At 38.5% G+C, this 288,358-nt stretch overlaps 4 protein-coding genes, 4 non-coding genes and 2 pseudogenes across 8 annotated transcripts; 3 read left to right on the top strand and 7 right to left on the bottom strand.

The window, feature by feature from the left end:
• Positions 1-81,361: 81,361 nt before the first annotated feature.
• On the top strand, positions 81,362-94,006 carry ASB17 (ankyrin repeat and SOCS box containing 17). The gene is made up of 3 exons (XM_066372208.1): positions 81,362-81,762; positions 90,606-90,885; positions 93,800-94,006. The coding sequence occupies exons 1-3, from the start codon at positions 81,362-81,364 to the stop codon at positions 94,004-94,006; spliced, it is 888 nt and encodes a 295-aa protein (XP_066228305.1).
• Positions 94,007-102,278: 8,272 nt separating this feature from the next.
• On the bottom strand, positions 102,279-208,237 carry MSH4 (mutS homolog 4). The gene is made up of 20 exons (XM_066372204.1): positions 207,532-208,237; positions 203,397-203,579; positions 190,915-191,075; positions 189,535-189,645; positions 185,362-185,477; positions 183,538-183,711; positions 165,901-166,073; positions 154,999-155,066; positions 151,565-151,639; positions 150,440-150,504; positions 149,189-149,358; positions 146,681-146,817; positions 145,239-145,342; positions 143,679-143,803; positions 141,785-141,985; positions 138,698-138,816; positions 137,234-137,362; positions 125,511-125,685; positions 122,770-122,858; positions 102,279-102,470 (listed from the first exon to the last, which is right to left on the bottom strand). Exons 1-20 carry the CDS (start codon positions 207,767-207,769, stop codon positions 102,279-102,281), a joined length of 2,805 nt encoding a protein of 934 aa, XP_066228301.1. The 5' UTR covers positions 207,770-208,237.
• On the top strand, positions 156,927-157,072 carry LOC136401783 (U2 spliceosomal RNA; annotated as a pseudogene).
• A 986-nt stretch (positions 208,238-209,223) lies between the features above and the next one.
• Positions 209,224-216,384, bottom strand: RABGGTB (Rab geranylgeranyltransferase subunit beta). The gene is made up of 9 exons (XM_066376583.1): positions 216,320-216,384; positions 215,172-215,279; positions 213,818-214,015; positions 213,164-213,269; positions 212,245-212,297; positions 212,051-212,161; positions 211,362-211,487; positions 210,097-210,250; positions 209,224-209,732 (listed from the first exon to the last, which is right to left on the bottom strand). The coding sequence occupies exons 1-9, from the start codon at positions 216,320-216,322 to the stop codon at positions 209,596-209,598; spliced, it is 996 nt and encodes a 331-aa protein (XP_066232680.1). The 5' UTR covers positions 216,323-216,384; the 3' UTR covers positions 209,224-209,595.
• On the bottom strand, positions 213,605-213,675 carry LOC136401536 (small nucleolar RNA SNORD45). Its single transcript, XR_010750566.1, has one exon. It is a non-coding gene; the product is annotated as a small nucleolar RNA SNORD45 (small nucleolar RNA).
• On the bottom strand, positions 214,836-214,917 carry LOC136401535 (small nucleolar RNA SNORD45). Its single transcript, XR_010750565.1, has one exon. It is a non-coding gene; the product is annotated as a small nucleolar RNA SNORD45 (small nucleolar RNA).
• On the bottom strand, positions 215,388-215,466 carry LOC136401537 (small nucleolar RNA SNORD45). Its single transcript, XR_010750567.1, has one exon. It is a non-coding gene; the product is annotated as a small nucleolar RNA SNORD45 (small nucleolar RNA).
• A 14,768-nt stretch (positions 216,385-231,152) lies between the features above and the next one.
• On the bottom strand, positions 231,153-274,746 carry ACADM (acyl-CoA dehydrogenase medium chain). Its single transcript, XM_066376582.1, has 12 exons — positions 274,598-274,746; positions 268,809-268,896; positions 263,685-263,782; positions 259,530-259,599; positions 258,765-258,865; positions 258,063-258,143; positions 249,977-250,107; positions 247,338-247,446; positions 241,841-241,981; positions 241,175-241,270; positions 233,197-233,445; positions 231,153-231,432 (listed from the first exon to the last, which is right to left on the bottom strand). Exons 1-12 carry the CDS (start codon positions 274,625-274,627, stop codon positions 231,361-231,363), a joined length of 1,266 nt encoding a protein of 421 aa, XP_066232679.1. The 5' UTR covers positions 274,628-274,746; the 3' UTR covers positions 231,153-231,360.
• Positions 271,327-271,455, bottom strand: LOC136401605 (small nucleolar RNA SNORA30/SNORA37 family). The gene has a single exon (XR_010750629.1). It is a non-coding gene; the product is annotated as a small nucleolar RNA SNORA30/SNORA37 family (small nucleolar RNA).
• A 3,149-nt stretch (positions 274,747-277,895) lies between the features above and the next one.
• Positions 277,896-279,755, top strand: LOC136400256 (probable ATP-dependent RNA helicase DDX5 pseudogene; annotated as a pseudogene).
• The last annotated feature ends 8,603 nt before the right edge of the window (positions 279,756-288,358 follow it).

The following is a 288,358-nucleotide window of genomic DNA, read 5'->3' as shown; positions in this document are numbered from 1 at the left end:
GAGTGATACCAATAAATCCCCCCCAAAATTCAACCAGATCTTCAACCAGAGACAAAAAAATCCATCCTTGGAGCCTCCAGAAATTCAACACTAAACGCAAAGGTACGATCGAGCAAAAAATTGACTAAATATATAATCAACCCCAAAGGAAATAAGGAGGAAGAAACACTCCGTCCTCCTCACTAACCTAAATAAGGGCTGCTTTCACTGGGAACTGAGAGTATAGGAACTAAGGCGGGCATAGGGTGTGAATAGAACCAGACTGCAGCACAAATGTCCAAACCAGGCTGTGGCACGGACATCCAAGCCGAGGAAAAACTCTTCTTGTGGCAACCCAGTCAACACAAGCTAACGCTCGTGCCAAATCCAGACAAAGAAAGGCACTTGGGACAGCCATCCGCCCCGATCTCCTGGTCGGCTCGCGCAGATAGTGGGTGAAAGATTCCTCCTAGAGCCCCGGGAGTGGGTGCCCGTGTTACCAGACAGAGGGGACATGGCAATTGTGTGGGCTGAAATCAGAGTCTTGAGGTCGCCCCAGTGCCCTGAAAAGCAGCACGTGGGGAGTGAGTGAGAGTGCAATTCCCTATGCTGGAACTTCTCCGTGTGGGCGGGGCACCTCACCGGGAGTGAGAGGTGGCTGGCCAGACATCCTGGTCAGCGAGTGCAGATAGTGGGCGAGAGATTTCCCCGGGAGTGGGCGCCCGTGTTCCTGGACAGAGGGGCAGAGTCAGAGGTATTTGTGTGGGCTGAAGCCCAGCCTGATTATGCTAGCAGCTCTGACTGATTGAGCCTTACCAGGAGCCCTGTGCTGACTGGGAATAGAGTGGGGATTTACCAGCTCTTTGAGCCTCTTACTCTCCAGGCAGAGGCAGCAGCAACCCCATAGCTGGATCATCAAGCTACTAATTCAGGAAGGAAAGACTAGGAGAGAGGCTCTGGGAACACAGACTCTCTAATTGGTGGAGCCTGCAAATAGTAATGAGCCTCAACTGCCAACGAGACTGAAGCCCAATATATGACATCGCCATAGAGACTTATCAACTGCAAACCTCTACCTAAGCGTGCCACAGGGGCAGAAACTGGGGTACAGAGTCACCGACCAGGAAGAGGGAGAGAAAAGAAAAAGCAAGAAGATAATCTCTCAAAATCAAGAATAATCAACAGACTTTATAACCTATCCCACTTTATTATATTTGTTCGTTTGTTTCTCTTATCTTCTTGTCTTGATTATTTTCTTCCTCTTCCAATTTGGTCATTTAATTCTCTACCGGTTTTACTCTCTCCTCTCCTTGAACTACACTACCCATAAGTGTTACATCTCCCATTATCTTTTCTTTCTTCTTCCTTTCTCTCTATGAGGGTTGCACTCCAAAACCCTTAACTCTCTCTCTCTCTCTCTCCTTTTATTCTTTTTTCTTCTTTTTGTATTTTCCTCTTTCTTTTTCTTTTCTCCCTCTATATTAGTTTCTTCTTTTCTCGTTTACTTTTCCTCTCATTCTTTTTCTTTTTTTTTTTTTCTTTTTTTTTCTGAAGCTGGAAACGGGGAGAGACAGTCAGACAGACTCCCGCATGCGCCCAACCAGGATCCACCCGACACGCCCACCAGGGGGCGATGCTCTGCCCACCAGGGGGCGATGCTCTGCCACTCTGGGGCATCGCTCTGTTGTGACCAGAGCCACTCCAGCGCCTGGGGCAGAGGCCAAGGAGCCATCCCCAGTGCCCGGGCCATCTTTGCTCCAATGGAGCCTCGTTGCAGGAGGGGAAGAGAGAGACAGAGAGGAAGGAGAGGGGGAGGGGTGGAGAAGCAGATGGGTGCTTCTCTTGTGTGCCCTGGCCGGGAATCAAACCCAGGACTTCTGCACGCCAGGCCGACGCTCTACCACTGAGCCAACCAGCCAGGGCACTTTTCCTCTCATTCAATCCTCAATCACGAACAAATTATTTTATCTGGGACTCAAATTTTTCTTTGTGGCATTTTGGGGTTTTTTTACTTCACTTTTTTAACTCACTAGCAGTGCTCCTAACCCTGGCTCTCCATTTTATCTAGTTCTTGCTCCACTAAATACAATACTAATTCTTAAATTTTTCCCCTTTTTTCCTGTTTTGCTCTTATTCCTCTCATCATATCTCTTAGTCAACCATCACCTAAAAGCAAATCATTTTATTCTTGACCCAAATTTTTTCCTTTTTTTTTTGCATTTTGTGGGTCCATACCCCCTTTTTGCCCCTTTATTACTTCTCCCTAAACTCAGGCCCTCCATTATAGGTAGTTTTTGTTCTATTTAGCACAATATAGTTCACAGTTCACCACAAAATTTTCTCAAGAAGGAGGGGAGAGGAGAGGAGAGGAAAAAAAAAAAGGGGGGGGAATAATAATTTTTTTATTCTTTTTTTATTTTTATTTTTTTAACTTTTTATTCTTTATTAATTCTCATTAATACTATGAATAAAACCACCCTCAGATGCCATTAAGGAAAAGGAAATCGAATATCATGGATACAAAAGACAGAGAGGTAGCACAGATAAATGAGGGAAAATCTATGGAGAAATAATTTAATATATTGGAAACCTTGGAGCTAAATGACAGAGAATTTAAAATAGAAGTCCTAAAAATACTCAGAGATATACAAGAAAACACAGAAAGGCAATTTAGGAAGCTCAGAAAACAATTCAATGAACACAAAGAATATATTACCAAGGAAATTGAAACTATAAAAACAAATCAAACAGAGATGAAAAACTCAATTCATGAGCTGAAAAATGAGGTAACAAGTTTAGCTAATAGAACAGGCCAGATAGAAGGTAGGATTAGTGAAATAGAAGACAAGCAACTTGAGCACAACAGAGAGAAGAGACTCAAAAATTAAAGAAAATGAGAAAGCCCTACAGAAATTGTCTGACTCCATCAAAAAAAAAAATAACATAAGAATAATAGGTATATCACAGGGAGAAGAGAGAGAAAATGGAATGGAGAACATATTCAAACAAATGATAGATGAGAACTCTTTTTTATAAATAAATTTTTATTTTAATAGGGTGACATCAATAAATCAGGGTACATATATTCAAAGAAAACATGTCCAGGTTATCTTGACATTTAGTTCTGTTGCATACCCATCACCCAAAGAGAGATCGTCCTCCGTCACCCTCTATCCAGTTTTCTTTGTACCCCTCCTCTCCTCTCTCCCTCCTCTCCTCCCCCCCCCCCCCATAACCACCCCACTCCTGTCCATGTCTCTTAGTCTCGTTTTTATGTCCCACCAATGTATGGAATCCTGCAGTTCTTGTTTTTTTTCTGATTTGCTTATTTCACTCAGCATAATGTTATCAAGATTCCACCATTCTGCTGTAAGTGATCCGATGTCATCATTTCTTCTAGCTGAATAGTAAACCATGGTGTATATGTGCCCCATCTTCTTTATCCAGTCTTCTATTTTTTTTTACAGTGATTAAAGCCTTTAAGCAAACTCTTGGCCAATACAGCAAGAATCCATAAAAGAGTAGTGTCCTTAACTTGTTCACCAAGTCCAAGTTGGCCCCATCACCATGCCAATTTCCTGAAAAATGCAACCCAACCACAGTTCAGTCTGTTAGGAGCTATCACAGGGAGCAGGAGTCCAGGAAAAGTCCACATCTAGGAAAAGTCCTCATGGCACTGGAATTGTTGTCACCATTCTATACTTTGCAGCTCATGTCCAAGTCCCAGTGACCACTGCTTCTAGCTGGTAATGATTCAGGTAGATTGGAAAAGCCATTTGCAGCATGCGTGGATATGGAGCTTCTGTTCTCCTCTGCCTGGAGAGATGGGACCAGGTTGCTTTTCCCTGGAGCTCTGCGACTGTGGCATGGTAAAGAGAACCTTGGGATACACTAGGCTGGGTGGCAAAGGTAGATTCATAATGGAAGTTGGCAAAAGGGGGAAGAGAGCTCTAAATTAGGAGTAGGTCCCAGCCTGAAATATGAGTGGGAAATGAGGTAGGAGGAATAAAGGAAACACTATATATTGAACAAAGCAGCAGAAAATAGGACTATCAACACCCAGAGCAGAGATCTTTGAGGGAAGAATAAAAAACCTGACTATTCAGGCAAAACACAGTTAAGTGGCCCTTGTGCAAATGAGATCAGTTTACCTGCTTCTTGGAAGAAATATCCTAGGCTCGTCCACAGTGTCATAGATGGGGCTGATGGCCCTGGGCACCTTCAGCCTTCAGTGGCTAACCCTAGCATTCTGGGCAAGGTTAGGTCATAGGTGGCTGGAGTAGGGCTGGAAGAGACTGAACCCTCCCTTAGAGGGGCGAAGGGGAAGCCTACCTTCCAGTGTCCCTGTTTCCTCACAGCAAAGGCATGTAAGCCTGGCAGGCTTTAGCTCAATGACCTTCCTTTCCACTATTGAAGCAGGAGGCATCCTATGAGACCCCTTTGGGGCGTTGGAGTCTTTAAGGGTGTATCCTAAAAGCTGGTAGTTCCCCTGATCTCTATTGGGCTTTTTCTGCCTCTAGGTATCTTAAAAGCCATGCTCAGAAGATCTCGCTGAGGGGTTTGAGGATCCCCATCCGCCTATATAAATCTTTTCCATATATCTGGAGCTATTTGGAAAAAGACAAAATTAGCTGGATCTAATAAAGAAGGTAGTAGTTTGCAGGCGAAAAAGATTTGGTGTCTCCTGTTCATCAGCATTCAAAAGAAATGTAAATTTTTTTTTTAAGTAAGAAGCATGATATGGTAGACCTGTAGGCGTTCCAGGATATGACTACCCTCTTTTAAATTTTTTTTTTAAATTGACCTTAAAATGTTTGCTGAGTACACCTTAATAATACCTTAACTTTAAAGACTGTAAGCATGACAAAATACAGTAAATGCTTTTGCTCCATATGCAGGAGCATTTTCAGTTTAGCCAGTTTAGGAAATCCAATAATAGAACAATGCATACAGACAATGAGCTATAACATGCTTAGCAGCCTCTCCTGTTCTGACAGAGGTTACTATAGATCCGAATATGTATCCACTGTAATGTGGACATACGACTGTTTGCCAAATGAAGGTATATGAGTAACATCCATCTGCCAAAGTTGTCCTGGTAGGGGTCCTTGAGGATTAACTCCAAATGAAGGGGCAGTATAGGACCCCTTGGACAGGATTTCCCAATCTGCTGTGCTGCTTCCCGAGAAAGTTGAAACTGTTTACACCGGGCTGCAGCGTTCTGGTGATGAATAGTATGAGACTGACTTGCTTGGTCTTTCATGGTTGCTCTATATAATTTTGTTTTGGGTAGCTTGATCAACAAGGGCATTCCTAGGCCCTGGCCGATTGGCTCAGTGGTAGAGCATTGGCCTGGTGTGCAGGATTCCCGGGTTTGATTCCAAGTTATAAAAAAAAAAAATAGATGAGAACTTCCCAAGCCTGTGGAAAAAACTAAAGCCTCAAATTCAAGAAGCAAACAGAACTCTGAGTTTTCTTAACCCCAACAAACCTACTCCAAGGCACATCATAATGAAATTGGCACAAACCAACGGCAAAGAAAAAATTCTCAAGGCAGCCAGGGAAAAGAAGAATACAACATATAAAGGAAGGCCCATTAGATTATCATCAGATTTCTCAGCAGAAACTCTACAAGCTAGAAGAGAGTGGACCCCAATATTTAAAGTCCTGAAAGAGAGGAACTTTCAGCCACGAATACTATACCCATCAAAGCTATCCTTCAAATATGAAGGAGAAATAAAAACATTCACAGATACAGAAAAGATGAGGGAATTTATCATCAGAAAACCCACACTCCAGGAATTACTAAAGGGGGTTTTCCAACCAGATAAAAATAACAAAACAAAACAAAACCACAAGTAAAAGCTACACCAAGAACACAATAAAACCAAATTTAAACTGACAACAACAACAAAAAAAAATAGGGGGGAGAGGATGGAGATTAACAGTAGCAAAGGACAATGGAGTGCAAAAGTACTCACAAGATAGTGCACTACAATGAACAGGGTAGGAACCCTTTTCATTACTTAATGGTAACCACCATTGAAAAAACCACCACAGAAGCACATGATTTAAAAAAGATAGCAACAGAGGAAAGATGTGTGGAATACAACCAAACAAAAACAAAAGATAGAAAAATGAAAGATAAGAATCAAACAAGATGCAAAACTAACAGAAAGCAATGTATAAAATGGCAATAGGGAACTCATAAGTGTCAATAATTACACTAAATGTAAATGGATTAAACTCACCAATAAAAAGACACAGAGTAGCAGAATGGATTAAAAAAGAAATTCCAACTGTATGCTGCCTACAAGAAACTCATCTAAGCAATAAGGATAAAAACAAATTCAAAGTGAAAGGCTGGAAAACAATACTCCAAGCAAATAACATAAAAAAAAAGCAGGCGTAGCAATACTCATATCTGATAATGCTGACAAGACAGCAAATGTACTCAAAGACAAAAATGGTCATTTCATAATGATTAAGGGAACGCTGAATCAAGAAGACATAACAATTCTTAATATATATGCACCAAACCAAGGAGCACCAAAATATATAAGACAGCTACTTATTGACTTTAAAAGAAAAACTGACAAAAATACAGTCATACTTGGAGACCTCAATACACCGCTGATGGCTCTAGATCGGTCATCCAAACAGAGAATCAATAAAGATATATTGGCCTTAAACAAAATACTGGATATGATAGAGCACCTGGATATGATAGACATCTACAGGACATTTCATTCCAAAGTGATAGAGTATACATTTTTCTCTAGTGTACATGGATCTATCTCAAGAATTAACCATATGTTGGGCCACAAAAACAACATCAGCAAATTCAGAAAAATCAAAGTTGTACCAAGCATATTTTCTGATCATAAAGCCTTGAGACTAGAATTCAACTGCAAAAAAGAGGGAAAAAATCCCACAAAAATGTGGAAACTAAACAACATACTTTTAAAAAATGAATGGGTCAAAGAAGAAATAAGTGCAGAGATAAAAAAAAATTCATACAAACAAATGAAAATGACAATACGACATATCATAATCTATGGGATGCAGCAAAAGCAGTGATAACAGGGAAGTTCATATCACTTCAGGCCTATATGAACAAACAAGAGAGAGCCCAAGTGAACCACTTAACTTCACACCTTAAGGAACTAGAAAAAGAAGAACAAAGACAACTCAAAACCAGCTGAAGAAAGGAGATAATAAAAATCAGAGCAGAAATAAATGAATTAGAGAACAGAAAAACTATCGAAAAAATTAATAGAACAAGGAGCTGGTTCTTTGAAAAGATCAACAAAATTGACAAACCCTTGGCAAGACTTACCAAGAAAAAAAGAGAAAGAACTCATATAAACAAAATCCAAAATGAAAGAGGAGAAATCACCACAGACATCATAGATATACAAAGAATTATTGTAGAATACTATGAAAAAATTTAAGCCACTAAATTCAACAATCTAGAAGAATGGAGAAATTTCTCAAGCAATACAACCTTCCTAGACTGAGTCAAGAAGAAGCACAAAGCCTAAACAGACCAATTAGTAGGGAAGAAATAGAAAAAACTATTAAAAACCTCCCCAAAAATAAAAGTCCAGGCCCAGACGGTTATACTAGTGAATTCTATCAAACACTCAAAGAAGACTTGGTTCCTATTCTACTAAAAGTCTTCCAAAAAATTGAAGAAGAAGCAATACTTCCAAACACATTTTATGAGGCCAACATAACCCTCATACTGAAACTGGGCAAGGACAGCACAAAAAAAGAAAACTACAGACCAATATCTCTAATGAATACACATGCTAAAATACTAAACAAAATACTAGCAAATCGAATACAACAACATATTAAAAAAATAATACATCATGATCAAGTGGGATTCATCCCAGAATCTCAAGGATGGTTCAACATATGTAAAATGGTTAACGTAATACACCAACCATATCAACAAAACAAAGAACAAAAAGCACATGAACTTATCAATAAATACAGAAAAGGCATTTGATAAAATACAACACAATTTTATGTTTAAGACTCTCAACAAAATGGGTATAGAAGGAAAATATCTTAACATGATAAAGGCCATATATGATAAACCATCAGCTAACATCATATTAAATGGCACAAAACTGAAGGCTTTCCCCCTTAAATCAGGAACAAGACAAGGTTGTCCTCTCTCTCCACTCTTATTTAATGTGGTGCTAGAGGTTCTAGCCAGAGCAATCAGACAAGACAAAGAAATAAAAGGCATCCATATCGGAAAAAAAAAGAAGTAAAGGTATCACTTTTTGCGGATGATATGATTCTACCCATCGAAAACCCTAATGAATCTACAAAAAGACTACTAGAAACAATAAGCCAATACAGTAAGGTCGCAGGATACAAAATTAACATACAAAAGTCCACAGCCTTTCTGTATGCCAACAATGAAACATTTGAGAATGAACTCAAAAAAATAATCCCCTTCACAATTGCAACAACAACAAAAAATACCTAGGAATAAACATAACAATGTAAAGGACTTATATAATGAAAACTACAAACCATTGTTAAGGGAAAATCGAAAAAGATACAATGAGATAGAAGAATATTCCTTGCTCTTGGATAGGAAGAATAAATATAATCAAGATGGCCATATTACCCAAAGCAATATACAAATTTAATGCAATTCCCATCAAAATTCCAATTACATTTTTTAAAGAAATGGAACAAAAAAATCATCAGATTTATATGGAACTATAAAAAATCCCGAATAGCCAAAGCAATGCTAAAAAAATAGAACAAGGCCCTGGCCGGTTGGCTCAGCGATAGAGCGTCGGCCTGGCGTGCGGGGGACCCGAGTTCGATTCCCGGCCAGGGCACACAGGAGAAGCGCCCATTTGCTTCTCCACCCCCACCCCCTCCTTCCTCTCTGCCTCTCTCTTCCCCTCCCGCAGCCAAGGTTCCATTGGAGCAAAGATGGCTCGGGTGCTGGGGATGGCTCCTTGGCCTCTGCCCCAGGCACTAGAGTAGCTCTGGTCATGGCAGAGTGACACCCCGGAGGGGCAGAGCATCGGCCCTGGTGGGCGTGCCGGGTGGATCCCGGTCGGGCGCATGCGGGAGTCTGTCTGACTGTCTCTCCCTGTTTCCAGCTTCAGAAAAAAAAAAAAAAGAAAAAAAAGAAATAGAACGAATCTGGGGGCATTACAATACCTGACTTCAAACTATATTATAGAGCCACGACAATCAAAACAGTATGGTAATGGCAGAAAAATAGACATTCAGACCAATGGAACAGAATAGAAAGTCCAAAAATAAAACCACATATATATGGTCAAATAATTTTTGATAAAGGAGCCAAGAACACACAATGGAGAAAAGAAAGCCTCTTCAACAAATGGTGCTGGGAAAACTGGAAAGCCACAAGCAAAAGAATGAAACTCGACTACAGTTTGTTCCCTTGTACTAAAATTAACTCAAAATGGATCAAAGACCTAAATATAAGACCTGAAACAATAAAGTACATAGAAGAAGGCATAGGTTCTAAACTCATGGACCTTGGTTTTAAAGAGCATTTTATGAATTTGACTCCAAAGGCAAGGGAAGTGAAGGCAAAAATAAATGAATGGGACTACATCAGACTAAGAAGTTTTTGCTCAGCAAGAGAAACTGACAACAAAGTAAACAGACAGCCAACTAAATGGGAAATGATATTTTCAAACAACAGCTCAGATAAGGGCCTAATATCCAAAATATACAAAGAACTCATAAAACTCAACAACAAACAAACAAACAATCCAATAAAAAAATGGGAAGAGGACATGAATAGACACTTCTCCCAGGATGAAATACAAATGGCCAACAGATATATGAAAAGATGCTCATCCTCATTAGTTATTAGAGAAATGCAAATCAAAACTGCAATGAGATACCACCTCACCCCTGTTAGATTAGCTGTTATTAACAAGACAGGTAATAGCAAATGTTGGAGAGGCTGTGGAGAAAAAGGAACCCTCATTCACTGTTGGTGGGAATGTAAAGTAGTACAACCATTATGGAAGAAAGAATGATGGTTCCTCAAAAAACTGAAAATAGAACTACCTTATGACCCAGCAATCCCTGTACTGGGTATATACACCCAAAACTCAGAAACATTGATACGTAAAGACACATGTAGCCCCATGTTCATTGCAGCATTGTTCACAGTGGCCAAGACATGGAAACAACCAAAAAGCCCTTCAATAGAAGACTGGATAAAGAAGAGTTGGCACATATACACTATGGAATACTACTCAGCCATAAGAAATGATGACATCGGATCATTTACAACAAAATGGTTGGATCTTGATAACATTATACGAAGTGAAATAAGTAAATCAGAAAAAACCAAGAACTGCATTATTCCATATGTAGTTGGGACATAAAAACGAGACTAAGAGACATTGATAAGAGTGTGGTGGTTGGGGGGGTGGTGAGAGGAAAAGGGGGAGGTGGAGAGGCACAAAGAAAACTAGATAGAGGGTGACAGAGGACAATCTGACTTTGGGTGAAGGGTATGCAACATAATTGATTGACAAGATAACCTGGACATGTTTTCTTTGAACATATGTACCCTGATTTATTGATGTCACCCTAGTAAAATTAATTAAAAAGATAAAATTAAATTTAAAAAGCGCAAAAACTAAATGAGTCACATTCTCAGACAAATATATATAATATATAATAAATCTAGGGATTTTTTTAATTCAAAAATTCAAAATCACTCAGAAATGGTAAATACCAGTATAAAGCAAAGATAGTTCAATCATTAAGAATTTACTCAAATATCTTCCATCCTAATAAAAAAAAAAGATGAAAAATCACATAGATGAAGATGGCTTTCAAGTACTTGCTTATTATAACAGACATGCAACTATTTGGCTGAGAAGAGGTCAACCATGAATGAGGTCATGTGACTTTACCTCCGAGAGCAGGAGCCATCCTCCATGTCCCAGATATGCTTCTTGATTGTGTATCCTTGACTTTACTAGTGAAGCTTGACACTGTGCAAGAAAAATCTCTGACTCTTGTCATTCTGATTTGACGATCTGATTCTTTGTGCTATATCAGATTGTAGCCTAAGATTTGATGCAAGGATGGCTGCCTACTGTTTGTGTAATGTGGATGAAAGTATTGAGGCAAATCACAGATGATAAATCTTACCAGTGAAATTGGGAGCATTTAGAATTTTTAGGAAATAGAGTTAGACTTAGGGGAAATAGCTAAGTAGATAATCAGGGAGTGTCAGGCAGAAAGTAATCTGTGGCCATCAGAACCAATTTAAAACTATTTATTGGATCAATGGAAATATGCCTCAGTGAAAATGTCTTTGTGAACGAACCCGAAAGTCACCTCATCAGGAACAGACTCCAATAAACTTTCTCTGAGTACCAAGCAGTTAATAATCTCACCCAAGTAACCATGTTTCTAGAGATTATGTCAGCTCGTTTACACTTCTGAAAGTCCCTCAATTCCTGAACTCCAAGCTTCCCCCAAAGCCCAATATAAAATCAGCAGTCTGCTCCATTCAGAGTGACTGCATCTGACCAGCATAGCTCTCACACTGTAAGCAAGAAATTCAGCTTTCTCTTTACATTCAGATTATTCAGGGCCCCCTTATTATTTAACATTACCTGAGGTTCCCTCAAGATCATTTTGAAGACCTTTACTTGGGAATATTCCAGGGGACCCTTAGACCTTCAGCAATACTCACTGGGCCCTTGGTGTCCAAACTGTTTTGTGATTTGCTGCCTAATGTCAGCAACAATCTGAGCTCTAATATCATTAAGCTCATTGTTGAATTTTGTCATGTTAAGATTTTTAAGCAGATTTGAACAAAGAAATAGGACTAAGTCTTTGTATAAACTAATTACACCTTTTGCTGGAAAGACATGCCATATGATAAATATCTTAGTCATTCACCTGTTTATTTTTTCATTGCTTGGTTGTTGTTTTTTTGGTTTGTTTGCATTTGTTTGTCCATATGTACAGAGATCTTGTTTAAAGTTTATTAATTTAATTTTTTGGAGAAAAAAAAGCAAAAAGACAGAAAGGGAAAGAGAGCGAGTATGTGAGAGAGATAAGTATTAACTCATAGTTGTGGTACCTTAGTTGTTTATTGATTGCTTTCTCATATGTGACTTGACCTGGGAGCTCAAGCCGAGCCAGTGACCCTTTGCTCAAGCTGGTGAGCCTGCACTCAAGCCGGATGAGCTATTGCTCCAGTCAGCCATCTCAGAGTTTTGAATCTGGGACCTCAGCATCACAAGTAGATGCTCTATCCACTATGCTACCGCCAGTCAGGCTTGTTTAATGTTTTTGTTTTCTCCTAGATTGTCTTCTGTTTAGTGTATTAGGGAGTGTTTGATAGGGAATAAATGGAGATATGGTCTCTAAGACAGTTGAAGCTGGCCCTGAGTATTAATAGATGGTGGTTCAGAACCAGAGAAATAATTGTGAGCCCAGAGGAAAAGTTTAAAAATTATTAAAAATTAAAGCAAGTGTGAGGCCCCTCTAAGCACAGGGCCTTCTAGGAGTGCCGAGATGATGCACCCAAGAAGCTAGTCTTGTGGAGGCCTTTTAGATTGGTAATGAGTTTTTGAAAAAAAATAAAGTCAATATTTTCATTGGATTCATTTCCAAACTTGACTTGTTCATTTGTAAAAGAAGATCACGTAGTCCTGGCTGCAGTCAGTTAGAGTATCATCTTGATACACAAAAGTTATAGGTTTGATCCCTGATCAAGCCACATACAGGAACAGATAGATGTTTCTGTCTCTCTCTCTATCTCTTTTCCTCTCTCTAAATTTAATAAATAAATATTAAAAAAAAAAAAGAGCCTGTCCTGTGGTGGCACAGTGGATAGAGTGTTGACCTGGAATGCTGAGGTCACTGGTTCGAAAACCAGGGCTTGCCTGGTCAAGGCACAAATGAGAAGCAACTACGAGTTGTTGCTTCCTACTCCTCCCCCTGACCTGCTTTCCTCACTCTCTTTCTCTCTCTCGCCTCTCTAAAATCAATAAATTTAAAAGAGAAGATAACTTTGCTTAGTCATATTCTGAGATCAATGATATTTGCAAATAGTTCATTCCCTTTCTCTGCTTGGTTGAGGAATTTGAGGCAACATTCAAAAGTATACAATTTGACTAATCATCATGCCTTTTTTCCTGTTTATAAAGTGTTTGTCTATGGGGTGATTTTGTCTCCCAGGCAATGTTTAGCAATGTCTGCAGACATTTTTATTATCACAACTGAAAACCTTGGAGGTTGAGGCCAGGGATGCTACTAAACATTCTATAATGTACAGGAGAGTCCCACACAAGAAAGAATTATCTGGAAAATCAACAGTGGTAAAGCTCTGAACAATTCTGGTTGGTCTCTTCTGTGGCTTTGGTTGAATGAGGACCAAAAAGGGCAAGTGAGAATAAAAAAGTTCCAATGCTCTTAGGAAAAGATGAATTGTTCTGTAACCAAAGTGGCACATAGCTAATGAGAACAGCCCCTTGTTTCTGAAATTCAGCCAATTGGGAATAAATTCACTCTAATAAACTCGTCTCAGAATACCAATCTGTCAACAGCAATCTTAATTGAAGTTACCAGGCTTCTACAGATGATGTCAGTATACTTATACCTGTGAAAATTTACCACTCCCTAAATGCCATGCTTCCACAACCCCTAGATAAGATTAGCATTCAGCTCCACTCAGAAAGACTGTCTGACCAGCAAAGCTCTTTTATTATAGTATGCCATCAATCCAGCTTTGTCTTTTAATTCTACATTCTTGTATTGAATTATTCTCTCACCATCCTTTGACAACATCTATGTCCTCATGATATGGTCCTTATGACCACTTGACTGAGGAAATAAACTCAAGTCTGAGTTTTGAATGATCTATACAATATGCTGGCACCAACAAAGGTGGACTTTTGCAGCAGTACAAGCCCTACTGAGAATATTTTGGAATAACAGTGTAAGGTGACTAATCGTCCTCCTTTAGGGAGGACAGTCTCTTTTTTGTAAGTTCTGTCCTCCCTCAAAAAGTGTCCTCCTACATGTCCTTTTTTTTTTCTTTTTTTTTTTCTTTTTTCTGAAGCTGGAAACAGGGAGAGACAGTCAGACAGACTCCCGCATGCGCCCGACCGGGATCCACCCGGCATGCCCACCATGGGGCGACGCTCTGCCCACCAGGGGGCGATGCTCTGCCCATCCTGGGCGTCGCCATATTGCGACCAGAGCCACTCTAGCGCCTGAGGCAGAGGCCACAGAGCCATCCCCAGCGCCCGGGCCATCTTTGCTCCAATGGAGCCTCGGCTGCGGGAGGGGAAGAGAGAGACAGAGAGGAAAGCGCGGGCGGAGGGGTGGAGAAGCAAATGGGCGCTTCTCCTATGTGCCCTGGCCGGGAATCGAACCTGGGTCCTCGGCACGCTAGGCCGACGCTCTACCGCTGAGCCAACCGGCCAGGGCCATGTCCTCCTTTTTGATATCAGAAGACTAATCTGTAAATGTCCGTATTCGATCGATGCAGAGTTGATCCATTGAGTGTGTATTTGTATTTAAATGAGTATTTTTTCCTTACAATTATTAAAAATTAATAGGCATGTAAGCATAATTACAATATAATATATTACAAATGTTTTATGCATTTATCATATTATTGTGTATTATTGTTACAATGAATAAAATGTTTCTTTTATTTATGATATTGTTTTCTTCAATTTATTTTTGGCCTCCTTTTCATTGTAAAAAAGTTGGTCGCCTTACAGTGATGACAAAAAATTCTCCCAGTGAGGAAAAATTTTGAGTAGTATGTTTATTATCTATTTCAGTGGTCGGCAAACCGTGGCTCGCGAGCCACATGTGGCTCTTTGGCCCCTTGAGTGTGGCTCTTCCACAAAATACCATGTGCGGGAGCTACCTCGATAAGGAATGTATCTACCTATATAGTTTAAGTTTAAAAAATTTGGCTCTCAAAAGAAATTTCAGTCATTATACTGTTGATATTTGGCTCTGTTGACTAATGAGTTTGCCAACCACTGATCTATTTGATCCATATTAAGAAAATGCCATACATATAGATCTACAGCAATTCATAGGCAATCAATGACTAATTGTTTGGCTTTATTATCAGGAACGTAGAAAGAATAGGATTAGAAGATTAATCATAGAGAAGTCTGGGAAAGAAGTAAATGACTAAATCTTTAGTGATAGGAATTATGTAAAGGTGTTTGTGTCTTGTGTGAATGCATACCAAAGAGCATACATTATCGAGAAGGCTTTTGATAATCAGGTGACAAAATGAGATATACTGTGATATATCAGCCTTTTCCCCATCTACCTTTGTGCTTGCTCAAAGGGCCATAAGCAAGTGGCAATGGTGAAAGATAAGGAGCTCAAAAATACACATTTCCCCTCACTGATGCTGACTTGGTGTGGTAGGTTTTATCTTCCTAAAGATAGCTACAATCAAATATCATATCCCATCCGCTCTTCTTACAATTTGACCTTGGCATTTTTCTCATCAAGTGATGGATCTATGTCTCCTTCCCTTGATGAGCTTTGTCACTGCTTTGATAAGATAAGTACAAGAAAAATGATGCAATTTGACTTCACAAGCTAAGTCATAAAAATAACATTCACTTCTAACTTGTCCTATTAGAATGCTCACCTTTGGAGCCCTAAGCCACTGTGTAACAGGACTGAGGCTATCATTCTGTGAGGAATCTCAGGCCATAGGAGAGACTATGAGTAGGTTTGTCAGGCTATAGCCAACATCAAAGCTGGGCATTTGAGTGAAAGATAATCCAGGTGATTCCATTCCCCTGTCATCAACACACCCTCAGGCTGTAAGTGTTTCCAGGTAATATCCTAGACACCGAGAAGCAGAGCAAAGCCATATCTGTTATCTAAATATCAGTGATCTATCTAAATTAGTGATCTAATAATCTAAAATATCTTTAAACAATTTAAAAATAATTGTAATCTATTTCAGTTCCTGATCCACAGGATCCAGGAGTATAATGAAATGCTTGTTTTATGCCATTGAGTTTGGAGGTGGTTTGTTACACAGTAATGGGTAGTAACTTGAACAAAACTTGAAGCCTAGAAGTAGAGATTTCCATACCAAAAACCTAAAGCATGTGGCACTGTAAAGCCAGAAGCCACGGACACCATCAAAGCAGCCTGGCCCATGCAGGTTCGCATTGGATTCGGACAGTCGGTAAAGAAACAACGGAGCCAAACACTGATGAGCCATAGTCTTTAATCCTAGCTTGCACCCGGCGGGCAAGTAAAAAAACACACACTGGGCTCCAAAACCCACTCACATTCAGTGCTCACAAAGCTACTGATTTATCCGAGTTTCCTAGAATCAAAGGTTTCTAGCTCACCAGACTTATTCACTTCTGTTCCCCATCTCCATCCTTCTCCAGTGTCAAACTGCACAAACTGGCCTCTCACTCAATACTCCACCATCTTGGCTGCTTCTCCTGGCCACATGGCCTCTTTCTGCTCTCTGCTCTGCTCCCTCTGCTCTCTCATGCTAATCATCCCAGGAACCAAGAGCGCAAGCTCCCGCTCTGTCCCCATTTTATAGTGTAGAAATCCAAACTCTTAATCCAATATACAAAACAGGGAAGTCTCTAATACAAAGTCACTTCTCTGAGGCATGATTGGATTGTACCACCCCACATCAAAAAAGGGTAGGAAAGGCTTAATCCCAAAACCAAGCCCCAGGCTACAAGGATTCTGCCTGCCTTTAGCCCACCCCAACACACATTAATATCACCTGGGCGACGGCCTCCTCGTGGGCAGCGTAATCTTTAAAAAAGTGAGCATAATACATTTTATCTGCCCAACAGGCACTGACTTTCGGATAAGGAAAAAGCTGAATAGTTGTAGAAGAATGTTAATGGAAGTCTAAAGGGCTTACAGGAGGCTTTTAATAAGTGCTCAATGGATAGTAAGAAAAATGTTATTGGAATCTGGAAGAAAGGGAAATCTTTTTATGTAATGTTGGAAAGTTTTGCATCATAGAAAACATAACTAAGGAAATTTCCAGGTAGGATATTAAAAGTTCTACCTGGCTTCTTCTCAGTCTCTGATAAAATAGGAAAGGAGAGCGTTGGGCAAACAAGTGTGTTAGGCTTGCTCGCTCGCACTTCGCTTGATTGGTGCATGAGCACGGGGAAGCACCATGTGTGTATAGTCCATGTAAGGCTGCGGAGGGTTGCCATCAGAGCAGCAGATTGTAGATTGCAGATTGCCTGACGCCATTGGGAGGGGTCATTGCTTGCTATTGTTTGCTGGAGAAGGGTCCCCAGCCCTGAGAGAAAGAAGTGGTTTTCCCTTGCCTGCTTACTTGTCTGCCGTTGTGAGACTCTAATAAACGAATGGCCCACCACTTTCCAGCTCCACAGTTCCTTTATTCTTTGCCCAAATCCAATGTGAACCTGCATGGCCAAGGCCACCAGCCTTATAGAGAGCAATAATAAACTATTAAGTATAATATAGGACTCACTAGATTTGCATATAAAACTTTCTCTTACCCCAGTGGTTTCCAGGCTAAGGTTAAATCCAGAATAGGGCTGTTTGATCTTTGTTAATATCTCAGAAAAATCCAAGGCCATATCTCATAAAATCTTACAGAGAAATGGCTTCTAAAAATCTTAAGAATTTCCAAGAATCTTAAGGATTTTCCCATAACAATCTCACAAAAGCCCAAAGTAGATAAAGGCTTATCTCAAAATGATTTGCATTTGTGTCATGATCTAAAAAAAGTGGATTATAAATTGATACATAAAAATCTCACAATGATTAGAAAAAATTAATAGCTTTGATTTAAAGGGAAAGAGACATGAGAAACAAAAAGAGGCATTTGGACTACTACAAACTACTTTTTCTTCAGATGACATCACAAGTGGCTAACTGCAGCTGTGTAAGTCTACCCATTCCTGAACTCCATGCTTCAAAAAGACTTTATAGAAGATCATAAGGTTCAGACTAACTTGACTCACTTGCAAACACAGACAATTTCTTATGAAAAAGGAAAGATGACTAAAAAGGCAGAGCAAGTGGAGTCATGACTCTGGTGGTAGAGCTAAGAGTCCTGAAAAACAACTTCCAGAAAGTACAATTGAGACCTGTTCAAGGAAGTGACGACATGTGCCTGGCCAGGTGTATTGCTATGGACCAATGACTACTGTGTGCCTTCTGTTTTCTTCTTTTATCTGTAAGGGGTTCCCCTGTCTCTCCCACCATTAAATGTTAAGTATGTAGGGGAGATAAATGATATTATTTATTTACAGGTCTTCAGACAGAACAGTGTTTAAAGAACCACATCCAATGAGCTTCATCTACACCTGAACCTGATTAGGTATCAAGAACCATGATTTTGAGCTAACACTGCAATGCGATATTACCTGGGAAGTATCCTAAAAAGAGGTGAGCAAATCAAATGTAGCACATTTCATGAATGTAATTTTTTTTTTTTAGGTGAGAGGAGGGGAGATAGTAAGGCAGACTCTCACATGCGCCCCAACTGGGATCCACCTGGCAACACCATCTGGGGCCAATGCTTGAGTACCAAGCTATTTTTAGTGCCTGAACCTGATGCACTCAGATCACCTTCACTGTCCTCAGGACCATACTCGATCCAAAAGAGCCACTGGTTGAAGGAGGGAAAGAGAGAGATAAAAGGGAGGGGAAGAAGGAGGGGGGTAGAAGCAGATGGTCGCTTTTCCTGTGTGCCCTGACTGGGAATCAAACCCAGGACATCCATATGTCAGGCTAATGCTCTATCCACTGAACCACTCGCCAGAGCCAAGAATGTAAATTCTAACCAGAAGGTATGGATCTAGTGTTTCACATGGATAAAATCACACATGAGTAAATGTAAAATTCATAATTCATATAAAGTTCAGTTTGTTCTTTAATAATATGTCAATTGTATTGAAACAAGTTCACATTTTAAAACCAGTATTGCATCAGAATTGACTACAGTGTACTTAAAAGAATTAGTATAATGTTCTCTGAAAAAGCTAAGAACTGTATGACTTCACACATGGGTGGGGTGTAAGACTGAGACTCATAGACATAGATGGAGTGAAGTGGGTACCATGGGGAGAGAAACATAGGAGAGAGGAATGTGAGGAGGGGTCGGGGAAGGTGTGAAGAGGGAGAAATGTAGGGTGACGAAGGTTATTTGACTTTGGGTGATGGGTATACAGCATAGTCAGCAAGTTCAGATGCAATGGAGATGTTTATCTGAGGGCTATGTACTCTTATTGATCAATGTCACCTTGTTAAATTTACCATATTTCTCCATGTATAAGATGCTCCCATGTGTAAGATGCACCTTAATTTTGGGATCTGGAATTTGAAAAAGAAATGTATTATATAAAGTTATTGAACTCAAGTTTTATTCATTATAAAATTCATACAACTCCTCATCAGTGTCAAAACTCCCATCCATTAGCTTGTACTCATCTGTGTCTGATGACAAATCACTATCTTCATATATTGCCTCGTCTTCAGTTCCATCTAGGGCATTTGAAATGCCACACTTCTTAAATGGCTTGACGACAGTCTCTATCTTGATATTATTCCAGGATCTTTTCACCCAGGTACAAACTTCTCCTATAGTTGGTTTCTTCACTCTTCCTGCTGGTGTCAAATTGTCCCCAGAAGACTTCATGCATTGGTTCCATTCATCTCTCATGGCAGCTTTGAAGAGTTTGTTAATGCTGACATCAAGTGGTTGGAGCTGGGATGTCAAGCCTTCAGGTAAGACGGCAAGTTCTGTTTTTTTCTCTGCAGCAATCTTCTTTGTGTTTTTTGTTATTATGTGTGCCCTGAACTGATAAAGCACCCATAGGGTAGGTTTTCAGAAGAGCTCACCTGATCTCCTTCTCCGAACTTTCTCAAACCAGATCTTCATCCCATCCTGATCCAATCAACCCTTGTCATGAATGTGGACAATCATGCCTTGAGGAATGTCTTCTTTTGACATTGTTTGGCTTTTGAAAATCAGCATAGGAGGCAGTTTGGTTCCATCAGCACAATAAGCAAGAACAACTATATAATGGCTCTTACCATGTCCACTTGTCTTCAGTTACAGTTTTCACCCCCTTCTTATCAACAGTTCTGTTACTTGGGACATCAAATTGAAGGGGGACTTCGTCCGTATTTGCAATCTGTCCCAACTCAAACTGATGTGTCTTCAGACATTGAATGAAAAAATGATAAAATTGAAGGACCTTTTGCTTATAGCTTTCAGGCATCTTTTGGGAAAGTCTAGTGCATGTATGCATGCTTAGTCCATTTCATTTTATGAATCTGAAGCACCAGTTGTGTCCTCCTTTGAAATCAATAACTTCCTTTTCATCAGCAATTCTTCTTGCCTCATGCTGAACCATCTTTGCAGACACAGGAATTCCAATTGCCCTTTGCTCTTCAATCCATAGCTTCAATTCCTTCTCTAAATCAGGCCATTTTGCTGACTTGCCTCTCATGAGCTTCTTCTGCTTTGTTGTTTTCAGTAGGGTTTCTTCTTCCCATAGTCAGTCTCAAATTGATTTCTCAGTTAGAGGAGGATCAAACTTACATTAGCAGCACAATTTCCATTCACTTTTGCAAACTAGATCACTTTTAATTTGAATTCAGCACTGTATGAAAATCTGCTCTGAGCCATTTCTGGGCAGAATGTGGCAAAATGTAACCACAGCTATGGCTCAAATAGTTTGAATAAAGTTGGCCTGGCACTGAAGATGGCTCCATGGCTTTGCCTCAAGCATTAAAATAGCTTGGTTGCTAAGCAACAAAGCAGTAGCCCAGACAGGCAGAGCATCATCAACTGGTAGGGGGCTTGCTGGGTATATCCTGGTTGGGCACATGCAGCAATGTCTCTGCCTCTCCACCTCTTACTTAATTGAAAAAGAAAAAAGAAAAGGACATTCTGCCATTTGTGACATTATGGATAATATGAGAGGACATTATGCCATTATGCTAAGTAAAATCAACCAGTCACAGAAAGACAAATATTGCGTGATTCTACTAACATAGGGTATGTAAGGTAGTCAAACTCAGAGAAGCAGAAAATTGAATGGTGGTTACTGGAGGCTTGAGAGAGAATAAAATGGGGAATTATTTTTCAGTGAATATAAAGTTTCTGTTATGCAACACGAGTAAGTTTTAGAAATATGTTGTACAACAATAGTATCTACAGTTAACAACATGGTATGTGAATTTTAAAATAGTATATTAAGAGGATAGACTTCATGTAGTGTTCTTACAAATAAAAAACAAGAATATTTTTGGAGGTGATAGATACATTTAGTACCTTAGTTGTGATGATGGTATCACAGGTATATGCATATATATAAACTCATCAGAATGCATATAATAAACATGTGAAATATTTTTTCATATCATTTATATACCTCAATAAAGCTAAAAATCCTTTTATAATACAATTTTGTTTTTATATACAAAAATGTGTTATTTCTATCTTTTTAGAAAGAATTTAACTTTAAAAAAAAGGTTTTGGATAAAACTCTTGTTTATCAACAAACAGCACTTCTTTTCACTCTCAAATGTTCCCTGGTGTGGATAAAAAAATTGCATTTTATAGTTAAGAAATATGAGGGTTGACCCAACCAGTTGAGTTTTTACACACTTGATCTTAGCCAAAAGGCTGAGAAGTGATCACCAATTGACATTTTATATAAGCCAAAATATTATTAATTGAAAAAATACTCCCACAACCACATCAAAATTACAAATAAACTACAGAACAGTTATCATTCAGAACCACCTAAAATTTGGCAGAATGGAAGTCATACAATTAGTTATTGAAGGGAGAAGTACATCGAGACTGGTAGTGGGAGACAAAGATGCAGAACGAGCTGGTCCTACACCCATGTGAGGAGGATAAAAATTGAGAGGAATAACTCAGGTGCAGAGGTCCCTCTGAGGATTGAGGGGTCCTAGCTTCACACCAGGCTCCCCATCCCAGGGTTCCAGTACCAGGAAGAGAAGTCCCCAGAACTTCTGGCTGTAGAACCAGCAGGAATTGATGCTGAGGAAAACAAAAGATTGCTACAGTCTCAAACAGTTCCTTTTAAAGGGCCTGTGCACAAACTTACTCAAACTCACTCCCTCTATGCTCCAGTGCTGGGGAAACATCTCAAAAGGAACCAGAGCCATACAGGGAGAGCTGAATTGTCTGGTATAAGGTCAAGAGCAGAAGGGAACAGCTTTCTCCCAGATAAAAGTGCTGGAGGGGCTGTTATTCTTTTCTGAGAATCCTGTCCCACAGAGCTAGCAGGCAGGCACCATACCTGAGTCTCCAACAACCTGGTTTAGATTGTTTTACCCTGGTGATTCCCTGAGACCCTTTCCCACCCAACTTGTGGGCCCAACCAAGCTGTTTCCAGTGGTTTTTCAATATAAATGACCTTTCTTAGCAATAAGGCTAAACTACAACAGGAGAATGTACACAGACCACACTTAAGGTTAAGCATTCACCTAGAGTGCCCAGCTTGGGTGATCACAGAAGCTGTGCAACTGGACCCTACAGAACACCTACTATATAAGGCAGAACACCTACTACCAAACCTGGGAGACGTAGCAGCTCTTCCTAATACATAGAAACAAACACAGGGAGGCTGCCAAATCAGAAGAGAAAGAAACATGTCTCAAATGAAAGAACAAAACAAAACTTCAGAAAAAGTACTAAACAAAATGACGAAAAGCAATCTACTAGATGCAGAGTTCAAAACACTAGTTAAAAGGATGCTCAATGAACTTAGTGAAAACTCCAACAGCCTTAAAAAGGACATGAAAATCATAAAAGGCAGAAGTGAAGGCTACACTAACTGAAGTGAAGAATAATTTACAGGTAATCCTCAGTACAGTAGATGAAGCCAAGAACCAAATCAGCAATTTGGATATATGGAAGCAAAACACAATCAAAACAGCAAAAATAAAAATAAAAAGAATACAAAAAATTGAGAATAGTGTAAGGAACCTCTGGGACAACTTCAAGCATACCAACATTTGCATAATGGGGGTGCTAGAAAGAGAAGAGAGAGAGCAAAAAATTTAAAACCTATGTGAAAAAATAATGATTAAAAACTTCCCTAACCCAGTGAAGGAAATAGACATACAAGTCCTTGAACTGCAGAGAGTCTCAAACAAGTTGAACCCAAAGAGGCTCACATCAAGACACAACATAATTAAAATGTCAAAGGTTAAAGACAAAAAGAGAATCTTAAAAGCAGCAAGAGAAAAACGACTGTCAGCTGATTTCTCAAAAGAAATTTTTCAGGCCAGGAGAGATCATTAAGAAGTATTCACCTGAGAGGATGACGTCAGAGTAATGGCGGGGTAGGAAGCGATATCGATAAATCTCCCCCAAAACTCAACAAGATCTTCAACCAGAAACAGGAAAACCTATACTTGGAGCCTCCAGATGCTTCGCAATACACCCAAAGGTATGGTCGAGTGAAAAATTGGCTAAATATATAACCAAACCCCGAAGGAAATAGGGAGTAAGAAATGCTCCGCCTTCCTCACTAACCTAAACAGGGCAGCTTTCTCTGGTAACTGTGAATATAGAAACTGAGGCAGGCAAAGGGGGTGAATAGATCCAGGCCGCGGCACAAACGGCCGAACCAGGCTGTGGCACGGAGATCCAAGCCGAGGAAAAACTGATCCTGTGGCAACCCGGGCAATACAAGCTAACACTCGCGGCAAACCCAAACAAAGAAAGACAAGCAGGGCGGCCATTTTACCCGGTCTCCTGGTCGGCGTGCGCGCAGTTAGTGGGCGAGAGATTTCTTCCTAGGCCCTGAGAGTGGGTGCCCGTGTTGCCCCACGGAGAGACAGGGTCAGAGGCCTTTCTGTGGGCCGAGGGCAGAGTCTCTGGGCAGCCCCAGCACCCTGGGAAAGCCACGCACGGGAGGGAGTGAGAACTAATTCCAACGATGGAGATTTTCCGTGCTGGAGGGGGTTTCACTCAGAGGGAAACGCAGCCGGCCTCATATCCTGGTCTGCGCACGCAGATAGTGAATGAGAGATTCCTCCGACTGCCTCGGCAGTGCGCGCCCGTGTTATCGCACAGAGGGGCAGAGTCAGGGGCCTTTGTGTGGGCCAAAGCGGAATCTCGGGCCGCCCCAGCACCTTGCAAAAGCCGCGCACGGGGACGGAGTGAGACTCAATTCCAACGCTGCAACTTTTCCCTGCGGTTGGGGGTTTCACTCAGAGCGTGAGACTGCTGGCCGGATATCCTGGTCTGCGCGCGCAGACAGTGAGTGAGAGTTTCCTCCAAGCGCCCCGGAAGTGGGCGCCCGCCTGTGTTACCGGACAGAGTGGCAGAGCCAGAGGTCTTTGAGTGGGCAGAAAGCCCACCTGATTATGCTAGCAGCTCTGACTGACTGAGCCTTACCCAGAGCCCTGTGCTGAGTGGAAATAGAGTGGGGAGTTGCCAGCTCTTTGAGCCTCTTACTATCCAGGCAGAGGCAGCAGCAACCCCATAGCTGGATTATCACGCTACTAATTGAGGAAGGAAAGACTAGGAGAAAGGCTCCAGGAACACGGACTCTCTCACTGTCGGAGCCTATAAATGCTAATGAGCCTCGACTGCCAACGAGACTAAAGCACAATACATGACATTGCCATAGAGAATTATCAACTGCAAACCTCTACCTGAGCGTGCCAAAGGGGCAGAACCCGGGATACAGAGTCACCGACCAGGAAGAGGGAGAGAAAAGAAAAAGCAAGAAGATAACCTCTCAAAATCAAGAATAATCTGCAGACTTTATAACCTATCCCATTTTATTATATTTGTTCGTTTGTTTCTCTTATCTTCATTCTTGATACTTTTTTTCCTCCTCCAATTTGGCCGATTAACTCTCTGCCAGTCTTACTCTCTCCTCTCCTTGAACTACACTACCCATAAGTGTTACATCTCCCATTATCTTTTCTCTTCTCTTCCTTTCTCTCTATGAGGGTTGCACTCCAAAACCCTTAACTCTCTCTCTCTCTCTCTCTCCTTTCTTTTTTCTTCTTTTAGTGGTTCCCTCTTTTTTTCTCTCTCTCTTTCTTTTCTCCCTCTATATTAGTTTCTTCCTTTCTCCTTTACATCTCCTCTCATTCAAACCTCAATAACAAACAAATTATCTTATCTGGGACTCAAACTTATGTTTGTGGCATTTTGGGGGGTTTTTACTTCACCTTTTTAACTCACTAGCAGTGCTCCCATTCCTGGCTTTCCATTTTATCTAGTTCTTGTTCCACTAAATACAATAGTAATTTTTTAATTTGTCCCCCCATTTTTCCATTTTCCTCTTATTCCTCTCATCATAACTCTTAGACAACCAACACCTAAAAGCAAATCATTTTATTCTTGACCCAAATTTTTTCCTTATTTGCTTTTTGTGGGTCCATACGCTCTTTTTTTTTCTTTTTTTTTTTTTTTTTTTTTTTTTTTTGCCCCTTTATTACTTTTCCCCAATTCAGGCCCTCCATCACAGGCATTGTTTGTTATAATTCACAGTTTACCACAAGATTTTCTCAAAAAAGAGGGGAGAGGAGAGGAGAGGAAAAAAGGAGGGGGGGAATAATTTCCTTTTTTTAAAATTTTTATTTTATTTTATTTTTCTTTATTTCATTATTAATTTTTTTTTAAAAAAAACTCTTTTCGATTTTTTATTTTTTTATTATTTTTTTTAACTTTTTATTCTTTATTAAATCTCATTAATACTATCAACAAAACCACCCTCAGATTCCATTAAGGAAGAGAAAATCGAATATCATGGATACAAAAGAAAGAGAGGTAATACAGCTAGATGAGGAAAAATCTATGGAGAAAAAATTTAATATATTGGAAACCTTGGAGCTAAATGACAGAGAATTCAAGATAGAAATCCTAAAAATCCTCCGAGATATACAAGAAAACACAGAAAGGCAATTTAGGGAGCTCAGAAAACAACTCAATGAACACAAAAAATATATGTCCAAGGAAATTGAAACTATAAAAACAAATCAAACAGAGATGAAAAACTCAATTCACGAGCTCAAAAACGAAGTAACAAGCTTAGCTAATAGAACAGGTCAGATAGAAGAGAGGATTAGTGAAATAGAAGACAAGCAACTTGAGGCACAACAGAGAGAAGAAGAAAGAGACTCAAAAATTAAAAAAAATGAGATAGCCCTACAAGAATTATCTGACTCCATCAAAAAGAATAACATAAGAATAATAGGTATATCAGAGGGAGAAGAGAGAGAAAATGGAATGGAGAACATACTCAAACAAATAATAGATGAGAACTTCCCAAGCCTGTGGAAAGAACTAAAGCCTCAAGTTCAAGAAGCAAACAGAACTCCGAGTTTTCTTAACCCCAACAAACCTACTCCAAGGCATATCATAATGAAATTGACACAAACCAACAGCAAAGAAAAAATTCTCAAGGCAGCCAGGGAAAAGAAGAATACAACATATAAAGGAAGGCCCATTAGATTATCATCAGATTTCTCAGCAGAAACTCTACAAGCTAGAAGAGAGTGGACCCCAATATTTAAAGTCCTGAAAGAGAGGAACTTTCAGCCACGAATACTATACCCATCAAAGCTATCCTTCAAATATGAAGGAGAAATAAAAACATTCACAGATACAGAAAAGATGAAGGAATTTATCATCAGAAAACCCCCACTCCAGGAATTACTAAAGGGGGTTCTCCAATCAGATACAAAGAACAAAAAAAAACAGAGCCACAGTAAAAGCTCCAAGAAGAACACAATAAAACCAAATTTAAACTGTGACAACAACAAAAAGAAAGAGGGGGAGAAGATGGAGATTAACAGTAGCAAAGGACGATGGAGTGCAAAAGTACTCACAAAATAGTTCGCTACAATGAACAGGGTAGGGACCCTTTTCATTACTCAAAGGTAACCACCATTGAAAAAACCACCACAGAAGCACATGAGATAAAAAAGATAGCAACAGAGGAAAGATGTATGGAATACAACCAAATAAAAACAAAAGATAGAAAAACGAAAGAGAAGGATCAAACAAGACACAAAACTAACAGAAAGCAAGATATAAAATGGCAATAGGGAACTCACAAGTATCAATAATTACACTAAATGTAAACGGATTAAACTCACCAATAAAAAGGCACAGAGTAGCAGAATGGATTAAAAAAGAAAATCCAACTGTATGCTGCCTACAGGAAACTCATCTAAGTAACAAGGATAAAAACAAATTCAAAGTGAAAGGCTGGAAAACAATACTCCAAGCAAATAACATAAAAAAAAAAGCAGGTGTAGCAATACTCATATCGGATAATGCTGACTACAAGACAGGAAAAGTACTCAGAGACAAAAATGGCCATTTCATAATGGCTAAGGGGACACTGAATCAAGAAGACATAACAATTCTTAATATATATGCACCAAACCAAGGAGCACCAAAATATATAAGACAGCTACTTATTGCTCTTAAAACAAAAACACAATCATACTTGGAGACCTCAATACACCGCTGACGGCTCTAGATCGGTCATCCAAACAGAGAATCAACAAAGACATAGTGGCCTTAAACAAAACACTAGAGCACCTGGATATGATAGACATCTACAGGACATTTCATCCCAAAGTGACTGAGTATACATTTTTCTCCAGTGTACATGGATCATTCTCAAGAATTGACCATATGTTGGGCCACAAAAACAACATCAGCAAATTCAGAAAAATTGAAGTTGTACCAAGCATATTTTCTGATCATAAAGCTTTGAAACTAGAATTCAACTGCAAAAAAGGGAAAAAAATCCCACAAAAATGTGGAAACTAAACAACATACTTTTAAAAAATGAATGGGTCAAAGAAGAAATAAGTGCAGAGATCAAAAGATATATACAGACTAATGAAAATGACAATATGACATATCAGAATCTATGGGATGCAGCAAAAGCAGTCATAAGAGGGAAGTTCATATCACTTCAGGCATATATGAACAAACAAGAGAGAGCCCAAGTGAACCACTTAACTTCACACCTTAAAGAACTAGAAAAAGAAGAACAAAGACAACCCAAAACCAGCCGAAGAAAGGAGATAATAAAAATCAGAGCAGAAATAAATGAATTAGAGAACAGAAAAACTATAGAAAAAATTAATAGAACAAGGAGCTGGTTCTTTGAAAAGATCAACAAAATTGACAAACCCTTGGCAAGACTTACCAAGGAAAAAAGAGAAAGAACTCATATAAACAAAATCCAAAATGAAAGAGGAGAATCACCACGGACACCGCAGATATACAAAGAATTATTGTAGAATACTATGAAAAACTTTATGCCACTAAATTCAACAACCTAGAAGAAATGGATAAATTCCTCGAACAATACAACCTTCCTAGACTGAGTCAAGAAGAAGCAGAAAGCCTAAACAGACCTATCAGTAGAGAAGAAATAGAAAAAACTATTAAAAACCTCCCCAAAAATAAAAGTCCAGGCCCTGACGGCTATACCAACGAATTTTATCAAACATTCAAAGAAGACTTGGTTCCTGTTCTACTCAAAGTCTTCCAAAAAATTGAAGAAGAAGCAATACTTCCAAACACATTTTATGAGGCCAACATAACCCTCATACCAAAACCAGGCAAGGATGGCACAGAAAAAGAAAACTACAGACCAATATCTCTAATGAATACAGATGCTAAAATACTAAACAAAATACTAGCAAATCGAATACAACAACATATTAAAAAAATAATACATCATGATCAAGTAGGATTCATCCCAGAATCTCAAGGATTGTTCAACATACGTAAAACGGTTAACGCAATACACCATATCAACAAAACAAAGAACAAAAACCACATGATCTTATCAATAGACGCAGAAAAGGCTTTCGATAAAATACAACACAATTTTATGTTTAAGACTCTCAACAAAATGGGTATAGAAGGAAAATATCTCAACATGATAAAGGACATATATGATAAACCATCAGCTAACATCATATTAAATGGCACTAAACTGAAGGCTTTCCCCCTTAAATCAGGAACAAGACAGGGTTGTCCACTCTCTCCACTCTTATTTAATGTGGTACTAGAGGTTCTAGCCAGCGCAATCAGACAAGACAAAGAAATAAAAGGCATCCATATTGGAAAAGAAGAAGTAAAGGTATCACTTTTTGCAGATGATATGATCCTATACATCGAAAACCCCAAAGAATCCACAAAAAGACTACTAGAAACAATAAGCCAATACAGTAAGGTCGCAGGATACAAAATTAACATACAGAAGTCAATAGCCTTTCTATATGCCAACAATGAAACAACTGAGAAGGAACTCAAAAGAATAATCCCCTTCACGATTGCAACAACAACAAAAAAATACTTAGGAATAAACATAACAAAGAATGTAAAGGACTTATATAATGAAAACTATAAACCATTGTTAAGGGAAATCGAAAAAGATATAATGAGATGGAAGAATATACCTTGTTCTTGGCTAGGAAGAATAAATATAATCAAGATGGCTATATTACCCAAAGCAATATACAAATTTTATGCAATTCCCATCAAACTTCCAATGACGTTTTTTAAAGAAATAGAGCAAAAAGTCATCAGATTTGTATGGAAGTATAAAAAACCCCGAATAGCCAAAGCAATCCTAAAGAAAAAGAATGAAGCTGGGGGCATTACAATACCTGACTTCAAACTCTATTATAGGGCCACGACAATCAAAACAGCATGGTATTGGCAGAAAAATAAACACTTAGACCAATGGAACAGAATAGAAAGTCCAGAAATAAAACCACATGTATATAGTCAAATAATTTTTGATAAAGGGACCATCAACACACAATGGAGAAAAGAAAGCCTCTTCAATAAATGGTGCTGGGAAAACTGGAAAGCCACATGCAAAAGAATGAAACTGGACTACAGTTTGTCCCCCTGTACAAAAATTAACTCAAAATGGATCAAAGATCTAAACATAAGACCTGAAACAATTAAGTACATAGAAGAAGACATAGGTACTCAACTCATGGACCTGGGTTTTAAAGAGCATTTTATGAATTTGACTCCACAGGCAAGAGAAGTGAAGGCAAAAATTAATGAATGGGACTACATCAGACTAAGAAGTTTTTGCTCAGCAAGAGAAACTGATAACAAAATAAACAGAAAGCCAACTAAATGGGAAATGATATTTTCAAACAACAGCTCAGATAAGGGCCTAATATCCAAAATATACAAAGAACTCATAAAACTCAACAACAAACAAACAAACAATCCAATAAAAAAATGGGAAGAGGATATGAATAGACACTTCTCCCAGGAAGAAATACAAATGGCCAACAGATATATGAAAAGATGCTCATCTTCTTTAGCTATTAGAGAAATGCAAATCAAAACGGCAATGAGATACCACCTCACACCTGTTCGATTAGCTGTTATTAGCAAGACAGGTAATAGCAAATGTTGGAGAGGCTGTGGAGAAAAAGGAACCCTCATACACTGTTGGTGGGAATGTAAAGTAGTACAACCATTATGGAAGAAAGTATGGTGGTTCCTCAAAAAACTGAAAATAGAACTACCTTATGACCCAGCAATCCCTCTACTGGGTATATATCCCAAAAACTCAGAAACATTGATACATAAAGACACATGCAGCCCCATGTTTATTGCAGCATTGTTCACAGTGGCCAGGACATGGAAACAACCAAAAAGCCCATCAATAGATGACTGGATAAAGAAGATGTGGCACATATACACTATGGAATACTACTCAGCCATAAGAAATGATGACATCGGAACATTTACAGCAAAATGGTGGGATCTTGATAACATGATACGAAGCGAAATAAGTAAATCAGAAAAAAACAGGAACTGTATTATTCCATACGTAGGTGGGACATAATAGTGAAACTAAGAGACATTGATAAGAGTGTGGTAGTTACGGGGGGGGGGGAGGGGGGAATGGGAGAGGGAAAGGGGGTGGGGAGGGGCACAAAGAAAACAAGATAGAAGGTGACAGAGGACAATCTGACTTTGGGTGGTGGGAATGCATCATAATTGAACAACAAGATAACCTGGACTTGTTATCTTTGAATATATGTATCCTGATTTATTGATGTCACCCCATTAAAAAAATAAAATTATTAAAGAAAAAAAAAAAAAGAAGTATTCACCTGGTGGGCATGCTGGGTGGATCCCAGTCGGGGGCATGCGGGAGCCTGTCTGACTACCTCCCTGTTTCCAACTTCAGAAAATAATAAAAATAAAATAAAAAAAGAAAAAGAAGTATTCAAAATGATGAAAAGCAAGGACCTACACCCAAGACTATTCTACCCAGCGAAGCTATCATTTAGAATCAAAGGACAGACAGAGTTTCTCAGACAAGAAAAAGCTAAAAGAGTTCATCATCATCAAACCAATATTACATGAAATGTTAGTCTTCTTTAAGAAGACAGAAAAGAGTGTCACAAAGACAAACAATAAAATGTCAACAAATACATATCTGTCAATAATTGAATCTAAAAAACAAAATAAACGAACAGAACAGAAACAAACTCATAGATTCAGGGAACATTTTGACAGTTGCCAGATGGGAGTTGGGTTGGGGGATTTGGTGAAAAAGGTGAAGAGATTAAGATGTACAAATTTGTTGTTATAGTATAGTCTTGGAGATGTCAAGTACAGCATAAGGAATTAGTTAATAATATTCTAAATCTCAGATGCATATGAGATTTATTGAGATAGTCACTTAGCAAATTAGATAATATCTAATCACTGGGTTGTACACCTGAAACTAATATAATATTGCATGTCAACTGAAATTAAAAAATAAAGAATATTTAAATAAAAAAATTTAAAAACAAAAAATAAAGTAATAGCATAACCACAAAAATATGTTAAAGATTGTGTTAAAGATTTGCATTAACAAAAATAATGTTTATGTCATAAGTCTAACAGGATAGAAGGTGTTATAACAATACTTAAATGCATAAAAAATCCTGAAATAAATACTCTAAAATATTTTTAAAATACTATATAATGGTGCAAAAGTCCTAATAAGCTCAGAGAAAAAAGCAAATTATACTAAGTGAAGGATATTGTCAATTCTATTTTTCAAAATGAAATGTTGTATTAGTCCCAGTTCTCTGAAAAACAGATGCAAATATGGAATAAAATGTGGAAGAATTTTATTAAGAGAACACAGTGAGAGAAAATAGGAAGAGATCTACAGAAGGCTGGGAGAATAATCAGACTGCAATGGAAGTCTAACACCAGTGAAGGAGAGAAGAAGGAAGGTTGGATGAGAGAGAATTCAGCTGAGGTTGGAGTAAAGCCAGGCACTTCCTATGGCCAGGGCAACATTTCCGCAAACTCTATGCTTTTCCACCATCCTGATTGTCTATAATTGACAATTGTCTATAACTGACAAGTCGTCTGTGAATCTTTCAATGTTTCACCAAATTTAGATTCTCTGAAACTGCCTTCTCTCTGGCATAATATAAATTTATCCAGTTAAAAGTTCCTACAAGTTAAATTTTCCTACAAGTTAAATTTTCCTACAAGTTAAATTAGAATTAGAGAATCTGTAAATCAAAGATCATATAATAACCTGCCCTTGTTTAATTTATTCAGTACTTCACTTACTTATGAGGATTAATGTTCAACATTTTCCATGGTGAAATTTTTTCTTGCATAATTTCACTTTCCTAAAAGCTTCAAAAACTGGAGGTGTTGGGTTCTGCATTCACTGAATACTGTCATTAAAGATTTCAAACAGATTGTGAATAAATGCAACAAAAATTTGAAGGACCTGTTTCCAATCATAGTCCAATACCATTATGGTAGCACAGGTTGATTAACAAAATAGTTCTTCAAAGTCTCAAGCATCTTAAAGTCTGAATGGTAATGGATAAAGAGTGAAAGTATGTACTTTCTGAAGTATGTTTCATAATTCACTATAGGCTTCCTCACAACAACTTTGTAAGTTAATTGTCCTGTATATATATGTATGTCTACATTTTGATAACCAAAGCATCTATTTAAATTGGTAGAATATCAGAGCATTTTGGGGTGTATTGTGCATCATGTGATTTCCACATCCAATTCCTAGTACATTTCTATTCATAGGTTTTTTTTAATTTATTATTTTTTTAATTTTTTTTTTTTTAGTGAGAGAGACAAAAACACAGAGAGGAACAGATCGGGACAGACAGACAGGAAGGGAGAGAGATGAGAAGCATCAATTCTTCGCTGCAGCACCTTAGTTGTTCATTGATTGCTCTCTCATTATGTGCCTTGACTGGAGGGCTCCAGGCGAGCCAGTGACCTTTGCTCAAGTCATCGACCTTGGACTTCAAGCCCTTGATCTTTGAGCTCAAGCCAGTGACCATGGGGTCATGTCTATGAGCCCACGCTCAAGCCAATGACCCCATGCTCAATCTGGTGAGCCCATGCTCAAGCCAGATGAGCTTGTGCTCAAGCCGGTGATCTCAGTGCTTTTTGCTCTTGGGTCCTCAGCATCCCAAGCGATGCTCTATCCACTATGCCACTGCATAGTCAGGCCTATTTACGGTTTCTTAATTTACTAAGAACATTGTTTTTACTACAAGACTGTGCTTCTTAATAAAATCTGTTTCATATCATCATTGTTAAACCCAATAATTTTAATTTTAGTGAGAAACTTTAATATTAAAGTGATAACATTAAAAATTTTAGCTGTTTCACTTTTGACATAATAAACTCTCAAAAGTTTTACTCTGATTCCATAAATTGGAAGAAGAATTAAACCACCATTGAAATTCACTGGTTTGGTATTTAAGTCATTTGACATTAATATAATATTGTAAACATTTGACAATTTGTGAAGTTCTTTGGCTAATAAAACCAGCATGTTCACATTTTCTAATAATTTCTTATCTGTCTCTAATATTATTTATTCACTGATAAAATGAATTCTCATTTTACTTTTCATAGCTGCATATGAAAAGTTTAAATAAAAAATAAGCTAGAAATTATTTCAGGAAAATTACTTTTTGATTTAGGTGAAAGAGAATCATGCTTTCCAGGATGACATAGAAATGCACATTCTGTCCTGATACACAAAGGTCGCTGGTTCGATCCCTGGTCAGGGCACATACAGGAAGATTGCTGTTTCTGTCTCTGTCTCTCCCTTCCTCTCTCTCTAAAGTCAATAAATGAAATTTAAAAATTTTTTAAAAGAAATGCACATTTGGAATGTGCATTTGTAAAATCATCAGCTTTGAACACAGTCTTCCTCTGTGGTCTAACTGTTGAACTAACTACCAGTTTTTGAAATAGATGATGCTGCTTTTTCAGGGGACTGTGTCTCTTGGTTTTCAGGTGACCAGACATGACCTTCATGTGGGTTGTAATATAGTCATTTTGTACCAAATCCATTCTGTTCATCATCAATTTCTTTAAGAAACGGACATTTTAAATTAAATAATGCATGTGCTTTATTTAGATTGTTACTGCTAAAAAAAAGTGTACTGGAAAACATCATACTGGTTAATAAATTAAAAAGCAAATTCTACAAAACAGTTGTGAAGAGAGCATTCAATGTATCCTATGAGCTCTAGAACAGGACTGTTCTGTTTTCTGCACATATTTTGTGCACACCCAGCTAATAATTTTCCATGTTTCCCACTGACTGCCTACTAATGGCCTGGTAGCCTTTGGTATCTTGCATGTTGTTGCACAAGCCACACCACAAATAGCTGCAATAACAGATGTTGCCAGAAACATCATCAATAAAATACTTATCACCACCTGTGGCCAGAAGGAGTTACCTTTCTCTAGGCCAGGGGTCTCAAACTCGCGGCCCGCGGGCCGCATGTGGCCCGCCCACCAATTTTGTGCAGCCCGCAGACTGGCCCGCAGACTAATCCACGAAGTTTGATTAGTCTGCAGGCCGCACAAAATTGGTGGGCGGGCCGCGAGTTTGAGACCCCTGCTCTAGGCTATAGGTAAATAGATTTAATCTATGTGTTAAAATGCTTCATTTTATCAGTGAGCACCATTATGTTGTGTTTGAAAGAGAGGTAGTGGTTTTTGCATCTGAGAAGGGTCAAGATGGAAACTCAGGTTATTCTGGTCATCTTTCAGATTCCACCAAATGTCAAAGTGAGAAATCTATGAACTGCACATATATCTTACATCCTACTAGATGAGGCCACAGCAGTAGCTAGAAGTGAAATGTAGAGATCTGCTGCCACAGACCAGGTCATCCAGGAAGCAGACCTGGGCATGAAGATTGGCACCTAGGAATGGGACTATGTTCTTGGAATCAAAACACATGGTAGAGGTAAAAGTACAACTGGATAGAAGGAGAACCAATCAGCAATACAGTCACAAAGGCCCTGGTAAGCCCAGGGGGAACTCTGAAGCTGTGATGGTTCTTATTGTCCAAACTGGGAAAGGACAGGCCTCTATCCTTCTGTATTTATCAGTCACTGGATATGGTATCCAATGTAGAATCACATTTATCAGTCATAGAATGAGACAAGGTGGCTCTATTTGAGCACAAGTCTTGGAGTTAACAGATTTTATATTTAAATATTTAAGGAATAATCAGTTGAGAGCTATCAGCTGCCAACCACTCCCAGTAGCTGAAGAAGTGAGTACATGGTCTTCGAAGGAGTCAAAGCAGCATACCTTGGCATCTACTACTTCTCCAAATACATTCCATGTCATTTTAATGCAATTATTCAAAACTATGCCTCATTAAAAATGAAAAACCTGAAACAATGCTAAACTAGACAAGAATCAGGATAGCAGGCGTAATTCAGCACTGTGCTAGACAAAATGACATGTATAACCAAGTTCAACCTCTCTCCTGGTTCTCTACTCTTTAGAGAAACTTTAACCACATTTTGATCTCTATTATCCAGTCTGTTCTTATGCCTGCCTCTAATGTTTGTCCTCAAGGATCCAATACGTGTGTGTGTGTATTGTTTTTAGAAAATTAAATTTAATGGGGTAACATTGATCAATAAGAGTATATAGGTTACAGATAAACATTTCTATAATATTTGAAGTGTTTATTATGTTGTGTACCCACCATCCAAAGTCAAATCATTTTCTATCACCATATATTTGTTCCTCTTTTCAAGAATCCAATATTTGTTCTCTGTTATTACTCTATATTCAGGTCAATGTTGTCCATATCCATGAGTTCATTCATTCAAAATATTGTTGTGTAAATTTTATGTTTCAGACACTGTGTTAATTTCTGGAGATACTTTTAAAAAATAAGGTCTCATCTATGTTGCTGCATAAAGGTAAATACATGATTCCATGGAAGTATATAAAACATTCATCAAAGGGCACTCAATCCAGTGGTGGAATTCAGCTGGTTCACATTGGTTTAGTAGAACTGATACCTAATTTTTTTTTTTAGTTTGGCGAACCAGTTGTTAAAATTGCACTTGTAATCAGGGTTCCCTCTAAGGTAGGCGCCTGGGCAGGTGCTCAATGTGGAAATCACAATTTATATTCCTTACTTTTTTTTAATGTTCATGTGCACAACAGCACCTGCAGTAATGTGCATTCTGTCCACAAGTGAAAAAAATTGCAAGTGAGGATGCCAATTAAGAAGTAATATGAAAATATTTTAAATAACAGTTTTATTAATTTTTAAAAGTATTATTTAATATTTTTTCATTAATATTTTAAAACACTTATAATTTAGTTTTTTATACCTCTTTTATTTTTCTTATTTAGGTATTAAATTCATGAAATAGTAAACTACCTTTTGGCATATTTTTTTCAATACTTAAAATGGTCATTAGGACAGAGAACTGGTTGTTAAATTATTTGAATTCCACTATTGACTCAATCCAAATCAAATGAAGAATTTTAGGGTCCTGGAAAACTTTTTGTCTTAAGAGATGTAAAATAAGAATAGAAATTAGCTGGAGAAGAGTAGGAGGAAAGATTTTGTATGTAGAGGACATAGAATGGCATATTCAAGCAGGTGAAAATATTTCAGTATAAATGAGGTTTACAGGGATGAAACAGAAAGATGTGGCTAAATAAAATACATGGAGAAGTTTGGAACTTATCTTGGGAAAACTATGATTGAGACTCAAAAGAGATTTCCAGTTGATTAGTGTCATCAAATTGCACTTTGCCAAATACAACTGGCCACAATATAGAAAATGGTCTGGACAAGACAAGATGTAATAACTGAAGAATCCAGGAAGAAAATATGGTGGCTTAATCTAAATCAGTCAAGTGATATTGGAGAAAAGAGGACTAACTAGGAGACATTACAAAGAAACTTAATATATAGGAAAACTGAATATTGGATAAAAACAATAGATAGATAAATAAAGTTTCTCACTAGAGTAATACCTAGGTAGTGCCACTCACTAAGAACAAAAATAATATAGAACAGGAATAAGTTCAGGAGTAAGAGCTGGCAAGTACAATTTTAACTTGTTGTTTCTGAAGTGCATATAAGACACCATGAGATGATGTAAAAGAGCCGGTTGCATACATATAATGAGAGTTCAGAGAATAAAGAGGGACTCGAGACATACATTTTGGAAAGTAAGTATGATATAGGTGATGTAGAAGACATGCAAGAAGATAAGGCTAACTAAGAAAAGTCTACTGAGTGAGAAGAGAAAGATAAATTAATAGAGGGGGACTTCAAAATTTATAGAGTAGAGAAAGAGAAATCTTCCAAGAAGGCTAAGCATTCAAAGAAATAGGAAACATCTTGGAAGTGAAATACCATGGAAATCAAAGGATTTACTTGAAAGAGGCTGGTTTGAAAAAGATGGGAATGAAAAAAAACCACGGGGTGGGGGGGAGGAGAGGGAGGGAGTTGGGGGAGGGGAGGGGCACAAAGAAAACCAGTTAGAAGGTGACGAAGACAATTGGACTTCGGGTGATGGGAATGCAGCATAATCAAATGTCAAAATATTATAGAGATGTTTTCTCTGAACATATGTACCCTGATTTATCAATGTCACCCCATTAAAATTAATTTAAAAAAAAGAAAATGTTTTCCCAGTCATTTTTCTCTTATTTTAGGGAATATATGATACAGGAAAATATGTATATAACAGCTGATAAATTATTTTTTTTAAAAATAAAAAAATAAAAATAAAGAAAAAGATGGGAATGATAAAAAAAATCCAATGAGACGATAAATTTTATAATAGAAGAATAAAGAAGTGTACTTAGGACAAGGTCACTGAGTATAACAAAGAGAATAAATTTGAGAGAAATATCCATTTTGGGGAGATAAAAGAAGTAAGGACAGGTGTTATTATGGGTCAAATTGTATCCTTAAAAATATATATTTCAAGTTTTAAACACTGGTACCTGTGAATGTGACCTTATTCGGAAATAAGTTCTTTGCAGATTTAATCAAATTAAAATGAGATCCTACTGAATTGAGGGTGGAGGGAACCTTAATTAAATGAGAAGTCTCCTTCTAAGACAGTGAAAAGTTAAACACAGAGAGCGAAAATAAGGTCATGTATGTAAGGTCAGCAGAAGGAGGACACCTGAGTTCAGGCACGAAAAGTTTATTAGGGGGTCATCTGCTGGGCTGACTGCTAAGGCAGAGCAACCTGTTCTCTAACAGGTAGGGTTAAATAAGAGATTCGAGGATGGGGGCTGGTAGTCCTTACGGGAAGAAGGAAAAATGTAGTTTTCAGTGATTTGTGTAAGATTAACAGTAAGCGAGCTAGGGACCTTCCATAGCCGGGTGAGTCAGTCCGGATGTCTGGGGGAAGGTGATCTGGAATGTCCAGTTTGTCACTGTCTCTTCATCCACTTAAGGGAGGAGGGGGTCATGGCCCCTGCCTGCAACGCTATCAATGTAAATATGGAGATTATTAACTAAAGGTAATACTTGATTTGAAATTAAGTTTAGCAAAAATAATATTTATTTTTGGTTGAAACTGAATAATATTCTATATTTGGTTTTAGGTCTCTATTCAACCAGTGATGCTGACCAACAGGATAATTTCTTGAGACTAAATGACCAAGACTCAATAGTTTTACTTCTTTTACTCCCTTGCTTGGAAAACAAGAAAGATTTGTCATTTACAAAATGATTTGGGCATCATGTCACTCGTATTTACTTCTCAGGTACTGATAGTGATTGAGAAGTTTGTTCTAGTGAATAATTTAATCTCTCCCCTTTAAAATCTCATTGATTAGCATTATAAATGATTTTGTCCAACGTTTTCATTCCCTTTGCCCAGATAATCATATTCAAAAGTAAGACAGTTAAAATTAATGTTTTACTCTAGTGTCTCTCTTCAATAGTTTTTAGTCAATTGCTTCATTACCTACAAATGATTTGTAATGCAAATGAAAGAACCTCAGAAGTCACAAATTGGATTCTGACCTCTTAAATTAACTTCATTTATTTATTTATTTATTTTTAAAATTAACTTCATTTAAATAGCTCCAGCTACAGGAAAGAGCAGATCTTCTTGCTTTTGGGGCTAAAAGAATCACAATTTGAAATGTCAGTTGCCTCAGGCAGGCACATCATATTGTGTTTAAACATAGCTTAAAGCTAGCTTCACAGTGAATTATAATAAAGTCACTAAAGTCATTTCTTTTTATCTGTAGTAGAGAAGGGAAAATAATTTTAGTTTTACTTAAAATAGAGAAAATGTTAATGTACATAATATCCATCTTTATAGAGTGATAGTTTTTCTCTAAAAAATTTAAAATTTATAAAGTTATCCAACAATTGAAATAATTTGGTATAATATTAGTATATATTAATATGGTGAAAATACAGAAATAAAAAATTAGTTCAGTAACTATTTTGACAACAGTGCTGATATATAGTTAATGATTACCTAAGGGGGGCAAGGCAAAAACTTTCCGAATTCTACAAGTATAAACCTGTAAAAATAAGTAAAGCTATCTCTGACAAAGTATTTTGAAAAAGAGGCTCCATAAAGCTGGTGGCTATGGCCATGCAGGTTCATATTGGATTCGGGCAGATGGTAAAGGAACTGTAGAGCTGGAGGACGGTGGGTGTTGGGCAAATGAGTTGTAAAATCTGTATTTTCTGGTTTTGCTTACTTTGTTAAAGATGGCTGCTGCCCACGTGGGGCGGCTGATTACCTTCTTGCTTGGGAAGGGGGGGCTTGGTTATGCTGATGTGTTCTGGAGAAGGGGGTTGTCCCACCAAAAAGTTTTAAAAGGAGAAGCTAGGAGGCCATTTTGGGCACAGGAGACCACGTTGTTGTAGGGGAGGGAGGCCAAATGGTTGTAGAGGAGAGAGGTAGCCAAAATGGCAGAATGCTGAAGGAGAAGCCAGTTTGTGCAGGAGAAGGACGTAGTAAGGTACCAAAGAGCTGCAAAACTAATATTGATATTCTAGAAGGAAAGGTCAGGCTTTCCAGTCCCATCCTTCCTTTGGGGAGGGGAGGAAGAAGAATGTAGAAGTTTCTGGCTTGCAAGGACAATGGGTCATTTAGTTTTAAATCTAAAGTAAAGGTTAACTGAGGAACTTCTCTTTCAATAAGAGAGAATTTACATACTACCCTACATTGACTGTGGTTCCTCTTCCCTTCCTGGAATCCTGAGAGTAACATACCTCTAGGCAAAGGAGGGGAGATAGATAGAAAAAGATTTGTGGTGCCATGATGTCACGCCCGCCCCCCCCGCCCCCCCCCCCCCCCCCCGCCTGTATGTGATCAAGGGTATATAACCATCCTCTGAAATGTATTTGGTGCACACAATTTGGGTCTGCAAATGCCTCTGTTAGTCATATGCGGCCAGCATATTAAATAAATCTACTTTTAATAAAACCCTTCAAAATTCATCTGGACTTGGTGTCTGTTGGGCAGATAAAATATATTATGCTCACTTTGTTAAAGACGGTGCTGCCCACGTGAAGGCAGTCACCCAGGTGATATTAATGTGTGTTGGGGGAAGGCTGTGGGCAGGCAGAATCCTTGTAGCCTGGGGCTTGGTTTTGGGACTAAGCCTTTCCCACCCTTTTTGATGTGGGGTGGTACAATCCCATCATGCCCCAGATAAGTGACTTTGTATTAGAGACTTCCCTATTTTGTATATTGGATTAAAGGTTTTGATTTCTACACTATAAAGTGGGGGCAGAATGGGAGTTTGGGCTCTTGGTTCCTGAGATTAGCATTAGAGAGCAGAGAGCAGAGAAAGGCCACGTGGAGGAGGCCAGGAGAAGCAGCCAAGATGGTGGAGTGTTGAGTGAGAAGCCCGTTTGTGCAGAGTTTGTGCAGGGAGAAGGAAGGAGATGGGGAACAGAGGTGAATAAGTCTGGTGAGCTAGAAACCTTTGATTCTAGGAAACTCGGATAAGTCAGTAGCTTTGTGAGCACTGAATGTGAGTGGGTTTTGGAGCCCAGTGTGTGTTTTTACTTGCCCGCCGGGTGCAAGCTAGGATTAAAAATGATGGCCCATCAGTTTTTGGCTCCGTTGTTTCTTTACCGACTGTCCGAATTCAATGCGAACCTGCATGGGCCGGGCTGCTATGATGGTGGCTGCGGCCACTGGCTACACAGTGTCTCTATGTGAACCCACAGAATTGAGGTATGGGTACGTTACAACAGGAGATGGGGAACCAAGGTGAATAAGACTGGTGAGGGCTTTTGATCCTAGGAAAACCAGAAAGATTCTCCTGGTTGTAGAACAGAAGGACATGTGAGTGGATTTTGTTGCCCTGTGTGTTTGTTTTTACTCGGCCAGTACGAGTCTAGAATAAAGGAAAATGGACCACCAGTTCTTGGCTCTATTGATTCATTACTGTCTGTCCAGATTAAATGCGAACCTGCATGGGCCACGCAGCTGTGATGGTGGCCGTGGCTACTGGCCCAACAGTGGGCCATTCCATTTATTAGAGTCTCACAATGGTGGATGAGCAAGCAGGCAGGGAAAACCAATTCCCTCTCTTTCAGGACTCACAAACCAAAAACAGGCAGGTAGTGGTGGTGGGGGGTCCCCTTCCCTGGCAAACAATAGCAAACAATGCCCCTTCCAAACAGAAAGGCAATCGGCAATTTGCAATCTGCCGCCCTGAGGGCAAGTATCCACAGCCTTCCATAGACTATACACATATGGTGCTGCCCCATGCTCATGCACCAATCATGCAAAATATAGGCAAGCAAGCCTAACACACTTGTTTGCCCAACAGGCTCTCTTTTATTTTAGGTTGATCCAGCTAAAGATCTGCAAAACACTCCCAGATTAGGCCAGTAATTATCTTCCCACCATAAATTCTTCATAACACATACAGTACCTTAAATGATTTGCTAAATATTTCTTAATCCAAAAAAGGAAATCCGTAGTATAAATGGAGACAATTTGGAAAATAACAAGAATGCATCAAATTAAAAATTATGATTGCAGCCTGTGATAGTCAAAGGAAAATATGTACTGTTAAATGTTTTTAGTAAATATTGGATCCACCGAGTACGAGAACAAACGTCGGAGACTTTCAGGAGCTTAGATCGCACTTTATTGGCCAAGTTTAACCTGCGCAGGGGCAAACTCCCCAGATGTCCTGAGACACCATACTCACAGGGAGATGCAAAGTCGCCCCTGGCGCTTACAGCCAGATCCTTATATATCCTAAGTAAGCAAGCATTGTACAGAAGCAGACGTGGCAGTTACCTATTCGCTAAGGGGTCCGCACATAGCATAGCAACAGGGGCTGGGTTTAGCTTAGTGGTGAATTTCAAACATAAACTTCTGATAAGGGTCTCTGACCAATGGAATGCAAATGTTTTTCCTCCTTTGTGCTGATCTTCTTTGTTCTCAGCCTCACAGGGGCTCTCTCAGCACCTCCCTGTTCTGGCTCCTTCAATAATTACACTCTGGCAGTCTCAGCACCCTTTCCTGAATCTAACATTCCCCCATCTCTTTTGGGCATAAATCAAACCCTTGATTCTTCATCAGTGGGAAGAATGGTATAAGGTTGGGACAGAACCATTAACTTTACTACATCTATTCTTTCTTTAACATAACTGAGTAGCTTGTTGAACAAAATGGGCCCTGAAGACAATAGGCACAAGAAACCAATACACGGACCTAGCAAAGGGAGAAGGTAAGGCAAAGCACCGTTGAGGCTACTCCACAGGGGGCTTTCAAAGAGCTCTCTTCTTCTCTTTACTAGATCTTCTTGTAGCCTTTTGATTTTGTCTTGGACTATACCAGATTTGTTGACATAGAAGCAACAACGTTCCTGTAAAGCCAAACAGATGCCTCCCTGCTCTGCTGTAAGTAAGTCTAAACCCCTTCTATTTTGCAGGACCATTTCTGCTAGAGAATCTAATTGATCTTGAATATCCTGGATAGTACTGGATATAGCTTGAATATCATCTATTAGCTTGTTAGAAAGCTGAGTATAGGAATGAACGGCCACCCCTAGTCCAGCAGTACCAGTAGCTACAGCCCCGGTAATACCCAGGCCTACTAACAATGGAATGAGTGTAACAGCTCTCTTAGAGCGACCTGCGATATAGTCTAAAGTAGGGACGGGGACAGGCTCATCCCCAGGTATAATGTCTATATCTGGCAATAGAGTGGCTAGCACACAGACCCTGGTCCAGTTGGTGGGCAAATAAGAGAAAGCTAGATTACCTCCACATAACAATACTTGTCCCCTGCCAGGGCAGAGGGGAGAGCTGGAGTTAATGAATTCGCTACAATTAGCAAAATCCGCAAACCCAATGTCTATATCAGAACTGTTATTTTGTGGATGACTTAGGATGCAAGAAACATTGAAGAAGTCTATGGGCTGAACTCTAAAAGGAGTGTTAGCACTGCAATTAGGATATTGGGTTAGCATAGACTCACTGAACACTGCTGGTAGAGCGATTGGTATGGGTGTGCCTAGGGTCATACAAAACCAGCAATCAGCAGCTAGTAGGATTCGAGGCATTAAGTGCCCGATGGGTAGCTAGGAGTATATCAGAAGACTGAGTGTCTAAGTCGACACCTCGTGCTTTTGGCAAAGCCAAAGGATGATAATTAATTTTTGGGTACATAAGGTTAATAATTTGTTCAATTCTTTCTTGCACTATAGATTCTCTGATAGTATCTTGGGGTCCTCCTCCATCCGAAACATGTAGAGGGGATTTATTAGACCAACATACGGGCTTGCCGCGCGTCCCTTTGCACGAAGCCTGCATGCGGCCATGTGATCCTATCTCCGGGCTAACGCCCGCTCAAGTTCTCTGAAGGATGGCAGTGAAGTAGGTAGTATCATAACTAGTGCATTCCTGAAATTCCTCATAACAGGAGGAGTACATTTGATCATAGAAACTAGTGCACTCAGCAGGACAGCATCCTGGCTTGCCTTGAATAGAGGGAATTATGCAGGGTTTGTTATTGCAGACCCACTCTTGGGTGATACCTCCCCCTATACCTGGTGTCATGGCGAGGTACGCTATTTTGCTATTACAATCAACCTGCTTCGTGTATTTCTCTGGTCTAGTGGTAGTGGTTCCTCCTCTGCAGTCACAAGGGGAGCCATACAGTGTCCTGAGTAGCTCTTCCGCGTTTGGTGCCGGCCCCAATCCTCCCTCTGTAAAATTTAATAGACACAGTAGTCCTCCTAGGATGTGGACGAGAACTGCAACCTTAAGAGGTCCTTGGGATTTGCGTGGACTCTCCATTTTCTCAGGTCCGAGTCCTGGACCCCTGCTACCTCGTCAAGTTGGGCTGGTTTTATGTGGGAGAGGTGGATCCAGTAAGGTTTTTCAGCTACCTTGATAGCTGTGGGTGTACTCAGGATCACCTGGAATGGCCCATTCCAATGCGGCTCAAGGTTGCCCCATCTGTGGTTGAGAATCCACACCCACTGTCCAGGCTCCGGTGGCTCTGGTAGTCGGGAGCTGTGTCTCGCATTCGATTGGGCTGATCTCTGGAGAGCCCGCACCTTGCTTCTGATGTGTTGCAGGACCTGCAAGGACTAGAGGAAATTATGATTAGAAATCTCTAGTTCCCCTCTGGTCAATCGAGGTACAAGGGGCACAGGTTGCCCAAATAAGATTTCGTAAGGGGTCCATTTATTGAGATAGGGGGTACATCTGGTTCTAAAAAGGACAAAAGGGAGGAGCTCAACCCAGTTTTCACCGGTCTCCCCTCTCAGCTTAATTATAGTTTACTTCAGAGTCCTGTTCATTCTTTCTACCTGTCCCGAACTTTGGGGCCTATAAATGCAATGCAATTTCCAATTGATACCTAACTTAGTGGCTAATTCTTGAGACATCCTGGATATGAATGTAGGTCCATTGTCTGACCCTAGGGCTAGGGGAATGCCATATCTAGGTATGATTTCCCTTAATAAGACTTTGCAAACTGTGGAAGCAGCCTCTCCTCGTGTGGGGAATGCTTCTCCCCATCCTGAGAAGGTGTCTATTAATACTAATAGATACTTATAACCTGACTTCCCAGGTGTCATCTCTGTGAAATCTATTTCCCACAGTTCTCCTGGAGCTTTCCCCCGATACCTCACAAAGGGGGGTAGCTTCTTATTCTGTATATTTACTCTGGCACAGATACTGCACCTCGAGACAATGGAGTGGACAATATCCCTGATGTTGGGCCCTACATAATACTTCCTGATAAGTTGTTCTAACTTATTCTGCCCTAGGTGAGTGCTAGTATGAATATCTCCTACTATTTCTCTTACTATTCCCTGAGGTAAATAGAGCCGGGAGTCAGGAAGCTCTATCCATCCCTGCTGGTTTCTCTTTCCCTTCAATTGTATCCCTTCCTGCTCTTCTTCTGGGGAATATCTAGGATCCGGAGGTAATGTTGGCTTAGGCAATAATGGTAAAAGGCTTTCTTGTGGCCCAGTGGCTGCCTCTCTTGCAGCTGAGTCTGCTAGGTTATTACCCTTTACAATAGGAGAGTCCCCTCTTTGGTGTCCTTTGCAGTGGATGATGGCAACTTTGGTAGGTAGCCAAATGGCGTTTAGGAGGGCAAGAATTTCACTGCGGTTCTTAATGTCCTTTCCCCCTGCTGTCAGGAGGCCTCTCTCCTTATATATGATCCCGTGAACATGGGCGGTGGCGAATGCATAACAGCTGTCAGTCTAGATGTTGGCAACTTTTCCCTCCGCTATCTGTAAGGCCCTGGTTAGTCCTATTAGTTCTGCCCTCTGTGCAGATGTCCCTGCGGGCAAGGCTTTCTGCCATAGGACCTCATCTCCCATAGTCACGGCTGCCCCTGCATACCACTGTCCATCCTTGATAAAACTGCTCCCATCAGTAAAGAGAGTCAGGTCTGCCTTTTCGTAGGCCTGATCCCTTAAGTCCAGGTGGGAGCCAGTCACTGTGTCAAGGATTTGCTTGCAACTGTGGGCCAAAGTGGAGTCTGGTTTTGGCAACAGAGTCGCTGGGTTCAGGGCCGCAGTTTTGAGGAACTGAACAGATGGAGGGTTCAGCAGCTGAGCCTAATACTGCGTTAGCCGCACATTAGATAGCCACCTGTCAGGAGGTGCTCGCAGCACTTGCTCTATGTAGTGTTCCCTAATGACTTTGATGTCCTGCCCTAAAGTCAATTTTCTAGCCTCCTTGACTAGTATGGAGGTGGCAGCAAGTGCCCTCAGACATGTTGGCCATCCCGAGGCTACAGGATCAAGTTTCTTGGACAGATAGGCGACAGGCCTCTTACACGGCCCAAGTTCCTGGCTCAGTACCCCTAAAGCTACCCCTCCCTTTTCTGCTATAAATAGCTGAAAGGATTTGGCCAGATCTGGCAGGGCCAAAGCTGGGGCAGTCACTAGGGCCTCCTTAAGCACTTGGAACACTTGCTTTTCCTTATCTGTCCACGTGAACTGCTCTTCCTTACCCCTGGTTAGTTCATGCAGGGGTTTAGCTAGTTCTGCAAAGCCTAATATCCACAGTCGGCAGTATCCTACTGCACCCAGGAATTCTTGTACCTGCCTCTTGCTAGTAGGCTTGAGGATCTGCAAGACCGTCTGGATTCGCTGGCTGGACAATGTCCTTTACCCTCCCTGTAAGTTATACCCCAAGTAACTTACAGTTTGCGTCACAATCTGGGCCTTCTTGGCGGAGACTCGATACCCCATTCGCCCGAGATCTTGAAGCAGGTCCGAGGTAGCTTCCTCACACTCTCCTTCGTCCTTGGCAGCTATGAGGATGTCATCTACATACTGGAGCAGTACGATCGACAGATGAGAGGAATGGAAAACCTGCAGATCTTTGCTGAGGGCTTCATTAAAAATGGTGGGGGAATTCTTAAACCCTTGTGGTAGTCTGGTCCAAGTGAACTGCCCCACCAGTCCATTATCTGGGTCATTCCATTCAAAGGCAAAGATCTCTTGGCTCTGAGGCACCAGGGGAATACAAAAGAAGGCATCCTTCAAATCCAGAACAGAATAATAGGTATGAGTTGGGGGCAATGAGCTCAGTAAGGTATACGGGTTGGGCACCGTGGGATGAATAGTCTCTACCTGCGCATTTACTTCCCGCAAGTCCTGGACCGGACGATAGTCTTGGCTCCCTGGTTTCTGGACAGGAAGCAGCGGGGTGTTCCAGGTTGATTGGCACCTTCGGAGGATGCCTGCCTCCAGCAGGCGTTGCAAGTGCCAGGCGATTCCCTGTCTAGCTCGGGCTGGGACCGGGTACTGCCTGATTCTAACCGGTCTAGCAGTGCTAAGCAGTTGCACCAGGACAGGCGGTTGGTGAGCAGCCAAACCTGGGGGGTTGGTTTCCGCCCAAACCTCAGGTACCCGGGCACGCAGGGTGTCTGGAACCCCTTCCTTGGCCTCCTTACCTTCTAGGACGGTGGCAAGTAAGTGTTCTTCAGACAGTGGGACAGTTACTTCCATGCTGACCTCTGCCTCTTTGTTCCCCATAGGGCTTTCCTCCCATCGGAAGGTTATGGTGGCCTGAAGTTTCTGCAATAAGTCCCTTCTAAGCAGTGGGTAAGGGCAGTCTGGAATGACTAGGAAAGAGTGGGTGATGGGCCTCGACCTAAGTCAGTAATTCTTGTGGTGGCCCATGGGTAGGCTTCTGCTTTGCCCGTTGCCCCTATTATCTTAGTAGTTGCCTTCTGTATCTGGCCCTGTGGTTTCTTTAGGACTGAGTAGGTGGCTCCCGTGTCGACTAGGAAGTCTATTGGCTTTCCTTCGACTGTTAAGGTGACCATGGGCTCCTGGGAGCTGACGGGAATGGAGCCCTGGCCCCGTCAGTCTAAGGTTTGGATCAAGACCTCTGGGGCTTGTTTTGGCCTCTGGCTGTCGGCCCTCAACTTTGGGCACTCTCTCTTCCAGTGTCCTTTCTCCTTGCAATAGGTGCATTGATCCTTGTCTATTCGCTGTCCTTGGCCCTTCCTTTGTACCCCTTTTCCTTTGGGGGGAGGTTTCTGAGCAGCGATCAGGATCTTGACTACCTCCTTTGCTCTGCCAACCTCCGGATCATCCCTGTTGATATATACTTTCTGGGCTATTTCTAATAGCTTACTCCTATTCTCTCCCTCGAACTCCTCAATCTTCTGAAGCTTTCTTCTTATATCAGAAGCGGCTTGAGTCACAAAGGCTATGTTTATTAGCCTCTTGTTTTCTTCCGCTTCTGGGTCTAAGGGGGTGTACACTCTATATGCCTCCATGAGTCTCTCTAAGAAAGCTGCCGGGGATTCTTCCCTCTCCTGGATGACCTCACTTACCTTGCTAAAGTTGGTTGTCTTCCTAGCTGCTACCTTGAGCCCCCTCAACAGAGCCCGGCGATACTGGAGGAGCGCGTCCCTTCCCCCAGCGGTATTAGGGTCCCAGGTAGGAGGTTGAGACGGGAGAGTATCTTCTATTTCCCTTCTTCCCTCCCGAGTTTCCCTTTCCTCCCCCAATATCGCCTTAGCAGCTTCTCTCATTATTCTGTCCCTTTCTTCAGAAGTGAAGAGGGTTTGTAAAATCTGATGACAGTCGTCCCACGTAGGCTGATGGGTCCTAAAAATGGTCTCAAGGAGAGATATTAATCCCTGAGGTTTCTCGGAAAATGGGGGATTCTGATGCTTCCAATTGTATAAATCACTGGTGGAAAAAGGCACATAGATGAGGCGAGGAGGTGCCCGTGGATCAGCATCTGGTGCCCGCGGCGCCTCCCCCCGGAAAGGAGGCATAGCCACGCCTCCGCTGAAGGAGGAAAAATGGTCGCGCCCCCTGCCAAAGGAGGAACGGCCACACCCCCCGCCGAAGGAGGGAAAATGGTCACGCCCTCTGCCGAAGGAGGAACGGCCACACCTCCCACCCCATAGACCGCCCCTCCTCAGGTGTGGGGCGGACTCGAGAGCCCGCCCACGTCCTGCCGCAAGGAATCTGGTTCCTCCTGCCGCTGATAGGATGGAGGGGAATTCACCGGGTCTAGGTGGTCCTCCGGCAGTCCAGGCAAAACAGGGCAAAGTCTGGAGGCTGGACGGTTCACCAGGCTGTGTCGGGGAATGGGCTTCTCCCTTTTCCTTTTCTTTGACCCTCCCAACTTTCTTATCCCCTGTAGCGAGACAAACCGCTCGCCTGCCTCGCTGGCTGTCCTTCAGACACTTTCTGATGTACCTAGGCCGCTCGGTGGCTGTATCTACCCACACATCTATATACAGGTATTGGTCTGGGTGGGGTGCTCTATAGACAGTGGCTCTAACAGCAAATAAAGTTGGAAGGTCAAAAGTGCCCTCTGTGGGCCATCCCACATTAAACGCAGGCCAATCCAGCTGGCTCAAGGTCCGGAGGAAACCTGGACTCGGTGGCGGACCTCTGTACCCCTGAGCCCTCTTCTGGAAATCAGAAAAATTCTTCAACAGGCACTCGAGTGGGGATCCCGGCACAGATTCCTGGTGTCCCATCCTGGATATCTCAGGAATAATGAGAAAGGGCAGGATACAGGCAACACACTATTAACACAGGGAACACACTTGTTTCTGTCACACTCAACTCAGTCATTCAAGCTCAGACAAACTGCAGCGCAGCGCAAAAAGGATTCCTAATGTGACCGGTCACTCCAAGAGTTAACAAATCCAAATATCCAAATTTCAGAGGGCGGTGTCCCGCCTCTGAAAGCCCTGGGTGGGTTACCGGCAGCGTCCCACCTACCACCTCAGAAATGTGCGCTCTAGAGCTCAAAAGCCAACCCAAATGAGGATCCTCGGTGAATACTTACTCAGCTGAAGCCGTTACTCCAGTCTCTGACCCAAAACTCCGCCAAGGGAGAATCCCGGGCGAGCCCCCCAAATATTGGATCCACTGGGTATGAGAACAAATGTCAGAGACTTTCAGGGGCTTAGATCGTACTTTATTGGCCAAGTTTAACCTGCACAGGGGCGAACTCCCCAGATGTCCTGAGACACCATACTCACAGGGAGATGTAAATGGGAGTCGCCCCTGGCACTTACAGCCAGGTCCTATATATCCTAAGTAAGCAAGCATTGTACAGAAGCAGATGTGGCAGTTACCTATTCGCTAAGGGGTCCGCACGCAGCATAGCAACAGGGGCTGGGTTTAGCTTAGTGGTGAGTTTCAAACATAAACTTCTGATAAGGGTCTCTGACCAATGGAATGCAAACGTTTTCCTCCTTTGTGCTGATCTTCTTTGTTCTCAGCCTCACAGGGGCCCTATCAGCACCTCCCTGTTCTGGCTCCTTCAATAGTTACACTCTGGCAGTCTCAGCACCCCTTCCTGAATCTAACATTAAACACAATTAAAGAGGTAGTAATAAACGAAAGAGTAGCCAGGAAGCTGTTAAAAATAATAAAAATAGGAAAAATGAATAATATTAGTAAAAGCAGAAATTAAAATATTAGCGAAAGAGAACAGAAGAGGTTTTCATGCTCCTGCCATACTGGTCTCTTTTATTTTCCTTTTCTGCCCTTCATAGACAGTTTCTTCAATCTGGGATGATAGCTGCCTCTTTTGTTTCACGTAAATAACACTGTAAGGCTGATGGCTATAGCCATGGCCATGCAGATTCTCATTGGATTTGGGCAGTTGGTAAAGAAACAGTGGAGCCAAAAATGGTGAACCATTCCATTTACTAAAATCGTGTACCGGCGGATGAGCAAACAGGCAGGGAAGACCGCTCCCCTCTCACTCAGGGCTCTCAAAGCCCCGACTCATTCTCTGGACTCTCCCGGACTCAACGGCCCCCCACACCTCAGCAGGGCTCCCCAGCCCTTCAGCACGCACTCTCTCTCTCTCTCTCTCTCTGGACTCTCTCTGCACTCCTCTGCCCAGCAAAACAGGCTGGGGGGGGGGGGGAACACTGCTTCTCCAGGAAACAATAGCAAGCAATGGCCCCTATCCACTGCCGCCCTGAGGGCAAGCACCCACAGCCTTCCATAGACTATACACACATGGTGCTGCCCCAATACAAGTGAGCAAACCTAAAAAACCCTTGTTACAAACTTGTTTGTCCAACAAACACTAATTCTTTAGAGATCTCAGTTTAAATATTTTTCTAAAAAGTTTCCTTGACATACACAAGGGTTAACTCCTCATATGCCTCCATAACACCTCGGCACTTAGATTACTTGTTCACTGCCAGGCACCCTCACTAGATTGTAAGCTCCCCAAGGGCAGACACCATTATTGAACTTCTAGTGTCCAACATAGTGCTTTTCATATAATGTGACCTTAAAACATTTGTGTTGAATGAGTTCACAGGGGAATAAATAAATAGGACAAGTATTGGGAGAAAATACAATAAACTACACAATTTTCCAGAAACTTGAATCTATAAATAAAAAAACAAAATCCCACAAATACACTGTTGGGTAAACAAATGTTTTTTAGGTTTCCTCGCTTCTACTGGGGCAGCGCCATGTGTGTATAGTCTATGGAAGGCTGGAGGGGATTGGGGGGGGACATGGGGGGGATGCTTGCCCTCAGGGCAGCAGATTACAAGTTGCGGATTGCCTTCCTGCTTGGGAGAGGCCATTGTTTGCTGGAAAACGGTTTTTCCCCCAGCCTGTTTTGCAGGAGATAGCAGAGAGGGAGAGCCTGAGGATGAGTCCAGAAAACGAGTCTGGATTGTGGAACTGGAGATGAAGTTGGGATTTGGGAGCCCTGATTTCACTGGGCCTGTTTGGCTGGGGAGTACTGAGACTGGTGGGGTCCTGAGATGGGAGAGAGGGAAGCAGTCTTCCCTGCCTGTTTGCTCGTCTGCCATTATGAGACTTTAATAAATGGAATGGCCCACCATTTTCTGGCTCTACAGGTCTTTTATCATCTGCCCAAATCCAATGTGAACCTGCATGGCCATGGTGCAGCCACTGGCCTTACAGACACAAAATTAAGAACAGGAGAAGGAAAAAAACAGATGTTAAGGAGATTTTATAAAACTGTCAGAGATCACTATGTATTAGTGTGGGGCAGCTGTGTTAGGCTTGCTCACGGGTTTACCAGCTGCAAGCTCTTTGCTTGATTAGTGTGTGCGCCTGTGGCAGAGGCACGTGCACACAGCCTGTATAAGGCTATGGGTGCTTCCTTGTGTGGCTGATTCTCCCAGATCGCTCTCCCACCACTATGAGCTGTGGTTTTCCTTGCTCCCTTGCCCTTACTGCGAATAGTAGGTTTTCCTTTGTTTATTAGCGCTTTCCCTTTTGTTGTTTGTTTGCTCGCCTGTCTTTGCTAGCCTCCAATAAACGGGTATGGCCTGACGCTATTCAGCTTGCATTTTCTCTACTGTCTGCCCAAATCCAGTGTGAACCTGCCTGGGCTTGGCCACCAGCATTACAATTAGCCTATGTAAACATATTTTAAAACCTCACATAAATCACTAATTTCCTTGAAATACAAAAATTATTAAAGAATAAAACAAGAGAAAAATAATCTAACAGCCAGGGAAAATTTTTGAAGTTTTTAAAATATAATCTCCATAAAAGTTTCTTTAAACTTTCAAAGAACAAATATAATTTTGTAAAGCAGCATAACTTAGCTTAATAAACTAAATACAACAAAAAGGAGTACCAAAAAACCAAAATCTTAAGAAAGCAATCTCAACTATCAACATAACAGTAAAAATACTAAATGAAATTCTATCAATTTAAGTATAGAAGAATACCAAAAGAATAATGTACCTTAACCAAAAATTTTATCTCAGGAATTAAAAGAGGAAAGAAGATTTAAAAAATATAGTATCAATAAACCAAAAAAGAAAAACCATATGATGGTATCAAGAGATGCTCAGAAAATAATATTTGATCAACTCTAGTATATATTCCTGATAAAATACCTTTATTAACTAGGAATAGCGAAGATCATACTCAATAGTAAAAGAGACCAAGAAGAGAGGATGACAGAGAGAGGTTCTGTCAACCTATGCCATTTTCAACTGACTGGTAGTAGCTACCTAATGTACTAATAAAAAAGAATTTGTAAGTTTCTTCCCAGCTCAGCAGGAAACACTGCCATGGATGGTTGTCAGGGAAACCTCGCTAAAGAAATATTTTCAAACTGAGATCTCTAAAAAATTAGTGCCATGTAAGTGAAAAGGAGAGGCAGATATTATTATATGTTGAGAAAACAGCTTATGAAAATACCTTAAGACAGAAAAAGGAAACAGACCAGTACGGCAGGAGCATTAAAAAAGTCCTAATTGGTATACTGGAGACATTTCCTTTAAAGTCAGTAGCAAGGCAAAAAATCCCACTGGCAACAATTATTTAACACTGACTTGACATTTTAGCCAGTACAAGAAATAAGGCAGAAATCCAAAGTATGATGTATGCTATTGTATGTGAAGAATCAATTTTTTTAAATTTTCAGATGATACTATTATCCAACTAAAAATGGAAGAAAAGCAACTGAAAAAGATTAAAATGAGTGTATAAAGATATATGGTTCACAAAGTAAGTATGCAAAATTCAATAATTTTCCTATATGCATGCAATAATCATATAAAAATATAATGGAAAAATCCCATTCAGAATACAAACAAAAAATAAATAATACATAGGAATAAATGTATTATGAAATGTATTAACATCTGAAATAGAAAGTATAATGAAATTTTATTGAGTAACCTATATATGATCAATATTAAAGATGTTTATTCCCCTCATGAATTCATGCGCCAAGTACAATGCCATAATATAAAGACAATTTTGAAATATTAACCATAAAAAGGAGAAACTTGAACTTCTAATTATTATAAATACCACAAAATTAAAATTTTGTTTTATAAGGAATTGAGCCCAAAACACACAAATAGATAAATCTAATGAAGTAGAAAGTTCAGAAACATTATTTTGTAAGATCCATGTATATGGCATGTGATAAAGGTAGTAGCTTAGTGATAAGAAAAAATGACAAAGTTGGCCCTGGCTGGTTGGCTCAGCGGTAGAGCGTCGGCCTGGCGTGCGGGGGACCCGGGTTCAATTCCCGGCCAGGGCACATAGGAGAAGCGCCCATTTGCTTCTCCACCCCCCTCCTCCTTCCTCTCTGTCTCTCTCTTCCCCTCCCACAGCCAAGGCTCCATTGGAGCAAAGATGGCCCGAGTGCTGGGGATGGCTCCTTGGCCTCTGCCCCAGGCGCTAGAGTGGCTCTGGTCTCGGCAGAGTGACGCCCTGGAGGGGCAGAGCATCGCCCCCTGGTGGGCAGAGTGTCGCCCCTGGTGGGTGTGCCGGGTGGATCCTGGTCGGTCGCATGCAGGAGTCTGTCTGACTGTCTCTCCCCGTTTCCAGCTTCAGAAAAAAATAAATAAATAAAATAAATAAATAAATTAAAAAAATGACAAAGTTTAATTTGTTGGATATAAAGTCAGATCTCTACTTCATGCAAAAGCAAAAATTTAATCCAACAGCACTGGAAATAACTGAATATATGAAATAAAAACATATCAAATCTAGGAGGCAATACAGATTTTAATAGTCATATTATCTTGAGAGACGTTGGGATAAACTCTCTAAAGTTAAAAGAATTAGCCTGACCAGGTGGTGGTGCAGTGGATAGAGGGTCGGACTGGGATGCGGAAGACCCAGGTTTGAGACCCCGAGGTTGCCAGCTTGAGCATGGGCTCATCTGGTTTGAGCAAAAATTCACCAGCTTGGACCCAAGGTCGCTGGCTCAAGCAAGGGGTTGCTCTGTCTGCTGAAGGCCCATGGTCAAGGCACATATGAAAAAGCAATCAATGAACAACTAAGGTGTCGCAATGCGCCACCTTAGGCATTGCGAAACTAATGAAAAACTAATGATTGATGCTTCTCATCTCTACGTTCCTGTCTGTCTTTCCCTGTCTATTCCTCACTCTGACTCTCTCTCTGTCTCTCTGTAAAAAAATAAAAAAATAAAAATTAAAAAAAATTAAATGCTAAATAGAACACAGATTAAACTTCAGAAAATTTTACCAATTTTATATATCTCAGAAGATTTTTTAAATTAAACTTGAATAAAATTTCATATATAACAAAAATAAACATTTTTACAAATGAATGAAAAAATAAAAACAAATGCCCCAACAAAAATAGAGAAGGGTGCCCTGGCCGGTTGGCTCAGCGGTAGAGCGTCAGTCGGCCTAGCGTGCGGAGGACCCGGGTTCGATTCCCGGCCAGGGCACACAGGAGAAGCGCCCATTTGCTTCTCCACCCCTCCGCCGCGCTTTCCTCTCTGTCTCTCTCTTCCCCTCCCACAGCCAAGGCTCCACTGGAGCAAAGATGGCCCGGGCGCTGGGGATGGCTCTGTGGCCTCTGCCTCAGGCGCTAGAGTGGCTCTGGTCGCAACATGGCGACGCCCAGGATGGGCAGATTATCGCCTCCTGGTGGGCAGAGCGTAGCCCCTGGTGGGCGTGCCGGGTGGATCCCGGTCGGGCGCATGCGGGAGTCTGTCTGACTGTATCTCCCCGTTTCCAGCTTCAGAAAAATGAAAAGAAAAAAAAAAAAAAAAAAATAGAGAAGGGTATGAATAGAAGTCTCACAAAATAATACATTCAAATTGCCAATAAGTTTATGAAGAATAATGAGGCCTACGATGACTCACATTAATGCCAAAAAATATTCAATAGGGAATACTTAATTGTTGAAGCTTAAAGTCTTTTTTTTTTTCATGCTCAATTTGTTTCAATTTCAGTGTGGCAGGAATCTTCATTACACTGCTAATAAGAATACTTATTGGTAACCCCTTTTGAAGACTGTGGTAGATGGAATAATGGCCCTCCATATTTTTATCCATGTCTTAATTCCCAGAACCTGTAAATACATAACCTTATGTGTCAAAAAGGACTTTGCAGATATGATTAAATTCAGCATCTTTGAGATGGGGAGGTTATCTTGGATTATCGGTGTGGGCTCATTCTAATCACAAGGGTCCTTATAAGGAAAAGATGGAGACAAGAAGGTCAAAGTTGGAGAAAGGAGACAGAGAGAAAGTAGAAGTCAGAGAGAACGAGATTTGAAGATACTACAGTGTTGGCTTTGAAATGGGGGGAAGGGCCACAAATCAAAGAATGCAGGTGGCTTCTAGACATTAGAAAAGGGAGAGAAACAGATTCTCCCCCCAACCTCCATGGAAATGCAGCCTTGCTGCATAGTTCTGACCTCCAGAACTATGATAAAATTTTGTTGCTTTTAAACCAATTTGTGGTAATTTATACAGCAGCAATAGGAAACTCATACAAGAGCAAAGAAATAACTTTAAAATTATACCTATTTGCTTGACCTGTGGTGGTGCAGTGCATAAGGTGATCAACCTGGAATGCTGAGGTTGCCTGTTTGAAACCCTGGGCTTACCCAGCCAAGGCACATACAAGAAGCAACTAATATGAGTTGTTTCTTGCTTCTCCCTCACTTTCTCCCTCTCTTCTCTCTAAAATCAATAAATTAAATTATACCTATTTTAGGAAGCAATTCTACTTCTAGGAATTGATCCTAAAGAAGTTATCAGAGAGCACAAAGAGCTAATTAATAGTACATTCACTGCAACATTGTTGATAGTAGTCAACAATCAAAAGCCACCTAAATGTTAAACCATAGGGGATGTATTAAATAAATTATTGTATATTCTCAATAAAAATATTCAACACAGCAGTCACAAACCAGCTGCTAAAAACATCTAGATAAGTGGGAAAATTGTCACAAACTTTTTAAAGAGTATTTACAAAACTACATTGGTTCGTGTTGATCTCAGTCTATCAATGGTAATGCTATTGGCTAAGAGTGGTTGGGAGCACTCACCTGGACCTGTACTACTTGTGGGAGCCCTGATAAACATCCTTCCAATGGGAGCTAATATTGTGGCTGGACCAGCACTTGTTCTTATGATTGAAAGATGCACTTCAGCAACAACCACCAGGAAATGCTAAGAGGACAAGGTTTACTACTCACAGGTGTTGGAGGGTACATACATGGTAGAGAGGGAAGAAAGTGCTGACTGACCTGAGGTTCAGCCTTTATTGGCTTGAGAGTGGCATGACTAGAGGGTTTCAAGGGTTTACTCTCTATTGGTGAATTTAAAACATAAGAGCAGGAATTGGGGTGTGGGGAGGGAAAAGAGCACATTCACTCAGGTGGTCAGTTATCTATGTCAGCTGAGGCTTTCTAAAACAGAAACTTCTAGACGTTTTGCTAGAAGCTGTGTCATAAAGCTGGCAGTAAGTTTACTCAAGATGAGTGTCTTTGAAATGGGTGCCTCAGGAATCAAAAGCTTACAGTCAGGTGCTTACATTACAATCAAAAAGTTTATCAGGCACATATACTATATACTATAGTATAATGCCAATTAAAAAAGAGATATATATCTGATTATGTTAAAAACATTTATGGGTACTGCTGGATGGCAAAATTACAGTTGGTTTTCCTTTATACTTTTATAGAGACTAATTTTGTACTCAACAAGATTTATACAGGTATAAAATAATTATATACATACCTACGTGCCCCAAGAGCCTATGCAGTATAACTATATTCATAAATATCAGTATTAATGTTCATACACTGTAAAATAGCCTCAAGGTGTAAGATAATTGTGTTGTCCTCCATGACAGACAATCCCAGCCTTCATAATAATTGGAGACTTATTTAGATCAGCTCTCCCTGTATTAGCAGAACACCCCAGTGGCACTTCTGGGGCTCTACTACCACCACTTTCATGATTGACATGTTTCCCCTAAATTGGAAATTAATCATGAAAGTTACCTGAAAACAGCAAATACCCAAGTTGTTCAATTACTAGTCTTAACATTATGTTTAAGTTATCTGGCCTTTGACTATTTTAAGTACATTAATTTTGTAAATGGCTTTTTAAAAATTTTTATTAATTTTAACTTATTGTGATAACTTGGATTCATTTGTCCCACTCAATATAACAACCTCACCCCCAGTCCTGTGTTCCGCATTACACCCTCTTTTCCCCTCTTCCCCTCCCTCTCTCCCCCCTTCCTTCTGGGATTTGCTGTCCTGTTATATGTATCTCTGTGTTATGTATTAATTTCACTAATCCCTTTACCTTCTCTGACCCCATCCCCTATTCCCCCTTCCCTCTGACAGCTGTCCCTCTGCTCCCCGTGATCCTGGCTCTACCTCTATTCCATTCCTCAGTTCACTTTGTTCATTAGATTCCACATATAAGTGAGGTCGTATGATTTTTTTTCTCTCTCTGTCTGGCTTATTTTATTGAGCATAGCATAATAATCTCCAAGTCCATCTATGCTGTCACAAAAGGTAAGATTTCCTTCTTTTTCATGGTCATGTAGTATTCCATTGTGTATTTGTACCACAGCTTTTTAATTCATTCGTCCACTGATAGACATTTAGGTTCTTTCTAGATCTTCAGTATTATAAACATTGCTGCAATAAATATGATTGTGCATATCTTTTTTGAATCAGTGATTTGGTATTCTTAGGATATATTCTTAAAACTGGGATAGCTGAGTCAAAAGGCAGTTCCATTTTTAATTTTCTGAGGAAACGCCATATTGTTTTCCACAGTGGTTGCACAAGTCTGCATTCTTACCAGCAGTGAATGAGGGTTCCCTTTTCTCCACATCCTTGTCTGCACTTATTGTGTGTTGATTTGTTAATGAGAGCCATTCTGACAGGTGTGAGGTGATATCTCATTGTGGTTTTAATTTGCATTTCTATGATGATTAGTGACATTGAACAATTTTTCATATGCCTATTGGCCATCTGTATGTCCTCTTTGGAGAAGTGTCTATTCACGTCCTTTACCCACTTTTTAACTAGATTGTTTACCTTCCTGGTGTTGAGTTTTAGAAGTTCTCTATAAATTTCGGTTATTGATTCTTTATCAGATGTATTGGCAAATATGTCCTCCCATTGTGTGGGTTGTCTTTCTATTTTGTTAATGTATCTTTTGTTGTGCAAAAGCTTTTTAGTTTGATATAGTCCCATTGGTTCATTTTGTCCTTTATTTCACTTGCTAGTGGAGATAAATTGGCAAAAAATATTGCTATGAGAGATATTGGAGAGTTTACTGCCTATGTTTTCTTCCAAGATGTTTACAGTTTCATGACTTACATTTAAGTCTTTTATCCATTTTGAGTTTATTTTTGTGAATAGTGTAAGTTAGTGGTCTAGTTTCATTTTTTTTTGCATGTACCTGTCCAGTTTTCCCAACACCATTTATTAAAGAGACTGTCTTTACTCCATTGTATGCTCTTACCTCCTTTGTCAAATACTAATTGACAATAAAGGCGTGTGTTTGTTTCTGAGTTCTCTGTTCTGTTCCCTTGATCCGTATGCCTGTTCTTATGCCAGTACCAAGCTGTTGTGGGTACAATGGCCTTGTAGTATAACTTAATATCAGGAAGTGTGACATCTCCCACTTTATTCTTCCTTTTCAAGATTGTTGAGGCTATTCATGTTCTTTTTTGGTACCTTGTAAATTTTTGGAATATTTGTTCTATATCTTTGAGGTATGCTATTGCTATTTTAATAGGAATTGCATTGAATTTATAAATTGCTTTGGGTAATATACACATTTTAATATGTTTATTCTTCCTATCCATAAACATGGTATATGCTTCCAATTGTATACTCCTTAATTTCTTTTTTCTATGTCTTATAATTTTCTGAGTACAAGTGTTTTACCTCCTTGGTTAAATTTATTCCTAAGTATTTTATTTATTTTTTGTTGCTATAGTGAATGGGATTGTTACCTTAATTTCTATTTCAGACAGTTTATTGGTGTATAAAAAAGCCACTGTTTTCTGAATATTAATTGTATATACTGCCACCTGGCCAAATTCATTTATCAGGTCTAGTAGTTTTTTTACTGAGACTTTAGGGTTTTCTACATACTATATCATGACATCAGCAAATGATAGTTTTACTTCTTTTCCAATTTGGATGCCTTTTATTTCTTCTTTTTTTTTTTTGTATTTTTTTTCTGAAGTTGAAAACGGGGAGGCAGCCAGACTCCCACATGCACCTAACCGGGGTCCACCCGGCATGCCCACCAGGGGGCAATGCTCTGCCCATCTGGGGCCCTTGCTCTGTTGCAACCAGGGCCTTTCTAGCGCCTGAAGCAGAGGCCACGGAGCCATCTTCAGCGCCTGGGTCAACCCTGCTCCAATGGAGCCCAGGCCACGGGAAGGGAGGAGAGATACAGAGAGGAAGGAGAGGGGGAGGGGTGGAGAAGCAGATGGGTGCTTCTCCTGTGTGCCCTGGCCAGGAATCAAACCCAGGACTCCCGCACGCCAGGTCGATGCTCCACCACTGAGCCAACCGGCCAGGGTCTATTTCTTCTTGTCTGATTGCTGTGGCTAGGACTTCCAGTACGATGTTGAATAAGAGTGGTGAAAGGGGGCACCCCTGCCTTGTTCCTTATCTCAAGGGGATTGCTTTTAATTTTTGCCCATTGATTATGATGTTGGCTGTGGGTTTGTCATAGATAGCCTTTATTATTTTGAGGTATTTTCACTGTATTCACACTTTGCTGAGAGTTTTGATCATAAATGGGTGCTAGATTTTATCAAATGTTATTTCTGCATCTGTTGATATAATGGAGTGATTTTTATCCTTCCTTTTGTTTATGTGATGAATCACATTTATTGATTTGTGAATATTGTACCAGCTTGCCTCCCCAGAACAAATCCCACTTGATCATGATGTATGATTGTATGACCAGTAGCTGTGGCTACCACCACAGCCACTTGGCCCATTCAAGTTTAGGTTCACATTTAATTTGGATCAATCGTGGAAAATCAATTGAGCCAAGAACTGGTGGGCCATTACCTTTATTCCTAGCTCACACTCAGCAAACGAGTAAACACAAACACACTGGGTTCCAAAACCCACTCACTCTGTGCTCACAAAGCTACTGACACATCTGAGTATTCTAGAATCAAAGGCCTCCACCAGTCTTATCCCCTCTGGTTCCCCATTTCCCTCCTCCTCTCTGCACAAACTGTCTTTTCCTTCAGCACCCAACCTTCTTAACTGATCTCTCCAACCACCATGTGGCCTCTATCTGTCATGCTACAACATGGTCTCATCCCCTCTCTGCAGGAATGCGGTCTCTCTCCAAAATGGCCTCCTAGCTCCTCCTTTTTTAATTTTTCAGCACGAAAGCCCTTCCCCAACACACATTAGCATAACCAAGGCTCTTCCAAAGCAAGAAGGTAATCAGCTGCTCCATGTCGGCAGTGGCCATCTTTAAAAAAGTGAGCAAACCCAGAAAATACTGATTTTGCAACTCATTTGCCCAACAATGATCTTTTTGATGTATTGCTTGATCTGGTTTGCTAACATTTTATAGAGAATTTTAGCATCTAAGCTCATCAGGGATATTGACCTACCGATTTCTTTCTTTTTTTCCTTTTTTTTTACAGAGACAGAGAGAGAGTCAGAGAGAGGGATAGATAGGGACAGACAGACAGGAACAGAGAGAGATGAGAAGCATCAATCATTAGTTTTTCATTGCAACACCTTAGTTGTTCATTGATTGCTTTCTCATATGTGCCTTGACCATGGGCCTTCAGCAGACCGAGTAACCCCTTGCTCGAGCCAGCGACCTTGGGTCCAAGCTGGTGAGCTTTTGCTCAAACCAGATGAGCCTGGCCTCAAGCTGGCAACCTCGGGGTCTCAAACCTGGGTCCTCTGCATCCCAGTCCAACGCTCTATTCACTGCGCCACTGCCTGGTCAGGCTAGATTTCTTTCTTTGTAGTGTCTTTACCTGGTTTTGAAATGAGGATGATGCTTGCCTCATAAAAGGACTTGGAAGTCTTACCTCCTCTTGAATTTTTTTTTTTTTTGTATTTTTCTGAAGCTGGAAACAGGGAGAGACAGTCAGACAGACTCCTGCATGCGCCCGACTAGGATCCACCCGGCACACCCACCAGGGGCGATACTCTGCCAACCAGGGGGCGATGCTCTGCCCCTCCGGGGCGTCACTCTGCCGCGACCAGAGCCACTCTAGCACCTGGGACAGAGGCCAAGGAGCCATCCCCAGCGCCCGGGCCATCTTTGCTCCAATGGAGCCTTGGCTGTGGGAGGGGAAGAGAGAGACAGAGAGGAAGGGGGGGTGGAGAAGCAAATGGGCGCTTCTCCTATGTGCCCTGGCCGGGAATCGAACCTGGGTTCCCCGCACTCCAGGCCAACGCTCTACTGCTGAGCCAACCGGCCAGGGCCCTCTTGAATTTTTTGAAATAGCTTGAGAAGGATAGAAATTAGTTCTTCTTTGAATATTTGGTAAAATTCACCTGTGAAGTCATTTGGTCCAGGACTTTTGTTTGCTGGGAGTTTTTTGATAACTGTTTCAATTTCTTTTGTTGTATTGGTCTGTTTAGGTTTTCTGATTCTTTCAGATTGAGTTTTGGATGATTGTATATTTCTAGAAATTTATCCATTTCACCTAGGTCAGTGGTTGGCAAACTCATTAGCAGAGCTAAATATCAACAGTACAACGATTGAAATTTCTTTTGAGAGCCAAATTTTTTAAATTTAAATTATATAGGTAGGTACATTCCTTATTGAGGTAGCGCTCACATGTGGTATTTTGTGGAAGGGCCACACTCAAGAGGCCAAAGAGCTGCATGAGACTCATGAGCTGCAGTTTGCCAACCAGGGACTAGATTGTCCAACTTTTTGGCATATAGATCTTCATAGTATTTTCTTACAATCCTTTATCTTTGTATTTCTGCAGTGTCAGTTGTTACTTCTCCACTTTCATTTCTAATTCTATTTATTTGGGTCCTCTCTCTTTTTTTCTTGATGAGTCTGGTTAAAGGTTTGTCAATCTTGTTTACCTTTTCAAAGAACCAGCTCCTGGTTTCATTGATCTTTTGTAGTCTCTTTAGCCTCTATGTTATTTATTTCCGCTCTGGTCTTTATTATTTCCTTCATTCTATTTCCTCTGGGCTTTATTTGCTGTTCTTTTCCATTTCTTTTAGATGCAGATTTAAGTTATTTATTTGAGTTTTTTCTTCTTTTTTTAAGGTATGCCTATAATGCTACAAACGTCCCTCTCAGGAATGCTTTTGCTGTGTCCCATAAATTTTGAATTATTGTATGTTCATTTGTTTCAAGGAAATTTTTTATTTCTTCCTTGATGTCATTAAACCATATTTTTAATAACATGCTATTTAGCCTCCAAGTGTTTGAATATTTTTCAGTTTTTCTATTGTAGTTGATTTTAGTTTCATACCATTTTGATCAAAAGATGCTTGATATGATTTCAATCTTCTTAAATTTATTGAGACTTGTTTTGTGCCCTAACACATGGTATATCCTAGAGAATGTACCATGAGCATTGAAAAGAATGTATATTCTTCTGCTTTGGGGTGAAATGTTCTGAAGATATCAATTAAATCCAGTTGATCTACTGTGTCATTTAAGAGTGCTGTTTCTTTGTTAGTTTTCTGTCTGGAGGATCTATCTATTGATGTTAGTGGGGTATTAAAATCCCTTACTATTATAGTATTGTTGTCAATCTCACCCTTTATGTCCATCAAAATCTGCTTTATATATTTAGGTGCTCTTATATTAGGCACATTGTATGGCCAGGGGCTGCCATCGTGGCCATTCACATGCAGGTTCTCATTGAATTCAGGAAGACGGTAAAGAAATGGCAGAGTCAGAGGATGGTGGGCCATTCTGTTTATTGGTGTCTTAGCAAGACAAGCAAGTAACATGAAAAGCCAAGGAAAAAGCTGAAAACCTGCTTTTCCCATAGAGGGCAAAGGATCAGGAAGGCATCTGTAATGCTGATAGCAGGAACCAAAAGAGAGTGAGAGCCCCTGGTCTGCTTCATTTTATAGCAGGGGTCGGGAACCTTTCTGGCTGAGAGAGCCATGAATGCCACATATTTTAAAATGTAATTCCATGAAAGCCATACAACGACCCGTGTACATTATGCATTATCCAATAAAAATTTGTTGTTGTCCCGGAGGACAACTGTGATTGGCTCCAGCCACCCGCAACCATGAACATGAGTGGTAGGAAATGAATGGATTGTAATACATGAGAATGTTTTATATTTTTAACATTATTTTTTTTATTAAAGATTTGTCTGTGAGCCAGATGCAGCCATAAACAGAGCCACATCTGGCTTGTGAGCCATAGGTTCCCGACCCCTGTTTTATAGTGTAGAAATTAAAGCCTCTAAGCCAATATAAAAATAAGGAAGTCTCTGATACACTTATCTGAGGCATAAATGGGATTTCTCATAAGAGTGCACCACCTCACATCATGCAACAGTCAAGGGTGTGGGGAAAAGCTTAGTTTTGAGAAGACCTTAGTATTAGAAGGAAGGGAAAGGCTTAGTCTTAAAACTAAGCCTTAGGCTATAAGGACCTTGCCAGGTTACAGCCTGTCTCCACACTCAAAGTGAGCAAACATATACATCATATTTACAAACTTATTTGACCAACACATAAATATTTACAATGATTATATCATCCTATTGGATTGCTCCCTTTATCATTATGTAGTGACCTTACTTATCCCTTACGATAGCCTTTGTTTTAAAGGCTATTTTGTCAGATATAAGTATTGCTACCCCAGCTTTCTTTTCATTTCCTTTTGCATAAAATACTTTTTTTCCCCCATCCCTACACTTTCAGTCTATATGTAACTTTTGTTCTGACGTGGGTCTCTTGTAGACAGCATATGTATGGGTTATCCTTTTTGTGTGTGTGTGGCAGAGACAGAGAGAGTCAGAGAGAGGAACAGATAGGGACAGACAGACAGGAAGGGAGAGAGATGAGAAACATCAACTCTTCGTTGTGGTTCCTTAGTTGTTCATTGATTGATTTCTCACATGTGCCTTGACTGGGGGACTACAGCAGATCAAGTAACCCCTTGCTTGAGCCAGCGACCTTGGGTTCAAGCTGGTGAGGCTTGCTCAAACCAGATGAGCCCGCACTCAAGCTGGCAACCTCGGGGTCTTGAACCTGGGTCCTCAGCATCCCAGTCCGATGCTCTGTCCACTGCGCCACCGCCTGCCTCAGCTGGGTTCTCTATTCTTATCCATGCAGTTACCCTATGTCTTTTGATTGAAACATTTAATCCATTTACATTTAAGGTTATTATTAACATGTACTTAACTTATTGCTATTTTATTCTTTAAATCTATAATCCTCTTTTTCTTGATTTCATTTTTCCTTTGTTCTTTTTACAGTAGGCCCCTTAACATTTCTTGCAGTACTGGTTTGGTTGTGATGAATTTCTTGAGATTTTTTGCTTGTTTTTTTGTCTGGGAAGCTTTTTATTTCTCCTTCAATTTTAAATGATAACCTTGCTGGATAAAGTAGTCTTGGTTGTATGTTCTTGTTTTGCATCACTTTGAACATTTCTTGCTAATCCCTTCTGGCCTCAAGTGTTTCTGTTGAGAAGTTGGATGTAATTCTTATGGGGCTTCTCTGTAGGTATTTAAGTGCTTTTCTCTTGTAGCTTTTAGTATTCTTTCTTTGTCTCTTAACTTTGACATTTTAATTATGATGTGTCTTGGTGTAGGCCTCCTTGGGTTCCTCTTTAATGGGACTCTCTGTGTCTCTTAAACTTGTGTGACTTTTTGTTTCATCAATTTAGGGAAATGTTCAGCTATGATTTCTTCAAATAAGTTCTCTATCCCTTGTTCATTCTCTTCTCTTTCAGGAACCTTTATCATGTGGATGTTGTTTCTCTTCATGTTGTCACAAAGGTCTCTCAGAGTTTCCTTAGTCTTTTTGTGCCTCTTTGTTTTACTGCTCTGCTTCTGTGCTTATGTTTATCTTGTCTTCTAAATCACTGATTTGATCCTCTGCTTCATCCAGCATGCTATTGATTTCTTCTAGTGCAGTCTTCATTTCTGTATTGTATTTGTCACTTGTGACTGGTTCTTTTTTTTTTATGATTTCAATGTCCTTTTTGATGCTTGCTATCTATTTAGGTGCTCATTATGACCATCCATTGTTGTTCTAAGATCCTTGAGCATCCTAAAAATCATTATTTTAAATTCTGCATCAAGTAGTTTGGTTACTTCCATTTCATTTAGTTCTTTTTCTGGAGATTTCTCTTGTTGATTCATTTGGGTCACATGTTTTTGCCCATTTTGTCTGTGTATTAGGTAGTGCTGTCTGACTTTGAAATTTCTGTGGTATGTTTATGAGGAGTGACTCGGTGGCATTGACCTCCAGTCCACCTGTTTTTCTTGCTCTAGGAATGCTTCTTGAGGGTTTTATTTTCCCTCCTATTGTATGTGAGTATTGAATGCAGTTGGTCCTTTTGAGGGTATGGTTATTCCTTCAGGCTGGCTGGCTCTAAGGGTCAACCTTGATCATGTGTATTACACACTGTGCAATGTCTGTCCTGTTAGGCGTATTTATTCTCCACAATGTCTGGTGCCTGCTAGACTACTCCTTTGCATGTGCTGCTTGGGTAGGTAGCTGAGTCTAGGGTTCATGCTATCTGCCACCCACTACCAGTTGTGTCGGTTCTAGATCTTCTTGGGTTGGCTTCAGCTGTTGTTTGTAACCCAGTGTGGTCTACCTGTCTGCAGGTACTGTTCTTTTTGCTGTTTGTGTTTTCATTTTCTGTGCCTGGGTAGTGTGGGAGGGGCCAACCTGTGTATAAGGATTAGAGATGACATATCTCTGTAAATGCCCCAAGCTCTATAAGATTTGCCTCCACTTTTCAGCTGCTTCACCTCTTCTTGCAGCTACCTGGTCTCCCCACAGAGTATTCTTCAGAAAGACAGTAGTGTGCACTCAGACTGGCCTTACCCAGCCAACCCCTCTACAGGTTGCAAACTTGTTGGGTTAGGGAAGCTGAGGTTGGGAATACAACATTAGTGGGACTCTCTATTTCAGGGGTCTCTTGGCCAGGAGCTCAGTATGGGTAATATGGCCCCTACTCCAGAGCCTGGAATCCCTCAGCCAATGCTGGATACTCAAATGTTATTTCTCACCAACAAGTTGAACAGCAGGTACAGGTTGAGTGGTGTCAATCATACCTTCTACAGATGTTCTTATAGCTGGTGAATACTGGTCTCGGGGAGGAAGACTGAGAGAGTCCTCTTCTGGGGTTGACTGTGCCCCCACCCCCAGAAAGTGGCTAAGCTCCTTGACTAGAACCAATAATAGGCTCACAGGGACCCACATTTTAAATGTCCATGCTCCAAGTCCCTCTCCCTTCCCCTAGCGCAGCAGTGCAAGATATCCAGCACACAGGCCAGCTAATTGTGAAGCTCCACCCTATGAAATGCACATGAGCTGCTGTGCTGGTGCTGATCACAAAGAGTAGAACTTGCTTTTGCTGGGCCTGGTGTGAGGAGCTCTTCCTTAGGACCACTAACCTTTCCTTAGGACCACAGCCCTTCCTTAGCACAACAAACAAGGGTTGTTAGGTCCTAAACCAATGTTTTCTGCAGATGGCCACTGGATATGCCATCCCTGGACCTCCCTAGCAGGAACAGATTAGAGGGGGATACTGCTTGTGACTGGCCCTCAGCAACCTTCTTGGAGCTATAAACAATCCAAAGTTTGTGGCTGCCTCCACTGGGTCCAGGTGCACATGGAAATACCATGCCACACACCTAAGCTGGCTTTTACTCACACTGGGCCTACGGAAAGGGCCGCTTAAAGGGTCAAGGTTCCCTGAGTCCTGCCTCTTGCAGCCTCCATCTGCTGGCTGCTTGTTGGGCTTGGCCACTGAAAAAACTGTGGTAGAGTCTAGAACCTGAGGCAATTCAGGAATTAGGAAGGGTGGTGGGTGTGGCTCTGCCCCTTTGCATCAGGTTTCAGTCTGTCCAGACTTTTTTCACAGACGAAGTTTGGTGTGGGTGTGGCCTCTGAAACCCAGAGGTATGATCTGCCCAGAGTCTGGACTGTTTCTACTGAGTCTCCCATGTGGCGAAATCACTAGTCTTAGACTCAGGAGCATGTGGAGGAAAGCTCCAATTTCAATACCAGAAAAATGAGTCAGTGATGTGCCCCCTATTTCCTGGCTTCTCAGCACCACCCAGTCTCCATGATTGGGGCCAGGGAGACTCCCGAAGGCAGAGCAGCTGCTTTTCTCCAGGCTGATGCTGCTCAGAGGGGACTGCTCCACCCAAGAAAGATGGTGACTGCAGTACTGGAGATGACTCAGCACAGGGGTTCCTGTGGCCTCCCCCCACAGTGTCTCTCCCTGGGCCTCCAACTTTACATTCTCCTTAAGCAACTCTAGTCCTCTCAGCTCTCCCACCACTACAGCCTCAAGTAAGTGGCTATAAACATGATCTTCTGTGCTGTCCCTTTAAGACAGAGCCCGAATCTCCCAGAGCTCGGTCTCTGTTTTGCAGACAGAAACCCTGGCTCCTTTCCTCTCCAAATGCTGTGTGGGTTGCATCTTTTAGGCTCTGGGGCTCATGGCATGGAGTTAAGATCTACATGTCTCAGGATGACCCTCCCCGCAGTGAGAGTCCCTCTGGACCCTTAGCTGCAGTTCACTCCTGGGAGCAGCACAGCCGTTTCCACATCACCGCCCTCCCTACCAGTCTCAGTGTGGCTTCTTCTGTGATCCTTGGTTATAGACCCCTCTTCATTTAGTCAAAAGTTGGTTTATCAAGATGATCGTTCTTCAATTAAGTTGTTATTCAATTTCGTCTTGGGAGGTGGCAGTTGGAACATCTGCCCACTCCGTTCCCATCTTGGAATTTCTCCATAGCTTTTTTTTTTTTTTTTACTAAAAAACCTTTTTTCACTTCATGTTTATGATTTGGATAGGTCAGACTATTATCAGTTAAATGAGAAATACAGTTAACTCTTGAACAACAAGGGTTTAAACTGCACAGGTACACTTATATGTGGATTTTTTCAATAAATAGAGTAAATGTATTTTCTTTTCCTTATGTTTTTCTTACTATTTCTTTTCTCTAGCTTTCTTTATTGTAAAAATACAGTATATAATACATATAACATAGAAACATATAAATGTGTTAATTGACTTATCTACTGTTTGTCAGTAAGGCTTTTAGTCAACAGTACGTTATTATTAGTTAATTGTTGTGGAGTCAAAAGTTACACATGGATTTTTTGGTTGCATGGGGGGTGCGATGTCAGCTTTCCAACCCCTATGTTTCTCAAGGGTCAAATATATATCTATATAAGCATAATCATGAACTAAAAACCAAAAGAAGAATGATGATGAATTAAGGAATGAAAATTTAAACCACATACTTACTGGATTATAAATACCTCTCTAAATAATGTAATGCTCAAACTGAAGATTCATAAATAGAAGAGAGTGGTGAAATGACAATCGAAATAAAGGGGTAATGCTTTTAAAGACATTTTAACACTTAGAATCAATTGTTTTACTGACACAGAAGCATAAAGGATATAAAAAATGTTCTGAGTCCCAAACTAATTCTTGGCAACTGCCAATATTTTTGTTATTTAGTTTCCTTGAAAAAAAATAAAATTAACTTGAATAATGTTGTCTAATCTTGTTACAGAAATGCCTTTATTAAATTATTAATAAGCATTAATCATACTGTTTTCTTTCAGGGATGGAAGGGAATAGCATAATAGAAGAAATATCCACTAAAATGTTTGCTGATTTTTATAAAACTTCTTCCAAAAACAGTGTAAACTTAAAAGAGTAACTATTTTGGCATTTAATTATATCTCAATTTAAAAAATAGCTCATTATACTATTTAGTGTCCATTATCAAAAGGAACCATATGACTGACAGTTGCTTAATAAAGGATTAGAAAAATTTAATCCCTAATAATCTAAGAATGCAAAAATAAGGTTAAGAAAACCTAGAGAAGTAAAACTCAAATTTGTCCCTTGGATTTTTCTCTTTTTTAAATATCAGTTCTCACTTGACCATTGCTTAAGTGCTAGGTCCCAATAATTTCATGTTTGACTTTTCAAAAATGCTAATTTATTATGATAAATGCTTGACAGAAGACACAGAAAAGGGGTGGTGCCAGCAAGATAATAAATTAGGAAGCGCCAGACTCTCCCTCCTGCATTGAGACACCAAATTCATAATATTCACACCAATTCATTTGTGGGAAATCAAGAAAACGGTTAAGAGTTTCCTGCACTACAGGCAAGTATGAAATCAATGGCATTGCAGCCAATAGGAAAATCATAGCACTCCTCTATCGCCCCTCGCCCTGATACAGCATGATCACTAAGGAACTCCAAACTCCCAGCTTTTCCTATTGAAGGGGAAAGTAAGAGCATGTGTCCAATATTTTGACTTTTCAGGGTGTTGACAAGGGAATGGTTTCTGACTGCTCTGTCTCAGAGGGCACACTTCTAATTTCACTTACCTGCATTACCTGATAACAAAGCCAAACAAAAACTAAAAATAAAACTGCAAGCCAATATCCCTGATGGATATAGATGCAAAATCCTTCGACCCAATACTAACAATCTGGATTCAATAGCACATTAAAAGGATTATACACTATAAACAACTGGGATTTATTCCTGGGATGCAAGGATGGTTCAACACACAAAAATCCATTAATGTTATTCACCACATTAACAGAACAAAGAGAAAAGATTCACATGATTGTATCAATAAAGGTAGGAAAAGTATTTGGCAAAATTTAACACTCTTTCCTAATAAAAAAAACAACCACTCAACAAACTAGAAGAAAAAAGAAATGACCTCAACACAATAAAGGCCATATATGACAAGAACACAATAAACATCCTACTCAACAGTAAAAAACTGAAAGCTCTTCCTCTAAGAAATCAAGATTGACTGCTTTTGCCACTACTATTCAACATAATGCCCATGGTCCTCGCTGGAACAATTGAGGAAGAAAAAATAAACAAATAAAAGGAATCAAAATGGGAAAGGAAGAAGTAAAATTATCTCTGCTTGCAGATGACATAATCATATATGTAAAAAACTTTAAAGATTCCAGAAAAAAAATGTTAGAAATGACTTTAAAATTTGGTAATGTTGAAGGATACAGAGTCAAAATATGAAAATCAGTTATGTCTCTACATATTAACAATGAACCATCCAAAAAGGAAATTAAGAAAATCCCATTTGCAATAGTATCAGAAAGAACAAAATACCTAGAAATAATCATAACCAAGGAGGTGAAGGACCTGTACATTGGAAACTATAAAACATTGCTGAGGCCCTGGCCGGTTGGCTCAGTGGTAGAGCGTCGGCCTGGCATGCAGAAGTCCCAGGTTTGATTCCTGGTCAGGGAACACAGGAGAAGCACCTAACTGCTTCTCCACTCCTCCTCCTCTCCTTCCTCTCTGTCTCTCTCTTCCCCTTCTGCAGCCAAGGCTCCATTGGAGCAAAGTTGGCCCGGGTGCTGAGGATGGCTCCATGGCCTCTGCCTCAGGCACTAGAATGGCTTTGGATGCAACAGAGCAACGCCCCAGATGGGCGGAGCATTGCCCCCTCGCGGGCATGCCTGGTGGATCCCAGTCGGGCGCATGCGGGAGTCTGACTGCCTCCCCGTTTCCAGCTTCAGAAAAATACAAAAAAAAAAAAATTGCTGAAAGAAATTGAAATTGATATATTTTAATAAGTTGAAAGAAATGCTGTGTTCACTGGGAGACCTAATATTGTTAAAATTTCCATACAACCAGAAGCAATCTACAGATTCAATGCAATCAAAATACCAATGTCATTTTTTTACAGAAATAGAAAAAACAGTCCTAAAATTCACTGAAATCACAAAAGACAATGAATATCAAAAAATTTTTAAGAAGTAAGAACAAAGCAGGAGGCCTCATACTTGTTGACTTCAAAACATATTAGAATACTAGAGTTATCAAAACAGTATGGTACTAGCATAAAGACAGATATATAGAACAATGGAACAATACAGAGAGCTGAGAAATAAATCCACACATATGTGGGCCAATAATCTCCAACAACAATATCACAACTACTTTATAGGGAAAATATAGTCTCTTCAACAAACGGCATTAAGAAAACTGGATATCCACATGCAAAAAACAAAACAAAATAAAAAAGGACCCTTATCTTACACCAAACACAGAAATCAACTCTAAATAGATGAAAGACTTAAATGTCAGACCTGAAAATGTTCAAAACATTGGTCTTGACATCGACTTTTTTAGATTTGACGCTAAAAATCAAAAGCAATGAAAGTGCCTGACCTGTGGTGACGCAGTGGATGGGAGCATCAACCTGGAATGCTGAGGTTGCTGGTTTGAAACCCTGGGCTTGCCTGGTCAAGGCACATACAATAAGCAGCTACTATGAGGTGATGCTTCCTACTCCTCCCCCCTTTCTCTTTCTCTCCTCTCTCTAAAATCAATACATAAAATATTTAAAAAAATAAAAAATTTATAAAACAACAAAAGCAAAAACAAACAAATATAACTACATCAAAATTGAAAGCTTCTGTACAACAAAGGAAACAATCAACAGAGTGAAAAGGCATCCTACGGAATGAAGTAAATATATATTTGTAAATGTTAAAATTTACAAATGTATATGTTAAAAAGTTCATATTCAAAACATATAAGATAATCTTACAACATAATTACAATAAATAAATAAAAGACCTGATCTAAAAATGGGGCAGGCCTGGCTGAGTAGTTTAGTTGGTTGGAGCATTGTTCCCACCTGCTGAGGTTGCAGGTCCAATTGCCAGTCAGGGCACTGACAAGAGTCAACCAATGACAGCATGAATAAATGAAACGACATATTGATGTTTTCTCTTTGTCTCCCTCCCTTCCTTTTTCTCTAAACATCAGTAAATAAAAAAATGGGGCAAACTATTTAAATAGACATTTTTCTAAAGAAGGCATACAAATGGCCAACAGATATATGAAAAGATGCTCATTTTCACAAATTATCAGAAAAATGCAAGAAAAAAACAGTAAAATATTATCTCAAGCCTGTCAGAATGGCCATTATTGGTACTCTCATGAGATATTGGGAATGTATAATGGTACAATCATTATGGAAAACAGTATAAAGTTTCCTAAAAAAAAAAAATTAAAAATAGAATTATCATGTGATTCTAGCAACCTCACTTTTGGGTATTTATCCAAAAAAACACCAACTGAAAATAGGATCTTGAAGAGATATTTACAATCCTGTATTGATTATTGCATTACTCACAATAGTCAAGAGGTGGAAACAATCTCTTGACTATCAGTAGATAAATAGATTTTAAAAAGTTATGGTAGTGTGGACAAGCCTAGGGTATTTCTTCCAAGAAGCAGGTAACTGATCTCATTTGCACAAGGGCCACTTAACTATGTTTTGCCTGAATAGTCAGGTTTTTTATTCTTCCCTCAAAGATCTCTGTTGTGGGTGTTGATAGTCCTATTTTCTGCTGCTTTACTTAATATATAGTGTTTCCTTTATCCCTCCTACCTCAATGCCCCACTCATATTTCAGGCTGGGACCTACTCCTAATTTAGAGCTCTCTTTCCTCCTTTAGCCAACTTGTATTATGAATTTACCTTTGCCACCCAGCTTAGTGTATCCCAAGGTTCTCTTTACCAGGCCACAGTCACAGAGCTCCAGGAAAAAGCTACCTGGTCTCAACTCTCCAGGCAGAGGAGAACAGAAGCTTCATATCCACGCATGCTGCAAATGGCTTTTTCCAGTCTACCTGAATCATTGCCAGCTAGAAGCAGCGGTCATTGGGACTTGGACATGAGCTGCAAAATATAGAATGGTGACAACAATTCCAGTGCCATGTGGACTTTTCCTGTGGGGAACTTTCCTGGACTCCTGCTCCCTGTGACAGCTCCTAACAGACTGAACTGTGGTTGGGTTGCATGTTTCAGGGATTTGGTATGGTGATGGGGCCAACTTGGACTTGGAGAACATGTTAAGGACACTACTCTTTTAGGGATTCTTGCTGTATTGGCCAAGAGTTTGCTTAAAGGCTTTTAATCACTGTAAAAAAAAATAGAGGACTGGATGAAGAAGATGGGGCACATATACACCAGGGTATATTATTCAGCTAGGAGAAATGGTGACATTGGATCACTTATAGAGGAATGGTGGAGTCTTGGTAGCATTGTGCGGGGTGAAATAAGCGAATCAGAAAAAAACAGGAACTGCAGGATTCCATACATTGGTGGGACATAAAAGCGAGACTAAGAGGCATGGACAGGAGTGTGGTGGCTATGGGGAGGTGGGGGGAGGGAAGGAGGGAGAGGGGGAGGGGGAGGGGTACAGAGAGAACTGGATGGAGGGTGGCGGAGGATGATCTCGCTTCGGGTGATGGGTATGCAACAGAACTAATTGACAATATAACCTGGAAATGTTTTCTTTGAATGTATGTACCCTGATTTATTGATGTCACCCCATTCAAATAAAAATTTATTTAAAAAAAAAAAAAAAAAAAAAAAAAAAAAAAAAAAGTTATGGTAGAAGACACAATTAAATGGTAAGGAAGATAGCCTGTGCTCACAAACTGGAAGAATTAGTATTGTTAAAATGTCCATATTACCCAAAACAATCTACAATTCAGTGCAACCCTAACAAAATTCCAATGGCATTTTTCACAGAAATAGAACAAACAATTTAAAAATTTGGGAGCCACAAAAGGCCCTGAGTAACCACAGCAATATAGAGAATAAATCTGGGGGTATCACATTTCTTGACTTCAAACTGTACTACAAAGCTGTAGTAATCAAAGTAGTATAGTACCGGCATAAAAACAAACATATATTAATGGAACAGAACAGAGTGCAGAAATAAATTTTTTAGTATAAATTAGAGGAATTAGACATCAGACATTTGGTTTTAAAGGGCTAAAATTTTCACATATGTGGTATTATTCTTTTATAGGTAATCATATTCCTAATATGCTTAATATAAACCATCTCTGCATTTATTTAAAAATTTTAATTGTGATACAGTCATGCACTGAATAATGATGTTTTAGATGACAGCAGACAACATATATAAGAGTGGTTTCATAAGATTGTAATGGAGCTGAAAAATTCTTATTACCTAATGATGTCACAGCCGTCCTAATGATGTAGCGCAAAGGTTGCAAAATCGACAAGGCCATGATTGAGATGGCAAACACTTTAACCTGGGTGTGGACGAGGATGACATTGAGGAGTTCTGGAGGTGTTTCCTGGGAAATTGACTGAGGAGTTGCTGGAACTGGAACAGGTATGCATAACTGAAGAAGAGACAGTAGAAAAGAAGCACAGGAGAAGAGTCCCCAAGGAAATTCACAGTGAAGAATTTAGCAGAAGCGTTTGCAAATTTCAACAAGCTCCCAAAATACTTTGAAAACAGGAACCCCAATGCCAAAAGGTTTTCATTATTAGAGAGGAATGTTTGTGATGCATTTTCTACTTAGAAGCAAATGTATGATAAAAAATAGAAACAAATCAAACATGCTGCCATAGAATATTACTGAAAAAGTGACACCTTCTCAAGAAGAGCCTCAGGCAGAGCCTTCAGAAGGTATCCTAGAAAAAAGCATTGTTCCCTTAGAAGATGACAGCTCCGTGTGTGTTAGCGTCCCTGAAGACCTTCCCGTGGGACAAGATGTGCCGGTAGGAGACATTGACACTGGTGATCCTGATCCTGTGCAGGCTTAGGCTAATGCATGTATTTGTGTCTTAGTCTTCACAAGAACATTTAAAAGGTAAAAAAAATAAATTTAAAAAGTAGAAAAAGGCTTATAAGTAAGGATATAAAGAAAGAAAATATTTTTTGTACAGCTATACATGTGTTCATGCTTTAATCTAAATGTTAGTATAAAAGAATCAAAAAGTGTAAAAAGTTTATAAAGTAAAAAAAACTGTAAGTTAAGGTTAATTATTACTGAAGAAAGAGTAATGTTGAAAATTTAGTGTAGCCCAAGTATACAGTGTTTATAAAGTTTGCAGTGGTGTAGAGCAATACCCTAGGCCCCTGGCCAGTAATCTGTGGCTTGTGAGTCACATGCAGCTCTTTGGCCCCTTGAGTGTGGATCTTCCACAAAATACCACGTGTGGACACTACCTCGATAAGGAATGTACCTACCTATATAGTTTAAGTTTAAAAATTTTGGCTCTCAAAAGAAATTTCAATCGTTGTACTGTTGATATTTGGTTCTGTTGACTAATAAGTTTGCCGACCATTGCCCTAGGCCTTCACTTCATTTCCCCTTCACTCATGGACTCACCCAGAGCAACTTCCAGTCCTGCAAGCTCCATTCATGGTAAGTGCCCTATACAGGTGTACCATTTTTTATCTTTGATATCATATTTTTACTGTATGCTTTCCATGTTTAGATACACAAATACTTATCATGTTACAATTGCCTACAGTGTTCTGTACAGTAACATGCTATACAGGAAGTCTAGGCTATACCATACAGCCTAGGCATGTAGTGGGCTATATATCTATGTCTCTGTAAGTGTACTTTATGATGTCTAAACAATGAAATCACCTAATGATGCATTTTCCAGAAGCCATCTCTGTTAAGTGATGCATGACTGTACTAGATATTTTGTGGTGTCTGCCTCCCATAGCCACAACTGACTAGCCTGAGTGGTAGACATAGTCCCAAGGATAATTCACATATAAATTGGCAAGGGATCTATGGCTTAAAATAGCTTGGCTCAAAAGTCTGAATTGGAATTTGTGCTTAAACACTGAGTTAAAGCCCTGGCTGAATAGCTCAGTTGGAGCATTGTCCCAGAAAGGAGGTTGCCGGTTTGAATCCCCCATCAGGGCACATACAGAAGCAGCTCGGTGTTCCTGCCTCTCTTTCTACCTGCCTCTCTCTCTTAATTAAAAAAAAAAAAAGTTTAGTTAAAAATTTGAGTGTCTGTCATGAGGTAGAAACAAGTCTGACACTGCAGTGCTGTGCAAGCCAGAGGTCTGAGGGGTAGGAATCATGAGTCAAATGTTTCTGGAGGATTGCCTCAATTCATGAATAGAAGAGTGAAAATTCAGTTTGTCATGTATTTTAAGATACACTTTAAAACTGACACAAAGCTGTTAAATATACATTTAAGGCATCATATAAAATGTACATGTACTTTTCATTCTACCTGGGAAATAGACACTATCCCTACCTGTACTTAAAAGTCAGGAATTCCCTCTTCTCTCAGTTCTGATTTTACTTTTGTCTTTTAAATATGTGAATCAATATTAGAGATGAATGGCATTGAGAACAGTAAAGCCTGGCAAAAGAGCTACTATAAACTTTACAGAATAGATAGAACTTTTGCAAGCCATAATTTTGTAATTATGTAGAAATTATACCGTTGAATTCATCAAAAGGCCGTTCTTATCTGCTGACATTTGTTTTACAGTCTGCTGAGGTTATACAAACGTGCCCCTCATCTATGACATATAGAACTCAGCTTCGATGAAACTACTTAGCTGGCCAAGTTTGCCCGTGGCACCTCCCCTAGTCACTCTCAGCTGTCCAGTACTACTGGGCTACATCCTTTGTACCTTCCAGATCACTAAGCCATTGCTCTAAGATTTTCCTGATGTGCTCCTCCTTAAAATGTAGCTGTGCTGAGCCCAGCCTGATTATAGGCTTAGGCATCTAATAAAAATGAATTTACTTAATGGATTAATGAGTGATAATGGTTTCAACTGTAAGCCTTTCAGATAACACCTAGGCCTGAAATGCCCTAACATAAAGGACAACTGAGCAAAAATTTCAGATAGCATTTGGGACCTATAAGCTTTTGGTTTACTCAAGATACATAGAGGTGAACCTGCAATCTATGTTTAGGTTATTCAATCTTTAATAAAAAACATATTAAAACATTTATTTAAAGTCACAATATTTTCAATTTGTACATAATGTATAGAACATCTTTCTTTTAATCGGGACATTTCTTAAAGCTGTTAAATGTATTTTCCGTGTCATTAGACTTCTAATGATTTGACCAAGGGCTTTCCATGAACATAAATAAGATGTATAAACTACACTCTGGAACAGGAGTTGCAACCATGCCAGGCTGAAGGTTGCCGAGCACAGAGACAAAGGTCATGGATGTGAACTAAGCTTTGGTCTAAATCACTGCTACTCACTAAATGTATGACCTCTGGCAAGTGTCTTAACCAATCTTAACCTCAGGTTCCTTGACCATAAAATAAAGATAACAGTAGAGAATGATAAGGATTAAGTGAAAAATGCATATCAAGCACATTTAATGACATCTAATTACATAAGAACTCAATATATGTTAGCAATCATTATTTCTATTATTATTAAGTGAGAGACAGGGAGGAAGAGAGAAAGACACCTGCATGCACCCCGATCAGGATCCACTCGGCAAGCCCCTATGTGGCGATGCTCTGCCCATGTGGGACCATTGCTCTGTTGCTAGGCAACTGAGTTATTTTAGTACCTGAGGAAGGCCATGGTTCCATCCTCAGTGCCTGGAGCCAACTTGCTCAAAAGGGCCATGGCTGTTGGAGAGGGAGAGAGAAAAAGAGAGAAGGGTGATGGGGAGTAGTAAAGAAGCAGATGGTTTCTTCTCCTGTATGCCCTGACCGGGAATCGAACCTGGGACTTCCACAGTGGGCCAACACTCTGCCACTGTGCCAACTGACCAGGGCCAGCTATCATTATTAACCAGTAGATTTATTACTGAATATGTCTTTGATATTTCCCATTAATGACTATTATTTAAAAAACTTTTAAAACTAAAGCAGCACCAGTTTCAACTTGATATGTTCTGGTTATTAATTCAAAGTGGAAATGATTTGATTATTTTTTCTGATTACAAATATGTATGTTCACACTCACTGACATTGAAATCATACAGAAAATTATAAAGAAAAAAAAACTACTCAAATTTATATATGCAGAGACATACATTATTACTTTAGTAACACTTCTTTCCAAAAGCAGGATGAATCTACCATCTGTTTATTTCTGGTTTTCAAATAGTATAATTGTAGAGTTCTTGTTTCGTGATCTCTGCTCATATACTAGCCATACTAGTGGCAAGGTAACTCTTTTTTGGAGTATAAGAGAGTAGAGGTGAAGCCTCTGACATCTGGATTCAAATCCCAGCTTTACCACTTACAGCTTCTTTTATATCATCAGCTTCTTTATCAGTGAAGTGGAGTTGTAAGGAAAGGACATAAGGAATTAATATATTGAGTACTTAAGCAGTGCCTGGTACATAGTAAGTAGTATGTAAGAGTTTATTATTATATATGGATAGACAAAGATACCTATGATATATATTATATAAGTAAAAAGCAGCTCATAGAACCAGTTATATATAATATTATCCCATTTGTATAAAAAGAACAAAGTATATAATAACATATCTATATACAAACATAAAAATACTTGAAAGGCTATACATTGCAGTCTAACATGATTACTTCAGGTTGGAATTTTCACTGGCTCTATAATGTTTCAATTTTTTACAACCTTTATGTATAGTATTATTAATAAATCATTAAAAATAGTTCAATTAAAAATATATTTTTTTGCCCTGGCCGGTTGGCTCAGTGGTAGAGCATTGGCCTGCCATGTGAAAGTCCCAGGTTCGATTCCCAGCCGGGAAACACAGGAGAAGTGCCCATCTGCTTCTCCACTTTCCCCTCTCCTTTCTCTCTATTTCTCTCTATCTTTCTCTTCCCCTCCCAGGGTCAAGGCTCCATTGGAGCAAAGTTGGCTTGGGTGCTGAGGATGGCTCCATGACCACTGTCTCAGGCACTAGAATGGCTCTGGTTGCAACAGGGCAACACCCCAGATGGGCAGATGGGCAGAGCATCACCCCCTAGTGGGCATGGCGTGTGGATCCCGGTCAGGCACATGCGCTAGTCTGTCTCTCTGCCTCCTGGCTTCTTGCTTCAGAAAAATACAATATCTATATCTATATCTATCTACATATATATTAATATATCTTTTTTGAGATGAAGAAAAAGGGAGAAAGTATAAGAAAACAACAAAACTCTAGGTTTTCAGAAATATAATAGTTTTGTTTTCATGCTATGCCAAAATATGGGAGCTTAGGTTTACAGAATTAAATGCAGTATTAGTAGAAGTATATTATAGTAAACCAAAGTTATAACTTCCTTTTACTAAACAAACATCATTTATGTGATTTAAAGAAAAATATGCAAAAGGGCAAAGAAAACATTTAAGTACCTTGAACATTGCTCATAAATACACCAAGGTGTTAACTTGAACAGAAAAGTGACTGAAGCATAAACTACTAAATAAGATAAAACCATATTTCCCCTCTATTTTACTGGGGCAAGGATACTATATAAAGCTTTAAGTACCTTTAGTGCCCAAATTCTAATATTCTGCCTAATTTGTGGAGAGATAATCTCTATAAAATTTAAAATTCTAAAATAAAGCTTGCAAGTTTTGTTTCATACTGAATGAAATCCTTCCTCTCTGAGAATTAATATAGTGCCTATTGGCATATTACTTTACCTACCTAAGTCTCAGTTTTTTCAGCCATAAAATATGGAAAATGTTTTATGAAAATCAAGTGAGAACATGCAGTACTCAGGCAGAACATGAGAACAACAGTACTTGAACCTTCTCACTATAGCTATCATCTCTTTGTTTATGGGAAAGCCTAAAAGAATATCAATCTGCTTATTAATATTATTTTGTCTACTGCCATAGACTGTGATTATAGCACTTGATAAACATATATACTAGCTTGAGCTGAATTCTTAGAAAGTTAAGAATATCATATCTTAGTTCTTATACATGCCATTTCTGTCCAATATCTCTCTCAAATATCTCCAGTGACATATAATACCCCCAATTTCTGACCTATGCTGATGACAGATCTCCATCTATTGTGATGTCATCCAGTTCTTCCTGGTAATAGTTCATATGATATTTTCCTGGCCACAGTTTAAAGAGCACTTCCTGTTTGTGGAGTAAAGCCTACCACATTATCAAAATATGTAACCGCAGGATTACAGTATGCCTTCCTATGATTTTATTTCTCTATTGTTGCCTTAAGTAGCAATGAGTGAATCTTCTAAATTATGTCGTAAGACTCCCTGTCCAAGAAGCAATATATTCTGCAATCTAATTGATAAAATTGTTAAAAGGCCATCCTTGCAGTTTTTGGGTCAATGGGGATATCACTGTTATGAACCTAGAATTTATAGAACACTGGCAAAAATTCTGAGGTACGTCGACTTGGATGGGTTTGATTTACTACTTACAGATTACATTGCATTTGTGGAAAAATCAGGATTCCGCTTTGAAATAAATTTTAATCTTGAATTTACTGAAATATGTGTGAATACCATCCTATACTGGGTTTTTGCCAGAAAGGGTAATCCTGACTTTGTGGAATTGCTTCTCAAGAAGACAAAAGACTATGTTCAAGACAGAAGTTGTAACCTGGCACTGATATGGAGGTAATAATCTCATATGTTTTCACCATACAAGGAGAAAATTTCTATTTAGGAGATTATATTACTACTTTTTTTCTAAAATTAATATGCATAGTAGCTATATATAAATGGATAAGAAACTCTGACTTAAATATCAATTCATTTGTTTACTCTTTCATTCCTTTCTTATTTATTCAATAAATTTTACTTATATGTACATTATTATGTACCAATAAATTACTAGTGGTTCTGCTCTATAAGGCTTACATGTTAATGCTCAATGTAATGCAATGTTAAGCAGCTTAGATTTCTCTAAATTGACAAGACATTGTTTTTTATAACATTTTGATCTCTTCTTTTTGAGAATACTAAAAATGTATATCTATATTACGTATATAAATTGACTTTTTAAAATAAGTGACTTTCAAAGAATCCAGAATATATACACAAATTCACTTAGTAACACTTATTAAACACACTTATTCTTTATTTGTATGTTAAACATTGATAAATTTGACTCCAAATTCCCCAGAATTGAGCACAAGGAAAGTCAAATACCTACTTCAAGCTGATACAGAACCAACCTTTCACATAATCTGAACATGTCAATCTACTAATAAATATTACTGAGGATCTTATAAAAATAAACCTCCAATGTGACCTCTTTGTGTCCATAACATAGAGTCTGATGTTGACTTAGCTTGTACTGATTCCATTTTATTCATTAGTGTTAGGTATTAGTTTGATTAGATGGGCATTTGTTCATTCATTCAAAAGTATTTATCACCTTACTACATATGATTCCCTATACTGGGCACTAGGATGGAAGCCTACGTGTAATGAAAACCAGTACAGATAAGATCAGTTAAAGACTAAACCAATTTAGATTCTGCTTGAAGCTGAGTCATTATTCTGGATTGTGCATCACTGTGGTATTGGAGAATTGGACTGCTTCCTTACTGTTCACCCAAGTATGGGAACTGACAGCTGTGGTGTGAAATATCAATAAATAAAACCCCAAAATAGCACTTTTGGATTGTTTTAAGGATCGTTATATTTGGAACTCTAGCAGAGATCAGAAGCTTCTAACACAGTGTCACTTGCTGGGCTAAGTAATGTCTATGTGAATCCTTGACAGATCCATGAAAAAGAAAAAGGGGGTAAAATGGAGGAAGAGAGAATAAAAAAAAATTAAGTGGAGGGCAAGAGGAGAAAATTGAAAGGAAGGGAAATGAAAGAAAGAAACATGCAGTGGGACATGACAGAGCGCCATTGACAACTGAAGTGACAGTTTTAAAATGAATAAACTTTGACTTAGATGCACCCATCTTTGTAGGTCAACCCGATGTACCACATCATCATTTGGATCTTTCAGAATCATAGAATTTAGACTGTCATGGAACCAAAGACTTCATTAGCAAACCCTTCAGGAAGCAATCAATCCCTTGTAAAGCACCGCTGGTTTCTGTTCATCTGGTCTCTGCTTGCACAACTCTAGCAGCAGGGAGTTAACTACTTCCTGGTAAACCATTCCTCTGTCTGAGGGCCCTTCTCTTTCCCAGTTGTATTCTTTTCCTCTGAGATTTTAATCAGTTCTATGACTTTAAATATGTATATGCAAACGATTCCCAAGTTTTTATCTCTAGCTTGATCTCTCAACAGTGAGCTCCAAGTTCCTCCTTTATTAGGCTGCCTGCTTGGCAACTCCACACTGCATCTCCAACTGAACAGAAATGAACAACTTACCTAGACAACCGTAACAGACTCACGTAAGAGTCTCCAGGCTTCCACTCTTCCTTCTCAACATCTATACTGTATTCTTGTCTCAAAACTCAGCAATTTATAAAAATGTAAAATAGGCCTTATCACCCATGTCTACAATCTTCCAAAGTTTTCTGACAAGTGGAATACAATTCAAATTCAATACACATTTTTAAGAAGTCCTACATAATGTGGCCCCTCACTATTGCTCCCAAATTCAACCTCATGTCACTCTCTCCCTTGAACACTTATTCAACAACTAGACCTTTCTGTTTCTTGAATATCAAGTTAATGCCTGCCTGAAGACCTTCTCTTTGCCTGAAAAAATCTCTTCACTCAAATCTTCCTACCATTACCTCCTTTTTACCAGATGGATCACAGTATAGATGTCACTTCAAAGAGGCTTTCCCTGGTCACACCTTCTAAAGTCACTCGGTCACAGTTATAGCACTCTATAAAATCTTTGCACAGCACCAATCAATCTCTTTATATGCTGTTGTTCTTTTTTCATTGATTTGTTTGTTCACTACCATTGCTAAAAGTAAGCTCCACAAGAGGAGAAACCTTGACTACTTCTTTAACATTGAATCCTCAGTGCCCAGAAACATGTCAATTCGGAGCAAATGCTCAGTCAAAATTGTGTTGGATGATTAAGTGAATTTTTATGCAGCTTTATTATATTTTTTCCTCATAATGTTCTAAATTTTGTTTCTATTTCTCCAACTTCTCCCCTAGAGCTATGGAAAACAGTCTACTTTATCTGTTCCATAAAAAACTCTCAAGTACTTAACCACAGTTATTATGTCCTCATAATGAATACTTAAGTTTCTTATTATCTGTTTTTCTTTATTTTTATAGCAGCATTATTCTTTGGCCACCCTTCCCTGTATACACTCATTGGATAATTTTCCTATTTTAAAAATAAAGTATCTAAGTAGGTCCCTGGAAGAGAGGAGATAGAATTAATGAGAATTTAATTCTCATTTAAAGGAATTTACATTTATTTTTACAACAAATGTGCCTAAAAACATATAAATTATACTGTAATACAGCCTTTAAGTGGTTAAAAAAATGATCTCATACAGTTAAAATAGCAATAATCAGCCTGACTTGTGGTGGCACAGTGGATAAAGCGTTGGCCTGGAACACTGAGGTTGCTGGTTCAAAATCCTGGGCTTGCCTGGTCAAGGCACATATGGGAGTGGATGCTTCCTGCTCCTCCCCCTTCTCTCCCTCTCTCCCTCTCTCTCTCTCTCTCTCTCTCTCTCTCTCTCTCTCTCTCTCTTCCCCCCCTCTTTGAAAGCTGAATAAACAAAGTCTTTTAAAAAAATAGCAGTAATCATTTATCAAGTATTTTATAAGTGCCAGGCATTGTGTTATTTGTTGGTGATATAAAAATAAAGTAGATACACTTTCTCATTTGGAAAGCTTATAGACTAGTAAGTGAGCCATAGAAAAATATAACTATAATTACACGGTAAGTGCCAAAATAGAAGCAAGTGCAGGTAGGGAGAACAGAAGACATTGTTAACACTACTGGGGAGAAGCAAGTATCTGAGAAGGCTCTCTAGAAAAGGTAATGTCTTAAATTGACTTTCTTAAAGATGAAAGTTTTCACTGTCTTTTTCCTGAAGAAATGTAATCTGGGAAGATAGATGATAACTAAAGCCAAAGGAGACACGAGCATGTTGTATTCAGTGACTAAGTGACTATAGGCAATTAAGCAATTGCTCGAGTGAGATGGGAACAGGTAGTAGTGAAAGATGGAACCTAGAAGAAAACCTCTGAAGGACTGTGTAGCCATATTAAAAATTTTTAAATTTACATTATGGGTGATGCCCAACCAGTGAAAGTCAGACTTGTGGTATGAAAAGATTTATCAGCTCCCATGTGAAGACTGGAGAAGAAAGGCTAGGGTAAGAGGTGGAAAAATAAATTAGTAGACTGCTCAAACACTCCAGGAAAAATAGCAGTTCCAGAATTTCTAAATACAAAGTATTGAAAGAAGCAATCTGATTGTAAAAAAGAAGGAAGTTAGAGGAGTTACTTGAAACTAAATTTGCATAGTAGGCAGAACATTCTAACTTAAATTATATGTGTATTCATAATAGTTTTGGGGGAAGACTAATTCCACTCTACCATTCCCCCATCCCACCTCTTCAAACCTCTAGCCACTCTTTGATATTACAATTATCCAGGTAAATTATAATGAGGACTTAAACTAAAACAGTAGTAGTAGGGGAAAGAAGAGACATTATTACACAGCATAACAAAATATAGTGAGTGGAAAATTAAAGAGAGAGAAGAGTTAATTTTCAGATTTCTAAAATTTGAAACTGGTTGATGGTTGTATTAGGTCCTGTTGCTGCTATAACAAATTGCCACAAACTTAGTGACTTAAAACAGTATAAATATATTATATTATATAGTTCTGAAGGTCAGAAGTAAAAAAGAAGGCTACCGGGCTAAAATCAAGGTGTCAGCAGGGCTGATTCCTTCTGGAAGCTCAAGGGGGAACTCTTCCTTGCCTTTGTCAGCTTCTAGAGGCTGCCTGCATTACTTGATTCACAGCCTCTTTCTCCCTTTCCAAAGCCAACATTGTAGTCACATCTTCACTGGCTATGTTGCCATCATTTCCAGAAACTTTTTATAAGGCCTCTTGAGATTTCATTTCGCCCACTTGGATAATCTCTCATCTCAAGATCCTTTTCTTGATTACATTTGCAAAATCCCATTTGCCATATTAAGAGGCCGTTATCCAATTTACCACAATGATCATATCACAAACCTATCAAGATTATTACAGAGACCTACAAAGTCAGTTTAGGACATTTGAGTGTGCATTGCCTAATGAATATCCAGGCAGAGATGTACAACAGGTAGCTAGATATATAGTGTTATCCTTGATGTCCCTTTCTCTTACATTATACATCTTATCTGTCAGGATATCTGTTGGTTCTACCTTCAAGCAATATACAGAATATGATGACTTCCATTGTTATCACCCTGTACCAAGCTAAGTGATTTCCCTCTTCTTATCCCATAACAAATTTTCAGCAAACATAAGGTCATGTTGCTTTTCTACTAAAAATCTCCAGTGGCTTCTCCATTCCATTTGGATAATCAGACAAAGTTCTTACAGTGATTGACAAGGCTCTATCTAATGGCATCCCATGACTTCTGTTCTCATTTCTTACCATTCCCACCCTATTCACTCTTTCTGCCACCCTGGCTCCCTCACTCTTCTTTCACCACTCAGGTACACTCTCCTGCCCTGGGGTCCTTAAATATCCAAATGACTAACCTTGGCTTCTTCTTCTTTATCCAAACATCACCTTTCAGTTATGTCCTCTCCTATCATGCTATTTGAAATTGTGCACTTCCATATTCTTAAAAAATTTATTTAATCACTTTTTAATTTTCCCATCACAGTTGACATACAATATTATATTAGTTTCAGGTGTACAACTCAGTGGTTAGACATTATATAACCTACTAAGTGATCATCCTGATAAGTCTTGTACTCATCTGACACCACATAGAGTTATTAGAATATTCTTGACTATATTTCCTTTCCTGCTCTACTTTTTCTTTTTCCCACAGCACTTATCAAACTTTCTAACATACTATAAAATTTGCATTTGCTATGTTCATTTGGTATTGTCTGTTATCCCTTACTACAATATAATCAGGAAAGGAGGAATCTTTGTTTTGTTCATTCATGTATCCCAAGCACGCAAAAACAGTTCTGGCATACAGTATGCATTCAATAAATATTTGTTGAATAAATTAGCAGACAGTTGTTGAATTTATAGTCATAGATAAAATTGCCTGAGAACAATTAGTCAAATAAAAATTAGTCAAAAAGCCACACCTCCTTAGATGTTGAGGGGAGAGGAAGAGAAACCAGTGAGAGAGTTGAGAATAGTGAAGGAGGCAGATGCATAATTTGGAGAAAATGGTCCCACTGAGTCAAGAGAAAAGATGGTTTTAAGAAAGTCAACTGTGTTAAGTATCAAAGATAAACTTATTATGCAGAAGTATCTATTGAATTTAGAAGCTCAAACCCAAAGGAGAAATAGTAAAAAAAAAAGTTAGAAATAATTATCATAGCTTCAAAACTAAATAATTCTCTGCATATCTATATGGAAATATTATGTCCCATTTCATAAACATGAGTGACAGGTTTTCAGATACAGAGGGTTCAATTCATTAACTTCACATTTAAAAACTGCTGCTTTGCTTGCCTCACTCCATCCATTTAAGTGCTATTATAATTAACTGTCAGTAAAGATTAAGCAAATTTTGGCTTACAATAATATGCTCTTTAAACATGGGGATTAATCATATGCCATTTGGGTACAGATTAGACTTTTAAATCTCATTTTAAACCTATTTGGGTTTTAGTTATGTTCTCAACATTTTAGGCCCAAAATATATTCTAAAGGTAATGTCAATCTCAATATCTTAAAATCAGCTAATATCTCTAACTTTTAACTAGGGCCACTTGTGTTATTTTTGTCCCCTGAATTTCCATACTCATAAGGCTCTTAAGTCAAATGTCTTCTTAAGAGTTTGGAAGATGGGTAAATTAGATTGCTTTTGAAAAATTTAAATGATTGCACTTAACTGAAAATTTTGTTAGTCCTGAAAGCTACAGAATGTATTTAAGAAATATTTAGGATAATAGTGAAAAAAATCAATTAACAAATTTAAGTGTCTACTATGGGCCAAACATTGTTCTAGGCATTTAAGGATATAATAGTGGGCTAAGACAGACAAAAATTATTGGCCTTATGAAGCTTAAATCTTTATAGATCATCTTGCTCACCCATTTATTTTTGAAGATGAGAAAATGAAAGATTAGAGATGTTAAGCAAATTGTCCAAAATGATAGGGCTTAATGGAAGTATGCACAAAGTAGCATGAGAAATAGGATGAAGGTCAAGTAATCAAAAAAGACTTCACAAAAGAGTTTATTAGACAGGGTCTTAGACAATGAGCAAGACAGAACTGAAAAGGGAGGAAAATAACATACAAATCAAAGAAATGTGGAAGAGTAGGATGCAGTGGTGTTTTGAGAAAGTGGATACCAATAAGCAGGATAGGAATGCAAAACGAGAAATTGTTTAGAAGTTCAGTTTTGGACGTGTGTTGGAAATACTTGTGAAAAAGATGAGATATCTAGTACAATATTGATCTGGAGACGATTCCAGGAAAGAGTGTATATATTTATATAGAGAACTTAGAAGGATATAGACAGTAGCATGGGCAGAGTTATGAGAAAAAATCACTTCTTAATTTCTAAAATGTCACTCTGCACTATACCACCCTTTTGTTGTTTTGTTTAAATCACAAAATCTTGTCATTTCAGGGCTCAATGAACCTTGAGAGATAAAGTATTGGTCTAGTGATTTTTCAAACTGTACTTTTTGGAGCTCCTAACAGGCAATCACCATAGAGGAGGTCTCTTGGACCCCCAAAGACACTTCAACCAGAGAACTTATCTAATACAAAATATTAATTTAATATAGTTAGTTCAGGTATAACAACCCTCCAGCGTTGGTTTAGCTTTCTAACTGAAACATCCTTTCCAATCTTTTTATTGGCAAATACCTACTAATCCTTCAAGTCTTAGCTCCAGGGTAAGCAAGAGCAATGACTATTCCAGTAGAATAAATGCCCTTCCTCAGAGTACCCCAACCATGCTTCTATCATAGGAATTTTAACCTTTCATTATATTTATTGAATTACTTGTCTATAATAAGCATCTTGATATCAAGGACTATATCTCTTATCTCTGCATATCTATTAATCAGTATGTTCTGCACACACAAGTATTAAATAAATTAGTGAATGAATGAACAAGTAAATATGTAAATGCATAAGGAAACTGAGGTTCAAAGGGGTTGACTTACCAAACATCATACTAGCTAGTTAGGACAACCAAAACCTAGAACGTAGAACCCTTAAATCTCCACTGTTTATGGTATTATACCACATTGCCTCCCATCTTAATTAAGTATATGCAATTTTAAAATTCCTCTTTTTGAATAACTCTTTCCTTGTTCTGTATAGATGTCCAAAACCAGAATTTACAGTTTGTATGCTATTCTGCAGAACATATTATTAACATTTTATTAGGCTAATCAAGAGGATTCCAGAGACAAGAAGCATAAATAAAATTTCTCTTTTTTCAGTCCTAAAATCTATGTTTATTAGGCCAAATTAGGCTTGATGATACTATAAAATTTCCTGTGATTGGCTCTATCATGTCCTATCTAAATACAGAGACCAATTCAATAGCAAACACAAATATCTTTAGATGAAACAATTTGAAGGACTATATAACTTTAGAAAAAAATTAAATTTCCTGTTAAAGGAAAGAAAATTTTTAAGTCTAGCTATCATGTAACACTCTAGGAAAAACAAGATTTCAGAGGAGTTTTAACACTTTACTGAAGAAAATAAAATTCTGCCCTTGAGGAACCTTGTATGGAATTTACAGTTCTTAACCTTACAAATATTTATACTAATTCTAATTTTATTAAAGTGAAAAAAAGTAGAATTTAAAAAATAGAATTAAAGTAGTTGCACTTATGCTTTTTGTCCAGTATTCAAACTCCATTCAAAGTCATGTCTGACATGTAATCAAGAACAATAAAAACAAACAAAAAGATACCAAGGTGGTCACATAATTATGTTCCATTAATAAAGTGAAATAAAAAGTCTTTCTCCCTTTTCCATTTTAGATTTTCCAGAACTACATCATTGTTCGTATAATAATGGATTTCTCAAATGAGAAACAGAATTGCTGCTACTAAAGTAAACAGTTCTACACATTGTAAATCTTTTTTTGTTCTAACAAGTACAAAATAAAACTTAAATATGTACTAGAAGTTTTCTTAGTTTTTAAACCTTCAGTTTTGTCTAGATTCATAGAGCAGAAAACTATGACATATTATATATAAAGGTAAAGTTACATTAAAAGTTAAGACATTTGCTATATAAGATAGTACTATTATTTTCTCATTACTATCAAGACAAAGAATTTACCACATTTGTTAACTCTCTATTCAATGAGATTTTGTTTGTTTGATTCACAGAACTTTTACACCAGTATACTGCCCAAGCCCACTAAGTGGCATCACACCTCTACTTTATGTAGCTCAGACAAGACAATCCAATATCTTAAAAATACTTCTGCAATATGGAATCTTAGAAAGAGACAAAAACCCCATCAACATTGTGTTAACAATTTTGCTCTACCCTTCGAGAGTGAGAATTATGGTTGATCACGAATTTGTAGACATCCAAGAAGATGCGAAAACATGTTTAGTGCTCTGTTCCAGAGTGCTTGCTGCCATTTCAGTCAGGGAAATAGAGGTAAGCAAAATATTGTTCTTTGGGTTTGGGCTCAAATGTCAATCAATTTTAAGATAAAATTATGAGGCTAGAATAAAGTTTATTTTTAATCTGTGGATTATATTCATTGAAAAATTAACCATTGGGTACATGCTTATAAAATAAGAATAGACAAAATCCAAATTATCTTAAATATTAGTCCTATATTTCATAATTTTGTCTTCTAAATATGAAAGAATTTTCAAAAGCTAAGTTTATAGTTTATTTTAGTAGCTACTAATTAGATGTATGCTATTTTTACATTATAATTACATAAAAACTTGTGTTAGGATTTTTATGTCTCTTAAAATAACAAAGTTTTACAAGGCCTCTTTCCAATAGAATATTTTAAAATGAGAATTACATTTCTCCCCACAAATACAATTAAGTATTTTACAATCAGGAGACAGATTTTTTCTTTTCAAAATATCAAAATAATTTGGAGTAAAAAATATAATGGCTTGCCTGACCTGTGGTGGCACAGTGGATAAAAAGCACCAACCTGGAATGCTGAGGTTGCCAGTTTGAAATCGAGGGCTGGTCAAGGCACATACGAGAAGCAACTACTCGTATGATGCTTCCCACTCCTCCCCCGGCCTTTCTCTCTCTCCTTTCTCTAAAATCAATAAATAAAATCTTTTATATATATATATATATATAAAATCTAAAGGCTTTAATATATATAAAGGCTTAAAATATTTTTTCAGTTGAAAATATCTATCCCTCCTTAATAAGATTTTCAGGAAAAAAAAACCCCACAATTTGGAGAAAAACAAATCAACCATATGGAGGGCATGTTTACCCTACAAAATGAACTGCAAGTTTTAGCATCATTGTATCATGTCTATTAGCATAGTAAGAACTAAGTCGCTTAAGGGAAAGAAAACTACTCTTATAAATTTAAACCAGTAAAATTATCAGAACTTTAGCAGTTCCCCCTATCTTTAAATATGTAACTTCAGAAAAAAATTCCTTACAAATATAATGCTGCTGGAGTTCTTTTGTTTTGTTTGTTTGTTAATTTTTTTTAAGTCTCAATGGTGCATATCAATCAACTATGCCTGGGACAACTCTAAGGTTAAAATATTTTGGCAACCAATTTTTAAAACAAAAACAATTGAGCCTGACCAGGTGGTGGCGCAGTGGATAGAGCATTGGACTAGGATGCCGAGGACCCAGGTTCGAAACCCTGAGGTGGCCGGCTTGAGCACAGGCTCATCTGGTTTGAGCAAGGCTCACCAGCTTGAGCCCAAGGTCGCTGGCTTAAAAAAGGGGTCACTTGCTCTGCTGTAGACCCCAGTCAAGGCACATATGAGAAAGCAATCAATGAACAACTGAGGAGCTGCAACAAAGAATCAATGCTTCTCATCTCTCTCCCTTCCTGTTTGCCTGTCCCTATTTGTCCCTCTCTTTGTCTCTGACTGAGAAATTTAAAAAAAACCTTTAAAAAATAAAAATATAAAACAAAAACAATTGAAAATTTCTGCTTTTTCATTAATTTGCTTGTTCTTGTCCAGTGTTAGTCCTGCACAATTATGACAGAACAAAACAATTCTCGACCACTTCCATGAATGCTGTTTCTGAGGTACAATCACAACAGAGAAGTACTAAGCAGTGGATAGAGAGGGTGTCAACATGGAATGCTGAAGTTGCTGGTTCAAAACCCCATGCTTGTCCAGTTAAAGCACATACAACAAGCAAGCAATAAACCAAAGTGAAGCAACTACAAGTTGATACTTCTCACTCCCACCCCCTACTCTTCTCTCTGTAAAATCAATAAATAAGATCTTTTAAAACTTTTTGATAAAGTACTAGGATAGAGTGAGTTGATCAAAATCACCTGCTTGATGGGCAAAAAAAATTATAGCTGAGTTCTAATCAACTGCAGTTTAATAAGCTAAAGTAAAGTAGCGCTGAGCAAGATGGTGAAAGATGGCATAAAAACCAACTTAAAGAACACATTAAATGCCCCTACTTTGCATGTCCATGCTTTCCAGTAGTTTTCCATATTACAGCATGCATATTTTATTGTAAGCATGTATGTAGATAGCTTTACCTCTGGACCACAGAGGTCATATTAATGTTCTGAATTCTAAAGCTCTGAATTCTTTAGTTCTGTCCTCACAGACAATGTCCATTTCATGTACCCTAGCAATTATCCCAAGCACCAAACTCAGGTTACATAGTTGAGTATTGAATTAATAATGAAAAATAATGTATTATTTAAGTGAGAGTATAATGTAGTCTGTAGAGTATAGGCTCTACTGGAGAAATGTCTTTGCAATACAGTAATGTTTTTTACTCCTAAGTTAACCTACTAACACTTGGCTTCTAGAATTCAATCTCTAAAAGGGTATCTTAAGTGAAATTTTAGAAGTTATCTTTTCATATGGATGAGCCTCCTGTTAGGTTTTCTCATCGTTTAGCAGTATAGAGTTGTTCTCTATGACTGGAATCACTTGAGGGAACTTTTAGGATTTATGTTGTCTGTGCCCAACCCCAGACCAATTAAATTAGAATCTTTGAAATAAAACCCTACCATTGGTATATTTTAAAGTCCCCTAGATAAATCCAGTATATATCTAAGTTGACAACACTGCTCTAGAATAAGTCGATAAAACATAAGTGTATGATCTGTCTAAAATTAAAAACATATGCAGATTTATAGTTGTAAAAATAATGTTTGTACCATAGACATATTAAAGTTTATATATAGTTGTAAGAATGAAATGGGAATAAAAATCCTTGCCTCAGGTAAAAATGTCATAAAAAATCATTATAAGGGTCATATAAATTTAAGATATATTTTATTAATTTAAGTAAAAATAAAATGTTAATAACTTGAACTAATCCAATGATTAACATTATGAAATTAAAATGTTTCCCTTTTCTTCAGACGCAGTTAAGTTTGGGAAGACGTCCAATTATTTCAGATTGGTTGGACTATATTCCTTCAACGAGATATAGAGACCCATGTGAACTATTACACCTTTGCAGAATAACCATCCGGTCTCAACTACTGGTCAACAATATGCTCCCAAACGGAATATTTTCACTTCTAATTCCTGTTCGTCTACAGAACTACCTGAATTTGGAAATTTAACAATGTGTTTTCTCAAGTTAATTAAGTATGCTCACCATTGTTTGGCTTAGAAGTGAATAAACTATTAACTTCATGCAAATTTTTATTGCATTAAATATTCCATTAGGAAATACATATATTTTCACCTGACACTCTAAATGAACCAATTTTAAATCAACATATGTCTCTGCCAATTATCTTTCTATACAGTAGAAAAAAATACATGCACTTTATTTTTATATTTACCATTTTAGCCCATTCTTAAAAGTTGTTTTTGCCTTATAGCATTTTTGTTACTTGTGGAAATTTTGGTCATATTAATGTTCTGAATTCTAAAGCTCTTATTAGTATATACTCTGTGTTAGGTAAATAATATTTTTATATTATCTGATAATATTAATAAAGTTATTTACTAAGTTTTGCAAATAAAATATTGTAGTAGAGGATAATCAAGGAAATTAAGATGTAATCTCTTTCTTGAGAAGAATTTATAATTCTATAGCAGCAATAGTTGCAAACAATACAAAATTAAGAATTAGTCAACTAAAGAGTAGGGATTGCAGGTGGGATGACAGAAATTGATTATATTTAGAAATAACTTTCCTTAAGTTGTAATATGGAGCCTTGGTGTTTGGGTCTGTAATATATCTAAATACTAGCCCAGTAACATTTTTAAATTGAGCTATAACTGTCAAATAATATGTTTCAGGTGTATAACAAAATGGTTCAATACATGTATCCAGTATATTGCACAATGGTCACCTCACAGTAATAATTTTTTCTTGTTATAAAAATCTTTAAGATCCATTCTCTTAGCAACTTTCAAATACACAATAGTAGAATATTATTAACTAGAATCATCATGCTACATATTACATCTCCAGGACTTCCTTATTTTATAACTGCAAGTTTGTACTTTTTGACCACTTTCACACATATCACCCACCCCTAAGTTATATGCATTTTGATGCAAAAAATAATTTTCATCCAACATTACATCAAAATGAGAATATTATCACTTAACTACGCATATTTTTTGGTTACAAAGAAACTTAACTTTAAAAAACTTTAGAATTTATTGTACTACAATTTTTTTAGCCCTTTATTTTTGAGCATCTAGGTTACTAGATTTTTCTCTCTAGAACTATGAGGTCAAACTTTTACAACACAGGCCTTGGCCATTTGGCTCAGTGGTAGAGAGTTGACCTGGTCTATGGATGTCTGGGTTTGATTTCTGGTCAGAGCACACAGGAGAAGCACCCACCTGCTTCTTCCTCCCTCTGCCTCTTGCTTCTCTCTCTCTTCTCCTCCTACAGCCATGGCTTGATTAAAGCTAGTTGGCCCCGGGTGCTGAGGATGGTTCCATAGCCTCCCCCTCAGGTGCTAAGAAGCTTGGTTGCTGAGCAATGGAGCAATGTCCCAGATGGGCAGAGCATCACCCCCTAGCGGCCTTGCTGGGTGAATCCCAGTTGGGGCACATGTGGGAGTCTGTCTCTGCCTCCCTTCTTCTCACTGAATAAAAACAAACAAACTATTGCAACACAAATATGAGAATTGGGAGACAATTCTCCATATGTCTCTCATGTTTCTGCCCGTCCTACAAGCAAAGACACTGGCCACCTCATTCCTGACTACGTTTTTAAGGATATTTGTATAGTGAGCAGCATTGAAAGGTAGAGACAATATTTTCCTTTGAGCAGAGGGCAAGTTTGCTCAGTCAGTATCTAGTACAATACAGGTAATGTCTTCCTATGGGGAAAAGGTCAAGCATTTTTCTTGAAGCTTGTTATAAAAGATTGCAGTCTCCCAAGGTTGGGGCTATGCAGCTGTAACACAAATCCACTGAGTGCACATCTACTATACATGGACCACTTCTTGTCTTAGAGGGTGTGGGTACACGGATCCAATACCACCTGATGCTCACACAGCGTGCTGAGCCATTAGTAATCAAGTCTTTTGTTTTTGACTCAAGCATCTTTTTTCTTCTGACAGCAAACATCAAACTTTGGTAACCTAAATTTCTATTCTGCAGTTAAGGTAAAAATCTTAGACCCTTTATAGTTCTTCCTCTTCTTTTTTAAAGTTAAGATATAATTGACATACATACAGCAGTCCCCCTTTATCCACAGTTTTGCTTTCCATGGTTCAGTTATTGTAGACAGAAAATATTAAATGGAAAATTCCAGAAATTAAACAATCTGCAAGCTTAAAATTTGTATGCCATTCTGAGTAGAATGAGACAGCTTGTGCTATCCTGCTCCATCCCTCCTGAAATGTGAATTACCAGTATCCCTTTGTCCGCCATACTCATGCTGTACCAGCTAACTGCCTATTAGTCATGTGGACCATCTCAGTTATCAGATTGACTGTTGTGGTATTGCAGTGTTTGTGTTCAAATAACCATTATTTTACTAATAATGGCCCATAAATGCAAGAACAGTGATGCTGGCAATTCAAATATGCCAAAGAAAAGCCATAAAGTACTTCCTTTAAATGAAAAAGTATGTATAAGAAAAACATAGTGTATAGGGTCTGGCACTATCCACAATTTCAGACATCTACAGGGGTCTTGGAAAATCTACTGCTAAGAGGAGACTACTGTAGATTAGTTTCAGGTGTGCAACATAATGTTCCAATATTTGTATATTTTGCAAAATGGTCACCACTATAACTCTAGTTAACATCTGTGTCACTATACATAGTTTGACAATGAGAATCTGTTCCCTATATTACCACTATGTATTTTAGGATACATTTGAGTAGATTATATCAGATAGAAGCCATATTCACTATCTGCTTGCAATGTGAGGACTCACAATATTTTGATAATACATAGGAAAAGGGTATTCATTCTGATATTATAGTAAGATAAAAAATTGTATGATTTAAGATTCTAAAGAACAGAATACAAACAGTAAAGTGGTAAAATAATGATTACTTCCTTTCTCTTTCCTCCCATTTTCATTCTTGTGAGGTACAAATGCATTACTGGATTAAATTTCTATACCTAAACTACATTTAATTATAATTAAAGATATTTTAAGCTCATAAATAAGTATATAGGAATTCATAGTACATACAATATATTAACATTTGAGTATATTTTTAACAGTAGTATAAACATGGTTATATATTTTAGTTAAAAATATGTGTTAATATTAAGAAAGTATACAAAAACACCATCTAGCTTATAAAGAAACACTAGACTGCTGATAAAAATGAAGTGAGTTGTCTGGGAAAATATTTCAGCAAATTTTTTTTTATTTATTCTCTAATTTCTATCTGTTTTTTCAATCATCTTGTTAAATCTTCAACACTGAGAACTTAATGAATTTGATCTAGTCATCACTTCTACTGAACATGGCTCATATCTATGCTACAGAATGGGCAAGAAGTAGCACCTAAATTTCTGGAACTTGCTGGAATTCTTAGTTCCCTATTCCTCAACATGGTTGGTAGTACCAACATCCATAATCACATTCAACTCTTCCCTTCTATACTAGTGTGCTAGGGCTGCCATAACAAAGAAACAAACTGGATGACTTAAAACAAGAGAAATTTATCATCTCACAGTTCTGGAAACTAGAATCAAGGTTTCAAAAGAGCTATGCTCCTTCTGAAACCTTTTGGAAATCCCTCCTTTCCTCTTTTAGTTTCTGGTAGTTTTCTAAGAATCTCTGTTAATCCTTAATTTATATATGCATCACTTCAATGCTATCTTCACAAACCAGTCTTCTTTATAAGGACACTAGTCATATTGGATTAGAGGTCTATCCTCCTAGTATATCCTTATCTTAACTAATTACATTTGAAATGATCCTATTTCCAAATAAAGTCACATTCTGAGGAGCAGAGGGTTAGGACTTCCGGTATCTTATTTTTTTCGTGGGGAAGAGTCAATCCGTAACATCCGTCCCTCAGTAAAAAACTGGATGAGTTACTAATCTGGTTTATCAGTCACTAAATGTCCCTAGTATCTTGCAAATCAGTATCTCTTCTCTCCTACCAGCCACTCTACTCTTTCCATTCTCCTCCTCTCCTCTATATTCCCACACATCTGTTCTATACTCATTGCTTCTTCCTTTAATCAACTTTCTACTGATGACTGAAATAAGACCCTTAAACAATCTGATCTCACTCTTCCCCAAATCATTTATGCTATCACCCAGATGCTCCTTCTAAAATGTAAATCTAATCAAGTTATACCTCTACTACAACCACCATCACCTTCTCCAACCCTCCAAGAACAAACACACCTTAAAACTCATCAGTGGTCTACAGGAGAAATTTATATAAAGCACCCAGATTCTACTTTTTGTCACTTTCTCATATGCACTCTTCCCCGCTAGCTAAACCTAACTGCTTACTGTTTCTTTTTTTTTTCTTTTTTTTTTTTTGTATTTTTCTGAAGCTGGAAACGGGGAGAGACAGTCAGACTCCTGCATGCGCCCGACCGGGATCCACCCGGCACGCCCACCAGGGGGCGATGCTCTGCTCCTCCAGGTCCGGGGCGTCGCTCTGTCGCGACCAGAGCCACTCTAGCGCCTGGGGCAGAGGCCAAGGAGCCATCCCCAGCACCGGGGCCATCTTTGCTCCAATGGAGCCTCGCTGCGGGAGGGGAAGAGAGAGACAGAGAGGAAGGAGAGGGGGAGGGGTGGAAAAGCAGATGGGTGCTTCTCCTGTGTGCCCTGGCTGGGAAATAATAAATAAATAAGTAAATAAATAAATAAATAAATGCTCTTCTTTTCCTGAATACCTTATATATATTTACTATCTTTTAAACTCCCTTGACCCACAATTGTATACATTTTCATTCACTTTTTAATATGTCCCCCTATTATTTGTACTTGTCACATAATGTTTTAACTCTAATATGTTTTTCTTTTCTCTTTACTATGCCTCAAAAGTCTACCTCAAAGTAAGACATTTCTAGGACCGAATATGTTGCCTGTTCCATACCTTCCTTTTCTGCTAGGCTCACTTCTTCTACCTCCATAACTTTCTAAATAAACCTGCTCTTGTATTTGAGTCTTGGCTTTCAATTCTTTTCCTAGCCAGAACTTAAGAACTGAGGTTGATGAGCCGAGGTTAACACTTGGTGCCATTTTTCCTCTGCTAACCGTAATAGAAAATAGTATAGCCACTCTGGAAAATAGTTTGGCAGTTTCTCATGAAGTTAAACATACAGTTATGATGAACCTATTTCACTCCCATTTAACCTAAAGCTTAACACACACACAAAAATAAATCTGTACATGAATGTTTACAACAGCTTTATTCATAATCACCAAAAACTGGAAACCCAAATGTCTTTCGATAACTGAATGGATAAAGAGTGGTACATACAGACAATAAAATACTAGTCAGTAATAAAAAGGCACAACATCATGGATAAATTCTAAAATGCATTATGGTGAGTGAATAAAAGCCAGTTTCAAAAGGTTACATGCTATATGATTCCATTTGTTGCACATCCTTGGAAGGGAAAAAAGATAGGGAAGGAATACTTAATCATTCCCAGCGATTGCTGGGTTCAGGTTAGGAGTCAGGAGGATTTCACTAGAAAAAGACAGTACTAAAGAAATCATTTGAGAGTGATGTAACTGTTCTGTGTCCTGATTGTGGCAGTGGTTTCACAAATTCACAAGTGTGCACCATTTAACCAAAATTTTACACCAAAAAATTACTTTTACTATATATGTTTTAAAATAAACAAATGCATTTATTGTATCCTATACATGAGGATGAGCTGACCTTTTCCTCTACTCTCACATACCTTACCCTCTAGACTTAAAAAGTATGACTTTCTGGGGGATGGGAGGACAGACTAAAAGAATGGCTTTGAGGTGGAAATTAAAGGAGTTTGCTACATTATGTACATTTATCTTAAAAGGCTGGATTATGAGATAATGATCTATAAGATCTATAATTTTAGAAAAAGCAAAGGTGAAGATGTCTAAAGAGTAGAGCAAATAGACCTTAAAATTAAAAATGGATTGTCTTTCTAGTATTCACTTCTTTCTAAAGTACGACATAATAATTATATCTTCATTTGCTTTATTTATTTCATGTTTCTGCTATGCGAAAAAAAAAGACTGATGAAAAAGTAACTTAATTTTAAGAAGATATAAACCTATTTTTATTCCAAAATTTTAAAAATCTAAAATAAAAGAAATTAATCAATTGGCTGCAGTTTTTGCAGCAAAAGCTCTAAATAATGAAAAATTTCTTGAAAGTCTGATGGAATCTAATATTGGGGTTAAATCTAAAGGAAAGTTAATACAAATGAGGAAGTGACATTCAATATACTTAATATTTTGCAGCTGTCTTTGCTTGCCTGTTTTTCTTTCACTGTCCTCCTTCTGACTTTTATTGTATTCTCACTTTTCTTCCCTACCCTCCCAAACAATCTGCCATGCCTCTTCCTTCTCAGTGCCTTCTAGAAATTTGCCACAAGCTTAAATTATCTAACTGCTTTCTCCTGACCAGCCAGCGGTGCAGTGGATAGAGCATTGGCCTGGGATGCTGAGGACCCAGGTTTGAACCCCCAAGGTTGCCAGCTTTGAGTGCGGGCTCATTTGGCTTGAGCGCTAAGTCACCAGCTTGAGTGCCGTGTCACCAGCTTAAGCGTGGGATCATAAACATGATCTCATGGTTGCTGGTTTGAGCCCAAAGGTCGCTGTCTTAAAGCCCAGGTTGCAGGCTTAAGCAAGGGGTCACTGGCTCAGCTGGAGCCCTTACCCCTAGTCAAGGCACATATGAGAAAGCAATCATATGAGAAAACAACTAAGTGTGGCAACTAGGAGTTGATGCTTTTCATCTCTCTCTCCTTTCTGATCTGTCTGTTCTTCTCTCGAAAAAAAAAATTATCTAACTGCTTTCAGGCATAATTATATAAAATACAGTTTATTTCAAAGGTTTTAAATTAAAATGTAGCTAATGGTCAAATTAAATACTGTGGTACTCTCTCCTAAAACAAGATAATGGGGAATATAAGTAGTCTAATAGGACATTTAATATATAGCAAATGTCAATACTAACACTAATTTACACTTAATCTTCCAACAGCATGTATATCATTCAAATATAACTCTTTCAATATATCTGGCTACTAGTATGTACACAGAATACTGAAAAAACAGCTTAATAAAGTCAAACATGTTAATAATAAATTTGTAAGATAAAATATGCCTATATTAACAAAAAGAGCCTTAGTCTGTGAATACTTTTTGGCCAAATTACTATGAATTCTGAAGATTATTGAATGCATACTCTGAGTTTCAGATACTTAGTTGTCCATGAAAATAATAACTTCACTATCTTAAGCCTCTAGGCGAGATGATGTAAATAAGTTATCTACCCTGATGGAACTGTAGAAATAGGGTGTTTGAGAAGACAATTATAGCTCTTTACAATTACTGAACACCTGATGGTCTTCCATTGTCTTTTGTCAATTTATGAAACAACAATAACCTTTGGGTAAATTCTAAAATGGCAGTGTAAGCCACATGCCTATGGAAAAACAGTTCTATAAAATGTTCTCTGTGAAGCAAGAACTAGGTAAACAAATCAATGTTACTTTTCTGCAGCCTCCGTTAACTCACCTAAAAAAGATGGTCAAATGAAAACTTGAAAAACAGAAGTTAGTGAGTAGAAAATGGCATGCCTGGCTATTTGGAAAATTAAAAGAGTGTGTGGTGGTGACACTCCCTTCCAGCAACACTCTGCATTACAAATGATCTATTTGTTTATTTTCACTCTACGGAATTACACTGAATGTCAAAAAGAATACTTTAAAATTCCCTATATCATTCTAACTTTAGAAGCATTTGGTATTAGAATTTGGGACACTAAATAAAAAACTATTGAAACATAGGAAATTATTGCTTCAGAATAGAGTGTAAAAATCTCATTAAGTTTACAGATGTAAAAAAAAAAAGTTAGTATTTTTAAAGTAAGGTGTTTCCAATAACATTTTAAACCATAACTTCATAATTTTATAAGTATAAATAAACTTGAAACAATAACATAAATTTTCATAAATGAATAAATGTATCACATCATGTTTTTTCCCCTAAAAATAAGTCCTTCAAATAGTTCTCATTGTTAGGTAATAAGAAGAAATATTTTCTTATACAGAATACATAGAGAATGATAATTGTGAGGTTAATATAAAATAATTGTTAACTAAAATATAAAATTCAACACCTTTTTTTTTGCTCTTTGGAAAAATGAATTCTATGTTTCTCATATTAAGATATATTATTTTATTTGTATAAGATGTGAATTGCTATTATTCTTCAGTCCTTTCCGAAGTTTGTTCGGCCATGGGAAAATCTGCTTCATACTTCTTTTTGAGATTACTTAAATATGTTCGTAAACTGTCTGAATCCAACCGAGAGTTTCGAGCAATTTGAACTAGCCTAGTAGCTAGATGGTACACAGCTCTCTGTCTTTCCATCTCAGGGGTACTCCTTTGGTTTTGCTGTTATTGAAAAATACATATATATATACAAATTAAAATATGACTACTATGATTCTTTTATTAAAATTTCAGTAATTTCCTATATCTTTTAATAGAAATATAGGACTGAGGGGTTAACTAATCACTTCAGATAAGTCTATTTCATCCACTTAGCAAGGAATGTACCTAAAGAAATAAATATTATTTTGGAGAATAAAAGTTCTCATGAGTATTTACAACTTTATGACAGACCTTTATATCCTTGAAAATCACCTTTCAATGAAAAAAAAATCTGCTAAGTAGGTCAAATATCTCAATATAACACCAAAAACTAATAGAAAATCCACCAGAGTTATGTTCTACAAACACTTTCTCGTTAAAAAGGTATGGGGAAAAAGTACTGTTCATTGCTATGCAGTATTCATAATTTTAATTGTCACCCAAGAGCCTTCCCCAACAGATAAACTGATGGAAAGAATCGGTCATCAATAAACTGCTTGTCCCTCAGAGAGTCCATACATAAAAACTGCTAGAGACTAAGAGAAAATACTGCCTGAGAGGTAAATTATAATTTAAAAATAAGCAACATAATTAGCTACTTAAAATTATGCCTTGATTCTTAACAAGTTGTACTTAAGGATGCCCAAGAAACAATGTTTAAAAAGAAAATTTTCTAAATCTTTGGAAAACTTTAGATATTCAGTACTTGAATAGTACTTCAGGGTTGGAACTACAGCTGAAAAATTCTTTTTCACTTCTTACCTGAGCTAGATAGGGGAATCACTATCTTCAATGTTAACTCTTTATGGAAAGTCTTAGTGAGTTTTCTTTACTAGGGGGAATAGAATCCCTCAACTCCATCTCAATAGCAAGCAATTCCAGGTATTTTTCTACTTTCACTATAGGAAAAATGACTTCGTGAGTAGAATAAGATTATCATATATTTACCCATCTATTTATTACATTGGTAAACTATCAGTTTATAATTTAAATAACAAATAGTTATTGAATATCTGTATATTCCCGGCCCCAAATCTTCTGTTTCACATCTCTATAAGAGTAATGAAAATGTCTACCTGACATGATAACAGAACTCAAGAGCAGCCTTATAATATAAAAGACATGTGTATAAGCAGTTGATAGATGTAATTATGTTAAGTCCCATAAGAATATAAAATGCCAAGGGAAGAAGAGCTCACTTCTAACTCAGGTCAGGTAAAGCTTAAATATGGTGGGATATTTGGAATGAATCTTGATAGAGCCTAGAAAGGAGGGCATTCTGGATGAAGGAAATAGATATAGCAGACACATTACAAATCATAGTGCACTTATATTAATCTTATTAGCCAATGTCACTCTAATAAATTGCATTTTAAAATATTTAGAAATAAATAAAGTAAATAAACCGTGGTACATGATCAGGTCAAAACAATGAAATGACAAGTAATTGAATGTGGTAGAGATGTAGGTTATACAGTTGAGTAATGTGTAAGTTTGGGGTAGTAAGCATAGCGTTATTATAAGGCAATAGTTAACAAATTTCAGTGTGTTTAAGAATCACCTGAAAACAAACAAACAAACAAAATAAATAAATTCATAAATACTGACAATAAAAGGCAAAGAAATGGGGGATGAACAGGGTATAGGGGGTCAAATATATGGTGATAGATGAAGACTAGACTTTGGATAGAGAGCATTCAGTGCAATATACAGATGGTATATTATTACAGAATTATATTCTGGAAACATACAAAATTAGTAACCAATGTCACCCCAATAAGTTTAATTTAAAAAAAAAGAATCATCTGGCCTGACCAGGTTAGGTTATGAAGCAATGGATAGAGCATTGACCTGGGGTACTGGGGACCAAGGTTCAAAATCCTGAGGTTGCTGGCTTGGATACAGGCTCATCCAGCTTTAACATGGGCTCCCCAGCTCAAGCATGGGGTCACCAGCTTCAGTGCGGGATCAAAGACATGACTCCATGGTTGCTGGCTTGAGACCAAAGGTCACTGGTTTGAAGCCCAAGGTCATTAGATTGAGCAAGGGGTCACTGCCTTGGCTGAAGCCCCCTAGTGGGGGTATGTATAAGAGCAATCAGTGAACAGCTAAGGTGCCATAGCTACGAGTTGATGCTTCTCATCTCTCTCCCTTCCTGTCTTTATCTCTCCAGCAAAAAAAAAAAAAGAATCATCTGAAAACTGGTTAAAAATATACATTCCTGCCTGGCCAGGCTGTGGCACAGTGGATGGTCCCAGGTTCGAAACCTCGAGATTGCCGGCTTGAGCACAGAATCACTGGCTCAAGCATGGAATCATAGACATGACCTCATGGTCACTGCCTTTAGCCCAAAGGTCTTGAAGCCCAAGGTAGCTGGCTTGAGTCCAAGGTTGCTGGCTTGAGCAAGGGGTCATTGGCTCGGCTGGAGCCCCCAGGTCAAGGCACATTTGAGAAAGCAATCAACGAACAACTAAGGTGCCACAACTATGAATTATGCTTCTCATCTCTCTCCCTTCTTGTCTGTCTGCACCTCTCTCTCCAAACACACACACACACACACATATAATATATATAAATATGCACACATGTTCCTGAGCCACAGGAGACACTGAAAATTCAGGATGGTGTATCCAGTGTTCCAGGTGATTCAGATATAGGTAAGCCTAGGACTATATTTTGAAAAATTATCATAGAAGACTTTTAACACTAGGCTAAGAAGTTTGACTTTTACTTGGTAAGAAAGAGTTGAAAGTTTCTGGGTAGGGAAATGCATGATAAGAGTTATATATACATTGATACGTTGGATGGACTTGGAAAGAGAGAAGCCACTACAGAGTCCTACTGAGAGGTGATATTTTTTCTTCTTTTCCAAGTGAGAGAAGAGGAGATAGAGAGACTCCCACATGCACTCTGACCAGGATCCACTCAACAACCCCCATCTAGGGCCCATGCTCTGCCCAACATGGGCCATGCTTACAACCTAGCTATTTTTAGTGCCTGAGATGGAGGCTCCATGGAGCCATCCTCAGAGCCCAAGTTGATGCACTCAAACCAATTGAGCCATGGCTGCAGGAGGGAAAAAGAGAGAGAGAGAGAGAGGGAGAGAGAGAGAAGGGGGACAGGAGAGGGGTAGAGAAGCAGATGGTTGCTTCTCCTGTGTGCCTTGATCAGGAATTGAACCCAGGACATCCACACACAGGGTGATGCTTTACCACTGAGGTACTTACTGGCCAGGGCCAAGAGGTGATTAAGAAGAAAGATTCACAGATGACTCTGATGAGTCAATGGGAGATATGAAAATAGAGATGAGAAGATTTTATATATGACAAAAAATTCAATTTTGAACCTATTAAAGAATACAAACATAAATTAAAATTGCAAGAAATATGGAGAAAAAATGTGTGGGGCAAAAGTAGGTTTACAGTTATTAGTATGGAAAAAGACATATAGGTTATGATTCTTACAATAGCTTTATTAACTCAAAAAAATGTCACAGTGGCACAGCAAACCTACTTTTGCCCCACCCTGTATATAGATTCAGAGTCAGAAATACATAAAAATGAAAGAAGTAATCAAAGAGGTAGGAGAATGAATACATCCAGGGAAAAACAATTCCACAGTAGCCAAGACAGAAAAGCATTATGAAAAGGAAAGAATGGCAGTGCCAAATGCTACAGACAAACCAGGAAAGAGGAGAAAAAAGACAATAGGATTTTACTATTGTTTGGTATTTAAGAGCAAACTTTCAGTAGTGTAATGACAAGAAGATCCAGTCTGTGAGTCAGAAATGGAAGAAAAAGTATAAACTACTCTTGAGAAGTTGGCAGTAAAAAGAAGAGAAGTGTAATTTGAGAAGTAAGGTTTGAAAAAGAAAAGGATTTCTTTTTTATTTAATTAATTGTGTTTACATAGATTCTAGGGTCACCCCGAATGCCTCTCCCCTCCCCCTATTCCCCTCAACATCTCCCTTGCCCTCCTCCCTACAGCGCCCTCCCCCTTCCCTTCAGGTTTATCCCATCCTATCATCCCCATTCCCTCTGTCCTCTTTTCCTCTGGTCCCTTTGATCCCTCCTCTGTCTCAATTCCGTTCCTCAGTTCTCATTATTCCTTGGATTCCTCGAATGAGTGAGGTCATATGATATTTTTCTTTCTCTGCCTGGCTTATTTCACTCAACATAATAGTTTCTAGGTCCCTCCATATTGTTGCAAAAGGTAATATTTCCTTCTTTTTCATAGCCCCATAGTATTCCATTGTATATATGTACCACAGCTTTTTATTTCACTTGTCCACTGACGGACACTTGGGCTGTTTCCAGATCTTTGTTATTGTGAACAATGCTGCCATAAACATAGAGGTGCATTTCTTTTTTTCAGTCAGTGATATGGTGTTCTTGGGATATATTCCTATAAGTGGGACAGGTGGATTCGACAATACATCTGATAAGGGATTAATAACCAAAATTTATAAAGAACTTGTAAAACTCAACACCAGGAAGACAAACGATCCAATCAAAATATGGGCACAAGAAATGAATAGACACTTCTCCAAAGAGGACATACAGATGGCCAATAGACAAATGAAAAAATGTTCAACATCACTAATCATTAGGGAAATGCAAATTAAAACCACAATGAGATACCACCTCGCACCAGTCAGAATGGCACTCATTGACAAAACAACACATAGTAGGTGCTGGCAAGGATGTGGAGAAAGGGGAACCCTCCTGCACTGCTGGTGGGAATGCAGACTGGTGCAGCCACTGTGGCAAACAGTATGGAGATTCCTCAAGAAATTAGAAATGGAACTGCCCTTTGACCCAGCCATTCCACTTATAAGAAAAGGATTTCTGACAAAAAAACCCCAAAATACCTAAGCATATTCATAGAAAAAGAAAAGCCAGTCTAAAAAACACTAAAAATCCAAAGAGAAGAATGGAAACTGATTAAGTAACATCTTAGTGTAGTTGGAAACGTTAATTACATAGGCTAAAAGATGATCTTTTCTTCCGAGATAAGATGGAAGAGAAATGGGTGAAAAAGAAAATTCCAAAATAGAATTTTGAAGGGGAAAAGGTTTAAAAACTGATGAAGATGACCTCAAGTCTTTCAAAAAGTATAAGAGGTGAATTCTCTGTTGAGAATTCTCTGTGAGACGTTATTATTGTGGGCTTAGAAACAGTAGAAATGTTTCAACTTACTGAAAGAAGCCAAACTGATCAATAAAAGGGTACAAAAAACTATCCAGTAAAATATTCAACTTGAAGTTAAAATATAGGAAATTTTAGTAGAAAAAATTAGTTTGTCTTGAGCATATTTTGAGCATCACTGGGAAAGCTAAAGCATAGAGGACTACTCAAGAAGTTGCCCATAATTGGAGAGGTCCTTCAGAAGTAGGGCACTGCCAAAATTACTGATGAAGGGATTTAAAAAGGGAATCCTTTTAATTGGAAAAGACAAGTCATAAAGACAGTCTAGGAGCTCAAAAGACTGAGGGAATGTAATAAAAATTGAGGAACTATGACGTCAGAGTAATGGCGGGATAGGAAGCGATAACGATAAATCTCCCCCAAAACTCAACAAGATCTTCAACCAGAAACAGAAAAACCTATACTTGGAGCCTCCAGAAGCTTCGCAATACACCCAAAGGTATGGTCGAGTGAAAAATTGGCTAAATATATAACCAAACCCCGAAGGAAATAGGGAGTAAGAAATGCTCCGCCTTCCTCACTAACCTAAACAGGGCGGCTTTCTCTGGTAACTGTGAATATAGAAACTGAGGCGGGCAAAGGGGGTGAATAGATCCAGGCCGCGGCACAAACGGCCGAACCAGGCTGTGGCACGGAGATCCAAGCCGAGGAAAAACTGATCCTGTGGCAACCCAGGCAATACAAGCTAACACTCGCGCCAAACCCAAACAAAGAAAGACAAGCGGGGCGGCCATTTTACCCGGTCTCCTGGTTGGCATGCGCGCATTTAGTGGGCGAGAGATTTCTTCCTAGGCCCCGAGAGTGGGTGCCCGTGTTGCCCCACGGAGAGGCAGGTTCAGAGGCCTTTCTGTGGGCCGAGGGCAGAGTCTCTGGGTAGCCCCAGCACCCTGGGAAAGCCACGCACGGGAGGGAGTGAGAACTAATATCAATGGTGGAGATTTTCCGTGCTGGAGGGGTTTCTCTCAGAGGGAAAGCGGCCGGCCTCATATCCTGGTTTGCGCGCGCAGATAGTGAATGAGAGATTCCTCCGAGTGCCTCGGCAGTGCACACCCGTGTTATCGCACAGAGGGGCAGAGTCCGGGGCCTTTGTGTGGGCCAAAGCAGAATCTCGGGCCGCCCCAGCGCCTTGCAAAAGCCGCGCACGGGGACGGAGCGAGACTCAATTCCAACGCTGCAACTTTTCCCTGCGGTTGGAGGTTTCACTCCGAGAGTGAGACTGCTGGCCGGATATCCTGGTCTGCGCGCGCAGCCAGTGAGTGAGAGTTTCCTCCAAGCGCCCCGGAAGTGGGCGCCAGCCTGTGTTACCAGACAGAGTGGCAGACAGAGCCAGAGGTCTTTGACTGGGCGGAAAGCCCGCCTGATTATGCTAGCAGCTCTGACTGACTGAGCCTTACCCAGAGCCCTGTGCTGAGTGGAAATAGAGTGGGGAGTTGCCAGCTCTTTGAGCCTCTTACTATCCAGGCAGAGGCAGCAGCAACCCCATAGCTGGATTATCACGCTACTAATTGAGGAAGGAAAGACTAGGAGAAAGGCTCCAGGAACACGGACTCTCTCACTGTCGGAGCCTATAAATGCTAATGAGCCTCGACTGCCAACGAGACTAAAGCACAATACATGACATTGCCATAGAGAATTATCAACTGCAAACCTCTACTTGAGCGTGCCAAAGGGGCAGAACCCGGGGTACAGAGTCACCGACCAGGAAGAGGGAGAGAAAAGAAAAAGCAAGAAGATAACCTCTCAAAATCAAGAATAATCTGCAGACTTTATAACCTATCCCATTTTATTATATTTGTTCGTTTGTTTCTCTTATCTTCATTCTTGATACTTTTTTTCCTCCTCCAATTTGGCCGATTAACTCTCTGCCGGTCTTACTCTCTCCTCTCCTTGAACTACACTACCCATAACTGTTACATCTCCCATTATCTTTTCTCTTCTCTTCCTTTCTCTCTGAGGGTTGCACTTCAAAACCCTTAACTCTCTCTCTCTCTCTCTATCTCTCTCCTTTCTTTTTTCTTCTTTTAGTGGTTCCCTCTTTTTCTCTCTCTCTCTCTTTCTTTTCTCCCTCTATATTAGTTTCTTCCTTTCTCCTTTACATCTCCTCTCATTCAAACCTCAATAACAAACAAATTATCTTATCTGGGACTCAAACTTATGTTTGTGGCATTTTGGGGGGTTTTTACTTCACCTTTTTAACTCACTAGCAGTGCTCGCATCCCTGGCTCTCCATTTTATCTAGTTCTTGTTCCACTAAATACAATAGTAATTTTTTAATTTGTCCCCCCATTTTTCCGTTTTCCTCTTATTCCTCTCATCATAACTCTTAGACAACCAACACCTAAAAGAAAATCATTTTATTCTTGACCCAAATTTTTTCCTTATTTGCTTTTTGTGGGTCCATACGCTCTTTTTTTTTTCTTTTTCCTTTTTTTTTTTTTGCCCCTTTATTACTTTTCCCAAATTCAGACCCTCCATCACAGGCATTGTTTGTTATAATTCACAGTTCACCACAAGATTTTCTCAAGAAAGAGGGGAGAGGAGAGGAAAGGAAAAAAGGAGGGGGGGGAATAATTTCCTTTTTAAAAAATTTTTATTTTATTTTATTTTTCTTTATTTCATAATTAATTTTTTAAAAAAAAAACAACTCTTTTCGATTTTTTTTATTATTTTTTTAACTTTTTATTCTTTATTAAGTCTCATTAATACTATCAACAAAACCACCCTCAGATGCCATTAAGGAAGAGAAAATCGAATATCATGGATACAAAAGAAAGAGAGGTAACACAGGTAGATGAGGAAAAATCTATGGAGAAAAAATTTAATATATTGGAAACCTTGGAGCTAAATGACAGAGAATTCAAGATAGAAATCCTAAAAGTCCTCCGAGATATACAAGAAAACACAGAAAGGCAATTTAGGGAGCTCAGAAAACAACTCAATGAACATAAAGAATATATGTCCAAGGAAATTGAAACTATAAAAACAAATCAAACAGAGATGAAAAACTCAATTCACAAGCTGAAAAACGAAGTAACAAGCTTAGCTAATAGAACAGGTCAGATAGAAGAGAGGATTAGTGAAATAGAAAACAAGCAACTTGAGGCACAACAGAGAGAAGAAGAAAGAGACTCAAAAATTAAAAAAAATGAGATAGCCCTACAAGAATTATCTGACTCCATCAAAAAGAATAACATAAGAATAATAGGTATATCAGAGGGAGAAGAGAGAGAAAATGGAATGGAGAACATACTCAAACAAATAATAGATGAGAATTTCCCAAGCCTGTGGAAAGAACGAAAGCCTCAAGTTCAAGAAGCAAACAGAACTCCGAGTTTTCTTAACCCCAACAAACCTACTCCAAGGCATATCATAATGAAATTGACACAAACCAACAGCAAAGAAAAAATTCTCAAGGCAGCCAGGGAAAAGAAGAATACAACATATAAAGGAAGGCCCATTAGATTATCATCAGATTTCTCAGCAGAAACTCTACAAGCTAGAAGAGAGTGGACCCCAATATTTAAAGTCCTGAAAGAGAGGAACTTTCAGCCACGAATACTATACCCATCAAAGCTATCCTTCAAATATGAAGGAGAAATAAAAACATTCACAGATACAGAAAAGATGAGGGAATTTATCATCAGAAAACCCCCACTCCAGGAATTACTAAAGGGGGTTCTCCAATCAGATACAAAGAACAAAAAAAAAACAGAGCCACAAGTAAAAGCTCCAAGAAGAACACAATAAAACCAAATTTAAACTGTGACAACAACAAAAAGAAAGAGGGGGAGAAGATGGAGATTAACAGTAGCAAAGGACGATGGAGTGCAAAAGTACTCACAAAATAGTTCGCTACAATGAACAGGGTAGGGACCCTTTTCATTACTCAAAGGTAACCACCATTGAAAAAACCACCACAGAAGCACATGAGATAAAAAAGATAGCAACAGAGGAAAGATGTATGGAATACAACCAAATAAAAACAAAAGATAGAAAAACAAAAGAGAAGGATCAAACAAGACACAAAACTAACAGAAAGCAAGATATAAAATGGCAATAGGGAACTCACAAGTATCAATAATTACACTAAATGTAAATGGATTAAACTCACCAATAAAAAGGCACAGAGTAGCAGAATGGATTAAAAAAGAAAATCCAACTGTATGCTGCCTACAGGAAACTCATCTAAGTAACAAGGATAAAAACAAATTCAAAGTGAAAGGCTGGAAAACAATACTCCAAGCAAATAACATCCAAAAAAAAGCAGGTGTAGCAATACTCATATCGGATAATGCTGACTACAAGACAGGAAAAGTACTCAGAGACAAAAATGGCCATTTCATAATGGCTAAGGGGACATTGAATCAAGAAGACATAACAATTCTTAATATATATGCACCAAACAAGGAGCACCAAAATATATAAGACAGCTACTTATTGATCTTAAAACAAAAACTGACAAAAACACAATCATACTTGGAGACCTCAATACACCGCTGACAGCTCTAGATCGGTCATCCAAACAGAGAATCAACAAAGACATAATGGCCTTAAACAAAACACTAGAGCACCTGGATATGATAGACATCTACAGGACATTTCATCCCAAAGTGACTGAGTATACATTTTTCTCCAGTGTACATGGATCATTCTCAAGAATTGACCATATGTTGGGCCACAAAAACAACATCAGCAAATTCAGAAAAATTGAAGTTGTACCAAGCATATTTTCTGATCATAAAGCCTTGAAACTAGAATTCAACTGCAAAAAAGAGGAAAAAAATCCCACAAAAATGTGGAAACTAAACAACATACTTTTAAAAAATGAATGGGTCAAAGAAGAAATAAGTGCAGAGATCAAAAGATATATACAGACTAATGAAAATGACAATACGACATATCAGAATCTATGGGATGCAGCAAAAGCAGTCATAAGAGGGAAGTTCATATCACTTCAGGCATATATGAACAAACTTGAGAGAGCCAAAGTGAACCACTTAACTTCACACCTTAAGGAACTAGAAAAAGAAGAACAAAGACAACCCAAAACCAGCCGAAGAAAGGAGATAATAAAAATCAGAGCAGAAATAAATGAATTAGAGAACAGAAAAACTATCGAAAAAATTAATAGAACAAGGAGCTGGTTCTTTGAAAAGATCAACAAATTTGACAAACCCTTGGCAAGACTTACCAAGGAAAAAAGAGAAAGAACTCATATAAACAAAATCCAAAATGAAAGAGGAGAAATCACCACGGACACCGTAGATATACAAAGAATTATTGTAGAATACTATGAAAAACTTTATGCCACTAAATTCAACAACCTAGAAGAAATGGATAAATTCCTAGAACAATACAACCTTCCTAGACTGAGTCAAGAAGAAGCAGAAAGCCTAAACAGACCTATCAGTAGAGAAGAAACAGAAAAAACCATTAAAAACCTCCCCAAAAATAAAAGTCCAGGCCCTGACGGCTATACAAGCGAATTTTATCAAACATTCAAAGAAGACTTGGTTCCTATTCTACTCAAAGTCTTCCAAAAAATTGAAGAAGAAGCAATACTTCCAAACACATTTTATGAGGCCAACATAACCCTCATACCAAAACCAGGCAAGGATGGCACAAAGAAAGAAAACTACAGACCAATATCTCTAATGAATACAGATGCTAAAATACTAAACAAAATACTAGCAAATCGAATACAACAACATATTAAAAAAATAATACATCATGATCAAGTGGGATTCATCCCAGAATCTCAAGGATGGTTCAACATACGTAAAACGGTTAACGTAATACACCATATCAACAAAACAAAGAACGAAAACCACATGATCTTATCAATAGACGCAGAAAAGGCTTTCGATAAAATACAACACAATTTTATGTTTAAGACTCTCAACAAAATGGGTATAGAAGGAAAATATCTCAACATGATAAAGGACATATATGATAAACCATCAGCTAACATCATATTAAATGGCACTAAACTGAAGGCTTTCCCCCTTAAATCAGGAACAAGACAGGGTTGTCCACTCTCTCCACTCTTATTTAATGTGGTACTAGTGGTTCTAGCCAGAGCAATCAGACAAGACAAAGAAATAAAAGGCATCCATATCGGAAAAGAAGAAGTAAAGGTATCACTTTTTGCAGATGATATGATCCTATACATCGAAAACCCCAAAGAATCCACAAAAAGACTACTAGAAACAATAAGCCAATACAGTAAGGTCACAGGATACAAAATTAACATACAGAAGTCAATAGCCTTTCTATATGCCAACAATGAAACAACTGAGAAGGAACTCAAAAGAATAATCCCCTTCACGATTGCAACAAAAAAAAATAAAATACTTAGGAATAAACATCACAAAGAATGTAAAGGACTTATATAATGAAAACTATAAACCATTGTTAAGGGAAATCGAAAAAGATATAATGAGATGGAAGAATATACCTTGTTCTTGGATAGGAAGAATAAATATAATCAAGATGGCTATATTACCCAAAGCAATATACAAATTTAATGCAATTCCCATCAAAATTCCAATGACGTTTTTTAAAGAAATAGAGCAAAAAATCATCAGATTTATATGGAAGTATAAAAAACCCCGAATAGCCAAAGCAATCCTAAAGAAAAAGAATGAAGCTGGGGGCATTACAATACCTGACTTCAAACTCTATTATAGGGCCACGACAATCAAAACAGCATGGTATTGGCAGAAAAATAGACAATCAGACCAATGGAACAGAATAGAAAGTCCAGAAATAAAACCACATATATATAGTCAAATAATTTTTGATAAAGGGGCCAACAACACACAATGGAGAAAAGAAAGCCTCTTCAATAAATGGTGCTGGGAAAACTGGAAAGCCACATGCAAAAGAATGAAACTGGACTACAGTCTCTCCCCCTGTACAAAAATTAACTCAAAATGGATCAAAGATCTAAACATAAGACCTGAAACAATTAAGTACATAGAAGAAGACATAGGTACTCAACTCAGGGACCTGGGTTTTAAAGAGCATTTTATGAATTTGACTCCACAGGCAAGAGAAGTGAAGGCAAAAATTAATGAATGGGACTACATCAGACTAAGAAGTTATTGCTCAGCAAGAGAAACTGATAACAAAATAAACAGAAAGCCAACTAAATGGGAAATGATATTTTCAAACAACAGCTCAGATAAGGGCCTAATATCCAAAATATACAAAGAACTCATAAAACTCAACAACAAACAAACAAACAATCCAATAAAAAAATGGGAAGAGGATATGAATAGACACTTCTCGCAGGAAGAAATACAAATGGCCAACAGATATATGAAAAGATGCTCATCTTCTTTAGCTATTAGAGAAATGCAAATCAAAACGGCAATGAGATACCACCTCACACCTGTTCGATTAGCTGTTATTAGCAAGACAGGTAATAGCAAATGTTGGAGAGGCTGTGGAGAAAAAGGAACCCTCATCCACTGTTGGTGGGAATGTAAAGTAGTACAACCATTATGGAAGAAAGTATGGTGGTTCCTCAAAAAACTGAAAATAGAACTACCTTATGACCCAGCAATCCCTCTACTGGGTATATATCCCAAAAACTCAGAAACATTGATACGTAAAGACACATGCAGCCCCATGTTTATTGCAGCATTGTTCACAGTGGCCAGGACATGGAAACAACCAAAAAGCCCATCAATAGATGACTGGATAAAGAAGATGTGGCACATATACACTATGGAATACTACTCAGCCATAAGAAATGATGACATCGGAACATTTACAGCAAAATGGTGGGATCTTGATAACATGATACGAAGCGAAATAAGTAAATCAGAAAAAAACAGGAACTGTATTATTCCATACGTAGGTGGGACATAATAGTGAAACTAAGAGACATTGATAAGAGTGTGGTGGTTACGGGGGGGAGGGGGGAATGGGAGAGGGAAAGGGGGTGGGGAGGGGCACAAAGAAAACAAGATAGAAGGTGACAGAGGACAATCTGACTTTGGGTGGTGGGTATGCAACATAATTGAACGACAATATAACCTGGACTTGTTATCTTTGAATATATGTATCCTGATTTATTGATGTCACCCCATTAAAAAAATAAAATTATTAAAAAAAAAAAAAAATTAAAAAAAAAAATTGAAGGCAGGTTAAGACAGTGTAAACAACATAGGAAACTATTACCACTGAAGAAAATTTCGTGCTGCACCTAGCTCAGTTTACTGAACACACTGGATTCTTAAAACAATATTGTTGGTCAAATAAGTTTGTAAAACATGATTTTTATATTTGCTCGCTTATAGTTTGCATTAGGGGTTGGGCAGTGCCAGGTATGTGGGTCTGTGAAACTGCAAATTACCTTTCTGCTTGGGAAGGGCTATTATTTTGCTAATGTTTGCTGAAGGAGAGGTTTTCAAGCCAGAAAGTTTTAGAGAAGAGCGGGAGAAGAGGGAGAGAGAAGCCATGTTTGCAGAGTGAGAGAGCAGAGAGAAAGCAGAGTGCTGAGGAAGAAGCTAGTTTGTGCAGAGAGAGAGAGAAGGTGTGCAGATGGGGAACCAGAGGTGAGGGGCTTTGCAAGCTCCACTGAGACTGGTGGGGCCTTTGATTCTAGGAAGAACCAGAGAAGATTCCCCTGGTTGTGGAAACGGATAATGTGTTAGGGTTTTGTGAGCTCTGAATAAAAAGGGAAGTGTTCTCCCTGTGTGTGTTGCTCATTGGCCAGTGTGAGACTTTAATAAAGGAAAGGCCCACCATTCTTTAGCTCCACTGTTTCTTTACCGTCTGCCTGAATCCAATGGGAACCTGCATATGCATGGCCATGATGGTGATGGTGGCAACTACTGGCCATACAAATATAAATCTACTTGATATGTATATTTTTAAATTTTCCAAATTTTGAATCAACATATGTGAATTCTGTGTTGGAGCTACTGCTTCCTAGAAAATCACTTAACCTCTGTGAACCTCAGCTGTAAAAATGTGAGTAAAAATAATACCTTTTTAGAGCGCGGGACTGGGATGTGGAGGACCCAGGTTTGAGACCCTGAGGTCACCAGCTTGAGCGCAGGCTCATCTGGTTTGAGCAAAGCTCACCAGCTTGGACCCAAGGTCACTGGTTCAAGCAAGGGGTTATTCAGTCTGCCGTAGCCCCGCGGTCAAGGCACATATGAGAAAGCAATCAATGAACAACTAAGGTGTCGCAACGAAAAACTGATGATTGATGCTTCTCATCTCTCTCCGTTCCTGTCTGTCTGTCCCTACCTATCCCTCTCTCTGACTCTCTTTCTGTCTTTGTAAAAAAAAAAAAAAATTGCAATCAATGACCCTGGTTAGGAAGATATACAACCAATAATGTTATATAAAAAAAATAATAATAATACCTTTTTTATCTTTTATTAGACAGACGTAGCTGCTTCATAAAGAGTTATGAGGTTTATATATAATAATATATAGAAGAGCTTTGAAAAACTATAAAAAATTATTTGAAAATGTTTTGCATAGTGATTTTTACTTTTAATGCTTACTTTAGATTTATTTTCTCATCATAAAGTTAGTATAGCAATAAGTATTGTAGGAACTGAACTGTTTAACTTTTGTCTCCTATTTATATCAGTTGATTTACTGGGAAAGTGATAGATACATGAATTTACCAGGAATTCCAAACTGCCCTCTTGATGTTCCACTTATCTGTCAGACCTCACCCTAACTAGACTATCACACCTGAGACACAGGAATTCCAAGAAGCTGGCAAGCCGCCCCAAGGAGAAGCATTCTGGACATACCAGGAATTTTAATTCAATACCCACATGCTCGAAATTCTTCCTTACCCTATAAATTCACCCCTAATCTGTAACCGGTGCCCTTCTACCCCGAAAAAGTGCCCGGCAGGGTTCCTTTCTTCCTTTCAAAAAAGCCTGTTACTCTGGTCTTTTCGGACTCCCATGGATTCCAACATTTGGTGCCAAAACCCAGGACAGGGTACTAACTGCCTGGACAATCCTCTTTGCCGTCCAAACTTACAGCCAGGGAAGCAATGGGCAGCGGCAGCTCATCCTGGGCTTACTCCCTGATTCTGTTTGGATGTGTAATTGTAGGTCGATTGGCCAGTGATCTGTCCCTGTCCTGAACCCCTGCTGGACCAGAAAGGTAAGGAATTTCTCCCTTCCCTCTCCTGGTTGGCTTTAATTAGACCCATAAGTCCCTAATCCATCCTTGGATGGCTTTCTCCAGTCAGCCTCACATTTTGAGGGGTTTGCCATTTTTCTGTCCCAGGGACAGCACATTCCAAAAGTCTAAGTGCTTAGCCAAATCCCTCCTCATTCTCTTTGAGCTCCTTCTTAGGTGGTGACGACCCCTAGGTAGGACGACTCCACATTCCCAGGAGAGCTTTCTCCTTTGAGATTGTGATTAGAGGCGAGGACACCCTCTCTAGATCACTAATCTCCACATTGGGCTCTTTGGAGTCAAAGTTGTCTGACCAAACCCCACTGAGCTGTCTTCTACTCATTTTTTTTTTTTTTTTTTTTTTTTTTTGCCATACTGCCTGGCCACAATATAAACTAGACAATGACTCCCATTGGCCTGAAAATGGAACATTCGATTACAATATTCTGCAAGACCTTGACAATTTTTGCCACCGGACTGGGAAAGCTTCTGAAATTCCTTACGTGCAAGGCTTCCTTTTACTTTCGCTCCTGTCCTTAATTTCTGTACAACTTGTTCTACAAGCAGGCCGTTTTTGGCCAAAGAAACCTCACCTAAAACCTCCGCTCCTAACCTTTCCTTCTCCATGGACTCCTAACTCTCTTCCCCTCCTGCCTGACCCCCTGGGGCACCCCTTTCTCGAGACCCCTCTCTGGTCCCTCTGCAAATCTCTTCCACTTGAATCTCTTCACTCCAGAAAGCCCCCTCCCTTCTCTTTGTTGAATCCTATTTCTCATTCACCTGCAAATACCACTATCTCTCTTTCTCCTCTCCTGCTGGCCAGGGGTCCCTCCCTTCTCCACTGTGTTCTTAAACCCCTCCTTTCTCCTTACAGATGGGAAGCTCTGTCTCTTTTTCTTTGAACCATCCCTCCCCCTCCGCAGAGACTGACTGTGCCTTCCACTACCCCTCATCCTCTCCCCTCTCCTCACAGCTCTAAATATTTTTGACTCTTCTGACCACGTGGCGCCACCAAACCAGCAATTTAATCTCCTCCTCCTCCTCCTCCTCCAGATTCTGACCCTCCTTCTTTTCCATCCAGCTATTCACACTGTCCATCTGTCTGCTTTCTCTCTTCCTCCCCTCTATGCTGGCAACTCCCTGCCATCTTGAAAAGCTTAAAAAAGCAGAAATGTCTATTGAGCTGTGTGAGTAAGTAATCCGTCTTGTCTTTTTGTTTGTCAGAAAATATCTCTAGTATAATTTGAATTGAAACAAGTAAAGTGCGCTCATTTAAATTTCTTAATTTATAATTTATATGTAAAATCTTTGTTTAATGTGTAACTGTGTCTGTTTCTAAGGCCTTAATGCAATAATTACCCACCTCTTAAACCAGGCTTACCCATCCCCACGGACTCTCCTTGCAATACCCCCACCCTTCCTGTTCAAAAATCTTCAGGGGCTTATCACCTCATACAAACCTTACACCTAATCAATGAGGCAGTAGTTCCCCTCCATCCAGTAGTCCCTCATCTCTACAAGTTACTATCACACATTCCCTCAAACACCACTCACTTCACAATCCTAAACCTCAAGAATGCCTTTTTTACCATTCCTCTACACCCTGACTTTTACTTTCTTTTTGCCTTTACCTGGACACTAATGCAGCCGAGCAACTTATGTGGACTGTCTTATCCCAGGGGTTCAAAAACAGCCCACACCTGTTTGGGCAGGCACTAGCTCAGGATTTAGCAGCATGCAATCTCAAAACTAGTACTCTCTTACCATATGTAGATGACCTATTCCTCTGCAGCCCCTCCCTGCCTGCCTCAAGGAGACACACCTCCATCCTTTTTAACTTCCTCGCTGGGAAGGGATATCGTGTCTTCTCTGCTAAGGCTCAACTTCACTCTTAGTCTGTAGTCTATCTAAGTACCGCCTTAACCCCCACCACCTGAGGTCTCACCCTAAATCAAACTCAGACCCTCTGCAGTCTCCAACCACCTACCACCGCAAATCAAATCCTTTCTTTCCTTGGTCTAATAGGCTTCTTTAGACACTGGATTCCCAATTTTGCTCTCTTAGTCAAGCCCCTCAGTGAGATCTTCTGAGCATGGCTTTTAAGGTCTATAATGGCCAAGAAAGTAACAGAAAAGGCAAATAAGGCCCAAAAGAAGTCAGGAAATACCAGCTTTTGGCATATGCTCTTAAAGGCTTCAGCGCCCTAAAGGACTTCATAGAATTCCATCAGGGCCCTGCTCCAGAGTGGAAAGAAAGGTCATTGAATTGAAGTCTGCCAGGCTTCCTGGCCCCATCAAGGGACACATCATTGCTGTGGAAAGAGGGACACAAGAAGGTAAGCTGCCCCCCTGCTCCATGGAGGGAGGGTTCAGTCTCTTCTAGCCCTACTCCAGCTCCCTGTGACCTGACCTTGCCCAGCATGCTGGGAATTGCCACTGAAGGCCCAAAGACATCATTCACAAGCCTAAGGTATTTCTTCCAAGTAGCAGATAAGCTGATCTCATTTCTTGGAAACACAAGGGCCATCTACTATGCCTTGCCTGAATATTTGAGTTTTATTTATCCCTAGAAGATCTCTACTGTGGGTATTGACAGTCTGATTTTGTTACTTTATTTAATGTATAGTATCTCCTTTATTCCTCTTGTCTCAATGCCCCATGCCTATTGTAGGCTGGGACCTGCTGCTAATTCCAGCTAGAAGCAGTGGTCACTAAAACTTAAACTCTAACTACAAAGTGTAGAGATGTAACCACCCTTTCCCTAAGTACTTGCAGAATTTACAGGTTACTCAGCAAACTGTTCAAAGACTGTCCAAGAGGCACTTTCAGCATTACATCACCCAATGACTGACTTTCACGTGGACAGGTCCACACACCATAATCCTAACAACTCCCACTGCTGCTAAAGTAGAAAAACGGCATAACACCTATATGTGTCTCCCTACTAATTGGACAGAAATCTATACCCTAATCTATCTCACCCCAAATATCAACCTAATCCCACCCCATGAGCCTCTTTCAATTCCTAGTACACTACCCGTCAATATAAGGGCCAAATGAGCTATACAGGTTATTCCTCTCCTTGTTGCTTTAGGAATTTCTACAGAAGTAGGTCTAGGGGCAGGGGTACTGGCCACTTCCCTGTCTTATTTCTTCTCTCTCTCTCTCTCTCTCTCTCTCTCTCTCTCAAGCCCAGCGAATTCATAAACATGGAATCAGTGGTTTCACACAAACTGGGTGTCTTGACTATTGCCTTTCATTGGTCCACTCACTCTCCATTTATTTTTCTAACTTTTGAACCCTGCCTTTTACGTTTGTTCACTAGTTTCTTACAGAACCGCATGCAGACCTTCGCAAATAAGACAATTGGAAAAATCTACCTAACCCTACACACCAACCCTGAAACCTGCCCTCACGAAACAGAAAAATCTGAAACCCTATATCAGCAAACATCCCAAATCCTATCTTTCAACCTCTACAGGTCTCCTAACCCTAAAGCTCTCCTGTATCCCTGAAGAACTAGGAGAATGAATAGCATTCACCTCTTAACGCTTCTCAGTCTTTTTAGCCTTCACATAGTAAAGGGACAAGATCGCTGGGTCTTCTTGGCTGAAGAAGAGCCTACAAACGGACACGAAAACATTTCTTTTAGCTCAAGCTAACTGCTCTCTCCCGGGCTGCCAGAAAAGAATACCTCTAACTTTACCATGGAAAAACTTTCACCCCCCACTATACAACCCTCCTGATCTCTGCATTCCTGATCTCCAAATACTTGCCCCCTTCTTTATCAAGTTCCTACAGGCCCAGATAAGAGAAATCTCTAGGATTACCTACAATCAAATGCTCCTACACTCCTATTCCCCAATACCCCAAGGAAAACTTCACGAGGGAAATATCAACTAGGTAGGGATGACAGCAGGAAGAAGCCGCCCCTCAGCCCGAGATGTTCCCTCCTGAATGTTCTCCAAACCCCCTTCCTTCTAAACCACACGTATTCAGTCTTTCTAAAACTTACACCAACAGGTTCCCTGTCTCTAAAAATCTCCACATGTCCTCCCATTCGAGAGAAACCAGACCAGCACGTCTCATGAGGCTCATCCAGGAGACCATGTATCACCATGTCACTCTATCCACTAGGCACTCGCAGCAAGCAATTCACAATTATTACCTCACAATTTTTTTTTTACTTTCTCACTCAGGTTTTCGAACACATCGCCTGGTTCAGACCTCACAACACGAAAATTGACAACCTCTTTAACTGTATGGGGGACTTGGCTTAGCAAGGTTCTTTTCCTGAGTTCTCTCCAGAAGAAACAATAATTTTCCAATTTTTTCTCCTCTTTCTCTTCATCACCCCTCACTGTATATTATAAAATTAATAACTGCCTTTCTTTTATATGTAACCACAGAGTTGAGAAATGATAGATACATGAATTTACCAGGAATTCCAAACTGCCCTCTTGATGTTCCGTTTATCTGTCAGACCTCACCCTTACTGGACTATCGCCCCTGAGACACAGGAATTCCAAGAAGCCGGCAAGCTGCCCGAAGGAGAAGCATTCCGACATACCAGAACTTTTAATTCAACACCCACATGCTCGAAATTCTTCTTTGCCCTATAAATTCACCCCTAATCTGTAACCAGTGCCCTTCTACCCTGGAGAAGTGCCCGGCAGGGTTCCTTTCTTCCTTTCAATAAAACCTGTTACTCTGGTCTTTTCGGACTCCCATGGATTCCAACAGAAAGGTTTTAATGAACCAAACCAAATATGTTTTGAGAAGCAAAGAGGATTTTCTCTATTTAGGATTAAGTTTTTTATGTTAAATATTTTAATTATTAACATAAGTTATTATATATTTAAATCCAAGGCCATTATAAACATGTATACCAAAAGTATTTTCTTGAATTTGAAAAACATTTCTTATTGCTAAAAAGTTTCTTACCAAAATTTGTCTGGTAATTTTAGTTGTGATTTCTTTGGCAACCAAGACAATTGATGCTGGGAGTGCTGACACCTCTGCAGCTTTCAACCCTACAATGATAAACAATGGGGCTTCAATATTACCATTGCTGGTGTCACTACACATCCTCTTATAGGATTAACTTTTTCTTCACAGATCTGAACTTTCCTTCTCAGACATTTTGAACTACTTGACAATTTCCAACATTAGGTTTTCCAAAGTTCAACTTATCAATTATTACATTTAATTACATGAACTAGACATATTAGACAAATTAGGTCAGTTACCTTTCAAAGTACCTCTGAGACACAGACAAATATATTAGGAAAAGAGGTATTAAAAAATTGAGTAATAATAATAACACTGAAATTCCAACTACAAGTGAAGTTGGTTAGCAGAAGGTCAAAGGATATACGGGTTTTGCAAAGGAGAATGTTTCATAACAGAGATGGCCTTGCTGAATGTTGCTCTGTCTAGCAGATCAATGAGGGTGAAATTTCTCAGAAGAAATAATAGTAGGTGATTACTCTTCATGCAAATTCAAATTACCAACTAGTGTTCTCATATTCTCAGAGCTTAATTTTATTGTATAAATGCTATATAGGCTTTTTACTGTATGCTAATAATGCTTATAATTTATTGTATTCATTGTCTCAGAGGCAATAGAAGCACACTGACATTTACTTAGAAGTTAATAATTACTAAGCACTATACTGGGTAGTTTGTATTTAATAATTCATTTCATCTTCACAAACCCATATATATGGAAAATTATACCTATTTCATAGATGAAATTGATGTTTATAAAGATTAAACATCTGGTATAAATTAAGCTATCCATTTGATTTCCAATTGCAAATGACAAAAAAAATGATGATTTTTTTCTCCCTCTCACAGGGGTCTCACGTTTATAGCTAAAATAATTTTTAGAACCTTAAATGTATAGGTCAACTGAAAATTCTCTGAATCCAGGAGATTTCCCACATGTCAAGTAATAATATAAAACCTGACCAGGAGGTGGAGCAGGGGATGGAGCATTGATCTGGGACACTGCGGACCCAGATTTAAAACTCCAGATCACTGGCTTGAGCACGGGCTCCTCTGGCTTGAGCACAGGTTCACCAGCTGAGTGCGAGGTCATTGGCTTGAGTGTGGGATTATAAACATGACCCCATAGTTGCTGGCTTGAGCCGAAATGTCACTGGCCTGAAGCCCAAAGGTTGTTGGCTTGAGCCCAAGGTCGCTAGCTTGAGCCCAAATGTCACTGGCTTGAGCCCAAAGGTCACTGGCTTGAAGCCCAAAAGTTGCTGGCTTGAAGGCCACATGTCACAGGCTTGAACCCAAAGGTCACTAGCTTGATGCCCAAAAGTCGCTGGCTTGAGCCCAATTGTCTCTGGCTTGAAGCCCAAGGTCGCTGGCTTGAAGCCCAAAGGTCACTCACTGGCTTGAAACCCAAGGTCGCTGGCTTGAAGCCCAAATGTCACTGGCTTGAGCCCAACAGCACAGGCTTGAAGCCCAAAGGTCGCTGGCTTGAAGCCTAAATGTTGCTGCCTTGACATCCAAATGTCACTGTCTTGAAGCCCAAGGTCGCTGGCTTGAGCAAGGAGTCATCACTGGCTCAGCTGGAGCCCTCTGGTCAAGGCACATATGAGAAAGCAATCAATGAACAACTGGAGTGCCACAACTACAAATGATGCTTCTCATCTCTCTCCCCTTCTGTTTCTGTGTGTTCCTCTCTCTCTCTCTTTCTCTCTCACTTTCCCTTTCCTTCACTTGATATGAGTGTCCCTCTCTTTCTCTCACTCTCCTTCACTTGATATAAGTGTCTCTCTCTCTTTCTCTCTCTCATTCTCCCTTTCCTTCGCTTGATATGAGTATCCCTCACTCTCTTTCTCTCTCACTCTACCTTTTCTTTGCTTGATATGAGTGTCCCTTTCTCTCTTCCTCTCTCTCTCCTTCACTTGATATGAGAGGGACACACAGGAACAGAAGGGGAGAGAGATAAGCATCAATTTGTAGTCATGGCACTTCAGTTGTTCATTGATTGCATTCTCATATGTGTCTTGACTGGGGGCTACAACTGAGCCAATGATGATCCCTTGCTCAAGCCAGCGACCTTGGGCTTCAATCCAGTGACCTTTGGGTTCAAGCTAGCAAGCATGGGGTCATGTCTATGATCCCACACTCAAGCCAGTGACCCCGCACTCAAGCTGGTGAGCCCACACTCAGGCCAGATGAGCCCATGCTCAAGCCAATGACCTTAGGATTTGGAAACTGGGTCCTCAGTGTCCCAGGTCAATGCTCCATCCACTGCGCCACTTACTGGTCAGAAAAGACTTTAGATTTTTATCAAGCTTCCCAACTTCTGAAGAATACAGAGAAAGAATCCTGTTACTGAAAAAGTGTGTAAAAAATACAAATTTTCAATTCATTATGTAACTTGCAAATATAAATTAAAATACATTTTTCCAAGGATAGACACATACTTCTGGGGCCTTCATGTGTTGTAATTCTACACAGTTATTGGTTAATATAAGTTTAAAAATAAGCATATATACATATAATATGAGTTTGACATAGAAAACAGTCTTAGAGCATATAAGTATTCAAAGAGTGAGAGGGAAAGTTACTTAGATTGCCAGGCTACTAAAGGAGAAAAGAAAATTTCTCTTATGAGAATATGTTGAATTTCAGTGTATAGATATAATTTCTACATGTAATACCATAATTTTTTTCTTCTGTGAATCCTTTAGAAAGTTTATAGGTATACAAGATTGCTTCTTTATTTCTTGAGGTGTTCTTTACATGTTCAACTTCAAAATGCATGTTTTCTACATTAGGATACAGGACATCTATATGGCATACTTCCAAGAAATGTGTAGCAAACAGTGTAAAAGCCTAGAATATACAATAAATAACCATGAATATCAATACTTTTTGTATGAATGAGAATATTTTAACTACTTAAATATAAAATTTAGTTCTTTTTTCCAAGTAGCTTAGCAGAAATGTAGGAATAAAATGATTACCGTATGTCCCCATGTATAAGATGATCTTATCTACAAGACACAGCTTAATTTTGGAGCCTGAAATTTGGGGGGGAAAAAGTATTACATAAAGTTATTGAACTCAAGTTTTATTCATCATAAAATTCATACAACTCCTCATCACTGTCAAGAAGACTCCCATCCATTAGCTTATCCTCATCTGCATCTGATGAGGAATCACTGTCTTTAACAATGAGCAAAAAAACAAGTGTGAAAAAGTGGGAAATGCAAATTAAAAAATCTACAACTACTGTATAAGACACACCCAGTTTTTAGACCCCAAATTTTTCTTAAAAAGTGCATCTTATACATGGGAAAATACGGCAACTTTGAGGCTAACATGTTTGACTCATTTTTAAATGTTTTGAAAATTAACATTCAATGAAGGACATGTTTATTATGTTTATATATATACAATTATGTTACTTTATGAGAAAGAGAACAAATCCAATAATGAAGTTCTTAAAATAAGATCTGAAGATTTGAAAAGATGAAGTGTATCAGAAATAAAGCTATTAACTTAGGTAATAATTTATTAGAGAAGTAATCCACAAACAAAATCATAACATTTCCTTCAACTTAAAAAAAAGAACTACTTTAAAAGTATTTTCTCTCCATGTAAGTAGATTTTGAAAAATGGAATCAATATGTTGTCTTAGATATTTAAAATTGCAATGCTCTTAAGTTTTTATATTTGCATTGTATTTGAGTTAGGTACTTAAAGAAGAAAAAGATAGAGAAAATTGCTTAGAACAATGATTCTCAAACTTTAGTAATACCCTGGAGAACTTGTTAAAGACGCAAATTCTTGATGCTTATTTCCCTAAAATTCTCAGTCAGAAGCTGTACTGGTGGGACCCCAGGAAACTGTATTTTCCCTAAGTACTTTGGGTGATTTTGATAGAGGTAGTTCAGGTGACTTATGACTAGCACATGATTTCCTACCCAGAGTTGCTAGCACAGATAGAAATTTGAATAGTTGATTACATTTTAAGATATTACCAGTGAGAAACCAAATAGGTTATTAGTGGAAAATTAAAATATTAAGACATTAAAAAGAAAATATTTGACTGGCAAATGGTTAATCACTATGGAAAAGGAGTGGCAAGGGAAGAAATAGTTTTGTATATGAAAGAAGAATGAAAAATTTCAACTATCTACTGAACAAATCAAAAGGGGGTATAGAACAAGTCAAATTTATAAAGCAAAAGGAAACTATTTAAAAACCTAATAAAATATTTCAAAGCTAGGGACCATGTTCATAATAAAATAATGTCCTCAAAATTTACATATCAAACCAATCTATTATGGTAACTTTGTAAACTCTATTTATATTCAGGTTAATTCAATATAACATTATTCAGGGCCTATGTATTGTAAGGATTGTGCTTGCCAGTAAGATACTAAGTTAGAAAAATAGTATAATAACTAACTTTAAAATCTTAAAAAATAAGTAGCAATAATTATGTCTTTATTAAATTTTTATAGTAGAGAAGGATATTTTTATGAACAGGATGTTTGTCCCCTGCCCCAGTTCAAATGTTGAAATCATAACCCCAGTGTGATGGTATTAGGAGATGGAGTCTCTGGAGGTTATTAGGTCATGAGGATGGAGCCCTCATGAATGAGATTAATGCTCTTATAAAATAGACCCCAGAGAGCTCTTGTTCTCTTGCTCTCTCTGCTATGTGAGGATACAATGAGAAGTCAGCAGACTACAACCTGGAAGTGGATCTTTACCAGAACTTGATCATACTGCAAGTATGATCTTGGATTTCCAACCTCCAGAATTGTGAGAAATAATTTTCTGTTTATAGTCACCCAGTCTATGATATTGTGTTATAGCAACTCAAACTAAGACAGCTATTCAAAGGATTACTAAAAGGATTATTCTTGGCTATTACACAATACCTCAGAAATGAATACTGTATTAGTCAGGGTTCTCTTAAGAAACAGAAATAGAGAGAGAGAGAGAGAGAGAGAGAGAGAGAGAGAGAGAGATTGGTTGATTAATTTTAAGGAATTAGTTCATGTAATTATGGTGGTTTATGAATTCCAAGATCTATAGTCAGCAGGCTAGAGACCCAGGAGAGCTAGTGGTGCAGTTCTTGTCTAAAGACATGCAGGCTCAGGACCAGAAAACAGCCAACGCTTCATTCAGTTCAAGTCTGAAGGGATAAAAGAACCAATGTCCCAGTTCAAAGGAAGACAGGCAGGAATAATTCCCTCTTACTCTTGGTAGGGTCAGTCTTTTTGTTCTATTCAGGCCTTCAAGTGGGCTCCACTTAAAACTGATTGAATGGGACCCACCAACATTAGGGAAGACAACTCATTTTATAGATTCAAATACTAATTTCACCCAGAAATATCCTCAAAATATATCCAGAATAATGTTTGACCAAATGCCCGGGTATTCTATAGCCCAGTCAAGTTGATACATAAAAATAACCAATATATGACAATAATATGCATGTCAACTGTAATTGAAAAATAAATTTAAAAAAGAGAGAGGCAGGGGGGAGTCTTTAAAGGATACTTAAAAGACATATTAACCAATGACAATGGGTGGGTCTTGTCTAGATCTGATACAAAAAAAATCATAAATAAAAATCCATCTGTTAAACAATTAAAAGTTGATCACCACTTGTATAAATGGTGATATTAAAAAAATATTTTAATCCTTTCTTAATGCTAAAAAATTAACCATCAGAAGTTCAACCTTTGTCAATCTGACACCCATACACATATCTTTTTTTCTTTTTTTTTGTGGCAGAGACAGAGAGAGTCAGAGAGAGGGACAGATAGGGACAGACAGACAGGAAGGGAGAGAGATGAGAAACATCAATTCTTCATTGTGGTTCCTTAGTTGTCCATTGATTGATTTCTCATATGTGCCTTGACCAGGGGGGGCTACAGCAGACTGACTGACCCCTTGCTTGATCCAGCGACCTTAGGCTCAAGCTGGTGAGCCTTGCTCAAACCCGATGAGCCCGCGCTCAAGCTGGCAACCTCGGGGTCTCGAACCTGGGTCCTCTGCATCCCAGTCCGATGCTCTATCCACTGCACCACCACCTGGTCAGGCCATACACATATCTTAAAACCATACTCACTCTCCAAATAAAGACAAGTTCATAATTCTATCTAACATGATACAACTATCCTATATACAACCAAGAATGTACTAAATCTCTTCCCCAGAAGAGTATGTAAAATCCTTGAGTGATGTTTACTCTTCTCCTTGATCTCACATAACTTAAATACAGTCATATAAATTTAACAATACTTAAAGAAACTATGACATAAAGGCAATGCATGTTATGTTATATAAGAAGACATGAAAGAAAAGAAAAAGATACATGAACAAACATTCATAAAAAAATGAACGAGAAATACCCATTTCTCATGAGAATTACAATCCTTATCCATAACTGGTCACATACTTGTAGCTAGTATTTATAACTACCTTCCATTCACTATCCATTTCATATTCCCTTTGACTTCATCAAGCACCTCATCTAGTCATGGTTCTTTACTTAGTGGAGTAGCCCAAACCTTCATTATTGAAGGGTCTGGATCATTAATTATCCATAATCACAAGGCATGGTAATACTAAGTAACACTTTTAAGGGATCTCCTCTTGTATTCCAAATATAGTCCTCCTTACTGCCATAGTGGAGTAATAATCCAATTTCCCCTTGTCAGGATCAGTCAACACAGCCAGTATAGTAATTCTTTTCTTTACCTGTTGATTCAGAGATATGAAGAGCCGAGAGTGGACAGGAGGCAGTCTTAACTTCCAGTTGAAAGGAATCATTGTCTTAGTTCTCTTTGGAACTAAAATCCCTAGGCCAGCAGAGCATGAAATTATGGGAACAGGAAGCAAAAATGTTGCTAGGGGGTCACTAAAGGTAATAGTGAATGGTGCTAGTGCCATTTTTACTTCTTAATTCCTAGGCCCATGAAACCTGTATATTGGAGAAACGGCATCATATATTGGACACCAATTCAGTGCATGTATGGGTTTGCTTCAGTCCTGCAAGATATTGCCAACTAGCTGGCACTGTAAGTCAGTCTTTAAAAGGCCAATTCACTATTCTATCAAGGCAGCTGCTGGGGAACATGAAAAGACTAGTGAATTCCATGAGCTCAGGTTCTCTGATGTACTTCCTTTGCTAGAAAGTGAGTTCTTGATCAGAAGCAATTCTGTGTGAAATACCACAATGGTGGATAAAGCATTATATTGGTTTCAGGGGTGGTAGTTTTGGCAGAAGCAATATATGCAAAGAAGGAAAATCTGTATCCAGAGTAAATATCTAGTACAATAAGAACAACATGTAATCAACCAGGACCAGGCAGCTGGCTGATCACCTTGGGGAATGGTACCATACTGAAGGCTCCACGTTGCTGGCAGATGGGGCACTCACTGGTGGCAGTAGCCAGACTGGCCATGGTGAATGGTAATCTATGTTGCCGAGTCCATGTGTAACCTCTATCCATGCCACCATGGTTACTTTGTTCATGAGTTCATTGGGCAACAAGAGTGGCTGGGAAAAGAGGCTGGCTGGTATCCACAGAAAAATCACTCTGCCCACTAGATTATAAAAATCCTCCTCTGCTAAGGCCAACTTTTGATTGAATATTTTTATAAAATACAAATATCTTCAGATTTTTTTTCCCATTAAGAGAGATTTATTCACAATCTCTTCTTCAAATTTCCTTGTCACCAATTTTCTAAGCACATTACTTCCAAGTCCCAGCCAGACCACTGGCCACAGCACATAAACTGGTATATATAATCACACATCTGGACAGTTCATGTTGCAAGCAATAGAAACATGGCTTAAAGTTCTGTCCACTAGGACAATTTTCCCTCACTACTGTCCTCAGGGGTGTCCCAGAAAGGGGATGTAGTTCTGTAGGCTCCACTTTCTGGTGGAGCCTGAATATCATGGCAAAATCGTTCAGCAAAGTTTTCTCTTCCTCTATCAACAGACCACAGGGAATTCTCCATGAGGTCAGAGGTACATACTGAGAAAGAAAGCAGTGTAGCAGGTGTGGGAACCATTAGCATTTCTTCATGTAACTTACTCATACCATCAGTGTCTGCTCAGGCTTAATCACCTATATACCACTTCAATTTGATAATTGAGTGCTGCTGTCCACACCAAACTTTATGGCTGGTGTGTCAGATAACAATCAGTTCATGATGTGACAGCTCAGGTTGCATGATAACTTCGTAGCCCATAGCTAATCGTTCACTCTCTACTTGACACAGTAGCAGGCCACGAGTTGTTTTTCAAAAGGAGAGTAGTTATCCATAAAGGATGGTAGGGCTTCCTCCAAAATTCTAATGCCTGTGCTGTAATTCACCTACAGGGTCCTGCCAAAGGTTCCAAACAACATCTCCATCTGCCACCAACTCTTCCAGCACTATTGGCTCTGCTTGGTGATGCATCCTAAGTGGCAGAGCAGACTGAACCTGTTGCAGAGCCTTTTCTCGTTCTGGGCCCCACTCAAAACCAAGTTTTCTTGGTCACTTGGTGAACGGGCCAGAGTAATACATCCAAATGGGGACTATGGTGCCTCTAAAATCCAAAGACCAACTACATATTTTGCCTCTTTTTCACTTGGAGGGGTCAAGTGTAACAGCTTATGCTTTACCTTGAATTGGAGATATCTCAACATCATTTATACCACTGGACCCCTGGAAAGTTCATTGAGGTAAAAGGCCCCTGTACTTTTATCAGATTTATTTCCCCTATCTGACACACATTTGTTTTACCAATAAATCTAGAGTAGTTGCTGCTTCTTGCTTACTAGCTCCATTCACCATAATGTTATCAATATTATAATAGACCAGTATAATATCTTATGGCAGGTTAAGTGATCAAGATCCTTGCAAACTAAATTATGACATAGAGTTAGAGAGTTGATATACCCATGAAGTCAGAGGTGTATTGCTGACACTGCCAGCTGAAAATCTGCTTCTGGTGGTCTTGACAGGTATAGAGAAAAAAAAGCATTGGCTAGATCAATTAACTGCATACCAGGTATCAGGGGATGTGTTGATTTGCTCAAGCAAATGAAACCTCATTTGATACAGCAGCTATAATTACAGTCACCACCTGGTTAAAGGTACAATAATCCACTCTCATTCTCTAAGATCCGTCTGTCTTCTGCACAGACCAAATACTGAGTGGAATGAAGATGTGGTGGAAATCACCATCTCTGCGTTGTTCAAGTCTTTGATGGTGGCACTAATTTCTGCAATCCTTCCAGGAATGCAATATTGCTTCTGGTCTACTATTCTCCTGGGTAGAAGCAGTTCTAGTAGATTTCACTTGGTCTTTCCTATCATAAAAGTCCTTGTGCTATAAGTCAGGAAACCAATGTGGGAATTCTGCCAGCTGCTGAGTATATCTATCCAAATTATGCATTCTAGAACTAGAGAAATAACCACAGAATGGGATGGGAACCCACTGGGCCCACTGTGAGATAGACTTGAATTAAAACTCTATCACCTGACTTCCATAAGCCCCTACTCTGACTGGTGGATCATAGTGATGTTTTGGGTCTCCTAGAATTAGAGTAATTTCAGAATCAGTGTCCAGTTGTCCTCAAAATGTCTGATTGCTTCTCTTTTCCCAATACACAGTTGCCCTGGTAAAAGGGCACAGGTCCCCTTAGAAAAGGCTGGGAAAACAAGTAAGAGAATACATTTTTGGCAGTTTACCAGAGTCCTTCCTCAAGGGGACCTGGCCTCCCATTAATTTAAGAGGTTCTAGGTCTGTAAACTAGTTCAACTCTAGAAATCGGTTGAGGGGCTGTGACTCTGTTCTTATGAATCAAGATAGACTTTTGTTCACTTGACTTAAAACTTTTATGCTTATACAAATCAAGTAAGAATTTAATAAGCTTCCTATCTATTTCAGTTCTAGAGACACCATGATCAACTAGCCAATTGCCACAGGTCTGCCCAAGTCAAAACTATTCTGCTGCTTTTATTCTGCTGTCTATTTTGGTAAACACACCCACCTTGCCATTAGTGCTTGAGTGCCAACAATTGGCTCCTGCCCCCCTGCACTTACTCCTTTGTATGTAAGGTTTCCAATTCAGTGACCACACTTAACCACTGCCAGGTCTAGCCTACAGAGAAAATCAATCTTAGAGCTCTTCAAGGATGTTGGGGCTCTCCTCAAAAATTTATTTCTCACAGTCATGGTGAAAGGTATGTCTTTTGGACTCATCCAGGTTGGATGAGAAGGTCTTAAATGATAAATACATAATAACATTCCAATCTCCCTGAGCTTTTAAATCCTTCCTTTGTGGGTGAATAAATAAAAGGGAGAGGGAGTATTCTGTGGAAAGTAACCTCAAAGGGCACCTGATCATACATTCCTAACTGGGCAGTGGGTAGTCATGCTCTAACTTTTTTTTTGTGTGTGTGTGTGAGAGAGAGAGAGAGAGGGACAGACAGTAACAGACAGAAAGGAAGAGATATGAGAAGAATCAACTCATAGTTGCAGCACCTTAGTTGTTCATTGGTTGTTTTCTCATATGTGCCTTGACTGGGGGGGTTCCAGCTAAGCCAGCGACCTTAGGCTTCAAACCTATGACCTTCTGTGCTCAAGCCAGCGATCCTTGAGTCATGTTTATGATCCCATGCTCAAGCAGGCAACCTTGAGCTTAAGCCAGCAACTGTGGAGTTTCGAACCTCGGTCCTTAGCATCCCAGGTCGATGTTCTTTCCACTGTGCCACTGCCTGGTCAAGAATAACTTTAGTAAAAGGTTTTAAGCCAGGCCTTTCCATTGCTTGTGCACCTATATTAACATACCTTTAAAATATCACAAGTATTACCCCTCCCAAGGTATTAACCCTCAAGAAACCACCCAATTTTGTTGAACTATCCTGTGATCAAATCCCCACCTTGCTTTTTTCCACCTTTATGTAATCTTTATATTCTCCCTCCCACCTTAATTCCAAATGCATAAAGGAAACTGCAAAACTGTTATTCCCTGAAGCATTTGCGATCTTGCTCTCTGTCACATGTCAGTTTGGCTCAGATAAACTCTTACAAAAATTCTCTATAGGTTTAGACATTTCTTATGTTAAGATTTCTACATTAAAGTAAGGAAGGTCCAACACTTCCAACTTACTCATCGTGGGCTACCTCTTGGTTAATGTTTCAACCAACCAACCAAGCATCCCAAGCTGCAACATCAAATGCAAAATCTCTGCCTAGCAAGTCCTGATATATCAATAAATTCAGTCTGATCCAACTTTATGTTCCTTCTCTCACTATCCCATATTCTTAATATCCAGTTCCACACCTGTTCCCAGATTTCTATTTGTATAAATTAGAAAACTCAAGTAGTTCTTTTGAAGTATAGTGTACTGTTGGAGGAAAGCCAAAGCACCGAGTGACCTTCTGTTCCCATCCTGAGAAAGTGAAGGTCGAGACCAAGCACACATGACTGAAGGCAGTCGCTTCCAGGGAAAGCTCAAGGGTGCAGATGCTTGGTCCAGCTGGAGCTTTCTGCAGGTCAGGAATCAGACAGCAGATGGTGTGGTGTTATGTCTCAGAAAGGGCAAGAGAAATCTAATCAGTTTTGCAAAACTAAATAATAAAATTGTACACTGTATTCTGCTTGTTAGTTTCTTATGCATGATGTCATGTTTCTGCTTAATAAATTGGATAACTGATCTCTCTAAGGCACCTCAATCCTGGAAAGATTGGGGTCCTCCACTTGCAGTACTGTTGCTGCCTCATTCTTTTGTGGCTCCTCTTCATGAGATTCTGAATACTAACAACAGTGTACCTCCTCATGAGCCTCTGTACTTCACTCTTAGGGGCCTGCTAGGTCCTGTGTTTAGCTGTGGTCCAGAAGCAAAGAAAGTTGCTACATATGGATCCTACAGGAAATCAGCAGTGTCTTACATCAGTGGTCCCCAACTCCTGAGCCGCGGACTGGTACTGGCCCGTGGGCCATTTGGTACCGGTCCACAGAGAAAGAATAAATAACTTACATTATTTCTGTTTTATTTATATTTAAGTCTGAATGATGTTTTATTTTTAAAAAATGACCAGATTCCCTCTGTTACATCCGTCTAAGACTCACTCTTGACGCTTGTCTCGGTCACGTGATACATTTATCCGTCCCACCCTAAAGGCCGGTCCGTGAAAATATTTTCTGACATTAAACCAGTCCGTGGCCCAAAAAAGGTTGGAGACCACTGTCTTACATGACAGCTGCCTCAGGGAAGGGCATTACAGTTATTTTAGGCAATACAGAGTTAATCCACTCAGATGAGGTGGTGAAGCTACTGAGGGTAAAGAGTCAACTTCCACTGGCAAAAGAAACTCAGCAGAATTTACAGGCTCGGTGTTCCCAGATTCATCAGAATCTTCACAAATGTCCCCATTCCAACTCTCAGGATCCCGTTTCTTCCTAATCAAAATTCTTACTTTAATAATAGAGTTGCTACCATGTGGCTGAGAGAGTTCAACCTGCATTGTAAATAAACCAGTCACAGGATAAAAGCTGGGTTTGATTTTCAGTAATCTCAGTCCTGTGACTACAGAAAGTAAGAGTCTCCTTCAGGGCACATATAGAAACTTTCAGGTCATTTATGCTGGCATGGAATTCTTAAGCTCTTTCTTTTCTTTCTCCATTTTGTCCAGTAACATTAGGAGCAACCAACCAATCTCATTATATTCATTAGTTTGCCAAAAATATTTGAAAGTATCATATATAGTCACCCATATCCTTGTTTCTTATACATAGGTGATTAGAGTATCCAATGGTGTTATTTTGCATATTCCTATTGCCAGGTCACACTGGACTGCCAGTGCTTTCCTCATTGCTGGAAAGAAAATCATTGATATTTTATCTAATCATATTAGTCAATTCCAGAAACCTTAGAATTCAGAAAGTTCATCTTTAAAATTTTGTTCCTTTAGAACTACTTTCAATACAAAAATCTGTATTATCTAAGTTTCCACTAAGAAACAGAATAGGTGTGTGTGTGTGTGTGTGTGTGTGTGTGTGTGTGTGTGTGTGTGTGTGTGTGTGTGTAAAAAGAGAGATTTACTATAAGGAATTGGCTCATGTGATTATGGAGACTGACAAGTCTCCAGATCTGCAATCAGCAAGCTGGAGACTCAAGAGAGCTGATGGTGTACTTCTACTACAAACATTGGCAGGCTTAAGAATCAAGAAAAGCTAATATTTCAGTTTGAGTCCAAAGGCAAGAATAAAAACCAATATCCCAGAATGAATGAAGGCAGTCAGGCAGGTGGAGGTTACCTCTTACTCCCAGGCCTTTTTGTTCTATTCAGGACTTCAACCGGGCCCCATTCAATCAGCTTTGAATGAGGCCCACCCATAGCAGAGAAGGTACTCTGCTTTACACATTCTACCAATCCAAATACTAACCTCATCCAGAAACACCCGCACAGATACACCCAAAATATTGTTTGACCAAATGTCTCTGGGATGCCCTGCAGCACAGTCAAGGTAACATAAAATTAACCATCACAGATACTAATTAGCTGTTAACCCTAACATGTAACACACTCATCTATCTTCTATGAGAAAATCTGATTAAGTGACATAGTTTCAGAATTACAAAGATTGTTATCTAATAATGTCACTTTTGACTCATCACATACTTTAATATAAATAAATCATTATGAACTCTCACTTAAAGTATATTAAGGTATAATAAATCATTATGGACTCTCAAGGATATTTTACAGTACTTTAAATGTAGAAATATATTTTTTTATTTAAGTTTTTCATATCTGTATATATACTTCTCACAAAAATTAGGGGTATTTTATCACTTCATATTCATTTTTGAAACATCCCCTAATTTTTGTGAGCAGTATATTTTAAATGATGATCTCAAAAGTATTTTACAAATTAGCTTAATAATAGAGCAAAAATCAGTTTGTCTTATATAATTAATTTGTGAAAAAACATTTTCTTTAAAGGAATGAACTCTCAGTTAAAATAAGTTTCCCAAAAAATGACCTCAAATGCTTGTTTACTTCATACTGTGACATCATAGTCAACTATGACATCATAGTCAGTGTTATTACACATGAAGACAATTACTGAAGTGCTTTAATGTTTTGTTATTTAACTAAATTAAAGCCAGTGACTAGCTTTAACGTTACTTGTATTTCTTGATTTCCTCCTCTCTTAGTCTACAACATAATTATCATATCAACAATTCCTACTTTCATCAGAAATAAAAATATAAATACTATAGTATTTTTATTACCTAAAATTGTTTAAGAGGTACCTATAAAATATAATCATGATAAATACATAAAGTATACATCAAAAAAGAACTCAAAATTAATATACTTAAAATAAATAGAAAAGAATACCTTTAAGCTCAGCAGATATTCACAAACAGCATAACAAATTCCAATACCTTCCTCTGTATTAGTACCTCTGCCAAGTTCATCAATTAATATGAGTGATTTTTCATTAGCATTATGTAGAATATATGCTATCTGAAAGATATAATTTTAATATTATTCATCATAACTAACTATACAGCTGTCACTAGCATAGAAAAAAATGAGGAAAAATCTAATTTCTTTATGAATTCATCTGAAATATGTTTTATAGGAAAATCTAGCTGAGCAAAAATTAATATACTGCTTTCTAAAGATCTCATGACTAATAATTCCAATTGAATAGCTGATGTTAATACAGACATAGCATATGTGTATGAGACAAAATAATAAATAACCAGCATTTTAAAATATTGGTTTTTAGATACAGCAAATAAACAAAGTAATGAATTAAATGTTTAAATAAAGCATAAAGAGGGTTATTTTCTTCTCCACAAATGACTAATCAATTGTCAGAAACTACTCAAAACTATCTTTCAAAGTTATTGTCACTTCTCTATGTCCTATACAGAGGAAAAGAAAAATTTCAAAAACAGCAACCAATCTAAGTCCATTGATTCCTGGTTAAACAAATAAACTTAAATCCATGCTCAACAAAGACCAAGACCTTAATTACCAGATATGTTCCTTCTTCACCGAAGATTACTAACCATCTTCTCAAAAAAAAAAATTCCACCTTTATTACGTAATGACACACTAGTAACCTTCATGGCCATTTTACCTTGCTATGGGACTAAGCTTATTGGGGCTATTTAAAAATACAACTTAAGCACCTAATACATTGCTATATTCTCCCAAAGATACCCAATATATATTAAATAATTATATAAATGTCACACACTGTGGGCAAATGATAACTTTATTCTCCCTCTACCTACAGAAAATTAGTCAACTGTATAGTGATCCAATAATTCCTATCTACTAAAGATAGGCCAAAAGCTATAGTAAATTTCTTCAGCCTTTCAAGCCTACTTGATGTTTGCTCAGATCAGAAATAGGTGATGACACATACTTTGTCATAGGATGTGAAAATTCCATAAGAGCACAGAATATAGGATGATTTTCAAAACTCTTTTAATACAGTGATCTTTTATTTTAAAACTAAGCCTAACAGGAATAATAGATACTATGCAAAATATTCCTGAAGAAGTCACCATTTTCTGAGACTTTCATATGTCCTATACAAAAACATGAATGCACATTTTTATCATTCAGTAACACTAGCTTTTTCTTTAAACTGTATTTTTCAATAAAACATTCATTTCCATTTCCACATAAAATGGAATTTAGGAAGCTGTCTTTGCCCTCTGGCTCTTGAAGAATGGTATAAGCACATCTGCATGTTTCAGTTTAATATTTTCTTACATGATGACTGGACCATTATTATCAGAATTTAAAGTTTTTACCATAAGAAAAGTTTAGTTTGAGTACCTCTTTCATTTCCTTCATAAAGGTTGATGAATTTGTTTCTATATCATCATCAGTACTGATTCTTGTAAAAATCTGTTCGGCAATTCTAAAGGAAGAATATTCTGCTGGAACATATGATCCTGTAAAATATAAGATCAAAGTAAACTGAAATGTTTTTGTACAATGTACATACTAATATTTTGCACTTTCCACCACCTCAGATTATTCACTATCCTATGTAAGGGCTGTGTGGTGGAAAGGTCAGTAGATATGGAGTTAGAAAACAATGTCTCAGCTATGTTATTTATTGTATAACCTTGGACAGCACTGAAATTCTCCCATTCTTTTTCATACATAAAATAGAATACTTGCCCTACCTATTATACAGCATTGTTTGGAAGTTCAAATAAAATAGTATATACTCAAGTACATCAGAAAGGTTTGTTACAAACATGATAAAAATTTCAAATAACAACAGATGATAAAGAACATTCAAAGTATGAAAATTTGAGAAAAATGCTTATAAAGCTAAAGTTGATAAAATCATTACAGAAAAATATATTAGAAAATATCTTTGAATAGAAATGTACAGAAATAAATACAATCAGAATGAAAACAAAATATTTAATTTTTAAAAAAGTTGAATTTTCATTTGTGAGACTGTGTCTGCCTAAGAAGTTATCAGGGAAAGTAATCTAAAATATTCATCTTTTGAAAACAATTCTATCTGATTAATACAATTACTTCTATATAGATGGCACATGAAAGGCATTCTGAAGTCATAAGATAAAAATACACATAGTTGAATGGAAAAAGTATCAAGTATACAGAACTCTATATAGACAAAATGGTGAAATAATGGGAGAAACAAACCAAAGCCATATTATTCCAGGATTTAAAACAAAAATAAGGATGAACAATAAGATCGACCTCTGAGAAATAAAAAGTAGTTGGAAAACAAAGTAAAAGTCAGGATAATACAAAAATAAGAATAACAATACTAATTATAATATTCAGACCTAAGATAACATATTTCTTAGGAATAATTTATAGAATTATTGAAAGGATTACATGGGAAAATAAATGTGAAAGTATCAAGTACAGAATATAGCATATATGATGTATGTTTAGATTTTCTCCTCTCTCTTAATTAAATCCACTAAAAAGGCTCCCAATATATTTTTTATCTAAATTATTACAGAAGCCTCCTCGCTGGTATCTTGCTTCTGGTCTGGCTCTCATCTAACCATACATCAACCAGAGTGATGATCTATATAAAAATCAAGTCCAGTCATGCCATTATCTTACTTAAATTTTAATAGCTCCCTACAGATTTCTGGATAAAGTTCAATCTCCACATTTAAGTTCCTAAAGCCCCTCATGATCTAAATGCTGCCCATCTCTCATCTCTCCAAGTTTATACCTTTCCACATCTCCCAGCCACTCTCTGCTCTACAAAGCAAAGGAACCACGAAGCATCTGGACTCCTTGTAGTTCCTTGGGAATACCAAACTATTTTTTTGCTGTTATGCTTAAGAATATGTTCTTACCTCTGCCTGAAAAATTATTCCTTTCTCATGCTCTTTCCATGTCATTTTATATACATTATCTCACTTAATCTTTACAACCATTCTCAGAAGTAGGTACTATTACAATTTTCATTTACAGATCAGAAAACTAAGGTAAAATAATCTGCCTAAGATCACATCACCAATCACTTGACAAACTATAGTTCCAAAGCCTATGTTTTTAACCTCAATGCAATTCAAGTCCTACTGTTTCCTGTATGATCAGATCATATGAGACATTATATATACTATTAGGTATTTCAGAGGTTTAAGATAGACAGCAATAAGAGAAGTACAATTATTCAAATATTTGAAGGGTTATACATTAGGACAGACTAAATAATTCTGTGATGCATAGAGAATTAAAACTAATTAGAAGTTTTAGAAAGTCAAATTTCAATTCACTATAAAGAATGTTTTGACAAATTAGTGCTGTCCAATAATTGGATAGCCTGTTTTTCAAAGGATGGAGCAACTCATAGCTATAAAACACAAGTAAGATTATGTAACATATAAATCTGTATTTTTATAAGGAGAGAAAAGTTGGCTAAGATGTTCATTTAATTCCAATAAAACTGTAAACTCAAAAAACAAACAAAAAAACCCTGTAAACTCAAAATATTTACCGTTGATTAATTAATTCATTCATTCACCTCTGATTTTCTTCCTCACTGAATCACCAATATTATTATTGTTATATTTATCTTACAATCATTACATTAAATCAGGGTTTCTCAACCACAACACTTACTAACATCTAAGACCGGATAAATCTTTCTTGTGTTTGTGAAGGGAAAGGGTAGGGAAGCTGTCCTGCGTATTGTAGGGTGTTTAGCAGCATCACTAGACTCTACATCCCCCTCAATTGTGACACCAAAAATGTCTCCAGATACTGCCAAATAACAGGAAGAAGGAGGAATCAAATCACCTCTGGTTGAGAACCACAGCATTAGGACCAATCACCACACCTCTGATTCATATGGTCTCAAGGAAACCCAGTTGTCAGAGACAAGAAGTTGTGCCTCTACACCAAGAAATAATGACAATGTTGGGCCAGTGACAGCCATTTGTATGCAGGTGCATGCACATGTGTGCAGTATATCAATTGCTGTGGACGAGTTATTGGTACCCCTTAAATCAAATAAGGGAAATGCTTATTTGACCAATGTTATAATTTTGAAAAAATATTATTTGGGTTATTAAAAGCAGCAGCTTATCCTACTTATTTCACGTTTCCTCACCAGGGTTGTTTTTGATAATTAAATTATTCAGATTAGTAAAAATTGGTACAACATAGATAGTTATAGTAAGAAAGTCTCTACTTCTGTTATATTCCACAAAATGTTTAGTATCATCCAATCCAAAATTGGAAGGAGCTCAATAAAAACCAAATGCTAAAAGTTATGGTTTACTACTAGACATTACTATATAAACTTTTAGGTAAGAAAATCTACTACTAACTGTTCTTGGGTTCTAAAATATCACAAAACATTTTAAGTGGGAAGCAGAATTGGTAATTATAAAGTAAGCTATAACTTACCAATCTGGGCCATAATCTGACAAAGTGCAATTTGTTTTAAATACGTAGATTTCCCACTCATATTCGGTCCAGTTAGGATCAAAAAATTACTGCCTTCTGTAATATAGGTATTGTTGGCAACAGGCTTCTCCACAGATATTCTTTCAAGAATGGGATGCCATCCCTGTTTGATGGCTAAAGTATCAGTAAACTCTGGCCGAACTAAAGAAAAAATAGAATGGTTTTTGAAAGATTAGTATATGTTTCTACTTAAAGATTTGATGGTGTGTACATACTGTGACTCTTTAGTGATTTTACTAGGGTCAATTTTGAACTATAACATTAAGATATTATTTTATCCTAAGTAATATATAAATCCTAAAAAAAAAAACAAAAACAAACAAAAAAAAATATATATATATATAAATCCTTCTAAATTATAACTGACATACTCTAAACATCATCACTTTTATTCACTTCCAGGGAACTATAGGATTTAGTTTCCTGTTGTTCTAGGCTCCAAAAAAGTTCATAAAATTTTCAGGTTTGCATAGACTAAGAAGAATCAACTAGCCACTGATTACAGTTCTAAAATAACAATTAATTACTGTTGCTACAAAATTGCACATTACTTAATCCTCACCTCAAGCATTATTTCAAATCTTGTGTACTTGGCTTTCAAAAGAGGTATTAATATAGAGTAAAACCAAATATAAAAATAATTTTATCTAAAACAAAATCTCAGAGGCTAGAGAAAACAAATGAAATATATTGTTAATTTATAGGAACAAATAATGATCAAGTCTCTATGGATATTTTTTGAGGTAAAGGGAGAAAGAAGAAGGTGGGAGGAATGTAAAATGTTACATTCTAGATGAAATACAGGGACAAACTTGAAAGCATTCATTATAAAAGTGAAATTGGTTAGAAAAAAATATCTTCATTATTTCAAAATATTTTTAACACCAAAAATTAATTACTTATAGGTTTGGAATTTCAAGATGATCCCTCCCAAATTCAAATGAAGGAACAGAAACTATCTTACTAGTTAAGACAATTATTAAGATTAGCTGATCCCTAAGTGAAGTCTTTGACCAAAAAGGTCAAAAACGAAAGACTGACAAGTTTGGGCCTATAAAATACCAACTGAAAAAGTTAACATTTACATAAGAAATATAAAAATATAAAAAATTTCTTTATAAGATATGTATTTCCCATTATAAAAATAAATTACCATAATATTTTGGAAATGTTCATGCTGATTACAAGTAGAAATTTTAATGTTATTAATGTTAATAAGTCCATAATTATTCAACCTTAATTATCCATAGTAGTTCTGTAAATTTGCATACTATAGTACAGTTATTATTTATGTTATTTAATAAGAAATTTCAAGGGGATAATTTGAAGTATTTATTTACCATTAGATAATTACTTAACATTTATATTCAAGGCCTATATAAAAATATTTAAATTATATAATTCCGAATTCTGGGACAGTTACATCTACAGAGCTAGTTTAGAAAATACGCATTTTGAAGATTCATTTCTCTCCTGTCAATTAGTACTAGTCACCCTGCTGCTAATGAGCCTTCAGATTGAAACTTTATAAATTTGGATCACAGTTATTTTCACCAAGGAGACAGCTATATAGTCTTTCTTATTTTGAAAACCTTAAAAATTTCTTGCAGTTTTTTCTTTCTAATTTGTCAATTTCTCAGTAAATAATTTTTTGACTTTTAAAAAAATTTTAAGGGGAATTTCACTTTCTCTGTTCTGAGAGAGTCTATGACCAGAGGCAAGAGACTACATTTCAGGTTTAAAATGTAAAACATTTGTCATTATTATATAAAGTAGCTTGAATGGAATACAAGTTTCAGTATGCAACATATTTATTTCAAGGAAAATAGCTTACCATAGTCAGAGAGAGTGCAGGCATGAGCAAATGATAGTAGCATATCCAGCATTGACACAGTGTCAGACAGTTTATATAAACAATGAATATGTTCATAAATTTCACTAAGCAGTTTGCACACTACCCTGAAAGTACATGTTTGTTAAGATAAGTAATGCTTTTTAAAGAGGGGAATACAATGTAACGTAAAACAATATTAAATTCATTGCCGAAGGCAAAATAACATTCACATTTGAGTAGTACACTATTATTGTTCTACTATCTCATTATAAACATGAGGAAATTAAAGCTCATATTCAAGGTCACAGCTACTTAGTAGCAAAGAAGCCATATTCTGACATATTAGCACCATGTTTTTGATATGATAGCTTTTTATAAAATTTTAATTAAACTTTTATTAATAAAAATATTTTTAGCCTGACCAGGTGGTGGTGCAGTGGATAAATCATTGGCCTGGGATACTGAGGACCCAGGTTTGAAACCCCGAGGTCACTGGCTTGAGCATGGGCTCACCAGCTTGAACGCAGGGTTGCATTTTTGAGAGTGGGATCATAGACATGACCCCATGGTCGCTGGCTTGAGCCCAAAGATCACTGGCTTGAAGCCCAAGGTCACTGGCTTGAGCAAGGGGTGACTGGCTCAGCTGTACCTCCCCAGTCAAGACACATATGAGAAAGTAATCAATGAACAACTAAGGTGCCACAACTTCTAGTTGATGCTTCTTATCTCTCTCTCTCTCTCTCTCTCTCGCTAATATATATATATATTATATATTACTTAATATATAATATATATATATTATATTTTATACAGGTTAAGTCCTCACTATATTTCAACAGATCCCATCTGCTAATAATTTTTTGATTTTGCATATGTTAAATTCACCACAAAAGCTATCATGTATTTTCTCTCAAGCATATATCTTCTCTCCCTCTCTCACACACATACACACACACATACACTCTAACAACATAATTATTTAAGCTTTTATGTGGCAGAATTATCATAATTGCAACATAATATAAAAGCTTTTTCCCTTACAAGGAAAAGCATGTTCCCAAAATGTACTGTATCTTAAAATCTTCTATGGTCTTCATCCTAAAATTGTTTTGAAAGCCCAACGTTTCTCTTTATCATCTCAGCTCAACAGTTCTAAAGCCCTATTTCTTATCTCTAGCTATATTGCTACTATTTCAAGAATGGCAAGAGATTGGCACTACTGTGATGTTGCTGTATAAGTCGTAAGGCATTACAAGTTGAAGAGTTTACATACCATAGGAAAAGAATTAACTGAATGAAACCCAAAATAACCCATGATGTGCCAAGTTCTACACTATGGTAGCAGCATCAGTAGTAATGGGGTATCCGGCAATTAGATTTGCCCTAAAGTTTCTGTGAGGCTCACTAGCCCCAATCACAATGACAAAGTTTTAACTGTTTGTCCAGGAAATGTTCTTTGTTTGCTAATATTTATTCTGCAGACAAAAAAATTAATGAAATTTATTATAGTGTCTCAAATTAAACCAATTTAATTCAATATTCAAAATTTCAAATACTCACATATAAGTCATGTGATAGATTTCTCTCAAAGACTCTTGGCATCTTTCATTCATTTTAATTAAATCTGCTGATGTAAAGCTGTAAGAATTTTTCACTTTAGAAATCTGCCAGGAATTAAAGAACAAAAGTCAAGATTCATGTACACTCTTATGAAATAAAGCATATAGATCTTAAAACAATTAAAATGTAGCTATTTAATCACTTTAATTTTTCAGATACAGTTTCACAGAGAAAGTCCCAATTGTTGAATGAGAAAAGAAAGATCATATCTAAAGTTAAAGCAGGATTTTTTTAACTTAGTCCTTCTGACATGACTATTTTTATAGGTCTTTAATGACTGTGTCGAAATGTTAAAACACTGCATATTATGATCAAGTAATATATAGGATACATATCAGTAGTCCTCATTCCATCTCTGGTACTTTTTAGGTCTTGCCCATAACTGAATGTCACTCAATCTCTAACCCCATTACTAAGTTTCAACCCATTCTTTACTTGATCCATCCACATTATTTGGTAATATAGTATATATTCTAAAAGCCTACCATTTAAATCAGGGGTCCCCAAACTACAGCCCGCGGGCCACATGCAGCCCCCTAAGGCCATTTATCTGGCCCCCGCCGCACTTCCAGAAGGGGCACCTCTTTCATAGGTGGTCAGTGGAGCATAGTTCCCATTGAAATACTGGTCAGTTTGTTGATTTAAATTTACTTGTTATTTTAAATATTGTATTTCTTCCCGTTTTGTTTTTTTACTTTAAAATAAGATATGTGCAGTGTGCATAGGGATTTGTTCATAGTTTTTTTTGTAGTCCGGCCCTCCAATGGTCTGAGGGATGGTGAACTGGCCCCCTGTGTATAAAGTTTGGGGACCCCTGATTTAAATGGTTTGTTTTTGTCAAAAGGGACTCCCTGGGAACACAGAAAGTAAAGATTAGAGTGGGTTACATTTTCCCAAACTGGTATATTATGGAGGAGTTAATATTTGTATAGGATAATGTATTTTCTTGGTCCAAAAGTTTGGTAGTATTAGTTTAAAATAAATTACATAGGTTTCTCTACTTCAGGACTTTAAAATCTTTACCAGGAAAATGTGCAATGGAGAACTACCTCAAATGAGATGATACAGTATTTACCAAATTTCTTTGATCAAAAATACCTTTTGGACTTTCTTTATTCATTTTCCTTTTTTATCCATATCAAACTCCCAGAATTTTGGGAAGCACTATTTGATATTTCTCTTTAAAAAAACAAACAAACAAGAAACAACTTCTAAATCACTGAGATTAATATAGCTGTTAGGTGGATAGGCTGGAGTAGGAGACGCAATATACAGAACATTCAGAAATTCGGCATTTACAACACAAGGAGTACCTGAAAATACATAAATGTAATCCTGTAAAATCAGAAACAATAATATCCTAACCAAACTCTAGAATGTACCTTAATAAACTCTGAAGGAAGTTGATCATTGGGTAGGGCCATACAATCTATAGTCATCTGGATGAAAAATCCTCTAGCAGAGCTAAAACTTGTCCTTAAAGGAAGACTATATTTTTCTGCAAGCTGTGATATCATTCCTAGTGACCAGAAAAAAAAAAAAAAAACTAAGAAATTTTAATGAGAAAATTATTCCCTCTGTTTAAAAATATCATGCGTTATTTTTCTTGTGAAATTGTAGACATGACCCCATGGTTGTTGGCTTAAGCAAGGGGTCACTGACTCAGCTGGAGCCCCCCAGTCAAAGCACATATGAGAAAGCAATCAATGAACTAAGGTGCTGCAACTGTGAGTTGATGCTTCTCATTTCTCTCCCTTCCTGTCTGTTTGTTCTTGTCTCTGTCCCTCTCTCTCTCCCTCGCTAAAAAAGAAAAAAACTGCACATGAATAAACTGTATTTCACACACTAACAACTATAAACTGACTTTTGCCCACTCCTTTATTTGTTAAATTACTGTATTGGCTTAAATACCACTTCTAGACAAAAAGGTTATTTCTCCCACCACTAAAACCCTTTAGTACTCAGAGCCTGCATTTTTTTCCATTGATTTGATAGAGGAAAAAAAGGGAGAAAGAGACAGGGAGGGAGAAAGAGACGGGGAGGGAGAAAGAGATGGCGGGAGAAAGAGAAGGGGAGGGAGAAAGACATAAAGAGGGGAAGAAAGAGAGAAGCATCACCTTGTTCCACTTAGTTGTTACATGTAGTTGTGCACTCACTGATTGCTTCTCATATGTGCCCTGACTGGTGATCAAACCCGAACCTTGGCGTGCTGGGACAACTCTCCATTCACTAAGCAGCCCAGCCAGGATCTACCTGTATTTTTTATGTAGTTTCTACACAGTGTTGTACAAAAGTACCTCTATATTTAACTTTGGATGAAAAAATTAGATACTATAAAACTTTGAGGTCTTTATTCTTTTTTTTTCTTTAGACAATTAATTTAAATGGGGTGGCATTGATGAATTAGAGTACACAGATTCAGAGAAAACATCTCTAGATCATTTGGACATTTGATTATGTTGTATACCCATCACCCAAAGTCAAATTGTCCTCTGTCACCTTTTATTTGGTTTTCTATATTCCTCTCCCTCTCCTCTCTTCCCCTCCCCTGGTAACCACTGCACTCTTATCCATGTCCATGAGTTTCAATTTTGTGTCCCACCTATGTATAGAATCATACAGTTCTTAGTTTTTACTTATTTCACTCAGTGTAATGTTATCAAGGTCAATCCATGTTGTCGTAAATGATCCGATGTCATCATTTCTTATGGCTGAGTAGTATTCCATATTTATATAGGTACCAAAGCTTTTTAATCCACTCGTCCACTGACGGACACTTGGGCTGTTTCCAGATCTTCACTATTTAAGAACAATGCTGCAATGAACATGAGGCTGCATGTGTCTTTACGTACCAATGTTTTTGAGTTTTGGGGGTATATACCCAGTAGAGGGATTGCTGGGTCATATGGTAGTTCTATTCTTAATTTTTTGAGGAACCACCATACTTTCTTCCATAATGGTTGTACTACTTTCCATTCCCACCAACAGTGGATGAGGGTTCCTTTTTTTCCACAGCCTCTCCAACACTTGTTGTTACCTGTCTTGTTGATAACAGCTAATCTAACAGATGTGAGGTGGTATCTCATTGTAGTTTTGATTTGCATTTCTCTAATAGCTAGTGAAGATGAGCATCTTTTCATACATCTATTGGCCTTTGTATTTCTTCCTGGGGGAAGTGTCTGTTCGTATCCTCTTCCCAATTTTTTATTGGATTGTTTGCTTGTTTGTTGTTGAGTTTTGTGAGTTCTTTGTATATTTTTGATATTAGGCTCTTCTCTAAGCTGTTGTTTGACCAATGGAACAGAATAGAAAACCCAGAAATAAAACCGCATATATATGGTCAAATTATCTTTGATAAAGGAGCCAAAAACACACAATGGAGAAAAGAAAGCCTCTTCAATAAATGGTGCTGGTAAAACTGGAAAGCCACGTGTAAAAGAATGAAACTCGACTACAGTTTGTCTCCTTGTACCAAAATTAATTCAAAATGGATCAAAGACCTAAATATAAGATATGAGACAGTAAGTTACATAGAAGAAAACAGGTACTAAACTCATGGACCTTCTTGGCCATAAAGAACATTTTATGAATTTGACTCCAAAGGCAAGGGAAGTGAAGGCAAAGATAAATGAATGGGACTGTATCACACTAAGAAGCTTTTGCACAACAAAAGAAACTGACAACAAAACAGACAGCCAACTAAATGGGAAATGATATTGTCTTTATTCTTTTTAATGTTCCTTAAATGATAATGTGTTAACCTTACCTGTTTTGGTAACAAAAATTAAATTTAAAATATGTATAGCAGGTTATCACCAGGAAAAAAAAGCATAGCATGCCTAAAAGAGTTTATTTCTTAAAAATAAAAAAATATGCTCATTATTAATTACCTGCTATGTCATCAACAATCTCTGTATATGTTCTTCTAGCTATGTCAAGAAATTCATTTATGTTAGACCTCACTGCATAGCACTTCTGAGTCCTCATATTCAGGCACCCTTTCATGTATCTTACATCATCATTAATTACTGTTTTAATCTTTTCAAGTATGATTCCAAACCTAAAAAAGAACAGTATAGGCAGTAAGTTAAATAGTTAAAATTTATAATTTGAGATGTAGTTAATCACAGCAAATAACACATTTTCTTAAATCACTGTTGAAAATTATATTAAAAATAAACAATTAAGCAATATATATTTAAATTTACATATGTTAGAACTGTGACTATGTCAATTTTAAACTACTTTATCAGTTAGGACTAGACTCTTAAAACAACATGAAGCAACCTAAACAATTCTATAATTGTTAATAAACAGATCTCCCAAATTATACATACTGATGTGCCAGGAATATAAAATACACTCCTGAACAACTGTTATGAAAATTCTGACTTTGTGCTCATTGACTCAATAAACATTTATACTATGTATTTATCATTGTGATGGTACAGAGATTCAAAGAAGGATTAGCATATGGTCTTCACACTCAATTGGGGCAAGGGAGATTAAACATATGAGACTATAAAAGTGATTAAGTACAGTGATCATGCAAACCAGATCTGGTAATACCTGTTTCCCTAACCTTTTGTTTTATTCTGTTCTATATTTTATTTGTAATTAATTCAGTTTTATTATTAGCCTCAGTTTGTGGCCTTATACAAAATCTGAACCTTAAATCAATGAAATAACAGTTCTTTAGTATCATGTCTTTTTGGTCAAGGACCAAGGTGCTACTGCTCAAAACAATATTAAAATTAAATTGTATTTAGATTTTATTCAGTATCCATGTCAACTATTTTTTGGTTATAACAGGCCATTCAGGATGTAACATAAGAGAAAAATATATTTTTATATTTGCAAGTTTTTTCATAGAAAATGACTACAAAAAGATACTAAAATTTTGCTATGATTTCAATTTTGAATGCTATTCTATTAACACAAATACTCAGTGTGCTATTACCCTATTTATTAGTGTTTAAAAGATGAAATGTATGGTTAGGATCTTGATGAAAAGTTTAAAGGTTCTATTAATCAAAGCTCAAGTAACTGTTCTACAGAATATAATTAGAATCCTTAACATTAGTTACAATCATGAAGAGAGAAAGAATCTGATATTTTATTAACAAGAGAGTGACAAAGACCTCTTATCTTCCAAGGAACCATAGTAAGCTCTTAATAAAGGTGTGTTACAATTCTCCAGAGCAATCTATTAAAAAATAAAACAAAGAAAGTTAAGGATAATAAATTATGATATTATTCATGTATAGCATTTTACATTTGTTTAATACTTTACAGCTTAGCAAGGGCTTTCTTGTTTCATCTTCCCATTTATATAAAATATAGTTTAGATATGTAGGTGAGGACAGATGGTATTGTTCCCATTTTCCATACAAAGATCACAGGGCTAATAAGTGGCTTTTATTGCTTCATTATTATGACTTTTATTTTCTTGTCTCCCAACTAATTGTCAACATTCAATTACTTATTAGAGGTAGGTACTTAAATGGCTATCATTGTACATTTGTAGTATGCTACATATAATTCCAAAATGTGTGTTAAATTTACATTAAACTACAAAAGTGCTCTGTTATATTTCTGACCAGGGAGTCATGCAGTGGATAGAGCATCGGCCTGGGATGTAGGGAATTTCAAATATGAATTATAACAGTAGTGTATTAATGCCACATATCTTAAATTTTATAATCATGTGTTATATAAGAGACTATCCTTGTTCTTAGGAGATATACACTTTAGTATTTAGGCACTACAACTTATTCTCAAATAGTTCTTCAGTAAACTAGTAATTGTTAAGGAAAATATGTGTCTGTGTTGTGTATTTAAAGAGGAAAAAATATGGCAACTGTACTACTCCTGCAACTTTTTCTAAGTTTGAAATTATTTTCAAAACAAAAAATTTAAAAATACTGATGGCTATTCCATACATTAGTGGGACATAAAAATGAGACTAAGAGACATGGACAAGAATGTGATGGTTACAGGGTGGTGGGGGGAGGGAAGAAGGGAGAGGGGGAGGGGGAGGGGAAGGGGCACAAAGAAAACTAGATAGAAGGTGACGGAGGACAATCTGACTTTGGGTGATGGGTATGCAACAGAATTGAGTGACAAGATAACCTGGACATGTTTTCTTTGAATATATGTACCCTGATTTATTGATGTCACCCCATTAAAATTAATAAAAATTTATTTATTAAAAAAAATACTGATGGCTAGACATATGTTGTACAATATACACACATATAAATTACCTTTAAAGGATCCACTAATTCCAAGGTATGTTTTAGGTATATTAAATTTGTTATCTTTGATTCAGCTGAGTTAACCTATTAACATAAAGATCCAATGTAAACACCATAAATATTTAATATAAAAATGGATTTTCCTCTAAAACATTCTATATTTATCATACAATATACATGTTTATATATTAACATTGCCAGGATGTTTGCCAGTCTAAACACTGTTTAGACCTATCATAAAAAAGACTAGTGCACTCACTAGTCTACTGAAAGTCTGACAATGAAAAGCATTCACTTCATTGTATCCAACTTTAATTTCTATTTCAGCCCCTTGGTTCACCTTAACCCATAGCAGTGACAGAAGATAATGTTCAATTCTAAGCAACATTAAAGGCTAAGATTAATTTTAAAAGGCATGAAGAGTGTTTGTAAATAGATGATACTTAAAAAGCTGAGTCCAAACATCCCAGATAATTACAGAGTAACAGAAATTTATCTCATTGGTTCCTGTTTGTTCAAGTAAAAAATGTTTCATAGTTCTAGAAGTTCAAATTAATTAAGAGTTTTCAAAATAAAGCAACACCATATGCTAAATTTTATAAATAAACTTTTTATAAATTAAATCATAGCACTATCTCTAAAGTCGAACAGTGATACTAAACCTGGAGAAGTGAAGATGTTCTTATGGATGACTAATTTACTAGTATGGACAAGAACCACATGATCTCACTCATATATGGAATATAAAACTGAAAGCAACAAATGAACAACACAAATATAAAAACTCAGGTACAAACAACAGTATGGTGTTTAACAGAGGGAATGGGTGTTGGGGGCAGTAAAGGAAAAAGAGGGTCAAAATATGGTGACGAAAGATTTGACTTCGGGTATTGAACACAGTGTAATATACAAATGATGTCATAGAACTAACTGTACACTTGAAACTTATATGATTTTATTAACCAATGTTATCCCAATAAATTTAATAAAAGAAAAGGGAGGAAATAATGGTTCATAAAAACACTGGTTCGCACAAACATTGAAAGTAAAAGTTGGAGAGAGGATGGTCTTGACAGAAGCAGGAAAATTCTGAGGCTCCAACTGATGCTTATTTGACAGAAATACAAAACTGAAAAGAAATAGCCTTACTCTGAGGACATATGAACAATCACTTGATCTCTATTCTGTATAGCAAGGGTTCTCAACTAGGGTAAATTTTGCCCATAAGGATATTTGGCAATGCCTGAAGACATTTTTGATTGTTACAGTTAAGGAGATGTAACTGGCATCTAGTGGGTAGAACTCAAGGATGTTGCTAAAAACCCAACAATGCACAGAACAACAGAAGATTTATCCAGCCCAAAAAAGTCAATACTGTCAAGGTTGAGAAATCCTGCTGTAGAGAAACTGTCTTACTACAAGCATATAGGCACCCTATTATCCACTTCTGTCACTGGTGATTTCCTCCCTGTTTATTCTATCTCCCTCCCCAGCCTTTCCCTACCATGCTAGTTTTGGAGAAGCTGCTCTGAATCCTAGAGTTGTAATACACTAAATGTTGCCAACACCATTTATATGAGGGAGGCAAATTCTTCCTTAGTTGAGTATTCCAGATAAGTATCTAGGCTTGGATGATACCTTAACTGCAGCTTGTGAGGCCCTAAGCAGAGGACCAAGCTAAGATGTGCCTAGACTCCTGAACCACAGAAGCTATAAGATAATAAATATGGGTAGTTTTAGGCTGCTATGGCTGTGATAAGTTGTTACACAGCAATAGAAAACTAATAATCTCTTTGCAGTTTGTTTCTTCAAAGCCAGCAAGAGAGTCTCTCCATGAAGAATGGGGAGACAATTCTCTATTGGCCTTTTGCATTTCTGCCTACCTTGTGAGCAGAGGCATTGAGTGTCTTTGTTCTGCACAATCTTTTCAAGGATGTTTGTATAGTGAATAACCTTGAAAGATACAGCACCTTTCGAGAACAAAGGACAGGTATTCTTACAGTCTTAGAAGATTAAAATGGTGTCATCCTCTAGAACAGCAGGCAAGTATGCTTATGTCCCATTAGAAAAGCTTCAGGTTCCCTAAGCCCAGCAATTCTTCTTGCAACATACTACAAGTGGGAAGTGGAGCTTGAGGAACGAGTTCAGGAAAATGCTGATACTCTGACTACTGCTATTGCCGTGAGTCTCATTTCCTTTCTCTCTGACCCAGGAGTCTCATGTCTTCTGTCAGCATCCATGAAACTGTGTCAAGCTAACTTGTTAGTTTGAAAGTACAATTGACTAACAGATTTCTTCTGTCCTTGATAATACTATGCTGTAACTGTTTTGTTTTTTTTTAACCAAAATCTTACACTGGATCATAAGATTGAGCTTAGAGACCTCTTATAGTGTCCTTTGGCTTAGAGACCTCTTATAGTGTCCACAGCACTTAACACAGTGCGTGGTAAAATAAAATCACTGTTGAATGAATAAAAAATAAAGCCATATACTACAAATATGGCAGTCTGAAATCAGTTGAGAAAAATGAAAAGTTATTCAAAATGAAGCAAATAAACTTGGGTGAAACTTTAAAAAAAGATTTTAGTATTGATATTTTCAACTATTGAAGAAAGAATTTTGGATGTTTATAATGAAAAACAAACTTTCTTAATACAATACATTAAATACTATAGTCATAAATACTGTATAGAAAGGAAAGACATTTGGGCTAATCCAAATTAGAAATTTTAAGCATTATTCTCATTAATTATTTATGACAAGAAAACTACATTTTCTAAAGTCAGTATTCTTAAGGGAAAATATAATAACTCATCTTAGCCAAGCAATTCTAGACTGGAGATTTTCCGAGGACATTTAGTTAATTCAGAAGTTTTTGCTTTCAAAGGCATAAAATATCTATATATTAGCCTGACCAGGCAGTGGCACAGTGAATAGAGCATCGGACTGGAATACAGAGGAGCCAGGTTTGAAACCCCAAGGTCACCGGCTTTCACCAGCTTGAGCACAGGGTCACTGGTTTGAGCATGGGATCACAGACATGACCCCATGATACCTGGCCTAAACCCAAAGGTCACTAGTTTGAAGCCCAAGGTTGCTGGCTTGAACCTAAGGTTGCTGGCTTGAGCAAGGGTCACTTGCTCTCCTGTAAAACTCCCCCCCCCCCCCAGTCAAGGCACATATGAGAAAGCAATCAATGAAAAACTAAGGTGCCACAACAAAGAATTGATGCTTCTCATCTCTCTCCCCTCCTGTCTGTCTGTCCCTATCTGTCCCTTTCTCTGTCTCTTTCATACACACACACACACACACAAAAAAAAAATCTATGTATTAATAATGAAGCATTTTTCTAAAACATTTTGATATTTTCCAGCTGTTACATTACATTAAGACAAGTTACATCACAATGTATACAATAATATATCATGTATATATCAACATACCGTGTCTTGCTTTGGAATTTGGACTAAAACAGAAAGGAGTTGCTCCGTATCAAGAAATTTTGATATAACTAAAACAAATAAAAACTATGAGCATGTGACCTTTGTTACAGTTTAAAATATACATCACGTAAAATATCTTCAAATAATAAAATAGAACAGTTCTACATGCAAATATTACTTGTTTTAATTGTCTTTATCTATCTTACATGTGCCAGGAATAAAACAATAAATCCTAATGGTTATTTTTTTTTTTTTTTTTTTTTTTTTTTTACGTTTTTCTGAAGCTGGAAACAGGGAGAGACAGTCAGACAGACTCCCGCATGCGCCCGACCGGGATCCACCCGGCACGCCCACCATGGGGCGACGCTCTGCCCACCAGGGGGCGATGCTCTGCCCATCCTGGGCGTCGCCATGTTGCGACCAGAGCCACTCTAGCGCCTGGGGCAGAGGCCACAGAGCCATCCCCAGCGCCCGGGCCATCTTTGCTCCAATGGAGCCTTGGCTGCGGGAGGGGAAGAGAGAGACAGAGAGGAAAGCGCGGCGGAGGGGTGGAGAAGCAAATGGGCGCTTCTCCTATGTGCCCTGGCCGGGAATCGAACCCGGGTCCTCCGCACGCTAGGCCGACGCTCTACCGCTGAGCCAACCGGCCAGGGCCTATTTTTTTATTTTGACAATCCACAATCTGTCTTCCAAATGTGTCACTGCTGATTACCCCTCCCTTCTTGAAATTCTACTTCTCAGGTTTTTAGATGTTGCTTATCAGAATTCTCTTCCCACCCTTTTGATCTCTAACTTTTCTTCCTGATATTTAAAAAGATCAGTTTAAAAGCATAGTTAAACCACTAACCATGTAACCTTCCAGAAGTTACCTAACTTTTCATCTTTTAAATGTAGATAATGACATCTACCTCCTAGGGTTTTTGTAAAGTACTCTGCACATACCAGAGCTCAAAACATTATTCTCCTCAACTCATTTTCCACTTAAAGTATTCTATAAAAGTAATTTTGTAGATAATATCTTATACCCCTTTTAAATACCCCCATGTTGTGTTTCTTTTTATTTTTTTCCCCTTAACCATTTTTCCTTAACAGGTCTTTCAGGAATGCGCTCATTGCCCTGCCCTGGTAGCTCAGCTGGTTAGTGTTATCTTGATACACCAAGGTTGTGAATTTGACCCCTGGTCAGGACACATACAACAATCAACCAATGAATGCATAAATTAGTGAACAACAAATCAGTATTTCTCGCTCTCACTCCCCTTCCCTCTCAGTCTAAAAGAAATCAATAAAAATTTTAAAAATACACTCATTTCTTCATACTTAAATTACAGTAAACTACAGTAACTCTTAATGACTAATGGTTATTGTCATCACTGTAATGTGTGACCTCAAGAATTTTTGTTTCAACTTATTGATACTTTACAAATTGGTCTCAATCTGTTATTCTTTAAAAACATTTTTTAATGTCACCTGCTTTCTGTTCAAACTGCTAAGTCTCTTGCTAATTTTAAGTTTGCCTACTTCTAGAACTTTTCTAATTTGCCACTTCTCTGGCAAATTAATTATGTTTAAACTGTCTTTAAAAATTAGAGTAAATAGTTCAGTATACTACTTTTATACTGTTCGATATAATACTATTATGACATTTTACCAGTGATTCCACTGGAATCTTAAAGCCCTCACTTAGGTCTTTCTCTTTTTCAGTCTATTCTTTCTTCCTTTTCCCAAATCTATCATAACAATGAAAATAATGTTTATAAAAATAAGGATTTGATCAGATTACTCTCTCAGTTTAGAACTGTCAGCTCCTTATGTCTGTCCTGCTTCTTAAAATCCACATTTCTTAGCATTATATAAAAGGCCCTTCATGCTCAATGCTCATTTCCTGCCATCCCCAAAGGCTTCAAGTCATAAATAAGTACTGGTCAATCGTTTCTCAGCCTTTTAGCTAAGATCAGGTATAGTACCTGTTGTTATCAGTTTAATAAATAAGTGCTGGCCATACCTTAAATACAGCAAGCTCTTTTATGTCAATTTAAGTATATTGCAAAAGCTTATATTAACTCTACCTTTCCCAATTTCCCAGAAAAACAAGTATACCCTAGCCTGACCAGGCAGTGGCGCCGTGGATAGAGCATTGGACTGGGATACAGAGGACCCAGGTTCGAAACCCCAAGATCGCCGGCTTGAACGTGGCTCATCTGGCTTGAGCATGGGCTCACCAGCTTGAGCACGGGGTTGCTGGCTTGCGCATGGGGTCATAGACATGACCCTGTGGTCACTAGCTTGAGCCCAAAGGTCGCTGGCTTGAGCCCAAGGTAACTAGCTTGTCAAACAAGGTGTCGCTCACTCTGCCCAGATAAGGAACCTATGAGAAAGCAATCAATGAACAACTAAGGTGCCACAATGAAGAACTGATGCTTCGCATCTCTCTCTGTTCTTACCTGTCTGTCCCTATCTGTCTCTCTATCTTAAAAAATAAAAGAAACAAGTATACCCTAGAAGGAAATGACTTCAATATCACAGCCAATGAGACTCATACCAGATCCTTATTCCAGCTACCATATCTAAAAATTATTTGTTACACCCAGGTGCATCAAAATATCTTACACAGGCATGTTCCCTTTGTCTTGAATATCATTCTAAGTTTCTCCTATGATCAAAGCCCTGTTCATTCCCTTGAGACAGAGCTGAAATATTGTCTCTGAAATCTCACCTGGATTTTGTCTTTATCCCGTTTCTTTCCTCTGTGTTCCCATAAAATACTTATTATTGCATTTACCACATTCCATCATATATTTGGAGTTCTGTCGCCCTAACATGAATGTGAAATACTTAAGAGAAGAAACTTATAGCTTAATTTTCCTTATCTTTTTATCCCTAATACCTATAAAATGCCTACAAAAAGTAGAAACCAGGTTTTTATAATGAGGTTCAGATTCTCATATTTTAATAAACTATAAAATTTACTCTCTTACCCTGCTCTACTCTATGTTCATGTTCCCCTAATTTTTACATGCTGTGATAAATTATAAACTTTCCAGAAATAGGAAACATAGAAATGGTTGGAGCTTGATTAACATTACATGATTAAATGACTTTTAATATTCCTGACAGTTATGCAGACATGGAATGCCAGGTATATGTAAGCCAACAAGATATAAACAAGAAAAGGGCTACCAATCAAAAATGGCTTCCTTGTACCTTTCCCAAAGTTTCCCCAAATACACAGGAATTTACGGAAAAAGTGAATATATTCAACAACATTGGAAATGCACAGTCACAGTTAAACAGTCAATATAGTGCCAGAATTTTGAAGGAACTATACTAATTACAATGTATTTGGAATTGGACTGAGTAAAAACTGTTCAGGCTGTAAATGTCTCCCATATTTTCAGGTACAGCTTCAGTTTACACTACCAAAACACCAGGAGAGGTGACTGGGGAAGGGGGTAGAGAAGACAGACCAAGCTCCTAGAAATCAGAAATTGGAGTAGGAACAATGCATATAAGTTGTCCTTCCACCTAAAGGTTTAAGAAGAACATTGAGGCGGTTTCCCAAGATGGTGATGTAGTAGGTGGACATACCAACTTCCAATTGCCAGAACCTAAGTGGATTAGAACTTAATTTTAAGAACCATCATCTGGAAAAACCAACTTTGGACTAAACTAAGAGGACTCTTCAACCAAGGAACACTGAAGAAGGCACACTGAGACTGGTAGGAAAGGCGGAAATGCGGAGAGGGCTGCCCAGCTCCCCGGAGCCAACGGCAGCCCGGAGAGACTTACATGGTGGGGAAAAAAAGTTTGGCAGAGAGGGGAGGGTCCTGGGCCCCAGGAACAAAGCCTCAGTCTACAGCCCCAGAGCCTAGAAGAGGTGTACCAACAATATTTAGCTGTGAAACAAGTCAGGATACTGTTTGTGAGAAAGAGACAGATTTCTCAGACCCAGGATTCTTCTTAAAGGGACCGTGCAGAAAACCTCTCTCACAACCACCCACCTGGGGCTCCAGGAGATGGGAAGAGAAGAGAGGACTGGAGCAGCAGGAAGAGAGTGTAATCTAGGAGGCACAGAAAGAAACACTTCGAAGGACAGCCATCCTAACACCTGGGCTGAGTCACTCTCCAAATCTGAAATGAATATTTCCCCTGGAACCAGCAATATCAGCAAAGGGAAGAAGGACACCAGCCAAACAAGCTCTCCTGCGGCACTCAAAGCAGAGTCGCTTAGAAGGAGGGAGCTTTTAGGACTCCAGTATGGAGTATTAGGGTCTAAGCTGCAGCACCCCCACCCACACTGCTGAGGGTTTGCCACAGGGCGGGAGGCAGGGAGGCAGTGGGATGCAAAGCATGGTTCTGTCGGTGGGTGGAAGCCTGGCCAGCCACAACTAAGGCCAGGTGTGAGCTCAGTCTAGCCCAGCACGGGCAGAGGGGACACGTGAAAGCAGTCAGGTCCAGCTGCGAGCCGGCCTGCAATCCCACCTGCAGGGGGGGGGGGCGGGGGGGGACCAACGAAAGCCCAGAATGGGCGGGGACCCGCAACTGAGCAAGGGCGCGTGGCATGCAGCCTCACTTGGCCTGTGGAGCTGAGGCTTGCAGGCTAACACATGAGCTGTCTCTGCCTATAGGGGCAGAACGAAAGCCCGGGAACAGTTGGGAGATCTGCAGCTGAGCACGGGTACACAGCCCTGCCCAGCCCACGGAGCTGAGGCTTGTGGCCAGACGCGCAAGCTGGCTCCTCGTGCAGGGGGCAGGGTGGGAACCTGGAAAAGTCGGAGACCAGAAGCTGAGCAAAGGTGCTCACCCCGGCCCTCAGTGCCGAGGCTTGCAGCCCTGGACGCAGTTTGCAACTCCGCCAGCGGGGGGCAGGATGAAGGCTGAGGCCATGGAGGCCTGTAGACCCAGGTACATGAACATAGCCCCTCCTGTGGAGGAGAGGTGGAACCCTAGCAACAGCCACAGAGGGTCGGCGCCAGCAACGCTCATACCCGAACGCCAGAGGCAGCAGGGGTGGTGGGCCTGCAGACAGAACACACCTAGGGAAAACAGAGGCCACATCCATTGGACTCTGGTGGCCAAACCCTGCTTATACACAGACAAAATGGGAAGGCAGAGAAATGCAACCCAAATGAATCAAGAGAAATCCCCAGAAAAGGACCTGAATGAGTCAGATATAACCATATTACAAGATGCAGAGTTTAAAACATTGATTGTTAGGATGTTCAAAGATCTTAGAACAACAATAGATAGTCATTATGATCACCTAAATAAAGAGATAGCAAATATAGAAAAGGGCATTGAAATAATAAAAAAGAATCAGTCAGAAATGACAAATAAAATATCAGAAATGAAGACCACAAAGGAAGGAATTAAAAGCAGTATGGATGAAGCTGAGGATCAAATCAGCAAATTAGAGGACAAGATAAATGAAGGCACGAAAGCAGAGCAGAAAAAAGAAAAGAGGCTCAAAAAGTCTGAGGAAACTCTAAGAGAGCTCTGTGACAACATGAAGCGAAATAACATCCACATCATAGGTGTTCCTGAAAAAAGAAAGAAAGAACAAGAGATACTTTATTCGATCAAATCTTAGCTGAAAAATTCCCTAAATTGAGGCAGGAAAAAGTCCCATAAGTTCAAGAAGCACAGAGAACTCCATTAAAGAGAAACCAAAAGAAATCTACACCAAGATAAATCATAACTAAAATACCAAAGCTAAGTGATGAAGAGAAAATATTAAAAGCTACTAGAGAAAAAAAAGGCTATCACCTACAAAGGAGACCCCATAAGGATGACATCCGACTTCTCAACAGAAACACTTGAGGCCAGAAGGGAATGGCAAAAAATATTCAAAGTAATGCAGAACAAGAGCCTACAACCAAGACTACTTTATCCAGCAAGGCTATCGTTTAAAATTGAAGGAGAAATAAAAAGCTTCCCAGACAAAAAAAAAAAAAAAAAAAAACCTCAAGGAATTCACTACAACCAAACCAATGCTGCAAGAAATGCTAAGGGGCCTGTTGTAAACAGATCAAAGGGGAGAAAGAATATAGCAAAAGAGGAATACAGTTTTAAAAAATAAAATGGCAATAAACAACTACATATCAATAATAACCTTAAATGTAAATCGGTTAAAGGATCAAATCAAAAGACATAGGGTAGCTGCATGGATAAAAAAACTCGACCTGTATATATACTGTCTACAACAAACCCACCAAAAGATGCACATACACTGAAGGTAAAAAGATAGACAAAAATATTTCATGCAAATGAAAATGAAAAAAAAAGCTGAGGTAGCAATACTTATATAAGACAAAATGTACTTTAAAACAAAGGCTATAGTAAGAGATAAAGAAGGTCACTACATAATGATAAAGGGAGCAATCCAAAAGGAAAATATAACCATTATAAATAGCTACGCACCTAATATAAAAGCACCTAAATATATAAAGCCGTCTTTGATGGATTTAAAGGGCGAAATCAACAGCAATACTATAATAGTAGGGGATTTCAATACCCCACTAATGTCACTAGATAGATCCTCAAGAAAAACAATCAACAAAGAAACAACAGAATTAAAGGACACACTAGATTAACTCAATTTAATAGATATCTTCAGAACCTTTCACCCTAAAGCAGCAGAATATACATTATTTTCAAGTGCTCATGGTACATTCTCTAGGATAGACCACATGTTAGGGCACAAAAGCGGTCTCACCAAATTTAAGAAGATTGAAATCATATCGAGCACTTTCTCTGATCACAATGGCATGAAACTAGAAATCAACCACAACAGAAAAATTTAAAAATACTCAAAAACTTGAAAACTAAATAGCATGTTATTAAATAACAAATGGGTTAACAATGAGATCAGAGAAGAAATAAAAGAATTCCTAGAAAGGAATGATAATGAGTATAAATTAACTAAAAATTTATGGGACACAGCAAAAGCAGTCCTGAGAGGGAAGTTCATACCATTACAGGCATACTTTAAGAAGCGTGAAAAAGCTCAAATAAACAACTTGACCCAACATCTAAAAGAACTAGAAAAAGAACAGCAAGTAAAGCCCAAGGGTAGTAGAAGGAAGGAAATAATAAAGATCAGAGCAGAAATGAATGATATAGAGGCTAAAGAAACAATACAGAGGACCAACGAAACCAAGAGCTAGTTCTTTGAAAAGGAAACAAGATCAATGAACCTTTAACCAGACTCGCCAAGAAAAAAAGAGAGAGGACACAAATAAATAAAATTAGAAATGAGAGTGGATAAGTAACAACTGACACAACAGAAATACAAAATATTGTAAGAAAATACTATGAAGAACTGTATGCCAAAAAAATAGACAACCTAGATGAAATGGACAAATTCCTTGAAACATATAATCTCCCAAAAATCAATCTGGAAGAATCAGAAAACCTGAACAGATTGATTACAACAAATGAGATCGAAACAGTTATGAAAAAACTCCCAACAAAGAAAATTCCTGTGCCTGATGGTTTCACAAGGAATTCTACCAAATATTCAAAGAACTACCTCCTATCCTTCTCAAGCTATTTCAAGAAATTCAAGAGGAAGAAAGACTTCCAAGATCCTTTTATGAGGCAAGAATAATTCTGATTCCAAAACCAGGCAATGACAACACAAAGAAAGAAAATTATAGGCCAATATCCCTGATGAATTTAGATGCTAAAATCCTCAACAAAATATTAGCAAACTGGATCCAGCAATACATGAAAAAAATCATACATCATGATCAAGTGGGATTTATTCTGGGGAGGCAAGGCTGGTACAATATTTGTAAATCAATCAATGTGATTCATCACATAAACAAAAGGAAGGAGAAAAACCACATGATAATTTCAATAGATGCAGAAAAAGCATTTGATAAAACTCAGCACCCATTCATGATAAAAACTCCCAGCAAAGTGGGAATACAGGGAACATACCTCAACATGATAAAGGCCATCTATGATAAACCCACAGCCAATATCATACTCAATGGGCAAAAATTAAAAGCGATCCCCTTAAGATCAGGAACAAGGCAGGGGTGCCCTCTTTCACCACTCTCATTCAACATAGTTCTGGAAGTCCTAGCCACAGCAATCAGACAAGAAGAAGAAATAAAAGGCATCCAAATTGGAAAAGATGAAGTAAAACTATCATTATTTTCAGATGATATGATATTATATATAGAAAACCTAAAGTCTCAGTCAAAAAACAACTGGACCTGATAAATGAATTCAGCAAGGTGGCAGGATATAAAATTAAACTCAGAAATCAGAGGCATTTTTATACACCAAAAATGAACTGTCAGAAAGAGAAATTAAGGAAACAATCCCCTTCACTATAGCAACCAAAAAAATAAAGTACCTAGGAGTAAATGCAACCAAAGAGATTAAAGACTTGTTCTTAGAAAATTACAAAACATTGATAAAGAAATCAAGGAAGATACAAACAAGTGGAAGCATATACTGTGCTCATGGTGAGGAAGAATAAACATCATTAAAATGTCTATATTACCCAAAGCAATTTATAAATTCAATGCAATACCAATTAAAATACCAATGACATACTTCAAAGATATAGAACACATATTCCAAAAATTTATATGGAACCAAAAGAGAACACAAATAGCCTCAGCAATCTTGAAAAGGAAGAATAAAGTGGGAGGCATCACACTTCCTGATATCAAGTTATACTTCAAGGCCATTGTACTCAAAACAGCCTGGTACTGGCATAAGAACAGGTATATAGATCAATGGAACTGAACAGAAAACCCAGAAAAAAACCCACACCTTTATGGACAACTGATATTTGACAAAGGAGGTAAGAGCATACAATGGAGTAAAGACAGCCTCTTCTACAAATGATGTTCGGAAAATTGGACAGCTACCTGCAAAGAAATGAAACTACACCACCAACTTACATTATTTACAAAAATAAACTCAAAATGGATAAAAGACTTAAATGTAAGCCGTGAAACCATATGGATCTTAGAAGAAAACATAGGCAGTAAGCTCTCCAACATCTCTCGCAGCAATATATTTGCCGATTTATCTCCATGGGCAAGTGAAATAAAAGACAGGATAAACAAGTGGGACTATATCAAACTAAAAAGCTTTTGCACAGCTAAAGACAATAAGAACAGAATAAAAAGACAAACTACACAATGGGGGAATATATTTGACAATATATCTGATAAGGGGTTAATAACCAAAATTTATAAAGAATTTGTAAAACTCAACACCGGGAAGACCAACAATCCAATCAAAAAATGGGCACAAGAAATGAATAGACACTTCTCCAAAGAGGACATACAGATGGCCAATAGGCATATAAAAAAATGTTCAACATCACTAATCATTAGAGGAATGCAAATTAAAACCACAATGAGATATCACCTCACACCAGTCAGAATGGCGCTCATCAACAAAACAACATAGAATAAGTGCTTGTGAGGATGTAGAGAAAAGGGAACCTTTCTGCACTGCTGGTGGGAATGCAGGCTGGTGCAGCCACTGTGGAAAACAGTATGGAGATTCCTTAAGAAATTAAAAATCGAACTGCCTTTTTACCCAACTATTCAACTTTTAGGAATATACCCCAAGAACACCATACCATTGTTTCAAAAGAGGAAATGCACCCCCGTGTTTATGGCAGCATTGTTCACAATAGCGAAGATCTGGAAACAGTCCAAGTGTCTGTCAGTGGACAAGTGGATTAAAAAGCTTTGGTACATATATACTATGGAATACTACTCAGCCATAAAAAAATGTTGACATCGGATCATTTACAACAACATGGATAGACCTTTGATAACATTATATTGACTGAAATAAGTAAATCAGAAAAGCCTAAGAACTATATGACTCCATACATAGGTGGGACATAAAAATGCGATTCAGAGACATGGACAAGATTGTGGTTGTTACCGGGGCAAAAGAGGGAATAGGGGCACAAAGAAAACCAGATAGAAGGTGACAGTAGAGAATGTGACTTTGGGTGATGGATATGCAACATAATCAAATGTCAAAATAACCTGGAGATGTTTTCTCTGAACATATGTACCCTGATTTATCAATGTCACCCCATTAAAATTAATAGAAATGAATGAAAGAAAGAAAGAAAGAAAGAAAGAAAGAAAGAAAGAAAGAAAGAAAGAAAGAAAGAAAGAAAGAAAGAGAAAGAAAGAACACTGAGCCTGACCAATGGTAGCACAGTGAATAAAGACCAATGGTAGCACAGTGGATGGAGAGTCGAAGCACAGTGAATGGAGACCAATGGTAGCACAGTGGATGGAGAGTCGACCTGGAATGCTGAGGTTCCAGGTTTGATACCTCAAGGTCACTTAGTTTGAGTACAGGCTCACCAGCTTGAGCACAGGCTCACCAGTTCAAGCGTGGGATCAAGAACACAATCCCATAGTCACTGGCTTGAAATCTAAAGGTTACTGGCTTGAGCAAAAGGTCATTGGCTTGGCTTGAGCTCCCTGGTCAAGACAGATATGAGAAGCAATCAATGGAACAACTAAAGTGACACATCTAAGAGTTAATGCTTCTCATCTCTCTTTCTTCCTATGTCTCTCTCTTTCTTTCCCTCTCTAGCTAACAAAACAAAACAAAACAAAAACATTCACTGCCATGCCAGTGAACAAATAGCCAGATACCAAGGGCATTTCTCTTACCACATGTTATTGGTTAGATTGTGTCCCTCAAAAAGATATTTTGAAGTCCTAAATCCCAGTACCTCTGAATGTGACCTTACTTGGAAACTGGATCTTTGCAGGTGCTATCAAGTTAAAATAAAGTCATTAGGGTGGGCCTTCATCTAATTGGTATCCTTATAAGAATACAATATATATTTTCAATTATTTATATTTCTAAATTTAAAGAATATTCATTTACCTGACTGAAGTCCAAAGAAGAGTTCCTCATGTTGAAGTAGTTCTTGAACACAGTCTAATCTCATGTTAATAGTTTCAATATCAACTAGAGGTTCTAATATATTAGAACGAAGTCTTCTACTCCCTCCAGGAGTCTTAGTGTAATTTAGAACACCAAAGAGAGTGTGATTACTCCTTTGAAAAAACAAGTTTGAAAATTTTCACTAAGTATACAAAGAATTCAATTTAATTTTGTGATTAAATAATTTTATAGTCTATACAGTAGTTATTCTCAAACTTTAAGACATAAAAATTGTATGCATATTTTGTTTCAGTAGGTCTGAGATGAGGCCTGAGAATTTATTACACATTCTGAATAAAGCTCCCAAGTATGCTGTCAGTCAATGAACCATACTTCGATTATCAAAAATCAACAGTGTCGCCCTGGCCGGTTGGCTCAGTGGTAGAGCGTCGGCCTGGCGTGCAGAAGTCCCGGGTTCGATTCCTGGCCAGGGCATACAGGAGAAGCACCCATCTGCTTCTCCACCCCTCCCCCTCTCCTTCCTCTCTGTCTCTCTCTTCCCCTTCCGCAGCCGAGGCTCCATTGGAGCAAAGATGGCCCGGGCGCTGGGGATGGCTCCTTGGCCTCTGCCTCAGGCGCTAGAGTGGCTCTGGTAGCAACAGAGCAACGCCCTGGAGGGACAGAGCATCGCCCCCTGGTGGGCAGAGTGTCGCCCCTGGTGGGCGTGCCGGGTGGATCCCGGTAGGGCGCATGTGGGAGTCTGTCTGACTGTCTCTCCCCATTTCCAGCTTCAGAAAAATACAAAAAAAAAAAAAAAAATCAACAGTGTCTTCTTACACTTAACAATTTTTTTCACAGATCATTAGCCATATTCAGATTAATGTAAAATGTTCTAAATGTTCTAACCCATGGCATTCCATCAACAGCAAGGTATCAATAAGTGATATTCTATGATATAAAAGTATATAATTTGGCCCTGGTCGGTTGGCTCAGCGGTAGAGCGTCGGCCTGGCGTGCGGGGGACTCGGGTTTGATTCCCGGCCAGGGCACATAGGAGAGGCGCCCATTTGCTTCTCCACCCCCCCCTCCTTCCTCTCTGTCTCTCTCTTCCACTCCCGCAGCCAAGGCTCCATTGGAGCAAAGATGGCCCAGGCACTGGGGATGGCTCCTTGGCCTCTGCCCCAGGCGCTGGAGTGGCTCTGGTCACGGCAGAGCGACGCCTCGGAGGGGCAGAGCATTCCCCCTGGTGGGCAGAGCGTCGCCCCTGGTGGGCGTGCCGGGTGGATCCTGGTCGGGCGCATGCGGGAGTCTGTCTGACTGTCTCTCCCCGTTTCCAGCTTCAGAAAAATACAAAAAAAAAATACAAAAAAAAAAAAATATATATATATATATATAATTTATCCTGTGATGAAAAGTAGATAATAATAATAATTCATCCTAAGGGGGGACTTTTAAATTGGTAAAATGAGTATTTAATATAACCATTTGGTTTGAATTTAAGAAGTTAGAGAATTACAAATGAAAGGAAAAAAATAATTTCAGCTACAAAAATGTGTTTTTTATTTTAAAAAGTTTCCAGTAAAGATGGCAACAAAGGTAAATAAATGCTGTACTCATCCTCCCACAACCACATCAAAATTACAACTACAGTACAGAACAACCATCACCGAGAACCACCTGAAGTCTAGATAAATGGAAGTCTTACAACTAATGATATAAAGAAGAAGCCACATGAGACTTTCCTAACTTTAGGGAGAGGAAGAGCACAAAAGTCCCAATTTTTTAAAATCAGAGTAAAATATACATAACATAAAATTTACCATTTCAACTATTTTAAGTGCACAATTCAGTGTCATTAGGAATACTCTCAGTGTTGTGTAACTATCACCACGATCCATTTCCAGAACCTTTTCACCATCCCAAACAGTAACTCTAAATCCCTTAATATTACCTACCTCATTCTCCACATCCCCTTGTCCCTGGTAAACTACTAATCTACTTTCTGTCTCTATGAATTTAGACACCTCATATAAGTAAAATCATGAAACATTTTTTTGTCTGGCTTATTTCACTTATCATATTTTCAAGGTTCATATACCTAGTGGCAAGTATCAGAATTTTCTTCTTTTTTAAGGCTAAATAATGTTCCATTGTATGTACATGTTTCATTTTTTTACCCCAGTCATTCATTGATGAACATTTGGTTTGTTTCCCACCTACTGGCTATTGTGAATAATGCTGCCATGAACACTGATGTGCAAAGATCTGTCTGATTCCATTTTCAATTTTGGGGGGATATATACCTAAAAGTGGAATTGCTGGATATATGGTAATTCAATGTTTAACTTTTTGAGGAACCATCATACTGTTTTCCAAAGTGACTGCACCATGTTACATTCTCACCAGCAATGCACCAGGGTTCCAGTTTCTTTATAGTCTAACACTAATTTTACATTTACTTGACAATAGCCATCCTACTGAGTATGAAGTGGTATATAAGTGTGGTTTTGATTTGCACTTCCCTAATGACTAATGATACTAATCATCTTCTCATGTGCTTATGGGCCATTTGTATATATTTTTGGAGAAATGTCTATGCAAATCCTTTGCCTAGTTTTGCTTTGGGATATTTGTTTTGTTTAGTACAAATATATTTTAATAAAATGTATTGAGGTGACACTGGTTAATAACATTATATAAGTTGCAGATGTATGTCTGTATAATATGACATCTGGATACTCTATTGTGTGCCCACGACCTGAAGTCTAGTCTGCTTCCTTCCCCATTTATTTGACATTTTTTACTTTGTCCTCCCTCCCGCACTTCCTTTTCTCTCAGGTAACCAGCGTTCTATAGTCTTTATCTATGAGTTTGTTTGTTTGTTTGTTGCTTTTTGTTTTCTATCCCCATTCATGAAGGAAATCATACAGTTCTTCTCCTTTTCCATTTGACTTATTTTACATGAGAACCCTCTCAAGATTCATCCATGCTGCCAAAAATGGTAATATTTTATCTCTTTCATGAGTAGTATTCCATTGTATATATGTACCTTATCTTTATCCAATCATCCATCAAAGGACACTAAGTTTGTTTCCATGTCTTGGCTACTATAAATAATGCTGCAATGTACAGAGAAATGTATATATCTTTTTGAATTCGTTTTTTGGGGGGTTTTCTAAGAAATACCAAGAGGTGGAATTGCTGGATCATGTGATAGCTCTATTTTTAATTTTTGTTGGCATCTCCATACTATTGTCCATAGTTGGTTACACCAATTTGCATTCCCACCAACAGTGTGCAAGAGTTCCTTTTTCTCCACATCCGCTCCATCTCATTATGTCTTGTCTTATTGATAATAGCCATTTTAACAGGTATGAGGTGGTCTTATTGTGGTTTGGATTTGCATTTCCCCTGATACTAGTGATTTTGATCATGTTTCCATATCTGTTGCCCATCCTTGGAAAATTGTCTACTCAGTTACTCTGCACATTTTAAATTAGATTATTTATTGTTTTGTAGTAAAGATGTATGAGTTCCTTTTATTTTTTTGGATATTAGCCCCAGACTGAAGGTATCATTTGCAAATATTTTCTCCTATTCAGTCAGTTACTTTTCTGTTTTATTGATGGGGGTTTATTGTTGTTTGTTTGTGTTTGCTGTGCAGAAGCTTTTTAGTTTAATTAGTTCCATTCATTTATTTCTACACTTACTTCCCTTGACTTTGAGGTCAAGTTCACAAAAACTTCTCTGAGGCCAATTACCATAAGTTTAGTGACTACTTTTTCTTTAATGTGTTTTATTGTTTCAGGTCTTACATTCAAGTATTTAATCCATTTTGAGTTAATTTTTATATATGGTGTCAGATGGCAGTCTAGTTTCATTCCTTTACATGTGGCTTTCCAGTTTTCCAAACACCATTTATTAGAGCCTTTCCTTACTCAACTGTATGTTTATGGCTCCTCTCAAAAATTGGTTTTCCATATTTGTGTGAATTTATTTCTAGGCTTTCAATAGTGACCCCTTAGTCTGTGTATCTTTTTTCCTGCCAACTTCTTAATTCCTTCCTTCCTTTCTTTCTTTTTTTAAAATTAATTTTAATAGGGTGACATTGATAAATCAGTGTACATATGTTCAGAGAAAACATCTCTAGGTTATTTTAACATTTGATTATGCTGCATTCCCATCACCCAAAGTCCAATTGTCTTCCATCACCTTCTAACTGGTTTCCTTTGTGTCCCTCCCCTCCCCCAACCCCCTCCCTCTCCTCCCCCCCAACCCGTAACCCCCACACTCTTGTCCATGTCTCTGAGTCTCATTTTTATGTCCCACCTATGTATGGAATCATATAGTTCTTAGTTTTTTCTGATTTACTTATTTCGCTCAGTATAATGTTATCAAGGTCCATCCATGTTGTTGTAAATGATCCGATGTCATCATTTCTTATGGCTGAGTAGTATTCCATAGTATATATGTACCAAAGCTTTTTAATCCACTCGTCCTCTGATGGACACTTGGGCTGTTTCCAGATCTTTACTCCATTGTATGCTCTTACCTCCTTTGTCAAATATCAGTTGTCCATAGAGCTGTGGGTTTATTTCTGGGTTCTCTGTTCTGTTCCATTGATCTATATGTATGTTCTTATGCCAATACCAGGCTATTTTGAGTACAATGGCCTTGTAGTATTACTTGATATCTGGAAGTGTGATACCTCCTACTTTATTCTTCCTTTTCAAGATTGCTGAGGCTATTCGTGTTCTCTTATGGTTCCGTATAAATTTTTGGAATATGTGTTCTATATCTTTGAAGTAAGCCATTGGTATTTTAATCAGTATTGCATTGAATTTATAAATTGCTTTGGGTAATATAGACATTTTAATGATGTTTATTCCTCCTAACCATGAGCACAGTATATGCTTCCACTTCTTTGTATCTTCCCTGATTTTTTTATCAATGTTTTATAATTTTTTGATTACAAGTCTTTAATCTCCCTGGTTAAATTTATTCCTAGGGGGAAATGGCGCCGTGAGCAGTGTGTCCGACAGATCTCCCCAAAATCACAACAAATTTATCAACTAGAAACAGAAAAATTTATCCTCGGAGCATTCCGTAGTTCCACACAAACTGAAAGCGAAAGAACTGTTATCACTTGAATCTGACAGACGAGGGTGTGGAGGAAGCTAACTACCGCAGGGACGTTCATTCAAGCCGCGGAGGGAGTGCACCTGTGTGCTATCAACAAGACCACCCTCAGATGCCAATAAGAAAGAGGAAATCGAATATTATGGATACAAAAGAAAGAGAGGTAACACAAATAGATGTGGAAAAATCTATGGAGAAAAGACTTAACATACTGGAAGCCTTGGAGCTAAATGACAGAGAATTTAAAATAGAAATATTAAAAATACTCAGAGATATACAAGAAAACACAGAAAGGCAATTTAGGGAGATCAGAAAACAACACAATGAACACAAAGAATATATTACCAAGGAAATTGAAACTATAAAACAAATCAAACAAATGAAAAACTCAATTCACGAGCTGAAAAACGAGGTAACAAGCTTAGCTAACAGAACAGCCCAGATTGAAGATAGGATTAGTGAAATAGAAGACAAACAACTTGAGGCACAACAGAGAGAAGAAGAAAGAGACTCTAAAATAATAAAAAACGAGAAAGCCCTACAGGAATTGTCTGACTCCATCAGAAAGAATAACATAAGAATAATAGGTATATCAGAGGGAGAAGAGAAAGAAAATGGAATGGAGAATATACTCAAACAAATAATAGACGAGAACTTCCCAAGCCTGTGGAAAGAACTAAAACCTGAAATTCAAGAAGCAAACAGAACACCAAGTTTTCTTAACCCCAACAAACCCACTCCAAGGCACATCATAATAAAGATGACACAAACCAATGACAAAGAAAAAATTCTCAAGGCAGCCAGGGAAAAGAAGAGTACAACATATAAAGGAAGGCCTATTAGATTATCATCAGATTTCTCAGCAGAAACTCTACAAGCTAGAAGAGAGTGGACCCTAATATTTAAAGCCCTGAAAGAGAGGAACTTTCAGCCAAGAATATTATACCCATCAAAGCTATCCTTCAAGTACGAAGGAGATATAAAAACATTCACAAATACAGAAAAGATGAGAGAATTTATCACCAGAAAGCCCCCACTCCAGGAAATACTAAAGGGGGTTTTCCAACCAGATTCAAAGAACAAAAGAAAACAACACCACAAGTAACAGCTCCACCAAGAACACAATAAAACCAAACTTAAACTGTGACAACAAAGGAAAAAAAGGGGGGAGAGGATGGAGATTAACAGTAGCAAAGGACGATGAAGTGCAGAAATACTCATAAGATAGGGTACTACAATGAATATGGTAGGTACCCTTTTCATTACTTAATGGTAACCACCCTTGAAAAAACCACCACAAAAACACTTGACTTAAAAAAGGTAACAACAGAGGAAAGAAGTATGGAACACAAACAAACAAAAACAAATGATAGAAAAACAAAAGAGAAGAATCAAACAAGATACAAAACTAACAGAAAGCAATTTATAAAATGGCAGTAGGGAACCCACAAATGTCAATAATTACACTAAATGTAAATGGATTAAACTTACCAATAAAATATCACAGAGTAGCAGAATGGATTAAAAAAGAAAATCCAACTATATGCTGCCTACAAGAAACACATCTAAGCAACAAGGATAAAAACAAATTCAAAGTGAAAGGCTGGAAAACAATACTCCAAGCAAACAACACCCAAAAAAAAGCAGGTGTAGCAATACTCATATCTAATAATGCTGACTACAAGACAGAAAAAGTACTCAGAGACAAAAATGGTCATTTCATAATGATTAAGGGGAAGTTGAATCAAGAAGACATAACAATCCTTAATATATATGCACCAAACCAAGGAGCACCAAAATATATAAGACAGCTACTTATTGACCTAAAAACAAAAACTGAAAAAAATACAATCATACTTGGAGACCTCAATACACCGCTGACAGCTCTAGATCGGTCATCCAAACAGAGAATCAATAAAGATATAGTGGCCTTAAATGAAATACTAGAACACCTGGATATGATAGACATCTACAGGACACTTCATCCCAAAGTGACAGAGTATACATTTTTCTCTAGTGTACATGGAACATTCTCAAGATTTGACCATATGTTGGGCCACAAAGACAATATCAGCAAATTTAGAAAAATTGAAATTGTACCAAGCATATTTTCTGATCATAAAGCCTTGAAACTAGAATTCAACTGCAAAAAAGAGGGGGAAAAACCCACAAAAATGTGGAAACTAAACAACATACTTCTAAAAAATGAATGGGTCAAAGAAGAAATAAGCGCAGAGATCAAAAGATATATACAGACAAATGAAAATGAAAATACGACATATCAGAATCTCTGGGATGCAGCAAAAGCAGTAATAAGAGGAAAGTTCATATCACTTCAGGCCTATATGAACAAACAAGAGAGAGCCGAAGTAAACCACTTAACTTCACACCTTAAGGAACTAGAAAAAGAAGAACAAAGACAACCCAAAACCAGCCGAAGAAAGGAGATAATAAAAATCAGAGCAGAAATAAATGAAATAGAGAACAGAAAAACTATAGAAAAAATCAATAAAAAAAGGAGCTGGTTCTTTGAAAAGATCAACAAAATTGACAAACCCTTGGCAAGACTCACCAAGGAAAAAAGCACAGGACTCAAATAAATAAAATCCAAAATGAAAGAGGAGAGATCACCACAGACATCATAGATATACAAAGAATTATTGTAGAATACTATGAAAAATTATATGCCATCAAATACAACAATCTAGAAGAAATGGATAAATTCCTAGAACAATACAACCTTCCTAGACTGACTCATGAAGAAGCGGAAAGCCTAAACAGACCAATCAGCAGGGAGGAAATAGAAAAAACTATTAAAAACCTCCCCAAAAATAAAAGTCCAGGCCCAGACGGTTATACTAGTGAACTCTATCAAACATTCAAAGAAGACTTGGTTCCTATTCTACTCAAAGTCTTCCAAAAAATTGAAGAAGAAGCAATACTTCCAAACACATTTTATGAGGCCAACATAACCCTCATACCAAAACCTGGCAAGGATGGCACAAAGAAAGAAAACTACAGACCAATATCTCTAATGAATACAGATGCTAAAATACTAAACAAAATACTGGCAAACCGAATACAACAACATATTAAAAAAATAATACATCATGATCAAGTGGGATTCATCCCAGAATCTCAAGGATGGTTCAACATATGTAAAACGGTTAACGTCATACACCATATCAACAAAACAAAGAACAAAAACCACATGATCTTATCAATAGATGCAGAAAAGGCTTTTGATAAAATACAACACAATTTTATGTTTAAGACTCTCAACAAAATGGGTATAGAAGGAAAATATCTCAACATGATAAAGGCCATATATGATAAACCATCAGCCAATATCATATTAAATGGCATAAAACTGAGGACTTTCTACCTTAAGTCATGAACAAGACAGGGTTGTCCACTCTCTCCACTCTTATTTAACGTGGTGCTAGAAATTCTGGCCAGAGCAATCAGACAAGACAAAGAAATAAAAGGCATCCATATCGGAAAAGAAGAAGTAAAGGTATCACTTTTTGCTGATGATATGATCCTATATATCGAAAACCCGAAGGACTCCACAAAAAGATTATTAGAAACAATAAGCCAATACACTAAGGTCGCAGGATACAAAATTAACATACAAAAGTCCATAGCCTTTCTATATGCCAACAATGAAATATTAGAAAACGAACTCAAAAAAATAATCCCCTTCACGATTGCAACAAAAAAAATAAAATACCTAGGAATAAACATAACAAAGAATGTAAAGGACCTATATAACGAAAACTACAAGGCATTATTAAGAGAAATAGAAAAAGACACAATGAGATGGAAAAATATTCCTTGTTCTTGGATAGGAATAATAAATATAATTAAAATGGCCATATTACCCAAAGCAATATATAAATTTAATGCAATTCCCATCAAAATTCCTATGAGATTTTTTAAAGAAATGGAACAAAAAATCATCAGATTTATATGGAACTATAAAAAACCCCGAATAGCCAAAACAATCCTAAGGAAAAAGAATGAAGCTGGGGGCATTACAATACCTGACTTTAAACTATATTATAGGGCCACGATAATCAAAACAGCATGGTATTGGCAGAAAAATAGACACTCAGACCAATGGAACAGAATAGAAAGCCCAGAAATAAAACCACATATATATGCTCAAATAATCTTTGATAAAGGGGCCAACAACACACAATGGAGAAAAGAAAGCCTCTTCAACAAATGGTGTTGGGAAAACTGGAAAGCCACATGCAAAAGAATGAAACTCGACTACAGCCTGTCCCCGTGTACTAAAATTAATTCAAAATGGATCAAAGACCTAAATATAAGACCTGAAACAATAAAATACATAGAAGAAGACATAGGTACTAAAATCATGGACCTGGGTTTTAAAGAACATTTTATGAACTTGACTCCAATGGCAAGAGAAGTGAAGGCAAAGATAAATGAATGGGACTACATCAGAATAAAAAGTTTTTGCTCAGCAAGAGAAACTGTTATCAAAATAAACAGACAGCCAACTAAATGGGAACTGATATTTTCAAACAACAGCTCATATAAGGGCCTAATATCCAAAATTTACAAAGAACTCATAAAACTCAACAACAAACAAACAAACAATCCAATAAAAAAATGGGAAGAGGACATGAACAGACGCTTCTCCCAGGAAGAAATACAAATGGCCAACAGATATATGAAAAGATGCTCAGCTTCATTAGTTATTAGAGAAATGCAAATCAAAACTACAATGAGATACCACCTCACCCCTGTTAGATTAGCTATTATCAACAAGACGGGTAATAGCAAATGTTGGAGAGGCTGCGGAGAAAAGGGAACTCTCATCCACTGTTGGTGGGACTGTAAAGTAGTACAACCATTATGGAGGAAAGTATGGTGATTCCTCAAAAAACTGCAAATAGAACTACCTTATGACCCAGCAATCCCTCTACTGGGTATATACCCCAAAATCTCAGAAACATTGATACGTAAAGACACATGTAGCCCCATGTTCATTGCAGCACTGTTCACACTGGCCAAGACATGGAAACAACCAAAAAGCCCTTCAATAGAAGACTGGATAAAGAAGATGTGGCACATATACACTATGGAATACTACTCAGCCATAAGAAATGATGACATCAGATCATTTACAGCAAAATGGTGGGATCTTGATAACATTATACGGAGTGAAATAAGTAAATCAGAAAAAAACAAGAACTACATGATTCCATACATTGGTGGAACATAAAAACGAGACTAAGAGACATGGATAAGAGTGTGGTGGTTACCAGGGGTGGGGGGAGGGAGGACATGGGAGGGAGGGAGGGAGAGAGTTAGGGGGAGGGGGAGGGGCACAGAGAACTAGATAGAGGGAGGCGGAGGACAATCTGGCTTTGGGCTAGGGGTATGCAACATAATTTAATGACAAAATAACCTAGACATGTTTTCTTTGAATATATGTACCCTGATTTATTAATGTCATCCCATTATCATTAATAAAAATTTATTTAAAAAAAAATTTATTCCTAGGTACTTTATTTTTTTGGTTGCAATGGTAAAGGGGATTGCTTCCTTAATGTCTCTTTCTGACAGTTCATTGCTAGTGTGTAAAAATGCCTCTGATTTCTGAGTTTAATTTTATATCCTGCCACCTTGCTGAATTCATTTATCAGGTCTAGTAGTTTTTTGACTGAGACTTTAGGGTTTTCTATATACAATATCATATCATCTGCAAATAGTGATAGTTTTACTTCTTGTTTTCCAATTTGGATTCCTTTTATTTCTTTTTCTTGTCTGATTGCTGTGGCTAGGACTTCCAGAACTATGTTGAATAAGAGTGGTGAAAGGAGGCACCCCTGCTTTGTTCCTGATCTTAAGGGGATTGCTTTTAATTTTTGCCCACTGAGTATGATGTTGGCTGTGGGTTTGTCATAGATGGCCTTTATCATGTTGAGTTATGTTCCCTGTATTCCCACTTTGCTGAGAGTTTTGATAATGAATGGGTGCAGGATTTTATATCAAATGCTTTTTCTGCATCTATTGAAATTATCATGTGGTTTTTCTCCTTCCTTTTGTTTATGTGATGAATCACATTGATTGATTTGCGAATACTGTACCAGCCCTGCCTCCCAAGAATAAATCCCACTTGATCATGGTGTATGATTTTTTTCATATATTGCTGGATCCAGTTTGCTAATATTTTGTTGAGGATTTTAGCATCTAAATTCATCAGGGATATTGGCCTATAATTTTCTTTCTTTGTGTTGTCATTGCCTGGTTTTGGAATCAGAATTATTCTTGCCTAATAAAAGGAGCTTGGAAGTCTTTTTTCCTCTTGAATTTCTTGAAATAGCTTGAGAAGGATAGGAGTTAGTTCTTCTTTGAATATTTGTAGAGTTCACTTGTGAAACCATCAGGCCCAGGACTTTTCTTTTTTGGGAGTTTTTTCATAACTGTTTCAATCTCATTTGTTGGAATCGGTCTGTGTAAGTTTTCTGTTTCTTCCAGATTGATTTTTGGAAGATTATATGTTTCAAGGAAGTTGTCCATTTCATCTAGGTTGTCTAGTTTTTTGGCATGCACTTCTTCATAGTATTTTCTTACAATATTTTGTATTTCTGTTGTGTCAGTTGTTACTTATCCACTCTCATTTCTAATTTTATTTATTTGAGTCCTCTCTTATTTTTTTCTTGGTGAGTCTTGTTACAGGTTCATCGATCTTGTTTCCTTTTCAAAAACTAGCTCTTGGTTTCATTGATCCTCTGTATTGTTTCTTTAGCCTCTATGTCATTTATTTCTGCTCTGATCCTTATTATTTCCTTCCTTCTACTAGCTCTAGGATTTACTTGCTGTTCTTTTTCTAGTTCTTTTAGATGCAGGGTCAAGTTGTTTATTTGAGCTTTCTCTAGCTTATTGAGGTATGCCAGTAATGCTATGAACTTCCCTCTCAGGACTTCTTTTGCTTAATCCCATAAATTTTTATTTGATGTATACTTGTTATCATTTGTTTCTAGGAATTTCTTAATTTCTTCTTTGATCTCATTGTTAACCCATTTGTTATTTAATAACATGCTATTTAGTTTCCAGGTGTTTGAGTATTTTTCAGTTTTCCTGTTGTGGTTGATTTCTAGTTTCATGCCATTGTGATCAGAGAAAGTGCTCAATATGATTTCAATCTTCTTAAATTTGTTGAGACCGCGTTTGTGCCCTAACATGTGGTCTATCCTAGAGAATGTACCATGAGCACTTGAAAATAATGTATATTCTGCTGCTTTAGGGTGAAAGGTTCTGAAGATATCTATTAAATTGAGTTAATCTAGTGTGTCCTTTAATTCTGTTGTTTCTTTGTTGATTGTTTTTCTTGAGGATCTATCTAGTGATGTTAGTGGGGTATTGAAATCCCCTACTATTATAGTATTGTTGTTGATCTCGCCCTTTAAATCCATCAAAGTCGGCTTTATATATTTAAGTGCTTCTATATTAGGTGCATAGATATTTATAATGGTTATATTTTCCTTTTGGATTGCTCCCTTTATCATTATGTAGTGAACTTTTTTATCTCTTACTATAGTCTTTGTGTTTCTTTTTGTTTGTTTTGTTTTTTGTATTTTTCTGAAGTTGGAAATGGGGAGCAGTCAGACAGACTCCCGCATGTGCCCAACTGGGATCCACCCAGCATGCCCACCAGGGGGTGATGCTCTGCCCATCTGGGGCACCACTCTGTTGCAACCAGAGCCACTCTAGCACCTAAGGCAGAGGCCACAGAGCCATCCCCAGCGCCCAGGCCAACTCTGCTCCAATGGAGCCTTGGCTGCGGGAGAGGAAGAGAGAGACAGAGAGGAAGGAGAGGTGGAGGGGTGGAGAAGCAAATGGCCACTTCTCCTGTGTGCCCTGGCTGGGAATCAAACTCAGGACTCCTGCACACCAGGCCAATGCTCTACCACTGAGCCAACCAGCCAGGGCCTAGTCTTTGTTTTAAAATCCATTTTGTCTGATATAAGTATTGCTACCCCAGCTTTTTTTTCATTTCCATTTGTGTGAAATATTTTTTTCCACCTTTTTATCTTCAGTCTATGTGCATCTTTTGTTTTAAGGTGTGTCTCTTATACACAGCATATGTATGGGTCGTGTTTTCTTATCCACGCAGCTACCCTATATCTTTTGATGGGATCATTTAAGCCATTTACATTTAAGGTTATTATTGATATGTAATTTTTTTTTTTTTGTATTTTTATGAAGCTAGAAACGGGGAGAGACAGTCAGACAGACTCCCGCATGCGCCCAACTGGGATCCACCCGACACACCCACCAGGGGCGACGCTCTGACCACCAGGGGGCGACGCTCTGACCCTCTGGGGTGTCGCTCTGCTGCGACCAGAGCCACTCTAGCACCTGGGGCAGAGGCCAAGGAGCCATCCCCAGTGCCCGGGCCATCTTTGCTCCAATGGAGCCTTGGCTGCGGGAGGGGAAGAGAGAGACAGAGAGGAAGGAGGGGAGGGGGGTGGAGAAGCAAATGGGCGCTTCTCCTATGTGCCCTGGCCAGGAATCGAACCCGAGTCCCCCACACACCAGGCCGACACTCTACCGCTGAGCCAACCGGCCAGGGCCTTCCTTCAATTTTAAATGATAGCCTTGCTAGATAAAGTAGTCTTGGTTGTAGGCTCTTGTTCTGCATTACTTTGAATATTTCTTGCCATTCCCTTCTGGCCTCAAGTGTTTCTGTTGAGAAGTCGGAAGTCATCCTTATGGGAGCTCCTTGGTATGTGATAGTCTTTTTTTCTCTAGTAGCTTTTAATATTTTCTCTTTATCACTTAGCTTTGTTATTTTAATTATGATGTGTCTTGGTGTAGATTTCTTTGGGTTTCTCTTTAATGGAGTTCTCTGGGCTTCTTGAACTTGTGAGATGTTTTCCTGACTTAATTGAGGGAAGTTTTCAGCTATGATATGTTTGAACAAAGTCTCTATCCCTTGTTCTTTCTCTTCTTCTTCAGGAACCCCTATGATACAGATGTTATTTCTCTTCATGTTGTCACAGAGCTCTCTTAGATTTTCCTGACTTTTTGAGTCTCTCTTCTTTTTTCTTCTCTGCTTCCGTGCCTTTATTTATCTCGTCCTCTAACTAGCTAATTCGATTCTCAGCTTCATCCATCCTGCTTTTAATTTCTTCCATTGTGTTCTTCATTTCTGATATTTTATTTGTCATTTCTTACTGATTCTTTTTTATTATTTCAATGTCCTTTTTTATATTTGCTCTCTCTTTATTTAGGTGTTCGTAATGACCATCTATTGTTGTTCTAATATCTTTGAGCATCCTAACAATAGTTATTTTAAACTCTGCATCAGGTAATTTGGTTATATCTCATTTCTTCAGTTCCTTTTCTGGGGATTTCTCTTGATTAATTTGTGTTGCATTTCTCTGCTTTCTCATTTTGTCTGTGTAAAAGAAGGTTTTTGCCACTGGAGTCCACTGGGTGTGGCCTCTGTGTTCCCTAGGTGTGGTCTATCTTCAGGTCCACCACCTCCTCTGCTGTTGCTGCCTAGGGCGTTCAGGTATGAGCATTGCCAGTGCCTGCCCACTGGGGCTGTTGCTGTGGTTTCCGCCTCTCCTTCACGGGAGTGGCTGTGATCACGTGCTCGGTATACAAGACTTGGTGGCTTCGGCTTTTGCCCCGCCCCAGCGGGTGGCGTTATGCTCGGCCCTGAGGGCAGGGGTGAGCACCTTTGCTAAGCTGCGGTCTCTGCCTGATTCCAGGCTTTCACCCCGCCCTTGCAGGAGGAGCCCGCTTGTGGGACGGCTGCAAGCCTTGGCTCCACAGGCCGGGCAGGACTGTGTGCCCATGCTCAGTAGCAGGACTCCTCCTGTTCTGGGCTTTTGGCTCCACCCCTGCAGGAGGAGCCAGCTCACAAGTCAGGCCATAAGCCTCGGTTCCGCAGGCGGGGCAGGGCTGTGCTCCTGAGCCCTTGCTCAAGGGCAGGTGTCGGCCCCTTCTTGGGCTCCTGCCTTTCCCCAACAGGCTGGATTGCAGGCGGCCTGCAGCTGGGCTTGACCACTTTTGCATGTCCTCTCTTCCCCAGCCGGGCAAGACCGAGCTCACACCTGGGCCTCAGTGGTGGCCAGCCGACTTCCGCCCTTGCCGACAGAACCGCTTCCATGTCCTGCTGCCACCTGCCCTCAGGCAAACCCTCAGCCGTGTGGATAGGGGCACTGCAGCTCAGACTCTAACACTCACTACTGTAGTCCTGAAAGTTCCCTCTTTCTAAGTGACTCTGCTCTGAGTGCCGTGGGAGAGCTTGTATGGCTGGTGTCCTGCTTCCCTTTGCTGGAATTGCTGTTTCCAGGGGAAATATTCACTTCAGATTTGGGGAGTGACTCGTCCCAGAGGTTAGGATGGCTGTCTCTCAAAATGTTTCTCCCTGTGCCTCCTAGATTACACTCTCTTCCTTCTACTCTGGTCCTCTCTTCTCTCCCTGTCCCCCAGAGCCTCGGGTGAGTGGTTGTGAGAGAGGTTTTCTGCACGGTCCCTTTAAGAAGAATCCTGGGTCTGAGAAATCAGTCTCTTTCTCACAAACAGTATCCTGTCTTGTTTCCAGCTAAATACTGTCCATATGCCTCTTCTAGGCTCTGGGGCTGCAGGTCGGGGCTTTGTTCCTGGGACTCAGGACTCTCCCCTCTCTGCTAAACTCACTTCCCGCCACATAAGTCTCTCCCAGCTACCGTTCACTCTGGGGAGCTGGACAGCCCTCTCCGCGTTTCCCCTTTTCCTACCATTTTCAGTGTGACTTCTTCAGTGTTCCGTGGTTGAAGAGTCCTCTTAGTTTAGTCCAAAGTTGGTTTTTCCAGATGATGGTTCTTAAAATTAGTTTGTAATCCACTTTGGTTCTGGGAGGTGGAAGTTGGTATGTCTGCCTACTCCCAACACCATCTAGTCTCTCCTCTTTCTTTCTTTCTTTTTTCTTTTTCATTCTCTCTCTCTCTCTCCCTCCCACCCTCCCTTCTTTTTTTTTTCCTTCTTTTTTTTTTTTTTTTGCAAGAGAGAGACAGGAAGAGAGAGAGATGAGAAGCATGAGTTCATAGTTGCAGCACTTTAGTTCATTGATTGCTTCTCATATGTGCCTTGACTAGGGGGCTCCAGCCAATCCAGTGATCCTTGCTCAAGCCAGCGACCATGGGATCATGTTGATAATCCTACACTCAAGCCAGTGACCATGTTAATCATACACTCAAGCCAGCAATCTCAAAGTTTCAAACCTGGGACATCTCAGCATCCCAGGTCAATGCTCTAGCTACTCTGCCGCCACTGGTGAGGCCTCATTTCCTTTATTGAGTTTTTTAGCTCCAGAATTTCTGGTTGGTTCTTTATTTTAGTTTCAATCCCTCTGATTAAGTATTTCTTTTGTTAATTGATTTTATTCCTGAGCTCATTGAACTGCCTTTCTATGTTCTCTTGTATACTGTCCATTAGGACAGTGCTGAATTTTGCTATGCATAACTGTTCAATGAATTCTAATCCTATGGTTTTATAACTGCAATGTTGAATTCTCTGTCATTTATATCACTATATTCCAAGACTGGGTTTAGTTTATGAACATTTTTCATTTTTTTTGTGTGTGTTCCCAAGCTATCTTGGCAATTAAGGTAGTAAACTCTTTTCTTGTTTAGCATCTATTTTTTTCTCAGCAATTTAGCAAGTAGATGGGTGGGGAATTTTCCTTTTGCTATACTGCTTGGGAAGTCTCAGAATTCTTTACCAGGCTCTGCCTGGGAGTGTGGAGTGGGGGGTAAGCTGTCATCCTGTGGCTCCTCCTATTTCCAGTAATGGCTGTCATTCTGTTGTGTTATTCAATGCCTCCCAGCTTTCTTTACCAGGCTCTGCCAGGAAGTTGGAGGCTGGGAGCAATCTTGTGGCTCCACTTCCCTTCCAGTAATGGTTGTCAGCACCACTGTGTTGTGTGAAGCTTCTAAGCCACTTTTACCTGGCTCTACCACAATGAGGATGAAGAAGGAAGATGACTTTTCTCAAAAAGAAATAGCTTCTGCCCATCTTATGCTCCAGGTAGTAGTGTGAAACCTGATTTCTCCTCTGCTATTGCTCTTGCTGGAGTTGTCATAAGCTCCAAAATGCATCAGCAGCCACCATCCCTGTCCTTCCCCCATCCTGCTTCACCACGATGTACAGCTTCAGATGTCCCAATGTATTAATCTTTCAGGCATGTTTGTGTGTTTAACAGGAAATCATTTGTTAAGTTATAGTTGTTTGATTTGTTTTAAGTTTAAGAGGAGAAACAATGGAGTTCTCTCACACTGTTAGGATGCTTATGCCATTTCCACAAGTATCTTTAAAACCTGATTTTGGTGAAACATCTGAACAGTTTAGCAACAATGGCAATCAATCTCCATCAATTAATTTTAAATAATGTAAAGTAACTCTTCATAAAAAGTTTGGCATAATATACTGATACATTTCATAAGAACAAATGGGTGACCTTACCTACAGTCTTGATTATTAATTATTAATTCAAGGTTTTGGGCTGATGATGAATCTATCATGGCTGTCTGTTCACTACCTTGGAAACAAATCTTCAGCGATTTTGGTGCATAAACAGAATTTTGAATAAATTCAACATATTTTAATAAAGCTGCAACAGCTGCAAGGCAGTAATACCTGTAAGGTGACCAAAGATACATCACTATAAATCTTCAGAATAAAAAAAGTATTGCTACAAAGTGGAACATGTATTTAACCTTAATATTTGGAAAATCATAAGTATTTGCTTAGCACTATTCAAATTCAAAGGAAAAAAGTACACTAGATGTTCCTGATTTTTTTAAAACTATATAAATTACCTATAAAACAAAATTTGATAAAATAGACAATTTCTGAGATCTGGCACTTAGGAGCTATTAGAGTTCAAAAAATCAGATGTTAAAGTCAACATTTAATGATAATTTGTGTCAATTTTTGATGTACCATTCTGAGTGTTCAAATAATGCTGAAAGAATCTAAGCTTTAACGTTAAAGTCAGGAGGTCCCAATATACAGGAAAGTACATTATGATCTCAGTGAAGGTAGTCATTGTGATTACTGAGTAAATAAGTGCTCTAAACTGGCTCAAAGAAAGTACTCATTTAGCATGTTCTAAGAAATATCTTTTCCAAAATTTCCTGTCTCATGTTGAATCTTTTTTTTTTTTTTTTGTATTTTTCTGAAGCTGGAAACAGGGAGGCAGTCAGACAGACTCCTGCATGTGCCCTACCGGGATCCACCCAGCACGCCCACCAGGGGGCAATGCTCTGCCCATCCAGGGCATCGCTCTGTTGCGACCAGAGCCACTCTAGCGCCTGGGGCAGAGGCCAAGGAGCCATCTCCAGCGTCCGGGCCATCTTTTGCTCCAATGGAGCCTTGGCTGTGGGAGGGAAAGAGAGAGACAGAGAGGAAGGAGAGGGGGAGGGGTGGAGAAGCAGATGGTGCTTCTCCTGTGTGCCCGGGCCGGGAATCGAACCCGGGACCTCCGCACGCCAGGCCGACACTCTACCACTGAGCCAACCAGCCAGGGCTCATGTTGAATCTTTTAGGAGTAAAGGTATAAAGTAACAGGAAAACTATTTATTTATTTATTTTTATTTTTCTTAAGTGAGAAGTGGGGAGGCAGAGAGACAGACTCCGCATGTGCCTTGACCAGGATCCACCCAGTAAGCTCCCTATGGGGCAATGCTCTGCCCATCTGGGGGCATTGTCCCATTGTTCAGCAATTGAGCTAAGTGCCTGAGGCGAGGCCATGGAGCCATTCTCAGCACCTGGGGCCAACTTGTTCCAACTGAGCCATGGTTGTGGGAGAGGAAGAGAGAGATACAGAAAAGGGAGGAGGGGTGGAGAAGCAGATGGTCACTTCTCGTATGTGCCCCCTGACCTGAAATCGAACCTGGGACATTCACACGCTGGGTTGACACTCCTACTCTGAGCCAACTGGCCAGGGTAGGAACACAATTTTAACTGTGTTTCACATTTGTATACTCAAATTTTAGTTTACTATACCTACTGAGCTTTTCATTCTAAAGTAAAGTAAGCAACAACCATTAGGACAATAGATTCTGACTAATTTGGAGATATTCTATATATATAAATTAAGTTAGCAAGATATGCCTTGCATGTAAATTTTAGTTAACTATTTTACTATTTCGATAATCACTCAGTTGTATTATAATCCAGGCACTTTTCTAGGTGGTAGAATATAGCAGAGAACAAAACAAACAAAAGACCTTGCTTTTGTAAAACTCACTAAACATTTATGACTTTCCTTTAGTCATAACTTACTTGGACTGAACCTCCATCAGGACAGTGCTGAATTCTGCAATACATAATTGTTCAATATACTCTAATCCTTTAGTTTCATTGAAGTATTTCCTTTGGACAGTAGTAAAATTTACATTCTGAAAAGAAATTTTAGTTTTGAAATTAATTTTAAGTTTCATGCACTTGCCCAAAACTATTTTCTTAAACACATGTCTGTACACAGCTTAAATATTATATTAAAGTTCATTTTTAATGTTTTCCAGAATTACATTAAAAGTTTTCTTATTTACAAAAAAAAGATAATGATTAACTGTCTTGTTAAGTAATTTATAGTACAACCTTTAGCTCTTCTTAGATCATATTCACATGAAATTTAACTGAATATGTTAGCAACCATAACAAAAATAAACATAAGAATCTCTTAAAAAAAAGAATCTCTTCATTCTATAAGTTTACTCTACAAAAACATCATCATACAGGTTTTACAATCAGCCTGATATATTCTATCGTAATTGAGAAAGAATAGATCCTTATAATGTGCTGGTTGAGGAAGATGAAAACATCAATTCCACCTATCAAATCTGTGAAGTGATAGCTACATGAGGTGAATTTAATTTATTTAAAATAAATAAAAATCAATAATAAATTTTTTATAATGAAATATTTTAAAAAGAGAAAAATAGCATGGAGTTATAAAGCAAAAAGTATACTACTTTAAATAAAAATAGGTAAAAAAGGTATTTTAACACTGGATGGGTCTCTTTTTTTAGGATTTATTTATTGATTTGGGAGAGAGAGAGAGAAAGTGCAAAGAGAAGCAGGAAGCATCAACCTAGAGTAGTGGCTTCCTGTATGTGCCTTAACTGGGCAGCCCAGGGCTTTGAACCAGAGACCTCAGCATTCCAGGTCGATGTTAATCCACTGTGTCACCACAGGTCAGGCAACACTGGACTGTTAAAAAGCTGTAAGGCGGCCCTGGCCTTTTGGCTCAGTGGTAGAGCGTCGGCCTGGTGTGCAGAAGTCCCGGGTTCAATTCCCAGCCAGGGCACACAGGAGAAGCGCTCATCTGCTTCTTCACCCCTCCTCCTCTCCTTCCTCTCTGTCTCTCTCTTCCCCTCCCGCAGTGAGGCTCCATTGGAGCAAAGATGGCCCCGGCGCTGGGGATGGCTCCTTGGCCTCTGCCCCAGGCGCTGGAGTGGCTCTGGTCGCAACAGAGCGACGCCAGGGAGGGGCCGAGCATAGCCCCTTGGTGGGCAGTGCGTCGCCCCCTGGTGGGCGTGCCGGGTGGATCCCAGTCGGGCGCATGCGGGAGTCTGTCTGACTGTCTCTCCCCATTTCCAGCTTAAATAAAAAAGAAAAAATAATAATAATAAAAGTTTTCATTTAATCTTCATAATAACTCTATGACATAAGTCTTATTAACTAGAATTTTATATAAGTAAAATTCTGAAAAGTCAAGCCACTTTTCTAGTATCATACAGTTGATTTGCAGCAGAGCTAAAACTTGAATTTATAATCTTTGACTTACAAAATCCATGTTCCTTCCAATTCATATTTCTTCTCATTTAATGAAGGTCTTTAATGGTAAGTGTGGTAATAATAATAATAATAATAATAATATTGATTTTTCCCTCTACTTTTTTTTTTTTTTTACAGAATCAGAGAGAGAGAGTCGAGAGAGGGACAAATAAGGACAGACAGACAGGAAGGGAGAGAGATGAGAAGCATCGATTCTTTGTTGTGACATCTTAGTTGTTCAATAATTGCTTTCTCATATGTGCCTTGATCCGAGGGGGCTACAGCAGACTGAGTGACCCCCTGCTCAAGCCAGCACCCCTGGGCTCAAGCTGGTGAGCCTTGCTCAAGCTGGCGACCTCGGGGTTTTGAACCTGGGTCCTCCACATCCCAGTTTGATGCTCTATCTTCTGCATCACTGCCTGGTCAGGCCTCTCTACTATTAATACTTTTACTGCAAATACTTCCATGGCTCACTACCTTACTTCCTTCAGGACCTTGCCCAAATGTAACCTACTGATGAAGTCACTTATGAATGTCCTATATAACATTCGATTCTCTAAGAGATAGATACTGGAATTGTCCCTATTTTACTGATGAAAAAACTGAAGCTCAAAGGGGTTAAGTTAACTAGTTCAAAGTCACCTAAAATCAGTATTTGCATCCAGAACAGCCCAACTCTTCTATTCTTAAGCACTAGACTATATTGCCTTAAACCTCAAGTTTAGTGAATATATGTAGCTTTTGCCTTTGGAAAACTCATCTATTCCACATCCCACACAGTTGTGATAGGACTGCGATTATAATACTCTGTGCCCCACAACAAAAAGCACGACCTGGAATTAGTCACTTATATTATCTCTATCTCCAGAAAAAAATGATTAGCCTAACATGTGGGAACATGAACAAAGCAGAACCAGTCAGGGTTCTTCCCTGGAATTCATATATGGACACTAGAAGAAATGAATTCTTTTTCCTCTGAAGTTAGGTTAGCTGAAATGAATTAACCTGGAGGCATCAGCAATCTTCTTCATAAACCTCATAGAGGTAATCTATCAGCAGTTGAAAGAAAAAAGGAAGGGAGGGAAGGAGGAAGGAAGGAAAAAGAAAAGGGAAAGGAAAGGAAAGGAAAGGAAAGGAAAGGAAAGGAAAGGAAAGGAAAGGAAAGGAAAGGAAAGGAAAGGAAAGGAAAGGAAAGGAAAGGAAAGGAAAGGAAAGGAAAGGAAAGGAAAGAAAATAAAAGAAAAGATGGTGGAAATGAAAGTATAGATAGCATGTATTCAACTATTTGGTTTCCCATTTATATAAGCCAATCAAGTTTCCTTTTTTACTTAAAAGTTGAACTTTTGTTATTTATAACAAAACACTTAGAATGCTTAATTAAAACAAAATAATTGAAGTTGGAGAGGTATACACTAATTAGGGTAATAGAAATAAGTTAGGAATAATAGATGAAAGAAACAACAGATAAAGAGACTTGTCTAATGGAGACAATAGATTTATAAGGACCATTTCTGACAATAAATCAAAGATAGCTGAGCTACATAAGATCTCTAAGAACACCAGAAAAAAATCTGACATAACCGCAGATGCTGTATAATAAAAATAAAGAACCTATTGGACCCTTAATTTCAGTTTGGTCCCAAAAGTGTTAAAGATAAGTTTACAAACAACAAAATACAGTATACATATGTATTGTGAAAATATTTTGCACTCATCAGTAATTATGCAATGCTGCCTACTTGGTTCAGAGCAACAGTCCCCCTTCCACAAAAAAGGGAGATTTGCTAGAGGAATGAGATTCAGTGGTCCCCAAACTTTTTACACAGGGGGCCAGTTCACTGTCTCTCAGACCATTGGAGGGCCACCACATATAGTGGTCCTCTCACTGACCACCAATGAAAGAAGTGCCCCTTCCAGAAGTGCGGCGGGGGATGGACAAATGGTCTCAGGGGGCCCGCATGAGGCCCGTGGACCGTAGTTTGGGGATGCCTGGTATGTGGTGGAAAGGGCCTTACTGTGGGGAACTGCACTGGTTGCCTAAGGTTCAGAGCATTTATCTGTCACAGTCCCACAGATGGAGGCTAAAAGTAGGCTATAGTGAGGCAATAGATACTAACAGGGAAAGCTGAAACAATTCTGTAATATAGATCAAATTCTTTAAAGGAAAAATAGCTGCTACTCCCTAGAACAAGAACTTCAATTTCGATTAGTCTGTTAACGTAATAACTAGTTTCCAGGAAGCTAGACTTCAAAAAATCCATGTTTTCTCTAAGGGTCTGCCTCTTGTATACTCTAAGAAATCACTTGTTACCTAAAATATTTTTCCTTCTATTTAAAATAAGTCAAGGTTGCAAAGTCAAATAAGTGGATTCTCTTTCATTTTATTGTATGTATTAATAGTTCATTAGATGAGAACTGGTATTTAGTGCATACTTTAGAATACTAAATACAAGGTGGGGCAAAAGTAGGTTTACAGTCATGAGTATGTGAAACTGAGTTTACTCCAGTATTATACTCTATTAATTATAGTATTATTTTCCATACAAACAACTGTAAACCTATTTTTGCCCCACCCAGTAAAGTTACTGAAAGTATTATTTTTTAGAATAACATTACAAAATGGTTTTTAAATAAAGTAAGATCTCAAATGTTACTAATGAGAATAAAATCACTTACCTTGAAATTTTCTGTGATCAGAGTAAACAACTTAGTTGAATTTCCCACAACGCAAGCAGTATTTGACATTATTATTTCCAAAGGTGATAAAATTTTGAGTTTAGTGATCACCTAAAATCATTTAAATAATCAATTTCTTAAATGTAAGCTTAGGATTTTCTAAAAAAAGTTTAATTTTGAGAGAGAAGTACTTAAAATACTTTATAGAGATATAAAATTACAACTGTCTTAATTATATATATGTATATATCACTTAAAATGTATTTTTAATGGTTGTATATTAAATATATATCCTATACAATTACAAACATAAACTATTATCATAAACATAGGCTAAATTTTACTCATATTCGTTTTTAACAGCTCTAAGCCCAAAAATCAATTTTAATTTATCGAGTACATATCCCTAAAATAAAATTTTTAAAAATAAGTTCTTCTAATCAGCATTTTATCCATCTCTACGAAAAACATTCAATAGTGTAACTATGGTGATACAATCAATATGACCTCACCCATAGAGCTTAGAAGTTGAAAAATAACAAAAAGATGAGAAATATCTGCTTTATGATTTATGCTTTTCACAATATAGGGTGCATTTCTTAGAACTACTCTTGACTAATTCTTGTTTTATAAAAACTTGTTTCCTATTCTTTTTAAACTGCATAAAAATGTGAAATACTCAAATCAAGGTAATATGCAGTATTAATATCAGTTTGGTTGTTAGGTATATTAAAAAATTTATTATTAGGTAGAAAAAGGAACCCTATATACTGAAAAACCAGAAAGGAGAATTAGAGACAGCAATAAAAAAAAATCCACTAAAAATAAAATAGTATATAATCTTTTTAAATATATAAGAATTGGGTCAAATAACTTTAGAATATAAAGAGTAGGAACAGACTACCTTTACCTGTTAAATCACACAAATTCCCATGATGCTAGACCAGTGGCCCAAATTAATGAGTAATAGGAAGTAAAGGCAAAAAGAGATTATATTATGACTGATTTAAAAGAACAGTTTTCCTTAACTCTCAAAAATAAAATTCAAATACAGTTAGTTCATTGGAAGTAACACTTTAAAGATAGCATTATTACATATATTATCTTTGAAATGAACCTAGGACTTAACTAAGATAATAATTTTAGAAACTAATATTAATAGTAATTTGGAATGTTTAAGTAACAGCAAAACACTATTTTTAGAACTAAATATGCTAAATATTATACAATATACAATGTTATTTTAATTCAGACTAATATTACTATAATATTGAATAACCTGTATTCCACCAAAATGTAAACTAATTAGGAAAGTACTGACTTGAAAATGTGGTTAATGTCCACTAGGATCTATAATTTTCTAGGATTATAAATACTTACCTTTGCATACGTTGTATTGTCTGCAAATTGAGATAATGTAATTTGTGGGCTTTTCAAATCAATACTTGCCATTCCTATTTCACCTCTGGCAAGTCCTCTTCCTTCCACAACAGCTACAATAACCGATGGGGAGTGTGCAGAAACCGCAGATGAGGATGTAGCTGTTAAAAAAAATTTATATGTACAAACATTAATAATTATAATTTATAATTTTTTCTCACAAGATTTCAAGGCATCAAGTCTAGAACATGGCTGTTAATATCCAAGGCAACAATCTTATCTCTACTCATCAAAAAATAACTTTTCATATTCAGATAAAATAAAAATGTTAATCCTCAAAGTATTTTGCCAAAAGTTAACTTTATTACACTTAGAAACAATAAATTTATACATTGTCTTATTTTGCATTTAATTGAAATGCAGTCATAAAAGAAACACTGATTTGGGATCAAAAGACCTACATTATTTATCTTAGTCATTTTAAAGCTATCTGAATTTGAGCAAATTATTTCATAATAAATAATCATCAATCACAAAATATAACTGCCCCACCTAATTCAAGAGCTGACTAGAAGGATCAAATAATATTATATATATATATGTATATATATTATGTAAAGTATAAAATGTTATACAACTATCAATTCCAGTTACAAGATACCTGTGTAATGGTGGATATATTTCTTTTCTTCTTTTTCTTTTCTTTCTTTCTTTCTTTCTTTCTTTATATTTTTTAGAGAGAGAGAGAAAGAGGGAGGGAGAGAGATGAGAAGCATCAACTCCTAGTTACATCACTTTAGTTGTTCATTGATTGCTTCTCATACGTGCCTTGGCTGGGGCCAGTGATCCCTTGCTCAAGCCAGTGGTCTTGCCTTCAATTCAGTGACCTTGGGCTTCTAGCCAGCAAGCCAGCAACCTTTGTGCTTATGTCAGCGACCATGGTATTATTTCAATGATCCCACACTCAAGCCGGCGACCCCATGCTCAAGCTAGTGAGCCCGCGCTCAAGCTGGTGAGCCCACACTCAAGCCAGTGACCTCGGGGTTTCGAACCTGTCTTTTCAGCATCCCAGGTCAACACTCTATCTACTGTACCATCACTGGTCAGGCAGTATTTTCTTTTTGTGTGTGTGTGTGACAGAGACAGAGACAGAGAGAGGGACAGATAGTGACAGTCAGACAAGAAGGGAAAGAGATGAGAAGCATCAATTCTTCATTGTGGCACCTTAGTTGTTCATTGATTGCCTTCTCAAATGTGCCTTGACCAGGGAGCTGGGGAGAGGAAGGCGGCTACAGCAGACCAAGTGAACCCTTGCTCAAGCCAGCAACCTTGGGCTCAAGCTGGTGAGCTTGTTCAAACCAGATGAGCCTATGCTCAAGCTGGAGACCTTGGGGTTTCGAAACAGGGTCCTCCACATCCTAGTCCGATGCTCTATCCACTGCACCGTTGCCTGGCAAGGCAGTATTTTATTTCTCAATATGCCAAAATGTTCTGTGCTTGGATTGGAATAACTCATTTAATTGTCACAACAATTCTATCAAATAGACATTATCATTTTCTCCATTTACTTATAAGGACAGTAAGGCTTAGATCAGGGGTCCCCAAACTTTTTACACAGGGGGCCAGTTCACTGTCCCTGAGACCGTTGGAGGGCCAGACTATAAAAAAAACTATGAACAAAGCCCTATGCACACTGCACATATCTTAAAGTAAAAAAACAAAATAGGAACAAATACAATATTTAAAATAAAAAACAAGTAAATTTAAATCAACAAACTGACCAGTATTTCAATGGGAACTATGGGCCTGCTTTTGGCTAATGAGATGGTCAATATCCGGTTCCATATTTGTCACTGCTAGCCGTAACAAATGATATGACGCACTTCCGGAGTCGTGACGCGTGCATTCCGCAGCACTGGAAGTAGTACTGTACGTGAGCAACGCCGTGCTTTGTAATGCATCCTATGCTCCTCTCACTGACCACCAATGAAAGAGGTGCCCCTTCTGGAAATGCGGCGGGGGCCGGATAAATGGCCTCAGGGGGCCGCATGTGGCCCGTGGGCCGTAGTTTGGGGACCCCTGGCTTAGATGGAACTGGTCAAGTCAGAATTTGTACCCAGGAAGCCTGGCTCCAAACCTGTGCTCTTAATCACTACATATATGAATGATTTGAGATTTGTGCTTTACAAACTATAAATATCCAGGTTAGCTGTTTAATCTTTCTAAAACTACCATTTCTTCATCTGTAAACTGGAAATACAAAAGCCTTTTTCACAAAGTTGTAAGAATGCAATAACATCAAGTGTTTGTAAAATATATGAAATTATTTAAATATAAAGCATTATTCATGGCTAAAAATATCAGACTAAAAATACATGAAATTTTATTTTCAAAGAAGTAAATTTGTCTTTTATTCCCTTACCAACATTTCAATATACCTTCTTTCCCTTCCTTTCCCTAGATACCTTTTTTCTTTTCTATTCTTCTACTAATATGTACACAAATTTACTTATACGTTTGATATCTTCATCAGTAGTCAACCTAAGAGTTCCTGTAAAAATCTATTGGGTCTAGATTTCAGAATCCATTTTGCCATGAAATCCATGTTATATATATTGTGACTGAGTTTTACATGATAGAAGTCAGTTTAAGTTCTTCAATAGAATATAACCTTATTTTCTTATTTCTAATTGTAAAATAAATTCCAAGTTCCAGTACACTCCGGATATATTTTCCTTAACCCTCCCTTTTTTTTTTTTTTTTTTTTTTTTGCATGACAGAGAGACACAGGAGGGAAAGAGATGAAGTTGTGGCACCTTAGGTGTTCACTGATTGCTTTCTTTCTTTTTTATTTTTATTTTCCAAGTGAAAGGAGGGGAGAGAGATAGACAGACTCCCATATGTGCCTGGACCGGGATCCACCCAGCAACCCCCGTTTTGGGTCGATGCTCTGCCCATCTGGGTCCATGCTTGCAACTGAGCTATTTTTGGCACCTGAGGTGGATGCTCCACAGAGCCATCCTCAGCACCTGGGCTGATGCACTCGAATCAACTGAGCCATGGCTGTAGGAGAGAAGTAGAGAGAGAGAGAGAAGGGGGAGGTGAAGGGGCAGAGAAGCTGATGGTCACTATTGTGTACCCTAACCAGAAATCAAACCCGGGACATCCACACACCAGGCCAATACTCTACCACTAAGTCAGCTGGCCAGGGCCCATTGATTACTTTCTCATCATATGTGCCTTGACAGGGGGCTACAGCAGAGCAAATGACCCCTTGTTCAAGCCAGCGACCTTGGACTCAAACCAGAGACCTTGGGCTTCAAGCCAGAGACCTTTGGGCTCAAGCCAACGACCAAGGGTCATGTCTATGATCCCACACTCAATCAAGTCAGTGAGCCCGCACTCAAGCCAGTGAGCCCGCACTCAAGCCAGTGACCTCGGGGTTTCAAACCTGGGTCCTCAGCATCCCAAGTCAATGATCTATCCACTGCACCACTGCCTGGTCAGGCTCCTTTAAACTTTCAAAAGAACAGTTAAAATTATCTGCTATAAATACTAGAGGATGGGGCAAAAGTAGGTTTACGGTTCTGAGTGTCCAAAACAGAGTATATTCTTTTATTATTTATTAATTATTGTATTATTTTCCATACAAATAACTGTAAACCTACTTTAACCCTAACTTATATAATGAGCATCCTTGTGAAGAAAGCTTTTTTCCTAGGTCTCTTATTTTTCCTTAGGGTGGATCCTTAGAAGTCAAATAACGGAAAACCACTATTATTATTTTTATTAAATTATTCGAGTGACATTGGTTAATAAAATTATATAGGTTTCAAGTGTACAATCCTATGATACATCACCTGTATATTGCATTGTGTCCACAGAAAACCACCATTTTTGAAGGATTCCATATATATTGCAAAATTTCAGAATACCAGTTTTTAATTCCGTCAGCAATATGAGAAAAACTTTACAGTATCCTTATCAAAAATAACTTCTAAAATGTATTACTATTATTCTTTTTTTTTTTTTTTTTTTTTAATTTTTCTGAAGCTGGAAACAGGGAGAGACAGTCAGACAGACTCCAGCATGCGCCCGACCGGGATCCACCCGGCACGCCCACCAGGGGGCGATTCTCTGCCCACCAGGGGGCAATGCTCTGTCCATCCTGGGCATCGCCATGTTGCGACCAGAGCCACTCTAGCGCCTGAGGCAGAGGCCACAGAGCCATCCCCAGCGCCCGGGCCATCTTTGCTCCAATGGAGCCTTGGCTACGGGAGGGGAAGAGAGAGACAGAGAGGAAAGCACGGCGGAGGGGTGGAGAAGCAAATGGGCACTTCTCCTGTGTGCCCTGGCCGGGAATCGAACCTGGGTCCTCTGCACGCTAGGCCGACGCTCTACCGCTGAGCCAACCGGCCAGGGCCACTATTATTCTTGACTAATTTAATGGACTGGTGCTTAAATTTGTGGGTTTTTTTTAATGACTATAAAAATTGAATATAATTTAACATATCCATTTGTTTTTTATATTTTCTTTTGAGATGTCAATACCCTCTTAATATAACTTTACTAGGTCTTAATGTTTTCAATGTTTTTTATCAGCATTTTGTAAATCATTGACAATAATTTATGGATGCTAGTAATCTTGATATTTTTTAAACCTTGTTGGGGACCAAAATATAAACAGGGTGTTTTTACAATCTGGATATCCAGGGGACAGAGATGCTGGGCCTAACCCCCCACCTTACCAGCCCAGTTAACAAAGAGCTATACCTGATTCTCGCTTGTCCCACCCATGTTCTCTGGAGGAGGCTGGAAGATAGTTTCTTATTGGTGTAAAGTTAGATCTAAATGGTATGGTGGGGGTTGTCTTTGAGTTGTCTTGGAAACAACTGAATTGCTAATGGACCACGTTTTTTCCCTGAATAAAAACGGATGAGCTTCTGGGAGCTGCCATGGCATTGGCTTAGGAACAGAAGAGACTGTTCGCTGTGCTGTCCTCCCAAACCCATCTTTATGCATATATCTTTAATTCTATCAGTTATTTAATTCCATACCTTTTCCTGTTCGAGGACCCCGTAACAGACTTGTCGTGGCTGGACCGCGACAATACCTCAAAGATTTCTACTTTGTAAAAACAATTCTTTCCTTTATTAATTCTTCCATTGCTTTTCTAAGAAATTTCTCCTTCATTAAGATATAGGATATGCATTGCTATTTTCTCCAGTATTATTGAGGTGTTTTATTTATTTTGATCTTTCATTTGGGAAGAACTTTGAAGAGTTCATTTGGCTGTCCACATTTTAGAATGAGGGATAACCAGCAGTACAGATTTAGACTCATTCATAACCAGTTTCTAATGTCTAGCAGAATAGTCAGAGACTTGGAAGAAACATGATTGGGAGACGGTGACAAGGAAAGCTAGGAAGAGGTATGTGGATGGATCTCTTAATCAGCATAAACTTTGAAAATATTTATATGTGTATTTTATGTGAATGCCTATCAAAGACATCCACTGTAGAGAAGACTCTTAATAATCAGGTGTATTAATTTTTTCTATAGTTTTTCTGTTCTCTATTTCATTTATTTCTGCTCTAATTTTCATTATTTCCTTTCTTCTGCTGGTTTTTGCCTTTGTTCTTCTTTTTCTAGTTCCTTAAGATGTGATGTGGTTACCAGGGGGAAGGGAATAGTGGAGAGAGAGGGAATGGGGGAAGGGAAGGGGCTTAAAGAGAAACAAAATATAGGGTGACAGATGATCTGACTTTGGGTAATGGGTATACAACACAATCGACTGTCCAAATGATGTGGAGATGTTTCTCTAAATCTATGTACTCTGGTTGACCAATATCACCCTGTTAAATTTAATTGTCTAAATTAAAAAAAAAAAAGGAGTGATGTTAAGTTGTTTACTTGGGTTCTCTCTTGTTTTTTCATATAAGCCTGTAATGATATGAACTTCCCTTTTATTGCTGCTTTTTGCTGGATCCCAGAGATTCTGATATGTCGTTGTCATTTTTGTTTGTCTATATATATCTTTTGATCTCTTTTATTTCTTCTTTGACCCAGTCATATTTTTAGAAATATGTTGTTTAATTTCCACATTTTTGTAGGTTTGTTTACTTCTTTTCTGCAGCTGAATTCTAGTTTCAAAGCCTTATGGTCAAAGAATATGCTTGGTATAATTTCAATCTTTCTGCATTTGTTGATGTTAGTTTTGTGGCCCAGCATATGGTCTGTTCTTGAGAATGTTCCATGTACACTGAAGAAAAATGTATACTCTGATGTTTTGGGATGAAATATCCTGTTGGATTAACTATTACCAACAAGACAGATAATAATAAGTGTTGGAGAGGCTGTGGAGAAAACGGAACCCTCACTCATTGTTGGTGGGAATGTAAATTAGTAAAACCATTATGGAAGAAAGTATAGTGGTTCCTCAAAAAATTAAGAATAGGACTACCATATGGCCCAGCAATCCCTCTACTGGGTATATGCCCCAAAACTCGAAAACATTGGCACATAAAGACACATGCACCACTATATTCATCGCAGCATTGTTCACGGTGGCCAAGACATGGAAACAACTGAAATGCCCTTCAATAGAAGATTGGATAAAGAAGATGTGGTATAGAATATACAATGGAATACTACTCAGCCATAAGAAATAATGCCATAAGATAATTTATGACAACATGGATGGACCTTGATAACATTATACTGAGTGAAATAAGTAAATCAGAAAAAGCTAAAAACTATATGATTCCATACATAGGTGGGGCACAAAATTGAGACTTATGGACATAGATAAGAGTGCAGTGGTTACCAGGGGGAGGGGGAGGGAAGAGAGCGAGGCAGTGGGGGGAGAGAAAGAGAGGAGAGGGAGGGGCTAGGGGAGGGAAGGGGCATAAAGAGAAACAAATATAAGGTGACAGAGGATGATTTGACTTTGGGTGATGGGTATACAGCATAATCGACTGTCTAAACGATGTGGAGATGTTTCTTTAAATCTATGTACTCTAGTTGACCAATGTCACCCTGTTAAATTTAATTGTCTAAATAAAAATAAATAAATTTAAAAAATAATCTGGTGGACAAAATGACATGCTCTGTGGATGCCAAGTAGACTCCTTTCCCAGCCACCTCAGTACTTCCTCAATAGACCCTTGAACAAAGTAGCCATGGCGGCAAGGACGGTGCCTATGCAGGAGCACAACAACATGAACTTCCTCTTACCAAAGATGGCCAGGTTAATCATATTAGTGAGTGCCTAATCTGCCAACATCAGAGATCAATATTAAATGCCCCAAAAGCACCACTCCCCAGCGAGACAGTCCACCATCTTAGATTCATTACTCTTGATTTCTTCCATTATGGAGGGGGAAGATATATTTCCTCAATGGAACAAATACATATTCTAGATACAGATTTGCCTTCTTTGCCCATAATGCTTCCACCAGCATTACCATCTATGAATCCCTAAAATGGCACCCACCATCATGGAATTCAGCAGAATACTGCATCTGATCAAGGAAGTGATTTCACAACAAAGGAAATAAATGGGCCCAGGCCCATTGAATCAACTGATCTTACCATATATCCCATCACCCAGAAATGTCAAGCTTAATAGCATGGCTGAAGAGCAGAATGGCATAACTGCCTTATGGTGCTCACTGAAAGACAACACCCTGAAATTAGGGGATATTTCAAAATGAATATGAAGCAATAAAATATCTCCTAATTTTTGTGTGTAGTATATTTTGAATCAGAGACCATTATGTGATGCTGTATTCTTCATAGCCAGAATACATGGGTATGGGAATCAAGGGGTAGAAGTAGGAGTGACTACTCAGTCTCCACAAGGTTCCATCAGATAACAAAACCATGGTTTTACTGATTTGGAAGACAAAACTCCCACCTGGCCATTTTGAACTATTTATTTATGGTACTGAACCAACAGGCAAGAAAAGAGAGGAGGGGAGTACCTATGAATGAATTGGTCAGTCTTGATTACCAACAGGAAATCATGTTGCTACACATAATGGAGGCAAAGTGGACTATATATGGAACCCAGGGAATTCTGTGAGGCACTTCTCAGTATTTCCAAGAGTAAAGATTAACAGAAAACTACAGCATCCAAAAGAAGAGTTGACTATATGAAGAGGGGAAGAAAGAGTTTTCTCAGGAAATAGCATATACAAAAGAGAGAACAAAATGATCAAGGTACAGAAAAAAGTTCAGAATGGTTAAAATATAATACATAAGTCAGAAAAAAAGTATGAGATGATGCTATAAAGACTAACAAAGCTATATTATACAGTACCTCATGAACTACTATGTCAAAATATTTAATTTGATCTTAACAGCAATAGGGAGCTAAAAAATATTAGACATAATAAGAATGCAACAAGATGGCTATTATGGGCTAAATTGTGTCCCCTCCTTCCCAGAATTTATATGTTGAAGTTCTAACCTTTAGGTTCAATAGGACAATGACCAAATTCAGAATGTGACCATACAGGGTGGGGCAAAAATAGGTTTACAGTTGTGAGTATGCACAACAGAGTTCATTTTAGAATTATTTTATTAATTAATGTTTTATTGTTCCATGCAAACAACTGTAAACCTCCTTTTCCCCCACTCTATAATTGGAGATAGTGCCTTTAAAAAGGTAAGTAAGGTTAAATGAGCTCATTAGGGTGAACCTTAATCCAATGACTGGTGTCCATATAAGAAAAGGAGCTTAGGACATATACAAGAACAGAGGTGCCATATGAAGAGACCACAAGAAGGCCATCTGCAAGGCATGGATAGAAGCCTCAGAATGAAAGCAATCTGCCAGTTTTTTTTACCTTGAACTAGCTTCTGAAACTGTGAGAAAGCAAATTTCTGTTTTTTAAGGCACCAAGTCGGTGGGATTTTGTAATGGGAACCCTGGCAAACTAATACAGTGGCTGACTATAAAAATCAATTGTATGTCTATATATCAGCCATTAATATTTAGAAAATGTAATTTTTAAAAGACACTACAAAAACCACAATAAATAAGGTACATCTAAAAAGATACATAAAAAAGATACATCTAATAAATCTAAAAGAAAAGAGATAAACATAAATAAAATCTGTATGTAGAAAATTTTAAAACTTTATGGAAAAACATTATATAAAGCCTAAGTAAGTGGAGATGTTATCCCATGCTCATGGATAAAATACTCAATTATTTCTTCATTTGTGCTGAAGCTATTGATTCAGCACAAACGCAGCTTCAATGAATATTTCAATGTATTTTTCCATCACCACTTACCCCCTTTTACAGATGATGTATTATAGAATGGCACACCGGAAAGTTATATAATTTTATTAAACCAGTATCACCCCAATAAATTCAAAAAATTAAAAATTTAATAGTGAAATTTTTATTTTAATATTTCAATGTGTTGTTTGTGACACTTGATAAACTGACCTAAAATGTTTATGGAATGGCAAAGGGACAAGAAGAGTCAAGACTCTCTTGTGGAAGAAAAAGATGGCTAGTGGAGGTTAAAGTTTGGAGGACTGCTCTTATAAATATTAAGATGCAATATAAAACTAAACAGTGTGATACTGGCAGAGATAGGTATAATGACTCATGGAAGTTAAAAGAGAGGTAAAAACAAAACCATACACATATGGGTCTATGATATACGACAAAGTGGTATTCTAAAGTCAGTGAATGAAGGATAGTCAAGAAATAGGAATTATCTTTATGGAAAAAAATGAAATTGACTTCTTACCTCATATTATAGACAAAAGTCAATTCTAGGTATATTAAAAACTTAAATGTAAAATGTAAAAATTCAAAACTCTTGGAAGAAAATATGGAAGACTGACATGGAACAGGGATAAAGTTTCTAATCAACACATATAGAGCAGTAATCATAAAAAATATATTGATAAATTTGACTGTATTAAAATGAAAAATTATGATTTCTGCTTTTCTTTTTTTCTTTTTTTCTTTTTTTTTTTTCATTTTTCTGAAGCTGGAAACGGGGAGAGACAGTCAGACAGACTCCCGCATGCACCCGACCGGGATCCACCCGGCACGCCCACCATGGGGCGACGCTCTGCCCACCAGGGGGCGATGCTCTGCCCATCCTGGGCGTCGCCATATTGCGACCAGAGCCACTCTAGCGCCTGGGGCAGAGGCCACAGAGCCATCCCCAGCGCCCGGGCCATCTTTGCTCCAATGGAGCCTTGGCTGCGGGAGGGGAAGAGAGAGACAGAGAGGAAAGTGCGGCGGAGGGGTGGAGAAGCAAATGGGCGCTTCTCCTGTGTGCCCTGGCCGGGAATGGAACCCGGGTCCTCCGCACGCTAGGCCGACGCTCTACCGCTGAGCCAACCGGCCAGGGCCCTCTGCTTTTCTTAATGGTAGACAAAATTACTTAAATCAGTTCTCTTGGAGAAAACAACAAACTTCTAGACAAATATAAATATATAAACATGCATGCAAAAGTCATACAAAACAGAAACATAGCAAAAATACCTACAAACAAATAAAACTTCTTAAAGCATTAAAGAGTTTCAGGAACATCTGTGTTTATGTGTCAGGGCATATCAAATTATACATTTTATTTTATTTTTTTAATTAATTTATTTATTTTATTTATTCATTTTTAGAGAGGAGAGGGAGAGACACAGAGAGAGAGAGAGAGAGGAGAGACAGAGAGAGAGAAGGGGGGAGGAGCTAGAAGCATCAACTCCCATATGTGCCTTGACCAGGCAAGCCCAGGGTTTCGAATCAGCGACCTCAGCATTTCCAGGTCGACGCTTTATCCACTGCGCCACCACAGGTCAGGCAAATTACATATTTTAAATGTGCAGTTTATTACATGCCAATTTTATCTTAATAAAGCTGTTAAAAATACACCATGGGTTCATTCTGATACTTTAAATTTACCTTAAAAAAAGCATTAAAGAACAAAAAGATACTGAGGAATTTCTGGGCCTATGTCCAAATAATACAAGAGGTCAGTCCAGCAAAAGTAGAAAATTTTTCTTTGAGGCCATTTGCCTATATAATAATAGAAATTAAAAAAAAAAAAGAGAAATATACACTCTATAAGCACTAACAAACAGAAAAAGAAACTTTAAGGCAAAAACCATAGCTAGAGATGAAGAAAGTAATTTTGTAACAAGATATAACAATGCTAAATTTTTATATTCCTACAAAAATAGGTTCAATATATGCAAAACAAAAAATTACCAGAACTACAAGAAAAATAGACAAGCCCAAATCGTAATGAGAAATTTTAACATATCTCTACAAAAAATGTCAGTAGTAAACAACACAATTTAAAAAATTACCTCGTAGCCTAACCAGGTGCTGGTGCAGTGGATAGAGCGTCGGACTGGGATGCTGAGGACTCAGGTTTGAAACCCTGAGGTCACTGGCTTGAGCACGGGCTGATCAGGCTTGAGTGTGGGGTTGCCAACTTGAGTGTGGGATCATAGCTGGCTTGAAACCCAAGGTTGCTCGCTTGAACAAGGGGTCACTGGTTCGGCTGGAATCCCCCAGTCAAGGTGTATATGAGAAAGAAATAAATGAACAACTAAGGTGCCACAACATGAGTTGATGCTTCTCATATCTCTCCCTTCCTGTCATTCTGTCTGTCCGAGGAGAAGCGGGAAGCATCAACTCGTAGTATTTGCTTCCTGCTTTGTGCCTTGACCAGGCAAGCCCAGGGTTTCAAACAAATGACCTCAGCATTTCAGTTCAATGCTTTATTCACTGTGCCCCCACAAGTCATTTCACAAAAAATGAAAGCTATATGACCAAAAGCACACAAAAATATAATCAACCTCAATTATAACCAGGAAAATGCAAACTCGGACTATAGGCACAACCACGAAACTAGTAAATATTAAAAAATCTGACAATACCAAACGTTGAAAAAGATGTAGAATAACAAGAACTCTTGTACATTGCTAGTAAGAATGTAGTTGGTAGAAATGCTCAGAAAAACAATTTGTCATTACCTTGTAAATGTATACATTCACATAACCTGTAACCAAGAAATTCTATTGTATGCTCCTTAGAGATGCTGACACATTAAGACCTATTTCACCCATTTTCCCATCAAGAAAATCTAGTAGATCTAGATAACAGAAAAAATTTAAGTATTTTTTTTTTAAACTGCTCAACAGTATTATCAGTTTCTAGTTTTAAACATCATGCATAAAAGGAACAGCTTTCTTTTTCTTGTGCATTTTGGCAGAATGGTTAAAATAATGAAAACCTGCATTTATTAACAAACTATAAAAAAACTATGTAGCCTTATTAACCTCATCTTAAATTATGGATATGGGTAAATTGATGTATTTATATTTTAATCATTCATATCAGTTACAAAACACTTCAAATGATTTTAACGATCCTAATTTATAATTTTAAAAACTTTTGAAGTTTCAAAAAGTCATCTAGGTCAATATTCCACTCATTTTACCTGAATATCCCATTTGCGGTGTCCAACTTTTATAACCCAATCTCTGGGGATTTCCAGCAGACAATGGAGTTTTTAGTGTTTGAGGATAATTATTGTCTCGTGTAGAAGATGAGCTTGTACCAAAAGTAAAATTTGATGCAAATTTGTTTTCTGCATAAGATCTTTTGTTTCCAAAGTATGAACCTAAATTCGAAAAATTAAATACCAGTTCATAAAGATTGAGAATTATGCAATGATTTATACCATGTTCACTTTCTATATAATTTCATGTTAATAATTTTTTAAAATATAATAAATTATGACAAATGACACCGATAAATAATCTTGTACTAAAACATTAGGAATCTTGTACTAAAACAATGTCACTAATATGGCTTTTGCTTCTACAAGTTCACTAAGACTATTCTTGCTAAATTGGAAATTACCTCCTAATTTTCAAATACTCCAAATATGTTTCCTTTGTAATTATGAGACTGCTTTTCCTTTGTTGACTTCATTAAAGTTCTCACCTCTCATTATATAAAATTTTTAGATTCACTTGAGTTCAGTTCCTTACTTAGGTACTTAACTTGTTAGTATAAGACATTACTTATTTTACAAGGTTGTTATAAAAATTAAAAGAATGTATAAACAGCCTAGCAAAGTGTCTTTTAAAAAATAATGGGGATCTTTTCTTCTATTCCCCTTGATTTCCATGACAACTCTCTTCTTAAACCACTTGCTTTTAGGTTTCTTTGCCAGTTCCTTTTTCCTCTGCCTCTTAACCATTGGCTTCCTAGGATTCCACACTTTTTCACCACCTCTAACAGATCAACTTTTTTTTTTTTAATTAAAGTGAGAGGATGAGAATAGATCCCACATGTGCCCGACCGGGATCCATCCAGTAATTCCCAACAGGCTGGATGCTCTGCTCACCTAGGGCCAATGCACACAACCAAGCTATTTTTAGTGGTTGAGGTGAAGGCTCCACAGAGCCATCCTCAGTGCCAGAGCTTGATGTGCTGGAGCTAATCGAGCCATGGCTGCAGGAGGAGGAGAGAGAGAGAAGTGGGAGGGGAAGAGGAGGGGAGAAGCAGATGGTCACTTCTCCTGTGGGCCCTGACCAGGCATTGAACCAGGGACTTCCATATGTCCGGTCAACACTCTACCACTGAGTCAACCGGCCATGACCCAAAAACTTTTTTTAAAAAGACTATGCATAATTATTGTGAGAATCAGTAATGTCACATGCGTAGCAACAAGGTAGAACAAAGTTGGTGCTCGTTAATTAGCAGGTATTATTATTACTGTTGAAAATAAGTGTGACAAAGAATTGCATGAAGAGGGGGATTATATTGACAATGTGAATGTGCATGTTGCCTTGGAAAGACTCCAAGTAACCCAGTTATGTTAGAAAATTAGGTGACTATTAAGAAATGATAGTAGATAAGGCTGTAAAGACTGAAAACAGACTCCAAAATAGTGTATGATTATCCTGCTATAGTTTGAACTTTTACCTGCAAATTCAGCCATTGATTTGAGTAGCAAGGAATATGGTAAGATTCATTTTTTCTTTTTTTTTTTTTTTAAGTGGGGGGTGGGCAGACAGGAAGGGAAAGACATGAGAAGCATCAATTCTTCATTGCAGCCTCTTCATTGTTCATTGATTGCTTTCTCATACATGGCTTGACCATGAGGCTCCAGCTGAGTCAGTGATCCCTTGCTCAACTTAGCGCCATGGGGTCATGTCTATAATCCCATGCTCAAGACAGCAACCCAGGGCTCAGGCTGGTAAACCCATGCTCTGGCTGGCGACCTCGGGGTATGGAACCTGGGTCCTCAGCATCCTAGGCCGATGATCTCTCCACTGCGCCACCACCTGATCAGGCAAGATTTTCATTTTCCAAGACTGCCTTGACACTAAGCTTGGTAAGAGGAATGCTTAAGGGTCTGATGCAATAATTGAGACATAAAATAATGAAGGCAGAGATAGAAAGGGACAGAACTGTTTGAAAAATAAAGATAGATAGGATTATATTTGATGGTGTGAGGGAATAGTTGAATTGATGAAGTCTTCTAAGTTTAAGATTTAGGCAACCAATGATTGAGAAAAGGAGATGAATTCAATTAACTATATAGTGAGTTTGAGGTGTCCATTAGTCCCTCCCTAGAAACTCCAAAAGACAGTCCGAAATAGGAACTTGAAGTATAAATAAAATCAGAGCTGTGGTGATAATCACATCCTTGTTGTGTGGCCTAGAAAAAAAAAACAAAAAACTAAGAAGAAACCAATAATTAGAAAATTGGCAAGGGTGAGCATAGTTCTCTGGAAGACACAAGAAAATGGGGAGAGCAGAGTCAAGAAAACCAAATAAGGCCCTGGCCAGGTTGCTCAGTGGATAAAGCGTTGACCCAGCACACGAAGGGCATGGATTCAATCCCCAGTCAGGGCATGTATAAAAAGTAATCAATAAGTAAACTAAAAGGAACTAAGTGGAACAATGAGTTGATGTTTCTCTTTATCCCCCTTCCTCTCTTTCTCAAATCAATGGAAAATATCTTTTAAAAAACCAAATTAAGAGAATTCATGAGAATATTAAATACAGTGAAAAGGTCATATGAGCTGAACTGAAAAGTGACCATTAGATTTGACAGTTGTTCCCTTACCAGTAAGTTGCAATAGTATGTGAAAAAAGTAATGGTTTACCAGTGACAAAATAGTGAATTGAACTCACCTTGAAAGCCATACCTTTATTTGTTTGTTTGTTTATTTGTTTATTTGGACAGTCAGGAAGGGAAAGAGATGAGAAGCATTAACTCATAGTTGCAGCACTTTACTTGTTCATTGATTGCTTTCTCATACATGCTTTGACCAGGGGCTCCAGCTGAGCCAGTAAACCCATGCTCAAACCAGCAACTTTAGGCTCAGGCCAATGACCTTCAAGCTCAAGCCAGCGACCATGAGGTCATGTCTATGATTCCACGCTTATGTGGCAACCTCAGGGTTTTGAACCGAGGTCCTCAACATTCCAGGTCAATGATATGACTATTGTGCGACTGCCTGGTCAGGCAGCCTGCCATACATTTTTTAACATTAAACATACCATTAACCTGAATTAGATAAAATGTTAAGTTTAATCTATTTTCATCACATCCTAGAAGGCCTGGAGGCATAAGCCCAGGAGCCAAGAGGTTCAACACTGCCAACACCAAACTCGCACACAAATTGTCATTTTTATAATATACATTTGACCCTTGAACAGAGGTTTGAATGATGCGGGTCTTTATATGCATATTTGTTTTCAATACTATCAATGTATTTTCTCCTATGATTTTAATATTTTGTTTTCTCTAGCTTACTTTATTGTAAGAATACAGTATATAATATACATTAACATAACAAAATAGATGTTAATTGGCTGTTTACATTATCAGTGGTAAGGCTTCCAGCCAACAGGTTATTAGTAGCCCTGGCCAGTTGGCTCAGTGGTAGCTTGGGCTGTCATGTAGATGTCCTAAGTTCCATTCCCGGTCAGGGCACACAGAAGCGCCCGTCTGCTTCTCCACTCCTTCCCCTTTCCGCTTCTTTCTCTCTTCCCCTCCCACAAGCATGGCTTGATTACTTCCAGCGCATCAGCTCCTGGTGCTGGCTTGGTGGAGCCTCCGCCTCAGGACCTAAAAATAGCTCAGTTGCGAGCATGGCCCCGGGTGGGCAGCAAACCGAACCTACACCAGTGGCTGCCCGGGCTGCTGGGAGGGTGGATCCCGGACGGATGTGGGAGTCTGTCTACCTCCCCTCCTTTCACTTGGAAAAGAAAAACAAGGACTATTAATAAAGTTCTGAGGATTCTCCATTGGACAGGGTTGGTGACACTAGCACTCGGCACACATTGTTCAAAAATCAACTGTACTTTTGGAGGGGCGGTTAGGGGAAGGAGGGTCACTAGACCGCGTAGGTCAGCCTTCCTCAGAACTTAGCCGACCGCCATCACAGCCTTGGAATAAAAAATGGGGACACGCCAGCCTTTTCATCACTCAGACCATTCAATTCCCAGAGCACCCCACGTCTCATCCGCAACCCAACAACCACCGCGGCTCCCTGAACCTGCTGGCTGCAGGCCTCTACCTCCCGGAAAGTCGCCCAACCAGCGCTTGCCTGGGGCTGGCCGGGGGCCTGGCGCACGAGCCGGGAGGCTGCTGCTGCTGCTCCGGTCGCCGGCCGCCTCAGACGTGCCAGGAGGGGTGGAGGCAGAGGCCCAGGCCGACGGGCGGCTCTGAGGTGTCTCCTGGAGTCCGAAATTGTAGCGGGGCCCTTGCGGCCGAGCCTCTGCGGAAGACCGGGAAGCCGCTGGGCCCGACGGTGAAGTGGCTGATGAGATCTTAGGCCTCAACATCCTCGCAAACCTCAGGCCCAGGCACCAGTGTGGGATTCCCGACTGGCCCTCAGCCGACACAGGCTGTGCGGAAAAGGCGGGAGGACAATGCGCAGACGCACAAGCCCCAGCGCAGGCGCAGAGGACTCCAGCTTTCCCCACCCGCTCTCACCTCTGTACGTAGTTGAAAATGCGCTCCCCGCGGTTCTCAATCCTATCAGGATTTGAACTCAATTTGAAGTATAGACCTCCTTAACCTCAGCTAAACGTAATTCCTCATAGCCCACCAATGACCATTTTACTTGGTATCCCCATTCACTTAGCACTCTATTTCTCTATCCTAAGGATTAATTTAACAATTCCTACATGCTCCCAAACACACTAGCTTCTTTTTAATGCTCCCACTTTATAGTACAACTCATATAACATTGACCTTGTGGCTAAATATAGGAATAGCCATTAACCTCTTACAGCATAACCAACCACAAAGTTGTCATCACTGTAAGGGCAAGGTTGGCCTTCAGCCAAGTAAACACGTGGCTATATTGCATAGTGCAATAGGAACCAGGCAAGCAAGGGGCCTCCTCTTGGGAATTTTTAAAAACAGCTATCAATCTCTCAATTTCTACTACTGTGGTTTCATACACAGGTAATTCAGCTAGAAGTCTACACAATTTCCCTCTAACATCAACAAATAACCTTTGGGAAATTAAGTTCTACATCTGTTCGGTTTTCTTGAGTATGAAAATAGTACCAACTTCATGGAGACAACAGGATTGAAAATATAAACATTCTGGACACAATTAGAAGATATTCATTTAAAACTTATTTAATTCATGCAATTATCATAAAAACCAGGTATTCATATCCTAGTTTACCGATCTGCATTTACTGCAGTACTCAAAACTTTACTTCATATACCATTTAAATAAGATGAGCCGTTCAAAATTCAGTTTCAGGCAGCGGGGGTGGGGAGAGGGATATCAACTTGCAGTTGCTTCACTTTAGTTGTTTATTGCTTTGTTTACATACATGTCTTGAGGGGGTGAAGCTCAAGCCAAGCCAGTGACCTTGAGATCATGTTAATGTTCTGATGCTAAGGTTGGCACGCCCACTCACTAGCCAGAGACCTCAGGGTTTCAAACCAGGGCACTTAGCATCTTGGTCTGATACTGACTCCACTGTGCCAAAATGCTACTGGACATTCTAAGAATCTAATGAAAGCACCTACACAAAAAATATTGTGGTTAGCCATCAAATCTTGATTCCTTCCTGGAAGGGCAGGGGGAGGGGTGGAGCCACAATCCCTTGGCAGTAAGTGGGTGGCATTCTGACATAAAATGTTAAAAATGAAAAGTATAGTCCAGACTGCAATCTTATTCTAAGATGTTAAACTGTCATTTACCTAAATTACTCTGTGACCAACTCAAGAGTAAACGTAAGCCTATCAAATAACTCCCAAATCTCAACAGCCATTTTTTTCTTTGTGCATCTTTTAATTTATGTGAAGCATAACAACCTATATCAGTTAACAATGTCATTGACACAGACCAATTCACATGAACTATCACATGTAACATGAAGGGAACACAGATTACTGTTAGGAAAATTTAAATATTTAAATACATTGAAGCATAAACAAAATATTGTACTCAGAATAACAGCCTTGTATAAGAAAATCAAAAGCTGAAGATAAGTTATTTTACAGTATGTATAATGACATAATTTATTAAAATTAACAATTCATATACAAAATATTAACAGTCATTTCTAGGTTTGATAAGTACTTCAAATACAGCAATGTTAGGATGACAAAATTACATTAAGCAACTTTTGCATCAATGAATCTAGCTCACTAGTTCGGGCTGAACATTCACTCTCTGAAGTACTTCTTCAGGCATGCAAAAAACAGGACTAACAGGTTTAATTTGTTCTTCTCCCAAAAGTGACAATCCAGCAATACCAAATAAAGTATGAAAAGGATCTACCTATTAAAAAAAGAGAGAATTCAGAGTATTACAAAATGAAGACTTCTAAAACTGCTTCTGAGTGATGGTGATATTGGAGCCCACAATATTTCCTTTAATGCATGCTTCAAGTTTTCTCAATAAAAATGGCTCTAAATTATGATCTTAACCATATACTACTTTGGCAATGTGATGACAAATTTCTGTAAACTTCTTTCATTATTCTTCGTATAGCCTCAAAAATTACCCCCAAAAAAGCAGCCTGCTATCAAAGCAACACTTGGAAATACCATCCATTTCTAAGTCTGGAATAGCTTAGTACCATAAAAGTAATGCAAAATACTGAAATATAACTGTTACATAAACATGTCAAAAATATACTTGCCATATCTCCTGGCCTGTCTGCAAATCCTCCAGTTTCTTCATCTTGACATGCTAAGATGAAATTACGCAATTTCTCTCTATCAATCCAATGAAGCCTTCCAATTATCTTTAGGGAAGCCAATACCCACCATGAATAGCATACATCTGGTAACTAGGAGCAAAAAAAAAGCCACGAAGTTGTGAAATTTTACTCTCTAGTCCAGTGGTTTTTAACTGCCAGTCTGCCAAAGAGTTAATCATTCTGATGAATGAAGATTTTAGTCTATAGTTTTTGGGTCTGTAATCTTCATACAACATCAGGTGGTTAACTCTTTGGCGGACTGGTGGTTGAAAACCACTGCTCTAGTCCATATATGGGTAGGGGCGGGAGGAATATTGACATGCAAAATTAATAAACACAATTCTTTAAAAGATAATCACTGGAAAAGAGAAGACCAAACATTACAATCCACAGAAAGCCATGCTCTGTGTTCCAGTACTTGAGAAACATCTACTTTTATGTCATTTGCAATGAATGACTAACCCAGTTCTTTATCCAAGCTGATGGGAAGGTAGCTACATACCTGCTTAAAAATCACCTAAGTGCCCTCCCACCTATGTTCTGATTGTTGAAAAATTGCCAAGGCTTTCCACATAACCTTAACTAGAAACCATCTGCGGTTATTTCCCTACCCCTAACTTACTTACAAAAATAAAGCAAGCAAAATTAAATAAAAGTGATAAAAGAACCACCATGCCCTAAATTATATATGTTTTTTAGGTCAGGGCCCAGCAAATTACAACTCAAGTCAAATCTAATTATAACCAAAGAATAGTTTTTTCACATGTGTGATTTTAAGTTTTGCTTTTTGTCTTTTCCCATTGATTTGATAGAAGGGGAGCAAAACTTATTACTACTTTAGTAAACACCAGGTGTTTAATATAGATTTTAAGTGTACATTTCTATGATACACATTTCTATGATCTGAATATTGCACTGTGTGCCCATCAAAGTCAAATCATCTTCTGTCACCATATATTTATCTGACCCCTTTTACTACCCATCTCCAACTCCATTCCTTCTGGTAACCACCATAGTGTGTCTTTTAAATGGATACCAGGTTTAATAAGCATTTCAACCCCAGCTGTTTACTTTTGCCAAGAGCCCTTATGGAAGGAAGATAAAAAGCTAATTTACAAGAGCAATACTAAAAAAACTAACATAACGTAGTACTCACTAAAGATTATAAAGCCATGAGAACAGTTTGTCTTATGAAGCATACCTTCTCTGGCCTTCCATTCAGTCCACCTGAAGGTAACTGTCGTTCACAAAGCCACCAACCGAGTAAATCAGAATTTACTTGATGCAACTGATTAGTAATAGCCAGGAATCCTGTGCAACAATAGATCTAAAATTACAGACATAAAGTACATGTGTATAATTTTCAACAAGTGATAAAAAACTACTCAAAACTCCACTTATATCTAAAATTTTATTGACAAATGAACATAAGAATTGCAAACGGAAATACCACATTAATTCTTGAAAAAATTCATGCATATTATTACTAGAATCCAATTTTGCAAAGAAATACTATTGTCAAAACTACTCCAAGGCTAAAATATCATTATTTCACAACTATTTGCATATATACAATGTTCTCTGGCACAAGCAAATAATTGTATTCAGGATAAAAAGGAACAAAATGTTTTCAACTGCTTAGTTAAAAACTAGTAGAAAATTAAAATATATTTTTGGTGATTACAAACCTACTTATATTTGACTGGGTCAGAGTTTCACCAACAGGGAAAATGTATATAAAGCAGACTATTGCAAAAATCTTCCTTAATCAGCAATTAAGCAACTATTATGGAACATCTCACATTGTATTACAATCAGTCAAATTAACTTCATGCATAATCAGACACTAAAATCACTGTTAATGTATTTTAATCTGTATTAGTGAATTACCTGCCCAGCATGGGACTCAGAACCTGGCCTACAACCAAATCCACCATCAAAGTTCATACACGATATAACAAATTCAATTGCCTTTTCCACATTAACAGCATCCAGCTTCCCCTATAAACAGAAAAATATATGCCTATTAAATTCCAGAGTAACCAAAAACGTTAACTAATTCCAATATAATAGTCATAACTTACCAATAGAGCCAAAGTTGCCACGGCACAAAAAGAGAATCTTGTATCAATTTCTCCTAAAAAATAAAAGGAATCAAACCAAAACTTAAGTGTTACCACAGACTTCTGATCATAATATATACAAGTTACTCTGTATAACTACCATGGTTAAATTCAAGCTTAAATTTACTTTGTGGTCCCCAGAAAGCAAGCTAAATCTGAAATCACTTTTCTTCTGAGGCAACTAAAAACTAGAAAAATGCTTTGTCAAAAATAAAGAGGAAATAAAAATATTCACAGCAAAAAATACATATAAAAATATTATGTACAAAAAAATAATAATATATATAATATATGGCCAATTTAAGTTTCTTATACTGTGTCCAAAAAGGGAAGGTAAACTAACAGCCAAAAAGGTGAGTCCATTTCTAATAATAAACTTACCCTATTATATAAAAGTAGATTTTCACATCCCATGAAGCAGCTGGTCTCTCCGGCCTGCACTGTATTCAGCCCTAAAGTAGAGATGATCTACATTTATCAAGTCAAATACTATTCCCTCCCTCCACTCAAATATTCAGTAAGTCTATAAAGTTTTTGAACTATTTTCCCTTGCTAGTAGGCAGTTTTCTAAAAACTTTACAAAGCCACCAAATATTGGCGGGAAAAATTCCACCTACCTTATCTTTTAGACTGGCCCCCGCTGTTCCAGTTCTCCTGTATGCTGCTATAACTAGCACAGTGCATGCTGGAACTTCCAGCAGACTATTAACTCCAGTTAGACCAGCTGCTTAATGGGACCTGAAAAGATGAAAAACTTAGTCTCCTTTATAAATTAGCAAAGCCTCCAATTAATTGTATTTAAAAACATGCAGCAAAGCTTACTGCTAACAAAACATTTTAATAGCAGTATTTTAAGTAACATAGATTAAACTGACATTACCCCAAATATCTCCAGCAAAAGAACCATCTTCTTTCTGTAGACTCTGAACATATTCCACAACTTTATTTATGTCAATAACATTAATACTATCATAGAGAATAAGAATCTGTAACAAAAACAAACTGTGTTAAATAAATGTATCTTCAACCCTGGTTTGTTTTAATGATGTTCTTCAACTACCTTCTAAGTCCTCAAGCAAACACATCCTTTTGTCTATGTATATTGTGAAGTTTTCTGAAACATGCAAACTATTTTCTATTTAAGAAAATTATAGATATTAACACAAACTTTTAAAAGCATTTTCTACATAAAATTCTAACCTATCATGTTAAGATTAATAGTCTATGTAGACTTATTTGTAATTTTTCAGTATCAAAATAAAACATTTAACCTTACCTAGTGATTTTCAAATATTTATACATACTAAATGTTTTACCATCCAAGGTCTCAGTGTAATTTAAAATTTACATCAACTTTGAATTCAGCTAATACATGCCATTGCATCATTGACCTTGTAAAAATATAGACTTCATTTGCAAAGCTTAGTTAGGGTAAACTTTTTGATGTACTCATTTTGTCATCTTCCTCATTTCAATTTCCCCACTCTCAGGTACGACCCACTACCAAGACTGCCAAATTTTAATTACTATTTACCTGGACGGCACTCAGAGTGTACAAAAGATGAGGATCATGTCCGATGCTAGCACTTATTCCACCACACTCGTGTTGACATGACTTAATAAATGTCAGAATTTCTTCTTTATTCATGCGATGTAGTTGTCCCATTAGATCCATTACTGTCAGACCCCAATAGATGCCACTCATTCTCAGGTACTCGGACATACAGTATTCCTAAAACACACAATTACTTTAATGTGTCACTGAAACAATGCTGGTTCAGAAACTGAATACATAAAACACTTAATCCTATCATCAGCGATGAGTTTAAATTTGTGGCTCTCAAATTTAAGGTGTAGATATCCAACATCTGAGAAGCATATGGTAAACTCACTTGTGACTGATTACACAAATAAGACTTTAATCTGTCCCAGGAGCCAACCGGAAGTATAACTCAGAAAAAGATCAATCTTTTTCAAGTTTGGGGACATTTCACTCAGAGTATCTACATTGTACTTATTAGACAAATTCTTTTAATATATGGGCTCTCTGCAAACCCTATACATTATCTATTAGTAAATTATATAAATACATGAAAACCAAAACTGCCAAAACAGGCAAAAGGTAAGAAAACTGGAACAATAGCTAAACAAGGAGACATAAAAACTGCTATGAAAATTTTTCCTGAAAAAAATTTTTGCTAGTCACCAATGCATGACATGTTAAGAAATTTTGAATCAAGTAGGGATCTGCAGTGAACTCTTATCAGGGTTTAAAGAAATCAGTAGGTGAGCAGTAAGGAAAGGTAAAAATTAAACCCTAACTCTTTAGTAATGGAGGTACAGGGAGACACAGGACAACACTGTCCTGAAGTCATGGGATGCTCACTTAAATCAAGAATTTATCAATACTAGGTGTTTTCAAGATGGTAAATAATCCAGCTGTTTGGATACTACAGGGAAAAATATTTCAATTGAGTGGTTTGCTACTTTTTTCTAAGATTCTCCCAGAGGCAAACTTCTACATTGTTTAAAACTCAAGGAAAAAGTTTTTCAAAGTCTCAGCATAATTCTAGAGCTAGTGTTATTACACATCAGCTGTAAATTCAGGTAATACATGCCAACACATCATTGACTTTGAAAGTTACTACCTCAACTACCTTTTCTGCCAGAGCCTCTAAGTATTAGTAAGAACCGCAATTCTGAGGTACACTCAACCCTAGCTCTCCAAAGGTATTTTTCATTGCCGTTTAAGGACTTATCTTCAGTCTTTAGAATGCACGAATTGGATACCATTTTAAAGAAACATGGCCATAAATACTGACCTACTGACTGCTTATGGAGAGAGTCTGACTTCTTTAAATGAACTTTCAACATAAAATCATACGTACATAATCATCTTTCTTTGAGCCATAGGATGCGATATAATCTGCATGCTTCTCCAATAACAGCGTGTCAGGTGCATCTGATTTGATAACAACGTCCTTCTGAGGTGTGCCCTTTCAAAATAAAAGTAATTTCCTAAGTGGCTACCTTAACGTTTCCCCCAAAAATATATTCAATATACACCTGAACATAAAGCCCTCTTAACAATTCAGGTAATTTTTCAGGTCTCAGAGTAATTCTAGAGCTAAAGCAGTGACAATCACCTTTAGATTCAGAATACATGCCAGCTCATCATCGACACAAAAAATTACCCGTATCTTTGTTTACCCTGCCCTTAAAGAGTAAAGTAAATACTACAGACTATCAAACCTTACCAATTCAGGACAGGCTATGGTTTACAAGTGGCAGAAAGCAAGGTGGAGCATTAAAATAGAAATTTACTCTCCTTTCCTGTCTGTCCCTCTTTAAAAATAATAAAACAGATCCTTAACTTGCAGTTATTTGATTAAATTTTAATAGAAACTCCGGATTCAAAGCACTTTCTACACATCCCAAAAGGTTTTTCACCGATCAAGCAAGTAGTCCCTTTGGCCTCACGCTCTCTAGGTTTAGTCAGTTTCTAGGTTTGCGACAGGGCCCCAAGGGATGAGGATGCGGCTCTTAATTCTCCACACTTATCTTCGTGATTGAGATTTAACTCTCTTCATTATACATGTCATGACAATTACCAGAAAGAATTAAGTACAGTAAATTTCCTGTCGACCTCGTTTAAAATTTACTACCGGTCAAGATTCTGAAGACTGAGCTATGGAAAAAAAATTATATACGTATGCATATGTGTACAGAAGGAAAATAAGTACTGCTTACTGGCCCGGAGTTGAGAGATTAAGAAATCGGGCCTCTGAATCCTGGGGCCAGAGGAAGCCTGGATAAAATAAAGCGCGGCAGCCGCGCCCCGTGGTCTGCAGAAAACGCTGAGTAATACTACTTCAGCCTCCCGAGCCTTCAAGAAACCTTCCAAGGCCCGTGCCTTAACCCAGCTAATCTCCAACACTCGGTAAACCACGCTGTGATCACTGAGCCGCTCAATATTGCCCTAAACAGCCATCGCCTGGACTCATTCGGACAGCTACGCAAAACACATTGCACTCACCATGTCTGAAAAGGAAAAGAGATCGTGATCAGTTCCTGGGTGTATTTAGCCAGCACACGCCTGCGCAGAAGCGCCTCTCAGGTCCCCTCAGTGGCCCAACATAGTTGACCAAAATTCCCGCCTGTTCCGTGGCTGCTCTAGGACCCCACCCGACTGCTTATAGCTGTCTTTGCTGCCTGTATTTTTTTAATCTTTTTTTTATTATTAATTTTAATGGGGTGACATTGATAAATCAGGTTACATATGTTCAGAGAAAACAGCTCCAGGTTATTTTGACATTTGATTATGCTGCATTCCCATCACCCAAAGTCCAATTGTCTTCCGTCACCTTCTAACTGGTTTTCCTCGTGCCGCTCCCCTCCCCCACCCCCTCCCGGTCCTCCCCCCCACCCCGTAAGAGTGTGGTGCTGCCTGTATTTTAGGTCTTTTCCGCCCTCCTCTGCGGCCTCCACCCCCACCCCTGCCCCACCTTTTCTTGTCTCAGTCACATCGATTGGTCTAAAACAGTTTTAAATAGTGGTGGGATTCCGCTGGTTCACAGGGTTTGGGCAGAACTGATACCTAATTTTTTTGTCGAGTTTGCCGAACTGATTGTTAAAATGGCACTTGTAAATGTACATTCCTTACTCTTTTTTAACGTTCATCTGCATAACAGGGTAATCTAAGTGCCTGTAGTAGTGTTCTTTTTATCCACAGGTGAAAAAACTTTCAAGTAAGGATGCCCATCAAGAAGCAACATGGAAATGTCTTAAATAACAGTTTTATTGTTTTTTGTCAGGTATTATTTAATCTTTTTTTCATTAATACAGGGAAGTTTATGACAGTCTTGACATACGTACGACATTTTGAGTTAACAAACCTAACTTCCATAAAAAATTTTAAAAATTGAGACGTGTTTCTAGCATCATACTTACAGACTATGTGGGCGAACTAGTTTGGTTGCCTACAGCGGAAGAATACACAGTAACGAGGAATATGAATGAGGGAGTTGGCATCCCCAGTACTCTTACCTGTGCCATTTTGGACTGTTAAAAGCACAAGTGCTCCATTTGTGTTGTTTTGTTTGTCAACTTTTTGGCCCTTATCATGGCTCCTAAACGAAAGTCAGAGTCTTTAGATGGTAGTGCTTTGAAGAAGAGGAAAGCCATCACAATGGAAGTGGAATTAAGCATTGTAAAGAGATCAGAAAAAGGAGAATCGGTGATGAACACTGGCCACATGCTTGGCCTTAGGTCAGTGGTAGTCAACCTGGTCCCTACCGCCCACTAGTGGGCGTTCCAGCTTTCATGGTGGGCGGTAGCAGAGCAACCAAAGTATAAATAAAAAGATAGATTTAACTATAGTAAGTTGTTTTATAAAGATTTATTCTGGCCTGACCAGGTGGTGGCACAGTGGATAGAGCATCGGACTAGGATGCCGAGGACCCAGGTTTGAGACCCCAAGGTCGCCAGCTTGAGCGAGGGCTCATCTGGTTTGAGCAAAAGCTCACCAGCTTGGACCTAAGGTCGCTGGCTTGAGCAAGGGCTTACTCGGTCTGCTGAAGGCCCACGGTCAAGGCACATATGAGAAAGCAATCAATGAACAACTAAGGTGTCGCAACGCTCAACGAAAAACTAATGATTGATGCTTCTCATCTCTCTCCGTTCCTGTCTGTCTATCCCTATCTATCCCTCTCTCTGACTCTCTCTCTCTGTCTCCATAAAAATAAAAAAAAAGATTTATTCTGCCAAACTTAGCGAAAATCCAACATAAAGTACTTGGTAAGTAATTATTATTATATGCTTTAACTTGCTGTAACTCTGCTTTATAAATTTTATAAAGTAAAGTTACCTCCCTACTTTATAAATCACCATTACTGTGGAACCAGTGGGTGGTTAGAAAAATTTACTACTAACAGATACAAAAGTGGGCGATAGGTATAAAAAGGTTGACTACCCCTGCCTTAGCTGCTCTACTGTAGCAACAATTGTCAAGGATAAAGACCATAGAGCATGTAAAGGGATCAGCCCCTATGAAATCTACTGTGATTACTAAATAGCAAAGTGACATAATGATTGAGATGGAAAGATTGCTAGTTTTGTGGCTGAAAGATTAGCATCAGCAGTTTATACCAGTTAGTGTAATGTTGATTCAGAGAAAGGCTAAACAACTGAGGCAATAAAAAGTGAAAAGGGGAAGGGAGTGTAGAGCTTGTGTCTGGTAGGGGTTGGTTCATGTGTTTCAAAGTTCATGGCAACTTGCATAACCTTACAGTGCAAGGTGAAGCTGCTAGTGAGAATGAGAAAGCAGCAAGTGAATTTCCTAACAGGTTGGAAGTGGAGGCTGAGGATAACACAGAGCTACTGGCATCACATGGAGAGAGGCTATCTGTTGAGGGCCTTATTCAGCTGGAAAAGCAGCTGACTGAAGAGGAAAAGATAGAAACCCCAGGACTCCAGAGAGTTACTACCAAGGATTTGGCAGAAGGTTTTTCTATGGTAGAGGATGAGTTGGCAGTATTTGAGCCCCAGTGATGACAGATTCAGTGAGGTCTACAGAGCTGTTATGGATGCCTTGCAAGGCTATGGACAAATTTAGGAAGGTAAGTCATCAACCTTCCAGACTAGCCTGGAACAATTCTTTAAGAAGGTAGAGAGGCCTGCAATAGATCTTGTACACTCTACATCAGCTGCTTCTCGAGATGAAACACCTATTATATATAGTACAGGTAGAATCATCTCCAGCATCTCTTACATATTCCTTAGGCAATCCTGATTCACCTGACCCAGTATCTCCAGCACCTTCTGCAGGTTCTTCTGTGTCTTCAGCTTCCTCCTCCCAATAGATCTCTCTCTCCCACCTTTCAATGGCCCTTCCATTGTGCAAGCCAACCACAGGAATAAAAGGTAAGAAATTTTCTTACACTCATTTTTCTGTTACTAGAATACAGTGTGCAATACAGTATATTTATGTCCTTTTTCTTTTTCTGTGACTTAGTTGTGTTTTTATGTTCTAGATTATAATTTTACAACTGTGTTAGGATAGGTAAGTGACTTGGGCTAGGGTGTGTTTAGACTTACACCAAAATTTGGGTTATGTCACTGTCGTAGGAATGGAACTGTAACCCGAAGACCCCCTGTATTTTAAAGCTCTTTCTTATAACATAGTTTTGTATACCTCTTTTATTATTCTTATTTAAGTATTAAATGCATGAAATAACAAACTATCTTTTGGTATATCCTTTTTTATATTTAAAATGGTCATTAGGGCAGAAAACTAAATTTACTGGTTGGTAAATTATTTGAATCCCACCACTGCTTTTAAGTGATATTTAAATATCTCTGTTTTCTCTAAATCTATGTACTCTAGTTGACCAATGTCACCCTGTTAAAATTATCTAAATAAAAATTTTAAAAAAGCAATATTTAAATATCTCAATTACTGTGAAGAAATCATTTATTCTTAAGGCTCTTTAAAATCTGAAGATCTGAAATGGCTGGTAATTAGTAGAGTTTTTTCACTTTGCATATAATGTTTAGTAAATGGTTTCTGAGTGAATATTAATGAAATGTTGATATTCCTCTCTAATTTGCCTTGTCCATTCTGTGTCCAGCTCCCTCACCTACCCCCATGCCCCATTTCTTCAGGAAGTGCTAATAACTGAAGTATTTGGAAATTACATCAGAAAAAAGAAACATCCCTGTCCCTTTTAAGTACTTTCCACAATTAAAATTTATTAGATGTTGTTGGGAAAAGAGCTATGTTAGTCTTGCTCACTTGTACTTAGCCTTATTAATAGCATGTGCGTAAGTGGCAGAGCCATGTATGCCTAGCCTATGTAAGACTATGGTGCTTTGACTCAGGGTGGGTGTGGCTGACTGCTTGCCTGCCACTGTGAGGGGCGATTTTGCTGTTCGTTCACCTGCTGCCATGAGAAGAGGTTTTCCCCTGCCTGTTTGCTTGTCCATCATTGCAAGAATCTAATAAGCGGTAATGGCTCTATACTTTCCAGCTCCACAGTTCCTCTACTGTCTGCCCAAATCCAGTGTGGACCTGCCTATTCTTGGCCACCAACATCTGCATAGTGGGCAGGAATCAGATCAGATCGGTATGAAGCTGCCAACACCGTTGAAGGATGGAATAGAGGAGTGGCTATTCTCTGTGGCTACCCTGTTGGGGGCCATGGGAGCCCTGGGACAAGAAACTGAAAGCTTTCTGCAAGAGGCTGCATGAGGTCAAGAGCTTCAGGATCAGCTACAGACTGAGCACTGACAGAGGCAGGAACTACAACAGTTGCTAAAGAAGGAGACTGACCAAGTTCAAGAGCTGCAGTGTGAAATACAAACTGAACACCAATGGCTTCTGGAACTGGAATGATTGGTGGAGAAGGAACTCTGGGTTCAAGAGCTTGATTTCCTGCTTCAGACCAAGAGCCAGCAGCCACAAGAGCCAACGCAGTCACTAAAGCAGGAGCAGCATCCGTGTCAGTGGAGTGGCTCTGAGTCAGCAGTAGCAGGTATTTCCAACTCCTCTTCTGAAGAGGAGGAGTTTGGGCTGAAACTGCCTTCCACAGACTCAGAGCCTGGCTGGTGGTCACCCAGAAGGTAAAAACCCAGCAGCCAAAAGTGCTTCAGAGGCAGGCACAACTCCCTCTGCAGGTAGTTGAGCACTCTGTGGTCCAGCCCTACACCCACATAAAGTTGAAGTTAGGGGCAAAATTCAGGCAGAAACCCACTGAGTCCCTAGCAGAATGCTGGAGACTTGCTGGGCGCAGTGAGTCAGTGGCAGCTGTATACTGAGCTGCAGCAGGTCTTGGGGAACTAGGCATAAAGAATACTGCTTTTAACCTGAAGTCCCATTGGCCAGATGAGGAACTATTTACAGCACGGATGAGGAACCTTATTCTCCGTAGTGCCCATTCAGCCCTTTCTGGGTCACTAGTGGCTATTTTGAGCCTGTATGTGAAGCAACCCATCAATGTCGTTACGCAGACAGTGGCAGATTTGGGAGAGGTGGTGGCAGCATGAAACCATAAGGCTGTGTGAGCTGCTGACCACACTGTCCCCACCGACTAACAAGAGAAATGGGCCTGTATAGGCTACCTGAACACAGATGTGGGTAGGTATTATTGCAGCCAGGGCAGATAGAAATTATATGATAGGTCTAATAGAGTCCTGTTAGAGCTTTGGCAGCAGCTTGAGCCAGAACAGAGGTTCCAGCTACTGAAAAAGCAGGGGAAGCAGGTGGCCCTAGCAGCTGCCAATAAAATGGTTGGTGGTTGGGTTGTATGGTCACAGGATTATATGATGGAGATAGCTGAGGGAGAGAAGGGTCCCCAATACCCATTGTCCCAGTTTGAGAAGGCCAAGGGACCCGCCTAACAGGGATGGTTTGGGGTGGGGGGTGGGGAGCCAGAGGCCCCATGTGTAATTGGCAATCCTTTGGTCTCCTTCTAATATGCAGCAGGTGTTGGCCTTGGAAGATAATGGGTGTTTTGTTTGTTTGTTTTGCAGCAAAGAGAACTGTCAAGTTGGCACAGACCTTGAATATGTTTGATCCTGCCTAGCCCTGTGAGCTTGCTGACAGGTTTGGATGCGGCTTGTAGCAACAGACAAGAATGCTTATAGAAAGGCGCTGAGATTTGTTATCAAAGAGCTATATGGCTTGTTGCCTGTAATGAAACTTCACCTTGGGTGATTTGCACAGACAGCTGGGCTGCCTATCGTGAACTAATCCTTGAGTGGTATAATGGACTCTTGAAGCAGGGACTGTGACAAAAGGAGGCACTGGCTCCCTTGCTGGAAGGACACACGGCTGTGAACAGTACTACAAGAGACCTTGATGGGGGTACCACAGCACCTGTGGAGGCCCTGCTGCACTGGGAAGGTGTTCTCATCCAGTTGCAGAGATGCACCAAGAAAACTTTCTTCAATGGACATGGACCTGGCTTTTACAGGCCCCCCACCTATGATAGGTGGCCTTGTTGGCACCATGGGGTAAGGGACTAGAGGTGGGCCTCCAGTTAACTACCTTGGCAGAGTGCTCAGGGAGACATTGTGAAGGGCACCTTTGTAATTATTGTCATTTTTAGTATAGCTTGTGCCTTTATAATTTGGTTGCTGTAGTCTACTGTTTCTGTTTATGTAACGGACCTCACTCCTCACACAGGGACCATCGTGGAAATACCTGTTGCATAGATTGTGAGGCAAGCAACCCTAAAGGGGTGGATTGTTGGAAAAACAGTTGTTAGGCTTGCTCACTTGCACTTTGCATGATTAGTGTGTGAGCACATGGCAGAGCCACATGTGCCTAGCCTATGTAAAGCTACAGCTGCTTTGACTCAGGGCGAGTATGGCAGACTGCTTGCCTGACACTGTGAGGAGCCATTTGGCTGTTTGTTTGCCTGCTGACATGAGGAAAGGTTTTCCCCTGCCTGTTTGCTTGAGAATCTAATAAACGGGAATGGCCCACCGCTTTCCAGCTCTACAGTTTCTCTACCATCTGCCCAAATCCCATGTGGACCTGCCTGGCCTCAGCCACCAGCATTACAGGTGTGTTATTACAGCTATTTTTATTTGTGCTTTCTTAGGTTGTTCATACTTGAGCATTTTTTGAGCACCCATTAGAAAAATATTGGCAATATTTTCTAATCCCCTTAAAATACATTGCATTCAGTAATGATTTGAAGGATTCCTGACAGTCACATGTATGGGCTATCAATAATTGAGTGTTGAATCTACCTACCATGATAGATTGTTTCTCCTTGTCATTTTGTTGATATTTTCATTTATAGTTTGAGGCTCCATTATTATATGAAAGTTTAGAATGATTTTTTCTGGTGAGTTGAGCCTTTTATCATTCAGTGATGACCATCTCTAACCCTAATACTTTTTTTTTTTTTTTGTATTTTTCTGAAGCTGGAAACAGGGAGAGACAGTCAGACAGACTCCCGCATGCGCCCCACCAGGATCCACTCGGCACGCCCACCAGGGTGCGACGCTCTGCCCACCAGGGGTCGATGCTCTGCCCCTCCGGGGTGTCGCTCTGTCGTGACCAGAGCCACTCTAGCGCCTGGGGCAGAGGCCAAGGAGCCATCCCCAGCGCCCGGGCCATCTTTGCTCCAATGGAGCCTCGGCTGTGGAAGGGGAAGAGAGAGACAGAGAGGAAGGAGAGGGGGAGGGGTGGAGAAGCAGATGGGTGCTTCTCCTGTGTGCCCTGGCCAGGAATCGAACCCGGGACTTCTGCACGCCAGGCTGACGCTCTACCACTGAGCCAACCGGCCAGGGCCTCTAACCCTAATACTTTTATCTTATAAAGTCTGCCTTGTTAAAAATTAATGTAACTTCCCCATCTTTCTTTTGCCTCTAAATCAGGAAGGAAGGGGTGTGGAGGAGTGAGAGAAACCAGGAAGAGAGAAGGTGATCAGATCTCCTGGGGAAAGCAATGTGCATAACCCAAATTATACAAGTACAGATCCAAAGAGTAAAATGAAGATTGAGTCAATGGTTGCTGAAGGAATGAAAAATAAGCCTCACTTCCTACTTTATAAATTTATTCAACAAATATGTATTGGATGCCAGATATTAATCTAGGTTTTGAGGAACAATGGTGAGCAAAATGGAAATACATATAAGTGTTACTGGACTGGAGGGGCCCATTTAGCTGCACTCATCAAAGCCCAATAAGACACAAACAAGGGTTTGCAGCCAAGAAAATAAAGATTTATTAGGGAGATGGTGCCATGCCTGGAGTCATAGGTAGCTCATGCTCCATGACCTAGCTCCCCAATGGTTTCCAGGGGATGAGTTATTGTAATGCCAGTGGTCGAGGCCAGGCAGGCTCACATGGAATTCGGGCAGATTATAGAGAAACTGCGGAACTGGAAAGCGTTGGACCATTCCTGTTTATTGGAGGCTCAGAGAGAGAGTCGAGCAAATAAGCAAATAAGCTTTTTGCAGTGGAGGTCAAGGGATCAGGAAAATCACCTCTTATGGTGGTGGCAGCTGAGGGAATCAGGGAACCGCACCTCGCAGTGGCGGAAGAATGATCTGGGAGAACCACCACTGAGGGAAAGTACCCGTTGCTTTTCATAGAGACACAAACATGGCTTTCTGCCACGTGTTCACACTAATCATGCAAAGTGCTTGCAGCTAGGAAACCAGTGAGCAAGCCTAACTACAGCTGTTTCCCCCACAGTTATATAGGGGGAAAATCATTAATCTTGGTGATTAAGGGAGTTGGGGTCATTATCACTGTGATGGTCTCTACTGATTTGTCAGCACTAGAGTGGGGATTAGTTGATCTTTGCATCTGGTCCTTACATTAGCCATGGTGTTAGTTACTCTGGTTTTGCAAAGGTGTGGGTCTCAACCATGGTGGGGTCTTTTGGAACTGAAACACAGCTGAGTCCTACATGTTAACTCTAGTCTGACTGAAACTCTTTCTTTGTGGTCAAGAGACCAGAGGCTTTGTTTCTAAGAGTACTGGATGCTGACCAGAACCTCATTATCTATGATTAAGCAAGGGAGAGGGAGGTATGTGAGTTGTGGCACATGGTGAGGCCAGTTTGAGTCAAAGAAAAAAATAAAAAAGGTAGATGAAAGAAAATAAGGTTCCTGTGTGCAATACATAAGGAGCATATGTTTTTGCAATTCTTGTAATTACATTTAACAATTCTAAGGACTTTTTCCACAAATATACTTCCTTGGGTATGAAGTGACTTATGTGCAAGAACATTCATAGCAGCAGTTTTGCAGTAGCAAAAGATTACAAATATTTTAATTAACCATCAAGGGTTAAATAAACTATGGTATATTCATTATGCAGCCATTAAAAAGAATGAGGAAACTCTGCATACACTGTTATGGGAAAATCTCCAAAATATATTGTTTAAAAAAACCCCAGGCCCTGGCCAGTTGACTAAGTGGTAGAGCATCAGCCCGGCGTGTGGATGTCCCAGATTCAATTCCCACTCAGGGCACACAGGAGAAGCAAACTGTTTTCCTCTCTCTTCTCTCTTTCTCTCTCTCTTCCCCTCCTGCAGCCATGGCTCAATTAGTTCAAGCACATTGCCCCGAACACTGAGGCTAGCTCCATGGAGCCTCCTCCTCAGGTATGAAAAAATAGCTCAGTTGCGAGAATGGCCCCAGATGGGGGTTGCCGGGTGGATCCTGGTCAGGGCACATGCAAGAATCTGACTATCTTCCCTCCTCTCACTTGGAAGAAGAACAAGAAGACAGACAAAAAGAAACACTAAGAAAGTGTCAAACTATGTATAGTATACTACTATTTATGTAGGAAACAAAGGAAAATGTATGTGGATATATGTGTGCATGCACAGAATTACTAAAAGCAGTTGCCTAAAGAGGAAGAAATGGTTGGCTGGGGACAGGATTTAAGGAAGGCTTACTTTTCATTGAATATTATGGTACTTTTGAAATTTGATATGTTTTGCCCCTTGAAAAAATAAAAATGTCTCCCATTCCCAAGAGCAATAGCTACAAAAATAGATAGATAGATAGATAGATAGATAGATAGATAGATAGATAGATAGATAGATAGATAAAATAAAATTGGTAGAAAACCAAGTTCATCTCTGCTTCTAGACATGCATTGACCAATATGTAACTACATGGGGGACTTGAAATATGGCCAGTCTGAATTGAGATGTGTTTTAAGTATAAAATACACATCCTATTTCAAAGACAGTAGTAAAAATAAAGTAAAATATCTCATTAACATTTAAAAGTATTGATTGCTTAAATAATATTTTTAATATATTGGGCTAAAGATATTATTTTTTAATGTTTATTTTATTGATTTTTAGAGAGAGGAAGAGAGAGAGAGACAGGAACTTCAATCTGTTGTTCATGTATCTGACCTGACTGGGAACCAAACCGGCAGGCAATCTCTGTGCTTCAGGACGATGCTCTAATCAACCGACTATCCAGCCATTGCAAAGCATATTCTTAAAATTAACTTCACCCATTGTCTTCTTTTTTTAATGTGTCTGTATGTAAGAGAGCACTAATTAGTTAAGAATTTAATGCCCACTGAGGAAGAGAACAGCTCTTTGAGATCCGGAGCTGTAAGTTTACTTTTGGCCAGTGGCTGAAGTAGTAGACTGGGAAATTTTAAGTTCTCAATGTATCTGTATGTCTATAATTACACATCTATAAAATACTTTCTTGCATCTGAACAATATAAATTAATTATACTTCATATTATGGAACTCTGTTCTGATGGGTTTATAGGAATAAATAAGTATTTATAAATGAAAGTCCAAAAATTAACCTTTATTACTTTGAATAAACTAGATTTTAAAGGGGAAAAAAAGTATTCTCACAGAAACTGCTAGCATAGAAACATTTTTCAAGTTCATGTAATTAAGATAAATCTTTGGACAGATCAGAAAGTTTTAGTAATTTGAGTTGAAAACAGCTATGTGTGCTTTACTCTGCTTATCCTTAAGTATAATACAAGTATAGTTCCATATGTGTAAGAATCAATAGTCATTTTTTAGTGAAGAAACCAATTAGTCTGAATTTCCTAAACTTTTTATATTGGTTTATTGGCCAAATTAGCTAACCTAAATCTTACATTTTGTGATTTTTAAAAATGTAAATTTGGTTTCTGCTAACATGATTCATTATTCTAACAGTTTTTTTCAAGCAGCAATTATTTTTTCAGTTATGTCAGATTGAAGATAATTTTTAAGATCTTTAGGAAACTTAAAACCTTAGACTGATATTGAGTGAATTAATGAATAATTATTGCATAGCCAAATTGTTTCTTTGATATAATATTGAATCATTGATTACTAAGTATAATTTTGAATTTATATACATTTGCTTCTTATTCGAAATGCTATGGAATAAGTTAAGTCTTTGGGTCAAGTTAATAAATGTGGGGTGTGGTTTTTTTTGCCACTTTAAGGTGTAAAAGGATATGTATAGCTGTGTCATTATTTGGGCCTGGCCTGTTAGCTTAGTCGGTTAAGAGCATCATCCTAGGAGTTAGGGAGAGGGGCGCAAAGGGGCATAATGGGGGATATGGGGGTGGGGGTGGGGGTGTTATATTGAGTGGAACACTTGAATCCATGTCAACACAATAAATTAAAATTAATAAAAATTAAAAAGAAAATGAAGGGAGAAAAAGAAAGGAAAGAAATGCAGCTCATCAATTAACCTCCTGATCTGCTAAGGGAATATAACTGGCAATAAAACCGACACTATTATAAATGGTAATAAAGATTTTTATTTGTTTTCTGAGAAATAAAAAAGAGCATCATCCTGAAACAACAGGTTGTGGATTTGATCCCTGGCCAGGGCACATGGGAAGCAATCAAAAAATGCAAGACTGAGTGGAAAAACAAATGCTTCCCTTCCTCCTCTCTCTCCTTTCCACTCTCTGTCTCTCTAAAAATCAATAAAAATTAATAATAGCTGGCCTGATAGTTCAGTTGGTTGAAGCATCATCTCAGAGCACTGAGGTTGCCAGTTTGATTCCCAGTCAGGACACATCCAGGAGCAGTGTTCCTGTCTCTTTCTCCCTGCCACTCTAAAAAAAAAAAGTTTTTTAAATTAATTAATTAACTAAAAATAAAGTTGTGCTAATAGTAATATGAACTTTAACAGGAGCAATAGTGACAGAGAAATAAAATTAGAGTTTTTATTTTTTCATTTTATTATTTATTTTAGAGAGAGATAGGGACATACAAGGACAGACAGGAAGGGAGAGAGATGAGAAGCATCAACTCATATTTGCGGCACCTTAGTTGTTCATTGATTGCTTTCTCATATGTGCCTTGACCTGGGGGCCTCCAACTGATACCTTGCTCAAGCCAGTGATCTTGGGCTCAAGCCAGTGATCATGAGGTCATGTCTATAATCCCATGCTCAAGCCAGACAAGCCCATGCTCAAGCTGGTGAGACCAATCTCAAGCCAGATGAGCCCATGCTCAAGCTGGTGAGAACAATCTCAAGCCAGATGAGCCCATGCTCAAGCTGGAGACCTTGGGGTTTTGAAACTGAGTCCTCTGCATCCCGATCCAGTGCTCTACTGTGCCAATGCCTGGTCAGGGTAATATCCTTAATTACTTTAAAAAAAAGGAATGAAGTTTCCTCATTTAATAAACATTGAAAGTTCCTTAAAAGCATGTTACATTCTTCTGTGTTTATTGTTCATTTAATTAAATAGGTAAACAAGTGTTCTTACTCAGGTACCTGTAGTCTTCCTTCAATCAAGATAATCAGATCATCTTTGCCATCCCTTAATTTTTCCTTCCCAAGGTCAAATATTGAATTTAGAAAAATAAATTCAATATTTATTCAAATTTCCAGCCTGACCAGGTGGTGCAGTGGATAGAACCTAGAACTGGGGCACTGAGGGCTCAGGTTCAAATCCCCTAGGTTGCTGGCTTACATATAGGCTCATCCAGCTTGAACATGGGCTCACCACTGTTGTTTAAGCCAGTGATTTTCAACCTTTTTTGAGCCGCGGCACATTTTTTACATTTACAAAATCCTGAGGCACACCACCTACCAAAATGACACAAAATGACACTCTAACACAGTACATATTATACATATAGTTAATAATATAGTTTCTAAATGTATTTATACTCACTTAGTGTAAAACCTGGGCCTGTTTCGATGAACACAAAGGGGTATCCTGGCAGGAATGGTAGAAAGACACACACGAAGCTCTTAACAGTTCTCAGTCTCTTTCTGTTTATAGTTTTTATTGCAGTCAAGCTTGAGAAGCTCAGCTCACATAGATATGTGGTTCAAAACGGGAGCAATGTCAAAATAGCTTTGTTGGCCAGAATGGGGAACTCCTTGGCAATAGATAACCAAAAACTGTCCAAAGGAAGATCAGCAAACTTGAGCTTTAAAGTTAGATAACATTGTGATGCATTCTATATCACCCTCTGCGGGGCCTCTTTTAAAAAGAAAAAGGTCAAATATCTATATACAACATCAGGATAGACATAATCAGCTGAGGCTGAGGCTTCATCTAGTGGTGGCAACATTTACCTCCAGTCCTGACCAGGATTAGAAATCGGGACCATGGGGAGGAGTAGCAGCTTCAACTACTCGCTGCGGCCACACAATGACAAGTGTGCAGCAGCCCCGAGGGGGGACCTTCCTGGGTGTGGATGAGAGGCGGCCTACTATTGGTTCATCGCTAGTGGGTGGGATGAATTCTAGGTGATTGGTCAGTGAGCGTTCCCTGTGCCTCCACCCTTCCTGTCGTTGATAGCTGGAGGGATTGTGAGGGGAATGTTTATGTTCGGATGGAGGCAGCTGGCGGCGGGCCGGATAAATAGCCTCCACGGGCCATATCTGGCATGCAGGCTGTAGTTTGGGGACCCATGTTTAATTTCCCCACTGCACACCTAACCATGTCTCACGGCACACTAGTATGCCGCATCACACTGGTTGAAGCCACCCAATCTGTGGCATTTTGTTAGGCAGCACTAGCTGATTAATACAGGTGCAACTTTCAGACACCTTCTTGACCTCTGGGGCTGAAGATCCTCTGTAAAAACTCGAAATAATGAGATTCATGGTTCTGTGGGTTGGTGAATACAGTAAGTGCTGGAAGCGTGGTCCATTGGGGAAGGTATCAAGTTCTGTGTCTCCTCCATACCTTGCCCTGTGAACCTCTCATTTGGCTCTTCCTTAGTGGTATTCTGTATAACTAGTAAATGTAAGTGCAGTGTATTCCTGAGTTATGTGAGCCATTCAGACAATCAAACCTGAGGGCGAGGTCTTGGGAATACCTGAATTTGTAGCAAAATTGGACAGAAGTGTGGGCAAGCCTGGGGAACAAAGATTTGTGACTCATGTCTGATATTAGGGTATTCTTGTGGGACTGAACCCTTAAACCTGTAGGATCATATGCTACCTATTCTGAATTAGTGTCAGGATAGGATTGAACTGTAGAGTTGATGTCAGAATTGGAAAATCAGAAGTGATGTCAGAAATACCATTTAGTAGAACATATTTTAGCAGTATTTGATGTTTATAATCACAAAGAAATTAAATTAATAAATGTTGGTTCTTACATTACTTTTTATTTTCTGAGGTATCTCAATATAATCTCATGAAAATGGGCAGGTAACTTTATGCAGTTCAAAATCAAAACATGATTTTTTTTTCCATTATAGTATATAAATTAGGTATTCACTATTACATGAAGGTTAGGTATTCACTATTACATGAAGGAATAAAACCTTCTGGAAAGAACACAGGTACACTTTTAAGTATTGAATTTTTATTTAAGTTTCTTTTCAGAATGTATGCACATGAAATGCCATAGTGTACAAGAGACCAAGGGCTACCCAGATACCCATAAGATCATATCAAAATAAGGCAAATTTGTTCTGGGATGATGCTCTAACCAACTGAGCTATCTGGTCAGGGCTAAGGTAAATTTTATTCATTTATTTTAAATAAGGCAAGTAAAATGTGGGCTAGCATTAAACAAGATTTTCGAGTAACTTGTTTTTGTATAATGGGAGAATATGAACATCAAATTTTTTATTATTACTGTACAAAACTTAAAACAAATCCATTCCAAATTGAAGGAAAACAAACTCCTCTAATAAAATATCACTGTTTATACAAAGTCACTGACAAGCTATTTGATGGTATCCAATTCCTACAATATTTTCTCAATGTGAATTTTACAACATCCTGAATACTTTTATAAACCCACTTTCTGTCATTGGAAAAATACTGAAATTCCAAGAAATTCGGTACTTTAATTTTAAGAGGTCAACATAATAAAACAAACATATTTTTCAAGGTTAATATAATTCAAGTACAATGGTACTGAAGACAACACATAATTTTAATGAAACCAAATTTATTTGAGGAAAAGCAAGTCATAAAGTTAAACAAAGGCAAAACTACTATTAGAATCAGTTGCATATTTAGTTAAGAATACTCATTGTAAGATTTTCACTAGGAAAACCCTTAAATCTCTTTTTTCTGTAGCTTAGTGAATTATGTTCTTTTTAGTCAACAATTAATTATGTTTCCACAGTGATCTTGTTAATTTTTATACTTGCCAATGTGTTCACGGGCTATAATAAGCCTTTGAATTTGTGCTGTACCTTCATAAATCTACAAAGAAAAAATATATATGTAGGTTATATATCTTCAGTAGACAAATACTTCAATTTAATCAATATTTTGGAAAGTCATATATGCTCTATTGTAATATCCAACTTAATCAAACTATAAATAGGGTCTGTAAGTGATACCCAAACCTGATTTTGTAAAACCCATAAAAATATGTAATTCTGTAAAGATTAAAGTTATTATAAAAAGTGATTTACCAAAACTTTGGAGAACTCTTTAAAAATCAAATATTAACATTTCAAAAAGTTTGGGGAATCTAAAGTTTAATATTGCTAAAATATTTCTCCAACTTTTCTGAACTGTTTTTTAGCTAGTTGTCCCTTTTAGTCATTTTCTATTTCTACTCTTTTTTTCTTTTTTCCTTTTGTCTTTTATTATTGTTTTCTTATTTTCTGATCCTACTGATTTTTTCTCTTCCTAAAGAACAGAGTTGCTAAAAAGAACGATGCTGGAAGGATGTTTTGTTCATTTCCTAGTAGCCAACCCTCACTTCCAGTTTGAACATTTTTTTTTGAGAGAGACAGAGAAAGGGAGAGAGATGAGAAGCATCAGCATATAGTTGCATTACTTTAGTTGTTCATTGATTGCTTCTTATACGTGCTTTGACTGGGTGGCTCCAGTTGAGCCAGTGACACCTTGCTCAAGCCTGTGAGCTTGGGCTCAAGCCAACAACCTTGAACTTCAATCCAGCAACCTTTGGGCTTGAGCTGGTAAACCTGCGCTCAAGCTGGGTAAGCTTGTGCTCAAGCCGGTGACCTTGGTGGTTTTAAATTGGGACCTCAGTGTCCCAGTTGACACTCAATCCACTGAGCCATCACTGGTAAGGCTCTAGTTTGAACTATTAATCCTAGCAACTTGTTATACTTCATTTTCTCAGATGGCAGAGAAAGTTAAATGGATAGTAATAATTATAATAATTATACTGCAGGAGAGGAAGAGTATCACCAGATAAACCTGTAACTTTGGATAAGGTACAAATCTCATCCTCAGTTTTTTCATATCTAAATTGAGAGGCTGCATAATGTCAAAATTTCCTTGCCATTCTATCAACCTAAGATTCTTCTTCTAAATTTCAAATGACTACATTTGTCAAATAATTTCCAGGGGGTAGAAGGAAGCAATGGAGGAGATACTGAGGGACATGGATTATATAATTACTTAAGCTACATGTGGAGAACATGCACATTTTTATCTAATTTACTAAATTATTCCTATCTCTAAGTTTTGCTAACTACCAATCTAATTTAGAAAACAATCATCTGTATTTGTCTCTTCATGATGGATTTTTTACTCCTAATTATGGTTTTAATCAATTCAACAGTTGCCAGGCAAGATTCAAAATAAAATAATTTAATTTTAATGATATACATACTTTCAGGAGAGCAAATGATGAGTTATGATTAGTTAGGATGTCAAGACTCAAAGAAGCCTGATTCAGACCCATGTACACATCTATACCACTTACTTTGTTAACTTACTCTCTCTTAAGGCATATACTTAAAGGTAACGTTCTTACTTGTGTTAATTAGTTCAAAAACTTTGGCTTACAACCATTTATGATGTCATTTATACTGGTAGCTCACAAAAATTAGTGGATATTTCAAAAATGATTATGAAGCAATAAAATATCCCCTAATTTTTGTGAGCAGGATATTACTAGTGGCATAAAATCCCTAAATGATCAAAATCTACGGTCCTGTACAAATACTGTTCCCTAAAAGCAACAAAAATTATATTTATTCTTACCTGGTAGATCTTGGCATCTCTCATTAGTTTTTCTACAGGATATTCTGTATTGAATCCATTGCCTCCAAAAATCTGCACAGCATCAGTAGCTATCTGATTTGCAATATCTCCAGCAAAGGCCTTTGCAATAGACGCATAATAGGTATTTCGACGACCAGAATCAACCTCCCAAGCTGCTCTCTGGTAGGCTAATCTAGCTAATTCAACCTTCATTGCCATTTCAGCCAGCAAAAATGATACTGCTTGGTGCTAAAATTAAAAAGAAAAAGTTTAATATCTGACACACACACACACACATACACACAAAAGAATATGTATTGGCTAATTTAAATTTTTTCTCCTGGAATTTTTGAAAAATAGACTTAAAAAGTTACACTCTGCTTCCTCCAATGTTAACATATTATACAACCATAGTATACTTAAACAGTAGGACATTACCACTGGTATATTACCAACTTAACTATAAATTTCATTCAAATTTGGCCAAGTTTCCACTAATGTCTTTTTTCTGTTCAAGAATCCTAAATATAATTCAAATTAAATTTAGTTGTTATTTCTTCTTCGTCTTTTACAATGTGTTTAATTCCTCAGTCTTTCCTTGTGTTTTATGACCTTGACATTTTTGATGAGTACTGACTGGTTATTTTTTGTAGCATGTCCCTCAGTTTGGGTTTGTTTTCTGAGAACTGGAATGAAGTTATGCACTTTTGGCAAAAAATACCATAAAAATTGTATGTATCCTTTGGAGTGTCAGCTGAGATTTTAAAAGAAAATCGCTACATATAGTGAATAATAATGTGGATCAGATGCTGATTGGGGAAAGAGAGTGCTATGATAAGGACAAATAAAAGATTCCTCTTGGCCCTGGCCGGTTGGCTCAGCGGTAGAGCATTGGCCTGGCATGTGGAAGTCCCAGGTTCGATTCCCAGTCAGGGCACATAGGAGAAGCGCCCATTTGCTTCTCCAGCTTCTCCATCCTCCCCCCTCTCCTTTCTCTCTATGTCTCTCTTCCCCTCCCACAGCCAAGGCTCCATTGGAGCAAAGTTGGCCTAGGTGCTGAGGATGGCTCCATGGCCTCTGCTTCAGGAGCTAGAATGGCTCCGGCAGCAACGATGGAGCAATGGCACCAGATGGGCAGAGCATCGCCCCTTGGTGGGCATGCTGGGTGGATCCCAGTCAGGTGCATGAGGGAGTCTGTCTGACTGCCTTTCCACTTCTAACTTCGGAAAAATACAAAAAGATTCCTCTTATCTTCTAGAAGTCCATAATCAAATAGGAGACCTAAGGTGAACACTTTCAATAAGAAATACAAAATATTCTATAAGTTATATGGCCAAGATATATTATAGGATGGAAATATGTTCACCACATATCAAAGTGAAAAATTAAAATATATAGTATGGTTACAGATTTGGAAAAATATACTCATGGAAAAAGAAAATATAGAGCAAAATGTCCACTGTAATTATCTCTGGACAATGGAATTATAAATTAATTTTATTACTTAATTTTATTTATATTGTATAATATAAATTATTCTATAATAAAAATGGAATGGAACATATGCTTTAAAATAATATACATTAAAACAGGGGTCTCAAACTCAACTCAGCATGTGGGCCGCAGAGCAAGATCACAGCCATTCAGCGGGCCGCACTAGGTCTACAAAAGGCAACTGTTACGCAACACTTTTCTCACTGCAGTTGAAAACAAAAAAAAAATCGGTACAACAAGCACAATCGTACATGCAGTTTACTCAGTGTCACAAAACAACCAGAAACTGGAGTTCGCATCACAAATGCTGTTAACTAAGCTAATATCTAGCTAGGATGCTAGAGAAATGAAAAATACAAGTAGGCCCCTAGGCTTACTTAAATTTTATCCAAAATATTTTGAACTTCGTGGATTAGTCTGCGGGCCACACAAAATTGTTCGGCGGGCCGAGAGTTTGAGACCCCTGCACTAAAAGAAGTACTGCCTGACCAGGTGGTGAAGCAGTGTGGGTAGAGCATCAGCTTGGGACACAGAGGACATAGGTTAGAAACCCTGAAGTTGCTGGCTTACATTCAGAGTCACCGGCCTGAGCGTGGGATCAAAGACATGATCCCATGGTTACTGGCTTAAAGCCCAAGGTCGCTGGCTTGAGCAACGGGTCACTGGCTTGTCTGGAGCCCTTCAGCCAAGAAACATATTAGAAAGCAACCAATGAATAACTAAGGTGCTGCAATGAAGAATTGATGCTTCTCATTTCTCTCCCTTGCTGTCTGTCACTCCTGCCCCCCCACCCCCCCCACCCCGTTTCTTGTTAAACAAACAAACAAAAAAAATCTGGGGTGGTGCCTAATTTATGTTTTAACCAACACGCCCAATGAGTCACATCCAGTTGCTTTTCAGCTCATGCTTTGAGAAACTCTGTTTCAAATCCAGCTCAGATTCCTTGTAATGTGTCTAGCCAAAGTAGTCTCTTTCCTTTTGGTTTCTGTAACTCTGCCTGTAACAGTCATTTTGGGACTGAATCTTATATTTATATTATTACTTTTATATTATTTATGTTTTTATATTATTTTATATTATTGTTACTTTTATCTTATTACTTTCTGTGTTTCTTTTTTTTTCTTTCTTTTTTTTTTTTTTACAGAGACAGAGAGTCAAAGAGAGGGATAGATAGGGACAGACAGACAGGAACGGAGAGAGATGAGAAGCATCAATCATCAGTTTTTCGTTGTGACACCTTAGTTGTTCATTGATTGATTTCTCATATGTGCCTTGACCGTGGGGCTACAGCAGACCCAGTAACCCCTTGCTCAAGCCAGCGACCTTGGGTTCAAGCTGGTGAGCTTTTGCTCAAACCAGATGAGCCTGCACTGAAGCTGGTGACCTTGGGGTCCACTGCGCCACGACCTGGTCAGGCTGTGTCTCTTATAAGAAGCATCAACTCATACTTGCATTCACTTTAGTTGTTTATTGATTGCTTTTCATATGTACCTTGACCCCGGCGTTCAAGCCGGGCAAGGGCCTGTTGCTCAACCCAGCGACATTGTGCTCAAGCCAGTGACCTTGGGTTTATGTTTTCCTAATGTAGTTCTGGAAACATTAATGAGCTAATGTAAACTGTCCTTTTGGCCACAAACACAAAGAAATCCTTGATTTAAAAAAGATTATTGATTTCAGTGAGGAAGGAAGAGGGAGAGAAAGACAGGAATATGAAGCTGTTCCTATATGTGCCCTGACTGGTAATCAAACTGGCAACGTCTGTGCTTCTGGACGATGACGATGCTCTAAAGCAGGGGTCCCCAAACTACGGCCCGCGGCCACATGCGGCCCCCTGAGGCCATTTATCCAGCCCCCACCACACTTCCGGAAGGGGCACCTCTTTCATTGGTGGTCGGTGAGAGGAGCATAGTTCCCATTCAAATACTGGTCAGTTTGTTGATTTAAATTTACTTGTTCTTTATTTTAAATATTGTATTTGTTCTCATTTTGTTTTTTTACTTTAAAATAAGATATGTGCAGTGTGCATAGGGATTTGTTCATAGTTTTTTTATAGTCTGGCCCTCCAACGGTCTGAGGGACAGTGAACTGGCCCCCTGTGTAAAAAGTTTGGAGACCCCTGCTCTAAAGTTTACCAACCGAGCCATCTGAAAAGGGCGAAATACTTGATTAAAAAAAATTTAAAAAAAAAATTTAAAAAAAACAGCTCAAGGGAAAGAAAGAAATCAGGTACCTTCAAGAAGGTATTTAAATCCTGATGGAGAAGAACTGACACAGGGAAAGAAAAAAGTCAGATTGAGATTTGGGTTTAATGGGAAAGTAACTGAAGTTTTAATTTACACACAAGAACAGGAGACTTGGATTAAGCATAAAGAAGATGAGGGGCTAAAATTGAGATTTCTTGAATACAAAGAAAAAGCACTTTGAAAAAGAGCTTCTTTCTAAAAAGGAAACTAAAAGTCTTTGCTCATGAGAGCAGGATGGCCACAAAGCTTATCTCCTGGCCCAGGATTCTGTCTGGGAGGTTCAAAAAAAAAAAGAAATAAATTTCTTAAAGTAGGGAATCAATGTGTACAGCTTCTGTGTGTCAGGATTCCCCAAGTGGAGAAATTAACATAAAAGAAAAAACCCCAGCTCTTGAAATCCCTGTGGTACCCAATAAAAGTACAAAAAGTAAAAAAGTCAATTACTAGGATGCTACCAAAATGTACCGAAGAAAAACAATATCCACTGCAGATAAACTTACAAGCAAAAATTAAGAGAGAAATAATTGGCCATAAAGAGATAGAAGACGCAACAGACCAGAAGATTAACACCCTAAGAACTTGAGATAAAAGAAAAAACTCTAAAAGTGACTATAAAGAAGTATATTAATACAATTAAGGAGATAAACAGAAAAAGAGCTATGTTGAAAATCCAGGATACTTTAAAAGAAGAAGGAGTTGGAATTGAAAAATAACTGTATAGTCTATAAATAAAAAAAGTAATTAAAAAACCCAACAGATAGGCCTGACCAGGCAGTGGTGCAGTGGATAGTGTATCCACCTATGATGCTGAGGACCAGGTTTGAAACCCTAAGGTCACCGGGTTGAGTACAGGCTTACCAGCGTGAGCTTGGGGTCACTGGCTTGAGTGTAGGATCACATGCATGACCCCATGGTTGCTGGCTTAAGCCTAAAAGTCACTGGCTTGAAACCCAAATGTTGCTGGCTTGAACAAGGGGTCACTGGCTTGTTGTAACCCCCCGGTCAAGGCACATATGAGAAAGCAATCAATGAACAACTAAGGTGCCGCAACAAAGAATTGGTGCTTCTCATCTCTCTCCTTTCCTGTCTGTCTGTCCCTCCCTGTCCGACTGTCTTTCTCTTTCTTGTTAAAAAAAAACCCCAACCCAACAGATAGGATTAAGTAGCAGATTATGCCAGCATCAAAGAACTGGAAAACTGTCTGAGAACATTATCTGAAATACAGCATAGAGAGATAAATGATGAAACTGAGGTTAATGGACATAGAGCAGTACTAATCCAAATTTGATCTATGAACCAGTCCACAAACTATTATAGGTTCATGGTATAAAAAGTTAAGAGTAAACATTTACAAATTTTTATGACAATTTGATATTTTTGTGACATTCTTACATTTTACAAAAATAATGGTCAATTGATTGAAAATTAAGAAACAAACTGATCTTTCATCACGGATAGTTTGAGAACCACTAACACACGGGAATAGAAATAGGTGATGCTCACTGTACAACCTATAGTTATAAAAGTAAAGAATTTCGATAATATATCTCTTCAATACTTGAAGAGTTAAAAATTCCCTTGGAGTCTGGATCTATGATGTATAAATTTTGCGACCCTGAACAAATTATTTGATCTCTCTTCTTTTTTTTTTTTTAGCGAGAGAAAGGAAGGGAGAGAGATGAGAAGCATCAACTTGTGGCATTTTTAGTTGTTCACTGATTGCTTTCTCTTATGTGCCTTGACTAGGGGGCTCTAGCTGAGCCAGTGACTCCTTCTTCAAGCCAGAGACCTTTGGGCTCAATATAGTGGCCATGTATGGGGTCATGCCTATGATCCCATGCTCAAGCAGCGACTCCACGCTCTAATTGGTGAGCCTACACTTAAGCCGATGACCTTGGGGTTTTGAACCCATGTCCTCAGAGTCCCAGGTTGACACTCTATCCATTGCGCCACCACCTGGTCAGGCACAAGTTTCCCAATATTAAATGGAGATTATAGTACTACCAAAAGAAGGGTAAGCAAGCACAGGGAGAATTAAACAATATACGTACTTAAATATGTATGGCATGCTGTCAGGTATACAACAGAAACTCAGTAAATACTGGATGTTTTTTTCCTCTTCTTAATTAACTTTACTCCCTGAGCAGACAATAGTTAGTGGCAGAGTCTAAAGAAAATCTAGTCCTTTTTAAAAAAATTTTTCCACTGAGAGATAAAGAGAGAGAGAGAGAGAGAGAGAGAGAGAGAGAGAGAGAGAAGCATCAACTTGTTGTTCTACTTAGTTCCATTTAGTTGTGTACTCACTGGTTGCTTCTCGTATGTGCCCAGTCTAGGGACTGAACCTGTGACCTTGATATGCCAGGACCATGCTTTAGCCACTGAATCACCTGGCCAGGGCCAAAAAAATTTATTCCTTTTTTTATTTTTTTGGTATTTTTTCCGAAGTTAGAAGTGGGGAGGCAGTCAGACAGACTCCCATATGCGCCTGACTGGGATCCACCTGGCATGCCCACCAGAGGGCGATGCTCTGCCTATCTGGGGCATTGCTTAGTCTCAGCTGGAGCCATTCTAGCACCTGAGGCAGAGGCCATGGAGCCATCCCCAGCGCCCGGGCCAACTTTGCTCCAATGGAGCCTTGGCTGCGGGAGGGGAAGAGAGAGACAGAGAGGAAGGAGAGGGGGAAGGGAAGAGAGAGATAGAGAGAAAGGAGGGGGGAAGGGTGTAGAAGCATATGGGCGATTCTCCTGTGTGCCCTGGCTGAGAATCGAACCTGGGACTTCCACAAGCTGGGCCAACACTCTACCACTGAGCCAACTGGCCAGGGCCAAAAAAATCTATTCTTGAAACTCATCCTGATAGATCACATTATCTTCTAGCAGAAATAGTTTATACTTAAAACATAATTTTCAAATATTTAGATGAAAATGAATGTAAAAAGTCTACCGGAGAGTTCTGTTTTTGGAATAAAACAAAATACAAATTTTTCTTACCGTCAATAAACTTTATTAAATAATATAATTGCCATTATTATTGATTTCTTGCCAGCATGAGGGCAATTTGTATATCCCATTTTTGAAAAATGTTTTATCTTTTGATGCGAAAATCTGAATCATGCTTGTTGATATCTTCTTCATTTTTGAATTTTTTGCCCTTCAAAAAATTTTGTAAGGACAAAAACAAGTGATAATAACAGGGTGCTAAGTCCATGGAATATGGTGGATGTGACAGAATTTCCCAGCCTAGTTCTGCAATTTTTTGATGAGTCCCCAAAGCAGCATGTGGCCTGGCATTATCATAATGCAGTATGATGTTCTTCCTATTGAACATCACCGGCCTCTTTTCTTGGACTGCTGTCTTTAAATTATCCAGTTGTTGACAATACTTCTCCGAATTGAGCTTTTCGTTCAGTTTTAAAAGCTCATAATGTATTGGTCCTCGAATGTCCCACCATATACACAACATTCTCTTATTCAGAGTCAAATTTGGCTTAGAGGTGGAAGGGCTAGGTTTTCCGGGTTCACAATATGCCCTTTTCCTTACGATGTTTTCGTAGGTAATCCACTTTTCATCCCATTATCATCCAGTTCAAGAAGGGCTCGATTTTGTTCCGAGCAAGCAGAGATGTACATATGACGACTCGATCATCCAAATTGTTCTGACTTAATTCATGTGGCACCCGTCTTGAATATTTCCACACCAATCCTATCTTCCGAATATGGTCCGAAATGGTTTGCTGAGCTGAATTAAGTCTTTCTGCGATCTCCGATGTTGTCAGAAAAGGATCTTGCTCCAACATGGTCTTAACAACATCGTCATCGATTAAAGACGGTCGCCCAGAACGTGACTTATCAGAAAGGTCGAAATCACCTGTTTTGAATTTTTCTAACCATCTTCTGCATATCCTATCAGAAACTGTACCTTCACCACTTTAAATAAATTTCTACATGCTTCTGTAGCATTTCTTCCTTGTTGAAATTTGTATACAATACAGTGGCGTAAATGAACTTTATCAGTAGCCATGGGTACACTATCACTTCACACATAAGACTAACATGAATCAACTTTGTTTTAGTTAATTTGCTACGTCAGTATGTATACATTAAGTGATAAAAATAGAGAGGCACACATGAGCCAAATAAACATGTGTTTATGTGTCGAAACTTGTTGTGATAGAAACGGACAGAACTTTCCGGTAGACCTTTTATTTATATTTGAGCAAAGCAAGCACATATTAAAATTACCTCTATAAGCAGCCTTCCAAAAGTTTTTCTATCCAGGGCATACTTGGTAGCTTCATCCAAAGCTCTCCGTGCTAATCCCACAGCACCAGCTGCTACCTAGTGTTGTAACATTTTACAAAGCAAAAGTTCATGCTACTTTTCAAACACACAGTATAATGGTTATTTGCCTAAGATTCTAAATTTAGGATTATACAGAAAGATGACTTACTGTTTAAAGGAATAAGAGATTGTTGGGTGGGGGTGGGAGAAGAACACCAGTATTTAAATTTATATTATTTATGATTTAACCTTAATGGAAGGCATTGTGAGGTACAGGATCATAGCTAGAGACAAATCATTCCTTCAGTTTTAATAAAGGAACGCTTCTTAGGGAAAATATTCCTAATGAGTGAGGCAAGAGGAAATGAGTACATATCAGCAGGAACAATTAAACTGCTTCATAAACCTAGCAGCAACTTCAGTAATTTTGTATTTGCTAAAATAATTTCTGTAGCAAGCAACAAAAGAATTGAAACATCCTAAAAAATAAAAAAAACCCATCTCTCCAGCCTTAATAAAAGAAGTAGATATTAAAAAGGAAATACATTCCAAGCATACAATGTTAAAGTAAAACTACTCAATGTAAAAAATAAGCTCCTATAAAGATTATCAAGTCATATTACTTACTGGAGGTCTAGTTCTATCAAAAGCTCCCATTGCAATTTTGAAACCAGCTCCCTCACCAATTAAAACATTTTCTTTAGGCACTTTCACATCTTCAAAGACAATTCCTCTTGTATCTGAACACCGCTGGCCCATATTTAACTCCTAGTAGAAAAAACAATATATATACAAGGAACATTTTTTGAGTTAGCATGAATTTTTGCTTTAACCACTGTTTTATTACTTGCTGCACTATACAAAACAAAGGTCAACAACCTATGGTCTGCAATGTCTATTTTGTAAAATTTACTTTTTATTGGAATATAATTACACTTATTTATATATTATCTATGGTTATTTTCTTGCCACAATGGTAGAATTTAGTAGCTGTGAGAGAGACCATATAGCCCTAAAAATCTAAAGTATTTACAATCTGGACCAATATAAAAAATAGTGTCAATCCCTGATTGAAAACAATGTTTTACAAACTTTGAAACCAACACTTGTCTAAAGGTTTACACATATATATATATTACCTACAAAGACAAATTTCATTATATGTTTGAAAGCTATCTTTTTTTTTTAAACAAGTGAAGAAAGATGAAAGCTATCTTTTTTTTTTTAAGCAAGTGAAGAAAGAATTTATTGGCCATGCGGAAGAAAGTCAGAGTACAAGGACCTTGGAGACAGGTGGCTAGCCCCGGAACAGCTGTCGCTGCCCACTGCTCCCATGGTTGCAAGTCTCCTGGGTGCCTCAGAACGGAGAACAAGAGAAGCAAGGGAAAAGTGCCTGGCGGAAGAAGAAGAGAGGTGGAGGGGGAGGGAAAGGCACCTGCAGGTTACCGGGAGGGAGACTGTGCACTGAAGGCTATCTTTTTTATTTATTTTTATTTTTTATTTTTAATGTGAATGTCAGGAAAAGCATTTAGCAAACAATCTGATTTGGGACATTTAATTTTACTTTAACACAGCTAGCTAAGTAACATACTGGGTAAAAGTTGAATTTGTTTTCTTTCAACCGTTTCTTAAAATTAGGTTTCTTAACTAAGGTAGAATTTATATGTAAAAAAATTCACCGTTTTCATATACATTTCTAATAGTTCTGATAAATGTTATGTGTAACCATCACTACAGTTAAGATACAGATTTCAGTACCCCTAAAAGTCCTCTTGAATCCCTTTTTAATCAATTCTCTTACTATATCTCAACTCCAAGCAACCACTGATCTGATCTCTGTCCCTAGAATTTTTCCTTTTCCAGAATGTCACGTAAGTAGAATAAGTTCAGCCTTCTGTGTCTCAGTTTCCATTTTTCATAGTGCTTTTGAGATTCAACTTGCTGCTGGTCAGTAATTCATTTCTTTTTTACTGCCGAGTAGTATTCTACTATATGGATGTACCACATATCCATTATCCGTTCACTAGTGGATGGATATTTCCTCCCCCTAGTCTCTATCAATTATAAATTAAGCTGCTATAAGCATTCACATATAGGTGTTTTTTCATTTCTCTTGGATAAATACATCAGAATGCTAAGTATGTGGTCAGTGTGTATTTAACTTTATAAAAAACTGCCAAAGTAGCTACATTCACTCAACCTTTTGTCTTGAAAATATTCAAACCAACAGAAGAGTTAGAGTCGTATAATGAATACCTATATAGTCTTTACCAAGATTCACCAACTGTTACCATTTTGCTATATTTGCTTTAATTCTGTGTTGAGTATGAGTGTATAACTATTAGCAGTATTTGAATTATTTGGGAATAGGTTAAAGACATTGTGACCTCTCTCCTTACAGAAAAAAAAAATCAATCTTGTTTTTAATAAGCAGCATGAGAAGTGTGGGCTATGGGAACATAGAGCTGTAAACAAATTCTTTAATTTGCTTGTTTTAATATTAATAGTTTGCTCCAGGCTCAAAAATATGGTAACAATAATATATAATTTGACAGAAAAATAAACCAACATCTCTTATTTTGTCTTTATAAATCAATCAACTCTAGTATCTTAGACCTCACTCAGATATAATGAGAAAACTATAAAGCACTCTTTATACTCTGCTTCCCAGAATTATCCCAAATATCAGAATGTTTAAAACTAAAAAGCTTTGTGGACTCATCTTAAGCCATATATTTTCTAAAACAAAAAACATTTTGAAAATCACCAAATTTCATACATTTGTAAAATGCCCAATGTTTCAGAAACAAGATATAAGAAGGTTTAATTACAGACAATATAATTATGTCTCTCTCACTAGACAGGAAGCTGCCAGAGTGCAGGCTTTATGTCTGTTTTGATCCATACAGTCTCCCAATACCTAAAATAGTGCCTAGCAGATAGTATCAACTCAGCAACAAATATTTATTGAATCAGAGGCTTTTTTAAATGGAGAAAATTGGGGAAAAAAGAAAATAGACTAGATATAACCAGATAAAATTAGAAGTGGGTTTACTACTTAAAAAGGTATAAGCTGCTAGGTCCTTTACACTTTCTTAAGATGGCCATAAATTTAGCTCTCAATTTCCTAGCAACCATCCCTGAAAAAGAAACATGAATAAAATATAAATAAAACAAACCAATTGCTTGGAGGAAGCATGTTAATGCTTAGTACTTATATTTTGTATTGTATAACAATCTCATTATACTTTCATTTGTAAAGTACAGTCCACCTTTAATATTTACTCTTAAGAGAAAATATAGAATATAGTGTCAGAAACTGCAGTGGGCAAATTCCTTTGATACCTTAGTACTGAGCTCAACTGTACCTCTAAATATGTAACCCAGAGTAAATCATTTCACTTAGATCACAGTTTCAATGTTCAGTAAACAGACTGATTCTGACGGCTTTTAAGACAGTACTATACAAATATACATTACTGGTTTAGAAGTTTGCATAACTCAGTCAATTCAAATTGGCCTTTCCAGTTCAGATAATGCCACCCTTAGTCTAATATCTGACCAGATAATCTGTACTTTTCTTCATTTGGGAGGAAGAAAATATATTCATGTAACCTTTAGTAATTCAATTAAGTTCCCTAATTTCTTCTTTGCTTTAGATAGAGACATCATGTGGTCATGAATAGATTTCTCTTTTACAAATTCATTTTGCAAAAATTTTTTTACAGTTGTAAAATTGAGTCTCCTCTTCCTGTTCTCATAGTTATAACCACAAATTATGCTTCGTTAGCTTTCACTAGGACTACTTTAATGACTTCATTTCTTTTCCTCTTTGTTTTATTAAATTTAAATTCTTTTTTTTAATATCATGATAAATACTTTATTTTAAAAATAACTAGAATTGGAAAATGGGAAGAAAAAGACATTCTTATACACTGTTATTAGGTGAAATTGACACATCTGTTTTTGCAGGGTAATTTAGTATGTATAAAGATTTCAAATAAGATATTCTTTTATCCCAACAACTTCACTTCCAGATCTATATCCTACAGAAATCATGACTTGTATAAATGTATGTATATACATTCTAAGTACATTTAGTACATATTACTATGTATATAAAACATACATACACTAGGTCATTATATGTATTTTATATATAATGATATAGATATTAATGATATATAATATTCATATATATTAAGAATATTTATATAAATATTACATATACACAAATGTGTATGTTCAGGATATTTATTACAACATTGCATACCAAAATGTTGGAAGTAGTTTACATACCTATCAACAAGGAAATAAAATGTTATACCCATAAAATAATGTAGTATGTAGCCATTGATAAAAATGAAGTTAGGGCTGGTCTATAGGACCCTGATTATTTCACAATTGAGATATATTTAAAGCATTTGGTTTAATGTCATGTCTTAAGCAAATTTTGTTAGAATTATTTTAATATGTTGTTCTGAGTTACAAAAGGAAGTTATATATTATACTGCCACTCTACTTTGTTACCATCAAAATTGCTAGTTATTAGATTTTTGTATTTTGTTCTTAATATGTGAGTGCTGAAATTAGACCATCAAATTAATCTGAAAGCTAAGGGACTTCACAAGATAATTTGTTCCATATTTTATATAAATATTTTAGTATACTGAGTAAAAACTATTAAAATACATCAAGGGATTAACCTGCTAAATTAGGGTTGACAGATCTTTTCTGAAGAAGGCCAGATAGTCAAAATTTTAAGCTTTGTGGAGCATCAGGGTCTATGTAATCTATCTTAGCAAATAGGTAAATAAATGGATCTGGCTGTGTTCTAATAAAACCTTATTTATAAAAACAAGCAACGAGTTGAATTTGGTCCACAGGCAGTCTGCTGACACCCCTCCGCTATAATCCAAGGTGTTGCTCGTACAGTGAATCTTCTTATAGATGTCCTGTATGCATGCCATTATCCTTCCTTTTTGAAGAGAATGTGTTTCAGGATATACCATAGCAAATTTTCCAACAGAGACTTCATATTATACAATTTACAAAATTCACTTTATGAAGTAGTAATATTATTTGCATGTTTTTCCCTTTATTGCTGTTACATAATTTTTAATATTACTACTAATAATATTACTTCATATATTTAAGTAGTAGTGTAAAATATTCTAGAGTTGGATGATTTTCATCAAACAAGAAATCCTTCTGTGGTCTTTGTAAGCATGAGAAAAAAATGATAATTGGGTTATATCATACATAAAATTTCATGGGGTCTTTAGCTGTATAATTTTGTGAATTTACTATTTAATGACTGGTTTTGCATTCTTATTTATATATAAATTATTTTATTGATTTTAATTTATTGTGTTTACATAGATTCTAGTGTCCCCCCAAATGCATCCCCCTCTTCCCCTCAACATCTCCCTTGTTCCCCTCCCCGCAGCGCCCTCCCCCTTCCCTCCAGGATTATCCCATCCTATCATCCCTTTCCCTCTGTTCATATTCCCTCTTGTTTAGTCTACCTAAAATGCTACTGATAAATTATCTTTGCACAGATTATAATACTTCTCAAAAATGTTAAATTACTTTTTCTTATTTAAATAAAATTTTTCTTGCCTTCCCAAATTCAAGGCTCTTGGCCATTTCCAAACTTTTTCAGACACATATTTTTATCTTAGTGTTGCATTATCAGTTTATATCATAGTGTTTTAATCCATAAAATGGGCATAAATGCTACCTATCCTACCTGACAGGTTCCTGTAAGGAAAGAAAAAAGAGTGGGAAAGTCTTTTGAAATATCTAAAACTCCATTACTGGGCAGGGTTTATGAATAAAAGCTTGATTTCTGCTTCATGATCACTCACAGCTGTTATTACCATTCTACACACACTAGCACCATGAATGGTCATTCTTTCAAATAATGACCCGAAATGATTATTCTCACCTTAAGATCTCCAGCAATATACAGACGATTTTACCTCATAACATCAAAACACAGCTTTATTTTTATTCTAGTTAAATAAAAACATTTTCATTAAATGAAACTGAAATGGTAATTTTGAAATTTTTAGTTAAAATAATATTTGAGGCCTTAAGTACTGATAAATATACACTTTACCTTTCTTCCAATCTGTATGCCGGGGGTGTCTGCTTCCACAATAAATCCAGTAAAGGCTTTACTAGCAGAAGCCTTGGGATCCGGATCAGAACGAGCCAACAAAAAATACCTAGTATAATATATACATACATTTTGATAAAGATAATATTAGCAAATAATACATGCTGACTGCTATCTCAGTTAATCCTCCTAACAATTCCAATATTACCCCCTTTTCCACATGAGAAAATGAAGATTCAGAGAGGTTTAAAAGCTTGCCCAAGTCACATACTTATGATGTGGCAAAGCTAGCATTTCAAGCCAGGTCTACTTATTAATTAATACGGTGTTATCTTCTTTTAGTAATATGAGTTGCAAGTAAAAATTCCTTATACCAAAATCATGTAATATAAAAAGAAAGTACGTACATGTTGGAATTGGCAACTTTTCTTTCCCATGACTAGTTCATTTCTTTAAGGACAAGCGACATGGACAAGGAGGGCAGACAGAACTGCCCGGGAAGAGGGAGAATATGAGAGAGACCCTGTGTTCTGAACACTGTCCTCGTTATCCAGCAGTGCTTTTGTTTTAGCTGAATTATTATGAATATTTTCGGCCTTTTTCCTCTAAAAGAATTAATCCCAGAAAGAAGTTAAAATGAAACACGAAAAGGCAAATATTCATGTATGCCATGTTCTAAATACCCGTATATGAGAGAATTTTCTAAAAATTCCTTAAAAAACAAATTTACTTTCTATGTTTAAAACTGATAAATTATCCTTCACTCTACCGTTTTACTTAATAGTAATAAACAGTAAAAATTGATTTTAGTTTCATATATTATCTAGTTTGTCTTACTACCTGAAGAGTTGTTTTTAATGAGGTTTTAAAAATTTATGAACACTTTTAATTGGATGGTTAGATTTCTTTCTACTCGTTAAATTTCAAGTTTCTCTACTTTTTAATTACTTGCTGATATTATGATGACTTAGAGATAATGATGTCTATAATATTAGATATCCCAAAAGGGATTGATTGACATCTTTAAAACAAAACAGATGACTTCCTAGTAAGCTCATTCCCAGGAATAGTGTTCTAGTTGCCAGAAAACTAGACTGTAGAGCACACAGACACATTGACTCATATTTTGCAGATGAGGGAAAATAGTCCACTTAGTTTATTATTCCAATCATCAAAAAAGTCCTTGCTCTAGGAAGTCTCTACTTAATATACTTATAGTTATGGGTAAAAATATTATTTTCTTAACAACTTAAAACACACTGGACAGCACTGTTGTTGGAAAGCTTGTCTTAATGTTGAGATGAATTCTGCATTTTTCTAACTTTTACCCATTAATTCTAAACTAGTTTCCTGAAGCAAAAGTGCAAGACCACTCTTCTTTTTGTTACATTATTTTAAATTTTTCAAAATTCTTCCAAAATAATCAAATGTAATTCCTTTACTCTTCATATGACATGTATTGTAGACTCCTCCTAATGCAGGACTCTTATTTGATTCTGAATTTATTCCATTCTGCCAATGTATGTCTAAAAAGTGTGTTGCCTAGAACTGTTAACTACAGGGGTCCCCAAACTACGGCCTGCGGGCCACATGCGGCCCCCTGAGGCCATTTATCCGGCCCCCACCGCACTTCTGGAAGGGGCACCTGTTTCATTGGTGGTCAGTGAGAGGAGCATAGTTCCCATTGAAATACTGGTCAGTTTGTTGATTTAAATTTACTTGTTCTTTATTTTAAATATTGTATTTGTTCCCGTTTTGTTTTTTTACTTAAAAATAAGATATGTGCAGTAGGGATTTGTTCATAGTTTTTTTTATACTCCAGCCCTCCAACGGTCTGAGGGACAGAGAACTGGCCCCCTATGTAAAAAGTTTGGGGACCCCTGGTTAACTATTTCCCTCCTCTCGTTGATGCTATTTTTCTATTACTTCAGCAAGAAATTACATTAGTTTTTTAAAGACAGATACACCACACTATTGATTCCTTGATTCCTACTAAACCTATACTTACTTATTAAATAAACTTTTACCTTTTTCCCCCACAAATAATACTATAAAATATAGTTTCCTTCAACAATTTAGATTTACACAAGTAATTTTATGACTTTGTTGAACTGCATGTCATTATTTTTGGACCTACATATTTGGACCATTTAGATTTTATTAAAAAGTAAAATTCTGCCTTCTCTGAAAGATAACTTGAGTTTTCAGATGGCCACTGCTTATTGCTCAGAATCAGAGAACTGTACTGTCAATGCTTTTCTTTCCTCCTCAGTCTTAGGGAAATGGCTCCAAAGCTGCGCTGGTGCAGAGTACGGAGAGGACACAGCAAGGCAGAGGTGGCCTGCTCGCTTTTCCAATCGAGTCAACCAGAGCAGATGCTTTTATTTTATTTTACAAATTAAACTTCTGAGAATTAATTTGAAGACACAGCTCAGGGCTTAAACATAGCTTTTGAAAACCACTGAACTAGTTATCATCTTTTATGAACCTTCTATAAGTTCTATGAATAAAACTGGTTTCAAAATGAAGGAAAGAACATGGTGAGATTCTGAATATAAAGTAATTAAGAAACAAAATACAGGGATGTTGAATATAGAGTAATTAAGAAACAATATACAGGGATGTTTTAAATAACATACCAATTAGCTTTTCCTCCATTGGTTATCCACATCTTCTGACCATTAATAATATACTCATTTCCCTTCTTTTCTGCTTTGGTCTTTATACCAGCTACATCAGAGCCTGCTCCAGGTTCTGTTACACAGTAGGCCTGGAATGTGTGGAAACAAGAGAAAGAAACTAAATACTAATTATTAAATTATCAACATAGAATCAGAAATGTATTTTATTTTTCTAAGCCAGTTTGTAAAATATTTTTTAATATCTAAAAATAAAAAATTCTTGGAGAATCAAATAAACTGCTCAAACATAAAATTATTTAATGTATACTCTAAACTTGATGTACGATACCAGTAAATCATACCAAAAGTTAAAATGTCACATATCTTCAAGATAAATTTCATATATACTTGCTCATTCAAACATTTAATGATTAGTATCTACTAGGTACTAAGTTATAAACTAGCTAGAAAAACCAGAGATGAAAGCAATCCTGTTTTCTAGATTTTCACAATGTATCAGTGGGTAAGAATGCTATGTTAGAATTATATATTAAAGTCATACACATCGGGCTTGAGAAACTAGCCTAGTTTTAGCATCAGGAAAAGGTTCCCAGAGGTGATGCTTAAATTAAGTCTCATAAAAGAAAAGGAAATCTTGGTACATAGGGAAAAGGAGAAATATATATTCTAAGCAGAAGAAATAACATATGCAATGACACCAAGATAAGAATCAGGGTTACCCAGTGTTTGTAACACAAGTACCAGAGTTCTCTAACATGTAAACTTTGTGCATGTAAGGATCTGGTAGTAAATAAGTCTGGAAAGGAGGGAAGGAAATAAATGACAAAGAACCCTTTGTATCACACAAAGAACCTAAAATTTTATCTGGTAGAAAGAAGGGAGCCTCTTAAGGCTCTTGAACAGAGTAGTGACAAGATGTAAGCAGTAAGGGATAAAGGGAGTGGAGGAAGGCAAGTATTGGGTAGTTGACGTTCATTCAGTTTACTGAGTGACAGGTGCTCTGGATACAAGGCCCAAAGGCACAAGTCCCTGGCCCTTATAATTCAAAGAAGAAAGAAACCTTAACAGTTCATTTTAATTCATAATAGGAATATTAGAAATGATTATTTACACCTGTAGGATGGTGTGAGGTGATGAGCGGTAAGGAGGGTGAAAAGAATAAGTAAAACTCATTGGAAGAGATCATTCTTTTAAGGTGAGAGGAGGGGAGAGAGTGAAGCAGACATCAGCATGAGCCGCGACTGGTATCTACCCTGCAACCCTGTCTGGGGCCGATGCTTGAGTACTGAGCTATTATTTTAGCACCTGAGGCTGATACACTCAGACCAGTTGAGCTATCCTTAGTAACTGGCCACTTTCAAACCAATTGAGCCACTGGCTGTGGGAAGGGAAGAGGTAGAGAAGGGGGAGAGAGAAGGGGAGGGAAGCAGATGGTCGCTTCTCCTGTGTGCCCTGACCGGAAATTGAACCTGGAACATCCATACACCAGGCTGAAACTCTATCCACTGAGCCACTAGCCAGGGCCAGAAGAGATAAATCTTAAAGTACAAATATATAAGTAAGACAAGAAGATCGAAGACACAGAAGAATGAGACACCAGTTGTACAGGGGAAACTACAAGCAGCTTAGTACTGGAATGTAAAGTGTGAAATTGCAAGCCATGAAAGGAGGCTAAAAAGGCAGAAAGGGGCCTGGTCATGAAGGCGGAGGGATATGCCATGCAAAGGAGAATACAGTTTTATATATACATTCGACAAAAGTCTATTGAACATTTGTTACTGTGCCACAGAACCTTAATGAGTAAAGTACATGGGCTTCAGAAGAATCCAGAATGTGCTACTGTAGAAAATTGAGGAATATTTGCCTTTTTCTGAAAATGTCAGATTCTAAAATAGGTTCACAAATGGACAAAGGTACAACTGCCATTGAGGAAATGAACCCTGTGGATGTTTTTGTAAATGCAGGAGAGTGACAGATTTTCACTTTATATCATTTACCATTATAAAAGTATAGGTATAAAGGACAGATTTAAGGGGGGATAATAACTTCTCACTATCTATCAGGGACTATTCTAAGTACTTAGACTCATTAAACCTCACAATAATCCCTATGAAAAAGGTACTAGGTAACTAGATTTACAAATAAGAAAATGGAGGCACAGTGAGGTTAAATAATTTCCCCACGTTCACAGAGCTAGCAAGTGGCAGAAGTACCTGCACAAGACTAGATTTAGGAACAGAGATTAGGAGGCTGTGCAATAGTACAGGGAAGAAAGAACAGTACAGGGAAGAAAGTATTAAGACAGGGAAGAAGAGAAGATGGAGTTGAGAACTGTGGTGTGAAATTCACAGACATGACCAAACAGGATGTTGGGGGCTAAAGATGTTATGATGACTCTCAATTTTTTAGTTTAGGCAATTTCTAATTAGAGATAATCTAGAAGAGAATTATAAAGAATGGGAAAAAATAATTGGGTTTGGGACACATTTAGTTTAAGGTATTTAATTCTAGCCGAGAAGAAATGTCTAATAGGCAAGTGCATTAGAAGGGTCAAGCTCCTAATGAGGAGATGTCTCAGGGGAGACATCAGTGCTGAAACTGGAGTACTAGACTATTAATGAATATACCCAAACTTACTAGCTGGGATAACCGATTTGGAAATTTAAGTTAAGAATAAGCTTTATTGAGAAGTTCATCTTTTGCTTATTGAATGGTAGAATCTTTCTAATAATTAAAAATTAGCTCTTGGTCCTATATGTTGCAAAAAAAAAAAAAAAAAAAAGAGTAAGCTTCATATAAATCAACAGTGCTAAGGCTATAAGCTATATTTATAATAACTAAAATAAGAGTGATAGAATCATCCTACTCTGCACTCATCAGATGATGCTACAATACTATATTTAGCTCCAAAATATTTTAGTCAGTGATTAGTAAAAAGGTGATGGGACTTTACTGTGTTGTATGAAGATGAAAAAACTTTGATATAAATAGCTTAGAAAAGATAAGATCTACATGATAGCTATATTCTAATATCTAAAACGCTACAGAGCCATGGGAGACAATTTGAATAGGAGAAAACTGCAGGGTGTGAGATGGTGTAATTATAAATAGAAATGGCACAGTCTTTTCCTTGAGGAGCACGGAATCTAGAAGAGCTTTCTAATGATTACAGAGGCTCCCAAGTAGAGCTGGCTCACGACACTGTGATTGCCAGGCATGAAAACGTAAGGTAGATGGCCTTTTGACAGGGTTCTAGAGAGGGGGTTCATGTTTCACATGAGTTAAGATAGCTCTCTGACCTGGATATTCAAACATGTTTTCAGCATCATAACAGCAAAAGTGTTACACAAATAAACTCTCCAGAAAAGATAATGCTTTGAAGTACCAAAATTTCATTTTAACAACCTCTGGAAATTTTGTTTTCCTGAAATATGCTATTAGACATTTATTTGCCTTATAATAAGGCAAAGTTTTTAGAGCTTATAAAATGAACAGGTCTGTATGTTTCTGTACAAAAGCACTTGTTATGGCTGTTTCTTCAGAGATGCTGTTCTTATCTAAGTCATTCCTAGGAAGTAAAGTTAATTTTATAATGTGTTTTCAGAAGAAGCCTTCTTTTTTGTTTCCAGTGCAACCTGTTCTCTTCTTTTTCACACTATATGGTATTATATAGTTATAGTCATTCCTGTGTTTCTCCCTTAGCCGTCATCAGAGCTTCCTTAGGGTCGGAATGATGCCTACTCCATTTGGTACTCCTAGTGCCTATTAATAAACGTTTGATAAAATAATAGATGTCCCTGGCATTTGTCATCCTCCCTATTCTAACAGGTTGACTTAAAACACCTAAATATTGCTATGCACACTAGAAAATTAAGCCACTTAGTATCATTCTTTTAAGAATAATTATTTATTTATGAACTTATTTACTATTTTGCATAATTCTATGCATAAATTAATACATTCTGGGTAAGGATGTAAGGGTCTACCAGATTGCTAACTTCTTGTGAGTAGGAGCTCAGTTTTGTTCATTATTTTATTCCCAGTTCATCTGGTAAACAGTATTTGAATGAATACTGTTCATATTTGAATGAATGAGTATAACACTACAACTTTCTTTATTAGTGATAATACTAATATCTTAGCGTGTGGTGGTGCAGTGGATAAAGTGTCGACCTAGAACGCTGAGGTCACTGGTTTGAAACCCTGGGTTTGCCTGGTCAAAGCACATATGGGATGCTTCCTGTTCCACCCACCTTCTCTCTCTCTTCTCCTCTCTAAAATGAATAAAATCTTTAAAAAATTTATTAATACTACCATCTTACATTTGTATAGTTTATAAAGAAATTTTGCAGTTATTCTGTATTAAAAATTTTTTTGCCTTACACTCTAATTGGATTTGAGATAGTTTATATAATACATATTTATAAAAAAAATTAGGGTGAAGTGAAAATAAAAGTAAAACCAGAAAGAAAAATAATATACTAGCCTGACCTGTGGTGGCGCAGTGGATAAAGCATCGACCTGGAAATGCTGAGGTCGCCAGTTCGAAACCCTGGGCTTGCCTGGTCAAGGCACATATGGGAGTTGATGCTTCCTGCTCCTCCCCCCCTTCTCCCTCTGTCTCTCTCCTCTCTCTCTCTCTCTCCTTTCTAAAATGAATAAATTTAAAAAAAAATTAAAAAAAATATACTATAATACATGCTTTGAGGTTCATATAATTACCAATGGTGTGCTATAAAACAGGCTTTTATGCTTCTCACTTACCAAGACAAAAAAATTTAAAAAAACACTTCATTTGAAGTGAGAAATGCCTATGAGCTGAAGTCTGGCATATAGCAAGCAACTGAGATATTGGGGGGAAAACAAAGAAACAAACAACAGTGAATGAGTGGGCAGCAGTTAAAAAGAAACTAAGTTTATGAATGAATGGATAGAAGTTAAAGAGCTGCACTGGTCATTAGGTATGAAAGAAATTTCTCCATTACATGTATTTTTGCAAAAGGAACACTCAGTGAAGATATTCTTATAAAAACATAAGCATTTTGTTTTATCTTTACTATCCCCTTTAGATATCATACTCCCTATTTTCAGAACAGACTTTAAGCTGAGGTGACTGTATAAGATCATATTATGTGGCTGAGCTAAGTCTTTTATTTTTATTTATTTATTGATTGATTGATTTTAGCCAGAAAGGAAGGGAGAGAGAGAGAGACACATGAACATCGATCAGTTCCTGTATGTGCCCTGACCAGGGGTTGAACCATCACCCTCTCTGTGCTGCGGGCCGATGCTCTAACCAGCAGAGCTATCTGGCCAGGGCAGCCAAGTCTTAAAGCCAGGTCTTGGAACCCCAAGTTCAGTGTTGTTTCAGTTACATATTAGCTACTTCCTAGCTCCATTAGAAATTCATGATTTTATGATAAGAGTTTTCTCCACCATTATTAGGATTTTCATCAAGACTTCTAGCTTCTAAGACTATGTTTGGACAAATGAGTTTACTGAATGTCTTGCCCGTAACAAGTTGTCCTAATAGTCTAATACTTGTTTCTAACAGCTTAATACTGCATATAATTTAGGTATACACTGTTTATAAGATTTAACCCAATCTTTAAAAAAGATAGATGGTTGCTACTTAGTTATTTTAATATTTTACATATATATGTACAATTATGTAATTATGTTTGATTTTTGGAAGTTTTGCACTGGTTATTAAAAAGTTATGGTGTTGCCCTTATTTATCTCTGTACTTACTTTCTCAAATAGAGTATAACTGACCACATGATCAGGTAAAGGATTAATTTTTTTCTTAGAGAGAGATGGATAGACAGGAACAGATAAACAAGAAGGCAGAGAAATGAGAAGCATCAACTTATAGCTGGGGCATCTTAGTTGTTCATTGATTGCTTTCTCATATTGCCTTGACCATGGGGCTCCAGCTGAATCAGTGACCCCTTGCTCAAGCCAGTGACCTTGGGCTTCAAGCCAATGATCTTGGGGCTGAAGCCAGCAACCTCTGGGCTCAAGCCAGTGACCGTGGGTCATGTCTGTGTTCCCACACTCAAGCTGGTGACCCTGCGCTCAAGCTGATCAGCCCAGGCTCAAGCAGGATGAGTCCACGGGCAAGCCAGCAACCTTGGGGTTTCAAACCTGGGTCCTTAGCATCCCAGGTCGATGCTCTATCTACTGCGCCACCGTCTGATCAGGTGTAATTAGTCTTTTAATAAACTCTCATTTGTTGACAAAATTACCAATTAACTAGAAAATATGCATAAATGTCTTGATTAAGCAGTTTGCCCAAAATTTAGGTACCTACATAAATTAAAAAAATTTAATTTGAAATTATTACTTTCCACACTTTCATACCAATATTCACACTTAGCTCAATCCTAATAACAATTTACTATATTTCAGTATCACAATCACACCCTAGATTAAAATTTGACTAATAAAAAAAGTAAGCCTGACCAGGTGGTGGCGCAGTGGATAGAGCATCGGCCTGGGATGCAGAGAACCCAGGTTCGAAACCCCGAGGTTGCTGGCTTGGTGTGGGATCACAGACATGACTCCATGGCCCCTGGCTTGAGCCCAAAGGTTGTTGGCTTGAGCCCAAGGTTGCTGGCTTGGCTGAAGCCCCCTGGCCAAGGCACATATGAGAAAGCAATCAATGAACAATCAAGGTGATACAACGAAGAATTGATGCTTCTCTTCTCTCTCCCTTCCTATCTGTCTGTCCCTCTCTCTGCTATCTCTTTTTTTTTTTCCTTTGGTATTTTTCTGAAGTTGGAAACGGGGAGGCAGTCAGACAGACTCCCACATGCGCCTGACTGGGATCCACCTGGCATGCCCACCAGGGGGTGATGCTCTGCCCATCTGGGGCATCGCTCTGTCGCGACCAGAGCCATTCTAGCGCCTGAGGCAGAGGCCATAGAGCCATCCTCAGCGTCTGGGCCAACTCTGCTCCAATGGAGCCCTGGCTGCGGGAGGGGAAGAGAGAGACAGAGAGGAAGGAGAGGAGAAGCAGATGGGCGCTTCTCCAGTGTGCCCTGGCTGGGAATCGAATCCGGGATTCCTGCACGCCAGGCCGATGCTCTACCACTGAGCCAACTGGCCAGGGCCCTGTCTCTCTTTTTATATAAAAAAAGTAAAAATCCTAAGTAAAAACACTTTCAGAATAGAACTTCAGTACATATGTGTGTGTGTGTGTATGTATGTATAAAAATAGCTTTTTAAAAATTATCCAATTTAAACATTTGTTGAGTAGCTCTCAGGGAATTAATCTATAAATATTCTCCCCACATTATTCATTCAACAATTAAATTGCTAACTTTTTATTCATATTAATTTTCCTATTAGTTCAAAAGACTACTGGTTTAAACAGCTACTGGCACACAAGCAGTCTCAACTTCTGACACAGATGCTCACTCTGCAGTTTCTGAACTGCAGAGTGCTCCATAAGTAGGTATTTCTCTTCTGAAAATAAGCTAAGGGATTATTATGACACTTATCTGGAACTCATGATACATCATTAGTAGGTATCTTTCACCTAGAAATAACCAAGAGTAATTATGATACTTTCTTGGCATCCCAGAAATATCACTGTTCTTAAATATGCTGGTAACTTTTCTCTTAATGTGCTATAGTCCAATGTATACATATAGAATGAAAAGCAGAAACAGCACCCTGTTCTCTTCTTTAAATGTGAGATAAAGACCCTGGCTGGTTATCCCAGTGGATAGAGCATTGGCTCAGTGTGTGGATGTCCCGGGTTCAATCCTAGTCAGGGCACACATGAGAAGTGACCATCTGCTTTGCTTCCCCTTCATCTTTCCCTTCTTTTCCTTTTCCCCTCCTGCAGCAAGTGGCTTGACTGGTTCAGTTGTTAGCCCAGGAGCTGAAGATAGCTTGGCTGGTCTGAGCATCAGCCTCAGCACTAAAAATAGCTCAGTTGATTTAAGCATTGGCCCCACAAAGGGGTTTCTGGGTAGATCCTGGTCAGTGTGCATATGGAAGTCTATCTCCCCTCCTCTCACTTGAAAAAAAGAAAAGAATAAAGTGAGAAAAAGTAGCAGCTGCACATACTCACACACATCAATGGCTCTTCAGTCATCCTCCCCAAATACTTCTTTTGTTGTTGATCATTTCCGGCAATAATAACAGGCATTTGCTATCAAAGTAAAGTGACATTAAAAATAAAACAAAACAAGATATTTTTATTAGGTGTGTAAACTCAAAGAGATACTACAATTTAAAAATAGAGAGCTATTTCCCCCCAATTGGTAAATCTAAGAAACTAGCCTTTATTCTGCCTCTAAGTTGGAGAGCTAAAATAAAAAAATAAGTCGTTAATCCAAATATTTTCATAAAATTAAGTTATATAGGACTTGGTATGTAAAATGTAAAGAATTAAATTTAGGATAAATAACAAGGTATGTATGATCAGGCCTTCTAAGAATTGCTCATAAATTTTAGCATTGCCAGCAGCAGCAGTAAGCCATCAAGATCTTTCCAAGATCCTTCTCCTGAATGCTGGTTTTTGGCCTTGCCCTTACTTAAGAATTGTCACTAAAGTTAACAGCCAAAGTGTATAGTTTCCCCAAAAGGATAATTAGTACTCCAAGTACTAGAGACAAGGTCAGCATGATCAACTTTTGGAATAAGAAATATAGGCTTTCTGTAGAATCTTGTATTCCTTTTAAAATAAAACTGTGTTCTACCAAATACATAACTAGTAGTTTTATCTCATTAACAACAGTTTAGTAGGCAATTAATTTTCCAAGTAACTTACCCCCAAAGAATTTGCTTCAATGGCAGTCTGAACTCCTGTACATCCATAAGCTAATTCTTCAGTAATTAAACAAGAATCAAAAGTTCCAAGCCCAAGGCCTCCTACAGAATCAAAATGTTTTCAAAGTCCATTATAATATATGGTACATTTCAATTGAAATAAAAATGAATTACTTTAATTACTTCCAATATGACCTAATTGTTAGTAATTAAAACAGTTCATCTAACTGGTTTTTAAGAGCATATCTGCAAATACATTATTTATAACCAAGAAATTAAAAATGTGCTAGGGCTAACACAGTAACAAATGACACTTCTCTAAAGTAAGTTTTATAAATTTCTCTTGCTATTTGTAATCTGGACCTGTCTCCCTGTTTCAACTTGTTTTTTTCAAAAACTTGAATCAATGCTGCTAAAACTCTGCTCTTGAACTGAGGAAAAGAATGAAAACCTCACAGGAAAAAAAAGTCTTAATAAAATGTAAACTTAAAGGTAGAATTAAAATACAAGAAATTGACCAACTCTGGAGAAAGAAGTCACCAAGGTTTAGAATCACGTTAAGGTTGGAAACTGTTATAAAGAAGGAAAAATGCCTCTAAGTGTAATGTACAAGGCTTCTAGAAGTAGGCAAATACTGAAGTCTGAACAGGGAGATGAAGGCAGAAAACCAATATTTAATGGTAATAAATATCTGCAAGAATGAGTAGAGTTTCAAATTTTTCTTATTCACATGCATTCTAAGATTAAAAATGTGAAGAAAGCTTACCACAACTTTCTGGAATGTGTGTATTCATTAAACCAAGTTCCCAGGCTCTTTTAATTAGGGGGACAGGGTACTAAAAGAAAAAAAGATTAAAGAAAACAGCCAGTTACGTTTAAAAATCTACTATAGATAATTTGATTATGTAGTCTTGTATTTTTCTCTCCTTTTTTTTTTTTCTTAAGTAAGAAGCAGGGAGGCAGAAAGAGAGACTCCCACATGCACCCTGACCAGGATTCACCCGGCAAGCCCACTAGGGAGTGATGCTCTGCCTATCTGGGGCTGTTGCTCAATTGCTTGGCAACCGAACTATTTTAGCACCTGAGGTGAGGCCAAGGAGCCACCCTGAGCAACCAGGGCCAACTTGCTCCAACACAGCCATGGCTGCTGGCTGCTGGAGAGGAAGAGAGAGAGAGAGAGAGAGAGAGAGAGAGAAGGGAGAAGAAAGAAGGGAGAAGGGAGAAGGGAGAAGGGAGAAAGGAAGGGGTGGAGAAACAGATGGTTGCTTCTCCTGTGTGCCCTGACCCAAAATCAAACCTCGGTTGTCTATACGCTAAGCAGATGGTCTACCATAAAGCCAACCAGCCAGGGCCAAGATTTTTCTCTCCTTAAAATGCATAGAGGCTTCTGGTCAAGAAAGCAGCATAGGTGGTACTGGCATCCTTTTACAATTGCATCAATATTACAACTAAACTTTCTCCGAATGTCTTATTTCACTTAGCATAATATTCTCCAGGTCCATCCATGCTATTGCAAAAAGGTAAGATTTCTTCCCTCACCCCCCCACAGCGAAGCAGTATTCCATTGTATAAATGTGCCACACCCTTTTTACCCATTTATGTCCTGATAGTCAGTTGATCTGTTTCCAGATCCTATTATAAATAACACTGCAATGAACACGGGGGTGCATATATCCTTTTGAATTCAGTTATGTTCCCAAAAGTGGGATAGCTGGATCAAAAGGCAATTTCATTTTTAAATTTTCAATGACACTCCATACTGTTTTCCACAGTGACAGCATTAATCTACATTTCCAACAGTGCATGACAGTTTACTTTTCTCCACTTCCTTGTTGTTGGTTGATTTATTGATAATAGCCATTCTCGCAGATATGAGTGAGGTTTTATTTGCATTTCTCTAATGATTAGTGATGTTGAGCATCTTTTCATATGCCTATTGGCCATCTGTATGTCCTCTTTGGAGAAGTGTCTATTCAGGTTCTTTGCCCATTTTTAAATTGGGTTCTGTTTTCTTGGTGTTGTATAAGTTATATATTTTGGAAGTTAACCCCCTACAGATGTATCATTGGTAAATATGTTCTCTCATTTAGTTGGCTCTCTTTTCATTTTGTTGATCGTTTCTTTTGCTGTGCAAAACTTCATTTGAAAAGAGACTTTGCTTGGGGCAATGGGTGTGTGATGCAGTGTGGAAATGCTGAGTTGTACAGTTGAAACTTGGTATGGTTTTGAAAACCAATGTCACTCCAATAAATTCAATAAAAAATAAAAAAAAAAGTACAAATATAAAAAAATAAAATAAAACTAAAATACAGAACCACCTGAAATCTAGCAAAATCAAAGTTCTACTACTAGGGATTTAAAGAACAAGCCACATGAGACTGGTTGGAAAGGGAGACATGTGGAATAGGCTGGTCCCACACCCACATATGACAGATAACAACTGGGAGGGATATCTCTGCCACAGTGCACGCCCCTGAGGAGCAAGGAGTCCCAGCCCACACCGGATCCCAGCCCCACACTATGCCCCAGCCCAGGGTTCTAGTGCCAGGAAGTCCCCATAAATTCTGGCTATAAAACCCAGCAGGGATTGAGGCTAAGGGAAACAGAGGGCAGCTGGAGCCCCAGGCAGTTCCTTCTAAAGGAACACAGACTTAATCAGACTCACTTACTCTGAGCTCCTGAACTGGAAGAGCAGCAGCTTAAAAAGAACTAGGGATATAGGGGGGGAAATGAACTGACTGACATCACGCGAGAGCTGGAGGGGCAACTTTTTCCCTAACAGAAGTGCTGGCAGGGGCCACTGTTCTTTTTTCAAGCCCTTTCCCCACACAGCTTGCGGGCAGCACCTTATCTGAGTCTCCATCAACACGGCTCACACTGTACCCTAACCCTGGTGATAACCAATTTGGTGCTGACACAAGCTGTTTCCAGTGGCTTTTCCATACCAAGGGCCTATCTTGGCTCATGCTTCAGCCTTTTCTAAAATCTCTCAACAAGTAGCATCTGTCTTCAGTGAGCCCCATACCTTTCACTAAGTAGCCCCAGGCCCAACACTAATGGTACCACCTTTGGTTTGGGTTTGCTCTGCAGCCTGGCCTCTCCTGGGCACCTCCAAGCCCAGGACAAGGAGCAACCATTTGCAGATCGCTTTGTAGCTCATGCTGGGTGGACCTGGGCAGAATACAGGTAGCGGATGACCTTGACCTGCTCCTTTCAGGAGGCCCCAGAACCAGTGCATCTGTAGGACAGCTTCAGACCACCTTGAAGTACCAACCAACCACCTCCACAAGTGACACATTCAAGGGGTAGCCGGAGTAGACACCAAGGCCACACTGAAGTAAGTCCGGCTCTGTGGGGTGGGCCCCTGCACAGCTGATCCTCCATGGTGGTTGCAACAGGTCACTAGAGGACTGGCCTGGGGGTAAATTCCTACAATGAACATGCAAACAGCAACCAAGGTTCAAGTGTATCAGAGGTTACAAAGAGCTCACATGGGGCAGGGTGGTGTACCTGGAGCGCCCAGCTTGGGTGAATGGAGAGCCTGTAACACGACCATCTGTACCACACCTACGACAGAGGCCACTCTACCAGGCCAGGAGACACAGCAGCTCTACCTAACAGAAACAGACACAGGACTTCCAGAAAAGGAAACAGAGAAATATACCCAAATGAAAGAAGAGAACCAAATTCCAGAAAAAGAACTAAACAAAATGGAGACGTGCAATACACTAGATATAGAGTTCAAAGCACAGAAAAAAGGATGCTCACTTAACTTAAGGGAAGAATAGATAAACTTAGAGAAAACTTCAATGGGATAAAAAAGGACATAGAAACCACAAAAAAGAACCATTCAGAAATAAAGGATACACTAACTGAAATGAAAAGTAATTTACAGGGAATAAACAGTAGAGATGATGAAGCTGAAACTCAAATCAGCAATTTGGAATCTAAGGAAGCAAAAACACCCAATTAGAACAGCAAAAAGAAAAAAGAATCCAAAAAAATGAGGATAGTATAAGGAGCCTCTGGGACAACTTCGCAAGCATACCAACATGTACATCATGGTGCCGGAAGGAAAAGAGAGCGAGCATGAAATCGGAAACCTATTTGAAAAAATGACAGAAAACTTCCATAACCTGGTTAAGGAAATAGACATACCAGTCCAGGAAGCACAAGGAGTCCCAAACAAGATGAACAAAAGAGGCCCACACCAAGATACATTATAATAAAAATGCCAAAGGTTAAAGACAAAGAGAGAATATTAAAAGCAGCAAGAGAACAGCGGTTACCTACAAGGGAGCTCGCATAAGCCCGTCAGCTGATTTCTCAACAGAAATTTTGCAGGCCAGAAGGGAGTGGCAAGAAATATCCAAAGTGATGTAAAGCAAGGACCTGTAACCAAGATTACTCTATTCAGCAAGACTATCATTTCAAATTGAAGGACTATATAAAGAGCTTCCCAGACAAGAAAAAGCTAGAGTTCATCATGACCAAATCATAGTATCACATGTAATGTTAAAGGGTCTTCTTTAAGAAGAAAAAAAACGCCAATAAATACATATCTATCAACTATTGAATCTAAAAAACAAAATAAATGAATAAGCAGAACAAAAATAGACTCACAGACACAGAAGACATTTTGATGGAAGGGGAGTTGGGGAATGGGTAAAAATAGGTGAAGGGATTAAGAAATACAAATTGGTAGTAACAAAATAGTCAAAAACGGCTAAGTACAGCATAGGAAATAGAGTCAGTAATATTCTTTTACCCATGTATGATGTCAAGTGGGTATGAGATATATCGGAATGATCACTTATGTAGTAAGGGATATAATGTCTAACCACTGGGTTGTAAACTTGAAACTAATATAATATTGTATGTGAACTGTAATTTAAAACAAAACAAAAATCTCTATACCTACCTCGCCAGTTTTATCATATTCTGCTGCAACCGGGATTATTTCTTCTCTGGCAAATTTACGAGCAGTAGCTTGAAATTCTTTCTGCTGTTCAGTGAACTCTAAGGAAAAGTTATTTAGAAAACATTAAAATAAAACAATAACTTGAGGAAAAAGCCCTTTGGGATCAATATGTGGAATTTTATGTTTATAATGGATATTTTTAACCCTTGTTTAACAGGAAAGTTAAAGACTACAACTGTACTTTCTAAAACTAATCAAGACTTCACTATGCAATATAAAGAAATCCATGCCAAAGGAGTTATGTAAGATTTTTTAGCTTTTACAAATAACAGATAAAAACAAGCTTTTCTACTTGGTGAGGTTTAAATAAATTTTTTAACTTATAACTACAGTAGTCCCTCACCATATTGTGGTTCACTTTTCACAGTCTCACTGTATCACAGATTTTTAAATTGTATATATCTAATTTTGTATAGTGGATTTTTCGCTATATCACGGGATTTTGTCGTATATAGGTATTTTTGTATATTTATTATTTTAATTATTTTTGCAATAAAATAAACATTTTCTAGTCTAAAAAAATGAAAACAATATAAAAATATATTAAAAATATTAATTAAACATATTAAAAGATTATTAAATAGAAATAAAATACATAGCATACGACAGATGAGTAGACAAAGACTTGCACTATAGAAAACGCAGCTACAGCTGCTTCCACTTGAGCTAGTTTGCCCATGTGAGATCCTACACGGCACACTATTGGCTGATGGATGGGAGGCGACCAACCAGAGTATGGTGTTTACGTAGGTTTAAGAGTATAGAAAGTGTTTAAGAGCACAGGAAGTGTTTATAAGAGTGTGGGAAGGGTTAGTAACAGTGTGGGAAAGGTTTATAAGAGTGTGGGGAGGGTTTATAATGCCTTAAAAATATATATATGAATAATAAAATAAATATAAGGTCACTACTTTACGGATTTTTGCCTATTGTGAGGGGGTTCTGGAATCTAACCCCTGTGATAGACAAGGGACCACTGTACGTATTTCCTAAGCATATTTACCAAATGTTTACTAACATAGAAATGAAACTATGTGACATGACCTAATCTCAAAAATCAATCTAACTAGGGAGATAGGATATGCTCAGTGACCACAAACCAATAAAACTTGTTCCAAAACATCACATAAGAATATCAATACCTAGCCTGACCAGGCAGAGGCGCAGTAGATAGTGTGTTGGCCTGGGATGCTGAGGACCCAGGTTCAAACCCCTAAGGTCATCGGCTTGAGTGCAGGCTCATCAGCTTGATCACAGGGTCACTGGCTTAAGTGTGGGATCATAGACATAACCCCATGGATGCTGGCTTGAACCCAAAGGTCACTGGCTTGAGCCCAAGGTTTCTGGCTTGAAAAAAGGGTCAGCTATAGCTCCCCAGTCAAGGCACATATGAGAAAGCAATCAATGTACAATTAAGGTGCTGTAACTATGACTTGATGCTTCTTATCTCTCTCCCTTCCTGTCTGTCCCTGTCTCTGTCTCTTTAGCAAAAAGAAAGAAAGGAAAGAAAGGAAAGAAAGGAAAGAAAGGAAAGAAAGGAAAGAAAGGAAAGGAAGAAAGGAAGAAAGGAAGAAAGGAAGAAAGGAAGAAAGGAAGAAAGAAAGAAAGAAAGAAAGAAAGAAAGAAAGAAAGAAAGAAAGAAAGAAAGAAAGAAAAAGAGTGTCGATACCTTAACTTCAATTTTACTCCTCCTTTAAATTCAGAATTTTAGCCCTGGCTGGTTGACTCAGTGGTAGAGCATCGGCCTGGCGTGCAGAAGTCCCGGGTTTGATTCCCGGCCAGGGCACATAGGAGAAGCGCCCATTTGCTTCTCCACCCCTCCCCCTCTCCTTCCTCTCTATCTCTCTCTTCCCCTCCTACAGCGAGGCTCCATTGGAGCAAAGATGGCCCGGGTGCTGGGGATGGCTCCTTGGCCTCTGCCCCAGGCACTAAAGTGGCTCTGGTCGCAACAGAGTGACCCCCCGGAGGGGCAGAGCATCGGCCCCTGGTGGGCAGAGCGTCACCCCCTGGTGGGCGTGCCGGGTGAATCCAGGTCGGGCGCATGTGGGAGTCTGTCGGACTGTCTCTCCCCGTTTCCAGCTTCGGAAAAATACAAAATAAATAAATAAATTAATTAATTAATTAATTAATTCAGAATTTTAGGTTATAAATCAGCAAAAAGCAACTGGTAAAAATGGTGGGAAGGTATCTCAAAGAGTAATGACATAAAACTCTGCTTTAATGCTATACATGGTGTCCAAACAACACAATTACATAAAATATGGGGTTGTGTTATTATAAAACTAGTGAAATGAATATGGTTGATGGTCTGAGGACAGGATCCTATCACTACTGCATTTTGTCAAACCCATGCTATCACAGAATTTTAATGTGGTTACAACCAACCTCAAAGGATAGGGAAAATTTAAGAGGTAGATACTGGGTATTTTGGGCAAAAAGAATGAGAGCACAGAGGTAGGAACGGCAAGAATGTATAAGATTATAATAATCTTTTTTATAGGGCTCTGAGATGTAAAATATAACAGACATTAGAAATCTGTGCTTAATTGAATAGCCTAAATTCAAATCTCTTTCTTTTTTTGTTTTTTTTTGTTTTTTTGTTTTGTATTTTTCTGAAGCTGGAAACAGGGAGAGACAGTCAGACAGACTCCCGCATGCGCCCCACCAGGATCCACTCGGCACGCCCACCAGGGGGCGATGCTCTGCTCCTCCGGGGCGTCGCTCTGTTGCGACCAGAGCCACTCTAGCGCCTGGGGCAGAGGCCAAGGAGCCATCCCCAGCGCCCGGGCCATCCTTGCTCCAATGGAGCCTTGGCTGCGGGAGGGGAAGAGAGAGACAGAGAGGAAGGAGGGGGGCGCGGAGAAGCAAATGGGCGCTTCTCCTATGTGCCCTGGCCGGGAATCGAACCCGGGTCCCCCCGCACGCCAGGCTGACGCTCTACCGCTGAGCCAACCTGCCAGGGCTTCAAATCTCATTTTATAGAAAAGGAAACAAAAGCCCAAACTGAGGAAATAGTTGCCCTGAAGATTTACAATGAATTAGCAGTAAAAATATACTTAGAGTTTCAGTTCAAAGTTTCTCTACCTTATAACTTTACTTCTAAAACTGGGATCAGTCCATACCAAAGTTATGGGTGGGTAAAGGGTAGAGAAGACAGGAACTTATTATTCAGAACCTACCACCCAGCCAGTATGTTCTAGGGACTTTACATATAAAATTTAATCTTCAAATAAATACTGTATTGTGGATATCATCCACATTTTATAGATAAAGAGCAAATACAACTGGTCACAGATGTTACCTCTATTCCCTTACTTGAGCTTTATAATCTCCCTCTTAAATATTTGTATCTAGGCCCTGGCCGGTTGGCTCAGCGGTAGAGCGTCGGCCTGGCGTGCGGGGGACCCAAGTTCGATTCCCGGCCAGGGCACATAGGAGAAGCGCCCATTTGCTTCTCCACCCCCCCCTCCTTCCTCTCTGTCTCTCTCTTCCCCTCCCGCAGCCGAGGCTCCATTGGAGCAAAGATGGCCCGGGCGCTGGGGATGGCTCCTTGGCCTCTGCCCCAGGCGCTAGAGTGGCTCTGGTCGCAACAGAGCGACGCCCGGAAGGGCAGAGCATCGCCCCCTGGTGGGCGTTCTGGGTGGATCCCGGTCGGGTGCATGCGGGAGTCTGTCTGACTGTCTCTCCCCGTTTCCAGCTTCAGAAAAATACAAAAAAAAAAAATATATATATATATATATATATATATTTGTATCTATCTCATCCTCTGTTACTCAGCAAACCACCATTGATTTCTCCTCCTGGAATCTTACAATCCGTAAGTTACAAACTAGACAGAAATCGTATCAAACCTATGCTACTTACTATCTGAACAAGGAATTAAAAAGACCCAGTGCTCCAAACTGCTATCCTCACATTACTGGAAAATTTGCATTTAATTGTATTTTTGAAAACTAGAAAGAAGCTGGCAATCTTAAAAAAAATAAAAACTATATAGAACTAAGCTTGTTACTGGTATCTGGGTGTGAGTTAATTATCTTAGCTGCTTTTTTTTTTTTAAGTAAGAGAAGGGGAGATAGACTATCGCATGTGCCCCAAGCAGGATCCACCCAGCAACCCCATCTGGGGTCTGGGGCCAATGCTCAAATCAACCAGCTGTCCTCAGTGCCTGAGGCTGTACTTGGGACCAACCGAGCTATTCCCAGTGCCTGGGGCCAAGCTCGAACCAATTGAGCCGCTAGCTGTGCGAGGGGAAGAGACAGAGAGCAGAAGGAAGAAAAGAAAAGCAGATTGTTGCTTCTTCTGTGTGACCTGCTTGGAGACTGACCCCAGGATGTCAGCACACCAGGCTGACACTCTTATCCGTTGAGAAAACTGGCCACGCCCTCTTAGCTGCTTTGCAACTATTTTCTAAGACCAAGTGAACTGAGAAAATGGGTTTTTAACTTTAGGAGAGATAGTAATTTTGAAATAAGAAGGATTTTAGGAGGCAAAAGATGTCAAATACAGGGATTATTACATCAAATGTTTTGCCTGAGAACTTCATTTTAGAGAAGAGGTAAAGGGAAATTGTATTCCTTTTTGCTCCAACACCACATGGATCCCTGATCCCAGAACTGAGAACCACATCTACTAGCACCAAAACTGCAGTTCAGATATGTGATAGTCAAAACAGGCTTTGACTTATTAGAAGGCACCTAGCATTGTTTATCTAATAAGTGCTTAAGAACTATTTGTTGCATTCAAATATCTAATTTGAAGACTATTCATATGTACCAATAAATCTGTTATTTATTTTGTGCTACACACTTAGAAAGAAGGGCAGGAATACATATATGCTACTAACATAGATCTATGGGTAGGGTCATTATACTAAAGAAGAAAATAAGATCAGGAATGATGGCTTTGACTAACTGTGGACAATCTGTGGACAGTGATTGATTCTATTCATTGACAGACATTACTAAGTTTTTTATAAACATATTCCAGTTAAATACAGTATATAGCGATAGCTGCAAATATAGAATAAATTTAAGCTTAAAGTCAAAAGAGAACAAAAACACATACCAAAATTAAATCCCAATCCTCGCTCATGTTGTAGGGCAGCTTTTGTATGTTGTGATCTCAAGTCAAAACGAGAAAGACTTCTCAGAACCTGTAAAGAATAATTTTATTAAAGTAAATGATAAAGTAAACATTACTCAAGAGAATATTGACAATTACAAGCAATTTGAATTCAGCAACTTGTTTGACCACATTCAGGAGCAGAGTTGTCATTATTTAAATGCCTTCAGCTATAATTTGATTTCTATAGTAAATAAGCCAATTACCAAATATTTGAACACCTACCAAAAAGAAAATTCTTTTTTCAAAGCAATGACAATAAAACTAATCAGGGGGAGAGGTGCTGGCAACAATACGACAGTGTCGTACTGTGCGCAAGAGCTGCCTAGTCCACTATTTTTGATACCCTGTCCCTGTGAGCCTCCTTGATATGCCTTTGGGAATCCTCCATTGCAGGATCTTGTTTTCTAAGATACCTCACTCTATTTCACAATATATAATAGCCTAAAACCATGTTCTTTATTTTCTGCTGTTGACTATAAGCATTTTTACAATGTTCTAAGCCACGGGTCAGCATACTCAGGTAGCCACCAAGTTTGTAAATTACACTTTTTTGGAACACAATCATGTCAAATTATTGTTAATTGCTCCTTCCACACCAAAGTTGTGTAGTTGCCACAGGGACCACCTGGTCCACAAATCCAAAACTTACTATCTATCCCTTTACCTTTTTTAAGTTTGCCAATTCTGTTCTAAACTATCGATATAAATATACTGCTTGCCTTAATATCTGAAATACATGGGGGCAGGGCAAAAGTAGGTTTATAATTATTCATATGGAAAATAAGACCATAAATAATAATGCAAGAATAAATTGTTTTGTACACTCACAAAAACTATAAACCTACTTTTGCCTCACCCTACTCACATTTCTTCAAATATTAAAAAATAATTACATTTAAAATATAATCAGATATATACTTATTGTTCTTTTGCAATCCATTTTTATGCTCATGACAGTTTGTAAATAAAAGTTATCACTTGTGTTTGTTGAAGTTACCAAACTGAAAATCACATTTCTGCTAAGTAAATGTTTGAGGATGGCCAAAATTACACACTTTATATTTCAAAGAATTTTGAGGGAACTATACCTAGGCAATTCTAGTAAGTTAGGCACTGAAAGGAATAGAAAATTGAACAATATACTAAGATATCAAGAACTAAATTTGCTTTTTGTGTGTGTGTGTGTGTGTGTGTGACAGACAGTGAGAGGGACAGATAGGGACAGAAAGACAAAAAGGGAGAGGGATGAGAAGCATCAATTCTTCACTGCAGCTCCTTAATTGTTCATTGATTGCTTTCTCATATGTGCCTTGACCAGGGGGCTACAGCAGAGCGAGTGATCCCTTGCTCAAGCCAGGGACCTTGGGCTTCAAGCTGGCGACCTTTGGGCTCAGCCAGAGATCATGGAGTCATGTCTATGATCCTATGCTCAAGCCAGTGACCCTGCACTCAAGCCGGTGAGCCCATGCTCAAGTCGGATGAGCCTGCACTCAAGGGGGTAACCTCTCCGTTTTGAACCTGGGTCCTCTGAATCCCAGGCCCACGCTCTATCCAATGCACCACCTGTTGTGGACCGTAAATGGCAAAAAGCCTTTGTAGACTGGAGGCTTAGCAAAAGGCTAAGTTCTCCCCCCCTTCACCTCCATATTGGTTATGAAGCTGAGTATTTGCACCCACTTTACTTGCTTGTAGGGAGCAATTTACATGCCCTTCCTCTCTTTGTTTGTTTTCAGATGTTGGTAGATTTCACTAATGTATCCTGTTTATGCTTTGGGAGAGTTCCTGTTTTAAGCTTTGGATGTGTAACTTTGTATCAAGGACTTCCTTGATTTGCATATAGCTATATAATAAAGCAAACTGGGGCTACTGGGCACTGGGATATTGCCATCAGCATTTGAAGAGTCCTCCCGGTCCCATTTTTTCTTTTTTCTTTTTCTTGTATTTTTCTGAAGTTGGAAACAGGGAGGCAGTCAGACAGACTCCCGCATGTGCCCGACCGGAATCCACCCAGCATGCCCACCAGGGGGCAATGCTCTGCCCATCTGGGGCGTTGCTCTGTTGCAACCAGAGCCATTCTAGCGCCTGGGGCAGAGGCCATAGAGCCATCCTCAGCTCGAGGGCCAACTTTGCTCCAGTGGAGCCTTGGCTGCGGGAGGGGAAGAGAGATACAGAGAGGAAGAGAGGGGGAGAGGTGGGGAGGGGTGGAGAAGCAGATGGGCGCTTCTCCTGTGTGCTCTGGCCGGAAATCAAACCTGGGACTCCTGCACGCCAGGCCGACGCTCTACCACTGAGCCAACTGGCCAGGGCCCATTTTTTCTTAATAAGTGTGTTTCCTTAATTTCACACCGTTATTAGGAGCTGTGCTGGTCCATGGCAGCCACCGCCTGGTCAGGCTGTTTTTCAAAAATTATTTTTAAAAGTGTCCATTTTGTAGATGACAACTTTTTTTTAATTTATTTTTTGTGCCGTTGAGTGACAGCTGCCACTGGCACAGTCCCAGGGCAAGGATGTAATCAAGGGTTTTCTTGCAGCACCAGCTACCAAATCCCAGACCCACTGTCTTGGGGAGGAACTGTTAAAGTGCTAGATCACAATTTTTAACTTATAAAGAGAATCACCTACATTTAAAGTGACAATACACACAGTCATCTTACGCAAACTTTTCAAAATAACAATATTCATTTTGAAAAAGTAGTTACACAGAGCATTAAAATTCACACTTCTTTGCAATTTTTTTTCTTTTTAGTGAGAGAGACAGACAGATGGATAGGGACAGGCAGACAGGAAGGGAGAGAGATGAGAAGCATCAATTCTTCATTGTGGCACCTTAGTTGTTCAGTGATTGCTTTCTCATATGTGCCTTAAGGGAGGGGGGACAGGAAGGGGCTTCCAGATAAACCAGTAATCCCATACTTAAGCCAGAGACCTTGGGCTTCAAGCCAGTGACCATAGAGTCATGTCTATGATCCCATGCTCAAGCCAGCGACCCTGCACTCAAGCTGGTGAGCCTGTGCTCAAGCCGATAACCTCAGGGTTTCAAACCGGGGTCCTCAGAATCCCAGGCAGATGCTCTATCCACTGCTTCACCACTTGGTCAGGGTCTGCAATTTTCATTAATTTTATTTTGGAAGTAAAACATGGTTTCTCTGGTCCTCATTATTCAGTTGTCACAAACCAAACCTATTCTTGTTTACAGTCACATTTCACATATTAATTCACTGATTCTCTAGGTCAAGCCTAGGATTAAGGCACTATATTTATTCCTGTGTTTCACATAAATTAACTTGAGTTCAGAAAGTCAAGCAAAATTGACCAGAGTTACTATGCTATTAAGTGGTGGAACCGAGATTCTAACTTTAACATTTACTACTAAGAGCCCATGTGTCAACTACCTCACTATACCACTCTTTCAGTTTCAAGTCTCCTAATTGGTTATGTGGCTCCATCCCCCGTCAGGGTCCATACAAGACTCAATGTATGCATATATAAAGCAGAACACATTTATGTTTCTCTCTCCCTTCCTCTCTCTCTCTAAATAAATAAATAAATAACATATAATGAAAAAAAACACTTGATTCTAAATGTGTGTTCAGACACCACTACACTAAAATTAGACCTCACAAGAAAATGTAAAATGATCCTCTGAGAGATCTTAAAAAGGGTATATTAGATTTAAAATAACTTATAAAAAGTTAATGTGATTTTTTTGGGAAAATATATATATAAAACAAAGTAAAAAGATAGCTGTAGCCAGGGAAAAATGTTCACTGACCTGTTAATCATATAACAATGCTAGCCATTTAAAGAGAGAGGTGGCTTAGTAGACATTGTATATATATAGTATATTATTTAACCTTAGAATTGCTAAACTCAAATTGAGTTTGAATTGAGATTCCACAATATTTTTCAGACCTTGGATCAGTTACGAATCTCTTGTAGCTTCTTTCCAAACCTGGAAAATGAGGTTTGAAAAGAAATGATCATTTGCTGAGGTGAATAAAACAGAATAATGTCTTGGAAGCACAGTGCCATGCTGGTTTTATTACCTTGGGTTTTCTGCCCAGAGAAATAGAATTCCATACTTCCAAAAAGACAGCAACTTTAATCAAGCATCAAGTCTGCAGTATTAGCACAACTATAATTAAACACTTATGTATATTTCTTGGGATGGTAAGAGTCTTAGCTTTATAGGAATGTTAAAGAAGAGAGATGGGGGCAGAAGTTTTCTGGATCGGTTTTTTTAGTCTTCTTGGAGAGACTAAGAAATCTTTTTTTTCCAGTGTCAAAGTGAAAAATCATTTAAAAAATCAATTCCTAGCTGAAGCATGATGAAAGTGCTCCCTGGGACATGGTAATCGATTTATGGTGGGCCCATCTCTGTGGGCCTCTCATATTGTAGCTATGCCACAGCAAACTGCAAACCTGAACCACTGCCCAGCCTCTGACTGTGATCACTGAAGGGGGTTGGTTGTACATAGTAAAACAAACTAACAAAAATAACTATTTCTGCCTTTAGAGCCCATTAACTTATATAGCAATGACAAATATGGGGCAACAATCCACTAGAATTTTTCTAAATTCTAACAGTTACTTATTTTTGGTCAAGAACATAAACATCAATCATTAGTTTTTCGTTAGGACAGCTTAGTTGTTCATTGATTTGCTTTATCATATGTGTCTTGACTGTGGGGCTACAGCAGACCCGGTAACCCCTTGCTGGAGTCAGCAACCTTGGGTCCAAGCTGGTGAGCTTTTGCTCAAACCAGATAAGCCTGCGCTCAAGCTGGCGACCTCAAGGTCTGGAATGTTGGTCCACCACATCCCAGTCCGACGCTGTATCCACTGCGCCACCGCCTGGTCAGGCGAACAAAACTTTCTTAACTCACTTATGCATGGCATTTTATTGGCAGTCTTGTGTGAATATATCAATAATATTTAAGATAGCAAAGTGCATCTAGTGACTAAGAATTTAGAACTTCTGCAACACAACACAAGAATATACAAACTTCAAGGAGAATTCTGCAGATTTTCTTTTTACCTTTTTTTTTTAACGTAAGTAACTTGGCAACAGCCTCCTCCATATTGCAAAACCAAAAGCGTATTAAACATATTAAGTATCCCAAGAAGCTGCTTCTCCTTTTTCCTTTTCCTCATGACTTTGCAGGCTCCCAAGATAAAAAACTATGATCTGAATTCTGCACTTTCTAGAATAATCAATGGCAAAAACACATATTCTTTAAGATTTCCTTTTTGGGCTGGGGACAGAGAACTGCCAGACAGTGTTTTATCAAAGGCAAACTATGCCAGGAGAGCAAAAACACAGGCACGCCCAATTCAATGACAGGTTCACTTTGTGGGAAGGTGTGGGCCTGGGGGACATACTTGGTGGGTTCCAGACCGAAGAAATAAAAGGGGTATGCTAAAAAGTGGGCGCCACTGTACAGGGCGCAGTTGACCAGATACGGAAAGTCAACACCTGGGGTCCATTCTGTCCCACCGAGCGAGGAGGGAGAGGAGGGCGAGGGTGCGAACGCAAGGCCAGGGTCCGGCATCCCCACCCGCGGGGACGGGCCGGGGACGGAGGGCCAAGGCGCCCCGAAGTGGGCTCCTTCCGCATTGCCGCTTCCCACCCCCGGTCCCTGTCTGCCGGCCACACCAACGTCCGGCCCGGGCCCGCGCCCCAGACACCCGACCTCGCCAGGCGCACCCTGTCCCGCTCCCCCTCTCACCCCGCAGCTCCGCCGGAACAACGCTGCCATGTTGACTCGCTGTCCGGCTGCTCCGTCCTTCGCTCACCGGGTAGAACCAGGGCGCAGACTGGGGGCTCCAGAGACCGGGGACGCGGGTGGCCCCGCCCACTGGGCGGGGTGTGAGAGAACTAGGAGGGGCTGCCTGGCCGGCTCGGCTGAGGGCGTGCTCGCGGGGGACCTCCCCCTGCGCTGGCCTCGCGACCTTGGGCCGGGGTTTAACGCGCTCTTGGGGCCTGATGTGTTCCGGGGGTGTTCCGCGAAAAGGCTGCGCTTCCATCTGGTCCTTAGTTCAGACCGCGCCGTCCCGGGGGAAGCGGAGGCTGCCAGCTGTGCCGGGAGGGAGCAGGGCAGGCTGCTGAGCCGCGAGACGCAGGGCCGGGATGGGGAGCGGCTCAGCCGCGAGACGCAGGGCCGGGATGGGGAGCGGCTCGGCCGCGAGACCGAGGGCCGGCATGGGGAACGGCTCGGCCGCGAGACGCAGGGCCGGGGAGGGGAGCGGCTCGGCCGGGGGAGAACTGGGCTGGCGAGGGGCGCGGGGCAGGCCGGGAATCTAGGTGAGAGGTCCGGGCTTGGAGCCGAGACGAGAGGTCTCCCCGGGTTACAACCTTGGTTTACTCTTGGACAAACTTGTCCCACGTAAATGATTTCTGCTTAACACTTGACTCTCAAACTCTGGACCTAAAGCGGAAGGATGAGCTGTGCTTCAGAAAATGTAAACAAGCAAGGGAATTTAATCACGTAGGTAAATTCGACCTTTCCGAACAGTAATTACCAAGGCTATTTATTACAGCCCGCGTGAACCAATGTGGCGAATGTCCTTGGGACTAAATAAGGGTGCAACAGGAGCCTATCTAAATAAAGCTGGCTCAGCAAGTGAGTAGTGTTGAAAGTGATTGCTTGAAGAATTCTACTTCAAGTCACCGCCCTCTTCGAATTAGACCTCGAGTACCAGGACCTGTGATGTTACAAAGTTCAGGGAGTTGTAAAGCTGACTAGGTTGGGATAGCTCTTTGTCAAAGCTAATAAAAGCCAGGACTGTAAATACTTTCCATAATCCCCATTTTTCTTGGTACCATCCTAAATTTAGGCCCTCACCACTCATACCTAAATCTTGTTACTAATTCAGCAATCTTTTTTTGCATATTAAAGGCCAGCCCCAGTTTAGTTGTTTAATTTCTATATCCCATTATTATACTTCCCTACAAACACCTTACACTTTGTTCTCTGGGAATTTTCTTATTGTATTTATTTTTGCTTCTAGACCTAGTATTTCTTATAAACTGCAAGTTACTAGATGCTTGAGTAGTTGAAATTAAACATGTTTGGCAAGGCTATTTTGATTGATTCATATTGTGCAATTTATATTGCATCACATTGGAATGTATTTAATGTTAGATGTGTCTCATTACTAGTGATCATAAACTTGATCATTTGATTAAAGTGCTGACAGGCAGTTTTTTCTAAGGTTAAAGATATATTTTTGCCTTTGCAACTTTTTCTCTTTTTTTTAATTTTAATTTAGAAAATTAAGTTTAACAGGGTTATATTTATCAATAAGAGTACATAAGTTTCAGGTAAATATTTCTATAGCATTTGAACTGTTGATTATGTTGTATACCCATCACCCAAAGGCAAATCATTTTCTGTCACCTTATATTTGTCCCTCTTTATACCCTTCCTTCACCCCCTCTCTCACATCTCCCTCCCTCTCATAACAACTTTACTTTTATCTATGTGCATGAGTCTCAGTTTTATATTCCACCTATATGTGAAGTCATACAATTCTTAGCTTTTTCTTATTTACTATTTCACTCAGTATAACGTTCTCAAGGTCCATCATGTTGTCATAAATGGCAATATGTCATCATTTCTTATGGCTGAGTAATATTCCGTTGTGTGTGTGTGTGTGTATATATATATATATACCACTTTTTTTTAATTCATTTTAGAGAGGAGAGGGAGAGACAAAGAGAGAGAAGGGGGGGAGGAGCTGGAAGCATCAACTCCCATATGTGCCTTGACCAGGCAAGCCCAGGGTTTCGAACCAGCGACCTCAGCATTTCCAGGTCGACGCTTTATCCACTGCACCACCACAGGTCAGGCTACCACATCTTTTTTATACAATTCTCTCTAGGTACATTTTGGTTATTTTCATGTCTTGGCCACTGTGAATAATGCTGATGAACATGGGGGGGTGCCTGTGTCTTTATGTACCAATGTTTTTGAGTTTTAGGGGTACTCAGTAGGGGGATTTCTGGGTCATAGGGTAGTTCTATTCTTAATTTTTTGAGGAACCACCATACTTTATTCTATAATGGTTGTACTAATTTTTATTTCCACCAGCAGTGAATGAGGGTTCCTTTTTCTCCACAGCCTTTCCAACACTTGTCATTACCTGTTGTCGATAATAGCCAATCTAACAGTTGTGAGGTGGTATCTCATTGTAGTTTTGATTTGCATTTCTTGAATAGCTAGTTAAATGAGCATCTTTTGTATATCTGTTGGCCATTTGGATGTCCTCTTGGGAGAAATATCTGTTCAAGTCCTTTCCCCATTTTTCCCCCCAAGGACAGAGAGAGAGAAAGAGAGAGAGATAGGGACAGACAGACAGGAACGGAGAGAGATGAGGAAGCACCAATCATCAGTTTTTCGTTGCAACACCTTAGTTGTTTATTGATTGCTTTCTCATATGTGCCCTGACCGTGGGCCTTCAGCAGACTGAATAACCCCTTGCTCAAGCCAGCTACCTTGGGTCTAAGCTGGTGAGCTTTTTGCTCAAGCCAGATGAGCCTCCTCATTCCAGTCCCACACTCTATCCACTGTGCCATTGCCTGGTCAGGCCCTTTCCCCATTTTTTAATTGGATTGTTTGCATGTTTGTTGCTAAGCTTTGTGAATTCTTTATATATTTTGGATATTAAACTCTTATAGGAACTGTTGTTTGCAAATATCATCTCCCATTTACTTGACTGCATATTTGTGTTGTCAGTTTCTTTTGCTGTGCAGAAGCTTTTTAGTTCGACATAGTCCTTTCATTTATTTTTGCCTTTACTTCCCTTGCTTTTGGGGTTAAATTCATAAATTATTCTGTCTTTGCAATTAAAAAGTAATTTATAGGACCTCATTCATTTCCACCGATCTTTAGGTGAGTTGTCCCGGCTGCTGTCAGCGTCCCCCCCCTCCCCCGCTGCTGCCGCCCCCGCCAGGCTTCACTGTCGCTGAAGCCCCTTCCAGCCACTGGTGGCGCCTGATTCTTTTTCACTCTGATCCCGCCAACCACAACCATTGACGCCATGTCGGGCTATTCGAGTGACAGGGACCATGGCCGGGATCCAGTGTTTGGTGCACCTCGATTTGGAGGAAGTAGGGCAGGTCCTCTATCAGGGAAGAAGTTTGGAAACCCTGGGGAGAAACTAGTTAAAAAGAAGTGGAATCTTGATGAGTTGCCCAAATTTGAGAATTTTTATCAAGAACACCCTGATTTGGCTAGGTGCACAGCGCAAGAGGTGGAGACATACAGAAGAAGCAAGGAAGTTACAGTTAGAGGTCACAACTGCCCAAAGCCAGTTCTGAATTTCTATGAAGCAAATTTTGCTGCAGATGTCATGGACGTGATTGCAAGACAGAACTTTACTGAACCCACTGCTATTCAAGCTCAGGGATGGCCAGTTGCTCTAAGTGGATTGGATATGGTTGGAGTAGCACAGACTGGATCTGGGAAAACATTGTCTTATTTTCTCCCTGCCATTTGTTCATATCAATCATTAGCCATTCCTAGAGAGAGGTGATGGGCCTATTTACTTGGTGCTAGCACCAACTCAGGAACTGGCCCAACAAGTGCAGCAAGTAGCTGCTGAGTACTGTAGGGCATGTTGATTGAAGTCTACCTGTATCGATGGTGGTGCTCCTAAGGGATTACAGATTCGTGATTTGGAGAGAGATGTGGAAATCTGTATTGCAACACCTGGAAGACTGATTGACTTTTTAGAGCGTGAGAAGACAAATCTGAGAAGAACCACCTACCTAGTCCTTGATGAAGCAGATAGAATGCTTGATATGGGCTTCGAAACCCAAATAAGGAAGACTGTGGATCAGATAAGACCTGATAGGCAAACCCTAATGTGGAGTGCAGCTTGGCCAAAAGCAGTAAGACAGCTTGCTGAAGATTTCCTGAAAGACTATATTCATATAAACATTGGTGCACTGGAACTGAGTGCAAACCATAACATTCTTCAGATTGTGGATGTGTGTCATGATGTAGAAAAGGATGAAAAACTTATTCATCTGATGGAAGAGATCATGAGTGAAAAGGAGAATAAAACCATTGTCTTTGTTGAAACCAAAAGAAGATGTGATGAACTTACTAGGAAAATGAGGAGAGATGGGTGGCCTGCCATGGGTATCCATGGTGACAAGAGTCAACAGGAACGTGACTGGGTTCTAAATGAATTCAAACATGGGAAAGCTCCTATTCTGACTGCTACAGATGTGGCCTCCAGAGGGCTAGGTGTGGAAGATGTGAAATTTGTCATCAATTATGACTACCCTAACTCCTCAGAGGATTATATTTATCGAATTGGAAAAACTGCTCGCAGTACCAAAACAGGCACAGCATACACTTTCTTTACACCTAATAACATAAAGCAAAATGAGCGACCTTATCTCTGTGCTTCGGGAAGCTAATCAAGCAGTTAATCCCAAATTGCTTCAGTTGGTTGAAGACAGAGGTTCAGGTCGTTCCAGGGGTAGAGAAGGCATGAAGGATGACTGTCGGGACAGATACTCTGCAGGCAAAAGGGGTGGATTTAATACCTTTAGAGACAGGGAAAATTATGACAGAGGTTTCTCTAGTCTGCTTAAGAGAGATTTGGGGCAAAAACCCAGAATGGTGTTTACAGTGCTACAAATTACACCAATGGGAGCTTTGGAAGTAATTTTGTGTCTGCTGGTATACAGACCAGTTTTAGGACCGGTAATCCAACAGGGACTTACCAGAATGGTTATGATGGCACTCAGCAATATGGAAGTAATGTTCCAAATATGCACAATAGCATGAACCAACAGGCATATGCATATCCTGCTACTGCAGCTGCACCTATGATTGGGTATCCAGTGCCAACAGGATATTCTCAATAAGACTTTAGAAGTATATGTAAATGTGTTTTTCATAATTGCTCTTTATATTTTGTGTTATCAGACAAGATTGTTATTTAAGAAACATGGGAAATGCAGAAACGACTGCAGTGCAGCAGGAATTATGGTGCACTTTTTCGCTATTTAAGTTGGATATTTCTCTACATTCCTGAAAAAATTTTTAGGTTTTTTTTTTTTTTTTTTTTTTTACTAGAAAATGCAGGCAGTGTTTTCACAAAAGTAAATGTACAGTGATTTCAAATACAATGAATGAAGGCAATGCATGGCCTTCCAATAAAAAATATTTGAAGACTGAAAAAAAAAGTAATTTATAGGATGAGCCTGACATGTAATGGTTCAGTGGGTAAAGCGTCAACCTGGAACACCGAGGACCCTGGGCTTGCCTGGTCAAGGCATATAAGGGAGTTGATGCTTCCTGCTCCTTCCCCCTTCTCTTTCTCTCTCTCCCTCCTTTCTAAAATGAATAAATGAAATCTTTAAAAAAATAGTAATTTATAGGGTGATATTTGACATTGTACCAACAATCTTTCTCCTAAGCTTTGCCCATAATAGACATGAAATCAGCTCTTGTTATCTTTTTAATTGCACACTCAAAACATTCCATTTTTATGTGAAATAAATTAAATATCCCCCAGTGTTCCTTTGTATCTTAATACCTTCAACTCAGAAGACAGACAGGAACGGAGAGAGATGGGAAGCATCAATCATTAGTTTTATGTTGCGATACCTTAGTTGTTTATTGATTGCTTTCTCATATGTGCCTTGACCGTGGGGCTAGTAACCCTTTGCTTGAGCTAGGAACCTCGGGTCCAAGCCAGTGAGCTTTGCTCAAGCCAGATGAGCCTGCGCTTAAGCTGGCAACCTCAGGGTCTCGAACCTGTGTCCTCCGCATCCCAGTCCGATGCTCTATCAACTGTGCCACCACCTGGTCAGGCAAGGTCTTTCTTGTAGAAAAGGAATTCAAAGGACTGAGAGGCAAACTTAATGGGAGAATCATCTCCGTGAATATTGAAATTATGAAGAATTTTAACTATATTTTTCAAAAATTATTAAAATATAAAAATTATTAAAATTCTAATACTTAGAAATCTTAGCATTTACAGTTTATGTGATACTATATTCACTCTGAAGATCTAGGATCCAAAATGATAGCAGCATCTTACAATGACAGTCTGCCCCATCCCCCACCTCACTTGCCTGATTAGGTTGCAAAAGGCTGTTAAGCTGTGGTGCTGGATTGTTTATTCTATCCCCCCCCCCCCCCCAATGCTCCCTGGAAAGACGGGAGGCAAGTTTATTCCATCTTTTGTTTGGTGTAAAGTTAAGATGATATGTATGGTGGGGGTTTTCTGCAGTCAACACAATTAAGAGTAAAAAGAGAGGAATTCTTCAATGTATTGATGAGTAAATGAGAGTTTGCATTTCAAATATATGCCCAAACATTGAAGAAATCACTAGGACACATCAGGCTCATGTTTCTCATAAACACAAGAATGAAAAAACACATTTGAACTGGGACCTGCTGAATTTACTAAATCATACTAAGAATGTATCTATATATATAAAAAGATAACTTTTTTGTTGTTTTTTTAATTTTTAACCCCTCTTTTTTACGAATTCTAAAAAGCATAACTCAAAAAATATAACAAATGTTTTTTAATGTCAGAATAAATTTAATTTTGTTGTATTTATTTTGTTTAATGACCATAAAAGCATGCTTGGACTTTATTTTTTTTCTTTAATATTTGACTTAATTATTATAACATATTTCTCAGAAATTTGTATATAGTGCACCTACAATTATTTGTAGGATTTTTTTTTTTTTGCTTCTTTTTTTTTTTTTTTTTTTTCATTTTTCTGAAGCTGGAAACAGGGAGAGACAGTCAGACAGACTCCCGCATGCGCCCGACCGGGATCCACCTGGCACGCCCACCAGGGGCGATGCTCTGCCCACCAGGGGGCAATGCTCTGCCCATCCTGGGCGTCGCCATGTTGCGACCAGAGCCACTCTAGCGCCTGAGGCAGAGGCCACAGAGCCATCCCCAGCGCCCGGGCCATCCCTGCTCCAATGGAGCCTTGGCTGCGGGAGGGGAAGAGAGAGACAGAGAGGAAAGCGCGGCGGAGGGGTGGAGAAGCAAATGGGCGCTTCTCCTGTATGCCCTGGCCGGGAATCGAACCCGGGTCCTCCGCACGCTAGGCCGACACTCTACCGCTGAGCCAACCGGCCAGGGCTATTTGTAGGATTTTAAATGCGCCCCAACTTCAAAAAGTTTGAGAACCACTGTGGTAGATGCTGCGGACACCAAACTAGCAGTTGGGAGGAAAGAGAAACTAAATGATATCAATCCAATAGAAGGGAGGACAAAAGGGGTAAAAAAGAGAAAAAAAAAATTAGTAAATAGGACATAGGATAATATAATTTGATAAATTTATCAGTCATAAAATCACCTTCTGAAATATCACGTTACTTGCAAGAGACATACATAAGACAAAATTATACAGAAAGAATGAAAACAAAGAGATGGGAAATACTTGTATGTACTTAACAACGGAGACTGAGCCCATAAGGAGCAAAAATAGATATATTGAGATACTGACAAACCTAACAATCTCACTAGGAAATATACCACCATCACAAATTAGTAACTCAATCAGAAAATTATTAATAATGTAGATTAACAATAATAGCAAGTGTGGTAATGTATGCATTTGTGCACAAAATATAGAAAAAAATTATTTTTTTTTACAGAGACGGAGGGATAGAAAGGGACAGACAGACAGGAATGGAGAGATGAGAAGCATCAATCATTAGTTTTCCGCTGTGCATTGCAACACCTTAGTTGTTCATTGATTGCTTTCTCATATGTGCCTTGACCACGGGCCTTCAGCAGACCGAGTAACCCCTTGCTAGAGCCAGTGACCTTGGGTCCAGCTGGTGAGCTTTTGCTCAAACCAGATGAGCCCACACTCAAACTGGCCACCTCGGGGTCTTGAACCTGGGTCCTTGGCATCCCAGTCTGATGCTCTATCCACTGCGCTACTGCCTGGTCAGGCAGAAAAAATTAATTTTTATATATTAAAATGCATATGGGAGATATTTGCAAAAAATATTGATGTTCAATACCAAAAAAGAAACCTCAACAAATTTCTTTGAATCAAAGCTATGTTCTTGGCAAACAGGTTTTCATGTGTTTGGAAATTTAAAAATGGACTCAAATGACTCACAGGTTAAAGAAGAAATTTAGACAAATGAACTCTCTAACAACAGACCACATATTAAAAATCTGTGGGTTAAGTTGGGAAGACATTTACTACTTTAAATGCATTTTTTAAAGACCAAAAATAAGTGAAACAATTCATTGAAAATACAAAAAAAAAAATCACCCCCCAAAAACAGTTAATCCAAATAAAATGAAATAGCCAAAATTAATATAGAAGAAAACAAGTAATAGAGTTAACAAAGTCAAAAGCTGATTCCTTATTAAACAGATATACCTCTAGCAAGACTGAAGAAAAGATGAGAAAATGTATAATAAAAAGGGATAACTATAGATTTAGTTAAATTTTAAAGAACCAGAAAATGCATGAGAAGTTTTATAAGTGTAGAAACAAACAGATACTTTTATAGAATTATGTTGTAAAGCCAGTAGCCGTGGCCACCATCACAGCCACCTGGCCTATGCAGGTTTGCATTTGATTCGGACAGTCGATAATGAAACAACGGAGTCAAAAACTGGTGAGCCATCACCTTTAATCCTAACTTGCACCCAGTGGGCAAGTGAAAACACACATTGGGCTCCAAAACACACTCATTCAGTGCTCACAAAGCTACTGACTTCTCTGACTTTCCTAGAATCAAAGGTATCTACCTCACCAGCCTTATTCACCTCTGTTTCCCATCTCCTTCTCTCTGCTCTCCTACAGCATGGGCTCCTCCTTCAGCACTCTGCCATCTTGGCTACTTCTCCTCTCCTCCATGTGGCCTTTCTCTGCTCTCCTCTCTAATGCTAATCTCAGGAACCAAGAGAGAGCAAGCTCCCGGTCTGCCCCACTTTATAGTGTAGAAACCAAGACCTTTAATCCAATATACAAACAAAGAAGTCTCTGATACAAAGTCACTTATCTGAGGCATAATGGGATTCCTCATGAGAGTGCACCACCCCACATCAAAAAGGTTGGGAAAGGCTTAGTTCCAAAACCAAGCCCCAGGCTACAAGGATCCTACCTGCCCACCCCCAACACACATTAATATGATATAATCATGCCCATCCCAAGCAAGAAGGGCAACCAATACTATCACCTGGGCGATGGGCTTCCACATGGGCAGTGCCATCTTTAACAAAGTGAGCATAATATATTTTATCTGCCCAACATATGTAAATCACCAAAATTGTATTGAGAAGAATGATCAAATCTGAATAAGCTACTAACCACCCTTCTAACTATGTTGCTTTAAGATACCAGTTTCAGCTATAAGTACATTCTTTCAAGACAGGTAACTCCTATCATGTACAACCTATTTCAGAGAATGGAAAAAGAGCTACTTGACCTATTTTTATTAAGATAATATTATATTTCTAAAACTATACATGGATAATATAAGAAAAGGGTATGAATGGACAAGCCAACTAAATTCAGTCACATATAAATAATCATCTTGACTACAATTTGTCTCAATACAATGATGATTAAACATCCAAAAATTCATTAGTTTAATATACTATATTATCAGATTAAAGGAGGAACAACCATATGATCATCTCAACAGATTCAGAAAAAAATCACATAATTAAATGTTTATCATGATAAAAACTCTTAGCAAACCAGGAGAACAAGCAAATTTGCTTGTTAAAGAAAACCAAGTACCTAGCAATGCTGAGGCATTAGAAGCATTTCCATTTAAAGCAGAAATAAGATAAGGTTACCTACTGTTAATGCTGTTATTCAGCACTGGAGATCCAAGACTGTGTAATGTAGGAAGAAAAAGAAATAAATTTAAGCATTGGAAGGAAATGATAATACTGTCATTATTTGTAGATGATGTCATTGTCTACATAGGAATACTATTAAAACAGTTATTGATTGCTTACTACATGCAACACACACTACAATATATTTCAAGGTTAACATACAAAAATCGTTACCTTTTCTACAAACCAATAATAACCATTTGGAAAATGTTGGAATCCATGGGAGTCCGAAAGACCAGAGTAACAGGCTTTATTGAAAGGAAGAAAGGAACCCTGCCGGGCACTCCTCCTGGGGGAGAAGAGCACCGGTTACAGACTAGGGGCGAGTTATGTAGTGTTTGGGAGAGCCTGAGGGGATACTGAGGCAAAAGTCCTGGTATGTCCGGAATGCTCCTCCTTGGAGGGCTTCGAGCATGTGGGTGTTGAATCAAAAGTCCTGGTGTGTCCGGAGCCCCTCCTTGGGGCGGGTTGTCAACTTTTTGGAATTCCTCTGTCTCAGGGTCAATAGTCCAGTAAGGGTGAGGTCTGACAGATAAGCAGAACAGCAAGAGGGCAGTTTGGAATTCATGTATCTATCATTTCTCGACTCTGTGGTTACATATAAAAGAAAGGTAGTTATTAATTTTATAATATATGGTGAGGGGTGATGAGGAGAAAGAGGAGAAACAATTGGAAAATTATTTCTTCTTCTGGAGAGAACTCAAGAAGGGAATCTTGCCAAGCCAAGTCCCTCATCCAGTTAAGGAGGTCATCAATTTCCATGCTGAACCAGGTGATGTCTCTGAAAACCTGAGTGAGGAAGTAAAAAAATTTTGCAAGGTAATAATTGTTAGTTGCTTGCTGTGAGTGACATGGTGATACATGGTCTCCTGGATGAGCCTCATGAGATGTGCTGGACTGGTTCCCTTCAAGTGGGAGGACATGTGGAGATTTTAAAATACAGGAAACCTGTTGGTGTAAGATTTTTAGAAGGATTGAATATGTGTGGTAAAGAGGAAGAGGGTTTGGAGAACATTCAGGAGGGAACTTCTCGGGCTGAGGGGCGGCTTCTTCCTGCTGTCATCCCTACCTATTTGATATTTCCCTCATGAAGTTCTCCTTGGGGTACTGGGGAATAGGAGTGTAGGAGCATTTGATTGTAGGTAATCCTAGAGATTTCTCTCATCCCAGCCTGTAGGAACTTAATAAAGAAAGAGGCAAGTATTTGGAGATTAGCAATGCAGAGATAAGGAGGGTTGTATAGGGGTGTGTGTGTGAAAGTTCTTCCATGGTAAAGTTAGAGATATTTTTTCCTGGCAGACCTGGAGAGAGCAGTTAGTTTGAGTTAAAAGAAATGTTTCATGTCCATTTGTAGGCTCTTCTTCAGCCAAGAAGACCCAGTGATCTTGTCCCCTTACTATGTGAAGGGTAAAAAGACTGAAAAGCGTTAAGAGGTGAATGCTATTCATTCTCCTAGTTCTTCAGGGATACGGGAGAGCTTTAGGGTTAGGGGACCTGTAGAGGTTGAAAGTGTTGGGCAGATAAAATGTATTATGCTCACTTTGTTAAAGAGGCCGTTGCCCAGGTGGTATTAATGTGTGTTGCGGTGGGCTAAAGGCAGGCAGAATCCTTGTAGCCTGGGGCTTGGTTTTGGGATTAAGCCTTTCCTACCCTTTTTGGTGTAGGGTGGTACAATCCAATCATGCCTCAGAGAAGTGACTTTGTATTAGAGACTTCCCTGTTATGTATATTGGATTAAGGGTTTGGATTTCTACACTATAAAATGGGGACGGAACGAGAGTTTGTGCCCTTGGTTCCTGAGGTTAGCATGAGAGAGCGGAGAGAGGAGAGCCAGCAGCTAAAGGAGGCCACGTGGAGGAGGCCAGGAGAAGCAGCCAAGATGGCGGAGTGCTGAGTGAGATGCCAGTTTGTGTAGAGTTTGTATCTGGGATAAGGAAGGAGATGGGGAACTGAGGAGAATAAGTCTGGTGAGCTAGAAACCTTTGATTCTAGGAAACTCGGATAAGTCAGTGGCTTTGTGAGCACTGAGTGTGACTGGGTTTTGGAGCCCAGTGTGTATTCTTACTTGCCCGCCGGGTGCAAGGTAGGATTAAAGGCTATGGCCCATCAGTTTTTGGCTCCTTTGTTTCTTTACCGACTGTCCTAATCCAATGCGAACCTGCATGGGCCGGGCTGCTGTGATAGTGGCTCTGGCCCTGATTACTGGCTTTACAGAAAGATAGAATTTAGGAGGTTTGCTGATATAGGGTTTCAGATATTTCTGTTTCACAAGAGTAGGTTTCAGGGTTGGTGTGTAGGGTTAGGTAGATTTTTTCAGTTGTCTGATTGGCGAAGGTCTGCATGCGGTTCTGTAAGAAACTAGTGAACAAACGTAAGAGGCAGGGTCTAAAAGTTAGAAAAATAAATAGGAGAGTGAGTGGAGCAATGAAAGGTAATAGTCAAGACGCCCAGTTTGTGTGAAACCACTGATTCCATGTTTACAAATTCGCTGGGCTTCAGAGAGAGAGAGAGAGAGAGAGAGAGTAAATAGGAATAAGACAGGGCAGTGTGGCTAGTCCCCTTATCCCTAGATCTACTTTTGTAGAGATTTCTAAAGCAATAAGAAGAGAAATTACCTGTATAGCTTGTTTGGTCCTTACATTGATGGATAGTATATTAGGAACTGGAAGAGGCTCATGGGGTGGGATTAGGTTGATATTTAGGGTGAGATAGATTAGGGTACAGGTTTTTGTCTAATTAGTATGGAGACGCAGATAGGTGTTGGTCCCACACGAGTAGAAAGTTCCTGATTTGGTGAGGCAGGCTGAGAGGTGAATAGAGAATAGAAGGACAAGGGATTGGTTTTGTTTCTCTGTTTCTGAGCTCCAGATGGTCAGGGTGGAGGAAAGAGTCGTCCTAATAAGTGGGGAGGGTAGAGGATTGTTAGCTAGGGTGACTGATTAAACATTCTTTGAAAACCAGTTTTCTGACTGTACAAATTCTTTTTTTCTCGGTACAAATCTCCTACAACCTGCACAAACCTTCTACAACTTACATAAACCTTCAACTTTCATGCACTTTCTTATCCAGAAATAACTGGCCTTCATAACAACCTGCTTTTCCTTTTTCTTTCAAAAGTATTTCCATACCTTATACCTTCTATTATCAAAACCATACAATTCCTTTCTAGTCAGAACTCTTGATTTAAAAATCTTTAACCTCTAGTGACAATCAAGTTGACTTTCTTTTTATCCTAGTTTCCCTTTTCCCAAAGCCTGACTAAAAGAGTCCTTAGTTTTTTCATATATTTGCCATCCGTAGACCAACCAGCTTCAGGTTTGTGATTGGAGTAAGGCATGCCGTTTTTCTATTTTAGCAGCAGTGGGAGTTGTCAGGATTATGGTGTGTGGACCTGTCCATGTGAAAGTCAGTCCTTGGGTGATGTAATGCTGGAAGTGCCTCTCGGACAGTGTTTGAACAGTTTACTGAGTGACCTAAAAAACCTGTAAGTACTTAGGAAAAGGGTGTTACATTTCTACACTTTGTAGTTAGAGTTTAAGTCCTAGTGACCACTGCTTCTAGCTGGAATTACCAGCAGGTCCCAGCCTATAATAGGCATGGGGCATTGAGATAGGAGG

This window comes from Saccopteryx leptura, chromosome 3, assembly GCF_036850995.1.
Source record: "Saccopteryx leptura isolate mSacLep1 chromosome 3, mSacLep1_pri_phased_curated, whole genome shotgun sequence".
NCBI classification, from domain to species: Eukaryota; Metazoa; Chordata; class Mammalia; order Chiroptera; family Emballonuridae; genus Saccopteryx; species Saccopteryx leptura.
Note: the sequence above shows the minus strand (reverse complement) of the source record. Positions and strands in the feature narration are given on the sequence as shown.

Excerpts from the sequence above, each read along its gene's own strand:
- MSH4 (XM_066372204.1), bottom strand. The coding sequence starts at position 207,769 with ATGTTGAGGCCTAAGATCTCATCAGCCACTTCACCGTCGGGCCCAGCG. Across the intron at positions 203,580-207,531 it reads AGGCCCCCGGCCAGCCCCAG|GTTCATACTTTGGAAACAAA; the intron begins GCAAGCGCTGGT and ends TTTCGAATTTAG. Across the intron at positions 143,804-145,238 it reads ATCTATCACATGACTTATAT|GGTAGTGTGCAAACTGCTTA; the intron begins GTGAGTATTTGA and ends ATGTACTTTCAG.
- RABGGTB (XM_066376583.1), bottom strand. Across the intron at positions 214,016-215,171 it reads GCTCAAAGAAAGATGATTAT|GAATACTGTATGTCCGAGTA; the intron begins GTACGTATGATT and ends TGTGTGTTTTAG. Across the intron at positions 211,488-212,050 it reads CTGAGTCCCATGCTGGGCAG|ATCTATTGTTGCACAGGATT; the intron begins GTAATTCACTAA and ends CTGTAATTTTAG.
- ACADM (XM_066376582.1), bottom strand. The coding sequence starts at position 274,627 with ATGGCAGCGTTGTTCCGGCGGAGCTGCGGG. Across the intron at positions 268,897-274,597 it reads TGTTCCGGCGGAGCTGCGGG|GTTCTGAGAAGTCTTTCTCG; the intron begins GTGAGAGGGGGA and ends TATTCTTTACAG. Across the intron at positions 258,144-258,764 it reads TTGAAGCAAATTCTTTGGGG|CAAATGCCTGTTATTATTGC; the intron begins GTAAGTTACTTG and ends TTACTTTGATAG.
- ASB17 (XM_066372208.1), top strand. The coding sequence starts at position 81,362 with ATGAGTGAATCTTCTAAATTATGTCGTAAGACTCCCTGTCCAAGAAGC. Across the intron at positions 81,763-90,605 it reads AACCTGGCACTGATATGGAG|AACTTTTACACCAGTATACT; the intron begins GTAATAATCTCA and ends TTTGATTCACAG. Across the intron at positions 90,886-93,799 it reads TTTCAGTCAGGGAAATAGAG|ACGCAGTTAAGTTTGGGAAG; the intron begins GTAAGCAAAATA and ends CCTTTTCTTCAG.